The sequence below is a fragment of the Lutra lutra genome, chromosome 4 (genome assembly GCF_902655055.1).
Source record: "Lutra lutra chromosome 4, mLutLut1.2, whole genome shotgun sequence".
Classification (NCBI taxonomy): domain Eukaryota; kingdom Metazoa; phylum Chordata; class Mammalia; order Carnivora; family Mustelidae; genus Lutra; species Lutra lutra.
Window position 1 is genome coordinate 13,370,742 of NC_062281.1, and position 279,027 is coordinate 13,649,768.

Here is a 279,027-nt window from a genome sequence, read left to right on the forward strand (position 1 = left end):
TTAAAAGCATTGCTTTCAAAAAAGCATCCAGAGCTTCCCCAGTTTGTAAAAAGAGTCCAGAGCACAGACATGCACCAACATGCACACACACACATCTCAAAGCTCCTGGCATGCCAGGCCCTAGGAACCCACAAGTTCCTTGCCCTTCATGAAATTATTTCCTAAATAGGTTTACAGAAAGGACCATGTTGTCTCCATCTTTCACTTTCCCTGTGGAAATTCTCCTCTTTTATCTAGAAATCTGTGTCCCTGAGAAAGACAGAGGGAGAAGTTAAGCAAAAATGACTCTATTCTGATCTGTATGCACTTTACCAGCTATGACCCCTACTCTGTTTGGCAAAACTGCCTATTTCATGGGGTGCCTGGGTGGCTCAGTCTGTTAGGCGGCTGCCTTCAGCTCAGGTCATGATCCCTAGGTTCTGGGATCGAGCCCCACATCAGGCTACCTGCTTAGTGAGGAGTCTTCTCCCTCTCTCTCTGCCTCTCTCCCTCTCAAAAAATTAAATTAAATCTTAAGAAAAAAAAAAGAACAACGAAAAACAAACAAACAAACAAAAAAAAACAAACCTGCCTATTTCATTATCTGTACCCCTAGTGCCCTGCAAATTCTGGGAGGGCAGGGGCAATGTTGAATCTATTATTCCACAACCTAGAACAGCAACTACAAGGAACAAGTCTCAGATGGGTACATGGATGCTGAATCCATGAGGAGGAAAGGCAGGCATGTGGGAGAGAAAGTTCCAAGGCCCTATGGCTTCACTGTTCATTTCTGTGGGTAAACGTCCCTCCCTCGAGCAAATCTCTAGACATTTACTCCTGAACTCAGGGGTCCATTTAGAGTTCTCAGGTTTTTTCTTCTTATTGGGGCCACAAGGGAACAAGCTGGCACAGTGTCTGCCTCCTGGGGTTAGAGCCTGGCCATGCCTTCTCTGCCTGGTGGAGGTTTGCCCTTGCCCTTCCCCTGGGAACATGGCAGAGTGACTACCATCCATCCCCCATGGCAGAGTCCCGGGCTTTCACAAATGACATCTGTGAAGCAGTTCACCCAAACCAGTTCACATTCCTGGCAAGTACCTACGCAGCATTCCCTGCTATAGACCATATGCCGAGCCAGAAAATAAGTGTTATCCATTTCAAAGGATTGAAGGATCTTCCATTGTCCTCATCTTCTCTGAGGACAATGGAAATAAATTAGAAGTCAGCAAGCATGTAAAACCCCCAAATATTCGAAGAAACTCTCTTAGTGTCTGACATGGGGTTGGTACTCAATAATTTCTGCCCCAATATCTTTCTCCACCATAGTTATGATCCCTCTGGGGCAGAGCGGGGGAAGGGGTCAATGTCATGGCTGCGGTCTGGTATACAGCAGTTGCTGCCTGATCTACACAGCCAGCTGGGACCATGAGTCAACCTGGGAGCCCCTTCTGAGCCCCTTGACTTTCAGCAGATCACATTCACACAGGAAGGTCTCTGCTGTGCTGCCAATGGGGTCCCCCTCCCTCACCCCTGCTCTCTACTCTGAGGAGCCCAACCTTCTCAAGGGCCTGCCCAGTGTCAGGCCCCACCAGGTGATGGATCTTGCTCTGGTCGCTCAGAATATTCTCTGGCAAATAAAATGAAGTTCATTTCGTTTAGGGACTTTGATACTCCTTGAGGAAAAGATGAAGGTAGCACATAAGAAATGCCTGCTTTCTTTTGGTGCCATTTTAGGGGGTGTCCGTGAGACCAGCGGTATAGTCAACCAGAAAGAAACTCAATGGCCAAGGCATTTGAAGTAAACGGCGACTGAGGCCCTGACATTCTTGGATTGGGGAATGAGGTGGGATCTGAATTTTACTTAAGGGTTTGCTTGAGCTTTCGAAGGCTGTGACCTGATCTGTGTTTTCAGTTCATTATATAAACGGGCAATGATGGTGCTGATAATCCACCCCCCAACAAGAGCTGGAAGGTGGGGGAACACGTTATTGGCAGAAATGGGCAGCGCGTAAACAACGTTTCACCCAGACAAAGCTGGTCCGAGCATCCTTTTCCCACAGGTCAGAATAAAGATCTCCTACACTGGAATGAGTGGGAAATTAAGACCATAATTAAGGCACATCTGGAGGGGCTGGTGTGTGACAAAACTTCTTCAGAACTCTGTCTGTGGAAGATTTCCAATGGGATCCCATCAAGAAAGGAAGTTTTCGGAGGCAAGATTCTAGCCCAGTTTTGTCACTTTCTAGCTGTGGGGCTGAGGGGATAGGACTTCACCTCAGCTTCCTTCTCTGTACATTGGGGATAAAGGTAAAAGAACCTGCCTCAGAGGGTGGTTGCGATGACGCACAAAGACACTGAGCAAGTAGCTTACACAGAATAACAAACAGTCTAGAGCCCTTATCATGCGATCTAAGCAAACACACTTAATGCTCAGGACAATCCTGGGAAGGAAGCTGTTCCCATTTTGTAGGTATGAACATTAAAGCCCAGTAAAGCTAAGAAACTTATCCAAGGACACAAGCTGTAAGTCATAGAGGTGGGATTTCACCCTCAGGTCTAACTCTGGAGCCTCAGGAAACTTCCAGTCTAATAGGAATATCCCACAGAAACACCACCTCTGACATTAACCAGGAGGTCCAGCCACACTGCTCCAGGGACAATGCACTGGATTCATCCTATAGGAACAAGAGTTGTGGTGTCCCATTTCAGCTGGACCTAGATGGACATGTTGGTTGTCTTTTTTCTTTTTTTAAGATTTATTTATTTGAGAGAGAAAGGGAGAAAGAAAAAGTGAGCAGGGGGAGGGGCAGAGAATCCTCAAGCAGACTCCCCGCTGAGCACACAGCCCGCCATGGGGCTTGATCTCACAACTCTGAGATCATGACCTCAGCCGAAACCAAGAGTTGGACACCCGACTGAGCTGCCCAGGGGCCCTGACATTTTGTTTTCACTGAACAGAGGAGACGGTAAGAAGAATCTTATTAGTGGAAAACTCACATTGACAAAAGCAAGAAGGTGTGAAAAGGAATCCCCTGTTAAGTAGGACTGGAATGACCGCTGAGCTGAGCACTGGGCTGGTTGGAGTCTCATATGAACTCCTTCCCCTGTCTTTGCAAACACCCTCATCAGTAGGGGCGCCTGGGTGGCTCCGTCAGTTAAGCCTCAGTCTTTGGCTCAAGTCATGATCTCAGGGCCTGGGATCCACTCCCACATCAGGCTCCCTGGTCACCTGGGAGCTTGCTTCTCTCTCTCCCTCTGCTCTCACCCCACTCCCCGCATGCACACACTTGCTCTCTCCCTCAAATAGATAAAAATCTTAAAAAAACAAATACAAAAAGAACAACAACAAAAACACCCTGATCAGCAAAACACTGTGGGTAAGAGCACAAGCTCTGTGACTGATGGACTGTTGACCTAATAAAACTGTGTGTCTCTGAGCAAGAGACTTAACCTCTCTGGTCCTGAAAGGAGATCATCTTTCAAATGAAGGCCATCACCTTAACCCTCTCTGGGAGGCTGTACTGACTCAGTGGGGTGTTCTACATAAAAGCTGCTAACATCCCAATGCTTCTGCACTAGATGTGTCTCCCCTCTACCATCATTCTTCCCACTGCCCAGACCTCTCTTGCTCACTGGCAATGACATCTCACAGGAACTACTAGCTAATGTCCTTAAAAAAGAAAAAAAAAAAAGATACAAAAGCTGAAGAGCAGTAGGGTAACAGCGGTCTGTTACTACAGCTAGAGATGAGTTTCCATAGCAAACGACTAGTCCTCTTATAGCCAGAACTGGAGATCTGGCGTCATTCCTTTTGCAAAATACATTTTTGCTAAATAACTGTGGTGTGATACCATTTGAATTCTCACCATTCGACAGCACCCTGGAGAAGGTGCTTTCTGCCGGGACCACAGGGTCTTCTCCATGGGTGTTTGCACTATATCATGTAAAGTAAGATGACAGATCGGAGACTTTCAGAAAAAGGCACATTTGCTTCATGCTTTCCTCTCCTTCCACACAAATGTAAATCTGGGGGTCTTGTTCTGTGCCTGAGCTTAACTAGGTGTTTGTGATTCTTTAAATCAAAGGTCTCAAGATAATATAGCTTTTCAAATTACACCATCTCCACATACGCATGCATCTTACAACAAGTGGCGTTTGGTAGCTTAATTGAAGGCATTTGTTCCTTTCTTAATGGCACATCAATTAATAGTGAGTTGTATAACTGATAGCATTTCAGATTTGAGGAAATGCAGTATGTGCTGGGAACCGCTAGGCTTGAAACAAAACTTGATTTTGCTCTAAGCAATGACCATGTAACTATAGAATGTCACTCCTAGCTTACACATGAGAAATCTGATGCCCAGGGTGTGAAAGTAAAACTTGCCAAGAGCACTTTAGGATGCAGGAGGAAGAGTGAGGGCAGGGTTCTGGCTACTATTGCTGAGGATGAACTACCGCAAAACTCAGCATCATAAAACAACAATCCTTTTATGTTACTCATGAGTGTTTGGTCAGGAATTTGGGAAGGGCTGGGCTGGGCAGTTCTCACTTGGGGTTTCTCATGCCCTTGTAGTCAGATGTCAGCTGGGCTGTGGTCATTTCAAAAGGCAAATGGTCTGAACATCCAAAATGGCAGTTTGCAAGGTGGTCAACCAGCGTGGGGTGCTTGCTGTCTGGGACCTCAGCTGAGACCACAGACGAGGGCACCTACACGTGGCTTCTTCAGCAAGGCGGTCGCAGCGCTTCCCTCAGAAAGAGGACCCCAAGGCAATGTGGAGGGGGCTGCAGGATCTTTTGTGACTCTAGTGCTTGAAGCCATCACCACGACTCAAGGAAAGGACATCAATCCCATTTTTCAATGGGAAGAATGTCAAGGATCGGGGCCACTTTTTAAACCATCATGGATGAGAACCGTCATCTGCCTGGTAAAAAGACGCCATATGTGAGACTGCTTGTCTGGTATCCAGAAGCACAGGGAGGGAGAACAAGAACTCGATGTGATGAAGGGGATTTTTAGACAAAGGCAGGTGGAATCATCCTGTCACCTGCGCATTCACTTGCAAAGTCTTTCCTTTGGGACGTTAACCACGGACCAGGTGCTGCTCCCATTGTTTAGAACCTGTCCGCAGCTTTCTGAAATACAGATTTAGATTTGTAGGTTGTGAACCAACCTAGCAGGTTCACAAGAGACCTCAGGCTTAGGACTTGGCCAGACAAACCTTGTTTCTACCCCCCCCCCCCGCAAAAAGGCTTTATCCAATTTAATATTTACTGAACACCAGAGGCAGAAAATTCTGGGGTCTGTGGATATCTGAATGAACAGAACAATGCCACTTTCCTCACAAGGTTTATATTCTGGTAGGAGATGCATAAAGTCTTCAAATCTGTAATATCAGCAAGGCATAAAAACTATGGATAATGACAGAAGGTGAGGAGTAGGGAAGCTGTGTTGAGGGAGGGTGGCCAGAGGCAGTCTGTCTCATAGAGTTGACATCAGAACAGAGATCTCAATGCAATGAGGAAATGAGCTACACATGCAGGAGACAAATGTTCCAGAAAAGGGGAACATTCCGTGCTAAGGCCCTGAGGCCAGCCTGAGATCAGGTATGTTTAGTCTATAGCAAGAAGGTCAGTGTGGAAAGTGGGGTGAACAAGAGGAGAAAGAAGGAAGGGAGGACCTAGGGTCCTCTCAGGGAGGGACTTACAGGGCACGAGAAGAACTTTGGATTTTTATTCTAGGTGAGGTGGCACTCCCCTGAAGGGTTTTGAGCAGGTGAGTCGTAGGATTTGGTTTACATTTTGAAAAGATCTTCCTGGTTGCTGAGAGAGAAGGGAGGGCAGGGTGGAAGCCAGGCCCATCAGGAGGCACGCTCCCTCAGTGGCCCAGGCAGATGGTGGAAGTGGCTTGGTCTGGACTGTCACTGGCGGAGGGGGTGAGAAGGGGTGAAATGGGCATATATTTTGAAGGAAGATTTCACAAGGTGTGCTAATGGACACATCTTACCAGCTGATCTTGTAATCTCACAAACGTTATGTATCCAAAAAATGTTTAGCCCTTGCCCCAATTCAAATCTGATCTCTACAGAAGGTGGCAACATGGGTAGTGAGAAGCTAGAGAGACCCAGGTTAAGCTGGCTCCCTCACACACACTAGTCAGGGGTCTCGTCCTCATGGCAGAGAAGGGCCAGGAAAGCAGGGATTGCCCCTTCCTTCCTGCACGCCCCTGACCCATCCCCCACCCCCCCCAAAGAAAGATTTGAGATTCAAGAGAATAAGCCACTGTCTGGAAAGACCCTTTCAAAAAAGTTTGAGAAAGACTAGAGCCTTCTAAAAGGGCTGTCAGGGAGATGCACACCCATTTGCATGGGCAAGTTTGGGTATTTTGGTCACTCGCTCCATGACACGACTTGGTAGCCACAGCCCCACCTCCTGCACAGGTTGGTTCTCTACGGGGCCTTTTCTGTCAAACAGAAACCCCTGGTGTGGCTGCTTTGAGACAGACTTCAGGGGGAGTTTCATGCTCCAGGAGTCTCAGTGGTGAAAGGGTCAAGAAGCTCTTTAAATACCACAAGTGGCAAAATGATTAGATCAAGGTGCAAACCCGTGCCTAGAATAGTGGCTACTTTTCTTCCTTTCTTCTTCTTCTTCTTCTTTTTTTTCCCCCCTTTTTCTTTTTGACCAATAGGTATATAGCTACTTACTACATGCCAGGCAGTATTCTCATCACTTTATGAAACATTAGGTCATTTAATGCTCATTATAGTAATGATAATAAGAACTGCTAGTATCCTTCATTCGATACTCAGTACACATTTACGGAGTATTTTGCAGATGAGGACAGTGAGTCACAGAGGAGCTAAATGACTTGCCCAGATCACTGTAGCTAGTAAGGGCCAGAGCCAAGATTAGAACCTGAGACTTCTAGCTCTGGAATTTGGGCTCTTAAGCACCATACTAAGTGGCCTAAAACTGACTGCGCTTCAGTGGAAATCCATATATCTATTCAAAATGTTTTCAGCTGCAAATAAAAGACAGCTCAGAGTGGCATAAAGAAGTAGGCTTTGTTTCAGTTACAGAGAGTCTAGAGTTAGTCTTCTGTCCTGGGCTGGGGGGACAGCATAACTATCAAAGATGTAGGTTTTTCCTATCTTTTCTGCATCAGCATTTTGGTCTTTTGACTTGTCACCTCATGCCTGCAAGATGGCTGCTACACCTCCAGGTATCTTACCTTAGATCCCCGCAGGGGGTGGGGCAGGACATAGGAATGAGCTTCCCCTGTGGGGTATTTTGTCTTATTTGAAAAGAAGACTGCTCCTGAACAAAACTAGATAACATGCCTGCCATTTCCATACCTGGTTTAAATCAATCTGGACTCATCTCATTAGGCAGGATTGGAACCTATCTTCCCTGAGGCCCAAGGGATAGATACCACCTAAACTTATCATGGTTCAAAGCAGTGGAGAGACCACAGCCATTGAGGAGACAACAGATAGCATTTGTCGCAGTAGGTATTACTATCCCCATTTTACATGGTCACCTCACAGCCAGGAGTCACAAAGTTGAGATTGCTTGGCTGGTAAAATGGTAGCCCTAGAATATTAACCCGGGTCCACCGGACTCAAAATCACATGCTCTTAACTATGGCATAGTACAAACCGCTGAGTGAGTCAAGAATGGATGGACACACATTGTTGTTATTATTAATAGTTCTGGAGGCATGAGAAACTTACCAGCATCCTAAGCCTCAAACGTCTTAACCTCTAAATTGCAATGACACCTAACCAGAAGGTGGTTGCAAGAGTAAAATAGTATATTTAAAATATATTTGAAGAGACTGACAATACTAAGTAATCAATACTTCTTGACTTATTGTTATTTCACTTATTACTGCTCTTGCTTTTTTTAATGCCATTAGACTTTGTAGCCTCAATGCACTTGTACCTAAATGAAATAGTACTTTGGGCAACTCTGGGTGGCATGGTGGTCATACAGACTATTAGTGGGGCTTGAAAGTGAGGAGAGGGTGTTCATTGTAACACTAATATGGTTTCAGAGTCCAGAAGCTTGCCCTGCTTGAATTTAGTGATCCAGGGCCTGACCGCCCAAAATATGGGTGCACCATCTACAAGCACTATAGTTTAGCTTTTAGCCTTGTTCTGCTAATTAGTAAACTGCTGTTTGTTCAGAAGCAACTTGCTTTTCCTTTCTGCACCTCCATGTTCTTATCTGTACAGTGAAGTGGTTTTCCTTCGTCAGTAGTCAATGTGTGATGAGCCTAACTGAGCACCTACTGCATACACTTGTTCACAGAGATGCAGTGATGAGGAGGCAGACGTTGCTCTCCGGAGTTGTAGAGGTTCAGAGATCTTCAAATTTCCTTTCCGCAATAAAATTTGATGTTAACCAGAAGGTGAAGTTAATAACATCCAATGCAGGGGTTATTTTGAGGATTAATATGTTAGTGGTAATACAACTATAAGCACTGAATAAATGTAAAGAACATAAAACTTTGGCAGTTTCCCACAAGGCAAAAATAGTCTTACCATGTGATGTATCAATCAGGCTCCTGGTGTCTGCCCAAATGAGTTGAAATCTTATGTCCACTCAAAAACCTACACACACTTCACACCAGCTTTATTTGTAATTGCTAATACTTGGAAGCAACCAAGATGCTCATCAGTGGGTGAATGAATAAGCAAACTAGGGTACGCTCAGGTAATGGAAATTATTCAGCACTAAAAAGATATGAATTATCAGGCATACAAAGACATGGAGGGTGTCTTATATACATGATACTAAGTGAAAGAAACCAAACAAGAAAGATGACATACTATGTGATTCTAACCATAAGACATTCTGGAAAAAGGTCAAAACTATGGTGACAGTAAAAGAATCAGTGAGGTTCTAGGAGTTTGGGAGGAATTAGGGACAGATAAGTTGTTGGAACACAGGATTGTTAGGACGGTGCAGCTATGCTGTGTGATAATGTAATGGTGGGTAAAGGACATTTTGCAGGTGTCAAAATCCACAGAATGATACAACAGAAAGAGCGGACCCTGAATATAAAGTATGGACTTTAGTTAATCATATGTGTTTGTTTCAAATAATGTGTTGTAACAAATGTATCACACAAGTGTCAGATGTTAACAATATGGGAAATGCTGGTGAAGGGGTTTGGTATATCGGAGCTCTATACTTTCTTCTCATTTTTTTTTTTTAAGATTTTATTTATTTATTTGTCAGAGAGAGAGAGAGAAAGAGCACAGGCAGACAGAGTGGCAGCAGAGGCAGAGGGAGAAGCAGGCTCCCCACAGAACAAGGAGCCCGATGTGGGACTCGATCCCAGGACGCTGGGATCATGACCTGAGCCGAAGGCAGCTGCTTAACCAACTGAGCCACCCAGGCGTCCTTCTTCTCATTTTTTTTTTAAATACAACCTATTATTTCTCTAAAAATAAAGTCTTTTAATATCTCTATCTTGTTAGATAGATATAATTTTTCGAATAAATTTCATATATTTTGATCAGAGATTGTACTTCTGAGATTCTCCGGAGAAACAGGACATTTTAGAAGGACAAGTTCATTTATAGAAGGGGAAAAGAGTAAGCAACCTGGAATTGCTCGCTAGCAAGTCACGGATACAAGCAAACTAAACAATGGCGGTTGAAACCGCTCTGAACGTGGACAGTGCTTCCAGAAAAATGCCCATGGGGAAACAATGAACAGCTTCTTATGATAACTATATAAAACACACAATGGTTTCTAGCCCCTTGATAACGTAATTGCTCTGATGCCATGGGGGGGGGGTCATAAGATTATGGCATAGCTTTTTTTTATTCTTTTCCCATTTCCTATAATTTTAAATATATATTTATAATATGTATTTTTGAAGGTCTATGACCCTCTAGCTAGGGAAGAGAATGACAAGAATGGTAGCAAAGCCCGACAGCTAATCCTAAATGCACCAGCTCCAGTTCCACGAGAACTGCGTAGCGGCACAGTCAGGGAAGTTAGTGTTCTTGGTATTTGGATAAATTGTAAATCATTTGGGTAACTCCCTGCAAGTCACAAGGCTATACACAGCTCCTGTTGCATACATTCACCAAAGCGATTGGCATCTGGAGCTCTGGCTTAATCGAAAAGATACTGTTGAGAACATAGTACAGTCACCCTAGGGGTACGGAGCATACAAAGATGTATGGAAAAAAAGAAATACGGGGATCAAGAGAGAAGGTTAAAACTCTTTACTCACTCACTCACCTACCCAGAAAGGCTGTATTTACTGTTTACTAGAGGCCAGGCACTGGGGATACACATATGAATAAAGTAAAACCTCTGACCTTTATTTATGTTTCCACACTGTGATACTTTTAATGGTGGAAAAGCACACTAACTGCATAGACAGGCATAAACGGGAGCTCTGTGGTCACCCTAAGTCCTCCCAACACAGGGCGTCTCCCCAAAGGCAGGGACCATCCCTACAAACTATAAGATGATAACTACCCCCTTCCCCCACCCCACTGAACCCCATGCTTTTTAACTTATGCTGATTTTTAGAGTCAGGAAACTTATTTCTGATTCTACCTCCCACCCCACCCCTCAACATCAGCATTTCAGATCAAGTATCTGTGAATCATAGGTCAGGTTGACCTCATTCTTAAAGTTTCCAGGCTGTGAATTAAAACTATATTGATCACTTGGAGGGGGGTCAAGTGTAGGAAGAGACAGTGTGACTCGCTCTACATTTATCTGTAACAATGCAAAGCAGGTTTGTAAGTGTTTTATTGAAATGGGGGTGGGGGACAGGGAAGACACCTGCCGAAAAGTACTTCCGGATGAGTGAGGGTAGGTAAATGAATAGGACCCATCAGTCCCTTTTCCCACGAAGTGAAGATATGCATCATGCTGATGCTATTCTCTCCATTCACCCGGATGCCTTTTTGTTTCATTTTGGGTCACGTGAACAATATTTATGGTAGGCTTTTGGAAACTGTTACAGATTCAGAGCCTATAAAGTTGTTTTCCAGGGAAGGGGAGGGGAGGTAGCTTGGGCTGAACACCTGCTGCGATCCCATTCATCTCTTCGAGACGGAGCAGGATCCCGCAAGGTGACGCGCCTGGCCTTAGGAGCTCGCGGTGGGGAGCTGCCCAGACTGTCTTCAGCCTGTATAGACCTGCACAACCAGGAACACTGACTCCAAGGGATGTTCAGAACAGAAGCTCACAGGAGGGTGAAAAAGTGTGGGGAGCAGGGAAACTGAACCCTAGAAATTCTGTGGGGCTACAGCACCCACAGTTTTCACACCCACTGACCACGACCTTTCACCTGCACGATCGCACTATCTCCAGACCAATGTGTAATGCCAAGGCCAGGGGCAAGAATTCTCGCCCCACGTGGGAAAAACCTGACTGGGACCCCGAGTGAAACCCAGCCTGTGTGTGAATTCACCCTGTGACCCGTGTGGTCCTGGTCTCAAAGCAGGGGTTACACAACAACACAAGCTCCGGGGCTCGGGTCGGGGGGAGATGTCTACCTATGAATCATGGCTTTCGCAGAAACTTCTCTGGGCCTCCCTGGAAACCCACTGAAGGTCTTCACTGGGGACTAGAGCAGCTGCACACTTCTCATGGGAAAGAAGGTGAGTTCAGGGTTTTGGTGGCCTTTTAGGGTGTCCCATCAAGTCGCAAGATGAACTATTTACAGGTGACAAGGCTCAGAAATGCCAGATGAAACACACGTGGGTGTGATTTTTACTTTTTTTTTTTTTTTAAAGCAGATGTTTGGCTAATTTGAAATCGTAGTATGAGCAGTTGGACATCCAGAGGTTCGTGACTTGTCTAAGACCACACAGCTGGAACTACAGAAGCCTGTAAGGAGAACTGGAGGTCCATGACTTCTTTTCCCAACACCGCATGGCCTTGCTTAGAACAGAAAGTTCACACAGAGCAAAAGAAAAAGAAAATATATACATTTTAGTTGGATAATAAAGTAATAAGAGTAAGATCCAAAGGTGGTACATTCTGGACTTCGTGACTTCTACCCAGCTAAGAGCTCTGGGCTGCATCTCCAGTTAAAAATTTTAAAATATATTTGGGGTGCCTGGGTGGTTCAGTTGGGTTACGAGTTTGTCTGCCCTTCAGCTCATGATCCCAAGATCCTGGGATCGAGCCTGAGTCAGGATCCTCCTCAGCGGGGAGTCTGCTTCTCCCTCTGGGCCGCCACTCCTGTGGCTTTCACTCATTCTCTCTCTCTAATAAATAAATAAAAAATCTTAAAAATTAAAAAATATATGTATTTCAACTAAAATATAACAAAACATATTTAATTCATTAAAATTAAATTAAAATATATCCTAAAATTGCCCCTCTCCCATCTGGACACATAGTGAAGAGTGGGCTCATACATTCTGTGTAAGAAACCTGGGGCTTTGTATAAATCCCATTATCAGAGTCCAGTAATGGAAAAGGCTTACTGAGTCCATTGTGCAGATGAGAAAATAAGGGGTCTGTGGAGAGGAAATGACTTGCCCAAGGAAAGTCAGATGACTATGAGCAGAGCCAACACGATATCTAACATCACTCTCTCTGGAGACCTGTGGCGTTCCCCGGGCACAGCACACCCGCAGACAAGGCGATTCAGGTCCCTCTGGCACTCCTCAGCATTTCCAGGATTCTGTCGACCGGTTTTGGCATCATCTCCAAGGCAGCTGGCTGATTTTCATGAAATGTGTTATAGCTACCAAAGGTAACAGTGGACATGGTAAGTTTCTTACATGAATACAAGAAGAGATCCTGAACTACAATGAGTGTGAGAACAGATAAGAACTTACTATTTGATCGAATAAAAGGTATATCTACACAATGTGATAAACTCGGTGGCAGTAAAAAGAAAAGGCAGCTGACATGGACAGCACTCCTGGATCCATTGCTGAGGGCGAAAAGGCAAGTAATTAGTTTATCAAAGGTCTAAATAACAGCACCCTGTGCTTGGGCACGCGCACGCCCACTTGTGTGTGTGTGTGTGTGCATGCACCTGTGCATGAAAGTACATTAGAAAAGTCTACAAGGTTGCGTTCCAAATAACCCAAGCAGAGCTGATGAAACAAACCAGGATAGGGACCTAGTGACTAAAAAGAACTTTAGCTTTATTTGGAAAGCACCCCCCGGGTGAAAAACATTCATTTACTATTTGCGTAATAAGCTTTTTTTTTTTTTTAAAGACTTTATTTATTTATTTGACAGAGAGATCACAAGTAGGCAGAGCAGCAGGCAGAGAGAGAAGGGGAAGCAGGCTCCCTGCTGAGCAGAGAGCCTGATGCAGGGCTCGATCCCAGGACCCTGAGATCATGACCTGAGCTGAAGGCAGAGGCTCAACACACTGAGCCACCCAGGCACCCCAAGACTTTTTTTTTTTAAGAGAAAAATGGGATTTTATTCATTCATCTTTGTATCCATCCTACTATTGTCACACTTACTGGCTACTGGTGTGAGAGGAAGATTTGTCTGCTTGAGTCATGTAATGAGTAGGTTACATATGTTCGGGGGAAGGAAGGAAACAGTAGAGAGTGGGAAAATAAAGGGATTTCTGTGTTTCATGGGAGACCAGAGGCCAGAACTCCTCTCCAGTAAATTCTGCCAAGGCCTGCCATCTTGAACAAAAGGGCAATGACAATTGTTCGCAAATGGACAAAACTTTGATATATATATATATATATATATATATATATATATATATATATATTTTTTTTTTTTTAAATTTATTCTATTTGAGAGAGGAGCATGTGAGCAGGGGGAGGAGCAGCGGGAGGGAGAAGGAGAACCCCAAGCAGACTCAGCGCTGAGTATGGAGCCTCATGTGGGGCTCATTCCCACGACACTGAGATCATGACCTGAGCCGAAACCAAGAGTCAGATGCTCAACCGACTGAGCCACCCAGGGGTGCCAAATTTTAAAGGAATTTCAATTGTCTTTGACTTTAGTTAACTAGAGTTCACAAAGGAATACAGGATGGATACAAAGGACAGTCTGTGGTCCCAAGAATAACCCCACAAAGGGAGATGGTTTTGGTGTCTTTGAAAGACACGAGACTCTTGGCTGTGTTCATTGGTACATATGGCTTACTCTGCTAGGCTAGAAACGGCCTCCGCCAAAATGGCTGTTTTGCTTTGGATTTCCAAAAATAACTCATGAGAAGCCTATAATATGAGGAAAATGGTCACACACAGCTCTGGGAAGGAAAGAAATAACATTTGATTTGAATCACCTCAGAGTGGAAATTGAGGCAAATATCTCCTTATAGCAACTGCTGTATAATTATCCATCCTAATGGGATCCTTTCAAAACCAAAGCAGCTCAACAGGAAGTTTAATTGAAATACAATTTCCAGACCAACTCTTCTGCCAAAATCACATTAAATGAAGATAGCTCAGCAGTGACCAAATCACTGCTAAATGTGTCATGTGTTACGGGCGAGGGGCAGGAGGGGGTGGGTGTTCTCCTATGTGGGGGAAACACAGCAATCTCCCTGGGCTCCTTTTTCCAGGTTCGTGTGTCTTCTAGTCACTGGACACAAGGATTCACTTCTGTCTGGGTCAATGCTACCTGTGTCAAGTGTTTCTGGGCTCCTGAAAGTAAGAAACCAGAGTTAAAATCTCAGAGATAAGACAGGGAGAGAAGAGAAAATGATACTCACCATCCAACCCGTTCAATTAGTGCAAAGATGCCTCCCATTCCAGACGTAAGCTCGTGGAGGACAGCAGTGATGAAAAATGGCCTTCACTGCTTGGTACGGTTCCTCTGTGTCCCTTAGCTGTGTGACCTCTGCTGAGTTACTTAACATCTCTGAGGCAGTTTCTCCTCAACTAAAAAAAAAAAAATGTATCACACACACACACACACACACTTATACATACATACACACACACACACACTTATACATACATACACACACACTTATACATACATATATACACACACACACTTATACATACACACACAACACTTATACATACATACACACACACACTTATACATACACACACACACTTATACATACATACACACACACACTTATACATACACACACACACTTATACATACATATACACACACACACTTATACATACATATACACACACACTTATACATACATATATACACACACACACTTATACATACATATATACACACACACACACTTATACATATACACACACACACTTATACATACATACATACACACACACTTATACATACATATATATACACACACACACACTTATACATACACACACACTTATACATACATACACACACACACTTATACATACATATACACACACACTTATACATACATACACACACACTTATACATACATACACACACACTTATACATACATATACACACACACTTATACATACATATATACACACACACTTATACATACACACACACACTTATACATACATATACACACACACACTTATACATACATATATACACACACACACACTTATACATACATATACACACACACTTATACATACATATATACACACACACACACGTATACATACATATATATACACACACAACACTTATACATACATACATACATACATACACACACTTATACATACATACACACACACACTTATACATATACACACACACTTATACATACATATATACACACACACACTTATACATACATACACACACACTCATACATACATACACACACACACTTATACATACATATACACACACACACACTTATACATACATACACACACACTTATACATACATATATACACACACACACACTTATACATACATATACACACACACACTTATACATACATATATATACACACACACACTTATACATACATACACACACACACTTATACATACATATACACACACACTTATACATACATATATACACACACACTTATACATACATATACACACACACTTATACATACACACACACACTTATACATACATACACACACACACTTATACATACATATATACACACACACACACACACTTATACATACATATATACACACACACACATTTATACATACATACATATATACACACACACACATTTATACATACATACATATATACACACACACATTTATACATACATATATATACACACACACATAAATATATATTAAAATATATATTATATATAATATGTATATATGTATGTGTATATACACATATATAAGTGTATATATGTGTATATATACATTATATTATATATAATATGTACATATATATAATATGTACATATGTATGCGTGCATATATACACATGTATATGTATGTATATACACATACATATGTACATATGTGTGTGTGTGTATATATATATATTCCCACACCCTCTGGATAGTCAGGAAGATGAAAGGATAATGTCCATTAACTGCTAACCAGTGACAAAGCTGGAATCTATGCAGTGTAGTGCTCTAGACAGTATCTGGTACCACACGGGGTGGGACTCGGTGTTTCCTTGCTATTCCAAAACGGGTCAGTGTGTGGGCCAGCGGCATTAGCAGCACTTGGGAGCCCACCCCTAGTGCAGGATCTCAGCCCCACACGGAGTAACTGAACGAGACTCTGCATCTAGCAAGGGTTCCCTGGAGATGGGTGTGCAGCTCGAGTTTGAGGAACAAAGGCTTTGGCCATCTTTCAGGTGTGTGGTTCTGCAACCAGGTGAACGAGTCAATAGAACATGATCTAAAAGCTGCCCTTGGGGCAGAAGCAGGGTCCTCAGAGGGCCACCTGTGGCGGGCACGTTTCTGGAGACCATCCCAAATTGTCATCCAGTCTTCCTGCCGGCAGAGAGGGAAACTGAGGCACAGGACCTACCAGAAACTGAGGGATTCTCCACCAACAGGGCTGGACCACCCTGGAATCCAGAGTCACGTCATCACAAATGTCCCCATGTCATCACGTGCACCCAGGAATAGGCCCCAAGTGCAGAGTGGGCAACAGTAGCAGCTAGTAAGTGACAGGAGGGAATGGTGCCTGGAAACACAGGAGAAATGGGATGGACAACAGACTGTCTTCTTTCCCTGATGGTGGCCTAAATCACAGTGCTCGTGTGTCTCTAAGACACAGCAACCTCATACTGTAGAGAAAGAAATAGTACACACACAGGGAGTTTGCCATTTAGGCGCAGACCATCTAGAATCACAGACGAGACTCTTTTGAAGTTGACTGCCTCCCGGAAGGGAGACCTATAAGCTGGGGAACTGGAAACTGATGGATGAAGAGAAGGAAGAAGAAAAGGAAAGAAGGAAAGCAAGGGAGGGACACTGACATTTAAAAATAATAATAATAATAATAATAATAATAATAAAAATAAAATAAAAGATAGTTGAGTCTCCTGTTACATATACAGGGTTAGGTTTAAAAGTCCTCCCAGATATTCAGGCCACAAAGCCATCTTTTCTACTATGACCCTCTGTTCAGACCTAGTGCTTTGTCCCTCACACCCAGCACATCTATGGCTGAACATGCTTGTGTGAAGGAATCTGGCAAGGGTACATCCTGGGTGGCAGACAGCTTCCCTTGTTTATTTGCTCCCCCAAATCGAGAGACACTAGAGCTACCCCACCCTGCCCAAATCCCAAGGGCTCCTGACTCCAGTACACCTGGCTTCATTAGACAAGGACAAATCTCTTGTAGAAGATTCTAACTAAAGCTCTGGTCTCCAGAGACTTCCCATGACTAAAGGGGATTGGGGGACACAATGCTTACACTTTGTGTGAATGTGCGTATATGAGAATGGAGATAGGAGACAAACAGGAAATGACAGGTCAAATCCTAATTCTGGAATAAGAAGCATTGATTATGCTGAGTTTATAAAGCTTTTCTTAAATCCTTACTGGGAGAAAATAGAAGAGAAATCTGATTTAAAGGTGGGGAGACTGAGGCCCTGTAAGGTGTGTGGTAGAACCAGGAACTGAGTGTTGTACCTTGCTGTCCCAGGGCACAGGCTTCTTTTGGTGTCCCAACATCCTTGTCAGTGGCTGGCGTCCCAGCCACCTTCCCGTAATGACCTGCCCATCTACCTGCTGCTGGAAGCATTACACTCTATCTTTAAGGCTGGTGATTAGACACTGTTTTTTGGGTGGATTTTTGTTGTTGTTGTGTTGTTGTTGGTTGTGTAGTTTTTTCCTTTTTCTTTAGGACTTTCTTTACAAAAAGCTTCTCTGGGTCTTCAGATGAAAAAGTTTATTCTACTGATAAGGAAAGGGATGGCAATGTTTCCGTTGAGCCATGGAGCTCTACTGATGATGTATAGTTGGACCAAAAAAAAAAAAAAAAAAAAGGCCAGCTTTCAAGTCAAAATGTCCCCAATTGTGTCCGTTTAAAAAAAAAAAATGTCCTTGCTACTCAGCCCTGTCTGACATTTGGTAGTTGATCTCTCCGATGCTCTGGTTTCTTCAATTTTTAGAAATGGCAACAGCACCAGCTATTGTTTATCAATGTGAGCTCTACATGTCCACTGTGCCAGTGGTATGCTAAGTAAGCACTCTGTATTTCCCCAGTCATCCAGTACTTGTAACGCAACGCACGATCACTAATCTCCCCGTATAAAGGAGAAAGCCGAGGCCACAGAGAGGTGAAGTGACTTGCTCAAAGCCACGCAGCTAATAAATGTCAGAACTGACATTCTACAGGTGGTCTGGCTGGAGTCTGGGCTCTCACATTAACAGAGATGTTCTCACAGGCGGTCAGGAGGGCTATGTGAGATCATATGGCCCAGAACAAGTACTCAATAAATTGTAACTACTGGGTATCACTTAGAAATTAATTTCTTTGGTTAGGCCAGAGCAGGGCTCAGTATAGTATGCACGTGGCTAATGAGAAGCTGCCTACAGTGCTAGCATTCGGCCTCGAGAGCGTGCCACAGGCAGGAGCTCCAGGGCTCACCCCCAGGGTCTCCATACTGACCACTTTCACAGGGAGCCCACACAGAAATCTAATTTGGGGCGGCCAGGATGGGAATAGGTCTGACGTCCACCTGGCAAGAAGAACGGGAGGTTCCAAAATGGGCCGCCAGACGGATCAAATCCCCAAGGCAATGCCCATGGGCTCGGTGACTCATTGCTTTAGAAAGTCTCTGAAATTGGCTAATTGCACAGAGTTTCGAGAATGATTCCTTGTAAAGATGAGGCAGCATGACTCAAAAAATTGGTACAATTACAGATCTGGGGTGGAAGAAGAGTCCACTGGCAGCTGAACGACCAGCTTTCTTCCCCGATTCAACTTTCCCCAGTTCTGTGCAGGTATCTGGAAGAGGCACATGGCGGCTGTGGCGAATCCTGTTGTCTCCGTCACAGTCTAGCCTAGGGTGGACTCTTGGTCCCATCTGGCCAGTGAGACAGAAGGGGAGTCTACTGGGGATTTCTGGGGAAATTCTGTGCCTGAAGAGAAGAGAAGAGAAGAGAGTTGCAGTAGGAAGGAACCCCTTTTCCTTTTGGATGTTCTTCTGGCCTGAAACACTGCTGTGATAGGTTAGGTCTGCAGCACGAAAGAGCATCACAGAGATGCTAATTCGATGCCCTCGAGCCATCAGATGCATGCTTTCTGAGACATCTGGTAATAGCAGGTGCTGGGGAAGATACAGGAAACAGAAAGCCCTGCACACTTACCGGTATAAGTGTAACCTGGTGCAGTCATTCTGGAAGACAACCTGGCAGTACTCGTGAAATTAAACAAGAGCACAGCCAATGACTCATCCATCCATCCCCGCCCGGAGTCCGCACAGAGAAACTCTCCCACAGTCCCCGTGGGCACAGGTGCAAGGTGTCACCACAGAACTTGGCTGCGCTTCCCTAGTGTCCATCTCCAGGGGCAAGAGGAGTGAACAGGGCAGGACCAATGGCAAGGGAAGGCCAGATGCAGCCCTCAGATGAGCTATGTGTACGGAATGAAGAGAAGATCTCTAAGAGAACCCCATTTGTCTAAATTAAAAAGTACCCAATCATAGCCCTGCAGCAGTCCAGCTGTGCAGCACCCAGCAAAGGCACCTGAGTGGACGCCGGTGAGGAGCAAAGGGAGCAGAACGGGCAGAACACAAGAAGAATGACAGGGATCTTGCAGAGGCCAGAGAGAACGTGCCTTGAACAGAGGAGGCTTTCATAAAAATTCAAAAGATAAAATGCAACCGGATTGGGAGTCAGAAAACCCAGTTAGTCATGTTTCCAGGACTGATTCTTACTGGCTGTGGGCCCTCTGGCAGGTCACTTACAGCCTCAGTTTCCCCACTGCAAAAGCAGATACAAAGGGAAGCCCTGTAGAGGAGACGTGTGCGCAGCCCGAGTTTGGAATGCAGCAACTGAATGACAACTGAGGACTGCGTTTTCTCATCTGTAAAACGGGGACGACATTACCCAGCTGGTACCTTTAGGGTGAGGTTTCAGTGAGACACGACACAGGCAGGACAAAAAGCACAATGATGAACGACACTGTTTCGTACACTTGGGAGGAAGGGAGCATATCCCCCAGGGAGCTCAGGCTCATACCAGGCACTGTGCCAGGAGCACAGCAGCACATCGCACCCTCACTGGGTGCGGCACACGGGCCCTTCAGACCTGGAAGCATGGGCAGCCCCTCCCTGCAGGGCACCCGTGGCTCACTCCCCCCGACCCCCCGCAGGGCACCCATGCTGTTTTGGGCAAAAACCTGAGAGAGGGGACATCTCAGGCTATCTTTATGCTCCCACTCCTGGACACCTGGAGCCTTACAAATCCACATAGATATGTCTTTTTCTTTTCTTTTGTGGCAGTGAAACCATTTTTAACTAGATGAGCTAGGTTACCAAAAAGAGAAGAGACACGAGGAAGAAACAATCATCACTTGCCTGCTATGCTACCAAATAAGCCAATCTTCACTTTTCCAACAAAGAGCTATTCTCTTTCTGTAACTTCCTTATAAGGAAGGACACATTGTTTTATGTGACTGTCACATCAGGGATGGTGGCCACTCTCCTTAAAGTGAACACCTCTTCCCCATCCCTCAGATGTCTGGCAAAGATGCCTTGGCGCCCAAGTACCACGTATCCTTGGGTGTCTCCTGGTCTCCAACTTTGCTCCCAAATGTGCCCGGCTTCAAAAAACCTCCCACCTGCAAACGAGTGCCTTCTCTCCTGGAGCGTGTCTTTGAAATACGTTCCGTAAACAGGGGTACGAGGTCAACATGGTGTTTGATAACTCCTGACAAACAGTTTTTCCCAAAAGACCCATTTACGTGGCCACGTGTGGTGGAGGCACATGCCAGGCTGCCTACAGAAACCCGTCACTCTAACATCTGGAAATGTTCAGGGAGTGGGAGGCTATAGTCGTACCTGGAGCTTCAGGGAAGGTAGACTTTCCACGGGGTCACCGATGCTCTGCCGTCCTCCCATGAGATCTGCATGCTCACGAGTGCTCCCAGAGGGTCTCTGCATACATTATGGACCCCTTCACACAGCCAGCCCCTGCTAGCAGTGGACAGCAAGTCCAGCCTGGGAGGCGGGTGGTGTGTGGACTGGAGGGTGGAAGCGAGGGAGCGGTCCTCAGCCACGACTCTGCGCTGGTTTCCCCCTTCCACTACCAAGCCCCACACCAGGGAGCCAGCCAGTGCTTGGACCACGTATGTCTCAAATGCCTGTTATCGCCTAGACTCCGGGTGAGGGATTGCAACACCAAGGCCATTTCTCGACTACAGCGGCGAGTTAGGGAGTCAAGACACCAACACGAGGAATGCTAGATACCAGGGAGGAATGAAGGCAAAGATAACAAAGCCAGACAATCAAAGATTGATCGTGTGTGGGTACTGAGTGGTCTGGGGTCCGGTGGCAGGTCCCTGCAGGCTGCGAAGGAAGTGCTCAGGATGACCGCAGCATGGGGGGCTGGAGGGGTTGGGGAGGTGGAGGAGGAAGGGGAGGAGGCCTGTGATCCAGGCCAGGAGCAGGGGAGGTGGGCGGCACACTCACAGGCTAGGGAGGAGCTTCCTGGGCCTAGAACAGAAAGAAAACATCTGGAAATCCTGGTTGGGTGAGTCAAGGCCTGAATTTTGAGGACCCCGAGAGCCAGGTAGAGGAACACAGAGCTCATAAAGCAGTGCGGCTGATGGGAGCAGTCTATGAGATCCGTGTGGGGCAGCCCTCAGGAGGGCCTGCATGAAGAACCTGGTGAGTAGGGAGGCCTGTGGTACCAGGGTGTCCCCGTCCCACCTGCCAGCGTGGCAGGCCCTGGGTTGAGGGGCCTGTGGCCCATGTAGGCTTGTATGTGGATGGCCCTTGTACGTGGATGGCCATGTTAACTTACTGTCGTCCCTGGCATGTTGGCCCGGATGCTATGCTAGGAGCTCGGCAAGGGTTTTCCGTGCACTTTCTGCCTTACTTGTCACAGCAGTCTGATGAGGTTGGGGGTGCTGTTAGCATCCTGGCAGTGAATGGGAGAGGACCCTGAGGCATAGGAAGGTAAGTAACTTGCTCTGATCTCATGGCTCAGGAATATGGAGCCAGAATGCACCCCCAGGCAGTTCGCCTCTAGAACCCGCCTGCTTAACCGCTGTGCCTTCGGGCCTCCCTGCATGGCCACCTTCCTCTCCTATCATTGTGGCGTTCGCTGACAGGCTTGTGCTGTGGAGTCAGGCCCACCCCTCTCCGTCTGGGTGCCTCTGAGCCTTCTATTGCTGATGGGCAAATGGGTATAAGGACCTCTGCCACTTCAGGACTGATAAAAGGGCCAAAAGAAGTGGCAATATTTTGCGAAGTTGGCGCTCAGTAAACTCACTGTTAGTTCTTGCTGGTTGAAGGAGTGAGTGAGAAATTACACGTGCCCTGAAAAGGGACGTACCCACGCCACTCGCTTTTCCAGACTGTCTCCGGCAGGTCAGGGTTGCACTTCCTCACCTGCGGTGACTAGATCTGGCGCACGAGGAGTGAGCAGAGGTGACGTGCTGTTTCTGGCCTTTGTGGGGAAATGCTCGTGAGCGTCCCTCTCTCTTCCGCCCCAGTGCCTTGAAGTGCCCCGCACACGGTGTGGCTGGTGGCGGGGGGGTGCTGCCAGGACGGAGGGGTGCAGGGAGAGAGGCCACGTGGAGTCAGAGCCTCGCCGCGGGCCTGGCCTGCACGCAGCTGCTCGCCTTCCGCCGTCCTGTCTTGCTTCTTCCCCAGCGCGGGGAGCTCTCCCAAAGGCCCGGACTGCGTGTAGACCGGTCGTGCTGCCTGTTGCCCATCTCCCTGACTGGAGCCTCTGCTTCAGGTTTGCCTTGGTCAGAAGGTCAGGCTCTCCGGAGGGCGCTCGGCAGACAAGGAATGGGGGAGCAGAGACACCAAAGTTCCCCAAGTGCGGGGCCCCCTCCGTCAGCTTTTTTTCGCTGCTGCCTCCGCGGCACAGCACCCAGCACCTGGCAGGTTGTGTGCACCGAGAGGCCTTTGTAAACCTCAGGCTCCATCAGAGGACTCAGCCCTTCATTCTCTGCAGGGAATTAGGCTAAATCCTGGCCTTGTCAAGTGGGATGCCTATTGGTGAGTGGTTTCCACACAGAGTCCACCGCGGCCTGCCCCCGGCCCCCACTCAGGGCTCCAAGCTGGGCCTCAGGGTGGCCTGAGGACACAGGTACCCAAGGGGAGAAAAGCCAGAGTGAGAGAGACATGTGGGGAGAGACTGCAAGGGGGCAAAGTCACCTGCCCCTGAACCCTCGTGCACACGTTCAAAGCTATCCAGGCTGTGCTCTAAAGTGGCCTTTGCTGGAACTTGTTGCCTGGCCAAGGGTGAGTCCTTCTCCTCTAGGCCCCGGTTTCTCTGACAGTCAAACATGGGCACCAAAGAAGAACATTATTTTTTTTTAAGATTTTATTTATTTATTTCACAGAGACAGAGATCACAAGTAGGCAGAGAGACAGAGAGAGAGGAGGAAGCAGGCTCCCCACCGAGCAGAGAGCCCGATGCGGGGCTCGATCCCAGGACCCTGAGATCATGACCTGAGCCAAAGCAGAGGCTTTAACCCACTGAGCCACCCAGGCGCCCCAAGAAGAACATTTCTTCCTGATCGAAAATGCTGGGAACACAACATCCCCTAGGCTTCGCTCCTCAGAGCCTGGCTCATGGGGTTGAAACGCCTTCAAGGCTTCTGTAGGCCCTGAGAGAGCCATCAGGTATGTTAACCCTACCTGGCTCCTGTATACAACATAATTCCCATGGAACTGCTAAAGTGGAGTTGCATTTGACCAGGCAATAAAAAGTTATATAAATATCTAACACAATTTCCATTTTGCAGCTCTGTCTTCATATTTTGAAACTAACACATAGTGTCTTTCTGGTCAAATGGACCCATCTATGATGTCCGGTGAAAATGCCATTTCCCAAGCCCCACCCCAGAGCTACTGAATGAGAAAATCTGGTGGGGGAAGCCCAGGGATCTGCATTTCACCAAGTTTCCCAGGTGGTCATTTGCAAACTGAAGTTTGAAAACCACTGCCAGAAAAAGAAGCCGAGAAAAGGGGCTGGGGCAGGCATTCTGGAGCCGGGAGGAGGGCTGCAGAGGTGACCAAGGAAGGGGAGGCGAGGTGATGTGGAGGACAGCACGTGGCTCCTGCTTTGCATGAGTGCAAATCGCTGTTGCCCATGTGTGCCCTGTGTGTTCCACCAGCGTAAACATACATTTGCAAAACCCTGACTCACTCTCTGCCCAGCCCTTCCCCCAGCCCTAGGGAAATGATACTCACACTCTACCCCAGGACTGCGTTCTCTATCCCGAGCTGCGGGAAGAGAAGGTTTCCAACGTGTTGGGCACATTGTGGACAAGGCTGTTTGCGGACCGAGGCCACCACTGCCAGGAATCGTGCTGCAGGAAGGAACATAAATAGCATGGTCACCCAGAGCGTTGCTCCAGCTGGTTTGACCTTTGGTTTGGGACAGATCCTAGTCCCTGCAGCGAGTTGCCCCAATTCGTCCACAGGGACGGAGGTTCTGTTTATTGTCGCACTACACACAGAGAAGTGCTCCTGATGAGCCTGCCCACAAGCACACACATACGTAAACACACGTGTGCACACACACATGCGTATACATACACGCACACATACACACGCGCACACACATGTGCACACATGCGCGCACACACACATGATGGGCTGAAGGTGTATATAAGCTTCTGCAATGATTTGAGGGCTGGCGCTCGGCCGTCAGGAGTCACTTGGACCCCTCGAGGGCTAGTTTCCAAGGTACCAGGAAGGCGTCCTGCTAAAAGGAGGGAGGAAGAGTAGAAAGCTGCTGGGAAGGACCAAGTACTGTGTGTGTGTGTGTGTGTGTGTTGTGTAGGGGCACGGTTCCCATGGACGTTTCACACCACTTGATCCGGGAGACTACCATCAGTTCCATTCTTCTGAAGAGGAAACGAAGACACAGAAAGACCTGCCCAAGATCCTGCAAGATAGAACTCTGACCCCGCTAACCTTGAAGTCTGTGTTTGGTACTTACACAGTACTGCCTTAAAGCCGAGAACCAGGAAGCATGGTGGGGATGGAGGGGGGGAGTCTCTTCCAGGGAGGTGAGCCTATGCAAACTGACCTCTTTCACGAGTGAGAGAAGCAAAATCACTCAACAAACAACTGAATTCTCAAGCAATAAACGGTCATTGGAAAAAATAAATCACAGATACGCAATAGAAAAAAAAATCACATTATAATCACATTCTCCTAAAAATAACAGCATTTATACTTCCAGGCTTTTATTCTAGCCAAATATATATATGTGTGTGTGTGTGTATATACATATATATTTTTTTCTTAGCCTACAAATAAAATGATGCAATTTTTGCAATTTTATAAGAAATTTCATACTGCTGATTTTTAACATGGGTAATTAACAATGTTCGTCCAACCCTGATCTTCTGTGTGCTTATGTCCATCCATAAATTTCTCTGCAGAGCTTAAGGGAGAGATAAAACCTTTCACTTCTGTTCTGTTGCCTGTTATTGCCAGTTCATCAGCTACTAGTGCATTTAAGGAAGGGTTAGAGTATTCTAGCTAAACAGATCTGTGTTCTCGTGGAAGATGCCACTTTGAAAAACATACCCCGCTTCACCCCCCAAAAAAAATTCAGGTTGGTTTTCTCCTCCCCACAGATGAACATGGATAACAGGTTTTACAACAACCAAGAAAATGATGCCCTCGCCCACCCCAAAAAGTATCTCAAAGCCAAGGGAAATGCAGCTCTACTATTCAGAATTGCCCATCCCCCACTGCAGGGACCAGCCCTCCAAGGGCCCTCCAGGCCTCCCTTCCAGCCTGCCCCTAGTTAGGTAAGTGAAAAATAACCTCTTTTCCTCCCTTTTGGTGTTAACGAGGCTTCCTACTGCGACACAGTTAATCACATCAATTAAAAACCTCTCACACTTGGCCTTGCCTGCCAGGTACCAGCCCTCTGTCCAGGATAAGTCATGCCTGGAGATAGCTAATATTCTTTTCTTTATCCCCCTCTGCCTATGCTTTTTTCATTTGTATGCTCTTTTTCAATTTTTTAAAATTCAAGCTTAATTAACACAGTCAAATGTCCAGATCTTTAATGAACAGTTTGATGAGTTTTGACAAATGCAGATACCAAAAACTAAACCACAAAGACACAGAACATTTCCCTCACCCAGAAAGTTCCCTGTGCCTTTTCCAATCATTGCTGCCCACCTCCCAGAGGAAACCACTGTACTGATTTCTAGCACCATTCATTAATTTTGTGTGTTCCAAAAGTTCATATAAATGGAATCCTGTGATTTGTAAAGATGGGCATGAATGATGGCCAAGAACATGCAGTTCCTATGGGCATGAAAACCAGTGTAGGTGCTTTGGAAAACAGTCTAGCCATTCCTCAAAAAGGCTGCAGAGAGATTTGCCACGTGACCCAGCCTTTCCACTCCTAGGTATATATACTCAAGGAAATGCAAACACACATCCACTCAAAATCTTGCACGGGAATCTTCAAAGGAGCATTCATTATTCATAATAACCCCAAACTGGAAACAACCTGTCTATCCACCAAAGAAAGAGTAAATGAAACGCAGTCCCTCCACACAATGGAACATTACTAAGGCACAGAAAGGAATGAAGTACAGACACATCCTACAGCGGGGTGAACCTTGATAGCGTCATGCTAAGTGGAAGAAGCCAGCTGCAGAAGACCACCTATTGTATGACTGCATTTGTGTGAAATGTCAGGAAAGGCAAATCCCCTGTGACAGAAATTCTAGGTTGCTCAGGACCCAAGGGGCCAGGGGAAGGGGGAGAAGGAGGTGATAGTTGATGGGGACAGATTTTTTTTCTGAGGTAGTCAAAATGTTCTAAGACTGGTAACTTGTATGATACGTGAATTATATTTCGGCAAAGCTGTTTTAAGAAACCAAACATTCGGAATCAACCCAAATGGAGCCAGTTATGACACATGGGAAAGACACCAGCTTTCCTTCAGTGGGATTTTGACAGATGTGTTTGGCACTGTAGCCCAAGAACCCCATGCCACCTGGGGAGCATCACTGTGGTCCGTGAAGGACCACCTTCCCGTGGTCTCCTTCCCATGAGAACGTCCTCTTACCGCGTTCCCCAGGGGTCCCTGTCCTATCTCCAGAGTCTAAATTCTGAAGAGTCCAGGAGACATTCACCAAATTCATTCACTCATTCCACCAGCATGTACTAAGTTTATATTTAGTAGAAAGCACATAACCACATCTAGTCTTGTCGTATTACCTCCCTGCTCTCAAGGGACTACACTTTTAGGGACATCTTGAATGCTTCTGTACATTTGGCCATGTGTTTAGCAGGTGACACCAGGAGACGGTGGTGGGTGGGGAGGGTATAAACTCATTACGAGAGAAAGGTCAAGAACTGTGAGGCCCAGTGGGGTTGGCTCTCAGTACTGGCTCTACCACTCAGGAAGGCATACCTCTGCCTCTTCCTGCCTCATGTCTCTCCCCTCCAAAGACCAATAACCTGCCCTATGGTGGAGCCATCAGGAGCCCCAGCTCTGGGAACCAAACCCATGCTCTACCACCTACAAGCTGTGATGACCTCAGGCACTCTCTTAACCTCACTTCCCCGTACAGTGAGGATGGCGGCAGTAACAGCCTGCCCTGTGCAGGGTTAGATGGGTTCATACGCGGCTCAGCAAACTGAGGGGCCAAATAGGGAATATTCTGGGGCACTGCGGGCCATGCCATCTCTATACCAGCTCCCCATCTTTACAATCAGAGTGGCAAAGTCACCACAGACAATACCCAAAAGAAAGGGCATGCTGTGTTCCAATAAAACTTTATTTATGGACAATGAAATCCAATTTCATATGATTTTCATGTGTCAGAAAATACAATACTTTTGGATTGTATCTGTCAGCCATTTAGAAATGCGTAGCTCCTGGGCTGTACTAGAAAAGATGGTGGGTCAGATTTGGCCGGTGAGTGGCAGTTTGCCATCCCTCTCCTGACATAAAGCACCTAGAGCAGAGCCCGGCACACAGTGGGCACTCACCACCCCCGGACCATGGCCCCAGCAACGAGAGCCGAGCCCCTGCGTGTGCTAACCACGCGCTGCACACTCCACGCTCCAGGTCGCATTTAAACCTCACCTTGACTGTGTGAGGCAGGTAACGTGACCCCACAGAGGAGAAAGCAAAGCCCTAGGCCGGCAGAGGGACAGCGCTGTCAGAAATCCAGGTCCTTCTGTCGTGAGCTCTGGCTTCTGACCGTTACGAACTACTGTGCCGGCTACCAGGACACAACAGGGAACCAGACCCACTCAGGCTCCGCTCCAAACACCACAAATCATGATTTAATTAATTTGAGACATTTGTTACAGAAAGCAACGGCTGCAAGGAGGAACAAGGATATTACAGAGCCCACGGTGAGGGAGGTCCTCTGGTGAAGGGACACGTAGGTTGGGAACAGCAGCCATGTGTCTGGTGCTGGGCCAAGTGTCAAAGAGAAGAGGCTAGAAAAGGCACGTCCACCCTGGCTCCCTACTGCGGGGGGCTCAGAGGCGTGACGGTGTCAGATGCGGTGGTGGAGAGAGAAACCCATCCAGACTTCCCGAACGGCCTGCAGCAAGAGCAACAGCCTAGTCTATCTCAGGGGACACATCCTCGTGAAATAGGAAAACACAGTCGTGAAGATTTAACCATGTTAATATTCACGGAAGCCCTGTTTGTAATAGTACAAGTGTGGAATTCGTAAGTGCCCCCAGACCCTTAAGAAAAACTGGGAGGGCCTTTGCCCCTTCTGTGTGAACAATGGTGCAGCTGCGTGTCCCAGCAATCAGACGGTGAGGGGGCAGAAGGAGGCACGCCAATGTGGAAGGCCAGACGCCGCACATCGTAGCTCTGTGCACACTAACGGGTGCCCTACCCTGATCTGCCTCGGAGGCATACGCATCGACAGCGCTCCTTTCCGTCAGTCACCTCTGAAGGATAACAAGTCCTGTAGCTTCCTGCCCTTGTGTGTTTGGATTGGGTGATGCTTCTGGAATAGATACTCGGTGATTTATGAGAAGAAATGAAGGACAGCTGGTGGCCGGACAGGAGTTCAATTCTCCAAAGCCGCTTGGCTTTGGTAAAGCAGAAGGACTATGTGTTCATTCAACAGGCGCCTCCGTGGGGAGAGTCCGCCACACGCCAGGCTCTGGGGCGTGCGCTGCAGAGGGAGGTCCGTGAGGCTGACGGGGCCCCGATTTCGTTGGGGAGGGCTGGTCAGGTGAACACGTCAGTGCACGCAGGGGTGGATGTCCCACCGTATTTGCAGAGGGACCATCAGATCCTGGGGAAGGCAGAGATCCTGTCCCAGAACATGAAGCAGCCTCAGTGACTGCGCATACGCTCGGCTAACAGTCTACTGGACGGAGGACTCCTGGGAGCTGGGAGCAGCCTGGTGTTTGGGCTCAACTCGAGGCCCTTGGCCTTTGTCTTTCTTGTCCACAAGGCCAACGTCCTCTCTGGGCCACTGTGTGGAGCAGTTAAGTTTCGGGAAGCGTTCTTTAGTGGCAAAGCTCTGCACACACGACGGGAATAACTTAATGCCAAGATCTGAACCCCTTCCTACAAGGGTTGACAACCTGGAATTTCAATCTTGATGGATGCCAAAGGATGGGGAAGAAAACATGTTTACAACAGAAAGACTCCACAGAGAAAGACAGTGAGCAGTGTGACTCCCCGTCACCACACCCTGGCCAGCCTCCCCGCTTCTGTGCCTTCCAACTCGGCCAACACCAAGGCAGCTCCTGACTTTCTGGAACACAGTGTTTGTAACCCCGAGGGTAGTCTGTACATTTTACATTGGAGACACTTTCTCTGTGTAATTTTGTTGACATTTGTTAAAGGGAAGTATTTAGGACCTATGGCCTTGAATAAAAAACCTACATACATCTCACCTCTGCCATATGGAAGAGAAAAGGCTTTCCAGTGAGGTGGACAAAGGTTTAAATGCTGGCTCCTTCTGGAAATTGTTTATTATTTCCTACTTTCAGGATAATGGTATCTTTCCTGCAGGGTAATAATTACAGCAACATATGTATAAAGCATATATATTCAATAAATGACAGTTGTTTTTTTGTTTTTGTTTTTTTGGTTTTTTTTCTCCCTAGTGGGAAGACTCAGGGAACAACGAAACAGGGTCACATTGCCCAGAATTGTACCTTGGGGAGAATCAGCTCATTACGAAAGGCAGGGTTGGAGGCCCAGGGTGGTCTGGCCACCCAGAGCTAACCCTGACCTTGGCTCAGCCTGGAAAAGGTGAAGCAAGGAGACCACATCTTCCTTGGTGGTGTGGGAAAGTTTAATTGGACTGAAACTCCAAATATGAAACCAGCCCTGTGCTTTGCTTCACCCCCTCACCCTCCCAAGATCCCAACTGTGTGTAAGTAGAAAGTACTGGGTTTTTCTGAAAGAAAACAGGAAAGCGACTGAATCAGAGAATGAAGGTGGTAGCCGGGGGACAAGCCACCAGCAGAAGCGGCAGAGTGTGGGTCCCAGGCAGATCACCCCAGAGCAACTGGGCAAGCAGGACTGGGATGGGGCTGAGGAGGGTCCATATCTCACCAGGACCTGCTGACACTCTGCTTCTCAAGGACAGGCTAGGTCCTTGAGACACTCTAGCTGCTCCTAGAGTGAGGGTACCAGGCATGGGCCTGGAAAGGGCTCAGTCCAAATTCCAGCTGGGCACCAGCTCTCATGTCCAACTTTAAAATTTTCTCAGAAACATGACCCAGGCCCAGGGCAAGGCAGGCTGCAAAGATGTACGCACAAGGAAATAACCTTAGAATCGAGGCACTCTGGGCACTTAAGTGGAGCAGCTGGTTAAGTGTCTGACTGTTGATCTCGGCTCGGTCATGATCTCAGAGTCATGGGATGGAGCCCTGCATCAGGCTCCATGCTCACTGTGGAGTCTGCTTGCCCCTCTCCCTCTGCTCCTCCCCCTGCGCTCTCTTGCTCACGCTCTCTCTCAAATATATAAATAAATAAAATTCTTTAAAAAAAAGTGATGTACTAAATTTCATACACACACAGAGATTGTGCATTCATATGTACGTGTACACGTATACACACAAATACAGACAGGCACTCTTAGGTGTGTGTATGCATGTGCACAAATGCATGTGCACTCAACACACACGCATATGTGTACACGCACACCCACGTGCGTACACACAGGCATATCCTCACACAAGCTCTACTTTAGTACCAGTATCGTCCCCATCTTCCTGAAGAGGAGCCTGAGTCGTGGAAACAGGAAACTTGTCACCCAGTCAGTCTGCGGCAGAGGCAGGCTCTGGAACAAGATGGCCGTCCCCAAGCCCCTGCTGAGACTCACTAGATGATCACAGATAAGCCAGGACGGGAGCCATCGAAGTTGAGAGTCATCAACTCTGAAAGCAGCTTGCGCGCTGGGGTTGGGGTGTCCAGTGCGGGTGGCCGAGAACCCCTCCCACTTCTGTCCACGTGCGCTGTTTCCCCATCCCGTGCCGGCCTTGATTTCTCCTGCCCCGGACTCTGGGCTGACCTGGGACCCCCTGAGCAGGAGAACTGAAAGGGAGTGAGGTCCTGAGCATTCTGCGCCTTGCCCCAGGAGACCAGGCGGGGGGGTCCAGCTGCCGCGGTGTCAAGAACGTCGGGCTGGACGACGATGGCGAGATGGCAGAGAAAGGGCGAGCCCCCAGGTGCTGCCGTCATCCCAGCAGAGGCCCCAGCTGTGTGAGGGAAGCCTCACAGAGCTCCCCCGGGAACGCAGCCACACGGACTCCGAGTGTGGCCGAAGAAACTCCCGGCAGGGCTCAGCCACCCTACAAGACTGAGAAGGATAAACGGTCCTGGTTTTAAGCCACTAAGGTCAGGGGTGGTTTGCCGTACAGACAACTGGGTCATGTACCTATGGGGCTCTCAGACAAGTACAATTTTACAATGAGCAACGTTATTTGTTGAGCACAATGCCAGACAGCCTAGGAAGCTCTCTGTGTTTATTGTCCTGTTTGTCTGTATCTCTGCTCGCTCGCCTAGCATGTGCTCATACTTTTTCCAACTTACCCACAAAGAGACTAAAGCCCGGTGATGCGAGCAAATAAGCCTCCCCAGGCAGTGGTGGTTCTTGGACGTGGACCCACATCGGTCTCGTTCTCACTGCGGGTACTACTCAGGCTTCTCCAGGGAAGGGAAGTCATAGCATGCGCGTGCACACTCACTTGGAGGTGGACACCATGGCCCACTGAGCTGACAGACAAAAGAAACCCTGACACTGCATTCCCCCTACCCTGAACCTCTTTGCCTGGCAAAGCTGGACCCCACGTTCCTGGCCCACAGTGATGCTGTACCACCATGGAGTGCATAGATAGCGAAATAAAGGAGCCCTGCTGTCAGAGTCTGTCACATGGAACGGCAGGATGCCTCACAGATGTGGCAAAAGGCTGCTGGCCATGGAAGCCGCCATGGAACTAGCTTGGAGGAGAGGGCAACTGCAGGGCTGAGGCAGACTGGAGGTGCTTCCGTCAACAGGGGACGGGAACAAAGATGGCAGCATGGAAGGCCCCGTGGAAAAGGAGGGAAGGACCTGAGGTTGGTTCTAGGACCTGGCTTACTCCTAAACAGCCGTGTGACTGTGGACTGTATGTCACCTCTCTGGGCCTCGTGTCCCCAAAGCAAGCTTGGTGATGTCCAAAGAACCGTCCACTTCTGTCCATGACTCTCTGTGGCTTTGGATGCCGCACCAGTCGTTGCCTAGCATCTACTTTTGACGGAGGGACGCCCAGGGAACACCACTTTGCCACCATAAAGACTGTGGGGCTGAGCCCGTCCCTGCTTTCTGGTGGCCATACAGTAAGTTTCCAATGGAACCTCCAAAACCCAGGAACCCCCAAGCCTGGGCATCTCTCCTACTGGTTAGTCCCACCCTGTTCCCACTCTGTGCTGACATACTGAATTCAAACTCCCCTTTTGTAAGAACTCACACTCAACCAACACCTCTGAACGTGTCCTGCAGCCACCCAGCAGCTTCTCCGTTCACGCAGAAGACTGGCGAGAGGTTATCACTGTCATTGGGGTTTGTTTCCTTGTCCCACTGAAGCCAGTGACTTCCTCCGAGCTGGTATCAGGCAGGCCAGGAAGTTTCTTTTTCCCTGTAATCCATTGTATGTGGGAAGATCAGAAGGACCTGTCGAGCGCGAGGACGGAACCAGCTGGGCACGTGGAGATAGGGGCTGGCCCTCGCGACTTCCCCCAGCCCTTCTGGTCACTCAGCCAGTCCCGAGCAGGGGGCTATGCTGACGGACAGTGAGGACAACAGGAGACTTGCAACGATAATTAATCAGGAGCATTATCATCGCCCTGGAGAACCTCTGGGCTGCTCCAAAGCCAGTTAGGAAACTGACCTCACCCCCTTCCTGTCTCCTAAACCCACTGTCTCCACTCACCTAGGACCAAGGGATGGAATATTTCTCCATGCCCGGCCCAACAAAGCCTGCCTGAGGAGCCCGTGTGGGCGTCAGATGAGAGCGCCTCTCATCTCACGTCACGAATGGGAACGCTAAGGCCGACAATCATACCAGTGGATAGAAAGTCCTTGGAGCACGAAAAGCCCCATTGTAAGTGCCAGGCGTGCAGTGGTTTGCAGACTCGCCACCTCCCGAAGCAGCCCACACCCTAATCCCTGAAGCCTGTGACTATTTAAGTTGCCCGGCAAATGCAGATTCAAGTGGCAGAGGAAAAGAAAGTGAATGTGGCGACGTTAAAATAGAAAGATTATCGTGCATGATTTCTGTGGGCCCAATATAATCAGAAGAATCCAAAAATGGGAGAGGGAGGCAGAAGAGAGAAGCAGTCAGGGTTAGACGTGACTATGCAAGAAAGGCACAGACGGGGTTAGGTCACCGGCTCTGAGAAGCAAGAACACTTATCCCCCGGAGCCGCAGAAGGAGGCAGGCCTGTGTTCCTTGATTTTAACCCAGGGAGACCCGAGCTGGACTTCTCACCTGTGGAATTGTGAGATAATACACTGTGCTACTTGAAGACACTAAGTTGGTAGTAATTTGTTACGGCAGCAAAGGAAACCAAATACGTGAACCAACTCACTCAGTTAATTAACATTCTTACAATAACTCTATGAAGTGACCTAATGGTATCCACTGTAGCTGCAAGGATGCCGTGTGACAAAACAGCCCAACTCCCAGCAAACGACAAGGAGCACTGCTTTCTCACTCACATGTCTGCTGTCAGCTGGGGGCTGGCTGGTACCAGGCGGGCATGTCCGCACTCCACTCCATACGAGCTGTGAATTCAGAATCTGCTCCATGTCTCTTGTCCTTTGTGGACTGGAGGCTGTCAGAGGCACCTTGTCACCATGAAAGCCATGCAAGCAAAGAAGCCCAACCTCGTACAATTTGCGTCTTCCACTCCCATTATGCTGCTAACACCCCACAGACCAAAACAAGTCACATAGCCGAGATGGATGTCTCTGCGAGGAGGACTGCCCCTGCTCACCTGAAGGCCACGGCCACAGAGTCCACGTGTTAATTTGATGATGGGGGAGGAAAGCACTGGACCTGGTTGTTCCATCTACCACAGAAAGGCACTACTGTCAGCATTCCAGTTTACAAATGAGGAAACCAAGGCACAGAGTCTCATCCAGGATCCCACCGCTAGTCAATAACGCAACCAGGATCAAAATCCGATCTGGCTTCTGAAACTTCAGAAGAACCTATGGGTCAAGGACCTACTAAGTGAGGGAGCTAGGACACCATGGATCTAAATGTCACAGTCTCTGGGGCAGGAGGGGGTGCCCTCCAGGAGGGGGGTGGTTTGCAGTGATCTCCAGAAGTAAGAAGACAGTGTCAGAGGTTGCCCATCGAAAGTCCAGCCAGGCTGAATTGTTAGTCTCATCAGCAAGGCCCTGCTGTTAGGGCTAGGCCTGGGGCCAAACCACCTTCCAGGGACGAGGTGCACAGGGAACCAGCGTCCAGGATGAGCCAGCTGTCCATGGCCATCACAGGACCAAACGTCCTTCTCCTCCTGCCTTGGAGGGGCTGGACCAGCTGCTCGACAGGCCAGTCTGCAAGAAGCCGGCATGTGGGCTCCTTGGAAAGTTGTGTATCCGAAGGCCAGAATGAGGTAAAGGGGTGGTGAGGGATGCAGAGAGAAAGGATTAGCCACATAATGTGGAGGGGGGGATGATGGAGACAGGGAGCGAGGGAGGAGGAGTGAGCCGGAGAGAGGAAGCCGGAAGGAGGGCGATCAGGAGAGAGGAGGAGAGCAAAGCCATGTTTAGAATTCAACATTACAGAGAAATTTTATTTGAAGGCCACAGGCAGGGAATTCCTGGAAAGGGTCAGAAAGTCACACCAATGATTCTGGGCATCTGGGGTCACAGTGTGAAGGTGGCAGTTCCTTACCGTCCTGTCCAGAGACCCAGACACTCTTGGGGGCCTTCAGCCTTGTGGCATAGGCAGGGGGTGTGGTCCCCAGAAGCCCACCACACCTGGCCCTGCAACTGAAGTCAGTGAACACTCCAGTTATGGCGAGGGCATACTAAGGCTGAGAGGAGGCTTGGGGACCACCCTCTGTGTCCTCCGGGAACTACGTCCCTAATCCTTGTCATCCAGCCAGGCCATCCCCTGCTGGGGAGGGGGGTCTGCTCCCTCCTAGCTACTTCTACCTGAAAGGGGTGTGAAGCACTCTCCCCAGAGACAAGAAGCCCACTAGGAGGGCAAGGGCAGTGAAGACTTTGTGGGTCACCTATGAGCCCTTGCTCACCTCCCGATGCTCCTGTACCACTGTACAAGGGCGACAGCACTGCTCAAGTCCGAGCTAAGAACATCCTAGCTCAGGGAAGTGAGAGGTTTTCCATAGTCCCCAGTTAGTGACTATAGGGGGACCCTGACTGCAGTCCAGGTCTGCTGGGCTCATTCCAGGTCCCTCCGCCCCCGACCATGCCACCATCCCTGGGCCCAGCACAGAAACTACAGTGAGGACCTCCCTGAGAGATGGGACACTGGCCCTTTGATTCATGTGTCCATCGATTCACTGAGCATCCCCTCTGGGGAAGCGCCAGCAGGCTCTGCCAGAGGGGTTAAGAGCAAGGACCCTGGAGCCATGGTTTGGTTTTAAGATCTACCAGATGGGGCAGCTGGGCCGTGCTACTTAACCTTTCTGTGCCTCGGTTTGCTGATTTGTAAAATGAAGGCAGTGACAGCATCTATATGTCAATAGGGTCTCATGAGGATTAAGTGGCTGGGTAAACATCACACCTAGAACCATGGCTGGCCCATGGTCAGTATGATCAAAGTACTGGCTTTCATTGTTCTTACTGCGGTAGATGAAATTGACCCCATCTTTGCATTTTCAGGAGTACAGTCTCATGAAGGAGGACAGATGTTAAATAAGCACAAATAAATCTATCATGATAGATCACACTAGGAAGGAAAAGCAAGGAATAGTGGGAGGAAACAACGGGAGTGGTGAAGAGTGAGAAAGCATGCAAAAATAGAGGGAATGAGCATTCCAAGCAGAGACACAGCATGTACCAAGGCCCTGAGGTGGGCAGGAATAGGATGTATCACTCAGCAGATGTCAGTGTGGCTGAAGAACAGTGAGCAAGGAGAGAAATCCAGGCCAATTCATGTAAAGCCCCATGGGGGATTTGGGGTTTTATCCCAAGAACGGAAATGGGAAGTCCTCGGTATGTTCAGTGGGACAGACACAATTTGATTCACATTTCGTAAAGATCGTGCTGGTTGCCAAGTACAGATGGGATTGCAGTGGGACAAGGATGAATCCGGGAGTTGAATTTGGAAGCTCTAGCTATGACCTATGGGGAGATGAGGATGATTTGGGTAGGAAAGTAGGTAGTGGATGAAAAATAAACTCAACTAAAACCCCAGTTGCTTGAGGCTCACGAGGAGAGAAACCCCAAGTCAGTCAGCCAGGATGGTCAGCTTGCTGGCTCCCTCCCACTGCGCTGGCCAGGGAAAAGCTGTCATGAATACTCAAGGCAAGATCATGATCATTTGGGTTGGAACTTTCTACAACACCCCTCTTGGAGGACTTCATCTAACAAGGCCTGTGCCAGGTCCATGATGCAAAGTGCTGCTGACCTTGGAGCTCTCCCCCTCCATTGTAGGAAGGGAGGCCATGACAAGGAGAGTCTGCAGATTGGATAGTCTCAATCTTGACAAGGCCACTCATGGCATCTTGAGAGGGGACCCCATGCTCTGATCTGGGGGGTGGGGGCATTCACCTGAAGGGAGACATCATCTCCTTGGTCATGGAACTCTTCCCACACCCCCCAGCCCGCATCAGGTTCTGAGCTGCCCATGGGGAGGGACCACGTCCCTCCAGGTCTGTAGTCCATGACTGCCACAGACTCTTGGGTAAGGCAACCTTCTTACTAGAGGACGGGCTCCATAAGGACAGTCTCTGTTTTACGCCTCCTTCCAACTCCAGTGCCAAGAACAGACCTACTACAAGATGTGCGTTCAGTCAAATGTCGCTCAACCGAAGAACAAATGACTCTCCTCCATTCCCTTGGAGTCAACTGCTCAATCACTGAATTGATGGCCAAGCTGAGAATCAGGATGTACTGTAGCCAATGCCCTAGAGCAATCTACGTCATGCTGGGAAGTCAGACAAAGGCAGAAAGAGGCAAGGTCTATTCTGGCTGTCCAGACAGGAGGCACTAAGATGGAGTCCTTCCAACAGAGGAAGTTGACTTCAAGGCAGAAGAGCCCAGAGGGAAAGTGAATGATGGAATGGAATTTGAGCAGAGGCAAGGTTTGGGTAAGCTGAGGGGCAGCCAGTTAGAGAGAGGGGACCCCTCACTCACTGAACACCTGTCCCTGGGCAAGCCCCAGAGGGATTCTTCTCCAAAGAACCCTGGTGCTGGAGCTCACAGCCCATGTCACAGTTGAGGACACTAAAGTTCAGTCTGGTTTAGTGACTAGCCCACCGTCATAGAGCAAGGAGCTGGTAGAGCAGGGGAGGAGCCCAGCCCTGTCTGTGGTCCCCTCAGGAGAAGACATGACAGGATCAGGTACAAAAGTCAAAGGAAGATAGTGGTTGGTTCAAAAGACAGGGATGGGCCCTGCATGAGAGGCATCATCGCAGAGGTGACCAGCACAGCATCATAGGGTGGGGTGACACTGAGGGGAGCTTTAATGGGTGATAGGAGGAATGACTGTCTTTGATCGGAGAGGGACAAAGGCAGAACGGTGCTTTCAGAAAGAGGACCTGCTATCAGGAGGTGAGGAGAGAGACAGGGAGCCTAAGCACGCCCCACCAGAGGGTGGGACTGGAGAGGCGGGGGAGAGACGGAAGAAAGCAGGACTTGGGGCCAACAGGAAGGATGTGAAGCAGGGGCAGGACTGCTGGCTGGAACAGGTCCAGGGAGAGGGAGAAACCACTTCTCCTTCCCTTTCTGATGATGGCAAGATTATGACTGCAGAGCAGGGCTGCACAGGGCAGGACTTCCCAAAAATCAGGAGGGAAAGAGCTCTGCGCATGTGTCCAAAACGGAGCCTGCAGTCTCCAAATCATGTGGTCACCTCTGACCTCCTCTACCCACCCTGGAGCTTCATCTGCAGTGAGCTCTGGCTTTGGGCCCTCGGGGACCCCACAGTGCCCCTTCCACCAGATATCAGGGCAAAAGAGAGACACAGAAATCACGGAGATCCAAAGTGGCCAGAGACCGCAATGGAGGCGGTGTCACCTCATGTGATGGGTAGAAACCTAGGCGCAAGAGGTAAACGACTTGTCTAATGTCACACAGGGGGAGGGACAGAATCAGGACTCAGATGCAAGGCCTTTGGTATAGACCTTGCCCATATCCATCTGGGACTCAGCAGGAGCAGCCAATGAGTACCCTGACCTTCCTCCCTTCCCGCCCACCCACCCTACCTCACAAACAGAAGCCACCCACCCTACCTCCCAAATACCCATCCTACCTCCCAAACAGGGCCCAGGAGCCCCGTGTGGCATCCATCCTGTTGCACCCACATAGGACAGCCTCTCTGTGCCAGGACAAGGTGGAGGATGGGTGGGGGGCATCTGGAGGGGGACAAGGAGGTCATGCGGCACCTCGCCCCTCCCACAGCCAAGACTGTGGCAGGTACTTGGGCCTGAGCTGCCTCCCCTCTGTAGAACCGTGGGGCAGAGGCCCCAGGCCTGGGCTCTGCAGCAGGAGGCCACCTGGCTCTCTGTCAAGGGTAAGGCCCCACAGGTGCCAGTGCTCTGTCTCTACCCCCAGCTGCTCCAGCATCTTCACATCCCCTCCTTCCTTCCTCATTCACTTGGCCTGCCCTGCCTTGCTTCGATCATATGCAAAAATCTCCCAACGGTCTGCTTCCAGAGACAAGGCAGGCAGTTGGGAGTGGTTGGTTGTCATGCGGAAGAGACAGTGGCCAGCTGATGCCCGGTACACAGCAATGTGCCCACCCTGAGCCCCCGGCCACCCCCCTCCCGCCCTGCCTGCCAGCCCCACACACTGAGGCCCGGCTGCCGGTAAAAAGAAAGGGCTCCTATCTCTGATTCCTCAGGGCCTCTGATAAGAAATGTCATCCCTCGCTGGGTAATATTACCCACCCGATAAGAATCTCTATCAAGCTCAAACATATGGCTGGCTACAGAACACAGAGCCCAGCAGAGCAGGATAATTTTATTTGCTTAAGCTGAAAGCCCTAGGCGGCCAAGAGAAGTACACTGAATAAAAGAGGAAGGAGCCAAATTTTAACCTCTCTGACTTGCAGAGGGGATTTTCCCAGGGAAGGCTGGGGCACCTGAGGACAATAGGGAGCCCTCCTCACTTTCCTCCCTACAGGGAAACACTCTCCCCTGGTCTCCCCTCAAAGGGCACTTTCACTTATGCTAGTTATCAAAGCTACTCACTCCTCAAGACAACCTCAAGAGAAGCATTTTTTATTCTCCTCTTACAGACCAGGAAATTGAGATTCAGCAAGGTTAAGTAACCTGGCCAAGGTCACACAGGCAGCCAAGCAAGAGCTCAGACTTAGACCCCATTGGATCTGACTCACCAGCATGCAGCTGCTGGGTCACCTGGCTCCTGGGACTAAATTAATCAATTGGGTCAGATGTGCCCAACTTGTCCGTTTCAAAGGTCCACGGCAAGCCTCTCCCTATCCCTGGGTCTCTACAATCTGGAACGACAAGGAAGCCTGGCAGGGCACAGAAATTCAAGGGAGAGAGGAGGGGGAGGCCCAGATCAGTGGAGAGGTGGGAGCGACAGAACATGGTAAGTGGGGGTGCCGGAAGGACAGGAGGTTCCTTGCGGCGAGGTGGCTGTTAGCACACCCCACACTCTTCCAGGCCCTCCTTGCTTCATCAACATTGGTAAGGCTGAGAGTGCATTTTGAAACTGATTATCGTTTTAAGATGGTTCCATTTTCCTTCATCAAGCCACTCGTTCTTTTTAATAGCTGCACAGTGCTCCATTCCACGGACCCAATCCCGAACTGAGGGGCTTTAAGGATGATGTCTCACAAAGACGCATGGACAGGTGAAACCCAGAGGAATTTCTTCAGGGCCGTGAAGCCTGCATATGATACTACAATGCTAGATACCTGATGCACATTTGTTGGAAAAGGGGCAACACCAGGAGTGGATCCTAACATAAACTATGGACTCTGCGTGATGATGACGTATCAGCGTACATTTGTCGGCTGTAACAAGCATCCCAGTCTGGTGTGGGATGCTGATAGTGCACCCGTGGGGACAGGGTGGATATGAGAGCTCCCTGCGTTTTCTACCCAATTCTTCTCAGACCCTAAAACTGCTTTGAAAAATAAAGTCTGTTTAATGATAATAAAAACCAATCGATCACACAAGTGTGAATCACAATTGGCTCAGTTGTATTCTGTTAACTGCTGACTTTCTTTTCCCCCGAGTTTGGGTCAGACTCTCCTGCTTCTTTATGTATCCAGTAATCTGATTAAAAACGAGGCTTCGGGTGTCAATAAATAAATAAATCGTCTTATCACTTGCCACTTCAGCCGTATTGAGATGAAGATGCTATTCACACCATCTGCACCTGGGCAGGTGAATTCCTAGAATTCACCCAGTGCCTTAGAAACTCTGTTTTTTCTCTCCTTATGCAGCAAAGTCTCGACACTGAGCATCACCGAGCTGGTGGCTCCTGGCATGCCCACCCTTCTCAGACCTCAGTGGGACTCTGCTAACAGGGCCTTACTAATCCTCGGTGAGCAGCTCCTGCCATTTCCACAAAAGCATATGAGGAAACAAACATATTTCCACTTCTGGTTGCCAAAAACCCCCATTCTTCCTGCCCCTGGTGGGTTCGTTCTGAAATCAAGCTGAACACTAAGCAACACACCAACCTCTCCTCATTCAGGCCATCTCCAGAGCTGGTCAGCATTCTTCTTTTCCTTCTGGGCCCAGAGATGTTCAGGAATGCAGATAGCCCAAGGCTGGATAGAGGCAAATCTCCACAGGAGCTCAGGACTCCGCTGAAATCACAGCCTGACAACCTAGGAAAACACAGTAAATATCAATTATGCCATTTGGAGCCCGAGGCACCTTGAAGAAAATCATCCATTACAAACAGAAAATCCTCTGATAGTCAGAAGATAAAGAACACTTATCTCCCTGGCTGAAATGAAGAAGAACCTAGAGGTTGATATCCACTGAAGACAGCCGTGGATGCTGAGGGGCACACAGACATGAGTACAGCAGAGCCCCTCCCTGTTCTAAAGGAGTCAAGACCCACTGGAGGGTCCTGAGAGAAAGGCTGTGATCCACATGGTCATAGAGGGAGGGGCCAAGAGCTTTGGGAACAAAGAGAAAGGAGGCACAGACTCTCGCTGCACAAGATAAAGAAGAGGCTATTTGAGCTAGGTATTGAAGAGTAGGGGTCACCAGGCAGAGAAAGGGGAGGGGACTTTCAGATGTCTTAACATCAAGTGTGACATGGAGTGTGAAAGCTTGGCCAGGGGCTAGGCGGTAAAGGATACCCCTCATGCTATGTTAAGAAGTTTCACTTTCCTCTACAGATGTGATGGGAGTCACAGAGACTGCTGAGCAGCAGACTGACAGATCACCACCATGAAGGGACCCTCGGCCACAGGGGACTCAGTATACACGGCTCCCAAGTCATTCTGCAAAGCAGCAGACATAGTGGTTAAACCAGTAGCCTCCAGAGCCAGAAATCTGTCTTCAAATTCCAGCTCTGCCACCACCAGGTTGCGCAAGTTGCTTATCTAGTCCAGTGTTCTCATCTGTGAAATGGGAACAGCAGCAGAGGCCTGTTCTTTGTGTTAGCATGTGGACGGTGAATTGGATAAAGTTGGTATATGTAAGGTGCTCAGACCAGTGTCTGGCACATGACAGGGGCACAACACATGACAGTTTGGGGGGTTGCTCCCATCATCCTTGTTCCCCCTGTTTCCTCTTTCAGCATTGCCCTTTCTTTGGAGACATGAGCTGCCCTGAATCTGAGCGAAGGTGAGCAGGCTTAAGTCCTGGTTTTGCTCAAGGAGGGCTGGAACTCTTGTCTGAAATAGACTTTGAGGACTACTGGTTTCTCATCAGCTTCCCAGCATCCCTGTAGCAGGTGCTGTCAGACGGGCTCTCAGCATGGCTGCACCACAGAATCACCTGGCGAGATGTTGTAACCTCAGTGCCCAGGCCTCACTCCAATGTCAGAATCTTTGGGGGCTGGGGGAGGCGGGGGGGGGGCATTCCTGCCACAAGATTCTTAATTTCCTCAGGTGTGTCCGACGTTACACCCCATCTGAGAGCAACTGATCTAAGGGCCGGACTGAACAAGGAAGGGAAACATGGCAGCGTTTGGGAAAATGCCGCCACCCTCAGTTGGGTAATCTCCAAAAGGCACCTGGCTCCCTAGGTTTCTGCTTCTGAATGCTCAGAGTAATGCCTGGGCGCCTTACCTTTTCCGGGGATGCCACACTGAGCTAGCAAACTTGAAAGTGCCCTGGATCATGATGACCGTGACAGAGCCATCAAAATTCTTCTGGAAGTAGGCAGGCCATAGAACACCAACAAATACAACCACTTAGGGACATGCGGTGGAAAAAGCGTGGGTGAGGTGCACAGACCTGGTCACTGGGTAGGCTCTCATGCTAACCACCGATACTACTGGGGGCCCCATGCCTTTTGTCTTCAACTTTGTCCACGGCAGGCCAGGGATAAGCACTGATCTGCCCATCAGACAAGGTGTCTGTGAGGTGTAAGCAGGAAGACACAGGTCACACCATGAAGGGTCAAGCTCTGGTAAAGAACTTTATTTCACATTTTCCTAGGTCCTCCCTGCAATGTGGAAAGTTCCAGAGAGAGAAATGCCTCCTTTCACAACTGCTGTAATGGAGGGTGGGGAGGAGACAAGGAGTGGTGCTGACCCCATGAAAGCTTTGCTCCTGGCAGGCTGGAATGGAACCTGTCAGGGTCCAAGTGGGGATCAGTGATAGGCCAGGAGGGCGGGGTGGGGCCCAGGGCGGCTCCAGGGAGACGTTAAGATAGGAAATGTTATCTGGGAACAATGGAACCACCAGACCGTTGTCCTGGCCTGGATCTGACAAGCCGGGATAAGACTCCAGGAAACATGTCCCTCGACAACTGGCCAGAAATGGCCCCAACAGACCCCTGGCCCATGCCTGGTTTTGCATCCATTCTCACGTGTACCCTGAAGTGGGTATACAACCACCATGTACCAAGAACTGGGTTTGTTAGAGGTGGGGATGCGAGGCGCCTGGAAGGCTCAGACTGCTAAGCCTCTGCCTTTGGCTAAGGTCACAGTCCCAGGGTGCTGGGATCGAGCCCCCCATTGGATTCCATGGGATGCCAAGATGAATAAGGCCTGGTCTTCTCCCTCAGGAAGGACAAAGACAAGGCAAACAAAGAAGTAACATTTAGATACAACACTATGAACTAAAATGTGACAACACTATAGCCACCCTGCACTGCTGGCCAACTATACATCAGTCAGCATGCTTTGTGTTTTCTCTTTAAACTTCTCAAACCCTCAGTGTCCCCTCCAAGTAAGGGTACTAGCTCCATCCTACAAATACGGAACCTGTAGCTCTGAGAGGCTGGTTACTGAACGCAGATCCCACAGCAGTTAAGAGGCGGGGAGCACGTCCGGATCTAGGACAGTGTTACTCCTAACACTCGGGCCCCTTGCCCACAGCTCAGCACAACAACCCAGGGTATCTTCCCTCACGTACCTCTTCCCAGCACAGCGTCTGCATCTGGAGACAGTTTATGCACCGTAAGCAACAGACCAGAAACACAATTAGGCACAGCACCCGGCCTCGGCTTACGGCTCAATACGAATCGGAATCCAAATAAAACAGCATCGGAGGAGCAGAGGGTGAGGTGTTGGACATCGCAGACCCAGGCCTGAGGCTCGGCCTCAGGATTTACACCTCCCTGAACTTCAGGGCCCTCGTCTTAGAAATAGGAACATTATGGGGCATCTGGATGGCTCAGTGGGTTAAAGCCTCTGCCTTCGGCTCAGGTCATGATCCCAGGGTTCTGGGATCGAGCCCTGCTTCGGGCTTTCTGCTCAGCGGGGAGCCTGCTTTCTTCCTCTCTCTCTGCCTGCCTCTCTGCCTACTTGTAATCTCTGTCAAATAAATGAAATCTTAAAAAAAAAGGCAAAAACAAAAACAAAAAGTATTGAAGAACTTGCTTCTGGGGATTCACCGTGAAGTGTTTCTTCTCTGACTTCCCATTGGATTGGAGCTCCTGAAGGCCAGGCCTCAGGATTCTGTCCCTATACCTGGCACCTGTAGGCCCAGCAAGTTTGATGAATGGATCCACAGGTGGATAGAAGCAAGGAAAAGAGAAAAGGAAGAAGGGAGAGAGGGAAGGGAAAAGGAAGGTGTGAAGTGTAGGGTTAAAAAGAAAATGTCTATGAGATGAAATCATGGGAAATAGAGATAAAAGGGAGAAGAGGATAAAAGTAAAATGCCCACAGAACAGCTGGAAAAAAACTATGGAATACTATGCAGCAGTTAAAAAAGAACAAAGTGTGTGTGGTGTGTGCACGCACACACACACACACACACAGGTATACACCCACAAAAGACCTGTAAGAGATATTGTTCAGTGAGGAATGAGTATATTGAATTATTTGATTGTCTGCAGCTCAGAATGCCCTGCAGTCCATGAAACCAGCAGACCCAGGGCTGCTGGCTGGAGCTGGGTGGTGGGGGGGGTGGGGGGGAGTGGGGGCGTGGGGGAGGTGTGTGAATTCCCCGGAGATCAGCTGACCCAGCCCACTGCCTCAAGCCGACATTTCCGCCCACGATGAAAGGAAGGCCATGCCCTCTCTCCGGGGCTCTAGGCCACAGCAATCTTGTGATTCAGCTTCCAGTCTAGCTTTGCTCCCCCAGTTCCCTGAAAATACTTATACTGATTTCAAGACAAAATAACTGGAAGAAGCTTCTGTCACCTCCAGGGTCCCCACCTGTGGTAACTCATAAAGGACAATGCCCTCCCACTGAGCTGTAAATGAGGACCTATGGGCTCTGTCTGGCTACAGGTTTCACACAGGGGATGTTGTATTTCTGAATTTGTTGTCCCCATCTAAAATTCAGGAAATTTCATTACAGTACATAGTCCAAAAACTAACTCTGCAGCCATGATGCCACACAACACAGTAGCTAGCTGGGTGCTGGTGGGGGGGTGCTTATTCAGGCCTGCACCCTCCCTCTGGCCACCATTTCATCCCTCCGGGATCACCCAGCCCAAACTCATCACAGAGAGAGGTCAGGAGACTTACCCAAGGTTATACAGCAAGCCAGGGGCAGGAGGAGATCAGAACTCCATATTCCTTACACAGAGACCTATGTCTCTTCTGGCTGCCAGTTTGAACCAGTCGCAGCCTTAGAAGTTAGATGACCCATTGACATCTGGCTAGAACAAGGCTTCTGGGGTCAAAGTGCAGCTCAGGCAGCAGCAGGATACCTCCTACCACACGGTGACCCAAACACCACCATAATCATCCCAGGCCTGGTCATCAGGAGGACTCTTGCTCAATGTTATTCTTTGCTTCATGGGTTCACATCCAGAAGAACAATACTTGCCCAAAAAATCAATTGTCCCAGAAACCTACCTACAGAGTTCTTGGAAAATACGGGTTAAACATTTTGCCACACCTCCACCCCCCCCCCCCCCCCGCCCAAAAAAACATAAAACAAGGAACAAAGAAGGTGAGGGAAATTTATCAGCAGGGCCCTGCACTTTTCATTATTCACTACCAAACGTTTTTCAAGTCACCAAGTTCAAATGCCCTGTCCCTTGGGCTGCAGAACTATTTTTACCAACACTTGCCAGTAAGGAGGCTCCACATGTTTCAATAAATGGAATTACTCAGTATCAGGAGGCACAAAATGGCTTCGAGGGGCTGGGAGGTTAGGGGAACTGAAATGTCCGTGAAGGAAGATGCGGAATAATCAATTTCTGACACAGGAGAAGGAAGAGCCGGGTGCCATGCCGACGCCCAGAACGCTGGGGAGGCTGACACACTGCAACAGATCAGTCAATAATAAATAAAGGTCCCCTGGGGGTCATTTCCCAAACTTCCAGAACAATAAAGGAGATAGAGGGCAGCAACCAGTCCTGGGGGATGTCACACATAGTAAGTGGTCAGTATATATTACACACACACACACACACACACACACACACACACACACACGTGCTGGAGAGCCCAGTGGTCTGCTCCCGTCTGCTCACACTTGCCCTCTTGGGGATCGCACCAGTCTCTTGGTTTAAGTAATAGAACTCCAAAATACGTCATCCAACTACTATCCTTTTGCTCCATGCATCAGTCCGGGTTCTTCAGAGCAACAGAAACGTAAGTAAGGAACTGACTCACTGAGGTATAGAGGCTGGGAAGACCCCGGGATCATGACCTGAGCTGAAACCCAGAGCTGGACGTTTAACCAACTGAGCCTGTCAAGGAGCCAGCCCCCTGACACACAAAGTTAATCTTCACATTTCAGATGCATATATCCAGCTACTTCCTGAATATCTCCCTTTGGATGTCTGATGAACATCTCAAACATAATGAGTGGAATCCTACCTGCCAAACAAACAAAACACGCATTCCCAATCCCCTCACTGATCCCCTAAAAAGAATGAACGGAACTTCATTCTCTACTTGCTCAAGGTAAAACCCTACGATTATCCTTTATCTGATACTCTGTATCCAAGCCATCAGCAAATGCTACCTTCGTGATACATTCGTATCTGATCCCTTCCTGTGATTTCTTCTGCTACCATGTACACACTATTGTCACTACTCCTTCCCTGGATTTCTTCAAAAACCCTGGGTTCTGCCAGAGCCTCCTAACTGGTCTACCTATTTCCACCTTTGCCACCCTTAGTCAATTTTCAGCAGAGTGGCTGGAATGAGCCAGTTAAAACGCAAGTCAGATCTGTTCAGCAGCCTCCAATAGCCCCAACTCAATAGAGAAGAGCCAACATCCCTGCCCCACCCCCTCTGAACCATTTCATCCCTGACTCTCTTCTGCTTTTTGTGGCTAGCATGCCTTTTCCCTGGGGGAACGCCTGTCCATCTCGCATTGCCCACCTAGGGCATTTCCTGAAGCCTAGCCAGCACCACCCGGCCTTACACCAAGCGAGGACCCTGAAGGCATTAGTACGGAAACTGGAGGACAATGTGGGTTGCAGCCATGCACAGTGCTGACTAAAGGAGAGGAGGGTACAGGCGGGGATTCGTGTCTTTGAAAGACTTCCAAAGGCAGCTGGTGTGGCTTGTTCTCTGAAGTGCATTTTAAGAGAAGAATCAAGTGGATTCCAGGTAAGGAGAGGTGGGCGGAGGGAGGAAGGCGGGAAAGAGGAGAGGTGAGAACCTGTACAGGTGCATGGCAACCTCTGAACGCTCACTGCCATGAGATGGCCGGTTCACACATCCCCGGCTGGGGGGATCCAGGCAACAGACACAGAAAGAAAACACTGCATTTGGTCATGGCCAGGAGGAAGGGCAGACGCACGGTACCAGTGGGATGGCTTGGCAAGGAAGCTGACCACCCCCCTCCCATCCTCCTGTGCCCCTTCCCCCTCTGACAGGATCCGAGGACAAAGGTTCAAAGGCTGCATGGTCCCTTCCGTGTTCCGAGGCATTAGCTGAAGACTTAGGGACAGAGAGAGGAATCAACATCTTTCATCCTGCAGAGCGTGAGGCTGCCTTCAGAGGACCTGCCCAGCTACTCAGCAGGGTGCTCTGGCAAGGAGGTGAGATCCAAGGTCCCTCCGGGGCCTCCTCTCACGGGGCCCAGTGAGACTGGCCCTCACCCCTTCTCAGAAACGCCTCTCAGTTAGCAGGACACTGTCTGCTACAGAGCGTGTTCTAAGCCATGACGAGACTCTCCCTAGAGGGGCAACTGGTGGGAACAGGGCTCTGAAGGGGACGAAGCTAGGGCTGAACAGGAAGACCGGTGAGAGGGTGACCTGATTACTTACAGGGTCTTGCAATTCCAGAGAGCCCCTCCCTCGAGCCCAGCAAAGGGCTGCGCCTCTGTCTCAGCACTGGGCACTGCGGGGATTTCGACTGTTTCCACAGCCTCCTGATGGTCACCACGGGTCCTGTTCCTGCCGTGGCCACGAGCACTGCTCCCCATGGCACCTTTGCACCCTGAGAAGCACCAGTCCCGTGGCGAGCGCTGAGTAAATCTGCACTGAATAATAAGGCCCCTCAGGTGCATGAGAGGGGGACAGGATGGAGATTCCTGGAGAAATCTGGAGCTCTAAGGAACCGTCCACAGACACTGGATCCAAAACATGATTTCAGGCGGTGGAGGAAGTTCCTATCAGTGATTCGTCACTGCGGGTATTTGGGCTCTTTTTCAACTGGTCAGAAATTCTACCGGAAACTGCACCTTCTGTTTCATTTTCAATAAGGCCAGAGAGCTCCCCAAACGTCAAGCTTCTTTGCTTGATACTGGCCAGAATGTAGTACTAACTCAGTCCAGTTGCAAGGATCAGAAACACCAATGGGTGGATTATTTTTAGGTAAGAAAGTGAGTTTTAGGTAAGAAGGTGGGCAAAAGATTCCCGGACAAGTGAAGTCTGTTTATTTGAAACAATTGTCCAAGAAGGAGGGCAAATCAGTAAAAGGGATTTCTGGGGTTGCAAAGGTGGGGCCTCGCTGGGCTATACCAGTGGTTCCTAATGGAGGACGCTGTTGTCCCTCACCCCCCAGGGAACATCTGGCAGTGGCCAAAGGCATTTCTGATGGCCGTGACTAGGGACCACTGCTCAGCGTGTATAGGCTGGAAAGGCAGAAAGCTTCTGGCAGACTTTCTGACCAACTGAAAATCCCTGGCCTTTTATATCCTTCTATTCCAGAACCAGGTGTAGGTGGGGGCTCACAGTAGGTGGCCCAAAAGTATGTCTTGTGAGCCTGAACACATGCACGATAGAGTTATTATAGAATCAAAAAGGATGATGAGCAAGAAGGGACCCATCCAGGTCCCACGTGAAAAATTTGTCCATTTATACACACGCTAGGCAGAGCTCCTTCGGGGACTAGCGCTGGCAGTCAGGAGCTTAAGGTACTGCTTTTGCTTTGGGCTCTGTTACGGGTTGAACTGTATCCCCCCAAAAGATATTCTGAAATCCTAACCCCGAGTACCTATGAATGTGATCCTGTCTTGAAATGGGCTCTTTGCAGATGGTATCATGTTGAGATAAGGTCATAGCGGGATTTAGTGTGACCCTAAATCCAGGGACTGGTGCTCTTAGGAGGAGAGAGAGGTGCAGAGACTGATACACATACATACACACACACACACACACACACACACACACACACACACACACAGGAGAGAAGTCCAGGATGGAGTCCACAAGCCAAGGACCCGAACCTATAGGATTCCTGGCTACACCAGAATCCAGGAAGAGGCAAGGAAGGATCCTCCGCTAGAGCCTTCGGAGGGAGACTGGGGTCTTCCTAACTTGATTTGGGACTTGCCTTGGGACTTCTGGCCTCCAGAACTGTGAGGGAATGAAATTCTGTTGTGTAAGCCAAGTTTGTGGTGCTTTGTTATGGCCACTGTGGGAAACCTACATGGGCTCTAACATCCTGAGTAGATCCTTTGGAAGAAAGGAGAGGGGAGCGTCAGCCAGGATTCCTCTAATAAAAGTTCTCCTTGGAAGGTAATGATCCTGGCCCTCATCCCCTGGCTGAACCACCTTCATCCTCCCTTGTGACCCCAAGGACCAGATGTCCACAGACTCCAGTGCCACTTAAAAATCCAGAGTCTGGGCAGGGTGGACAGCTGCCAAGGGCTAATGAACACACCGGCCCAGTGCAGTAAATCCCACTGGATGACTGATGGACTCGTCAGTAAGTGAGATGGGTGAGCATGGAGGAAGCTCTCAGAGTTAATTAGCCGTCACCTTCCTGTCTACAATCAGCAGGGATTTCCAGATGGACACCTAAGACAACCCTCACTGCGCAGTACACTCAGTGAATCTGCTTTCGGGCTCTCTGTCAGGGGGGATCAGGGCAGCTGCAGGGCCAAGCACCGTGGTGGGGAAGGCTGGGAGGCGCAGGCTCAGGCAACATTTTGCAGTGTTTGCCCATATCTGTGCACCTTGCATGACAACACCCAATTACAGAAATGCAGAGGAGCGGGAACCACTCCCACACTTGCAAGCTGCAGGAACTCAGCTCTGGGGGAGGTTTGGTGCTTGCCCAGGGACCCACAGTGAGGTAGGGAAGTGGGAGCTTCGAAGCCGAGGCTTCCCATGGCAGGCCCCCGTTCCTTCTCTCCTGCACCGCACAGAGTAAGTGGAATGCAGGGTGGTGGCTGATGGACTCTGCATTCTTACAACCACATGACGGAAACCATAGCAGGAAAGCAAATCTCGCCAGTATCTCCCATCACGCTGGCATGAAAACTTGAAATTCCCAAAGTGGCCTTTCTGGAAGTCATCTACATGCCCACGCATTTGCACATTGTACTCATGTGAGATGATGTGCTCTGCCTGCATCACTCAGCATGTCATTTCAAGGATCTCAAAATGCTCGTTTGGCACTCATTCAACCAATTTCATTTTACACCTGCTATCTGCCAGGCACCTTCATGGGCAGTCAAGACAAAATGGTGAGCAAAAAGGACACTGTCACCACCAAAGAAGTAAGGGAAACAGACCTTAATTAAACAACCAAACAATGACCTTATTCGAAACTATGGTAAGTCCTATAAAAAGGCCAAGTGTCGAGCTCTAAGAAAGCTTGTAATAGGAACTTCAAAATGATAATTTTAAGGGTCTCAAAATATTGGACCAGGTGGGTAATCATATTTATCTCAACAGTCTCCATTCAATCAAGTTTGGTTTCAACTTTTCATTATCATAACTGAAGTTACTCTGAAATATCTGGAAATGAAATATCATGATGTCTTATCATTTACTTGAAAATATTTTAGAAATAAAAAAGATGAAGTAAATAAAGCAAAAGTTTGTAACTGTTAAAACGGGGAAGGGGTGTATATAGGTGTTCATTATAGCAGTCTCTCTACTTTCCTAGATGTTTGAAATTTTCCATCATCAAAAAAAAAAAAATCATGATTTAATAGACATTTGCACAAAATAGGCTTTTTTTCTTCCTTTGAATTATCCCCTTAGGATACAACTGGCAAATGAGGTAATGGCATGAAAAGATGCAGACACCATCAAGGTATTTCTGCATACTACACTAACAAAACCCATTCCAAACATCCTACCAACTGCCACAGGCACCCCATCCACACACCTGCTGTCCTCTGGCCTCATTACAGCAATGGATGGCAATGTTGAACTTGTTTCCTCATTTAATTAGTGTAAATAGGTAAGGTCCATTATATTTTACATTGCTCCCATTTTCCAGTGAAGCATCTCAACTGCCTTTTATAACATCAGCGAGCTGTTCAGAGAGCAAAAAGGAGGGTCTGAGGAGTCAGGAGGATCCCAGGTGAACCCTAGCTCCTCTGCCCCTTAGGTAAATGCTTTGGCAAATACTTAAGTTTCCGGGCTTCACCTGAGAAATAGGGGTGAAAAGTCTGCCTGAGAGGGGGAGGCAGGGCTTAATGGGACAGCCTATGGGGAAGGCCCTGAGACAGCCTGGGGGCACAGTGGGTATTCACCGAACCGCCTAGCACCTTCTCTGCCCTGGAGCAGACTGCACCCCTCTCTCACTGGCCAACAGAACCTCACTGCAAGACCTGATCTCATGCTCCGGTGTGAACACAGGGGCTGCGTGTCATCACCTCTCAGAAAGCGTCACGTAGGCACAAGATGAAGGGCCCGGGACCGAGAATCTGGGCTGGCTGGGGGTTCCCCGTCTTCGTGGGCTCCTTAGCCCAGCTGGTATGCATGCTAAAACTGCAATGAGCTCTACCCTCCAGATCTTACGACCCAGATGTCGCCAGGCTGCCTGCTCACTCTCCAACACCCCTGCTGACATGGCAGCAGGAATGCAAGCAGACTGTGATAACAACAGGGAGACAAAGACATTATTTCCAGTGGTGGGCAGTGGGGTACAGGGGCAGAGAACCACTACAGCAAAACAAATCAATGCAAACCCTTCCTCTCTCCCCTAAATCTATTACAGAACCAAAGAGTATAAACTCCAAAATCACATCTGGGCTCACCTCTTACTCTCTGTGTGACCAGAGGCAAGTCAGCCTCTCTGTTCCCGTCTTCCCTGGCGCAAGCAGTGAGAATGATCCCTCACCTCTGAACGGATGTGTGGGATTAGAGGAGAAACGGTGTTATCCAGTCACAGCGCTACAGAGCACAATCTGTAATATGGGCACAAGGGCTCCAACTTCTCAGGAGTGTGGCTGCCACAGAGTCCCCCTGGAATGCCTGGTTCTGAGCAGCCTGGGCTCCTCCTACTGCCTGGGGTTCCTCGATCCCTGCACCCCTGGAATGGTGCAGCGGACTCTGCCATGAGAAAAGGGGTCCAGGTGGCCTCTTGTCAAGTGAGAATCCCAACAGGGGTCTGCCACAGACAATCCCAAGCAGCATCAACACCGACTATGCCAAGGAAGGAGCCGGAACCCGGGATGCCTGGATGGCCTATGGCAGCTCCACACATTCCGCTCACCCCTGCGATGCCCAGCACATAGCAGGGGTGAGATACATATTCAAGAGTAGCTTAAAAGGAAAAACTGGGCATTTCTGTAAATTGCACTACCCTGGGAAGATCAGGGGACAAGAAAACCCATGACACCTGCTGGTCCCACCTTCCCCTATCAAAAGGGCCAGCCCAGGAGCCTCTCCAGCTGTATCCCTGCACTTGGGCAGCCCCGCTGGGTGCCTCTCCCACACCCAGCATCCTGCTAACGAAGGAGGACGCACATGGCAGGGATGAGAATCTTTGAAAAGTGATGTACCAAAAGGCTCCTCAACCTATGGAAGGTGGAAGCAGACCTAAGCCATTAAGCCAGGGCTTTGGGAATCCAAGGATCTTGCTCTGAACCACTGAGCCCCCATGGGTTCCTTCATCCTCATACAGTATGGCAATGATCTGTCCTATGAGTTTCCCTGTTGCTGCTGTAACAAATTACTACCAACCTCATGGCTAAAAAACAGCACAAATTCATTCTCTTATAGTTCTGAAGGTCGGGAGACCAAAACAAGTCTTAAGGCACTAAAATCAAGGGGTCAGCCAAGCTGGTGGTTCCTTCTGGAACCTCCAAGGGAAAATATGGTCCTCATGTCTCCCGCTTCTAGAAGCTGCGGGCACTCCTGGGCTCCTGGCTACATCACTTCATTCGGTTTCCACAGTCACAGGGTCGCATTTCCCTCTGCTTCCCTCTCCTAGGAACACTTACGATTACATTAGATCTGGGTGCCTGGGTGGCTCAGTTGGTTGGGCAACTGCCTTCAGCTCAGGTTGTGGTCCCGGAGTCCTGGGGTCAAGTCCCATGTCAGGCTCCTTGCTTAGCAGGGAGTTTGTTTCTCCCTCTGCCCCCTCCCATCTTATGCACTCTCTCGTTCTCTCTCAAATAAATAAATACATAATCTTAAAAAAAAAAAAAAGGATTACGTTCGCTCCTCCTAGATATGCCAGGATAATCTCAAGATCCTTAACTTAATCGTTTCTGCCAAAATCCCTTCTGCCCTACAACATGGCAGGCACAAGTTCTGGAGATTTGGATGGGAAGATCTTTGGGCGCCCATTATGGGGCGAACCATGGGTGTTGATCTGTATTTGTCCCACACCACTCGTCACCCTTCCTCCTAGAGCCAGCACATAGCATGATGCCCGCTAGACGGTAAGTGCCCAAGAGACGCGGAAGAAGGGAAAGCAGGGAAGAAGGGAGGGCCTGGCGTGGGCACACAATCCTAAAGTCTGCATCGTCCCTGAGCCCCCACAAGGGCGAGAGTGAGAGAGGTTTCACTAGCAGCTATGCTGCCACTGGGTGCACTTACAAACTGCCAGGTATCGGCTCCTTACCGGCCCAAGGGTGGAATCCCCGGTGCGCAGTGTGTTTGCTTTCCTGTCCCTGTGTGTTCCCACAGCTACTGCTGTCTACACAGCAGGCGGGGGGTGGGGAGAGAGAGGGGGCCAGCAGGCAGCTCCTTCCTGTGGACTTCCTGGGGATCCAGGCAGGGTTGGAGCGGCCAGCTGGCTCGCTGCTGAGTTCGATGCGGGCACTTTCACTGCAAGAGAAACGACACCTCCAGAAGCCTCCAGGTAACTGCCGCTTTGCCACAGAAAGCCTTGGGTGCCCACCCCACCCCCGCCCCGCCCTCCTCTCCCCTGCCAAGAAACCGTAGAAATGGTCCCTTCTCAGGACAAAGCCCGCTGCAACGAGAGCTGCAGCTCACGCCTGAGCTTTGCAAACAATGATCTCTATTCTTTTCATCCATATGGGGGAAGGAAACGTTTCTTTCCGTGTTCATTTCACAGGTGTGGAAATAGAGGCACAAGGCAAAAGTCACCGGCCGGAAAAAGGCAGAGAAAGGATTTCTGAATCTGTCGAATTCTCAGGCCTGGCTCTTTCCGCAAGGGTGCAAATCTGCCAAGCATGAGGGTTAAACTGTGTCCCTGGAGCCACAGGCTTTGTCTGTAGCTGGTGTGACAGGAGGGCTTTCCAGTTTCTAACTTGGAGCTAAGGATGTGGAGCCCAGGCCCTCTGCTGACCCGACAGTAACCCACTTGCCGTCACATTCATGGAGCCACTCTGCTCAGGGAAGTGACGTCTACATGTGATCAGCCCAGAGGCGGGCCCCAGGGACAGAGAGATGATGGAGCTACTGTCACTGTCCTCAGAGGGCTTGGTGGACACACACACACACACACACACACACACACACACAAAACTGACCAGTGCTGGCAGCGCTCTGTGGCCCGGGACGGTGTCCTGCTGAGGCCGTGCCCTGACCCGGAGGTCAGTGGCCCCAGCTGCGGGGGTGACGAGAGTCTCATGGAGAAGTGGGCTCTGCTAGGAGGTCCTGAAGGATGAAGAGTTTTCCAGAGATGAGAGAATACTAGAGTTCTTACAGGGATGAGAGAATACTAGAGTTCTTACAGGCAGAAGGGGATCTTCTTCATAAACCTTTAGCTCACTGGGAAAAATACACACCTGGGTTGATGTTTGGCACAGACTATGCACAGTGGAGTGAAGGAAGGGAAGGAAGAGGAGGAAGAGGAGGAGGGAGGGGGGTGGTCTCTTGTTTCTGTCTTCCCTGTTTGAGGCTCTGCACTGGGCTTTTTTCAGGCCAAAGTTCAAGGCAAAAAGAGGCACAGGTGGTAATGCCTCCTCCCGCTAGGGAGGTGAGGTCAAAGTAGGTGGCTGCTCAGCCTTCCAGTCTGGCCTCCCAGCAGTCCCCTCAGACATGCACCTTGGTCTGGGAAAGCAAGCAAAGCATGGCAAGGGGTCCAGGGCAGCGGGGTAGAGGACAGGGCTCCTCGGGGAAGGGCCTCTGAGACAGAGCTCAAAGACTGCACATGGCATTTTTATTCCTTGGGACTCAGCCATGGGTGAAGGGGACAGAGGAGGAGGAGCCACAGCTCCAACCATACAATGAGGAATCCTTCCTTTGAAGCCATTTTCAAAATCAGATCCCTGACTTGGTTTTGATCTCAAGGCTGGTTATTTAATAGGTGAGCCTCAGCCCTGAACTATGGCCATGATATGGCTGATGGGCCTCGCTGCTCCATGTCAGGGGTGTTTGGGAAGCCCCCTGTCCCAAGGGTCTCAAGAGAAAATCTGGGGTCTCAAAGGAACCATCTACTATGGTCTATGGGGTTGGCTACCCAGAGGGAAGACTGTGGGGAACCAGAGGCTCTCCTCACCCCTTGGAAGAAAAGGTCACTGTTTTTCTGTCCTACAGCATCTTTACTTCCCAGCATCCAGCTTCCAAGAAACACTGAGTCTGCGAACTAGCTGCGCATTCCTCCTGAGTTGGACCTGGGTACAGGTCTGGGCTCTTCCACACATGCACCCGAGAGACGGGCTTAGGACAGTCACTCGTGGCTGAGCCACTTCTTGGCTAGGTGACCTTGAGAAAGCGGCCCTGCTCATGAGGCCCCAGGAATCATAGTACTGACATCCGCCCTTACATGAAGTGCCAGTTTTTAGGACATTGGCAGGCTAGTCTGCTGGGCCCAGGAGATGAAAGGCACACAGAGTAGAGTTGAGACACTTCCAGTCACCCCACAGAGACTAGACGGACTGACCACAGCCAAGCCCAGACACGGGGGATGTCCAGCCAAGATCAGCGGAGCCACTCATCCAACCAGCCCAGATCTGTAAGCAATAAATCCTTATTATCAGAACAGTGAGATGCTGTTGCTTGATACGTGGCATTACTGGGGCAATAAGTCTTAAATTCAATCTGTAGGATGAGAGTAATAATAAGGACCTTTGAGGGCCACTGTGCAGATTAAATGAGACAAGTGAGTGTTTGCTCTTGGTGAATGGGAGCTGTGACCCCACCACGTTCACAAGAGGGTCTGCGATCACCATAGGATTGATGGCAGAGCCTCAGTCCACCATCCTGAGGGAGCCGGCCAAAGTCAACATCTCTGGGCTTCAGTTTTCTCATCTATAAAACGATGATCATAGTACTCCCTCCTCACAGTGTCATCATGAAGATCACATGAGTTAATACACACAAAGCAGTTAAAACAGTGTCTGACACGTAGGGGAGGCTCCGTATGGTTAGCTGCCCTCTTGGGGCTGCCGTCCATACGACGCTTAGACAACCACACAGCAGGCACGTTCAGCGTCTCACCTCCTTGAATCCTCATGAGGGCTCTGGGAAGCGTAAAGGGACTTGCCTCGATCTGAAGGCAATGCGGTGCCTGTTACCCCAGGGTCCCAGGCGATGGGCAGGCCACAGCAAGGCCCCAGAGCGTGTCCCCACGCCTTCCCACACCCAAGGCTGATAAGCTCTTTGCCGGTGTCCAGGCTGTTCTCATTTCACTTGAGCTGCTTCTGCAGCTTTCATCCTCCATGGTGCACTCGGCTGGGCAGGCACCCCATGGCATCAGAGGCTCTGCTGGCAGCAACTACAGGGAGAAGCCGTGCCAAGGTCCCTCCCCTCCAGCCCCCAACCCCTGACCAGGCGGCCCGGGAGATTTGCAAAGAGGAGGTGCCTGGCCTTACAACCATTGCAGATGTTACTGAACCCTCAGCTGCATGGTCTGCTCTAGAACAGCCCACATGAGCCAGGCAGGGGCCGATGGCCAGCTTGCTCCTGGACCCATGGTGACAGGTGGATCGCTGGCAACTGATGGGGGCATAGAACTTGACCTCTGCATGTGAGGAATGGGTTCAGAAAAGCTCTGTGGTGAGGACACTGCCTGGAATCCAGAGTGCAGATATCCCTGCATCTACTCTCCAATATTCAAGCACCGAGCACCTGCTCCAGGCCCTTTGGCTGAGGGATTCAGAGCTAATCTGACCTGGGGTGCCTGGGGGGCTCAGTTGGTTAAATGTCTGCCTTCTGCTCAGGTCATGATCTTAGGGTCCTCAGATCAAGCTCTGCATTGGATTTCCTGCTCAACAGGGAGTCTGCTTGTCCCTCTCGCTCTCCCTCTTTCCCTCTCAAATAAATAAAATCTTAAAAAAAAAAAAGCTACTCTGACCTGGTCCTGTCCTCAGGAGTACACAAACTAGTGCGGAGGCCACGTGTGGAGACACACTGAATGCCAGAATGAGGTGTGAGCAAGAAGACCAGGATCAAAGGGAAGCAGACAATGTAGTTCATTCACTCAATGACTGTTAACAGGGCGCTCAAATGACAGGTACTGGGGATACAAGAGTGAGGCAGGCAGACTAGGTCCCTGTTTTGATGGAACGGACCTTCTTGCTAAGTCTGCCTCAGGGAACCACAGACACCTCCATGGACAAGTGTCTGGGTGTCAGCCATCCCCCAAGCACCTGGGCAAACCTGGCAGGAGCCTGATGGGACAGGGAATCAGACCAGGCCCCCAGTGGGCAAGCTGGGCTCAGGTACTCACTCTGGCTCTGTCTAGTGCTCAAAGGCTCAGCAAACTCCGTGAATATCACCAATAACAATGACACATCCCAGCAACTGCTTATCAAATGCTTACAGTGTGCTGACCATCAGCACCTCATCCCTCCTCCCTGGACATCCATGCACTGGGCATTCTGTTCTCCCTGTGTACAGAAGAGAAACTGAGACACAAAGCTGGTAAACCCCACAGCTAGCCACAGTAGCTTGAGCATGGTGGTGCTCAAGCTATGTGTGTAGCCAAATCCTGTGTTTCTGCTCTCCACCCCACCTAGAGAGCTGAGAACCCAGCCAGCCTGTTCCCGCTGAATGCTTGCTCTCCTCTGTGGGGACCAGAGCTGGGCTTTACTACAGGAAAGGCCTGGGAAAGGACTCTGGGCTGTGGGAACAGTCCAGCCAGCAGCCCTGGATAAAGGTCCGTGCCAATCAAGATCAAGGCAAACATCCAGGTACTTCTATCCCTGCAGGACCGGGCGCCAGAACAGCCAGGCCCAGGGAGGTGGCAAGGTGGGCAGGAGCCTCCCGGGGCCCTGCCCTGGCCCCAGCCCCAGCCCCGGCCCCAGCCCTGGCTCCTGTGTACTCGGGCCAGCTCCACTGGTTGTCAAGGCTTCAAGGGCTGTGCCAAGCAACCTGGGGGACCGGGCTAGGCTGGCTCGCCTGAGATGGAGATGGGAGAACAAAAGGAGGCCATGTGGGCTGGTCTGGCAGGAGCCTGTGGCGGGACGGAGGGCGGGAAAGGGGAGGCAGCGGAGGGAGGGCTGCGGCGAGCAATGCGAGGTGAAGTTGGCACTGCGGAGCCAGCAGGAGGTCCCAGCAGGGCACCTGCACAATGAGGAACCTGAGGGTGGGGGAGGCTGGGCCGAGGCAGATGGCGGGTAGCTGGGAGCAGCCCCTTGTGCCTGTTAGGAACCCCCAGGACTCAAGTAGGCATCTATGCACTTCAGAGAACTCATTTGCTCATTTCTCCCCTCACCCGACGTGGACCAATACCCACTGTGAGCCAGACACCCAGGATCGCCGAGGACCAGCCATGAGCCGGAATGACAGGGGTCCTGTCTCAGTGACCCTGCTTGGTGGCAGCTCCTACAGGCCTGGGTCCCTTGGGGTGAGGGCAGGGGAGAGCCTTGTCTCATGGCACAGCAGTTAGGTGCCCATGTGGGACCCACAGACAGAAGGCCTGGGCTCCCTTCCTGACTCCATCCCCAACTGTGACCTCGGGCATGGGTTCACCCCCAAGCCTCTGTGCTTGGCACACAGAGTCTCTTTGGTCAAAGTCACTGGCAGCCAAGCACATCAGCATGTTGGCATGTGCGGGAAAGCCCATGATGCAGCACAGGACTCCTGTCCCCAGGAAAAGTCTCCTCCAGCTGTGTCTCACAGGCTCCCAGGGAATCACCACCACGTGGAGTGAGAGAGGCTGGCATCGTCTAAGCACCCAGACACCTGAGTCCATTGTAACTGTCACAAGAGAACATCAGGGGGAAGGAAGTAGTCGCTTAACTGGGGAGATAATGCACACCTTGCCCTCAGCCACACGGGCAGGGAACTGGGATCCCACCATCTCAGTGCCCCGACTTTCCAGCCCGTTCCAAAGACAAGGTCATGTCTGGTCCCTGCCGGAGGGGTCCTCACGTTCTCCCTGGAGATGACAGCCACACATAAATGGAACCGGGGGTACCATGCAGAGCAGCTGGTGATCAAGGGTCACAACAGGTCACACAGGAGAGCTCAGGGAATGAGGGAAACAGAGGGGGGAACCAGGAGAGGCCAGATAGGACCAGAGCCTTGGAGCACAGGCCGAGGAGGCAGGGGCCCATCACATCCCCCTTTACTAGGTGAGTGAGGGTCATGGAGCAGGGGGGATCACGGAGGTCTGTCCTTCCATACCACAGACCCCTGGCTCTGGACGGGGGGCAGCAAAGAGGCTGGAAGGACACGGTCCCTGCAGGGGAAAAGGGCCAGCAGAGTGTGCATGGCTTTGGGTGCCTCCCAGCCTTCCCACCTGGTGTGGGGTCATTCTCACCACGACCCCCTAACCCCTGCCGGCTCTGGCAAGCCTACACAGCACGCTGAGAGGAATAGCGAGCCTCTGGAGGCAGAGAAACCTGCATCAACCAGCTGCCTATACTTACTGTGGAACTTGGGGAAAGACCTTTCACCTCGGGATGCCCAAGCTGTCTTGGGTGCACGGTGGGGGGTGAATAAAACCTGCTCAGAAGAATAGATGAGACACCACACAGCAGAGCCTAGACAAGAAGAAGCTCAAGGAAATACTAGTTCCTTTCTTTCTACTCTGACCTTATTTCGAGAGCAAACTCCCTGGAGTGAAAACCCATGGCTTTTTTGATGTATGCAAATGCCAAAGAGGGAAATAGAAAGAAGCCTAGACATTTAGTGGGAAGACCTGGCTTCCAGTCTCGCTCTACCTGTAAGGACTGGGCAGCGTACAAAGTCTCCTGGCCTCAGACACCTGACCTGTAGGATGGGAGTGGCCATGCTTCATCCCCAGGGTGTGAGGGACTGGACATGCACTGATACCAGTGAGTCTTTGCAAGCCAGAAAGCTCTCCGCGTGCTGGTTATAGCAATGCTGCGTAAGAAGGGGCCTCGGAACCCATTTCTCTCACAGTTCTGACAGGAAGGGAGCTGCCCCGAAATTCTGGGTGAAGTTAAATCATTGCTAATGTCTAATCAAAGGCGGCCAGTGTGTCACCGGAGGCGTTCTCCTGGCCAGAACTGCAGCAAATACTTCTTGACGTGGCAAAAGGGCTGGGATGGTGGGAGGCCGGACATTTGAAGGGGCTGGGATGCTGCCAGCAGGGGCCTGGCTCCCTCCAGGGCCTGAAGGGACCCGATGCCGAGCTTCTGGGCCCCTTGCCAGTGTTTGTTCCGTGCACACCAGCGGCAAGGGGGGTTGGGGGGGTGGGGGAGGAGGGCTCCTGCCTTACTCCAGGGTCATGTTAGATGGTGGTGGGATTATCACCTGCCTGTCAGGTAGATGAGAGAGGGAGGTACAGAGAGGCCAAGAGACAGGTCCCCGGAGAAGCTGCCAGCCCGAGCAGCTGGCCCCCGAGGCCCGGAACGCCCAGGGCCCAACGGAAAGCATCCTGCTTCCTCTCCCAACTCGCTGAGCAAACATAGGAGGATAGCAGGTGCCCGGGGCAGCTAGCCAAGCAGGGTTTCTGCCCGCTGCTCCCGCCTCATCCGGCCCAGCCAGCACAAGCCCACGCCCTGGCCCTGGTCCCGCTCTCACTCCCTGATGCTCAGAGTGGGGGCTTCCCTCCGTAGCCTCTTGGTGGGGTGAAAACAGCAGGGGCCCAGAGGCTTTGGCAAGCTGGGCGTCTTAGTGCCTGTTTCCAGGAGCTGAGGTGCACACCTGGAAACTGCTAATGCCTTCGCTGGGAACCTATCAGGGCATTTCAGTGATGCCACTGACCCATGAGATCTCCTCCAGACACACCGCAGGGCCCAGAAGGGTGTCAGATAACCTGCTCATGGTACATGGCCAGGGCAAGCCAGGCCTCTGCTCTTGGGGACGGACTTCCTCATGGACACAATGACGGGATCAGGCCCGGAGCCTGCTAAGATCCCCGCAGGGCGTGATGGGGTGGAAAAGAGGCTGTCTTTGCTGTTAGGAGGCCCTGGACATCACATTTGTGCTGCTACCTTCTTTGCTGTGTGGCTGTGGGAATCCATTTGCTGTCTCTGAGTTGTTTCTTTGTCTTCAAGGTGGGGAGGGCAATTCCTCCCTGCAGTGTCTTGGTGAGAAACAAATGAGAATGGCCAAAGGGGCCAAGTGTGGAGCAAGTGCCCCAAATGGGGGGGCTGCTAGACCCCTGTAGGTTCTTAAATGATATTATTTGTGTCCAATCATGTTCCTTCTGAGGAAGAGAACAGGCTTGCTCTGGGGGTTGGGACCCAAAGTGCTCACTGGATCAAAAGAGCCTTAGTGATCTCTCACCTTCTTACATAAAACTAGGACCTGAGCTACTCCACTCCCAATACACACACATGCACACATTCATATTGTCTCTCCTGCTCTCTGATTCACTGCCTCACTCCCTCCACGCATGTCCAGCAATGGCACCGCTGCTCCTACAGGAAACCAAACGAAGGGGGAATGGTATGGATCCCAGCTGATCGGAGAGATTCTGGGTAGAGAGCAGCAAGCTGGAGGTGCACAGAGGGCTTTTCTAATGGTTTTCCCCTGTCAGATTGCTCAAATAGTCCACAAGGATGAGAAGGACCAGGGGAATGCAAGCAGTGCTATGGCGACCCTGCCCTCCGCAGAGTTCAAGTCATCTATTAGTTATTATTGATGTTCCCACCATATCTACCACCAAGGAAAAAAAATGCTGTGTAACAACGAAAGCTCCATGGCATAGACACTAAGTGTCTGTGTGTCTGGGTGGCCAGTCAGGTGGCTCTTGTGACCTCTGTGGGGCTCACTCAAGGGTCTGGGAGTTGGCTGGTCTCAATGAGAATTGAATAGAGCCTTGGCTATGTTCTGCATGTCTCTCCTCCTCAAGGCTCGCCCAGAAATGTTCTCTTGGTGAGGACGGAGGCCCCATGGTGTAAATGGAGACGCTTCTTCAGAGCTCTCTTTGCGGTGTATCTGAATCTGCTTGTGTTGGGCAAACATGAGTCAGAGAATCGAGCCCAGCATCCGAGACACAGAGCATGGGGAAAGATACGGACCATGGGTGCAATCCACTTACCACTGTGCTGGGGAGGAGACCTACAACTACGTCATGGATAGTCTGCAGCACGAGAGCCACCGGCCTGATGCTGCAGCTGGGTCCCGCCGGGGGGGACGTCAGTTGTGTCCCAGGTACCGACAGCCCTGCTGAGTGTGCAGAGCACCGACGACGCCCGGGAACAGAGGCTGAGGAGTAACCCAGGTTTGGTGACCAAACTCTTTTTTTTTTTTTTTTTTGAGAGAAAGAGGGAGGTAGAGAGAGCACAAGCTTGGGGCAGCAGGGAGAGGGAGAAGCAGGCTCCTTGCTAAGTAGGGAGCCCGACGTGGAGCTTGATCCCAGAACCCTGGGATCATGACCTGAGTGGAAGGCAGCTGCTTAACTGACTGATCCGCCCAGGTACCCCCTCCCCGAAACTCTCTTCTTTCCTCGATACAGAATGAGGGCAAATAGCAAGGAGTTAGTTAAAATAGCTGGAACAAACTGGCAGCCCTATTTGGGGGAAAGAGTGTGTGAGTTACGCAGTCCCACAGAAAGGAAGGCAATCTTCCAAGCTCCATAAACCCAGGATAAAGGTCAAGCAAAGTCTCCATGTTAATTGTCCTCCCCTGCTCCCCACCCCAAAATGTCCTTGTTTTACTGGGGATAAGGAGAACACACAGCAATAAACCACCTCTGTACAGGGTCCGCAGCTCTGCTGTCTCTGCTGGCTGGAGACTCGAGAGAAAAGGCCTACTAGGGATCGAAGCTCGTGTCCAACCCGAGAGTCAATGGTTCTGGGCTGGGGCTCAGGAGCTGGTGTTCTTCATGAACGCTCTAGGAACCTCTGCTGCAGCTTCTCCTCAGATCACACTCTGAACCCCTTCTTCACAAGATGGATAAAGGAACGTGCCTGTCAGATCAGCCCATGCCCTGCAGAGACCCCATGCGCCCAAGGCCACTGAGTACACACGTTCGATTGCGGAAACCTCAGTGCCTACAACACGCACGCACGTGCACACACACCGCACACACTCATCACAAGCACGTGATGTCGAACGAGGGGCGGGTCTGTAATCACAGCAGCTGGCGTGTTCACTCCTCACAGAGAGAGCACTGCTTCTGGGCTTTGAGTGCTCAGCGCGCATCTCCATCTCTCTCTAATCGGAGGCAGCGGGTATTTTTATCGCTTATCTTTTTCAGGTGAGAAAAATAAGGCACAGAGAACTTAGAGAAGTTGAAGTGTCCAAAGTCCCAGAACTAGGGAGCTGTGGCATCCAGATGTGTCAGCAGACATTTGGACCCCAGAGCCCATGTTCCCTACCCCCATGCCGCGGTCACAAAGGAGCATGAATCCCGCCTGGGGGTGCTGTCCACCACCAGACGCCCCAGCCTAGCAGATGGCACCCTTATAAAGACAGGAGTCAAGTTCCTGAGCTTGCCTGTGACCCCAGTACCTTAGAGCAAAACTGTTAAGATCATTAAGTCCTTTCTCTGATCCTTTGTGATGGGAAATGGCTTACTCACATTGCCTCTCATTTTTTTCTGACAACCTCTTCATGCCAGTCTCCACTACACTTCCTGTCAAGCCACCCACCTAAAAGGGGGTACCACGAGGAAGGCAGCTACCCCAGGACCTACTGTGTGCATGCATGCAGGCAAGGAACATGCCTTCTTTGGGTCTCCACAGCCTTGCTAGGACCATGCCTACTTGCCGTCCACTGCCCCACTTTTGCAGACAAGGAACTGAAGGAGCCTCAGAGAGGTTAAGCAACTTGCCTGTGGCTACTCAGCCTGTCCATGGGCCAGCCCTGTACTTGAACTTCTGTCTCATGTAATCTAGATAGAGCTTGATCTCTCACCTCCTCTAAAGTGTGATTCATGCGCCTGTTTCAAGGCCCTTGGGGACTGAACAGAACGTCAACATCCAGTCTGAAAAACGTGATGACCATCTTTACTGGAGGGAAAGGAACTTCCTGTGTAGTTATTATAAGTAATGGTGGGGGGTGGGGTTCGAACTGGGAATAGGAAATATGCTGCTTCCCAGCAAAAGGGTGTTCTGGAGCCAAGGAGATGCTGTTTTTGAAGGCACATTCCAAGGAGGGGTCGGCTGCCTGCAGTCAATGCCCGGGGCTGCTAGGGAGGCCCCCGGGCTGTGTGCTGGCTCTGGCTCTCCAGAACATTCTCTGCGGATGTGGCTTTTGAGGATGGGGACGGGCGTCCAGCCAGCAGCTGACAGGACGCACTCTTTGGCAAGCTTCCCTAGGATGGGATAAGGAAAAGTTTTTTTTGTTTTTGTTTTGTTTTGTTTTGTTTTTTAATTTCTTTCCCTTCCTACTTCATGTTTCCCCAGCTTGGGGAAAAAGAGAAGAGAGAAAGAAAGAAAGAGAGAGAGAGAGAGAGAGAAAGGAAGGAAGGAAGGAAGGAAAGAAAAAAAGGAGCCTCCCTATCCTGACAGAGGAGAAGAACTTACAAACGGAAAATCTAACAGAGCAAAATGAAATTCTAAAATATAACTTCCAATTCGGGCCTGTTCAAGGACCTGAAGGGGCCTAGGACGCCTGTCCGTCTGCTGTGGGGCCCTCTTTGTGCAGGAAGGGACACTGGACTGAGGGTGAGGAGTCCTGGGGAATCTGCACCCAGAGGATTCGGTGTGATCCCATGAGCTCACGGCTTCACACCTCATCATTTCACTTGGGACATCATTCTTGCCACGGCCACCAGGCTCACCTCCCTGTGATCACTCAGCGTGAGAATGGGGAGGAAAGCCTTTAAAATGGTAAAGGCCTGCTGTACACATGACTTGTTAAAATTGTAACAATCAGCGAACCCCAGCAATCATGTTCACGATGTCCACCCAGGAAAAAAGGGCTGTTCTCCTTCTGATGGGTGGAACAAAATGGTGGCTGCTCAGGGGTCGTGACACTATAGGCTTTAGAGTATCTGCCTGGCTGGGAAATAGGGCTCGACTCCTAACCAGCTGTGTGACCTTGGGTAAATCATCTGTGTGTGCCTGTTTCTTCATCCATAAAATGTGAACAACTCAGCATTGTTGTAACTATTAAGTCGCCTAATCTATGATGATGATCACGCATGGCCAACATGTCTTCACTATTATAAAATTAGTGACAGTGACACTGCGCTGTAAATTGTAAAATACTTCTCACCAATGTTTGGGCCATCTCCAGACGCACTGTAAGTGGCTCCTGCAAACATGGGTGCTGTTGCCGAAAGGATGTGGTAAAACACCTCGGAGATGGTTGATGACCTTGGAGACAACCCTTATAAAACAGTGCAAAACGAGTCCGCGGAATACTCCCAGAAGAGGCTTTGTAATGCTCGACTGCAGGCACTGTGCCCAGTATGGCGGGCAGGCCCTCGGTGTCCTACTGCCCTTCCCCTTCACCCTGGACATCCCACGACTGGGTGGTGAGCACGGGTGACGGATGGTGTGTCCATGGCACCACAGGAGGAGCAGGGAGAAAGGCCTGAAAACAGCATATACGGTCCGGTGGGGGCCCGGCCTTGTGCACCACACAGCTCTGGGGCAGGGCCTCTGGGGGTCCTGCTGAGACTGCAGGGGTGCTCTGGCCCATGAGCCGGACGCAGTATGGGACAGCTGGGGCATGCTGGGGGCGAGAGGAGGAGGCAGGCGCACAGAGGGAGTCCTGGGGGAGCGGGCTACAGAGGCCTGTGAATTCCCAGCCAAGGGGTCTGTGTTTGACTCAGGGGAAAGGGACCCCCAGGGAGGGCTGTCACTGGGGCAAAGCCATGCTCCAGAAGGCGGATCAGACAGCACTCTGGATATTGGGCAGGCAGAGGCAGCAGGTCTGGAGCTGGGGAGACCCCCTAGGAGGTTCAGAGAACAGCATCGGGGGTCTGACTTTGGGAGCTCAACTCCACATTGTGGTGGAAAAGCCACCACGTAGCGACTCTTGGTGGCGGAGAGGCGAAGGGTTTGTCAGATGGTGGAATCGCCTCCCTCGACGGAGCCCAGGGGAGCAGGGCTGGGCCTGGAGGAAGACACACACCAGGCACTTGAGGGTCTCCTGGGGAGGAGCTCACAGTCGGGAAGTCAGAACAGAAGGGCCTGGAACCTGCATGCGCTTTCTACAGCTACAGGGACAAACAGACACAGCGGCTTCAAACAACACGCATGCAGACTGTCTCAGTCTCAGGCGTGCGAGTTGGCTCAGCTAGGTTCTCGGTCCCAGCTTTTGTGGGCTAGATTCAAGGTGCTGGCTCTAACTGGGTGGGGGGAGGGGCAGCTATGGGGAGGACCCTCTTCCAAGCTCACTCATCCATGCCCTTGGGTGAATTTGGTTCCCTGCGGTTTAGGACTGAGGGCCCGTTTCCTTGCCGGCAGTCCTCGGGGGCCACCCTTCTGCCGCCCGACCTCGCACCTGGGCCCCCACATATGGGAATCAGCAATACGCCAAACCCTCCTCACACTGGAAGTCTCTCGGATCCCTCTTTAGGGGATCTCTTTGATCCCAAAGAAATTCTCTGCATCGTCTAGAATAATCTCCACAGAGGCCCACCGATGAGTCATCTTAATTCCATCCTCAAAGTCGCTCCTGCCAGGTAAACATCTCATAGGCCTTGCCTCAGAGATAAGTGAGGCTCTTCTGCCTGGGAGAGCATCTCTGCTCCTCTACAGGAAACCTGTACACATCACACAATAAATAATCAGTACCACCAGCACCGCAGATGAGAGCCCTGCGTTCTAAGGGACAGGGAAAAGGCACATTACCCAGCCTTGGAGAGCAGGCGTGGGGAAGAGAGGAACAGCAGGAAAGGCTCCCTAGAAGAAAAATGAGATTATCCAATGGACCCTGAAGATGAGGCAGAGTGAAGGGAAGTGTGACCACCAGAGGCGGTTAGCCTGCAGACTATTAGAATAATATGTTTAGGAGAGGCCAGAAGTCTCCAAGATGTGGCCAGTGGTGCAGGGGCCAGCCTCCCTGAACTAAGAACTGCCATCACGCTCCCCTCTTCTGGTGGAATGAATCTGCAAGAACCTTCCAGAAGCAGCACAGTGCACCTTCACGGAAACCCCACTATGCAAGGGAAATGAGCTAAGTGGATCTGCATGTGCAGGCTGGGGAAGAGGTATGCGGCACAGGAAATGAAAACGACATGCAGACCACTATGCGTAACGGGTTTCCAATTTCCTCCCCCGCCCTCCCTCCCAAATGAAAGTGATCACTTGCGACCAAGCACGGGTTTAGAGAAGCCGATGGTTAAAGATTCAAGAATCGTGCAAACTGAATTTTAAACCTTTTGTAACCTGGAATTGGCCATGGTGGGATTTCACCACCAAAGTCAGCAAACCTACAATTCAGGGCTCTTTTATTCCCTCCTGAGAGGCTGAACGGCGCACCACTGGGTTTTCGTAAATGACCAAACTGATACTAGGGATTATCTCAGGAAGAGGTGGGATGCGTTTCACAGTGGTGTTGCCCACTTTTCCTTCCTTGGATTCTTAATTTTTCAAATTGGTGCAATTACAATCTTTTTCACATCTTTTCATTACTTTCCAGATACAAATAATGAGCATAAAAATGCACCCCAGAGCTCGCTGTGATCCCCATTTTCGGGGCTCTCCAGCCACGGAGGCAGCTGCAGCAGGCTCTGACGTTCACAGGCAGACAGGAACCACTACCCCACGATAATGCGCGGCTCATCACTGACGGCACTGCTGGGAATGGAGCGGCCCAGGCCAGCGAGATGGCTGGGCCAGAGGCGGGGGGGGGGGGGGGGGGGGCGGCGCGGGGGCTGGGGATTGTCCTTTGGGATGCTGGGCACGCTTCCTTGGGAAAAGACCTCCATCAGCTGCAGTCTGAGCCATGGGCCTCATGCCTCATCTGCTACAATCATTATGAATCACACTCGGATCATCAGAGAGCTAGGACAGCTTCTCTGGGGCCCGCCAGCTCTGCTTCCCCTGGCCAGCCCTGCCCTCTGTGCGGTCACAGCCAGAGAATGTTCAGGGGACGGAGGAGTGGAGGCGGGAGGCTGAACAGCAGACAGCACCACCAACTACTCGCCCAGCTGATTTGTAACGTCCTGGGTAACTAACACACTCATAGTAACCCACAGGGTGCGGAGGTAGGAAGGGGGGCTTCTGCCCAGCAGGCTGGACAGAGGCCCGGTGGAAGACGAGCTCAGGTTCCCCGAAGCAGACACCCCTTGATTTAGCCTGACTGCACTGCTGTCACCACCTGCAGCAGACTTTTCCACCTGGAATCTTTTGGTCTCTTACCCCAGGCATTTCTCCAGGACTCCTTTCCCTCCGTGACCTCTCAGAACAGTGAACACGTGGACCATGCCTCCAGGGAGTGGGGAAGTCATCATCACACAGAGCAGTGAGCCCACTATCACCCATGGTGCCAACTGCGCCATTACAGAGCGGTGAACACGGCCTGCGGCGGTGTCCTGCAGAGGGTCCGCTTGGAGCCGGGCTGCTGGGCACTGCCGGGGGCTGCAGGGTGCCTAATGGTGCAGACAGAAGCACGGACGGATGGCTGCTCCTTGGAGCGGAGAGTAGAGAGCTCTCCCAACCCCAGCCAGGTGCCCGGCATACAGCACCTGATCGTGATGTGACCCATGGCTGATCCACGGGTCACCTGACCTAAATGCTTACGGCGCTTTCGTCTTTCCTTATCATATCATTGTGCCATGTAAACGATTTTCATCCTGCCCTTCCTTCCCAGAAGGTGGCCTTCCTAACCATCCCTGTGATGCTGAAGTGGTGGGATCACAAATTCTCTGCGGGTGTTACCATCCCTTCAGCCGCTCCCATATTATGCAACATTAAAGCCATTTCTGATTTTTCGCAGTTATAAATACTACTACAGCCAACATCTCTGTGCATAAGCACAATGGGATTCAGAAAATAACTGAAAAATAATCTATGTACTCATCTGTAATACCTGCACCTTGGTCAGGTGCAGCATCATCCCCGACAGAGAGAAATAAGAACACTCGTGACCCAGGTCCTGTCTGGTGGGTGACAGGAGGCGGAGGATGGCTGCCAACATAAATGAGGGAGCTGGTGTCTGGGTTTTATTCACTCGTGCTGACAGGGGAAGGAGGTGCAGCTAACACATTCTGTATCACGAACTAGACGGCTGGAGTTTTGGGGTCCCACCCACGACCTCTCCTTCCAACCACCATCACCACAACCCCAGACCACTGAGAGGTCTGGGGTCTCTCCCAGAGGTCTCTCTGGCCCAGGAAAGATCATCCACAATGTTTGGAAAAACAACACTCTGGAAGCTTGAAAAGGGGCCCAAGAGGCCTTAACTCAGGCCAGGGATACCCAGATCTGAGGTCTGCTAAGTTCGTTTCTGACTCCTTCCTTCCCCCTGTCTGAATCTGTTTTTCCACCTATAGGCAGTGGGGTGCTGACCAGAAGATCTGTGAGGCCTCTTTTCTGACATTCCCTGAGGCTCTCAAACCCAAGAAGAAGGGAGCTGCCACCCCAGGAGAGGCAGGAGCCTGGTGGCTTCACCTGGACCAAGAAGTCAGACCCTTTGTACTTCAAGACCCCAGAGCACTGGAGCTGTTTCTGGAAACCACTCCTGTCTGTGCCGGGATAGCTGCACCGTGTCACCTGCACGGCTTATTGAATTCAAGTGTCCTGAGGGCAGCGAACGGCAGGCCTCATCTCTGTCTCCCTTATGACACCAGCTGTGCGATGAGTATGTGGAATTCATTCTGTATCCTCTTTTTCAGCAAACAAGCAGATACAACTGAACGTGATCTGAAAGACGCCAGCAAAGGACAAGTTAACGTAAATCGTGATCCAGCTCTGGAAGACGACTGTGAGCCATTACACGAATGATGGAGAGCGGTCCTTACTAGCATAGAGAGATGTCCACCACACACTCTCCTGGGGTAAATTAATTACAGAACCACACAAATGGATGTGTGTGGCCAGGCGTGCCTGTGGGGGGCAATTATGTGCTGTGTGTGGAAATCCCTGGGTTTTGGGATTTTAGGTAAACTTTTAAACTTTATCCTTTGTCTTCCTCTGACTTATATCACGTTTTTCATAAATAATAAGCATTCCTACCTAGTAGCATCTAAGACAGCAAAGGGCAAACTATGGCATTCAGGCCAAATTTGACCATCACCTGTGTGTGTTTGGCCTATGAAATTAGAGTGGTTTGCAGATTTTTTTAGTGGGGGAAAAAATCAAAAGAAGAATAGCATTTGGTGACACATCATGATTATCTGAAGTTCGAATTTCAGAGTGCAAAAATAAAGCTTCCCGGGAGCTCAGCCATGAGCAGTTGCTCTGTACTGTGTATGGCTGTTTGCGCTACAATGGTCCAGGTAGCTGCCATGGAGACCGCATGGGCCGCACAGCCCTAAATATTTGCTCTCTGCGCACAGACTGTCTTCAGACACTGGTCTAAGGCTCCACCTGCTCTAGGAACCTCCGTGGATTGGCAGCTCCGCAGGGATGTATAGCTCACACTTGACTGCTACGCTCGGGATTCTGTGTTGTGCATTTGCCTCCTCGCTAAAATTTACCTGGAACCCCTCTTACGTGGCCCTTTCGCAGTGACTTCCAGATATTCCCAGAGCAGCAAAACAATGTGAGCTGTCCAGCTCGCATGTTCCCAGCTGAGGCCTGACAAGGCGATACCCGGCTCCTGCTCGGCTCTCGCACTGTAAAGGAGTATCCCTTCTGAGGTCTCAGCAGTGCCACATTCTTGTCCTTCTTTTTTGGTGTTTTCGCTCTTCAAAAAGCCCCTCCACCCAGTGCCTGAGTGCTGCATGGCGTTCCCGAGCACGAGGTTGTGAGGTGCCTTCTTATGTGAGATAAACTTCGTTCAGACCACGAGATACAGCGCTGTGGGCCAGTCGTCCAGTGCCAACGCACCAACAATACCCATTAAAAAAGGTGCCTTTGAACAGAAATGCACGGAAAACAGGGTCATGTATTGATTGGTCAATGAAAATGTTGTGGCTAGAGGCCCCGGGGCCCTGACCCTCTCTTTCCCCTGGGGCCATGATTCAGCATTCACTAACTCAGTGTGTGTCTCCCCTTCATACAACAGAACTAGGGCAGCTAATGAGATTCCAGTATCCTTGCTTTCATGATCCATCCCATCACCACCACCTCTGTTCCCACCAAACCACCAGTTCCTTGGGGCCAGGGACAGGGACTTGCTCCTATCTGTATCTGGGATACCACCACATTGTCTGCCATGCACCCTCTTCACCCACCCAGTGGTGAGGTCAGGAGCAGGGCCAAGTAGGAAGGGCCTATGCTCCCCTCTAAGCCCCCCTCATCTCCAGGCTCCCCGCCACCAGGTGACAGCACAGTGTGGCCACTGAACCTCACGATCCTCTTCTAGAAAGCGGGGATCATCCCGGTACCTGCCTTGGGTTATTGAGGGGACTCAGTGAGCCAGGACAGGTAAGCACTTGCCTCCTGGCACCCTGTGAGCACCTGGCGAGCTATTCTTATTTAGGAAACTTCCAAAGAAAATGTCCCTTTCCTTTCTCAGGAAACTGTCACCATGCTTGACCACACTCTTCAAAAAAATCCCTTTCCACATATTGAACACAAACCCTCTTGTACATGCTGCTGAGTTCTCAGTAGAAACAGCTAGAAAGGAAAAGCAAGTAGCCACAAAGCCCCATAAGGAGCCACCACAAACTTGTCGAACCATCGACAGTTTTTGGCAAAGTACTGTGACAGACACAGAAAGAGCCTGACCTCTCCCTCATCTCATCCCCCAAATGTCACACATGCTACCAACATAGGAGTTTACAAAGTAGCCTGTGAAGAAAAATATAAAGAAAAATCCATTAACCTGTAAGGTATTAGAAAAGAGTAGAGGGAAATATTACACATAATAAAAGGCAGAATTTGTAGTACACGTGAACCCAAACTTACCCTTCTACAACACTAAAGGAAGGTATTTAAGGCAGAATTGCTCACCAAGTGTGTGCTCCCCCTCCTAGAGCTCACTTGTGCCCAGGGAAGGGTCAGCCAGGAGGGATGACATTTCTCTCCTTCTAAGGAGGGATGATGTGCCCAGCTCTCACCAGAAGAATGCAAAGACAGGGACGGCATGCCACTTCCAGATGAGGTGCTTAGGAAGTGGGTGACCTTCTTGACCTTCCCTTCCTTCCTTCACCAGCTGGGTTAGATTTCAAGGTCACTGAAGGGATGGCAGACTAAGAATATGGAACACATTTGAGTCTTCCAATCACTGCAGAAGGTCTACCTGTGGACCAGGAACATCCCTCAGGGGCCAGTCCATGAGTAAAACATGGGCACTTTTGTGCTGAGCTACTAAAATAATGAGGTTTATTTGTTATATCATCTAGAGTTACTGGAATGAAACAGTCCCAACTTTCCTTTCTTCTCTCTTTCTCTCTCTCTCTCTTTTTTTTTTTTTTTTTTTACTTTGTTGGATGAGAAAACCAGGGCTCAAAGTGGTAGATTAAACCTGACAAGGTTAAACTTCTAGTAAGGTGTTGATTTCCACTAGTTGCTTAGAACATTTCTAAAGCCTGTGATCTCTCTCTGAGACCCAGCCGCTAACATGCTAAGAGCTCCCTAAGTGCTCTGAGAGTCCAGATGAAGAAGGGTTCAGGGAAAACACTCTGGAAAGCACAAAGCGCTCTAGAAATAACAAAGGTACGTGTATCATCAGCTTCCCTGTCCATGTTCCCTTTGCTTAGCCAGGTTCAGTCCATCCAGAATGTCACTTCCAATGCAAGCAGAGAAAGCAAATGTGGTGACAGACACACCTAACAAGGCTCAAAGGCTTCTGATAACTTTGAAACGGGCTAAAAGAGTCCATCCTTCCCACCCACCACATCCCCACCTCCCCAACCCGTCTGTGCTCTGGGTTCAGCTTATCATGAGCACGGCCTGTGGCCAGGCATGGCCAGGCTGCCTCTCAGAAGCCAAAGAAGTTATCAGAAATGAGTACGAGCTGTGACAGGGAAGCCAGATGTGCAGACGGGGGCATTTCGAGGCCCTCACTTCCCTGCTCACAATTAGTCAGCTTCTCGCAGTGCCGAGAAGCTGAGGGTGTCACAAAACAGTGCCCTTCGCCGGCAGCTCCTGTGAAGAAGGGCATCTTCAGCACCAGCACAGGACTCGACACGGCGCTCGGGGTTTCCCAATGTTAGCCAACCTTCTCCTCAGAGCTGAGGACAATCCCCAGGGAGGAGACAGTTCGTCGGTCCAGTTGCTGTGGATCAGGACCTACTGTGCATCAGGCTGACAGACACATGCATGCTTCCACCCCACGCACTGTCAGGGGCCCACTGTCCCGTGAGTGCCCCTTCTTCAGAGCGGCCGTGATGGTCCAGACCTACATGCACTTGTATATCCGTCTTTCCCACAAGAAGGTAAAGGTCTTTTCATCTGTGTGGCTCCAGATTTTGCACAGGTTCTCAGGGTGTGTTGCTTGAACTGAATTCAACCAAGGGAAGGAAGAATGGAAGGGAGGGATGGAGGGAGGACCCTGGGGATATAAAAATGAACAAAATGCTTTTCCTAAGCCCAAGGCAATGATTGTAGATGAATCGGGAGGGTGGACAGGTGAGCAATCACACCGAGTCCAAGGACATCGGATGTGCAGAATAAAGAAATAATGGAGAAGTCATTAGCTCCGGCAGGAGCAGCCTCCCCACGATGAGCAGACATGAATTAGGACCATTTGATTTGTTACATGCACTCCTCAGCATCCCGGCCTGCCTCACCACAGCATCCCCTGCACATTCTTATAACCTTTGTTCATCATCTGTCCCCTTCAAAGACAAAATTCCCCAAGGAGCAGAGACAGCTTCTCTCTTGTCTATTCCCCAACACCCAGAAGAGCTCAATAATCATTTGTGGAATGGATATATCCGATTAGAGACGAATACACCTTATAATCCCCTAATAGATACAGATAGAGCTATGGGGTGCGAGGCTTACGCACAGACAAAGTGGCTAGCTGTGCCCTGAAGCAAACAGCAACATTATATACCGACACAGACAACTTGCAGCTACCACAATGACAACAACTGATCTCATGGACCAGTTGTGGTCCCCCGGGTGAATGCTCACAGGCTCATGAGGAAGTCAGCATCATCATTTCACAGAGGAGGAGAGAGGTAGAGACACAGAGAGAAGGTGGCAGGCCCCAGGTCACAGAGCTAGTAAAGACAAGAGTTGAGTGACTTCACACGGTGTGCCACTAGAGCACGACCTCAAACCAGGAGAGTCAGAGGGAAGGAGAAACGAAGTCATGCCTGAAAAGCAGACAGCCACCAGCACCAGGCTAGGCAGACCCTGGGAAGAAGGCAGACACCAGCTTTCATGCCTTATCACAATCCCCAGGGGAAGTGCATGCCCAAGTGTGCCCCGCAGCAACACTAATTCAGTGATTCTCAACTACTGGAAGACACTTTTAAAAATACTGAAGCCAGATCCCTCCCCAGACCAATTAAAGCCTGGTTTAGAAGGCATGAGGCAGGGGGGTTTGCAGAAATTGGATACCAGCATTTCTTGCAAGCTCCTGGGTGACTATAGCATGCAGAAAGAGCTGAGGACCTCCAGGTGAGGTGTCTGCAAACCCGCTACCTTTCCAGAGCAGGGCTTTGGCAGGAGGAACTGCCAAGAGGTTGCTGGAAATCAGGTGTGAGTACAAGAAGGAATGACTTGCCTGTTGGCCTACTGTCTTCCCAGATGAGTTATTCATTTACCTGAGACTGTATCCTGAAAGGAGGACCCCTGTCCACTCTGTGTGTGGTCAGGAGTGGCAGGCTCTGCCCTGCCAAGGTGGGAGGCTCACAGGTGCTTGGGGAGGCTGCCCACCACATGCAAACCCAGTGCTCTACCACAGAGGAGCTGGACACCTTGCAAAAGTCACCCAACTCTTGGAGCATGTTTTCTCACCTGCAAAATGAGAATAAGCATGTTGCGAGGATGGAAGGGGCTATGGATGCTGAAGAGTTCACTAAAATGAAAAACAAACAAAACCAGAAAAATACTACCTAAAGAGAAAGTGTTACCACTGCCAACTTGGAGGAAGTCGTGTCGAGCGGTGGGTAGAGCAGAGATCTGGGTTCAAGCCTGGCTTGGCCTTTATTATGAAGTCAAGAAACCACTCTGTGCACAGTTTCCTCTTCTGTGGCCCACAGCACAGCAATGGCATATCTGTCTACTCATTCCCTCAGTCATCCAGCTTGTACTGGGCACCCACCACAAGGTTGTTGGATGAATCAAATGACGTAATACTTGTGAAGATGCTTTGGACATTGTAATCTGCTCTACAAAGGAGAGGCTCCTTGGGGGAGGGCTGTATAATGGTTAACCACGGGCTCATGGGCTTCCGGGTCTACAGGTACCTTACAGGGGAGCATTCAGTGCGATGCTCGATTCCTCCCATCCTATTCCCTCTCAGTGCAGTGTGACCTCTATGTGGATCTTGCCGGCAAAGAGACTGTGACTGCTGTCTGAGACCACTCAGTCAACCCAGGTCTCCATTTCCTTTTCCTCCATTTAGATGTCTGCCTGTTCTTTCCACTTCTCTATCTTGGTTCTGATCTTTGGGGCCACGTAAGACACATCGGAGCTATCGTCATCCTCCCTGCATTTCTCATTGGAGACGATCATCATGAGCATTCACCTCTACCCTCCCAACTCCCCTCCAGTTTTCTCTGTGGGAAGCTGGGGCAGTGCGAGTCCCCTGTCTCCGTTAGCTCAGGCTGCCACAACAAACAACTCGAGACTGGGTGGCTTAACCAACAGAAATTTGTTTTCTTGTAGTTCTGGAAACAGAAGTCTTAGATCAAGGTATTGACAGGCATAGGTTCTTCTAAGGGCTCTCTTTGGGTTGCACATGGCTACCTTCCTGCCCTGTCCTCCTATCAGCAGCAAGGAGAGAGAGCTCAAGCTCTCTGATATCTCTCCTTAGACAGGACACTAATCCCATCATGGGGCCCCATTCTCATGACTCTATCTAAACCCAATCACCTCCCCAAAAGCCCATCTCCATATACCATAACCTTGAGGGCTAGGGCTCCATCACATGAATTTGGGGGGACACAGTTCAGCCACAACACATCCCCCCAGAAGGTTCTCTTGCTCAGAAGAGGTTCCTGCTCAGTAGCACCCATAATGCCCATGAAGCATTAGTTATATACGTGGAGAAAACAAATAGGAATTACCTGCCCTCGGGACACTACTGGTCTAAAGGGGGTCTCTATCTATACACCAGCAGTCCTTGTGCCCTGAGAAAGAATGGGCCAGAAGCCGAGGATAGGAAGTTCACAAGAGAGAACAAGAGGTCTCAGCAATAAGAAAACATCGTCCTGCCCTTTGACTAGCTTCTACTGTAGAGGCGGTGAGCCCTGCGTTGCGATCAGGAGGCTCTCACTCATTCACTACTGACTGAGCACCTTCTTTAGCTTACCAGGATCCCTGCTACAGGCTGCAGACGTAGCCAGAAGCAGAGCAGACAAGCCAGCAGCCCCAAGAGAACAGAATTCTGTGTTCTGAGACAGGCGTGCGATCCTTCCAGGTGGGATGGGGTCATACCCCGAGGACATGCTTAACGACACAACTCATCAAATAATGAGTGAAAACTCAGACCTCTCCAAAGTCAGCCTTTATCATCAGGGGTAATTCATTGGCACTTACTCAAGGATGGCCATGTGCCTTCCTAAATGCCAGAGGATCACTCCCTGATTATTAAGGAGAGCCAAGGGTCCCAGGGGTCCCAGAGAGCTGAGCCCTCAAAGCCACTGTGACGCTGTTCTGGTGCAGACAGAGCACAACAGGACTGGACTGGCCTTCTGATGACCACTCACCACCAAATCCCAGGTTTGACGACAGGTTCACTCCTGGAAAACTGGAATTGGGTGAAGAAGCTGGCAGCTATGTCGCTGCCTGCTGTGCGGCAGGTCTTGGGGGAGGGCTGGTGACTCCCACCCTGGCCTTCACGCAAGTGTCATGGAGGAGGAAAACCCGCCCACAGCTGGCAAGACCAAGGCAACAAGGTCACCGAGACAACTGTTGCATTCAGTAAACCGGGGCAGCCTTAAGCTACTTGAAGTGGGAACTGAGAAAGGACACAGTTTGAGGGATCAGCAGTGTGGATCCCTGATGGGCTAGATGTCCAAAGAAGCTTCCACCAGAGTCCAAACAGCAGTTACAGGGCACCAGCTCGAACAAAGTGTAACTTCTCCTTCTGGGTTCCTGTCAATCTCCCCCAACGTTTAGGGAGAGATCCTTACTGTTCAGCCTTGGAAGCACATTTCCCTTTTCAGTTGACTTTCCTAAGTCACGCCTTACTGAGCGACAGTCCTTACTCAACTCTACTTCGATGCCAGAATCTTATTGACAAGAGATTTAGAAGGACTGGGTGCCAGAATACCCAAAATGACACTTGTTCTTAGGTCTAGCACAGTTTTATACTAAAACATTGTATACTGATATTTATCCTAACATTAGTTTAGAATATTAAAATATTTTTACTAAAATAGTGCGTATTTTTAGTTCACATAGAACTGGAATACTACAGTGTGGCTTCCCCTTGGTCATTTCAAACACTGAAGACATTTGCCTGGACGTCTATGTTTACACTGCTCACATCCACACACAATACATCAGGATGGGCACAACCATTGCTTTTGTCAGATCTGCCAAGTGTTCAATTTTTTAAAATGTACTGTTCAAAATACACGTACACGTATAAGCAGTGTCCAACTCAGGATGGTTTGACTTACGATTTCTTGACATTATGATGGTGTGAAAGCAATATGCACACAGGGTAGAAAGCATACTTGGAATTTTGCATTTGGAACTTTTCCCAGGCTGGGGACATCCGGTATGAGTCTCTCTTGTGGTGCTGGGCAGCAGCCCCAGCTCCAAGTCAGCTAGCGATCACAAGGGTCAACAGCTGATACAATGACAACAATTCTGCTTGTCACTTTCAGTAGAGTCGTCGACAGATTACATGAGATAGTCCACATTTTATCAAACAGGCTCTCCATTAGATGACTTTGCCCAATTAGGGGCTAATGTTAAGTGTTCTGAGCATGTTTAAGGTAGGCTAAACTAGACTATGATACTCAGTAGGGAGGTTAGGTGTAGTACGGGCATTTTTGACTTACGATATTTTAACTACGATATTTCAACTTAATGATAGTTTTGTGTGGATATAACCCCACTGTAAGTTGAGAAAGAACTGTATACGTACGTGTACACACACACACACACACACACACACACACACACACCTATTTTGAAAACATCACAGAGCTCTTCAGACAAAAATGTCTCAGAGTTCAATTAATGTTTGCTCTTTGGGTGCAATGTGACAGGAAAGATCTGAAAACAAAACAAAACAAAACAAAACAAAAAACAATCAGGGACACCAGGATGGCTCAGTCAGTTAAGCCACTGCCTTCGGCTCCGGTCATGATCTCAGAGTCCTGGGATCGAGTCCTGCATCTGGCTCCTTGTTCAGCAGGGAGCCTGCTTCTCTCTCTGCCTCTGCCAGCTGCTCTGTCTGCTTGTGCTCGCTCTCTCTCTGACAAATAAATAAATAAAATCTTAAGAAAAAAAAAGGGGGGGGACTATTCAGAATTTTTAATATAATGGTATCTGTGTCTTACCCAGGACTTATAGAATAGGCACTTCAATGTTGCAAATGTTTTAAAAGACAGATGCCTTGTTATGTGATGGTTTTATTATAGCTAAAACAACTTCTGATCATAGAATTTCTTAAAATTTTGTCATTTCTTTTACCATACTTACCAAAAGATGACGATTCTTTTTGTTGAAAGACTGAACTTTTCCCCTTCTTTTCCATAGCCTTTGGTTGAAAAACAAAACAAAACTGTTTCTACTAATGAAGTAAGCAGACGTCTAATATTTTATATGCTTTTCAGCTGTGTAATTTAATATTGGGATACTTCATTATTAGCTTATGTCATTGATAAAGCGGTGATGTGTATGAATATGAGTTGAACCATATACTTCTAATGTCTGGGAAGACGCAGCAATAATGCTGTGGGAGAAATACTTTGGCAGTGTTCCCTTGCTCGCAAAAACCTAGTGCAAGAGCTTAACTATCTAAGCGCATGCTGAATGAAAAGAACACACAGAGGGGACTTAGCTTCACTCCTAGACAAACCTGTGGATTTCAGGCCCCCATCCCACCAGGAGATCCTAAACCTCATTGGGTGGCTGCCAGCATAAAGCCTGGGAGTGCCTGGCATTTGGTCCAGCACAGTGAAGGCTGGATAAAGACACTTACAGGTTCTATTTCTACTATTTTCATCATCATCATAATAATTACCAAGAAAACCGTCCACGGAAACAACATGCCAGAACAAGGCAAAGAACCTAGAACACAAAAGTGGGGCCAGCATTTAGGAGCTATGGGAAGTCATGGGGCAGCTCAGTGAGCAGAAAGAAGCAAAGACAAACCATTCTGGACAATGACCCCGAAGGAGTAAGGGACAGGCAAGGGGCAAGGGACAGTTCCTGCAGGAGCTAATCCAGTGAACCCACCAGAGCCTGCAGGCACACCTTTTGCATCAGTTTCCTTATTGTTAAATTGGAACAATGTGACCTAGCAGTGGGGAGATTACATTAGTCAACTTGTAATAGCTCATAGCACAGGGTAGAGCTTCAAGAGATGTTACTTTTGTTCTTGCTTCTTCCTTCTTGAATCAAGAAGCGTTGGCTCTAAAATGGGAAAACTAACCTATACATAAACATAAATCCAAGTAAATGAAATTTTACATAAACCACAAAAGCCTAGTAGTGATTATTAAAAGTCCCTGGGAGGAACTGATCACAGTTCACCAATTAATTGGGTTTAAAGATACCAAGCATCACTTAACCAATCATTACTACGTCAAGGAGCAAATATGATGACTGTCACTTGGCAAATTTCTAATTTATACTCCTCTGGGAAGACCGGAAGAACATGCACTCGGGCATCAAGTTCTCCCCTCAAGTTTTCAAGGGTGAACAACTGCCAGCTTCCTTGGGTAGAGGTAAGATGAGTCAGCTGGTTTAATGATTAACCAGCATGGACTGCAGGCGCACCTACCCCAAAGCATCTCCAACCAACGGATATGTTAAGGATCAGATGGAGGAAGGCAGAGAGTGGACTGAAAAGTGGGTGAGTGTTCACTGGGTAGACCTTTTGCTCAGCACTGCTTGTGTGCAGGGACCTGCCACTGAGACTGAGCTGGATGGGGGTCATCAGAACTAAACACATGTGTGCAGAAGCACATCCACACACAACCCATGTGCTCACAACTTTTCCATTCTAGGAGTAAGACATGCTCTTTAAAAGAAAAAAAGAAAGAAAGAAAGAAAGAAAAAGTCAGACTCAAAGCTCCTGCTTTCTCACAACTTCCAATCACATTTCCCAGAAATGTCTGTTAACAAGAAGTACGGACCCTTCTCAGAACTTCTCCCATGTGCTGATAAAAATGTGTGTGTCCTCTATTGTTCTGTCTTGTTACAAAACATGCCTGTGTCCTCTCTTGTTCTGTCTTGTTCTGTCAGATATGTTACAGTCCTTACAAAAGCGGGCTAACTCTATGCAAAAAGTACAACGACTATTATTCAATTGATTCCGGACACCTATCCATATTAGTATATATAAATTTATCTTACTTGTACTTAAATGTCTTTTTGGCTTTTTAAAATATTTATTTATTTAGTTAGTTAAAGATTTTATTTATTTATTTACAGAGAGAGATCACAAGTAGGTAGAGAGTCAGGCGGGGGCGGGGGGAAGCAGGCTCCCTGCTGAGGAGAGAGGCGGATGCAGAGCTCAATCCCAAGACCCCGGGATCATGACCTAAGCTGAAGGCAGAGCTTTAACCCACTGAGCCACCCAGGCGCCTCTTTTTTTTAACTTTTCATTTCAAAATAGTTCCACACTTCCAAAGAGAGTTTAGAAATACAGTGAATTCCCACAGCCTTGAAACTTCTCAGTACAGATGCAGTACAATTACCAAGTTTTATCAAGAAATTAACATTAATTGCTTAATCCAGAGACTTTATTCCAATTTTACTAATAGTGGCTTTTCCAACCCAGAATCTAGTCCCAAGTCACATATGGCATTTATCTGACATGACCCTTAGTCTCCTTCAACCAGTAATCATTCCTTAGTCTTACTGTGTCTTTCATTTTTGAAGAGTACCGAGCCGCTATTCTGCAGAAATGTCCCTCAATTTGGTTCTGGCGGCGATTTCCTCATTACTAATTTCAGCATACGGGCTTCTGGCAAGAATTCCCACTGAGGCAGCGGCTGACTCCAGGGCTGGGGGAGGGACGGACAGGATGAGACCGGAACCTACTGCGGTGCCAAGAAGTAAGGCAATGCTCAAAAGACGATGTCCAAAGGACACAGAGCTCAACATGAAGGACACCCCAGTGGCCAGATCTAGAAAAAACTGAGCAAAACAGTAATTGTTGTTACCAATAGTAACCAATATAATAAAAATGCATGAGTTCCTACCAAAATGAAAAATTTTTTTGAGTAGAAAAGAAAGGAAAGCTCTTCTGTACATTAGAATCCCAAGTGATAAATACAGAAATAATGAGGCAGACGACTGTGAAGCAAGCACCAACAGTTGAACAGTTTCAGGCAAATAATCAATGATGGGTGCTAAAATTAGTCAGGTAAAAGTAAAATGAGAAACCCACTATTTACATAGTTTTAAAGTATCTCCCAATAAGATACTTCTTAATAATAAAGAGAAAAAATAGTGACTTTACAGTGGAGACACCGGCCAGACACCAGGTTGACCTTCATCAAGTGATCAAGGTCAATATTCTCAGGGATGGGACAAACCAGAACCATGTACCTCCTGATCGGATGCACTGAGGAGGACACAACAGCTCACTCTTCTTGGGGACCGCTGAGCAGGGCACCATCTAGCAGTGAGGCTATCTGCCACGTTCTGCCATTTTATCAGTGCTGTCACAGGAGAACCTTTTGCAACGTGTTCTGCTGCTCCTCCAGGACCGGCTCATCAGACGTGCACCCGCTCAGCACTTTAAGACGTGCTGCCGAAACTTCCTTCAACAGAGCTGGTCTGATTCATCACCACCCCGGCCCCCAGCACAGCTGGAGAGCACCCACTTTCTCTTGCCAACGTTCATCGCCACAACTTGCAGAACGCCTGATGAAGTAACTAAGGAAACCGGCTCTGGCACGCCAACGCCGGGGTAAGATGCCGGGAGCAGGAGCCAGGAGAACAGGGAGCATGGGTGCATCTGGCCACGGAGGGATTTCACAAGGGCCGGACTCCAGGCCACGCACATGCACAAAAAACACGAGGGAGAGGGGCTCTCCCATAGCTGCAGGATGCCCCACTCGTGGGCTACTTGGGAAGGACTCAAGAGCTTGAATCTGTACCAATCCCCACCGGGCCTCAGCTCCAGACTTTACAATAACAAGTCTCAAACAATACCGATGTAGTAACGAAGTTTCCCAATCAAACCTGCTCGTGGTAACTCCCAACATTTGTGTTGTGTTTTTTTTTTCTTTTAATAAAGATTTTATTTATTTATTTGACAGAGAGAGATCACAAGTAGGCAGAGAGGCAGGCAGAGAAAGAGGGAAGCAGGCTCCTCGCAGAGCAGAGAGCCCGATGCGGGGCTGGATCCCAGGACCCTGAGACCATGACCCGAGCCGAAGGCAGAGGCTTTAACCCACTGAGCCACCCAGGTGCCCCTGTGTTGCGTTTTATAACGCGCTTTATGTCACTCTGTGGACATTTCATAACAGTGAGAAGAGCAACACTCCCTGTACAGGTAACAGAGAACAGACACTCAGTGAGAGGAAGTAACCTGGCCAGAGTCAAACAGTGCGTGGAAGAGAGAAGTGGCTGGAATCTGGAAGCCTAGGTCAGAGGTCATCTGGAGAGCAGTGGTTCTCCTGGCCTGGACTACTATGGGGCTGAGGGCCCACAGACAGTCACTCATTCCCTCTCCACACCCACCTGACGAGGCCAGTGTCATGATTAGCTTCATTTTGCAAAAAGGAAAGACTGGGATTTTGCCAAAGTCCTTGCCAGCAGTAAGGGACAAGCTGAGGACTCCCACCAGTTTATGAGACCTGTGATGGTCCTGCAGGGCTCTTACCTATGACTAGGAAGACCTTGCTTCCTCCCGACTGTGCCCTGGGCAGTGAGCAAGGAGGGGAGAAGCAGAACTTGTTCATGCTGCCTCCTGCCTTCTCTGAGATGAAGAAAGGGTGAGAAAGGGGAAGCACTAGCCATGGGGGACAAAGCCCTCCTCTCTCCACCACATGACCAACCCAATAAATTCTCAGTCATGATTACCTGCTGTATACAAGCTGGCTGGACTCCACAGCCCTGCTTTACGAGCTAGTCTGGAGCAAGACAAATCCATGAATAAAAATCCAAATGATAGTCAATACCCAACAATGACATCAGTGATGGTGAGACAAGACACACAGCTGGATGATAAATCAAAGGGCTGAGAAAGACGGCCTGGGAGGCCTCAAGGACGGTGGCACCCACAATGAGCCCTCCACAGTCCCCCTGCCTCACTGGAGCAGGGGTGAAGGAGCCATCGCTGCAGGGCAGGGCAGGGACGGGGGCAGGTGGGCAGAAGGGAAGACGGCCTGCAGCTACTAAGCACCTACTTAGTGAAGGCACTTACCCTTTCCTAATAGCCCCCTAGGCAGGCATTATCCCCATGTGGACATGAAGAATGACAAAGGCATCTGTAATTTGGAAAGGGAGGCTCAGAGAGGGTGGTTAACTTGCCCAAGGCACCCAGGCACTGATGATAAAACAAAATAAAATACAAAGTGATAAAAATGCGGGATAAAAACCAGGTATAGCTAGAAATCAAGTCGGGGCCTAAGCAGGCTCCAGGTTTTTGGTGTAATTCACAAGACCCAAGGGCACTGGGCTGTATAATAAAATCCAGAAGATGTGACATGCTGTGGACTGTCTCCCCAGAAATGCATATGTTGAAGTCCTAATCCCCAATGTGACCGTATTTGGAGCCAGGGCCTTTATGGGGGTAACCAGGGATAAATGAGGTCATAAAGCTGGAGCCAGATCCAAAAGGACTAGTATACTTATATGAAGGGGCAGCATAGAGCCTGTGTACTCTCTCTCTCTCTCTCTCTCTCTCTCTCTCTGTAAGGAAGCAAGAAGGTGCCCATCTGTGTGCCAGGAACCGACTCTTCACCAGAAAATGAATCAGCTGCACCTTGATCTTGGACTCCTCCGTGTCAGAACCGCAGAAAATAAACGTCCTGTTGTTTAAGCTACCCACTCTATAGTATTTTGTTATGGCCATCCAAGAAGACTGTGACTTGGCCGGTCCATACATCAGACCGGTGGCCTGATTGCTGTGTTCTTGGAGTATGCCCTCATCACTAGTGTTTGAGCACAGCCCCCAAATTCTGCATAAGTATTTGTCATTTGTACACATAAATGCCTGTATTATGATAAAACATACACAAATGAAGCCATTTTCTAAGAAGGGAATAAAATAAAAACAGACGTAACCTTTTCTTCATAGGCCCTGTTTCAGGTTGAACTGTGTCTCTAGAAAGACATGTTACAGTCCTACCTCTCCAGTCCCTGTGAATGTGAGCTTATTTGATAATGGGTCTTTGTAGAAGTAGTCAAGTGAAATGAAGCCACCCTGGATTAGGGTGAACCTAATCCTTATAAGAAAAGGGAAATTTGAGTACAGCCATATCAGAGAGAAGCCCACGGGAGGCTAAGGCACAGGTAGGAGAGCTGCAGCCACAAGCCAGCAAAGGCCAAGGACCGCCAGATGCCACCAGGAGCTCAGAGAAGAGAAAGGACTTTTCCCTAGAATCTTCAGAGGGAACATGGTCCCGCCGACACCTGATTTCAGGCTTCTGACTCCAAGAACTGAGAGAGAATAAACTTCTGTTGTTTTCAACCACCTAGCTGGTAGTCATTTGTCACAGCAGTGCCGGCAGACTGACACCACTGCCAATAAATCCATGAGGACGGTGAATTCAGACCAAGTACCGAGACAAGGGGCAAATCACATGCGAGAGTCATTTCAGTGTCAAGGAGACACTCCTCGGTGAGTGGCCATGGGAAGTGTGAAGGGCCACAGTAAGCATACCAGAGGCGGCCCAGAGGAAACCCCCTGAGAAGCCCCGGCCCACATGTACTCCCCAGGCCAGCCTCACTTCCCCGTCAGCCCTGCCCTGGTCTATTTCCACGGGGCTGTTTACACCCCGCACAGGCACATGCCCCTGCAGACACAGAGAAGCCCAGCACACCCTGGGGACCGGTGCTTACAGCGGAAAACCCGAAGCATCACCCACCCCGCTCAGCAGGCTGTGGAGATAGGCTGCCGGCGAGCCCCCCGGGAGTGCCCCTGGTCGTGGGTGGCAGCAGGAGGAGGTGAAGACGGCCACCAGCGAGTGTCAGCGGCAGGCCTTCCGGGCACGGAGGACGCAGGTGGGCGGTGAGGCAGCCCACTCTGGGCCTCGAAGTCACAAGTTTGGAAATGTGCTCCGAGCTCAGTTGAGCAAAGGGGACAGGAGTGGGAAATACAAAAATATACCTTGTGTATTAATCAGGGTTCGACCTGGAGAGGAAGTCTATGTGTGTTTCAAGAGGCAGAATTTCAGATTAAGCAGCCATTTACCGAAAGGCCAAAGGGAGACCCTGAGGCATCGGGGAAGCAGTGGCTGCTTAGAGTAGTATGTCCCCTTAGGGAGGGCTGCAAGAGCGGGATGATGAGAAATCCCGCGGGCCCGGGCGGGGGTCGCGGCTGCGGGTGTCATCTCTGAGAACAGCCAGTGAAGCTGCTTTCCAAAGTGTGGAACCAAAAGGAACCCGCGCACACGGGACGCGACTGTTGCTCTCTGGACCAAGTGCTGCCGCCGTTACCACGTCAGGAACAGCGGCGAATGGCAAGGTGCAAGGCCTCTGCCCTCCCAGGCTTATGGTCCCCCTGGAGCCATCAGATCTGGCCATGATGGGTCATGGGCTGGCCACTGCTCCCTTGACAGTGGGCATGCACAGGGGCAAGAGTCAAAGTTTTACAAATAAGCAGTCAGGCACAGACCCCGGGCAACCCGGCAGGACACTGACCTGAGCTGGGCAGCTGGGCAGCCAGGCCCGGTGTGCTGTCCAGTTCCCCAGCAAGCCCTGATGCCTGCCCAGCAGGCCCACACCACTGATTCCCATCGCCTGCCTGGCCCTGGAGGCACATGAGTTTGAGACAGCTGGCAGGAAAGGGAAGCAGGGAGGGCAGCCCGCACTGTATGTGAATGCCCTCATTCCCCTTCAGTGTGTGGCAAATTCTAAGAAAGCGGGGCATGTGTCTTGTCCACTGCTTTATTTTCCCGACAACCTCAGGAACCAAATGGACGAATCCTCTCCTGGTTTTGGGGGGCTGTGTGAGTCCCTGCTGAGGTGACACAGCACTTCCCTCATGGGTTTGGTCTACTTAAGAGAAGCAGACAAATATTCTATTAAAAAGGGGGGGGGTGGGCACATTCTGATGTGGTAAGCCAATGGGCTTGGGAGTGTGGGCGGAGAGGGCATGAAGCAGGGCTGACATGGGGAAGGCTTCCTGCAGGAGGACAGGAAGGCCAAGGGGCCAAGAAGGGGACACAGGCCCAGGGAGAAATGAGAAAGGTCGATGTGCACATGATGGCATCCTGGTCTACATGTACTCTGGGCAGGACACGTCTCTGAGTCTCTGTCGCATGTGTCCAGATCATCGTCGCTTCTGCGCATGAGACCACACTGCCCACAGGGAAAAGTCCAGTGTTCTCAGCCCACGGCTCTCTGCCCATGTGGACTTTTGGACCTCACCATTCATCACCACCTCTTGCCAAACAAGGTGGCTGGAAAAACAAGTCTGTTCAATAGTATATGACTGCAGTAATGGACTACAAGCTGGGGCATCAGTGGAACTATGGTTAGCTTAATAGGTTTGGGCTGATAACTATGCAAATATTTATATGTGTGTGGTATACGCAGGTATCATACACGTGTGGGTATATGCGGGTTAGTATACATGTGCCGCTGGACGTGGGTTAGTATATGCATGTGGGTCGGTATACACGGGGTTAGTATATGCACGTGGCTGGTGTGGGTTAGTCTACATGTGTGGGTATACGCAGGTTAGTATACGTGCATGGCTGTATGTGGGTAGTATATGAGTGTGGTTGTATGTGGGTTAGTATATACATGTAGTTGGATATGGGTTAGTATACGCATGTGGTTGGATGTGGGTTAGTATATACACATGAAGTTCATCACTGTCTTTGGGAAGGCCTAGGAACAGTGACATCCCAGTAGCTGTGAGCACATCTCATACCCACATCTAGTTTCTAATACCATTTGCTGATACAACAAACTGGGCTCCTTGAGAAAATGGCTGATTCTAGGTCTGGGACAGGAAATAGATAAGTAGTGCCAGAAAGTAAGGAAACACTCAAAAACAAGCAAACAAGAAAGCAAGCAAACAAAAACTCCTATAATAATGGAAGGTATGTCGAATAATGGTATGTCAAAGGACAGAGGAGCCCACAGAAAGAGCTCCCAATGGCCAAAGCTAGAAAACATGTGCAATAAAGAAAGTCATACTGGATTTAATCCAAAGTATATAATCAATATCTTTGACTCCATATGAGATACAGATATAGAAACAGATACAGATATCTATACACATATATATGGATGGCGTGGAGGAAAAATCGCCCAATGGAGAATTCCACATAGTGCGTAACTGCTCCACCACCAAGGGGGCACAGTTTCCTGCTCCCTAAGTGTGGGCTGTACACAGTGACATCCGACTAAGCACAGAGGAGAAGGTAGGGCAGGGAGAATAGAATACAATGGAGAAATGTGATGAATGGCACCATAGCCAGGTGGTCAAGGTAACATTAACAGTGATTACTCAGGCGACAGTATATTGCTTGATATGGTGTGGTGAAATAGCCTTTGCCCCTGGGGTCTTCCTTCCCAAAGCCATCATCCCAGTCCACTGCTGGGTAAAACATCAGACAAATCCTAACTGAGGGACAATCTACAAGGCACCTGACCTACTGGCCATCAGCAACAAAGGAAGTCTGAGAAACTGTCACAGCAAGAAGAGCCTAAAGAAACATAGTGACTAGATGTAGTAGAGTAGATGGGATCCTTGGGCAGTAAAGAGAGTATCAGGGGAAAGCAGGGAAATCTAAAAAATCATAATAATAAGTATAAACTGCAGTTAATAATAGCAAATCAATATTGGTCATTCATTATAACGAATGTGCCACACTAACATAAGATGTTCATAGTAGGGAAAATGGTGTGGGATATGTGGGACCCTTCAGAAGGACTGTCACAATTCCTGGTAAAACAGAAATCTGTTCTAAAGTTAAAGTTTGTTTAAAAATATGTGTGTAGGATATGCACGGGAGAGTGGAAGCATAGGGGGTCCAGGTAAAAATCATGACTCCTGGAAAATTTGTTTCGATGTCTGCTCCTCTGACGACTGTCTGATGCTCCCTTCCATCATCACTGGGGACAGCCAGGTTTGAAAACCCAAGCAATGGCCAGTGAACGCATCATCTCAACCATGGTGGAACATCTCAGGCGTCTTAGAAGAGTCAGGCTACAATGTATTTGGTGCTCAGAGCAGCTCGCTGGGCAGCGAGGAAACTGAGGTTCAGAAGCACCAAGGCCCTTCCTCCTAGCACAGGGCTGGCGGGTGGCAAAGCAGAGACCAGGGTTCAGGTCTCCTTCCTGGGTCCCTTCTGCTCCACCTCTCCAGCTGAGGCCAGTCCCGGGCACAATTCCCTCCCATCCCAGCAAGGGCAGGGCTGACACTCAGGAAAGAAGCAAGCTCAGAGAGGATGTCATTTAAATTGGTTTTTCTTTTTTCTTTTTTTTTTTCCCTCTTACTTTTATTTTATGAAACTTTCCCTTAATCCAACCTCTTTAAAGCTCCCTCCCCCATCTGATTTCCCACAGGCACAAAGCCAGGGGGCCTCTGGTCTGCAGCAGCACAAAAATGGCACGAGTCTTTGAGGCCAAACACTGTACGATGCTGAAAGGGCCAGTTCCCTCATTTTAATAAAAGTTTTATTTTTGCAGGGAGATTAAAACAACAAGAACAACCACCACCACCTCACAGGCCAGCCTGCATCCATCCCACTGATGGGTGTTTTCTTCCCAGAGGCACCCACCATGACTCGTTCCGCCAGAGTGACGAAACGGGAGAGAAAATGGCTTGGAGCAGAAGAATGGGAATTCCAGCAAGCTGGTCATTCCTCAGAGTGACAATGGGGACCCAGAGGGCAGCAGTGCGGGGCTTCTGGAAGCAACCAGAGGAACCAGGCCACAAGACTGCTGTGTGCCATGTGGGGCTGTCACTTTGCTCATTACAAACCTAGAAGCCAGCCACCCAGACAAACCTGGATCCCAGAGGAGCAGGAAGGGAAGGGTTTCTTACCACAGAGAATGTGGTACCCAAGCTGGGAAGCGACCTGGAAGGAATCAGGGGCATCTGGGGTGAGAGGTACCAAGAGACATACTAGGATGGGCTGACCCAGTGCAGCTCCCTGTGACATGGGGAGCTCATCCCTTAATCTGATCAGGTCAGGATCCCGCCCTTCTGGCCTTATTTAAGCTTATTCCCTTCACTCAAATATAGCCAGACTGGGATAGACGGTTGTAGGCTGTGAATTTGGGTGAGGTGGGGGCATACGAACATTTAGTTCATTACCGGCACCATTTCTCTGAGTCTCCAGGTCATTCATCCCAGTTTGCTCAGCCTACCATCGCAAGATGCCACCCATGGGGTGACTTAAATGACAGACATTCATCTCTCACAGTCCTGGAGGATGGACGTCCACAACCTAGGGGCTGGTAGATTTCAGTCTTCTGGTTTCACCCTGTCACTGCAGAGACAGAGAGAAGTGACTCTCTCTGTCCCTTTTCTGAGAACATTAATCCCATGGCCGAGGGCTCCACCCTCACGACCTCATCACCTCCCAGAGGCCCCGCCTCCTAAGACCACGGTGCTCTGGGTAGGATTTCAACACATGAATTTTGGGAAGGCACGGACATGCTGTCCAAGACATCAGAGATCGACAAAGCCAGTCTCCATTCCCAGATGGCCTTCAGAGCAGGAATGGTGGCTCCTCCCTCCTTTACTGCGGATGCCCACCGAGTGGGATGCTGTAGGCTCTCGGTCCAGACTTGTGCCGGAAGAGGCAGGAGGAAGGATGAGGGAGGCCTTCATAAATGGGAAGCCCTAAAGCAGAGGACCATGCTTAGGTTGATTCCAAAGCATATTGGGGAGCCCTTGAAAGAGGAGGGCTTTTCTGCCTTGTTTCCAACTTTCTGGCCCAAACTCAGTCGGTCCAAGAAAAAAATCTCCCAAGCACGTCCTGTGTGCCTGTCATGATGCCAAAAGCCAGGACTAGAGAGAGCACAAGACACTCAAAATATTACAGTGCAGGGGGAAAGTCGGTATACAGAAAGTCGGAGGCTGCTTCGGAGACAACTAAGCCCACCGGAGATATAACGAGAGCCAAGGTGACAATGTCACTCGTAATAATGATCACTTGTAACGATAACCGCAGTGGTTGTCCGTCTGTGCGGCCAGCTGCTGGCCCAGTGCGCCCGAAAGAGTCCCAGAAACTCTTTTGTTTTCCGGGGATGGTGAGGACACCGTGCCTGCCTCTGCCTGAGCCCACGGGGGCACAGCTGAGGAGGCTCGGCGTCTGCTGGCATGGCAGGTAGGGTCAGAAACAACAAAATTAGGCACATTCTCCTTCAGACTTATGAATCCCTCTTCTGCATTTGCCCTCACACTCTGACATTAATCGAACTCTGTCTTCACTACTAAAAATAAACTCCAGGTCAAATGCAATGAGCCAAAAACCTCAGCATGAAACCACAAGAACTAGAGTAAATAGTCAAATGGGGTAATGGCAGAGGTGTTTGGGTGAAAATATGTTTTCTGTTTCAAGCCCAGAGTCCCGAGTGGGCCGGGAGCTCTTTCAGTGCTGCAGGCTGGGAAATACAGGAGGCGACCACACAGCGGTGGCCACGGACCAGGGCTGGCTCCTGTCCACAAACAGGCCGGCAAGCAGGAGCTCGCGGACACCCTCTCCCCCAAAGGTCAGGGCCGGCGGCAGCCTGAGAGGATCTCGTGGGAGCCGAGGGACACTCCCAGGGGAACAGTGGCAGGAGAAGAGTCCAAACAGCAAGGTGGGGGTCAAAGGGAAGAAGGCCAGCCCGTCCGTATGTCCAAGCAGGGGTGGGGATGGGGGAAACAACCATCAGAAGGTAGACAGGTGAGGAGGTAGAGAAGCCAGCAAGGGCTCCCTTTGGCTGGGCATTCTTTTCAGGCCAGCTTTGGGCTCCTCAAGACCAGCCTGAGGAGGGACGGGTCCATTTTGCAACTGAGAGACAAGAAGCCTGGAGAGTGTGAAGGACCTGCCCAGGGTCCCCGGGGCCCTAGGAGGGAGAGATGGGAGAGAATGCAGGCGTACTGGTACCTCTGTTCCAGGACGCAGGCTCACAGACGGCGGGGTGCGGGCAGACAGGCCCCGGTGGAACGACGGTGTCCTCCGGCGGCCAGAACCACACGCACCAGCACAGCGGGCACGCTTTTCTCGGAGGCCCCAGCACAGACCAGCCCTGCCCGGGTGTTCACCACGCTGCTCCTCGGAAGCTCAGCACCCAGCCCTGCGCCATCTGCCTACTCCCAGCAGCTGAATTCTGGGGACGCTCCTTTCTCGTCACCCCAAGACTGATGGGTCAGGCCGCTCTTCCATTCACAGAATGAAGGCAACACCGTTCATGTTCACGGCTGCGGCAGCAAGCGATGGTGCTCCCAGCTCGCAGCTCGTCCCGCCAATGACTAGAGTCCCCTCGGCCCTTGTCTGCACTCCCAGTGGGAGCAGCTTGTTCCAGCCCTAATGCCAGGTGCTCCGGGGAAAAGGGTAATCCCACAAGAGGCTGAGGCACTTTCACCGTACTCCCGCTTCTGAAGTCGGCTACCTGGATCCGGAGAGTGGGCTTCGGAAGCAAACGGCAAGGGACTGGCTGAGTGCTGGAGAGCAGACCAGGTGGTCTGGCAGCGACACTCAGTGTCGATGAGCTCTGACCCCAAAGTGGGCCATCAGCTCCTGACACGGCAGTGGGGACACAGGTGCACCAGGATGCTGGTGCACAGACACCCCAACTGCAAATCGGCTCAGCTCCTACTAGGTCTCACTCATGTGCCACCTCCCCCCTCCCCAGAAAGCCCCCCGTGACCCTGCCCTGCCCTGCCTGTGGAGAGTCTAGAGAACCCCAGGTGCGTGTCAATCTCCCCACCTTGAGTGGAGGGCGGGGCCTCACACTGGCACCATGTGGGTCACTGGACCACGGGGGGCACAGGAGAGGAGAGATACAAATGCACTCAGACACATTTAACACACAAGAGAAAAGACACAGGCGCATGAACACCGTCCTCTGCTGTCCTCTCCCTCTGACGGCCACACCTGTCTTCTCACGGGTCCCCACCTGAACCATGGTTCCATGTTCCGTTGTGATTCATTCTTTTCGGACACCTTGTTTTTTTAAAGAAAAAAAAATTGCAACTGACCTCATTCTTTGCTCTAAGTCTTTAAGAACTTTCTTCTTTGGTGTTCTCTTACTTTCTCCTTCCTCCTTTTTAGTTACTCATTCCTTTGTTCTTACAACATCCACAGTAGTATTAGGTGGGTGTCAGGAGGGCTGTGAGGATGTGGAAGACAGGCCTTTGCTCTAAACAAGGTCATGAGCAACTGGGGGCGCAGACGTGGGTGGGGGAGAGACACGACAGGGTTTGAGGGAGGCATGCCCTAGATCGCGGGAGGAAGTCAGGCACTCTGGTCAGGGAAGGGGGACCTGGTGGGAGCGGAAACACAGAGAGAAGAGCAGACCAAAGACTTGGAAAGAGCCTGGTGTGTGGAAGGAACTGTACATGGTGTAGTTAATGAGTTTAAACAACAACCACCACCCCAGGGTGCCTGGGTGGTGCAGTTGGTTAAGCGTTGGACTGTTGGTTTCACTTCAGGTCTTGGTCTCAGGGTCCTGAGATGGAGCTGCCCACTGGGATTTGCACTCGGCATGGAATCTGCTTGAGATTCTCTCTCTCCCTGTCCCTCCGCTCCTCCCGCTATTGCTCTCTCTCTCTATCTCAAATATATAAATAATTCTTTAAAAAAAAAAAGAAAAGAAAAAAACCCTCCTGTTTTGGAGCATTTCCTTCTCCATGTCAGGCAGCCTGATGAACTATCTCCACCATCTTATTCAATACCCGTGACATCCTCTTGAGGCCAGAGCTGACGCGATCCCTATCTTGTAGACGAGGGAACTGAGGCTGGGAGCAGCTGAGTGACCCGCCTACGGTGGCAAAGCCAGGAAAACCCAGGTCTGCCCGAAACCCCGGGTTTTCACCTCTTCCTTTACCCCAGACAGCCTCGGACTTGGAACGACTAAGCATGAAATGCAAGGGGGTAGGAGGGAGACAGGGATTCTGTCTCCCCCCAAACACCCAAAAGGTGTTTTGCCCACAATGTACCATCTCATCTCCCCAGTGATGCAGTCTCCATACGTCTCAGCAGGACAGGGGAGTATCCGCCCGCCTCGACCAGAAGGAAGGGTGCGGGGTATCCACCTAGGAGGGCGTGGGCTCCATCCCCGGCTAGACACAGAGGGAGAGCTCCCAAAGCATGACACTGAGGCCACCAAATGCCGAGAACCAGGTCCCAGATGTCAGGGTGATGGTTACGGGAAGCCGGCTTCTCAAATCAGCACAGGAAACCAGGCCAAGAAGTCAAGAACCACAACCCAACTTGTGCCGCAGGAGATCACAGATTCCAAAGGCTAGTTTTTGTTCAAAAGGAGAAATCTCTTACCTTTATTCTCCAAATCCCCAAATGGCCCAGCTTTTTTCATTCAGGGAAGGACATTCCCTCTAGAGTACCAAACAGGTACATCTGCTTTTCAGACTGACAGCGCCAAAATCCAAGGTATGATGGGATTCTGTAACCGGCAAGAAAAGGACAGAGAAGTATTAGAATCAAGGCTGACACAGAACAGATTTGATGAGAGGTTCCATTCATTTGAAAAATACAAATGCATACTGACTAGATGTTGAAGGACAAGCTTCAGAAGAGCAGACATTTACTGAGCAACTATTATGGGTCAAGCCCTGTGTTAAATCATTTAATCCTGGGAGACCAGTTTTGATGGCTCCATGTTTCCGAAGTCACGTATGAGGCCAGGCCAGAATGCAGGGCCACATCTTCCTGCCTCCCAAAACCCTGCCCATCGATCTCGTTTTCTGTCCCCACTAAAGCTATTCCAACGCACCTAAGTCCGGAAACCCCAGGTAGAGGGAACAGAAAAACACACCCAGTAACTTCCCTCTGAGAATGTCCTGTCCCTGGATGTCCAGCCCATTCCACAGATGGTGGGGACACTATGAGCCATGGAGGTGGTGTCACACTCACTAGGTTGTAAGCTTTATCTGAGCTGGACCCTGTCATATGGTAACCTGTGACCGGCAGACACCATGGATTACTCAGGGAACAAAAAGTGTCACTTCACCAGGGGTTCTTATTCTAACTGATCATCAAGATGGCTATATGAGGTGGCCAAATGGGGGGTGATGGAAAATAGGATAAGGGGGCCACTGCTGGTCTTACTAGCTCTGGAAGGACCTCTCAAGACACCTGGAGCAGAGCTGAACGCTCAGCCGGGTGGGTGCAGACACAGACTCTTCTCCTTTGAGGAGCAGTTGGCACAACCGAAAGCCACACTTCTGGGGCCCCAGGGGGTTCAGTTGATTAAGCCTCTGCCTTCAGCTCAGGTCATGATCCCAGGGTCCTGCGATCGAGCCCCGAAGGGGGTTCCCTGCTCAGTGGGGAGTCTGCTTCTCCCTCTCCCACTGTGCCCCTCCCAAATCTGCATGTGTGCATGTGTTCTCTCTCAAATAGATAAATATAATCTGAAAAAAAAAAAAAAGCCACAAGATTACGTTGACAGGGTGCCTGGGTGGCTCAGCGGGTTAGAGCCTCTGCCTTCGGCTCAGGTCATGATCTCAGGGTCCTTGGATCGAGTCCCGCATCGGGCTCTCTGCAAGGCAGGGAGCCTGCTTACTCCTCTCTCTCTCTCTATTTGTGATCTCTCTGTCAAATAAATAAATCTTAAAAAAAATAAATAAATCTTAAAAAAAAAAAAAAGATTACTTTGACAGTTGGTGATTCTACCCTGTTCCAGACCTTCCTCCTGAACCCCTCAATTTCCCCAGCATCTTAGCCATCAGATCATCAAGAAGATGGAGCTCGGTGAACACGAACTCAGCATCAGTAAGACTGACAGGTTCTGAAGAGGATTTGTCCCCAAATGTAGGAACAGCTGGAGGAAGACCGTCATCCCCAGCCGAGAGCAGATGTCAGGTGGCCTGTCTTCCCCCACCATTGATTCCTTCACCCACGTCCAGGGGAATGTGGTCACAATTAGCTTCTCTGAACCCCCACGTTGTCACACGCCTCCCTTGGACGTGTTGGCATCATGGACGGACCCACAGCAGCTCTACAGGCCAGGGAGTGCCTGTCTCCTCCCACCCCATGCCCTGCCCCGTTCTCAGCAGAAGACGCTCACTCAGGGAAGTCCCCTTGCCTGGCGATGCACTCAGAAGGCTGCGTCCTCGGCATATCCGCGCTCCAGCTATGGGCGGCCTCCCACACTTCTCAGGCACTTTCTTGTTTTGCCTTACTGTCAAACATGCACTTGCCTTATTGCCTGAAAGGGCAGCAGCCCGGCTCCTGGTTGCTAGACCGTCTGGAGAGGCATTCCAGGTCTGCAAGAGTCTTTTTATGGAGCCCGAGCAAGTTACCCTCCAAACCTCAGTTTCTCATCTTAAAGGTTTGTTCTTAGTCTTAAGTGAGAATCTTTGCAGAGCTCAGCACTGAGCTGCCACGTTGTGAAAACTCAGAATAATTAGCTATTAGAAACACCACTTAGCCAACACTCAGGCCTGAACTTCTTGGTCTCTTCCCAATGAGGGGGAAAAGGCCCCCCCTCCTCCTACCTCAGCACAATGACTTATCCAGCGCAGGGCTCAGCACTCGGGGTGGAGGGAACAAGCAAAGCCCATCAGAATCCATGCGGTGGACCACAACACTCACCCGTCTCCCAGCTGTGCCACCAGCGTTAGACAAGACAGAGCACGCAAGAGGGGCTCTACAACAGTCAGGTGCTAGAGCACCTTACTGAATCACATCAACACCACCACCAACAAGCGCCATCTTCACAGAACACTTTGCTAAGGAATGTCCTCACAGGACCACACTGAGCACCTGCAGTGACCCGAGGAGGCCAGGTCACCATGTAAACCTCATCCCCATTTTACAGATGTGGGAACGGAAGGTCAGCGGGGCTGAGGAGGAACTTGCAGCTGCACCTCTGGTCTGCAAGCTCACTCCCTCTTCCTTGAAAGGGGGGCAGCAATAACACACAACATCAGCTCTTGCAGAAAAGAACCTCTTTCCAAGGCAGCCAAATTGATTAATGTTTTTAATTAATGTTTTAAGCCACACACACACACACGGAGCAATGTTCCATGGAAAACGAAGAGCTAAAACTTCCAAGTTTCTCCTGGGAGCCAGTCCAGCCAGGTGCTCGCTGCCAGAGGGATGGGGGGAGGAGTCCTGAGCCAGCCAGGGAGGTCAGAGTGGGAAGGTCACAGCCCTGCCTCGATACACTGGGCCTGGCAGGCAGTCCAGTCACTTCCCATCCACAGAGATGAGCCAGGGATGAAGGAGACTGGTATAGTACAGGAATCCGTCAATCTCAGCAGAGGAGAGAGCTGGGGTGCAGAGGGAGGCCCAATGTGTAGCAGGTGCCTGGGTCCTGGGCCTAAACGGGGAGGTGGCTGCTCCTTCCAGAACCTCCCGCCTGACGCTCGGGTCCCAAGGACGGGACATCCACCTGCTCTGCAGTGCACGGAGATATGCCGCATGTGAACTGGGGGCTGCAGGCATTCTCCGGATGCTGACGAGAGTTCCCTGATGGGGCCTGGGATCACGGGTGTGGCCCAATGCTGTGTTCAGATGAATAAGGGATTGGAGTGCCTGTGACAGGCAGACCCAGGACCCCATGGTGCCCTGGAGGTGAAAAGCAGACTGGGGCCCAGAGAGGAGCCCTCTTCTGTTGTGCTTAGGGACCCCCTTGCTCTGCAGTGGTATTCCAAGTGAGTAAGTGAGTCCTGTACCCAAGTGTCCTCTACACAATCTGAAGGCGGGGCCGTATCAGCTTCCTATCTCCAACAGGAAGGTGAGGGGCATGGAGTGTGGCACACAACACTGAATAATTAATCAGCAGCTCCACTGGGGGCATGGCGGCCACACTGTCAGGGCAGCTGGCCTTGAATGCCACCTGGACGCTGCATGGGCAGTGGGGCCAAGTGGGCACGCTGACAGCAGCCAGGACCGCCACCTTCTTGGTGCAGGCCCTGAGCCGCTTAGCAAGAGAGAGATTCTGGCCGTGAGAAGAGTGACTGCATGGGAATTCCTGGCTTTAAAATCATCAAAATGCCATCTGTTCACTGCAAATAGACCACAGAGGTGGACTACGGCACCTGAGCAGCAGAGGACAGGATAGCTGTCCCCCAAGAAGCCTCTGAGAGCAGGACCCAGGCTTGGGATGTGTTTGCTCCCTCTGGAAAAGGCCTGGGGGAAAGACATTGACTCAGGTACCTCTGTGCCTCTCCTGTAAGGTCAGCAAAGCTGGTGGAAGCCTCCAGCCTGGCCAGCAGTGATCCCAAGTAACATCACGGAAGTATGGTCAGTAGTGCCCCCAACGCTATGAGATCCAGCAGGCTGAATGCAGAGGCAACGAGTGTGCTCAGGACACAGGTTGCTCAGGTCAGAGCTAGTCCTACCCGCTAACCGCTGTGCACCCTGGGCAGTCTACTCACCCTCTCTGATCATGTGTAAATCAGGGCTCCTAAGAGCAGTTACCTTTCTGGATGGGGCAAGGATGCATGCAGGGTGTGCAGAGCGCCAAGTACAATATCTGGTGCAGTAAAGGCTGGGTTATTCTCAGGGTCTATGTACTGTCTCACTTGTGTTGCTGAGCAGGCAGATCAGACAGCCTTAGATTCAAATCCAGCCCTGCCACTTCTTAGGAACATGGCCATAGACCATTCACTTGACCTCCCTATACCTTAGTTTGCTCATTACCAACAAGTCACAACCAAGGATTACAGGACACGAAGTAAAGCAAGCGGTATGGCGTGAACCTTCAGGAATGAGGGCCCCACCCCAAACTGAACAACACTCCGTGAAGCAAAACTGGCCCGGACTCTTCAAAACATCTAGGTTAAGAACAGCTAAGGAAATGTTCCAAGATAAAGGGAGGCTAAGGAGACATGGCCATTAAACCCAGCGGTGACCTGGAATCGGGGGAAGGGAGTCCCAAGGACATTACTGGGACTGCCGATGAAATTGTGTGTGGCCTGCGGAGGAGAAAAAACAATTGCAGCCATGCTGAATTTCCCGAGTTGATCGTTACAGGGGGTTTCTGTGAGAATGTTCTTGTTCTTAGGAAAGACACGCTGAATACTTGGGATAAAAGGGCATGTCTACAACTTACAGATGATTCCCCCAAAAAAGTGTGTGTATGTGTGTGTGTGTGTGTTTCAGTCGGGGTGAGATCGAACCAGCCACTAGTGATTCTGAGTGTATGTTGGTTCTCCGCATCGCCTCTGCAATGTTTTCTGCCAGTATGAAATCATGTCCAAATGAAAGATGGCCGAGGGCCCAGATGCGGGACAGGAGAAACAGACCTGAGGGCTGGCCTCAGCCATCCATGTGAGCCAAAGCACGGGCCTTTCCTACAAAAACCATGTCACCTGCCGTACAAATGTTGTGATGGATTGTGCAGAAAACTACAAAGGATAAAGCTGAAAAGCTGAAATTCAATTTGCACCACCACCCCTCCTGCCAAGAGAAAGAAAGACAAATGGATGCCTCCTCTATGACTAAGCCCCAGGGCCCCGCTTGGCCGGCGCATCGGAGCCATCAAACAGTGCGAGGGGGGTCGGGGGCCTACAAGTGCAGCAGTGCCCCCAGAGGGGGCAGGGCAGCTGGGGCTGGTGTTCACTAGAGGCCAGGTGGTCTGGTAAGAGCTTTCTGCACCCTGAGCTTCCCCAGACCCCTCGAGGCAAATGCAATCATTATTCCCATCGCGTGCAGCAGGAAAATAAGATTGGAAGGAGGCTCCCGTGGGTTTAATCTGGAGCGTTGGGTTCGCTGGGATTTAAGCCCAGCCTGCCTCCATAGGATTTCCATGGGCAGCAGGGAGACAGGCCCCACTGGCCAAAGCAGCAGCCAGCACCCAGACCGGCCCTTCCCCTGCAGCCGAGGCCTCCTGCCTGGCAACACAGGGTCTCGATACAGTGGGAAGCTGCAGGGGGCTGAGATCCTAGCCCCAGCTGGACACCGAGGTGCTCCGCACTGGCTTGCAGATACTCACGGGCATATATTTTTTATAAGGAGTCCAACCGTGCACCACATGATCTCTGGGAGAAACCTAGCAGGACTGGGCCCATTAGTGTCATCAGGGAGGAGACACAGGGGTCTGGGGACATGAATGGGGATGGGTCTTCATTGAAAACCTCTTTATTCCTTCTCGTTTTATCTTGTGAATGACTTACTATTCAAGAAGGTTTTGGTTTGGTTTGGTTTTATAATACAAAAGAGGAAAAGAAATGGACCCAGTTACTGTGTGAGCTTGCTCTGAGGATGAAGCAGGAGGCCATTCCTACTGCACACCAGAGGGTCCCGGGGGGACAGCTGTCACATACCCCACCACCTCCTGCTTTCAGAGGCCAGAGACAGTCATGCTTCAAGCCCCAGGAGAAGCAGCAGCATCATACTTGAGGAGAGTAGATCTGTGGGCCAAAGAGACCAGCCCGGAGGGCCTGGCACCCAGCGGTGCTGTTAAGGTGACATGGGAAAGCCACCTAACATAATGTGATCTCACTGGCAGCTTCCCCTGCACCATGGAAGGGTCCCACCTCAGACTCTCCTCTGTGGATGCACACTTACATTCAACTTTCCCTCACAGACACCCTCCCACCTTTCCTCCCACCCCAGAGGTGTTGACTTATTAAATCAACGCCAAAGGTAAACAGTTTTCTTTTCTCAACCCCAAAACCTCCTTTCCTGCCGGTGCGCTTGGGTCTTGTCTCCAGAACATCAAAGGCATTGCTTTCGGTAAAGCCTCTCGGATCATCAGGTGACTGCGGTGTGCAGATAAAAACAACCCACCACATGCCAGGCTGGGCCCCCTGTGGGGTGGCGAGTGGGCTAGGAGGAAACGGTGACCTGCATGGAGCCAAATACTGGCCTCTCTGCCAAGTCCACGTCTGCCTGGTGACCCTGCCAGTCCCTCCGCCTGTGACCTTGCCATGTCCCTTTCCCAGCTCTGGGCTTCTCACAGAGGAGGGGGGTTGAGCTGAGCAATCTTGAGATCTCTTTCAGATCTAAAATTCACTGATTCCATCTCGTCCTCCCTGCTCAGAGTCTGTACTTCTAAATGTAGTGGCAGTTCATTTACATACAGGAAAAAAAAAAAGAAAACAACAAGATACGTGGTTGCCTAATACCCTGAGCTGTAGTTTTTTGGTGACTCAGAGGAGAAAACACATTTTTCCACTCAACCCAAAAGAGTGGTCCCTCCATTCTCCAACTGCTCAAATGATGTAAGTCCTGGGCCAGTGGGACCCTTGGGGAAGTTCCATGCTGCTGGGAGCACAAACGTCAGTGAGCCGAGATGAAGCAGGGAATTTCCCTTGGCTGACAGGTGCACTGACAGATGGGTTTGGATGGAGAGTCCCCTCCCTGAATAAAACACCCCTTACCCATTCATTCTCTATCTTAGTAAGTCTATATTCCTTAGGGGCCAAGGAAACACGGGGCTTAACACTGGCCCAGGGACCACCACCCAGGAAGTCACACCCCCAGCATGAAGATTACCTCTTCCAGGAAACCAATGTTGAACCACCACCCACCTTGGCTTGGCTGAAGACAATGACCTTGCTCAAGGTTGCATATCCTTCCAACAGAGCCTACATACAATGACTGGTCAAACCCTTATCTCAATCTGGACCATTCCAAGGGCCATTCCAGCTCTAGGGCTCCCATGGGTTGGCTGAAGCGTTTGTTGGGACACTGGTAGAGCCTAACTTCTCCCTCTGCCCAACCCTAAATCCTCTCCCTCAGTTACATAGCTGTTGTTCCCAAAGTCATGCCATAATAAACAAGCGGCTTACTAATCTCCAGCTCAGCAACTGCTTTCCGGGAAACCCAACCTGCATCAAGAAGCTCCTTATGCTAGATGCTCAGGCCCTATGGCACCAGGACAAAGCCTCCAGGAGTAGGACAAGCAAACATCCCATTCAGCAGATGGGAGTTCCTTCCTTGGAGCACCCTACTGGTGGCAAGGATGCTGAAGTTTGGGCTCAGGGCTACAAGCAGTGAATGAGCTGTATGGGTGTGACCACCGTAGTGGTTGTAATGTGTGGCTGAGTCCCAGATCCTTCTAGAGACTCATTTTCCTGGTCTTTCTCCCACAGCACCCAGTGTAGGAAAGGAGCTTGGTAAATATCTATTGAATGGTAAGATGATGAATGGATGGATACATGGATGGATGGAAAGATGGAAAGACAGAGCTCACTGAACAAAGAAGTCACACCTAGAGAAGCTAGACAACAAATGGAAGATAACAATGACTCTGTCTAAGCTAAATCGTATAATTCCCGTAAAGCGTATCACAGTTCCCCAGAAGCATCGATGGTGAAGATGACAACTACGCCCCCCGTGGAGACCTCCTTGGAGGTGGTGACCTCGGATGAGCAGCCTGGAAGTGAGAGAAGAGTGGAGGGTACACGAAGTAAGAGAAATGAGACATTAGCCTTAGCAAACTGAGTCCCGACGCTGCTCATCAGATACTGAGTGAAAAAACAAGACCCTCTTCAGCAGGGTCGCCATGATTGCCCAGTGATGGAGAATGGGGAGAGCCGTCTACAACCATAACGTCACTATGAATGCAGGCTCTGACGCTCTCATCACTGGCAGAGGCGGTCGCCAATAGAGGGGCTTGTAAACGGTACTGTGGTCTGGGGACTTCATCCTACAGAGATAGGAAGCCACTGAGGTTGAGGAGAAGAGACACTAGGTGACAGAATCAACTCAAGAATTCTTTAATCACCCATCCCTCCAGTTGTTGGCAGTTGCTCTGAACCCTCAGTCTGCTGTGCTTCTGGGCCAGATGGGGACTCGGGGTGCCCAGAGCCTCCATGCTGAGAAGGTAGCCTTGGGGGAAGAATCAACACTGGAGGACCACGGACCCCAGGCTCAGTACCCCCTCAGAATGTACGGACCCTGGGACCATCCTCGTCAGGCACTCGTCTAGCCCACTGAAAGTCCTCGTTTCTGAGGGCAATGCCCGGGGAACACAGCAGTGCAGAGGGAAAGGGGAGTAACTAGGGAAGCTGGCGTCTGTGCAAGCAAGAATCAGGCAAGAGGACAACGGGAAGGGAGAAGGTTACTGGGAAAATCGTGAACATATTTCAAGGGACATAAACGGGGCAGTTTGCTAAGCAGCCCGGTGTATCCCAGAAACACGGATGCCTTGGGCCCATGACCACTCGTCCCTGAGCTGGGAGCATCTAAAAGGCTAAAAATGTTGAGACTATCAGAGGCAGCAGGCAGGGGTGACAACTCAGAGAACCGACGTCAGAGCCAGCCAGGTGTCAGATTGAAGGGGAAAGTCACAGAGAGGCAGTACGGCTCACAGCTGAAGCAGACGGGCTTTGCTGCTGAGCACCTGGGCTGGAGGTGAGGCTCCACCACTTCCTTCCTGAGCAACCTGGCCGAGGCAGAGGCCACCTCCCCGAGCCTCTCGGCCTGTCTGTGATACAAACCTAGCGGGGAGCCTGCAGAGGTGAACCGCACCTATGCCTGGCCCCGACAGACATGCAGGTGGTGCTTGAAAGTGGACGCTGGGTTAAGAGATCACACGTCACAGGCCTGTCTAGGAACCTTCCCAAGTAAGCCTTCCAACGGCACAAAACACATTCTGAGGGGTTCGAGTCCCCTGGGAGGCCCCTCCAGGGGCCTGATGTAGTTGGGGCGGGAATGGTGAGGGACCATAGCCCGATTTAACCCAAACATATAGATTTCAGTTGCAAAAGGGGTGTGAGGGCTTGAGAAAGCAGCCTCTTTGCCTTCCTGGAGAAGGAAATGAAGCTTCATGACGCAAGGGGCTCCTCTAAACTCACCCAGCAAGCCAGCGGCTGTTAAGAAACGACGCGGGGGGGGACCCTGACTCTCAGGCAGTCAGTTCAAAGGCGGGGGGTCACTGGATGCATACTCCAAGGTCAACTGCTCAAGAGGTCCCAGTGTCTTGGTATACCCCAAGACCAAGTTCACAGCTCTCACTCTCGGCCTGATGACACAGGCGAAAGGAGAAGCAAGTGGAGAATGAAAAGCTGGGCAGAGAGAGAGATCCCTCTCCACTTCTCAGAAGAGGGCGAGTCTATCCCAAATCACTCCCCAGAGCTAGGCCTGGGGCAGGATAAGGCACACCAGGCCCAGGTGCCTCAAGGCGACTCAGTCCATAAACGTCAGGAATGAGAGAAGTTAGGAACTGAGGAGAAAACCAGTTCCTTCCTTGTTAAGAAATCACCGCTCCCAGACACTCTTGCCATGTCTTGTCCAGAGTCCACCATGGTCTCCATCTGCCCACAACGCAGACCCATGCAAGTGGCTATGTGACTTCTCCCCGGCAGGGACGACAGAAGAACAAGACTTCTTACAAGTCTAAATGATTCCAACTGACCACAAGTCAACCATCAACCCAAGCATCAGCCCAGACAAAGGACAGGAAACCCTGGCATCGAAGGATCGACCAATCCCACAGAAATCACGTGTAATGGCCGCTCATCCCAGCCTCCTTGGTGCCAGGCCCCGGCAGGCTTTCCATGTGATCTCAAATTCTAAAAGCCAGTCATATTGTCCCCAAGTCACAGATGGGTAAAATGAGGCTCAGAGAGCTTCCCTAAGACACAGCCAGATCTGAACGCATACATTGTGAAGTATCCTAGGCTAATACCCCTTCCTCCAGTCCTGTTGCTTTTTCCCCACACCCTTCCCATTGGAAATCCCTGTTTTAAGGGCATTAAGTCAACACAAGGTTGATTTTCTGCGATCAACACGGAAGATGCTGACCACACAGCACAGGGGGTTGCCCGCAGCCATGAGGCCAACCTCACAAATGCATTAGAGGGGGGCCTGTTCCAGATTGGGATTGGGAGAGGGAACCTCTGCAGCTTCATTTAACCCTAATATTCTTTGAGTTCAAACTGAAATTTCCGTTCCCGTGCAACCATCCCCCCTCAGGCGAATGTAGGTGTTTCTACGGGTCCAAAGATGTAAGCTTCACTCTTCTCAGGGACAAGTCTCTTCGTACTCCATCCTGGCTTCTCCCGACTGGTTCCGGCCTTCCTGGGGAGCAAGGTTTCAGCTGGAGAGCTGGGTGGGCACGACAGCCCGGCAGAGAGAAACAGGAGCAGATGAGCCTCCTGACCCCACAGGATGTGGCGAGGTGAAGCAGCGAGACAAGAGAGAGAATCTGAGAAAGTCATCAAGCAACGCCAACAGCGGCATGAAGAGCTTTAACAGGAATGAACGTGCGGGGACTTTTCTTCTTCTTCTTCATTTTTTTTTTTTTTTTTTTTTTTTTAGCTAGGAAGCCTAAAATAGTTGAAAGAGTTGGGTCTCAAAGCTTTCTGAAGAAAAACCATGCCTTGTTCCTAAGACACATTAAGGGGCAAGTATGAGGTTTGGCGTCACAAAGCCTACAAGGAAGGGCCGGTTCAGTTGCACACGAGCTCAGCGGTGTGAGCTAGGACCGTTGTGCAGGCCCCAGACTTCACCCTCAGGAGCCAGCGTGCACAAAGCCTCGATTTTGAAGCTCACTCGTCTTAAGTAAAGCCTGCGTGGCAACTGGCTCCCCTTGAAGGTGTCCGCGTGGAAAATAATGAAGCCGGCGGGAGGAACAGCCGAGAGCAGCATTCCCAAAGACAGTTGATAAACAAGCAGATGAAAAAAATGTGGCCTCATGAAGGATAAAAAAACATAAATTTAACAAGAGACCGTTTCGCATCAATTGGATTATAAATATTTTAATATATTTTTAAAAGATTTTATTTATTTATTTGACAGAGATCACAAGTAGGCAGAAAGGCAGCAGAGAGAGGGGGGAAAGCAGGCTTCCTGCTGAGCAGAAAGCCCGATGCGGGGCTCGATCCCAGGACCCTGAGATCATGACCTGAGCCGAAGGCAGAGGCTTAACCCACTGAGCCACCCAGGCGCTCGGGATTATCATTTTTTTTAAGCTAATAATACGTGGTGTCGATGAGGCTGCGGCAGAGCTGGCAAACCCACATGTGGATGGCGGCTGCGCCAACAACCTTATTTGAAAGTAATTTGGCGATATAGGTCGAGAGCCATAAAACGGTGTCTTCGGACTCAATAAGCTTTCTGCTGAGGATGTGTCCAAAGGATTTTGCAAGAAGGGAAGAGTTCTGTGCACAGAGCTCTTCACTGCACCCTGAAGTGCTAGAGCAAACCGCTGGGAACCTTAATTTGCGACAAGAGAGAAGTGGTTTCGAATATAATTTACTGACTTGATGAGCCATTACACGCGCTTTGAAAATGGTCATTTGCAAGGTGCTTCAACAAAATGGAACAATACCTATGATCTGATGTCAGATAAAAAACATGACGAAATATTTTCTATACCTATGCCCTTATGAAATTGTAACTTAATAAATGGACACAACTGTCACACATCTGAAGACAATCTGATGGGGGGGACAGGGTGGAGGGCAGTGTTATTGATGTTGTTTTCCTCATCCATTTCCATTTTTTAAGGAAATTTTTATTAGAGAGAGAGAGAGCATGGGTGCATGTATGAGCAGGGGGAGGGGCAGAGGGAGAGGGAGATAAGCAGACTCCCCACTAAACAGGGAGTCGGATGTGGGGCTCAAACCCAGGAACCCCCAAGATCACAACCCGAGTCGAAATCACGAGACACTCAACCGAGTGAGCCCGCCCAGGTGATGATTATTTTCCATTGGCCAAACTTCAATATGTGTAGGAAAGAAAAGGGTGGAACTCTGGGGTACTAGGAATAGAATTCAGGAGATGAGAAACGAGCAAATCCCAGAGGCACCTGTGGATCAAGGCTACGACACGTGATCTCCAATCAGTGAATGGAACTGTCGGCACCCAAGGGGTCACACCGTCAGTGACAGGAGTGTCCCAGGCCTTGTGTTGCCTCCAGCAGTATCTGATCATGTCCAGTTCATAAGACCAGATCTCCTCCTCTCCGCCACGCCCATGGCACTCGAACAGGAATAGAAGAGCCCATCTCTGTACAGATTTAAATGCCCAAACCTCCTAAACCAAAACTCTGCCGAGAGGCCTAAAATTAATTAAATACCAAATTTCCCAAACCAAGTCTTTTCAAAAAAGCAACCTGAACGTGTTTCTACACGCGGAACTCGAGGTCATTTGGGACTTTCATTTTCTATAGCGGAGGACCCCCCCGGGATTTCTGGTGTGAACAGTAATCTCAACTGAGAGCTGTCCCCACTGGCAGCCCCAAGCAGGGACACTCAAGTCATCACTGGGGAGTCACAGGTGACCGTCCCAATGGTCAACCCTACCAGCCCCGCACCACCCCATCTCTTCTGTCACCCTGGGACCTCTGATCTGCCTCCAGCCAGTGGGGTCCTTTCAACACCTTCCTCACGGGGGTGGGGTGAGGGGTGAGAGAGCCATGTCCACTCTGCTGTCCACTCTGCACGGTGCCCTGCAGTGGGGGCTGCTCCCTAGCTGTTGGCTCGCTTCATCACGCTCATTTCCTTGTCTGGCCGACTGGTCTCCAAGTGCTCTGTGTGCCCTGTGTGGGGAAAGAGGGCACCCATGCAAATGAGAGAGGGCAGCTCCACCTTGCTTGCCAAGGAGGGTCACTTGGAGCTTTGGAAAGCACAGAGGCTCTGGTGCCTCCCCGAACGATGTCATCAGGTTCCCCGGAGGCGTGGCCCTGGCACAGTAGTTTCGTAAAGCTGATTCTGCGGTGCCACGGGGCGAGGGCACACGGGGTGAGGGACTAGCAGGGCCTGTGATTTCTCCTCCAAGCCCCAAGCCCACGACAGTGTAAGGCAGGAGTCTTTTTTTAATTTATTTAGGCCACGGTTCAACAGCTCCTTTTGGAACAAACACTCTCAGAGTGACTGGCAAATGGAGAGGGGTTCCCCCACTCCCTGCCTCCTGCTCAGCCCAGGGATTTCCTGCAAAGCACTAGAGTGGGCCAACTGGAGCGACCTGCCTCGTGAGGCCGCTGGGAAGCACCTGATCGACTTGGGCAGTGACGAGCCACAGAGGGACATGCATCCCTGGCCACCCCAGTCTTCTGCCCCTCTTGTACAGACTCCTGTGTGTCTCTGGCACAGTGGCAGCAGACGGGCCCTGTTTGCAGAGGGGGCCAGCCCAGCCCCTCTGGAGGGCCAGGTGGAAAGTGCAGGAGGACCCCTCTTCTGGGAAGCAGGCCTAACCTTCCCTGGGCACCGCTGAGGGAGAGGCCAGTGCTTCCATGCCAGGCCCAGAAGAAGGCTCTCAACCACAGTGGCAGGAGTTACCGTTGGTGGGAAGTGCCGCTGAAGGGGAGACACTCCTTCTGGGAGAAGGTTAACCCTCTGCCTGGGGTCGCGGACAGCAACAGCAGCTCCTGGGGTCGCGGACCAGCAACAGCAGCTGCTGGCTTCCCAGGGCGGGCTCTCCCAGTTCTGGAGGCTGGAAGTCCTGTGAACGTGTCACAGGCCCCGCTCCTCGCGTCACAGGGCCCCGCTCTCCGCAGAAGGCCCTAGAAAGAAATCTTGCTTGCCCCTCTCCTGGCTTCTGGCGGCCGGCAGTCCCTGACAACCCCTTGGCTTGCAGCAAGCAGGGTCTAATCTCTGCCCCATCTTCACATGGCCTTTGTCCCCCATGTACCTCTGTGCGTCCATCCTCTGATAAAAACACCAGCCATTGACTTTAGAGTCGGCCCTACTCCAACCCCACCTTAATTCAGTGACATCCACGCAGACCCTACTTCCAAATAAGGTCACATTCACAGGTACCAAGGATTAGGTCCTTAAACACACTTTTGGGGGTACACAAGTCCAACCTACTACACAGCCACCACCCCGCCTACCTCCTGCTCTTATCAGAACCTCTCCAATATGCTCCACTGGGCAGCTCTCATCTAAGCCAGTGTGCAGGTGGGCTGGGACCTCCCCACACCTTCAGTCAGCAGGGACGCACGGAGCCCCCTCCACAGATCCCGGGGGGAGCCTGGGCACAGCATGTCAGTGAGACGAGAGGAGCTGCACCTGCCACCCTGGCCCCCATCTCTGGGAACTCTGAGCGGCTGCATTCACATCAGCAATGATCCTGGCTTCTTCCGAACAGTAGTTCTGAAAGGGAGCCATCTCACACCATACCCCTACCGACCCAGAGCTCTGCACTCAAGAGGCACCCAGGTCCAGGGGCTCTGGACAGCAGAGGTTCTCAGACCCGTCCCCATCAGAAGGGAAGCTGAGCACAGATCTTGCTAAGAAGCCAGGCAGGTGGGTGTCACTGAAAAAGGGGCACACGCACCCCTGGGAGTGGCAGGTCACTCCATACGGTTCTGAGAGATCCAGAACTTCTCCCTCCCTGCCATTTGGAAAACCCTGAGCGCTGAATCTGTCCAATAAGCCAGGTGGTCCATCTACAAACATTTCTCAGGCTTCACTCTACTGTCCGTGGTTGTTAGCCGGGCACAAACACCAGCAAAACAGGACAGCAAAGAGTGAAACTGGCCCTCCAAGGTCATAGGATTCCAGGGCCTTCAAACCCCCAAAGAGCCCTCCGATGAAGCAGCTAGGAATACCTCAGGCATCAATAAATGTTAGTTGTGGTAACTGACCAGACAGACTTTTCCAGTCCACAAATGAGGCCTGTGTGTGCTCAAATAGTTTTCAGTGACCTGCTGTGTGACCTTGGGCTAGTTTACAGAGCCCCATGAGTGAGCTCATCTGCTTATCTAGATGTACGACCTGAGATTAAAAGGAGTCTTGAAGTACTTGGCATAACTTTCCCTTTCTGTCTTTATGGCAGAAGGACCGACCAGGTACACTGCTCCTTTGAGAGGTCTCAAAGCAGGCCGTGAAAAGACAAGTGAACCTTCCCTAAAGGGACCCCCGTTCTCCACGTGGCCACAAGGCATGTTCTGGAGCCAGCCACACTGAGCCTTGGGTTAGGGGGTGGGCTGGGGCAGCTACAGACCCCATGGTTCCATCCTGAACATGAAGAACATTCCTGCTTCGTGTGGTGACCCCAATGTTAGCATCTGCCATTTAGTCTTCCTTCCACCAAAGTTGTACTGCAGTCCTACTTTGTGCCACATACTGGGGTCTGGGAGATGGGGTGACAAACCAAGGGACAAAGACCCACCCAGTCTTCAGGGGACTAACCTAGGGTCCTCTCCTCCCTCTACCCCTTCTCCAAGCCCCCCAGGACTTGATCCCTTCTTCTGATTCAGTGCCCAGCTCACCCCTGATCTTCCTCAAGAGGTCCCCAGTCTAGTTTTCCATCCAAAGGCAGGCCCTGCCCTCCTCCTGACCTCTCCCCTTTGTCACAGTAGGTGGATGCTCGTTCCCGTACAAAGCACATAACCTACAGTCAGCCTGGAGTGACATCCCAGGAGCCTCCAGAAGCAAACACTCATTACTCGGGAGCTGCAGGGGACCCGCCCCAGTCAGTCTTCCTGAGCCGGGGCAGCAGCCCAGTGGGGGCCCACTGCTGGGGTGAAGGGGCTGGGAGAGAAAGGAAGGAGCCACTCTGATGTCCCCAGCAGCAGACGCGCCTGGCTACGAACCTGAAAGAGGCAAGGTCGGGCCCAGTAAACATGTGGCTCGCACAAAGTCGGTCCCACGCTCCTCTGTGGCCCAAACCTGATTCTCCCGTCTTAGCCACCAGAGTCCAGAGCCCTGGAAGGGAACACAAGCAGGGACGACCTTGAGCTCCACCTGGAAAGGCTCAGAATCAGCAGCTAGCCCTTCAGCAGGAGCAGAGCTGAGAACAAGGAAACCCTTCAGAGAGCCAAACAGTCAGGTGCCCCCACCTGCAGGGCCCTATGGGGTAGACAGGAACCATTAATTTAAATATAAATAAGTAGGGGCGCCTGGGTGGCTCAGTGGGTTAAGCCGCTGCCTTCGGCTCAGGTCATGATCTCAGGGTCCTGGGATCGAGCCCCGCGTCGGGCTCTCTGCTCAGCAGGGAGCCTGCTTCCTCCTCTCTCTCTGCCTGCCTCTCTGCCTGCTTGTGATCTCTCTCTATCAAATAATAAATAAAATCTAAATATATATATATAGATATATATGTATATATATAAATAAGTAAATTCACATGAAAATTGCTGTTTCTCGATGTCACAGCCCCATGTCAAGTGCTCTGTAGCCACATGTGGCCAGGGGCTCAGGTATCACCCCACACAGGGCTTCACGCTGCTCCAGAACTTTCCTCTGGCTATCTGCAAATGGAACAAGACCCAGCCCACCCTGTGGCCCCATCTACACCAGGCGTCCCCAAGGCGTAGTGTTAAATCTCTCCAAACGGAGAGAAGTGGGTCATGGCTCAGAAACGAAGGAAGAACAGCAGGTTAGAGTCCCCGAACTTGAGGCCTGCGTGCAGCTCTGCCACTGACTGGGCAGCAAACCCCAAGCAACCAGCGTCACCTGTGAGCACCTCAGTTGCCTGGTCCACATCCCAGGAAGGGAGATGCACTCCCTGCCCCTTCCCGCAGCCGCTCAGTCTTCGGGGACTCCCAGCGTGCCCGCGTCGCAAAGAGAACTCCTGCTCAAGCGGCATTCTGTGATGTGATTAGCAGCCTCCTCTTCTCATTAGGGAAACGCCAGCTCTACTGACCCCCAGGAGTTAACGGACTCTTAGTAATGAAATTGAACTTAACACAACAAGGAAGAGACCGTCTCCACATGCCCCCTGCAAAACTCCTAGAACCGGAATTGCCATTAGTCTTACTTGTTATGAATGCTCTTTGGCTGGTTTTCCAGCCCTAACTGTGCACTAAAGGAAGCGTGCCTCCCAAGACCTCTGCCATCGGGTACTGGTCCCATCGGTGCCCTGAGCTGTGGGCTGCTACATCCCGTGAGCTGAGAAGGCATGGCCAATACACATTTCTGAATGGATGGGCAAACGTCAGGCCTCCTGCTCTGACAGGAGGGGCAGGCGCACCACAGGGCAGGAGAACGGGGACTCCTCAAAGACGCCGCTCCTCTCGGACCCGTCCAAGGTGCGTCCTCCTCCGCATGGCCTTCTGTCACCCCAGCTGCCTGTTCCTGACCCCCACCTGCGGTTTGCCTGGTGTGGACTCTGGCTGGGTTTCCTCTTCCCCGCTCCGGCTGTGAGCCCTTGAGAGTGGGGACATGTCCATCCCCACTAGCCACCTGGCCCTTTGCAAGGGTCACAGCAAGAATACATAATCCCAGAACTGGAAAGCTAACCCAACTGCTTAGCCTACGTAATGTGCAAGGTAAGAATCACTGAGGTGGGGTGACCTGCTAGGACAGAGCCCCAGGGGCCCAGACCACAGACCCACTGGCCTTTACATCCAGCCCAACCCGGACTTCTGGCCTAATCAGCTTTCTCCCCGACACAGAGCAGTCCTTGTTGTCTCCCCAGGGCAGAAAACAGTGCCTGCTGCATCGCACATACATGGTATTATGTCTGTTGAATGACTATCTGTTCATTGAACCAGGAGCTCAAAGGAGGCATATATAAAGTTAGTCTTCGTTTTACATATGTTGCTCAAACACAGAGCTGCCCTCTGAATGGAAAAACAAAAACTATCTAAGGATATGAATTCCCTCTGGGCTCATACTTCTGGAAGTGCTCCGCCATGGTCTTCCTCAAAGAAGGCAGGAAAGTGTGAGTGAGAGGAGCAGGTCCTTGGAGGGCTTCCAGTAGCAACTGCAGCTCAAGCAATCCTTCATTCGCCAGACGGGCCACCAAGACTTACGGGGTTGGGATCTCGAGAGAGACAAGGCCAGTCACTGCTGCTGAGAACACATGGGGAAAGCAGACAGTGAGCAAAGCCTGGAGGGAAGTGATGGGAGACCGGGACCCAGAGAGCAGAGGCGAATGCTAGGAGCAGCCTGGGACCGGGGCAGGAAGGCTGCCTGGAGGCAGTGGCAGACCCGAAAACTTGGAACACACACTGTAGATACCTCTATGGAGGAAGAGACTGCTGGGCCAGAGGAGGGCCAGATGAGACCCCCGATTCTGTAGGGGAAAGAAAAGAGCCATGGGGCAGGTCAGACCTCACAGGTACAGTCCTTTCCCCAACCCTACCCCCGTTCCCTGACCACCTCACTGCGGATCTGACACCATTCACACAACTGTAGGTCTCAGTCTGCTCCTCTGTTAAAGAGGGACACTAAACTGGAGAAAAATCCCCATTAGACAGAAAAAAAGCCCAAGCCTGGAATTTAGGAGGCCCAGGTCCCAGCCAGCCCTTGAGGCCCCTCCATGCTCTTGCCTACAAAATAAGGTCACAGCAAAGCTAGATGATCTTTAATGTTGCAGCTGAGCTAAAACAAATTCAGGGAGTCAGTGACATCCATCTCAAGGCGCTGGTCTCCAGGTGAGGAAGGAACATATGTATCAAAAACCTATCCAGCTGTAAAGCAGTGTACGAGGATGGAGGATAACGTGTCAGACAGCAAGCTGCTACACTGACCAGACTCTCTGCTGTGCCCCGCACTCTGCTCCGAGGGCTATGCCCATTGTCTCCTGGTCACACAACAAACCTGTAACGTACAGATGTGCTTCGATTTCACAGACCAAAATAAGAGGTCACATACCATTAGCCACTGCTGGAGCCAGAAGTCAGATCTAGGTGGGGGTACCCCAGAGACACACAGATCACCACCACTTGTCCTACAAGGACTGGAAGGGGAATCCTAAGAACATGGAGGAAAGGGGAGCAAACATACTTTGCTTTTTTGCTTTACAAAAGAATCTATGCCCTTAATGGTTTTGAGGAGGGAAATGTGTCCAGGATGTCAGGGATACCTGACTCCCCCATGGTCCCAGAGACAGGGCTGTGGTCCTCAGTCTTGGGAGCCTTCAAGGCAGCTGCCCAGAAGGAGAACCTGGACTTGCCAGAGTTAGGGGACCCTGGGCGCAGGTCTCCTCCAGCCCTGCAGTGGGGCACAGACCCCTCCGTGGCTCCAGCCCAGACTTAACCTTGCCCCAGCTCCAGCACCACGAGATCAGTGCCCTGCCACCCACTTGCACAAGCGCACACACGCACCCCTGCACTTCCTAGCACAGTGCAAGACACGGAATCCATGCAGGAACCCATAGATGCCAGTGGCATATTGCGTTCTTTCCCTCCTATAAACCCCCAAGCTTATCACATACTTTGTTGGGGCTTTTCTCTCTGGGACCTCTCTCCCACTCTAGGCCCCAGTCACCACTGCCACGTTCTATATCTTGTGTCCATAAGGCAAGGGCGAGCTTTCTGAAATGCCAAACTTATGTTCTCACAGCCTTGCTTAAAAGTCCCACAACTCTACACTGTCCCCAGCCACATGGTCTTTCCAAGGATCTGGTCTCTTCTTCCCTCTCCCCTCCCACAGCACTCCTGCCTGCCTCTTCTCCAGGCTTACTTCTCCCTTCTTGTCCAAGTCCTCGCTGTGGGACACTATGGGCTTATGCAACCTGTGTCCCCAGCATGGTAAATCTCCCCTGCCTGGAGACCACCAACACTCCAAGGGAAGAGAGCATCCTGCCTCCTTCTGTGTTCCCAGGAGGCAGCACCACCCCCCGCCTGTAGTTATGCTCAGCTACACAGTTGCCTAGTGAGGCCTGTGCTGCATTTTGCTGCATCCCAGGAAGCTCAAAGAAGATACATGGACCAGGATTTTTTTTTTTTTTTTTTTTTTTTTAAGGGGAGGGCAGAGAAGGATTATCTTTGCCTCAGTTACTGTATCTGCAGAGTGGAGACAGACTCCAGAACAGGGTGGACAGGAAGGAAGTACTCCAAGCAAGCCCCACAGAGGCCTCCAGCGATAAGTGTTCTGGAGTCCTATCTTCAGCTTCTGGATTTCCCTATCAGGGTGCATCCATCCAGAAGGCTCAAGGGTGACAGGCTCTGCCACAGAGATCCTATCTCCCACCAACTGAACTTCAAAAGCATCTTTATCTGCAGAACCCACCTCAAGGAAGGTTGATTCCTAGCTCCTCTTGGTAATCCTTTTATTCTAGGCCCGCGAGGCACACCCAGGGAGCCTTATCAGCAACACCCCAAAGCTGTTGTCTTTCCAGGAAGGGTGTTTCCTATCTACAGACCTCCAGGAAGGGAATGGAAGTGAACACCACCAAGGAATGGAAGTGAGCACCACCTGGTTCCCTCTGCAAGCTTGCCACCTTCTAGCTGGGTGACCTGGCACCAATCAGCCCACCTCTGGGGGGCTCGATTTCCCCCATTTTCCCCTCTGTATCAGGAGGGGGTGAGTGGGCTCCAGGCTCCTCCATCAGGGGCCAGGCCAGATAAGCAGAATTGATACCCTGCCTGCCTTTGTTAATCCCTCCTGGCAAACAAGGGAACAGCAAGCAGAAAGAAATCGGGGATATTTCCGGTAACTCTGTTATCCGGTGTATGCTCTGAAGACAAAATTACCATATGCGGGAGAGCTCCTCCAAAAACAGCCTCTGCATCTGGGGAGGGCCAGAGTGGGTAGATACACACCCAAGCAAGTGAGCATTACAGACAGTTAAGTGAATGCCAGTCCCCTGCTCCCAGGAACTGAGTTTACACTAAGAAGAATTCTTTTGCAGCCTCTTCTGTATGTTGATTTCGGGGACCCACAGAGAAGCAGGAGCACGGACACCTGAGGGGCTGGCCAGCTCAGTCCTAATCCACTCCTGGCATTGTGCACCTGGCTTGCTCGCCTCCTCGAACCCCAGACACGGAGCAGCTCGACGGAGAACGTCTGCAGCCATCTAAAGCAGCTCCTGGCCCAGAACTGATGCCTACTTCCTGCCTCCTTCCCCTAAGGAGTTTGTGCTGAGCAGAGAGAGTAACTCTGAGGGCCAACACTGGAGCTTCCTGCTTCTGTATCTCCAGAAGACAGGCGTTGCTTAATAAATGCTCCGTAAACGCAGGGTGAGGATGAGAACGTAGACAGGAAGCCATCTGAGGACGAGTCGGAGCAAAACGCAGGGAAATGCCTAAGCACTCAGGAGATGTCACCCGGGGCCCCCAGCTCTTGCTCCCTTAGAACTGCGGAGGCGCCTACCCGCCCCATGCCACCGGATGCTTAGCTCTGAGAGGCAGGGCAGGGCAGTGGCGAAGCTGGAGGACGCAGGCCAGCTGATGGGGTCCAACCGTGCGACTTGTCACAAACTCCTTGAGCACCAACAACCTCAGGAGCCCTCAGTGCTCCTGTTCTGACAGCACCCACCTTGTAGGGAGTTATGAGGACGTGGTGAGCTGACACATCTAACATGCTCAGAAATGGGTCTGTTACCCTGGGACCCAAGCTCAGAGCTCTGAGATGACCCGCTCAGGGCGGCAGCACCCGGGCACGGCTCTGGTCACCACCAAGCAAGGTATACATCCCCGATTCCAGAACACAGAAGGTGATCTGCATTTGGACTTTGGACCTGGAAACCTAAATCCTTTGGTCCCACCCTGGCTGTGTCCGTGTCCGCCCCACCCCCACCCCCGCCGTGGCCTCTGGCACATTCCTCATCTGAAGAACAGATTGCTGTACCTGCTCACAGAAAGCAGAAAGCTGTCCTCCTTGGGTACCATAAATGCTACATAGCTATTTTTATTTAAATGAGTGAATTACAGTCTCTGCCACCCTTACATGCCCCTGCCAGACAAGCACTCTGCATGTTTCTGTTAGACTCCTCACCCAGGCCCTCCCCACATCTTTCCCATTTGTTCCCCTCCCCGCTTTGTGTTTGGTGCCCTCAGCTCTGCTCACCCAGCTGGGCTTCTGGTGCCGGGGGGAATTGGAAACTGCAGCCAAGCTTTGCAGAATGCAAGCTCCCACGGTAGACAGCAGCCCCCACCCTGGGGCTTTGCCTGGTGGGACAAGGGACAACACTGGGAACAACACCCCCTGCCTCTCATTTCCCTTCCTGCCCGCGATTCCGCCTGCCTGTGTTCGGTTCCGAGGATCACAGTGGCATGAGCTGTACCACATATGCTGCTACCCTTGAACAAGACAAGCACTGGCTGAACCACATACCAGCACACAGGCAAGGACACCAGGCAGCCTGGGTTTGAATCCTGCTGCTGCCATGGAAAAGCTGTGTGACTTTGGGCAAATGTGTCGACCTCTCTGTGCCTCCATTTCCTTAGAGCTATAAAATGGGGAAACTCAATGGCACTTGGCTCTGTCTGACCTTGGTTCTGGAAGTGAGTTCTTTTCTGAGCCCGGCCGGGCACCTGCAGGGCCAAGTAGGAGGCAGAGCAATACCCAGGCTCCGAGGAGAAGGAGCCTCTATGGCCAAGGTGCTGAATATGGAAGAAAAGGAGTGCTGTGGCTTCATGTTCCTAGGGCACTGTCATTCCCCAGGCCTTCAGCTCTGGAAAGGGAGCAGTCTCCCTGGGGAGAAGTAGCTGAGAGGGCAGGAGGGAGGGAGAGGCAGGGCCTCCCCACTGCAGAAGCAGGAGAGTGTAATTCGTCTCCCTGCTTTGTAGACAAGGTTCCCAGGGGCTGAACAACTTGCCCAAAGCACTCTCTCCTCCGACAGGGCAGGGGCCCTGGGAAGGAACAAGTCACTTCTCCTGAGTTTGGGTCCCTTCACCTATAAATGGAGACTGTCTCTCCTCCCCACATCCCCCACTCCCGCCTCTGCCCAGGGTCCCACAGAAGATACATTCAAAACCTGAGAGTGAGAAGGAGTTTGTGTGACAAACTGCCACTGTGTGCTACTCTCAGGCCTGGGAACTCAGGAGCAGAGAGTGGATCCTGCCACTCCACAAGCTAGCTGTGCAACCTTGGGCAATTGCTTGGTATCTCTGAACCTGAGCTTCCATCTGTGCAAAAGGAGGATAATAACAGCTAAGATCAAGGTGACAGTAGTTGAAAAAGCTCTTTGAAAAGCACTAAAACACCATGCAAGTAATACAAGTAAAACCACAAGGCCAGTAATACTAGTTAACTTCTATAGAGAAGAATAAAAATTCATAATGTTGGTGATTATGGTAATAACAGTTTCTATCACGAGAATGTGGCCGAGAAGATGACTTGTCTTTTAAAAAGCCAACAGAGTAAAAAGAAGGTGCTGCTCTCGAAAGGCAAGTTCTAGCTCAGGTTCAAAGCATACCCTGTGTTCCGCTTTAGCAGAAATGTGTCGGACTTCATGAAAAAATGAAACCGAGGGCTGTGTCTTCCCCTTGCCAGGCAAGATGGAAAAGAGGCACAGTTCTCCCCCTGCCGTAGCTCCCTGCCTGTCCCTGCACTGTCTGGAAAGACAGACCAGGCTCTGTTCAGAGCAAACACGGTGGCCGGCCACTCCCACCCCGCCAGCCAAGAGGCGGCTTTTGGTGGTGGCCCACATGAGACCTGCCCCAGGCCCTCCAGCCTGGCTCAGCCCCTTCCTTCCTTGGGGACAAGCACTCGGGCTCACCCCAGAGCAGCTAAGTGCTGGCGCCAAGGAAGGGGCTCTTCCCGGTTGTGTGGGTCCCAGACATTGGTCTCGAATCCTATTTTAATGTACTCTCATTGCTGACTGGGGTGTCTATAGCCCCAGAGGTTTTGGAGGACACAGTCCCAGGTAATGTCCCTGGAGACGGGGTGCAGTGCAGTGTGTAAATTCACCGTTCAGGAGCCCAGGTTCAAATCCTGAGTTCAAAAAAACGCAAACTAACTGCCCCTTGGCCAAGTGACTAAGTTGCTTTGCGTTGGGATTTGCATCTGTGAGACTGACTCTTGTGCATAATGCCAAAACCTCCAGACCTCTCGAGATGAACCATTGCTGGTAATTTTGAAGCTTGACTTGAATGAACGTAAGGCTATTTATCGAGTTCATTTGTCCCACTTGGTATGACAATTCCTATGGAGCTCTTAGTCGACGGCCCTGCCCCAGACACACAGTCTGTCCATCTGTCCCCCTGCTAGGACTCCTATAACAAAATGCCACAGACGGAGTGGCTTTAATAACAGAAATTTATTTTCTCATACTTCCGGGGGCTGGAAGTCCCAGATCAATGTGTTGGCAGGTTTGCTTCCTCCTAAGGTCTCTCTCCTTGCCTGAAGACCACCACCTCCTTGCCATGTCCTTACATGCTATTACATGTGCATCCCTGGTGTCTGTGTGTCCAGATTGCCCAGGTGGGTTGGATGAGGGCCTGCTCTAACAACCTTATTTAATTGAATTGCCTCTTTAAAGGCTGTACCTCCAAAGACAGTCCCATTCTGAGGTGCTGGGGAGCCATCTCCAAGGGTCACGCCCAGGAGCCAGTGCAGGCACACACACAAGCCAGCACACAAGCCTGCACGTGGTGGGAGGTGCTTCCCACGGGGAGGGACTCGCTGGGTCACAAGCAGCGCTTGCTGGGTCCAAGTCACTGAGGACACACAGCCCCACCCGACACCAGTTCATCGAGCAATGCCTCTCCTAGTCATGACACAGGGTTTGCAGGCCTCTCTCACCTCTGAGAATGATTCTCAAAAAATATTCTGGGGCCCTAAACTGGCAAAGCTGGCAGGGGTGGGGTGGGGGGCAACTTGACCTCCAAAGGCAAGTCAAGCCCTTGCCAAGGAATGACAAAAGCCTAGTTTTTTTTGTTTTTGTTTTTGCATATGTTTGTGCTATTTTCTAGTAACAAACTGAGACGTGTTCCAGATTATTCTGTTTGAACTTTGGTGGGGGTTTTCTCCAAAGTCCTGCAGCCACACCCCTTGGCCATGCTTGGCTTTTCTGTGTCTTCTGCAGCTGGAATTCCACTGGGAAGGGGGATGGGTGTGTCAGGCAGCTTCTGACCCATCTATCTGGGCTCTAGTCAAAAAAAGCCAGTCATCTAGGAAATCCACATGGAAATGGGCTCACAGATTTTTTTTTTTTAAGTATTGGAAGGGGAATGTTTCATCCTCTGAGTCAGGACATTTGGGTTTTAGCTTCAATTCTGTAACTTTGAGCTTCAGTCTCAACTTCCTGGTCTGTAAAATGGGAGCAAATGGCCTGCTCAACTGATTCCATGGTGAGCTTGGAAGGAGTGCGGGCAGTGCTGTTCCTGCCAGACCCAACATTAGATGCTTCCACAGAAGTGGTTAGCTCACAGTAAACACTCAAGAAATGTTAGCTATTACGAACGACTTTTCCATCTCTCTTGACAGTCCCCCTGATAAAGGCATTCCAAAGATGTAATGATTTAATGATTCCTGATTTTAATGATGGAGGTTGCAGAGCCAGCCTCGGGTCAGGTCCTCAGGGCAACCTCAAAGCCACCTGCCCATTCCCCACATGTGAAGAGCCAAGGAGAGGTGTTCTTGCACAGGGACACTGAGGTGGGGTGATCCCTGGCATATCGCAGCCAAGATTCTCCAGAACTACTCAAAAGGACAGAAATGACCCAGCCCTGGCATTGCTGCAAAAATGAGCAACATACCATCACCATCATCTCAGGGCCAACTTCCCCTCCTCCCGTTAAGGAAGAGCAGAGCAGCTTCTGCTTGCTGGAGAGAATGATCTGGAAAATGCAGACATGATTTGATCGGGGCAAGGCATGACCTGGTAAACATAGTCAGGGAGAGGATTCACTGCTCTAAGCCGTGACCTGGTCGACCTCTCCAGCCTGGGCCTCAGGTGCCTCACCTGCAAACGGGTGTACACGCATCTCACTTCCCAGGATGGCCGTGAGGTCTAAAGGAGTCAACGGATACATCAGGCTCACCTCAACAGAAGTGCCCAACACATGCCCGTGCCTTCGAGGAGAGCAGGTTAGTGAAAACCCAGCAGATATTCAAGAGGCAAAGGAAGCATCAAATAAAACACATAAGGAAACAAGGGGCTGGAAGGAGAAAATGGGCTTTGCGGCCCTGGGGACGTTTTTGCTGAGTAAGCCATAACGAGGGTGCGAGTTAATGCGGCCTCAGCGCTCAGGGAGCTCAAAGGGCTTGAACAGACATGATCTCACTGGGACTTTTTATTAGCTTCTAAGGCAGGTTAACAGGTTCCTCCATCTCTGCTGAGACAGTGAAACTGCTGCTCCCCCAGCCATCCCTGACAGGGGAGAGGCCTTTCTGAGCCGACCTGGGCAGCAAAGACCCAAGATCTGGCTCCTGATCTGCAATCTATCACAAACCAGGCATCGCAGAAGGAATTTTTTTTTTTTTTTTTAAATAACCTTTCCTAGAGCAATACTGAAGAAATTCTGTTTCTGTTTTTCTAAGGAGCAAAAGCAGGAAGGGAAGAAGGGAGGTTTGGGGTCGGCTCTGGGCTGAATCCTGGATGTGCTTCTCAGTCTGCAAAGATGGAGCAAGCAGCTTTCTCCCGCGAGGGCGACAGCAAAGATCGGCACCATGGGGACCATGAGGCTCTGACGAGGCACGCGACTGCCCGTGGATGGCCGCTGTTGCTGTCACTGCTCCCCCGTTACACGCCTTGTCACTTCTCCTTCCCGGAGCCTCATTCCGCTCTAATCTCGGGACCATTCTGCTATCTTCCGATGCAACTTAGATGTCTGCCCTACAGTGGGAGGCGATCGGCCTTTTGATGGTTCTAAGTCCTACATCAACTCCACCCACCAATCTACCGGAGCCTCCCACTCAGGGTCCTGCATCCAAGCCCACAGCAGGGCTCGAGTAGAAGGATGAACATGAGCCTGGACACTTCTGTGCAGGGAAGGGGGCCCTTTGCTGGAGGACTGTGGGGTTCCGGCCACACGGTGGGGCAGCAGGAACGGGGGCCGGCTCCCAGGCAGATACTTCCCCTCTGTGAAGGCCTCAGTTCCCCTTCACTGAAATGGGGGGCTTGGATTCCCACGTGATTGCTCAATGGAATGAGATCACGTCTGTGAAAGTGCTGAGCAGGCAGGTACTCCAGGCACTGGAGTCCACTGTCCCCCCACCTCTTCGAGGGGGGATGTTCCTCTTGGGGGCCGTGAAAGACAGGTGGGGGGTGGGTGGACTGTGGACCCAGGGAGCTCGCCGGGGGCCTGGTCTCGGGCATCAGCCTGGGCCGTGGGCGTGTGCCAAGGGGCCAGGAAGGAGGGGCCCAGGCCCTCGGGGTGAAGGTCGGTGCTGCCGGGCCTATCTCTGCCGTTTGTGACTCCCAGCGGTCTTCTCACCACTCAGCCACTTCTTCTCCCCAGTCTCTAAAGCAAATCTGCCACCTGTGCTTGGCGACCACACAGCTCTTTCCATGGTTTCCACTGGAGAAAGTGGGAAGCTCCGCCCATCCCTCCCACACAGGCCCGGGGACAGTGGGGAACGTTCAGGTTCTAGAGTCGGGGGCCGGCCAGGCCCACCTGGAAACCTCCGCTGACATTTCCTCACATTCCAGGACAGCTCTGTGGTGCACGCTGGACAGGCAGGCAGACCCCATGCCTGTGCGAGCCAGGGAGCCTGGAAACACCCGGGTCTGGTCTCCCACCATGAAGCAGGCATCACGGCAGCAGCACGGGCATGCAAGGGCTCAAGGGAGTCTAGCCAGCTGCCTGGCACCCAGCATCACCCAAGCCAGATGAGCTACTTTGTCTTGTTAGAGGGGAGGCTGAGCTGGCTTCCTCTTCCGTGGGAGGGAGATGGGAAGAGCCCCTACTATGGAGGTCTCCTGAGAGAAGCAAATGAGAAGACAAGACGTTTGTAAAGCGGCCGGAACAGCAGCTAACACTTGGGAAGTGCTCAAAAAATGAGCTCTGGCCTGGCTGGAAGTCAGAGGGAGAATCTACGCCCTCCAGCACGGAGCTGGGCCAGGAAGCAGGGCTGCCCAAGGAGGGGCCGGCCTCAGCCAGGAGGAGGAGAGTCGCTCTGGCCAGTGACTAAGGCCTGGCTGTGGGATCCGACGGCGTAGCGCAGCAGGGCGGGGGTGGGTCCTGGCCTCGGCTGGCCCATGTTCAGGGTGATGCGTTTTTACCGTAAGGCCTGAGTAACCCCGGAGCCAGCGCAGGCCTCCCGGTCCCCAGGGCCTGATGCTCCATGGCCAGCGATGAGAGGTGCTTTGTACAAGAGGCAGAGTCCAGAGCCCTAAAAACTACAAAGGGCGGCAAAGGCGGTCGGGGCTGGGGCCAGGGAGGAGAGGAGGGACTCACAGGCACGTGTCGTTTAATAAAAGCCACCCTCTGCTTACCATCTGAGGTGCGACCGGGGCTCCGCAGGTCCAGGCGCCAGGCTGTTCCGGGACAGAAGCCAAAGTCAATTAAGATCAGGGATGAGGAGGGAGGATAAACAGTGAGAGGAGGCTCATGGAGTAACAGAGAAGGAGGTGCTGGGACCCAAAACAGGGAGGGGAGAAGGCAGACAGCCACACACACACATGCGTGGTGCACACACAGCTCATGGTATCTACACACCATCAGCTCAGTGCAGACAAGAGAAGTTCCAGACCCAGGGCGTCTACCTTCCTTCCACACCGCCACTGGGCCAGGCCCTCCTGTTTAGGCTTCTTTCCGTACACGGTGTCTCCTTGTGGTAGGAGCCAGGACCACACAGTGGCCAGCTCGCTAGGCGGCCTCCGGAGACCGAATGCAACAGTCCATGTGCTGGCTGCCCACTGCTTTCTGAACAGCATCAGGGAAGTTAAGTAACAGCTCGGTGCCCCACTTCCTTCATCTGTGCAATGGGAACAATAATACCCACCCCTCCCTCTCCCCGAGAGGGTGCACATGAGCACTAAGGCTGTTCAGACACAGAAAGGGCAAAGAACAGGGCTAGACCAATAGTGAACCCCAGTGCCTGTAAGCCACTGTCTCACCCCGATCCAGCCTGTGAGGCAGAAATCCTAACGCCCCCCTCACAGCCGAGGCAAAGGGGCTCAGAGAAGATGAGCCGTGGTCACTTGTCGGTCAGCTCGGGCTGCCAGACGCATAATGCCGAATAGGCAGCTTATACAACAGAAATGTCCTTTCTCACAATTCTAGAGACTAGACAACCAAGGCACTGGAGCCTGGTTTCTTGTGAGACTGCTTTCCGTGGCTCGCAGATGGCCATCTCCCCCTGTGTCATCTTGTGGTCTTCGTGGCGTGCAGGTCTGTGTCCTACTCTCCTCTTCTTGTGAGGACACCGGTCACACTGGATTAGGATACACCCTAATGATCTCATTTAACTCAATCACATCTTTGAAGACCCTGGGTTAAAACCATTACATTCTGAGGTCCTGGGGGTCAGGAATTCAACATACGGATTTTAGAGGGGACACAATCAGCCCCCGCTGGCCATCAAGCTCCCCAGGTTGGTGATGAAGAAACCAGAGTGAACAAAGAACAAAATCTGAAGGAGACCCTAGCTTTGCCCTTCTACCAAGAATTAGCGTACAATGAGGAGCTCTGTCTGTGAGTTTTCTACCTTGGAAGTGCTTCATCACTCGAGAGCTGCCCAAGAGAATGAAAACACCAGCACGTGCCATGTCCTCCACCACTTAAAGCACAGGTTCTTGGAAATGTCACTGGACTGTGAGACTTTCTTTTTTCCTCTTTTGTCACCAGACTCAGCATGTGGTAGGTACTCAACACACACACAGGGTGAGTTCCAGACTTGTCCAGAAACCTGCCCCAGGTAACAAAGCTACTGAGAGGCAGGGCTGGCGAGACGCTACCGGACTTCCCCATTCTCCCAAATGTAAAAGAGGCCATCACAACCATACCCACTTCCGAGGCGAGCAAACTGAGACTCGCAGATCTGCAGGCTCTCTGAGCCTGCCTGGCCTTGGGCTGAGCAGCAGAAAGGTCAGAAAGCAGCACAGGGTTCCAGGATAAAAGAAGTTTCAAAGAGCTTGTTCACAGCTAGCTGTGTTTTACCCAGACTGTCGCCATCAGCTTTTGGGGAACAGTAACTATCTCTTCCCACTGACCAACTGCATCTGATCTCATTGACCTGATTATTTTCCCATAAGGGAATAAGGATGCAGACATCAAAAGCCAGACATCTGGGGTCTTGAATCCATTCAACCCAGCTGTGTGACTTCAGGTGATCTACCGAACCTCTCTGAGCCTCTATTTCCTCATGCAAATGAAGAAAATACCCATCTAGTTGTTATAAGATGAGAAAAAATTGCCATGTGACAGGCCTTCAACAACAGATCACTCCTTGTCATAAATAAGACACGCATCATGAGAAAGTGACCACGGGTTTAACTTCCCAAAGGCGTTATGAAAACAAAGTCTTCATTTTAATTAATACCTATTATATAAACGAACAGATTCATTCCTAGAGCTTGCTGCTTGAAGAAACCGGGGAAAGGGCACTCAAGAACAAGGCAACAGTGTCAGAAGGGGAGAGGCATGGCCGTGCATTGAATGCAGGCGGAAGACGGCCAGACTCGCTTTTCTGGAATTTGCAGGGATGCAAGCCACACGGGAGCAGCCACAGACACTGTCAGATAAAAGGAAGAAACCATTCCCAAATTTGGACCCCTTGGCATTGGCCCTGTGGACAGACTGTCCCTGTGCACTCAGCTTGCTTACCTGGAAAAGTGGGATAATAATATTCCCTGCCTTAGTCATGCCAAGCGCTTATAAGGTTTGACACCCAGTAAGTGCTCAGTAAATGTAAGCCATCCTTTTTATTCCCTATTAATATTACTGATTGCCATGGTCTCTTTTCTTTCCCTCCTTGGGGATCAGCACTCACTCAGAGACAAACCACAGTTACCAAAGCAATGAAGACTGCCACCGCTTCCTGTCTACTAAATGACAAGGTCACCTGGAAACATCTGGGAGACGCGAAGATGCTTTCTTAGCACTGAACAAATCCTTCATGCTTTGCTCTCTCCCCCACCAGACTACAGGCCACCCAAGGGCAGAGTGTGTCTCTGTGTTTGCTTATCCTTATATCCCTAGCAGTTAGAATAGTATCTAATATAAGGTCCCGTAGAATGGAAGGTGTAGCCGGTACATAACAATCACCTGGCATCTTGGGGTGAATGAGCAGGAGCAGGACGGCCAGCCACCATGAGCTCCGCCCACAGCCACGTGGCCTCCTAACCCAAGCCAGGGGAGGCTGGACCCAGAGACCAGTAGTCGTTTAGCCCACAGGGGTCTGCACAGGCATCTCATGCACCACCAACTTGTGAGGATGGCAGCTTCATCCTGCAGTATAGAGAAACAAACGGACACCTGGAAAGCTCGCGGGTCTCACTCTGGGCCATGGGGCTGGTAAAGGTGAGGCGGCAAGAATTCTAGCAGCCAGCCTAGGCCCCAGGACTTTCCTTCCACATCCTGCACTGAACAAAATGCTCAGTACGCATGGGTTAGATGAAGGGGGGGGGGGGATCGATGAATGGGATGAACAGTGGGATAATTTCCCAAAGAAAGCAGAACCCTGTGTCATTCAATGCTGGAGAAAACGGCTCAGTGGTGGGTCTGAAATGGACATCCCTTGCCAACAAACAAGAACTGGGCAGGGGACTCACTTCAGACAGAGATGACAAATCGATCAATCTTCCTGTGAGTCAGGGGAAGAACAGGGGGCTGTGATGATTCAGGCTGCTTTTGGGTCCTTCCTTCCAGGTGCGCACACGCGGACAGGGTAGAGGACCTTTTCCCCCTAGCCATCAGGGAAACTACCAGAAACTGCATCTCACTCGTCAGATTAGCAAAATGGTGAAAATCTGATCTGTGGAATGTGGGTAACCAGGTGGGGAAAACGGGGCTCCTGTGTACAGAGAGTGGGAGTACAATTCCGCTCTGTTGTTCTGGAAAGATTTGGCAGTACCTGTAAAATGGAGAGCGTTCATCGGGAGGCAGCAATGTCACCTTGGGGTGGGAACCCTAGAGGCGAGCTCACACATGTACCCAGGGGAACAGGAGAATGTTCCTCGAAGCACTGTTTGTGATGGGGGTGGGGGTTGGGGGACGGAAGGAAGAAAGGAAAGGCATCAAGCACAGTATCTCAAGAGGGGAAGGATAGCCAGCCCTTGAAAAACACTTCTGACTGTTCATTGTCCTGCTCTTCTGCCCCGACTTCCCCGGCTCTGCACTCGCTCACCCACCTCATTTTCATGTCTTATCAGCCTCCTGCCTTGCCCTCCAGGGAAAAGCAGAATTCACAGATGAAAACAGAGTGCCAGACTCCCCGGAAAGCTTTTCAATGTCCTTTGCCCAGGAGAGGTTCTCATTACAATGGGGCCTGGACCTCAGCCATGAGCCCAGGGAGGGGAGAAGCGATTTCATTCCACTTAACCCAATTTGCGGGGCCCAGAAGGCGGCTAATGAGCCGCCAGCACCCTCGGAGTCAGATACCACTTTCCAAATCAAGTTACCAAATTGGTCTTAAAACTGCTTCAAAGAGGCCAGGCGGACTGTTCCCAACGAGGCATCCTGCTGGCCATATGGCCATAGTTCCTGCCGCGGGCACCGTCCTCAGCACCGGTGACAGAGGGAACTAGCTGGCGCCCTGGTCTTTGTTCTGGGGGCCCCCATCTCCTCCAACACCTGATCCTCCGGAGTGGAACCCAGGACACCATAAAAATCATGAGTCAGTGATGGCAGAGAGGACCAAATCACGGAAGACCCGAAGTCAGAGGAGAAAGAAGAAATTCCCACACTTGGCTGCACCCAGTGCACTCCCCGGGAAGTCTCCCAGATAAGCCACCCCAGAGCTGGCGAAGGGCCCAGTCCAGCATCCAACAGAGTACCGGACAACAGAGCCTCAAAGGTCACCTCCGGACGAGAACAGCAGTGGGCAGATGCTCTCTGTGATCTTGCTGAAGCCTCACAGCGCCCTGTGAGGTCAGGAGTCTTATCGCCCCATTCACAGATGAAGAAACTGAGATGACAAAATGTGAGCATGGTCACGCGGCCAGCACGTGGCTCCCGCAGAAACCGAGCCCGCAGCGGCCTCTTCAAAGGCTGACTGTGTTCAGCCCCTCGGTCACACCGGCTTTAGAGCTGAGATCTTGATAACTTACATTCCATTCTCTATAATTAAACACAAAAACAGTGCAATGAATCTTGCACAAGAGCCAGATACGCTTTCCTTAAGATACCTTCCGTGAACAATCTTAAATAAGGCACCTACTTTTTCTTGAGCACCCATGGAATGTGAAGCCCTTGACCACCTTATCCTTCATCACCTAAAAGTCCTTAAGGGCACGGGATTATTTCTGTCTTTTACAGATGAGGAGCGAGCCGCTCCGAGATGTTGAGTAACAGATGCGATGTCACACCGCTATGAAGCTTCTGTCACACAGAAGGGATGAAATTCGCTTTAAACACTTAACTCAGGGTTCTCTTCCCTAGACCAAGCTACCTGTTAACCCTTCTGTCTCCAGGCTCTGTGGAAGAGTCTAGTCAACTCTACTAGCTGGGGAGAGAAAACACATCGAGACCTCTGGTTCTCAACAGTGTGATTTGGGCCCCACTCTCCAAGGGAATGTTGAACAATGTCTGCAAACACTTTGGATTGTCACAACTTGGGGGTCTGGGGTTAGGAGGGACGGTACTACTGGCATCTAGTGGGTAGAGGCCAGGGGTGTGGCTAAACACCCTATAATGAAGGAATGATGCCAGGACCTCCTGAGAAATCTGCTCTACCTGAACTCGGCTGAGAGCCTGCTGGGCGTCAGGATGGATCTAGGGATGGATCTGGGGGTGGGGCGAGTGCACAGAGGCACTCTGTGTCAGAGGACTTGAGTGCCTTCTCCCCAGGGAGAGCCACCAGATGGGCTGGGAAGACACTGCCTTTTATCTGGGCAACATTTCCAGACCCTCAGGCCCAAAGCCCCCACAATAGCACTTTCTCTTCTTTCAGGACCTGTGGAGAAAGGCTCCAGAGACAATAAAAGAGAGCAGGAAAGAGAGACCATTGAGTTTGCCCAGCAGGCCGGGCCCAGCTCCCTGCTTATTCCCCAAAGTCCCAAGAATAATAACCAGAGGTGAAAGGTCAGCTTGTAGAACCTCAGTGCCGGGCTCCCCAAGGGCTGCCCCAGACCAGCAGCCAGGCTGGGAGAACCGATGCCCAGCTTCAGAGCGGGATTTAATCCCAGTGGCCCTTCTCCATTGAAAGACAACAGAGCTGCACGTGATCTGTCACTCCACCTGCTAAGCACCCCTGGGAAGCCAAGTCAGCTCTTGAACCCAGCTCACTCCACTCCACCTCACCAGTTTCCCATCACTAATCCTCGTCACAAGTACCTGGTATGACCACAAGAAAGCCCGGTACCCTCCTGGGCCTCAGTTTACTACCTGTAGAATGGGTGATGGCTGCTCAGTCATTAAGCATCTGCCTTCGGCTCAGGTCATGATCCCAGGGTCCTAGGATAGAGCCCCACATCAGGCTCCCTGCTCGGCAGGAAGCCTGCTTCTCCTCCTCCCACTCTGTTCCTTCTCTCGTGTGTCTCTCTCCATCAAAAAAAGAAATTTAAAAAATAAAATAAAATAAAAAGTGATGCCTGGGTGACTCAGTCAGTTAAGCCACTACCTTTGGCTCAGGTCATGATCCCAGGGTCCTGGGATCGAGTCCCGCATCAGGCTCCTTGCTCTGCAGGGAGCCTGCTTCTCTCTCTGCCTCTGCCGGCCACTCTGCCTGCTTGCATGCTCATTCTCACTCTCTCTTCTCTCTGACAAATGAATAAATAAATAAAATATTTAAAAAATAAATAAAATAAAATATAATAATAATTAAAAAAAAAAAACAGTTATGGGGTAAGAAACAGAGAACTGGGTCTGAACCTCTCCTGGGGTCACGGGCAGACAAACCTGGGCTGAGAGGTCAGCTCACCATTTGAGGCAAGTCGATCCCACCCACTTCCATGACAGGGATTGGTAGGAGCTGCTCAGAGCGAGTATCCAGCCTTCCTGCAGCCATGTGAAGAAGAACCACACCCAGGGAGAGAAGGAGCTGGGGACACAGACCACACCCCAAGGGTAGCCACAAGTCTGTGGGTGTGGAGGCCTAGAGCCCAGGCCGCCCATGGGAAGGGAATCATGGTGGCACTGATCCCCGAACACAGGCCCCCAGGGACAGCAAATGCATGCTTCAAAGAACAAAAGGCCCAAGAAAATCCAGAGGGTCATCCCTGGAAGAGGGAGAGGGACCGCCACATCCCAAAGGGATGAAGTCCCACTACACATCTACATTCCAGAAGAGGGGCTGGCAATGGAAGGCGGGCACGTCCAGGCCTGCCAGAGGCTGGGGACAGGAGATATGCACCAAGCCAGGAGATAGGAGATACAGAGCAAAGAAGAAAAAAACCCAGGCCCCCAAATCAGGCATCTGTTTAAGACACGATGATCACGAAATGTATCAGGATGCTCACCATCAGCGTTAAAATACCAAAATAATACTAATAATAACTTAAAAAAAAAGGAATACCCAGTTAACAGGAGACTAGAGCAACAGCAAACCAGCTCAATAAAGCATGAAGTTTCCACCACTGGAACTAAAAAAGCGAAATTTCACAGAGGATTTACTAGAGACTAGATATAATAAGGTGGCCTTTTTTGTAGGTCCACGGTTGAATGCTGCCAATTCCAGAGGCTTCAAGCTACCATTTTTAAGCACTTCACATGTATCGATCAAGTTCCCTTAGGGCATGGTGGCCAGAATCATCCCCCACCTCCACAAAAAAGAGATGTCCGAGTCCTAATTCCCAGCGCCTGTGACTCTGTCCCCTCCCTGACAAAGGGAACTTAGCAGATATGATTCAGGCGAAGGGCCTTGAGCTGGGGATTGGTCTGGATTATCAGGGCATGCTGATCTAATCACGGGCATCCTTGAAATCGGAGAACATGAGCAGAGAGATGAGAAGGAAGAAGAAGGAACCCTGAGAAGCACTGCACCCACTGTTGCTGGACTTGACCATGGAGGGAGGAGACCACCAGCCGAGGGTATGGGCAGCCTCTGGGAGCCGGATACAGCACCCAGCTGACAGCCAGCAAGAAAACAGGGATCTCAGTCCTGCACGTGCCAGGACGTGACGTCTGCCAACCACTGGCAGGAGCAGGGAAACAGACCCTCTAGAATCTGCAAATGAGTGCAGATCACCCTGATCCCAGCCCAGAGAGAACCCTGCCAGATCACCCTGATCCCAGCCCAGAGAGAACCGTGCCAGACCTCCAACCCCACAGAACTTCATGATAATGGGGCTATGGGGTGCCAAGTCTGGGGTCATTTGTCGCAGTAGACATAGAAAACACACACACTAGGTAAAAAGCATTCACAGCCACTGTCAGGTACACAGGAGAGGCAAATCACGGTACCCCAGGCCACAGAACCAGCAAGGGGCCAGCCAGGTCCTGGCGGTGGCAGGAAAGCTCCAGGGACCCCTGGTCCTGCCACGTTGCTCTGTAGTCCATGGCAGAACGATTTCAAATCAAGTTCCTAGAGGACAGCAGAAGTCACTGCTGGAATTACTCTACCTGGAGTTTCTCTTGACATAGTTATTTTAAAGTGAAATGGGGGGGGGATTATATATATATATATATATATATATATATATATATATATATATATATATATATGTAAAAGAACACACAACCTGTCTCAGGAAAACTAAGGGGAAAGTTCTGTCCAGCCCAGGCCTAGATGGTGGTAATAATTACAAGCCTGGAGAGACCAGGCCCAGACCTCAGCAGGCACCCACCCATCTGCTATCATGTTAAAATACTGAAATGCTTCCAGAGCAGTTCAGAACTAGCTGCTTCCCCAAGACAACTCTTGTCCCACTATCTGGGTCTGCCCACGGCCCCCTGAGACCTCACAAAATGCAGGGTTCAGACCTGGCACAGCAGGAGGACCCCACATGTTGGCACCACACACTCTGATTGCTCGAGCGCTATCCCCCCGTGGGGAGACCCAGGGCAAGATGAAAACCAGGGATTCCAGCAGGCAGATGACCATGGACTCACCCAGAAGAAAGGAAAAACTGTCCCTCCCCCAGGCTCTGTGGCTCTGGGCATTACATGGAAAATCCAGAGGCCCTTTCTGGCGTTGAGCTTGCGTCTCTGTCATCTCTTACCAGCCCATGGCCTTCAGCAAGCCACTTCACCTCACCTCTTCGACTCTCAGTGTCCCTCGTGGCAAAATGCAAATGTCAAGACGGCTGTTCACTGGGTCCTCAAAGGAGAGAACCTGTGGGTTCAGCCCCAACTTACTGGCCTGCAGCGGGAACACCCAGATACCTCGGAACAAGGCGTGGTGGAGTGTGGTCAGCTAGGACTGTAAGTGCTCTGGGAACCAAAGGCGGACTTTGCAGAGCACAGCATGCCCAGGGACCTGGGGGCTTGGAGAAACCCCTACCTCGCTCAGCTCAGTGCTTCCCTATGTGATCAACTTTCCCTGACAGCCCACCCCACGCGTCCTCTGTCCATGATGGGCAGATGCTTTTTGCTGGTGCACGTTCCCAGCTCAGATCAGGGTGTGGGGCCATGGTGCAGCTGGGGAAGGACAGAAGCCCAAGCCATATAATGGGGAACTCTACAGAGTTTGGTTAAATGAGAAGAAAGGTAGGAGGGAAAATCACTGAGTAGCTGAAACAGACCCGGCCCTCTCCTCCTCGATAATCACAAAGCCACGGCAGAGACAAAGACAAAGCAAGAAGACCTTTTAGTCCAGGTCCCACAGCCAGTCCTCACAGACCGAGAAATTAAACACCAGAAAAAAGAAGGGGCTCCCACGCCATCTCACTGCCCAACATCGTTCTGTCCTACCTGGCCTCCATCTCTCCACCAGTCACATAGCCATGAGGCCTACTCTGTCCGCCTCACTGCAGGGAGGGACTGCTCAAGGGACACAGGCAACGGGAACTTCTCTGGGAGCGTAAGGAACATTCTGCCATGTGACGAGAGTGGCCGTCACAGAGCCCACACTGTGGCCACACACAGACTCTGAGATGAAATTACCACACGATAAGGGCACCTGGGGGCTCACTCTTCAGGCGTCTGCCTTTGTCTCAGGTCGTGATCTCAGGGTCCTGGGATGGAGCCCCACCCACATCAGGCTCCCTGCTCAGCAGAAAGCCTGCTTCTCCCTCTCCCTCTGCCACTCCCCCTGCTTGTCCGCTTGCTCTCTGTCTCTCTATCAAACAAATAAATAAAATATTTAAAAAAGAAAAAGAAATAACAAGGTGCAACCCAAGATACCACCCATTTGTAAGAACAGCCTGGGACTTTCATTCATTTCCAGGGACATTTACACCTTTTCCAGTTTTGTAGCTTTGAGAACAAACGGCCTTACTGTTTTTCTTTAAAAACTTTAACAGAGAAAAAGGAATCTTACAGGTAACCTATCTATGCAGTCTGTCTTGCTGGGATTTTTCAAATTTGGAGCCAAAGGATGTAAGCCCAGGAGAAGGCCCTGAGTTCCCATCGTGAGCCCTCATATTTTCTTGGGCTTCTGCTGTTCATCTTGAATGGGGTGCCATGCATACAGCGTTGACATGAGTTCAGTGTCATCTCTGGCCAAGAAGAAACCCGATAGGATCCAGGCTCTTCTGTCCCAGAATGGGACCCCCTCGGGCTGGAAGCCATGTGCAGTCACACACTTCTTCTCCTGGAAAGTGATGAGATTTTTAACTTCGCTCCCATGCAATCATGGTCGATTCCTCTTAGGCTCCACTAGGGGTGGCACCAAATCCAGAATGGGAGGGGCACGGGGGCAAGGAGAACCCTGGACCCCACACCAACCCCACCTCTGTGCAAAGACACATCACTGGCTGAATGGCTCCACTCCCAGGAAACACCCCGGGACGTGGCCTGAGGCGGCAGCAAAGCCAGGCACAGCCAGTGGCCTTGGCTTGGCGTGAAAGAGGTGAGTTTTAGAAGGCCCAGGACATGTGCCAGGAGGAAAGGAACAGAGAGAGGCTGCCATCACTCCATCCATCTCCAAACAGGCTTTGAAGAGGTCAGAGCACATGAAAGGTCATGACTGCGGACAACAGAAACACTGCGGGTCACATTCCAGCTCTGTCACTTTCTCAGTGAGCGACACTGCACAGCGTCTCAGCTTCAGTCTGAACGTAAGTAGCATGGCTGTGTGGTGCTCCGAAAGATGACAGCCGATAAGGCAGGTATAAGCATCTTCAGACAGGCACACGAGACCTTCCAGCTCCTTGTCCTTGCTCACAGTCTGCTTGCAGAGGCCCAGCGGGTGCCCCAGCAAAGTGCCTGAACCAGAGAAGATGACGACCCAGCGAACTGTGCAAATGGCAAGCCCACATGGGTGGGTGACTCAGTCTGGGCTGAAAACAGGGACAGGAAGTGGGACAACAGTGGTCATTTTCCCAATCTGCACATTCTTTCCTGTGCAAAGCTCTGCCAAAGCGTCTGTATGAACACAGACAGACTCCAAGCCAAGGCAAGCTGGGTGTCTAGGAGGAAGATGCTACTCTGGGTGGGGGGAGGGTAGGTGGTCTGCAGAGGGGGAGCTGTGCCAGGTCACAAAGAAGGGTATGTCCTCATGCCAGGCAGCAGGGCAGACACCTGCTCAGCCTCTACCATCAGGATGCCCACCACTCGAAGGTGCCCACAAGCCCCCCACTCACACAGAAGCAGGAGAGGGAACAGTCTGGCCCTGCACACGGCCAGCACTGGGCAGCACTGACAGGCCCCTGTGGCCTTCGAGGAGGAACCCTCAAGGGGGTAGGGATGCACGTCCCCAAAGCCAGAGCATGCAGGCCTGGCCTGGGCCAAAAGAGGGAAGGAGGTGCAGATCTGACAGTCCGCCAGACTCACAGCATAGCCAGAATCGGGGCAGCCATAGGAAGTCAGCAGCCACACCCCACACAGGCTTCCTCCTTTCTAAGAAAGACCATCAAAGCGCAGCAAAGGTGGCTGACAGGGTGGGGAGCTCCTAGCACAAACAGCCCCTTCTGGGCTCCAGTCACGCTCAGAGAAAAGCACTGCCTGCCCCACGCACATCCCAAGGACACCGCTCGCCTGGACCCCCTCCAGCATCGCCTCACCATCTGGCCACCCCTGCCAGGAGTCTCCCTCTGAGCCCCCAGCCCCCACCCACACTGTTCAGCATCTTCGGGTCACTCACAGCGAGTCGCCAGGTCTGGTCAAACCCACTTGACCCAGGATGGCCACAACAACCCCGGCCCATCGCAGCGCGTGCTGCATGCTGAACCCTGTTCTCCGTCCCCTAGGGAAGACCTGACTGCAGTAAACATTCACAATGACCCCAAGGGCTGAGTACTCTTACTACTTCATTTCACAGGTAAGATAACTGAGGTTCAGCAACGTTAAGTCACCTGCCCCTCCCTGTGTCTACAGGCCATGCACACCTCACCTTCCACTGCGCTCTGTGCACCCAGAACCCTGGGTTTAAATGTGACTCTGACTTGACCGACACTGACCTTGGGCAAGGCCCTCGCTCTCTGTCCTTGAAGCTTCACTTCCTCCTCTGCAACAGGGGATGTTGACACTGGTCCTTGCAGGGGCCGTCTCAGTGTCGGTGAATCCAAACCCCCACCCCAGGGCCCCACACACAGTAGGTACTAGAAATGGCAGCTGCTCCATCCAGGGGCACCTAGAGGAGACCTGCACACATGCACACAGACTGACCTAACTTCTCTTAAAAAAAAAAAAAAAAAAAGCAGCAAAGTAACCGTCAGAAACAAACAGCGATGGGGCAATAGCACAGGACAGCAGCGCGTGCACAGTAAACAGCACACTGATCACCTCCTTCCCGAGGGAAGGGGGGCTTAAGAAAGAAGAGGAAACCGAAGAGGGCCTGGGCAGACGCTGGAGCATCCGGAGGAGGCCATGATAACGAAACAGGACTGCCTGAGGTCACCCTTCACCCAAGCTCACCTGGCGCACAGTGACCAAAGTGGAGAATGGAGAAGCGATGACCAGAATGTCAACTCCGCCCCAGCTCTCAGTTCCCCGGTAAACTGCTGACAAGTGAACACCATGAATGTAGCTCCAATCACCTTCCCAGCACCTCCGTGTGGCCCTGCATCCCCAGAGTGAAGTCTTAGTGCTGAAAGCTGTTGAGGGAACCTGTAAACCACCCCTGCAGGCATAAGGGGAGCTGTGCTGGCTGAAGGAAATGGTCTGGAATCATCCAGAGCTCAGACCTTTCTGGGGAGGAGGCGGCATGGAGGGAAGGGTTCTGGGAGGCCAAACTCCCTGTGGGCACCACCTACCCCACCACCAGGCTGGTGGCTTGAGGGAGATGAAGATGGGGCCGTCTCATTGACCGCCCTTTGCCAAGACGGGTACCCAGAGGTGTCTGAGAAATTTAGTCAAATGACGGACTGAGCAGGATCGTGCCCCCCAGAGGAACTTCACGCGGTCACTGCCACTTGGTGAAATGCCTGAGAGACGGCGGCTCTTCTGCCCCTCTGCAAATGCGAAAGCCACCTGCTCAGTTACACTGGCAGACAGCCAATACCAGGGCAAAGGAGACCTGCCATGGTGCAGAGAAAGGGGCTGGCTGCGCACCCCGTGACCGAAGCCCGTCCCGCAACTCCTAGTGTCGGCTTATGGGCAGCATGCAGCTCTGTGAACACCCACAGCTAGGTGACAGCTTGCTCTGCCCATCTCACCTGGCCCTCTCGCCTTATGAGACACAGGTGACAACCCTCACATTTCATGGATGAAGAACACAGGACCCAAGAAGCTAAGCAGACGTGGCTAGGGCCACTCATCTAGAAAGCAGCGGTAGCAAGACCTGCTCCCAGCTCTGTTGACCTCCCGCGCCCAGGCTCTTCAGCATGCTCAGGCCCAGAAGACACAGGGAGCAGACCCAACAGAACCCCTCTGGTCTCTAGGGTCTGTCCCCCCAAAACCCAGGAAGACCTCTCTCTGCCCCACCAGTCCTCACTGCCTCCCTGTCTCCAGCCCACCCACAGGCATACAGGGTCTTCACTCCTCCAGAGCCCTCAGCCAAGGGACCCATGCTCACAGGGCCAGTGGCACTCTCCATGGGAAAGTGGGAAGCAGGGCCAAGTCTCTTCGCTAAAGCCAGCATACAAAGGCACTTTACGACATCAGGGACACTGAGCTGCACAAAGGATCCATTCCCATCTATAGAACAGGAATAAAACCATCAACCTCCGGGGTTGTTGGGAGAATACGATAACCCATGAAAAGAACTACTAACTAGGGTTTGTGTTCTTATAAATATATTCCTAATTCCTAAATTTTTACAGGTGGGAAACGGGAAAGTAAAAATTAAATAGGCCAGTCCCTTAGCACGCTGCACCTCACGCACTGGGGGCATATAGACGTGTGTGGACGAGCATGTGTTCGTGTGGGGTGTGCGTTTGTGTTCATGCACATATCAAGACAGAGGGGTGTGTGTGTGTGTGTGTGTGTGTGTGGTTGTTTTTCACTGACGATGGGGATGCGGCCTTGAGTGTGGTTAGCAGGGCTGTAGCTTGGACTCGTCAGGCAAACTGCCCCCAAAACAGCTGACCTGCATAGGGTTAACTGGAGTCCAGTGATGTGCCCATGGATGGCGAGGATGCGGCCATTTCTGAGGGGGGACTGTGATAAAGCTGGTGCTTGGAGGGGAGCATGCTGGGCTGGTCTCCAAGTGTTCATGTTCATCTTGCAGACAGGACAGAAAGAAGACTCATGCATTCTAAAATTCTGCATGCCATACACTGTCCATGCTCACTGTGGGAAATTCGTCTCAGCCTTCCTTTTATCGTCCCTTCATCCCTTCGTCCATCTCTCTGCCAGCAGAGGGGCAGAAAGGAAGGAGCTAAAACCTACAGAGGAGAGGCAAGTCAGTGCACACCTGCCAGGGCTGGGGGAGGAGCAGAAGCGTGGCCTGATGGTCTGAGCTGCCCACCTGCACCCCAGAGGCTCCCCACACCTGTGGCTGGGACCCCCTTTTGCTGCAGGCGCATGCCATTCCCAGCCGGAACGCAGGCCCTGCTCCAAACGTTCCTTCCCATCCACAGCCAAAGCCCTGGGGGGTGGTGTTCCTGGGAACCTGGAGAACGTTCAGGAGAGGAAGCCCAGGGATGTGGCAGGAGGAGGAAACGGGGCAGAGCGACCTGCCAAGTCTTCCAGAGGAAATGAGTAACCCGTTGTTAGGCAGTTACACAACGCCAAGCGAGGAAGTGGCATTGTCTGAGGACCGGCCACGGGCCTTACATAACAAGCACCCCCTCACACTCTGGCCATGGCCGTATTTGGGGATTGGCAAAAACATCTGATGAGCACCTCTACCCTGTGTAAACACTGGCTTTATTAGGGTGGTAGAGAGAGGTCTGGCTCACAGGCCTGCTTGGCTCAGGACTGGCAGTGAATCTGACTTCACGTCTCTGGGGCCCCCCTTTGGTGGCGTGCACCCACTGGGTGGCCGGGTGGCTCGGTGCTTAAGGTGGGCTCGGGGTGGGGGGCCAGGCTCCCGGCCTCCACCACCCCGCACACCCCGATCCCAACACCGTGATGTGAAATCGGACAAAGACCTCCCTGGGGGGCAGCCAGCAGAGGAGAGAGGCGTGGAAATGGGAAGCGCTAAGTTCTTGCTGCAGTCATAGGAAGCTGCTAGCACACTTGGACAGAATCTTCAAACTCAGGTGAATTCAAGTGACACAGTCATGGGTCTCGGTGCCAATGACAAGGCAGAGAGATAAGGATTCAGTTCCCGGCAGCCTGCAAGTCTGTCCGCTGCTCTGCACGTAGGTATGGAGCGCAGGTACGAGGGTAGGAAGAAACCCGCAGTGCCCCACACTGGGGCCTGCAGGTGGCATGCTCGAGCCCCTGCACTCATGGTGTCCCTTCCGACTGAGAACCTGCCAAGGTTCTCATACACACCATCATACACACGTACATGCAGACACTCACACGGGCACTTACGCATGCTCCAATACATGGCCTTTATTTTGAAAGCTGGGAAAACAGACACAGAGAGGTGAAGTTCTCTGGCTAATATGAATCCTTGGGTCAGAATTCAAACCCCAGATCTGTTTTACTCTCCACAAAAAGGATCTGTCCCCTTCCGTTGGTTAGTTGAATTTTTATTTATTTAAGTAGGCTCTTCACCCAGTGTAGGGCTCGAACTCACGACCCTGCAATCAAGAGCCACGTGCTCTACTGACTGAGCTGACCAGGCACCCTTATTATATTTCTTAAAATAATCACAAACTTAGACAAAAGTTGGGAGCACGGTGCAAATTATTTTTCCTTACACCACGTGGGACCGTGTGGCTGGCCAAGGCCCCAGTGCCCCAGAATACTCGGGTGGCTACTTTCCAAAGGAGGGTCTTTTCCTGAGAACCACAGCCCACCAGCATGACCAGGAAGGGGACGCAGACACACACAAACGTCACATCCTCCGTCCATGCGAATCAGTGGAGGGTCCACAAGTGAGCCCTGCAACAAACTGTCACATCTCATCCCTCTCCTCCAACCTGGAACCGGTTGTCTGTCTGTCCTTCACTCTCATGACCTTGATGCTTCTCAAGGTTATAGGACCATTAGGTCGAAGCATGTCCCGCAGTTTGGGTCTGTGTGATATTTTCTCATGATTGGATTCACAGTATGCATCTTCATTAACTTTTCCCTTTTTTTTTTTTTTTTTTTTTTGCATAATTGCAAAACCAGAGCTGGAGGAAAGACTTCCTGGACAAAGGTAAATCATCTCAGTCAGCTGTGATGACAGCCTTCACCCAGGCCTTTTTCACCAGGCGCAGGAAGGCAGCGGAGAGTAGTCTCTGACCCAGAGCAGTCAGCAGTCAACAGTCGGGGCGGGGGGTGGGGGCTGCGGCGCTCAGAGTCTACACAGCCAAGGAGATGCTAGCATCTTTCTCTCATGCCAGCTTTGCTTACAAATAAAAATAGAAAAGAAAGAAAAAGAAAAGAGGGAGAAAAAGATAAAACTCAGGGTTCAGTTTAAAAAGACCTTTCATGCGATGCCAGGCCTCTCCCTTTCCCACCCCCTGCCTCTGTTGCAAAGTACAATCCATATGTTTATCTTGCTCCTAAGAAGGGGTATATTAAAATACTTGAGGATTTTCCCCTCCTAACCCTGGCATGCTGGCTCCTACTGGCTGCAGAGCCACGTACAATGAAGTGAGAAGCGACAGTCAATTATGGCTTTCACAAACACAGGGATCTTTCCTGAGGTTGGAAGTCACATCACTTGAAAGGCCGACTTTCTTCAAACTTCCAGGAACTGAGTGGCCCAGAGCCCGTCTATTTAAAGGTCAACCCAGCCTGCTGTATTTGGAGGGCTGCCACGGGCACAAGCTTATTCTCAGCCCCTGTCCGCAGCCGCCGCAGCGGGCCAGGCTGTGAGTAGTGCTGTGTCCCTTCAGAGGGAAGGGACGGGGTGCCAGAGTCAGAGGCAGGGCCAGAGAGACAGGGAAGATGCCGCTATCAGTCACCTCCCCCCTGCTCACTGTGCCCTTCTGAGGGATGGCGGTGGGAGCTGGACTTCACAGAGTCAACGCCCTCAGGGCTGACCCTTGGAAGCAACAGCCACAACACCGAATTGAGCCTAGTCCCAATTTCCTGGGATGTGATGGTTCTTAGGTTCCCCCTTTTAACTCAGCTCTGTGGGCCCGAGCTCTGGCAGGGACGGATGGCCCCTGGGACCCCATGAGACCAGAGGGGCGACAGCCTAGTTCACCCACCGATGTTCACGCACACAGCTCTGCGTTTACGAATCCCCTGTGCTTGCCTGGGAGTTCCTTACTCTTCCAGCTGCTGGCCAATACAGAGCTGCCAGGTTATTGGGACACCATCGCTGAGAGCGTCCCTAAAACGTGCCCCACATTCTATGGGGGAGCGGCTGGCTCAGCTTCCCAGCCCAAGCTGTCCTTCTGGGGAAGGGACGGGGCTAGAAGCCAAGTCTGACACCGGAACACAAACCCCTCCTCACACCCACCACGTTCGCGAAAGGCAGTGATATCCTGAAGAAAAGAAGCCCTGCAGGTCCCACACTCTCTGGCAAGGAGTGTCACACTAGGAAGTCCCAACCCTACCTGCCAGGTCCCCAAGCATGCTTCAGAGCAGGTGGCATCCGTGGGGTTCCTTCTGCAGGCTCAGAGAGACAAGGAAGAGCAACCCAGGAAGAAGACACAATGTGAGCAAAAGCAATGCAACGTGAAAAGGACCTGGGTGGGTGACAGCTGGCTGACAACGCTGAAGACCCAAGGGGGTGTGGGAGCCCAGGAGTCCTTGGGGACATTTCTGCAGCCTCTGTGAACCATGTACCGACTCAATACCCATCACTGTCCCGGGTCACCCACCCATGCGATCTGAATCCTCCCCACAGGGGCGGGGAAGAGAGATTACCGGTCCAGTTTGCGGATGAGAAAGTGTAAGGCCTGGAGAAGGAACACTACTGATCACCTGGTTGCTGGGTGGCCGGGCTTGCCCTTGACCCAGGACTGTCTAGAACCAAGGCTAGAGTGCCTCCCAAGTGCCTTCCCAAGGCCTTTTTCTGCTGAAGTCACTGCTAACACAGGAAAGGATGCTGAAAGGGAATGGGATGGGGGCAGGGGGTGGAGAGGAAGTAGGGAGGGAGGGAGGGAGGGGAGGCAGGAGGGACAGTGCCAGGACTGTGATTCAGTGCAGACCTTTCCTAATGTCTGATTAGCTTGAAAAGACTTTGAAACCAAATCCAACAAAACAAAACACTCAGTGGGCCAAGCCAGGAAGGAAGCTCAGGCAGAGAAACTCCAAGACTCAACGGCATCAGAGGGGTCCCAGGAAGGGACATTACCAGATAGGGTCTTAGTATGCACTCCCTGGAAACAGGTCCTGAGATGGGGATTCCCTTTTTTTTTTTCTTTTTTAAGATTTTATTTATTTATTTATTTGACCGAGAAAAAGAGAGAGGGTGCGTACATGCAGGGGGAGCGGCAGGCATAGGGAGAGGGAGAAGCAGGCTCCCCACTGAGCAGAGAGCCAGATGCGGGGCTTGATGCCAGTATCCTAGGATCATGACCTGAGCAGAAGGCAGATGCTTCACTGACTGAGCCACCCAGGCGCCCCCGGAGATGGGAATTATTTTTTGCCTATTTATTAGAGAGTATGCACAGGAGAAAGGGAGTGGGGGGCGCAGGCTGGCCTGAGGAAGGGGTGTTCAGCACGGGCCTGGTCTCAGCTCGATGCCAGCCTCGGCCTGAGCCCACAGGAGTTCGGGCACATGAATGGCACCACAAAGTTCGCCCCACTTGGAAGCACAGGGGGTTTGCCTGTTGTACCTCTGAGTCAGCAGGGGCTGGGGAGGGGGGTTGGGGGGTGAGCAATGTCTTAGATGAGGAAACAAATCTCTGGAGCATGAAGCACTGCGAACTTCAGCAATTGGGAGGTAACTGTGCCGTCGTCCCATGAAGGGGACCTGGGTCAGAACACCAATAGCATCCACCAAATTAGTCATCACTGGATGACCAGGAGATGACCGGCAACGATAAGAGCGCCCATTTTTGAACGTTTCCTGCCTAAGACAGACACTGGGCCTGCACTGAGTCAGCCACTCAGATGAATACTAAAGCAGCTGGGACGAGGGACACCACGAAGCCTGGCACAGGTGTCCGAAGGGGGGTGGGAGAGCAGGAAGGGCATATCATCCGAAAGTGGGTCTCTTCCCTGCTTCTCTGTCCTAAAGACAGACATTGTGTGATGTCACATGAAATGGGCCAAAGACACAAACTAAGTGTGCCATCCCCCTATTCAGAGAAACCCCAGCAGGATGGCCCAGGAGACGCACAGATCTTTTCAAGGGATTTTACCAACAGGCACAGTTGGTCAGAATTACCAGTTAAGCCTCCTCCTACAGTGTCTGCATACACGGAGTGTGAAATAAAAGCTAACGGCTTACCAGCTGAGCACACCTCGACCTCCACCACACGCTTAATGCCAACTTCTAGGCCTTTCCCAGAAGTGTGGAGACTCATTTCTGAATGAGGTGCCACCTCCACATGTCCATCAACACATAGATACATAAAATGTGGTGTGGTCACACAGTGACATACTACTCAGCCATAAAAAAGAACTGAGCACTGACACACGTAAGCAGCTTCATGAACGAAACTGGGAAATACTACGCCAAGTGAAATAACCTCAGAGGAAAGACCACGTGTACAAAATGAGGGCACATACGTGACACAGACAAACGGGCAAATCCGCAGAGACAGATGGTAGACTGGTGGTTGCCTCGGGAGTGGGGAGAAATGGGGTCACGGATACAGGTCACCGAATATAAAAATGCTTCAAAATAGATGGCAAGACGTTCGTACAACTCCACCAATGTACTAAAACCACTGAACTGTGCGCTTGGAGTGGGTGACTTGTGGGGTATGTGAATTCGGGAGCCATGCCAATAACAGTACCCGTGCTGATCCCGGCCACTGTGCGGACATGTGAGCTGTGGCTTCCAAAACAGGCTGGGCCAGATCTGAACAGCTCCATGAACAGAGATGGGTGTCCCCGGACACAGTCCCCCACAGATGGAAGACCCTACTGGCTGAGAGCCAAAAGGCTTCGGAACAGCTGCTGCCCCTCCCTCCGCCCCCCAAAACTCTGACCCTCGCGACGCAGCGCCATGACAGAGGGGCCGTGCGGCGGACAGCCTGGAGCTCTTATTTTGTCTCCCGCCCCGAGCAGTTCCTAAACAGTGGGAGTTAAATATTTATAAAGAAGTCACTGTTTAATGTTCGGTCTGTACTCGCGAAGCCGACGCAGGGAAACGTTGCCGTGACAGCTGATGATACAACCCAGGGAAGCCCGCGCGCCGGGGCGCCTGACAGTCCACAGGACCCCGGCCTCACCTTCCCTGCCTGCTGTTTCCCACAGAGCCGCCTTCCTCCTTCTCGGGGAGCCCTCCACACACACCCTCCATGTCCTCCCTCCCGCCCACCCAACCAGAGGAAAGAGCCCTTTGGGCCAAAAGCTGCAGGTCTCATGGTTCCCGATGAGCGCTCTGAGCCGTTCCTGGGTGAGCAGGGTGCTGCCGGGGAGCCGTCTTCCTGCAGAGAAGCAGTGAATACGATGGGGGCCTCCAAAACAGGCAGCAGGAGTGCACACATGGACCAGGATCACCTTCAGAGGACCCCCCCCCCCCAACTGTCCTCCCAGGTCAGTGCCAGGCACCAGTCTGAACATGGCATTGAGGGGAGACGCCAGGACCCAACTCCCAGACCTCACAGCCCAGCTTCAACCTTCTCTGCCTCAGTTTCCCCAGCTGTAAAAGCCACCTGGAAGGCCTGGCTGATGGATAGAGTCGCTTCTGAGCATGAAATAAGATGGGACTTAAAGGCATCAAGCACATGTAGCCATTCTCATTGTGATGGAAGGTGACCGCCGCCACCTGCTTCCCCTTCCTGGCTCCAGCCTCACTCGGCTGGGACCTTGGGCTACTCTGGTCATGTGTCCCTGCCCTCCACAGTGGCCTAATCAGCAACTGGAATGAAGGAGACAGGGTGGGGAAATGGTCTTTGTAAACCAGAAAATGCTGCTTCGGGCACACGTTAGGACCTGTCAGTGTTGCTGGTAAACTGTAGGGAGGGGAGGGGAGCGCTAGTGCTTCCTCTGTCCCTCCCAGGACTCCTTTTTGGGGCCTGCACACATCTGAGAGTGGCTCATGCGCGGAGGCTGGATTGCTGGCTGCACTGGAGAACGGTTCCACCAGAATCCGCCTTCCCTGTTTGCCCTCTGAATTCAGACCCACCCTATGTCCCTAGGGCCCAAGGTGAGGGCAGAGGGGAGGCCTTGCCCTAGTCTGCTGCCCCTTCCCTGTGCCTTCTGAGCCAGGCAGACCCAGACCAAGAGGCAAGGTCCCTTTCTGCAGGAACTCTCTTCCTTGCTCCGGAAGCCAGACACCGAAGGGACTCGGATGAGCACAGGCACAGAGGGAAATCAGGGGGCACGGGGACGTGCAGGCCAGGTGGGGAAGAGGGAAGAATGGGGGCAAGACCTGAGCACAAGGAACCACATGGAGAACAGGACCCAGAGAAGAGCTGCTTGACGCAAAGCCGCTTAAAGTCAGGTCCCGGTATTCACAGTCAGGGGGCAGGTGTGTGTTGGGGGGGAAGGAGGTACTTTCTCTTGAAAAGACACACAGCCAGCACCTGCTCTGGACCCTCAGTTCCACTCATTTGGCTGTGACCTTGAGCCACTCAGGTCACTTGGGCTTTACAAGAAACAGAGAACTATTAATATCAAATATTTTACTTTCAGAACTTAATGATTTAGCATTTATAAATTACAAATGTATAAGGCATTAATTACAAATAATTATAAATGCAAATGAGGTCCGCCTTATACTTCAATTCAAAGTTATCATTTTAAACTCCCCTCTAAGTGTTGGTCATGTAAAGAATGAATCCAATGCCAAGGCCTTTCTTACCACTCGCTCTTGGCACAAAACGGAAACTCCCTTCACTCCTCATCATTAAAAGATCATTTTACAAAAGACCTTCCTGGACTTCCTCAATCTTCCCAAGTCCTCTTCACTTTTTTAAATTCTTTAATTTCTAAATCGTTTTCTTTTGGTTGCATGGAATCATCTTTTCTTTCTCCCCTCCACGTTAACTGGGCTGATTCCACCAGAGCCCCCAGGTCTCCCCGACAGCAGTCGTCAGGACCCCTGCCTGCTACTCTCTCCCTAGGCCATAGTAAGCACCCTCTCTTTAGCCTCTAGTTCCCTTTGCAGTTGCTTCCCCTAGAATGTCAGGCCCTGCCCAGTGCCTGGCACACACAAGGTGTTAGAACTAGTGTGTGTGATTCAAGGAGCCTGCTCACGGTACCTGTGCCTGCATCAGGGGACCCTGAGGTCTGGACAAAATGTGCAATGCCTGGGCACTGATCTGCCTTAGAGAGCAGAAGCCCCAGGACCCAGCTCCCCCATGGTCAGGGCCCTGAGGAAGGGGGCAGCCATGAACAGGACAGATACTTACATACTTACCATAGCTGCACGTGTGTTCACCAGTCAAAGGCAGGGTCTTTCTTGGGGCCACTGACTGGAGATGCCAACTGTCTTTCTTGCCAAATACACCCTCACCATGCAAAATCTATGATTTCTGATTTCCATTGCTCTAAAGCGGTGCAAAAGTGTAAGTCACCTGCAAAGCACATGGAATACAGACTCCTTATAATTTTACTGTGTCTTTTCCCCTCTTTTTACAGTTATTTCGTCCCTAAGGGATTCAGTGACAACTTCTTAGCAAATCGATGTTATCTGTTCTTTCCAAAGTACTAAACTTAGTTTTCATGCAACAACTCGCTTTATACCCAATTTTCATCAGGTTATGTGATATTTAATTACCAGCACAACTAACTTTTGGCCAGTGCAGGAATCAAAGAGTGGGATAAGGCTTCTGACACACCAACAGCGAACATTTAACAGGTGTTTGCTACATGCCAGAAAACACTGTTCTAAGCATTCACATGTATTAACTCATTTAATGCTCATAAACACCCTAGAAGATAAGTACTCCTCTTCGTGCAGTTTTACAGATGAAGCCTACAGACACAGAGAGGTGACTTAACCTGCCTAAGGTCACACAGCAAGTCAGGAGCAGAACAAATGTCTTAATCTAGAAAACTGGACTTGCGGGTAGCCCAGCAGCCCCGGGGCCTTCAGGAAACTTGGGCCTTCATGCAGTTTGCTGCCCAAAAAATGGGCAGCGTCCCCCCCCGGTAAGAGAGCCAAACAGAGGTCAGTGAAGAGTTTCTGTTATTCTTGCCCTGGACTGACAGATGTTTACAACATCTGGCCATCAGCAAATGACGGATCATCGTCAGATGTGGGTGGGCTGGACACTAGCAATGAGTTTATTAGGGTGTATTTTTGTGTTATGATGACTTCTGCCTCCCTGGGCAATCTGTCTGTAGGAACACAGATACGGGGGGCCCCTCGACTTCTGTGTGGCTGAGGCATGAACCCTGAGTCAGTGGAGGGCAAGAAATGAGGTGGGTTCTGAGCGAAGCAGAGTTCGGGTCAGATGAACGGGGCGGAGGGGGGCGGTGTTGGACGGAGCATTCTCTATGCATTCTGCTTCATGTCGAGCAACTGGCCTGCTACCTCTCCCAGCAACAACAGGGGATGAAGAATCCCTCACCCACCAGTGTGCCTGGCAGTGCAGGCACAGGGAAGGCCTGCAAAGGGGGTGGGAAGCATTTCCTTCTGCTTTCTGACCTGCCTAGAGATGCCCACCAGGCCCACACTGCTGGACCTGGATGGATGCACCCACACCTTAAACGGGTAAGGCCCTGAACAGAGGCCAGACAGGTCTGCCAGGTCGACAGGGAAGGTAGGTGCCTGACCTGGTCTCTCGTTCTCACATCACTTTCCCTGCCCTAGGCCACAGTCCCCCTGACAGCGACTGCTGGGGGTAGGGGGCCACACCCCCCCTCCCAGTTTCACAGAAGGAGGGAGAAGTACTCAGTCTCCAAAGGCCCAGACACACTGACACAGTGTCACTAATTCAATAACTCCGCAGACTAGAGGATCAAGAAAGGGAAATGGCTTAGCTACCTGAATCTCTTCCATGGGGTAGAAGAGGTCACCTCACTATTTCTTTTTTTTTTAAAGATTTTTATTTATTTATTTGACAGAGAGAGAACACAAGTAGGCAGAGAGGCAGGCAGAGAGAGGGGAAGGGAAGCAGGCTCCCTGCTGAGCAGAGAGCCCGACGTGGGGCTCGATCCCAGGACCCTGAGATCATGACCTGAGCCGAAGGCAGAGGCTTAACCCACTGAGCCACCCAGGCGCCCCCACCTCGCTATTTCTTAAGCTAAAAAGCATCAAAGAGGAGCTCAAGGAACATTCAGCTTCTCAGTGCTGAAAAGGTGCCACACTGGAAAGTCAAGATCTACAGCGGCCCAGGTGTCTCCCGAGGTGTGGTGTCAAATAAGAACAGTTAGGCGTCTGACTCTTGGTTTCAGCTCAGGTCGTGATCTCAGGGTGGTGAGATTGAGCCCTGTGTCAGGCTCCATGCTGAGCATGGAGTCTGCTTGGGACTCTCTCTCCCTCTCCCTCTGTTCTGCCACACACTCTCTCTCAAATAAATAAATAAATAGATCTTTAAAAAATAAATAAATATGCATCAAAAAAAATGCCACCTTAGACTTGACTGCTCCCTTGTTTATATGGGGGCTGGTCACATCCCTGTTCACGTGCAGTCACACCACGAGGCTAGGGACGTTTACATGCCCTCAGCATGTGCTGTACGTTCTTCCTTTAGCTTCATCCACAAACAGTGCTCAGGAGCTGGGGAAACGGGCTTGGGGAGAGGAAGTGTCATAACAAGTGCCATCCTGCTGGGTAAGCAGGCAACTTAGAAGGGACGCAGCATCTGCCTTCAGGAACTTGGAAGCTGTCGTCTATAAGGAGGCTGTTTAATTGGGAAGGTCCCAGGAATCAGAACCCAGAGAGCTTCAAGAAAGAGCTCACACCCCAGCAGAAGGAAGTGCATTAGAACGGTCAATGCCACCTTTCAGTGGTAGGAAGTGCCCCGTCGGTGGAGGTATTGAAGGGCACACTGGACAGACATGTGGCTGGGTTGCTACAACTGGAGAATCAAGTTATCTCATGGGCGGTTGTCCTGGACTGTGGCAGGGAGTCCATGAGCGGACCAGGTCTTAAGGATGTGCTTGCTGTGTCCTGTGTGCACTCCTCGAAGTCTCTACAACTAGCATGCTTCAAGTTCAAGTTATCTAACCTCTGTTCATCCCCTCCCACCCGCCGAAAAGCTAGATGACACATATGGCTGGCATACACAAAGTCTCCTTTCTCCATCGAGCCATCACCCAACCATTTACAGAGAACCCACTATGTGCCAGGCGCTGTGTGGGGAATGTGGATGAATAACGCAAGTCTCTAGATCCTTCTACCACCTACAGCACAATGGGGCAAGTTCATCAATGACAGGGGACACCGATGCACATTCCTGACTCCAGGCGGTGCACCAGAGCAGCTGTGGAGGCCACGAGAGCTGGTGGCACGAGCATGCCCACTGGCAAAAGAGGCCAGAGGCCACAGAGCACAAATGACTCCCTAGGTCCACCCAGTGAGTAGAGAGCCAGCCTTCAAATCCAGCCAGCTCTGTCCAGCTGCGAAGGGCACCCTCTTTCCATGACGCTGCCAGGTGCCAGGAGACACGTTCTGGTACGAATAGGAGCCCCCTCGGTCGGGACAGTCAGAACTTGCCTCTGCCGTCTCCACTCCTCCACCCATAGCATAGCTTAGAAGGTCATTCCACCCATTTCTTTATATTTTACCACTGGCCCGATCCAATTCCGGCGGCACTGGCCACCCCGGATGCAGGCCAGAGCCGGGCCACGCTCTGATAACAGAGATGAAAGGCCACTCTGCAGTGTGCTTGACGTCCCAACAAATGTCAACTGCTTTCATCAGGAAAACCCCAAATTACCCGCTCTTACGCACAGTCTTTCATCTCCCACAGGGCAAGCAGAGGCTGCTTATTAGAAAAGCTGCCTTGTCCACAATCTCGCTGGTGGGGCTGTGGGTGGGGGACATGGGCCCTGTCCCCTCTCGGAATCCCGGCACTGGCTCTCGGAGGAGCCCTACTCTGGCCCTGGCCGCAGGCCACCAACTAACTGGACAGAGAGGAGCTCTGCCCTGGGCCAGCCACTGCCGCTGCAGGGGGACGGCGGTGCCAACGGACAGCCGTCCCCAGAGCTGGCCGCAGGAGCGCCATGCCCCCGCTGAGCCGCGGCTCTGCGCCTCCCACACACACAGCCTGCGGCCCCAGGAAACGGAGGTTTGGGACCGCAAACATAAATGTACAGCAGGACTGACCAGCCCCTCTGTTTCTTCCTTCTTTCTTTTTCTCTCTCTCCTCCAGCAAAGCTGAGAGTTGAGAACTCCACATCACAGATTCCTGTGGCTACAAGGGGCCTCTTGAGGTCATCAACACGGTTCTCCCACATCAAGACAAGCCCGTCCTAAAGCTATCACAGGAGCCAGGCCGTAGTCCTCCATGAAGGGATCTCAGGGGAGGCTGCTGGCCTGCCTTGCTGCTATGAGAGCAGTCTGCGCCTTTCTGAATCATAGCACCCGAGACATTTGATTTTCCTATTTTCTGCCAATACCTATGTCCCACTCATGACTGTGAACTCTTACAACCTCCCGGTGTCCTCAGGACCTAGCATATTGCCTGGTTCAGAGGGGTTATCTAGTACACGTGAGTTACGTGTGGGTGGCTGGGTGAGTGAATGGGGGGGGTGGGTAGTTGTGTCAACAAGTGGGTGGGTCGACAGGTGGGTAGGTCAGTGGGTAGATGGATTAAAGTTCAGGCAGAAAAGATAAAGACAAAAGATGGTTGCAATAAGGGGCTTGTACCAAGCACACCCACCATCAACTGTCAGAATCTTCAGATTTGGGGGCCAAAAGGAACTTGAGGGATCCTCCAAGTGTCATTCCCCCCCCTTGTATTGCATGAAAACAGAGACCCCGGATACAGGCTGCCGTGTCCAGGGTCACATGGAGTAAGCAAATCCACAGTAACACCTACTGCCTTGGCCACCTCGATCAGAAAGAAGAAATGGCTCTCCCACCAGCTGTCAGAACCGAAACGATGCTCACATCCCTGACTTGTACCCAGAGAGGCACCGCCACTTACCTCCAACCCCGATAGCTTCAGCTGCGTGCTCCTGAAAAAGTGATGGGATCCAGCAGAAGAGGGCCCGGGCGGAAGTGATGCAGCTCTTCCACCCGAATACGGCCAGATTCAGGCGACAGCCCAACAACTTCCCGTCAGGAGCGTCAGCCCTCCCGCCTCTGCGCTGGATCACACACCGCTGCAGGGGTAGGCGGGATCAAGTGGAGCACCTATGGCTTCCTCCATGACGTCGTCCTGCAATAATTCCCACCACGCAAGAAAAAAGCAGCCAAAATCCAGAAACCAGAATGAAGCTGTCCATCTCCAGCTTGGGTATGGAGAAGAGAGACAAATCAATCCCCAGTTGTTTCCTGACCGCCTCCTACATGCTCGGTCCCGGGGCTGAGCACACACAAAAGACACGTACAAGCCTAAATCCTGGACCAAGCCCACAATTCAGGTCAAGGACTGCCTCCTGCCCCTTCATGCTCTCGTTCGGGCAGCAAATCAATACTGAGCACCAGTCATCATGCCCTTCAGCTAGATTTTGGGGTTTGGGTCTGTTCTCTGCTGCGTATGCCAGAATGTTGACCTTGATTCAAGGAGTGACCCTGCCACCCCTCATGTCCATATGGTGCTTTTCCATCCTTCAAGTCCAGACACAGATACGGTCAGTCAGTCCTCACAACCAGTCCAGGGAAGATGCCTGAGTGTTGTCCCGCTCTCCCACAACACATTTAGGGAAACAGAGGTGCTGCAGGTTTAAGAGACTCATCCATGATCACACAGTAGGACTGTGCTCAAACCTTCACCTTTCGTTTTCTCTCGGCTACAGATCTTTACCTCCTTGGGAGGGAAGTGGGCAGTGTGTGTTGGAAAAAGATCTCTGTAGGCAGGTGGCCAGAGTGGACCGGGATTCAGAGGACGTGGGCATGAGGAAGGTAAGGGGCAGGCATCTCCCAAAAGGATATGAAGCTGAGGGAGGCTGAGCATAGTTCCCGAAATGAGCTCATTCTGAAGCAAGGCTAAGCCAAACAAAAGCCTTTTGTGCTGGCCAGGAGGAAGAGTATGGAGAAGTGATCGGGTCTGACCCAGATAAGCCCATATTCATGTCTGTCGGTGCCTCCCTGAGTGCCCTAACTGAGCCTCAACTTTCTCACCTGTATAATGGAAGTAACAGGACCCATCCTATCTTTATCAAATTCACTGGGGTCAAGAGTCAGACATAAAGCACATAAAGCATGTGTCCCATGTTTCCTCTTTTTACCCCTTGGAGACCTGCAGTGACGCCGGGTGTATTTGCTGTAGTTGAGGTGAAATTCACACAAAATAAAAGTAACCATTTTAATACACACAATTTAGCGGCATGTAGTACACCCGTGATGCCGGGTGACCACCTCTTGTCCTTCTAGAACATTTCCATCACCCCAAGGTAACACCTCATCCCCATGAAGCAGGGACACCCCATTGCCCCCCACCCCGAGCAACCACCAATCTGCATTCTGTCTCTATTCTGAATGTTTCCTAAAAATGGAATTGTGCAATATGTGATCTGTCATGCCTGGCTTTTTTCAATTTTCTGAGGTTCATCCATGTTGTAACATGTATCAATACCTCCTTTACATACGAGTGTGGTCGCTTGGTCCCAGGGTAATTCTATAGCTAACTTTGTGAGGAGCTGCCAAGCTGTTTTCCACTGCGGCCGTCACCCTGTTACACCCTCACCAGCAATGCACAGGGCTCCAACGTCTCCACAGCCTGGCCAGCACCTGTTATTTTCTGCTCTTTTGAAAGTATGATTACAGCCATCCTAGCAGGTAAGAAAGAGAGATCTCATGGTTTTCATTTATACCTTTCCTTGATGACTAATGAAGTTAGGCATCTTTTCATTCATCAGCCATTTGCACATTTCCTCTGGAGAAAGGTATACTGAAGTCTTTTGCTCATTTCTAAATTCATTATCTGTCTTTCTGTCGCCAAGTGCTCGGCTGGGTGGGGGCAAGGTGGTAGCAAACACTTCTGCTGCCTCCAGATGAACGATCTGGTGGTGATGGGCACCTCATACACAGGGGCCTGGGGCAGGGCAGCCCCGGGGGCAAGGCCCAGCCCCTCACTCGGAGAGGCTGCAGGCTTAGAGAACACCCGGTCCCGGGATAAGCAACCCAGCAGAGCAAAGACACAGCTAACCTGGGTTGGGAAGTGGGACCTGTGAGGAAGTCGGAGGGGGTCCGAGAGAGGGCAACACTCCAGATGACTTAACACCTTCCACTGGCCTGAAGCGGCTGAGCAGGTGATTTGGAGAACCAGTGACCAGCTGGCTTCCGTCTCCACAGCACAGAAAGGGGAGGAAGGGTGCACCGCAGGTGAGCTGAAGGAAAGGCTCCCAGCCCGGAGAGCACTATGGGGCCCCTGAACCTGACCGAATCTGTCAAGGCCTGGCACAGATCACACACCAGCCAGGGGGCCAGTCCACCCCCACCCACGCGGCAAGCAGTGCCCCAGTGGGGCCTCCCGCTTCTCTGCTGCCATCCCCCACTAAAACATCATCTGCACCAAAGAAGTGGGACCGACCGCAGTCACACTTGGCCCAGTATGAACCTGGATGCCCCATGGCTTCCCGGCGCCAAAGGGCACACACCAGGTCAAGCTTGGTGGATGAATTTTCTGATCACCAAGCTTCAGAGGGAATCCTGGTTTGAACGCTGGGTCCTGGGAGCAGATGTGAAGAGGAAGCCATGCCTGAGTCTGAGGGGTAAAGCTCGCTCTCCAAGTCGGAGGAAAGCAGAGGCACTGTGGGGACACCTGCACGGAAAGACCAGCTGGACAGGGTGATACGAACTGAGCCCAGAGGTCGGCAAGAAAGGGAGGAGATCTAAGAGTGACCCCGTATTTGGAGTCAGTGGACCTGAATTCAAGCCTAAAGCCACCACTTAGAACTTGCAGAATTCTGGAATTCCTTAAGCACTCACAAGCCTTTCTTTCCTCATCCATCACAAGGGGAATTATTCAATCTTCCCAGTAGGACAGTGGTGGGATAACATGGGGGAAGGGTCAACTCCAGCTTCATGGAGCCCTCCGCCGGCAGAGGGCCCACCTGTGTGAGCCTGGCAGCTAGCTGCTCCCTGTTCAAATCCCCGCTCAGCCACCTACTCCCTGAGGGATCTTGGGCACGTGACTTAACTGCGTCAAGTCTTTGTTCATCTTTAAAATCGGAGTGGTGGTAACAGTAGCTATCACGTCAGGCAACTGTAGGGTTACGTGAGTTAGCACACGTGAACCACTCAAGAGGCCCAGGAGGCACCCCCATACTGAGCTAACTCTTACGGTTAGACAGCCTTTGGGAAAGCAAACTGTCCGCGTGGCTAGTACAGATATCTGCAGTGAGCTGAATGCCGGCTCCAAAGCCTCACCCTGCAGGGTCACAGAATTTTTAAACAGGGGGATCTGTTGGCTCCTCTTGATGAAGTGAAGAGACAGCCCAGAGGCCCACCTCCCTAGGGGCAGTCAGCCAGGTCTCCTCCAAAAACCAGTCCTGTCCCTGCCCCCAGCCCCATTCACCAACTGCCCACACAGCCGCGCCCATTCTTTATCCCTCACGAGACAAGCACCACCCAGAAACCTGTGGTGAGCTTCAGTTAAAACGGTTTATGGCCAGGAAAGCTGCTCCTTCTGTCTTCGCCTAAGATAAGCGTAATCACAGACCGGAAAGGAGCCAGGACATCACCTGCAACACTGACTCCTGGTCACAACAGAGACGTTCTTGCTGTCCGTGCGCACGGCAGAGCGGGACCAGCATGCTCTCAGACACAGCCGGTGTTCAGCTCTAGTTCAGTGGCTACGTCTTCGGGCAAGTTCCTCAACCCCCCTGGACCTCAGTCTCCTCACCTCAGGGAATCCATGGGTGTTGTAGTGATGATAAGGCTTAAGGCACCCCAGATAGTGTCTGGTGCACAGTTTCTTCCCAGATTCCAGCCCCGCACTGCAGAGCCGCTGGAGTGACGGCTCGCTAGAACTCCAGCCCCTGTAGAGTCTCTGCGAGGCCAGCAAGTTAAGTGCTGAGAGGCAGGACCAGCAGCCACAGGGCTCCGTTACATGGGTCAGAGAAGCCACGCTCAGGGGCACTCCTGGCTGCAGCTTTCCTGGTGAGAGCTCCCAGCACAGATGTGCCTGGATCTACTCAAATGACCCCAGCCAGGAAAGCAATGTCCAGAACAAGGACCATATCCGTTAGCAAAAGGGAAAAGCTTCCAAGAGGAGCTGGGCAGATGCTGGAAACAAAAGGAGAGGTCACCTACTTCTGGGGTTCCTGCCTGTTCAGCCTCCCTGTGCCACCGATGGTTCAGATCAGGTGGAAGAGAGATGGGTGTCCAGGGTTCAGCCTACCCCAGACTCTGAGCATAATCCCCTGGCAGTGGTAACCTGTGGGACGCTGAAGAAAAGTCTGTACCCCTATCTCTTCCCAGAACCCTTGGTGGTTAACAGCACAGGCTCTGGAGCTAGGGATACTGAGACTGCTGGGGCTGGAATACCAGAGCAGCCACTTTTAGCTGTGTGACCTCAGATATTACACTCAACCTCTCTGATCCTGTTTTCCTTGCTTGTAAAATAGGGCTAATAACAGCACTGCATCTCCTAGTATGACTTCAGGAATTAAGTTCTAGAACAGATGGCCAGGACTTAACCACTAGATGAATGTCGGCTATGACTATTAGCTACTAATCTAATTATTACATCAGCCAGTCATTTGACTTCACTGATCCAACTAGTGCGGGCTTTGCAGATGTCCGTCTGATGGCGATTTCCCAGCGAACGAAGACAGTTCAGAAAGAGGGAGGCTTTAGCATTCTCTGCCACATTCCTAAAGCTCAACCATTTCTGCTCAGGATTTCACGCCTGCCCCAGAGTTTCTTATCCCTAGTTTGCAGATGCAGACACCAAGATTCAGTGGCCCAGGAAACAGAAAGTAAGTCAATTCTTTCAGAACAAAAACAAGCTTCAAAAGCACCCCCTGGTGCACACTGTCACCACCACCACCCCCATTTCACGCACATCTACTCCCAACCCCCGGCACCCCAATCCTCCTCTCCTGAGTCGAGGGTGGAGCCTGCCTAACTAAGCACCCTGCCAACTGTTCTTCCTGTCCTAACTGTGGCAGGGTTGACCTAGGGCAAGTGTAAGCCTGAGCACAGTGTGCCTGGGCCCGCCCCTGCACCCCACCCCCAGCACCTGGCGGCTTACCCCCGCATGCACAGCCTCTCCCCAGGCCTCATCAGAAAAACTGGCACCCACTCTGGCACCGCAGGCACACACCGAATCTCGGCCACGGTGTCCACTGCAGCACCTGCAGGGCTGATGTACAAACAATCCTTGAAGAACACGAGCACGAGTGCCCTGCTTCTGTCTGGTTCCAGAAGCCTGAGGCCCAACATTTTCCTCACCACCCTCCGCTCCTAGAGGCTGGTTACTGCCTCCCAGAGGGGAGTCCTGGTTCCCTCTCTCATCCCAGCGTCTCTGCAGGGGCTGCCCACGGTCCAGTTTTCCAGCACGCAAGCCTCTGCATCCCAGGACCCCACGTCCTGCGCTGCACCGCCATGCCCACTAAGGACCACACTGAGCTCCCCACCCCCACAAGCAGAGCTGCAGTTCGTAGAGGTGCATCGCGTCCACCTAGCTTTTAAAGGAAAAACAGTGGCCCATGGGTCTCCCTCCAGAGAGCTTCCCACACATGCTCAACATTATGCATGTACTAGCTCATTAAAATCTTCTCCAGATGTGAACGCTAGCTTTATTTACTCCCATTCTGCAGCTAGGGACACTGAGGCTCAGAGAAGTATCTGGTCTCGGGTTACATGCTTGGCAACAAAGCCATGATGCAAACTCAGGCCTCCTCACGCTGAGACACATCATCTGAAACACTGTATTAGACTGTTTTCCTGCTGTTTTGCCCAATTTAGGGAGGGACAGGTATGCCATTCAAGTAGCTTCCTTGAGAACACAGCAGACATCCATATATACCCATTGATTATCAGAACGATAAACAGCAGCCAATCTATTAAGGGGGAAAGTGGCCTGTGTGACCCCATTCCCTTTAATTCGGAAAAGTCTCAACCAGTCTCTTGAGAGTCCCTCCAGCACCACACATGGGCTGGCCCCACACTAAGGGCTTTGAAATACAAGGTGAGCCCAAACCTGGTCCTCGCACCAGAGAAGCTTCTAGGCCCACGGGAAAGACCCATGCGGCAGGAGCACGCTGGAGCAGAGAGCAGGTAAATGCCTGTGAGCGAGGGGGAAGGGGCAACCAGCCCTGCGGGGGAGCCAGAGGAGGCTGGGTCTAAAGTCAAGGTCGGTGGGGACTGGGAACGGCAGAAAGCACCCTATCAGGATGTCCATCCCCTCTCCCCACTTGATGGTGCCGTGCTTCACCTCCAGTGACAGCGGCCCCACTGCCACACCCCCAGGTCCAGAGACCTCGGGGGACTCTTCCATCCAGGGAAGCAGGCCAGGAAGCCGGCCGTCCAGAGAGTTCCAATCCGAAGGTCCTGGAGTGTTGAACCAGAGGTCCCCCCAGGCGTGCGGGTGGATGGAGAAGCAGACGCGGAGCCCCGGAGACGACAGGAACGCTGGCACGTGCACAAGTCACCCGGCCAACACGGCGAAGGCCGGCCAACAGAACACGAGGCCTGGGACGCCTGAGATGACCGCACATGAAGACCGAGGCTGGACTCTGCTTCCTGGAGTCCTACCATATGATGCCTCCACACGTGACCCAGAAAAAGAAAAAAGGCAAATTCCAGAAAGATGAGGCAGCCACAAAATGAAGATTGAGAACGGCATGAATGATGCGTGATGGAATTCCCTCCCGAGTCACTAGAAGGCACAGGAACCCAACTCCAGGCTGAGGGAGGCCTCTCTTGCCACGTGAATCAGCCCCTTGTTCTCTGCCGGGGAGAAAGTTAAACCAGGAAGAAACTGGGTATGGAATGTGCACCCTCCTCTCCTGTTCCTCCCTTCCCTCAGCCACTGCCCCTTCCCCATCCCAGCCCCACCACTGCTTCCCTCCTTGCCGCCGCCACAGATCTCTGGCTGGGACCCCACATCCACCAACCCTAGAAGGGTAACCAAGAAAACAGGGTCCTTTAAAATGCCGAGGACTTTGTGGGAAAATATAAAGATTCCCCATTTCTCTTTCTGCAGCCCAGTCTTACTGACCCAGATCTGGTCATCTGAGCCTCCGTGTAATAACCCGACTCCATCCACAATGCGGTCAGCATTGTCTGTAGGTTTTTTTCTGCTCACCAGCCCTGCCTGCCTCCCTGATGGCCACCAGGCCCCTGTCCACCAGCAAACCAATGCAGCGGGGTGTAGCTTCCTATCTCCATCACACCCACCCCGACAGAGCAGTTGACCTCTGGGGTCCCTTCAGGACAACAGGACTGTCAGTGTAGCAGGCTAGTGTCAATTCCATCAGGTGGGAAGATCCAGCCTCCCATAGGGCCCCTGTGTCCATTTGGGACCAGAGGCCTGGCATCTCACGTGATAGGTCGTGATGTTTCTGGGGTAGGGAGCAGGCAGCCTGGGGAACGAGGTCAGGAGTCGCAGGGAAACTCAGAATCCCAGGTTAGGCCTTAAGAGCCCGGAACCTAAAACAGTTCTGAGGCTCTGTTTTCACACCAGTGAGGTGAGAGTCACACAGCATTTACCTCTTGGGGTTGCTGGAAGCTTTATTTAAGTCTTGGAGCATAAAAGCATTTAATAAAGGGTAATTAATATACAAGCACCATGCCACCAACGTCCATATATCCACACCCTCTTCGATCCTGCACCCAAGCCCTTGCCATTGCACAGAATGGACAGAAATAAGACTCAAACATTAGGCCATGGACGCATCATGAGAACACAGGCTTCTCCAGGCAGCCAAAGCTTCCCCTTACCTGCTGACGCCCCTCTCACCCCAACATCTGAGAACACAGGACATCAGGAGCGTCCCTAAGCCATGTCTTACCCATTCATCATACCAAAGGGGGACAGCCTGCCCTGCCCAAGCCTAAATGTCCCCTTTACCTTTTCTGCTATCGAAACATTATCTGTCCTCAGGAAAATGCAAGAAGCCAGTGCTCTCTGAATGCAAAATGCAGTGTCAGCTGAGAACCTCAAAGCCAGTGGGAGGTGTTTCTTTCAGTGCTACCTGGAGAGCTAGTGCAACCCCAGGAAGGGCTTCATTCAGCCTGCAGACAGCAGCCGGCCAGTTTCTTCCTATCTCACTCTGGCTCTCAAGACTTTGTACAAGAATGCCCATAACACATGGCCCGTCCACAAAGGCATCGCGGGAAGGAGCTTGCTGGGCAGGGAAGAAGGACCAGGCTTATCCCAAGACCTGCCGTAAACTGACTGAGTGACAGTCAGCTAGTTCCTGACTGGCTCTGAACCCCCGTGGGGTCACCTGGAAACACCAGGGTGCCCAATGCCGCCCAGGCTTCATTCAACACTTGGTAGGTGTTGGTGCCATGCTGAAGGCTTCATGTAGCATCTCATTTAAACCAGAAGGCTAATTTAAGGCAGCTGAGATTACTATAACAAAATGCTGCAGTCAGGGGCTTCAACCACCGACCATTACTTCTCAGGGTTCTGGAGGCTAGAGTGCCAGCAGATTCTGTCCTTGATGACGGCTGGCTTCTTGGCTGGAGGGTAGCCACCTTCTCGCTGCTCATGGGTCTCCCCTTGGTGTGAAAGCATACAAAGAAACAGACATCTGTCTTCCTGTTTTCAAAGACACTGGTCCCATCGCAGGTGGGGAGGTGGGGGGCACCCTCATGACCTCCTGTGAGCTGGATCACCTCCCAAAGGCCCCACTCTGAATGCCATCCTTGAGGCTTAGGGCTTCAACATAAACGTGTGGGGAAGACACAAACATCACCTCAACAGAAGAGCTATGGTGACCCCATTTTACAGATTTGAAAACAGAGGTCAAGGGAAGTTAAGTAACTTGCCCAAGGTCATCCATCCAACAAACAAAAGGGCCAAGACTAGCACCAGACCCCCTGAAGCTACTGCACTCTGTGACCCAGGAGACTTAGACCACAGTGTCAGGTAACCCGGCACTTCCACTCCTCACCTGCAGAACAGGGGTGACAGCAACAGCCTCCCGGTGCTGCTAGAGTGACTAAATAATGTGAAGCCATGAAAGCCACCCAACGGAAGCAAACACGTACTCAATGAACCCACAGGGCCTGGACTTCTCAGCACAGGGCCCTGCATGTACTAGGTGTGTGATAAAGACGAATCAAATGGGAAGACCTTACAGGGATGTTAGGAAGGGCTACCCCTCCAGGCACTTAAAAATAAGCACCCTGGACGTGTTCTCTTCTCCGGATGTGGCTCCCCCTGGCCCTCACCCCTGGGCACCGCGTGGTGGCCTTCACCCCATCCCCAGCAGAGACAGTGATACCTGCAGGCGGGAGTCGTGGGCAGCCAACCACAAAGCAGGAGAGGGAGGGCATGGTAACCCCTCAGGTCAGGGATAGCAGGGTGCCATCAAGTGCTGGGAGGTGGGGCTCCCAGTGCTGACTGCAGGAACACCCCGGAACAGCCATGGTGTGGGGTCACCCGAGTCCTAGCAGGGGGTGCTCCCAGTGGAGCCTGGTGAGCACTGCCCTTCTCTATATTCTATATTTTCCCCAAAGACCTTTATTAGTTTTACCATCAGAGAAAATGTTTAAGAAGAAAACAGGCTATCTCGCAGTATACACATTATTTTCCCCGTACTAAATCCTAATTTTCCATTCCTAATCATTCAAAAAAGGGGAGGGAAAAAAGCCTCAAACCTTGTGTCTGATCCTCCCTCACACTTTTGTTTCTCTCAGCTTTTCCACGGCACGGATCTTCCTCCCGACACTCTCTTCCCCACACGGTCCACAAATGCCCCTGCCGCAGCCTGGCCTCCTGCTCTCCTTTACTGCTTCTGAGACACAGGCTTTGCTGGAAGCCCCATTCCTGGCTGAGACTGGCTCCTACGACGGTCACGGGGATACCCGTGTCCCCCATGGTGGGGACCCGCCTGCAGGGACATGGCCTCAGCCAGCCCCCCAGGAGCCAGCCTCGTGATACCCAGCCTGGCCCTGCCACCCCTGGCTTTCAGCGCACACTCAGTGCCTTTTTCTCCACATCCCCATCTCTGTTTTTCTCTCCACTGACCTCGCTTTGGCAGAGGGCAGCCGTGGCAGGGCCTCCTCTACGCCCTAACCCTGGTCCTGCCCTCCATGCCAATCTCATCTCCTTCCAGAACTCACCCCGTTCAACAAGTAATGAGCGGACGCTGGTACCATGCACTGTCGATCGGACACAGACGCGGAGCAGGGGCGAGCATCACTCGAAGAGCTCTCCAGCTCACAGAGAGACACCTCCCAGCCCCCAGCAAGTGGAGGATCCCAGCTGGACAGCAGCAGGGCTTCCCCTGATGAGGCAGAAAGCATGCATTCCTGTGCATCAAGCCCTGGGGACACCCGCAAGTGCACTGGGAGGTTTGTGCATAGAAGTGTCCCCCAGCACTGTTTACAGTAGCAAAAATCTGTTAACGACCCAAACCCACCAGGCGGAGCAAACAGCAGCAGCAGCAGCAGCAGCAGCAGCAGCAGCAGCGGCGGCGGCATCCAAACAGAACAGACTGAACAGAGCAGAGTGCCATGACCACGTGCCTACACAAGGCCACCACCACAGGAGTCTGCAAACAAGAGAACGGGTGCCAGAAAAGGTCTCCAGATGGATCTGTAAGAAAAGGGTGAGCCACGACGGACCACAGCCCGCCTTCAGAAGAGTGGTACTTCTGGGAAGGGAAGGGAAGGAGCTGCAAGGAGAGAAGAGAGCCCACAGGCTTCCACTGTATCTCTAAATTGTTCTTATTTCTTCAGAAGCAATGATCTGAATCACACAGGCCCCCTCATTTAGCCCCAGTTCGTCCTGGGGTAGGAATGGGGGAGTCTGTTAAATGACCCTCTGCAGCTTTTCGCTTTGTGTCTCAGATCTGGACGGCATGCAAAGGACAACACCCTACACCGAGCAGATTCTAGAGCCTGGCAAGTCAGTCTGAATGATGAGGGAAGCAGAGGACAGCAGAGCCGGCAGCACTCACAGTGCGTCCAGCCTCCTGGCACGGCTTCTGAGGGATGCAGGGCCACCACGTCCCAGACACACTTCTTGGGCTGCCTGGTCTTAACCTTGAGGAATGTGCTTGAACCCGCCACCTATGCCGCCTCTAGACTCCACTGTCAAGAGATCAGGCTCAGCCATCACACAGTCCAACAACAGCCACATGGGCCGGCTCTTGGGCACTTTAGGGAACTCATTTGGTCCTTTCAACAAGCAGATGAGGGACAAGAGCCACAGACCACCACCACATTGAAGGACTAGGAGTTAGAGCCTCCGAAAAGTCCCAGGAACCACCTGAGATGACTCAACAAGTGGAAACAGGACAGTCACAAAAGGGACCCACCGGGCAAATCTGACTCAAGTTCAGGTTCAGAGTCTGGGAGTCATAACCGGCCAGGCTTTACATCTCAGGTCTTGTAATTTTCACAAGAACCAGCTACAGGAGGAGGAAACTAAGGTCCACAAAGACCAAGTGTCCCACCCAAGGTCACACAGCCAGGAAGCCCCAAGACACACATGGTCCTTGACTTTCTAGCGTTTCCTGGGCAACCTCTTTAGAGCAGTTCTCCATCGGGAAAATTCTTTTATGATGAGCATCATCACGTTCTCTGAAAATGCAGCACAGTTTCCAGGGCTCCTGGGTGAGTGGAAAGCTGGGAGTTTGTTCTGGTTGATGTTTATTTGTTTACGTAGCCTGCTAAACCCTGTCCCTACTTCTGAGGGACTCAGAAAGCTCACCAGAGCAGCTGCTCTGGTTGGAGCCAGATAAGCCTCCATGGGGGAGGGAAGGGTCAGGGCAGTTCCTAGTAATCAGGTAGAGCTGACCCCCTCTCCCCAGAAGCCCCACCCTGTGGGGAGTCATAGATGGCGGCAGATAGGGCAGACACATAGCTGATAGGAAAGACCCCCACCCCCAGCCGCTGTCCTGCAAAACCAGGCAATTTGAGCAGACAAAGGAAGGGGACAAAGCCTCCCCAGCGCCCACCCACCAGAGAGCAGCCAGGGCAGACTGGAGCAGATGCCACGCAGCTCCTGGCAGGTCCGCACCCGCCACCCTGAGTCCCGGGGGCCGCAGACACAGATGGAGCTGGGCACAGACCAGCCCCAGCCACTGTGGCCCTTCAATGACAGCAATTTCCCCGCCCCATTCTGAGTTCCAAAGCCTTTCCCCTGAAGTTTCCATTAGCCGGAAAGGGAGAATGCCTCTGCAAACTGTATCAGGCAACAAGGACCCACCCCCTTCATCCGGTTAGTCCTGAAGTCAGAATCATGACAAGAGCTTTCTTTCTTTCTTTCTTTCTTTTTTTTTTTTAAAGGCACCTGAGTCGGGGCGCCTGGGCAGCTCAGGCAGTTAAGCATCTGCCTTTGGCTCAGGTCATGATCTTGGGGTCCTGGGATCGAGTCCACATCGGGCTCCTTCCTCGGCGGGGAGCCTGCTTCCCTCTCTGCCTCTGCCTGCCTCTCCCTCTGCTTGTGTTCTCTCCCTCTGTCAAATACATAAATAAAATCCTTAAAAAATAAATAAATAAAGGCATCTGGGTCTTTCAAATTTCTCACACAGGCCCTTAGTCCCTCTCCCCACCTTTATAGCTGAGAATTATCCCCTCAACTTTTTCAAATATGCTCTCCTTCTCCCATGATGGCCTGCCTTGCCCACCCTGGTGGCTCCAATGCCCTTCTCAGGTTAACCAGGCCCCACAGGGAAGAGACTCAAAGTCAACCACCCTGGCCCAGACCCCCGTGGCCAAGGCCACAGTCGTGCCCCAGCACGTGAGAGCTGCTTTATGGAGCTGCTACAATCCTTTGTTTGCCTCCAAACTTGCTCAGGGATGACAGGGGGTTGGGGAAAGTGTGGGAGGTCAAGCAGAGACCCTTCTGGAATCCGCTCCCTTCATTAACTTCGGAATTCCTCAGGCCAGTGTTTTCTCAAGCCTTCTTACCCCGAACACTCACCAGGGAGACGGAGCTGAAATCCTCACATCCACAGGCTCCAGCTTAAAAAGCCAGGACCCAGTTTCCTGGGATAAGGGACAGGTGAGGCCAGCAGCCACCAGGCCCCCACAGGGAGGAACTAACATTTAGAGAGGAATCACTAGCTGACCACGCTGAGTTAAGAACTAGAGACTCAGCAGTGCCATGGTTCCCACTTTGCAGATAAAGAAAGTGAGGTTCAGAGAGGTTTAGGAACCAGAACTAGGTCACACAGCTATGGAACGGCAAAGCTTCAAAACCTGGTTGTGTTTTGCTCTAAAGACCACATTCTTCCAGTAATTGCAGGTATCACTCTAAGAGCGCAAGGATCTCATCTGACCCTCCCTCCTCATCCTGGAGCCCTCACTGCGAGGTAGGCTGCTCCATAGCTAGCGCCTGGAGCTCAGGCAGGCCACTTAAATTAGCATTAAGGCTTGTGTGTAATTCAGGAACTGGAGATTGCAAAGGACACCAAAAAAAGATCTAAGCTGACCTCCCTGCAGCACTGCCTTGCTAAGGCAGTCCCACAGCCAAAACGCATGCACCTTTAGGATGCATTAGGGATCCACATCAAAGGTGGAGACAATAAATGTTTGCCAAATCCTTGGTAAAAGAACTAGCAATGTCAAGGTCTCCTGCATTTTCCATACAACCCCAACAAAATCACCATCCCTACACTGTCTAACAAGCTTCCTATAAAGACCACCTCTGGGGCTCAGCTGGTAGAGTGTGCAGATCTCGATCTCGACTCGACGTTGTAAGCCCAACACGTTGGGTGTAGAGATTACTTAAAAATAAAATCTAAAAAAAAAAAAAAAAAAAAAAAAACAAAAAACAAAAAACAAAAAACTACATCTTGTAACAAATTTTTCTCAATGTTTATAATCCAGAAGTTGTTCTTTTTCAACAGCAGACAGGTTTCCCTCATTTAGACAGAAGTGCAAACTACAGCCTATGGGCCTTTGGTCGGTTCTTATAAATAAAGTTTTATTGGAACACAGCCATGCCCGTTTATTTACCTACTGGCTATGCCTGCTTTCCAGACGCAGAGGCAGAACTGACTAATGGTGACAGAACTCTGTGTCCTGAAAAGCCAAAAACATTTACTACCCAGCCCTTCACAGAAAAGTCTGCCAACCCTTGACATACGCAGACAAATATAACCTACCCAGTGTGTTGGGCTAACTAGAAAGAGCAGAATTTCATACTAAATTTTAGTAACTCGCTCATCCTCAATGCTCTTTATTTCTGTATGCCTACAAGTTCTGATCTTCTAATTCCATTTCAACACTTTATTTAAACATAGCTGGTATTCCCTGCGCGCTTATTACATGTCAGGCCCCGAATTAAGCCCTTCAATATGTTCTCTTATGTAATTCTCACAAGGAACCCACGGGCTAGGTAACATTATCCCCTATTTACCAAGGAGAAATGAGTGAAAAAGAATGAGTGAATGAGTCACCACTTGACTTCATAGGCGGAATATTTACTCTTTTATAATTCAACCTCAGACAGTGATCGAGGAGGTGACTGGAAAACTCTGGGTGCTCAATAAATACAATACGTTGCCCGTGCCATGATCAGGGGCTGCCGTCAATTCAAGCAGAATTACAGGATCATAAAGTGTCATCGTTCTACGATTCTGTTTTCCCACCTAGCTTCGGAGTGAGCCGTGTAGTCCCTTCGCCGTGCATCATCTGTATTTCAGGAGGATCGCGGTGAACGAGGGCGCAGACGTGTTCCGACACGAAGCAGGGTACAGACCCATTGCGTCCGGGGCAGAGAGACACATTCTCTGGGAACATGGCCAGAGCCGTGCAGCCAAAGGAGCACAAACAGCAGAGGGGACTGCCCTCCAATTTGGCCCTCTTCAGGAGGGCTGTGTTTACTTGCTGTGGTCACCTCAATATCTTTGCAAAATTGGCTTTTTTTCTTTTTTTATCTCAAATATCTAAGTCCTAAGCTGTGACAGCCGCACAAACAACCGGTCTCCTGTGTTGTGACCTTTTCCTAATTCAAGAGAAGGTAAATATAAAACAATTTTTTTTTTAAACTCAGCCTGTCCCTCAATAACCTACGGGCATTTTGCACACCTCCCCGCACACTGAGAACCAATGTTCCAGCAGGCGAAGGGAGGCTGAAGGCTAACAGACTGGAGAGCAGGTACCAGCTTCTCCGCTCTCTCCAGAGATAAGTGATAAGTTGGGAAGCTCTCTGGATCTCTCTGAGCCTCAGTTTCTTCATATAGAAAAGGGGCACCACACCCATCTCGCTGGATTGGAAGGTTAAGCAGGCACATTTCCAGACATTAATAAGCACCAGCCACGATGCGGTCCCATGGCTGTTCATTGAGAAGCCTGGGCTCCAGACCCAGTCTGGAGAATGAGTCGCAGCCCTTCCCTCAGCCTAGCCTGTGTAGACTTCAGGGGACCCAGGCTCCCCTGTTGGTAGGTCTAGGGCAATAAGCCATCTCTAGAAACGCTGGCTTAGGGTGTCTGTGTCGGTGGGACAGTGGCACTGCACCCCGAGCCCCAGGATGACTGTATGTACTGTCCACCACCACGGGTTCCTGTGAAAATAAACAAACAGAGGGTCAGGCCTGCGCTAGCAGAGTCTGGGGTAACAGAGCTCGACGAGACACAGGCTCCTCCAAGCAGATAAAGATGGACTTGTGAGATAAGGAGATGAGGCCAAGCTCATGTGCCCCATGCGGAAATGCAAGCTGTCCATGTGGCTGCAAAGGGGGATGTGGAGGGGCTGCTGCAGATGCAGGAAATAGCACCAATTCACCAGCAGTGTACCAGCACCAGGACCAGGACCAGCAGCACTGTCCATCATCTAACTGATAAGACCAAGGAACACTGGGTCTAGTCTGCCCAGCAACCGCAGTTTGCACCTGCTGTCCCAGACCAAGTGTTAGCACGCAGCTTTCACTCGCAAGTGTCCAGACTTAGAAAGCAGGTGGCTTCCCTACCAGTCAGGGATATGAAGTCCCAGATTAGAGAGGTAACCTGCCCGAGATCACACCGTCCTCACCAGGGACCAAGAAGGAAGCAGAAATGGGTCCCTCAGCTACAGGCAGGGAGGCCTCGTGGCTTTGGCTTCCAAGAGAACTGTTCAAATCCTGCCTTGTGCTCAGGGGGACCTGCTCTGCCTTTCTGCGCTCCAGCTACATCAAGAGGAAAACATCAGACTAACCGTGCTTACCCCACAGGTGTGTTCTGGCCTTAGAATGGAATAGTGTCAGCCACATGTGTGGCTTAAGAAATGGGGGTCATTTCTCTGTCACTGTCCATAGGGTACAAGCCTGCAGGTGTGGGGCAGGGACTCAGCGGCCAGAAAGGAGGGACCCAGCAGAGTCTTATTCCTGACCAGGACCATTCTGTGTCTTCTGATGCAGAGCCCACCCTTGTCTTCCCGGGAGGAGCAGGAGATAACCCAGACCACCACAATGGGTTTGTTCTGGGGAGCAACCGATAAAAAGAGAAGCGGGGTTCTGGGTCATGTGATAAGTGGGGGCACAGCTGCCACAGCGGGAGGGACAGGGAAAAGAGCAAGGGGGACAAGAGGCCTGGGGCAGTGCTGTGCCTTGGTGTTCCCAACTCACTTCCAGCGGAGCCCTTCGGGTCCCCAGGACTGGCCTGATCCCCCCTGCAAGCCCAGCCAAGCCTCCCCGTCCTCAGAGTGCTCCCAGACCTTCACCAGCCCCCTCAGAGGAGTCCCCTCACCATCGTGTTTGGCCATGGTATGGTGGGCAGCACACCCATCATAGGGGGCTGCAAATCCCCACCTACCCAGGGGCACAGGCTCCTCACAGGCCATAGGCTTCCAGGGGCTGGACCGCAATCCCAGCCCCCCTTCATCCTGCCTCCTCACACAGAATTGAGTTCTTCCTGAAAGTCTGTCTCTCCCAGAGGACAGAGGGTACCCAGTGCTGAGGAGCCCAGGAGCATTCCTCAGCAGGCAGTGCTATACACACACACACACACACACACACATGCACACACACACATGTCCTTCTAAAGACCTCAAAGGAATAGCCTTTACTCTTCTGCTGAACTGGCGTGATTCAGCATAAAGCTCCTGGCTTCCTGCTCAGTGAACGTCGGGTGAGTTACGCAGCCCCACCAAACCTCCCAGCTCTCAGCTGTGCAGTGTGCACACCACTGCCCCTCAGCAGGACCATTGGCTGATGAAGTTATACAGATGCTCAAAAAGAGAGTGCTTCCCTCTGTCTGACCTCTTCAGGAACACGGAAATAAAACCACTGAGAGTCACCCTGTGATCTGATCAAGCGAGATACAATAAATAACATGCCTCCAGGGCAAGACAAACCCATTTCCTGACCTCAGAGAGGCAGCTTTCCAGGGTGGGGGAGAAAGACACGCAATCAGACAACCTGTGTAAGTGAACACCACATCACATCTAGGCGCTCTGATTTAAACCTGTGGGGAGAGACCAGAGGGACAGTATTTCCACCAGGAGATTGGGGAAAGCCTCGCTGAAAAGTGCCACTGGGCAAGAGTGGAACTGCGAACTCAGGCAGAATCGAACCCCAGGCCCCACTTCACTGTGGTCTTGGCAGCCACCCCAGGTGGTCCCAGGTGACCTGTACCGGGACATGGGTAGTTTGAGCTGCCATTGTCCTATAGGGAGCCCAGTGCTAAGGCAACATCTCTCTGTCACCAATGTCATAGCTGCCAAGTTGGGACAGGGGTGGTGGGGGTGGGGAGCCAGTCCTTCTGCTTGCCAACTGCAGAACTGCCACGGGCCCTTGTGGCCAAGTTCAAGTCTGGCTGCTCCTTCCCTCACGCGGACACAAGGCTCCTTTCCCTTATCTGCTATTGCCTTGCCACTCGGCCCTCCCAAGGGCTCTAGGGCCTGTGATCTGTGATCAACCATCCATGCCAACCAGCCATACCCAGTGTGAAGGCCAGCACATCCCACCTGACTCTCGTTCATGGCCCACACAATACCCACCCACTCCAGAAGCCTCTCCCCGGGCCACAGTGACACTGCAAGGTGTCTGCTGTGTGCCAAACACAAGCATCTATTCTGTGATCCTTGATACCAGCCCTGCAAAGAATGATGACACATCACCTCTACTGAAGAGAGAAAGGGAGAGGCATGCAGCAGTCACCTGGCCTGAGTCACACAGCAGGTTCAGGGCAGAGCAGCCAACCCAGGCCTTCTGGCTCCACCAGCCGCCTGACAACTCTCAACAGTATGTTTCTCGCTCTAAGCACAGAGCCACGCACACTTTCCCTATTTATTCTCAATGTCTTCATTCACTCTCCATCATGCCTTCATGCCCTTTCTGCAGCAGGAGACACTATACTCTGTCTTCCAGACCCCCGCCTTCAAGGCACTTGTGGTCTGGTGCCCGGAGACTGGCCCATGAGCCCGGTCATCAGGGAAGGCTGACAGGCATGACAACGCACATTAGCATGGGGAACCGGGGTGGCTGCTGGAAAGCTCCTTTCAGTTTCCTGCTGTCTCCCCACGTACCCAGCATCCAGCAGACACCCGGAGGGAGGTCAGTAACTGCCATGTCCCCCTGAGAACCGGCTCCGTCACTGTGACTTCTCTCGCCCCAGCCCGGCCAGTGTCCCTGAAAGTCCAGGTGGGCAACTGACAGAACGCGCAGGAGCACGAGGAGGAGATGGGCCTTACCTTTCACAGGCACCCTCAGTGAGGCTGGTAGTGACCCAAGCCATGCTCGTGCAGACACAGGGCAGAGATCCCAGGCATCACAGGAAGCCACGGTCCTCTGTCCCCCACAGGTGTCCAGGTGCAGGGATCTGCCAGGCAATCAGCCATGGTCTTCCTGAAAACTGCCATTAACATCCAAACATGTGCCAGGTGCGTGTGATTCCAGACCATGCTTCCTCCGCCGTCATTCTTGGGCAGCTGAATGTCACTGTAAATCCATAAGGCTCAGGAAATCCCTGAACGCAGCTTCAAGCAACTGACAAGGCACAGCCATCGTAAGGGGCAACTTTTTCATTCCTTTCTGGTCCAAAGATCAGGCCTGGGGATGGAAGAAGAAAATCATTTGTCTGTTACAATCACGGACCCAGAGCAGCAGTCATGTTATTCTTCCTTCCTTCCTTCTGTTTGACCCTAACCTACTTAGAAGGGAACTCACTAAAAATAATGTCCTGCAGCTCTGATACCCAAACAGAGGTGTGGCAGGAAATCGGAGAGCCTTCAGGGGAGAGTCACTTTGCACAAGCACCGAAGACCTCTCAGATCCGGAACTTTCTATAGCTTGGAGCTCCCCAGAACTACCCTGAGAGGTCTGTCTGTTATAAAGATGAGGAGAAAAGGTTCAAGAAGGGGTAAGTGGCTGGCTTAGGGAGTCGGCCTGACATGCAGCCCTGAGCTCCTCCGCAGGGCTGAGAGGTCCTGGCAGTGAGCTGAGGGGGCTTGGGGTCAGCTGGTAGGAAGTAGTTCTTCGTTTTGTTTCTTTTTAAAGACAACCACAAAGCTCTGGCATCTCTCCAGGCCTCATCCTGCACAGCGAGGGCAGGGCAGACACCCGGAGGGTGTTCCCCAGGGCAGGGCTAGGGGCTTCTTTCTATATTCATGTCTGCAGCCATCACGGAGCACCTGCTAGGTACCCGGGACTGTTCGAGGCATGCAGGGACCCTTCTGCCTCCCCAGCATGACGCCCTTCAATTATTCTCCAGATTAACCGAGGAAACACATAGGTGCACGATGCAGAGGGCCTGAGGCTCAACAGTCACCAGCCACCCAAAGATAATAACAGCTGCCCCCTGTGGACAGCCTGTCGCTCACCCTGCTGAAAGCTCCGGCCCACCACCTGATACAATCCCCCAACCACCCTGGGACTCCTGCCTCTATTTACCAGATAAGGAAGCAGAGGCACAGACAGCTACCTTGCTGCTAAGAGTGGAGCCGGTGTGCCCCCCAGTCCTGTGGGACCAGTGAGGATACCTCCCTCAAGCAACTGTAGCTAAAACTACCACCAGGCATTTCAGGAGCATAACAATCCTCATCTAATCCTCCAGCAACCTCGCAGGTTACAGACCATCCCTACCCAGTTTGAGAGATGAGAAACTGGAGGCCCACAGGGTTAAGCAAATTGCCCGTCACACAACTGGAAAAATCATATGTCAGGGATTGGGAGTCAGGCAGCCTGGCTCCAAAGCCCATGAGCTTGGCCATGACACCAATGGTCATCACAAGCACCTGGCTTATTCCTGCGGTAACTTCAAACACTCAGTGGCACAGCACAACACGAATTCATCATCTTACACTTTAGGAGGTCAGAAGCCTAACATAGGTCTCATCAAGGCAAAAGCAATGGGGTGGGCAGAGCTGTTTCTTCTGGAGGCTCTGTTTCCTTGCCTTTTCCACCTTCCAGAGGTGGCTCTTGGGTGCCTCCGCATACGGCTCCCTTCCTCCCTCTTCAAACACGGCAACATGGCATCTCTCTGACCCTGCTTCCCCCAGTGAACCTCCTTCTCTGACTCTTCAGCTTCCCTCCTCCACTTTCAAGGACCCCTAGGATTACACCAGGCCCACACAGATGACCCAAGATAACATAGTCCCTCCTGACAGGTAAGGAACATATTCACAGGGTCCCGGGGACCAGGGTGTGGACATTTCTAGGAGGACCATTATCCATAAGTGTTCTTCAGTGGCCAGGGTGGGTCACAGGGTGAGCTCCTTTGGTCCCACTGAAACCCCCCTGACATAGCTTTTAGACCCAAGAGAAAGGAAGTTTAAGTTCAAAAGGAAGTTTAAGTTCAAAAGGAAGTTTAAGTATCCAAACGTCAGCCTCCATGAGAGAAATACAGGGTAGTGGTTAAAACATCAACGTTTGTCGTCAAACTAAGACATCCAGTAGCTATGTTACTCAGAGAAAATGGCTGTAGCCCTTAGTTTTCTTATCTGTAAGGTGGGGAGAAATCACACCTACCTACTTCTCAGAACTAGGTGGATGGCGGGAAGTCATCATCATCAAGCCCTTAGCGTGTGGCTGGGCACATATTAGGAGCACAGTTAGCCATTGTTTCACGCTGTAAATGGATGAGGCCTCCTGCAAGTCAAGCATGGCCTGTCCAGGGACACTTCACGCTCCTCAGCTCTGACAGCAATCAGCACCGAGAGCTGGAGGCCCACGCAGCAGCCAGGAGTGGCACCGGCATGTTGGGCCCAGACTCCTGTGGGCCGAGAGGGGCTGCTTCCAGCAGGAGTGGGCAGTGACTTGCAGTATCAGCCCCAGTCAATGGCTAGGGGAAAGGAGGAGGGACACGGTCTGTTAAATATCGACAGAGGTCCACTGGACCCACGTCTGTTTTGTTGGATCATGTACCTTAAAGCTCTGCCACGTTGGGAAGAATTATTACACGGTCTGCTGGGTATCCCTGCAGCCAAGCAGCAGACCACCCCGCCCCCGCAGGAGGCTCCCTGATCTTAGGGAGCATTTTCACGTCCTCTGCTATGTTGATTCCTTTCTAGGCATTTGCTTTCCCTAACAGATTGACCAAAATAAAAAAGATGGTCAGTACCCAGGACCAGCTTCTTAGTTGGCACTGGAATTCTCACACAAGCTGTCGGACAGACGATGGGAAGAAACACCTGTGACCACGCTGGGAAACTGTTGGGCATCATCCTCTAGAACTGAACGGACATGCGCCCAGTTCCATGCCTACATTTAAGTTCACAGAAATGTGTACCCGTTCACCGAAAGGTATGTCTTGGGATGTTCACGGCAGCATCACTCATAACAACCCAACATGGCAAACTACTCAAAAGCCCATCAACAGAAGGGACTTCAGAAACACACACGTGGGGGCGTGTGGGTGCCTTAGTCAGCTGAGCACCCAGCCCCAGGTTTTAGCTCAAGTCATGATCTCAGGGTCCTGGGACTGAGCCTCACATCAGGCTCCCCGCTCAGCAGGGATTCTGCTTGTCTCCCTCTCCTCTCTGCTCGCTCTGTCATTCTCTCTCAAATAAATAATTCGTTTTTTAAGACTTAATTTGAGAGAGAGAACGAGAGAGACAGAGAAAGAGGGAGTGCACAAACAGGTGGAGGGTCCGAGGGAGAAGCAGGCTCCCCACTGAGCAGGAAGCCCGATGTGGGGCTTGATCCCAGGACCCCGGCATCATGACCTGAGCTGAAGGCAGACACCTAACAGACTGAGCCACCTAAACGCCTGAAATAAATAATCTTCAATAAATAAATAAATTAATTAATTAAGATAAAAGTAAACACATAAGCAGGTTAAACGACCCTGTGCTCTGAGAAGTCAGGACAAGGTGATCCTGAGAGAGGTATAAGGGACAGTTAGTGACCGGAAGGTGTCAGGTGTGGCTCCTGATACACTCGTGACCTTCCATTCACACAGGTGCTGGCTACACACCCACCCACGGTTTGTGAACACTTATCAAGCCGTCCATATACTTAGGATATATGGGCTTTCTAGTGCACGTCACACCTCAATGAAAAGTTGGTTAACGTTTTTTTAATCTGTCCTGTGAAAGTACGCTTCTGGCATGCCGCAGACTCAGGAACAATCCTCAAGGCCTGGGAATCGGCACCTGCCAGCTTTCCCTGCCCCTCCATAGGTTCACGGCCCGCTGCCTTCCAGCTGACCCTGCCCCCAGAGGGCAGGGAGGGGAACACTCTGCAAATAAACGTGTTCTGGGCTGGTGGTGCGGAATCTGGCTTGGAACTGCCACACAAGAAAACACAGCCCCCAGCCCCATTCTCTCGGCTGAGTCTCTCTCTCCTCTGCCTCCTGGGCTGTCTGGCTCAAATAGATCATTTCATTTTTGACCCTCTCTAGTTCCACCAGCAGTGGGCATTTGGAAGAAAAACAGAGACAGGCCACCTCTATTTCCTGCCCTACACTTGAGATAGCACATTTGTACGACAGCAACCCTTAAATACAGGATACACGCAGGGACACTCTGGGAACTAGAAGATTCCTGGAGTCCCGGGTTGGTCTAGAGCAATGAACAGGGGTTCAGGACATAGGCTGCGCAAAGCCAGGTCAGCAAGCTCCTGGCACCCACATGTGAAAGCAGCACGGTCTGCAGCGGGAGCCAGAGGGAGCATCTCCCAGGTGTGCCTGGCAGCGTGCTGTCCCTCTCTGCTGCTCCGTGGGTGTGTGCGCACATGCACACACTCTCCCTCTCACTTCTCACTCCTCCCTCTCTGCTCTTGCAACTGCGATCAGTCCCGTTGTTCATTTCAGTGCGAGCGAGCGTCAACAGATGGTGACTGCAGCAGCTGTGACGCTGGCAGCGGGGCACGGCACCAGCCATCAGGGAGGACAGAGCAGCTCCCGGGTGCGAGGGTCCGGCGGGCAAGCTCTCCCACTCTGAGTGCCCCCCACTTGCTCTCTCAGGTTCGGGAGGCAAGATTTCTTTGACACTTGTGCCACACAAGAGGGTCTACTCCATCTTTTCCTAGTGAAGGGAGAGAACGCGATTTCCCTGGCCATATTCACATTCTTTCTCTGTGCTGCCCCGAGAGCTGGAGCCTGCTCACCTGGGCAGATAAATCAAGGAGATTGGTTCCCAGAGAAAGTGGCAGCTGTCCTCCTGCTGACAGACTCTATTTTTGCTTCATTTTAGTTTCCCCACCATGTGTGCTGGGAAGACACGGATCAGCTGCTTTGGAATTCCCAAGCCTTCCAGCACATGCTCCCCATGGCACTCACCCGATTCATCAATCAGGGGATGGGGGCTGTGGGGGGATGAGGTGGGGCTTGTGGGCAAAATAAACCGGGTGTGAATCGTGATGCTGTGGTCTGTCACTGGCCGTGGGCACACCCCTTAACCTCTTTGAACGTGTTTCCTTGTCTGTTTAATAAAGATAAGGAACCGCAATGCGTGTCCTGTGGGGTCCGTATGTGGATGAGAGACGATGCAGTACTCAGCACACGCACCTGCCCGCAGTGGGCTCACGGCTCACACAGAGCAGCAGCTTCACCCCTGACAGCCCGACCCACCCGGATTGCTGCTATTCCCACCAGCCAGGCATGACAGAGGCCAAGTGAGCCCAGTCCTGTTCACTGTTGCCAGCAAGACTCTGCTGATCCTCTGCTCCATGCAGACGCCGTGGGCTCACACAGGAGAGGCGAGGGAGCCCACACAGCACGAGCCCGTCCAGGAGCAGGTACTGTACTACCTACGGGAGCTCTGCTCACACACGGACCCTGCTTAGAGCCAGTCTTCAGAAACACTGGCATTCGGGTTCAGCCAGGCTCCAGAAGTCGCACGCAGCACTCAGGTCCTTAACACGTGCTCCGTAAGTGCTGGCTGGAATAATCCTAGGGGCTGGAAATCATGTCACTCAAGAAAGACAGGATCCCTGCCTTCAGGGACCTTCCAGACTACACCAAGAGACCCAGAGAAGTGACCATGCAGACAATGTCTGCCCACCATTGAGCACACTAGGTGGTGTCCAGGCTGTGATGGTGGCGTGGCAGGAGCCAGGGCAGAGAAGGAGAGGCTGGAACATACATGAGCTATCCCTGCACATCAGAGCATGAGAAATCTTCAATTCCCTCACTGAGCGGCTGAGAAATGAGGCTCCGAGAAGTAAAGTGACTTTCTCAGGGTCCCCCAGCTAGGACATGTGCAATGTAGAATGAGAAGCCAATGTCAAGTGAGAGGTGAGCTGGACACACAGTGCCTGGGAGAGGAGTGGATCCTTAACCGGGAGGTGCAGGGTGCTGTCAGCAGAAGGCAGTGTGACCAGAGGTTTGCCAGGGCAGGTGAGAACCATATCTCCCGAGGGCTTGTTCAAGAGCACTGGCCACAGTAAGTTATGTCACTTCGACAACCTGTAAGGTATGAACCCATTTTCTTTCTTTCTTTCTTTCTTTTTTTTTAAGATTTTATTTATTTATTTGACAGAGATCACAAGTAGTCAGAGAGGCAGGCGGGGGTGTGGGGGGAGCAGGATCCCCGCTGAGCAGAGAGACCAATGCAGGGCTCAATCCCAGAACCCTGGGATCATGACCTGAGCCGAAGGCAGAGGCTTGAACCCACTGAGCCACCCAGGCACCCCAGGTATGAACCCATTTTCAAATGAGGACAGGTGTCAGAGATGAGGCTGAGATATGACCCCATGCCCTCTGCCTCCATTGCTTTTCTGTTTAACCACTAGGCTGTCCTGCCAAAGAAGGGTTATGTGGTGGGAAAGACAGGGGCAGGGTGACAGGATAAGAAGGTTCCAGAAGACAGAGACAGGGAAGCAGGAGCTTGATGCTGGAAAGGTCAACGAACAGTGACTCCTCAGCCATCAACAATACCCATGCCAGCATCTGATCAGAAAGACCTCCAACCGAGCGCCCTATCAGTAGATTCCAGGTCTTGCTTTTCCTCTGGTAAGAAGGGCCTCACATCGCCCCTGACACACACCTCTCCGGGTGGCTCCTCATCAGAGTGGGCAAGTGTCCAGCTGTGGCCCAGAGTCACAACATCACCCCCACCAGCCTCAGGGCTGCCATGACAGGATTGAGGAGGCAGTCTCCCCAAAAGTCAACTGACCGCTGAGTACATCTCCCCACCTGCAGGCGAGAGGACAAACACTCTGGAAAAAACCCGTGAGCAGTGCCCGGGTGGATATGGCACTTCTCACAAACTGTCCTACAAACCTGCGAGGACAGAGGCCCCGAAAAGGTTCAGGGATCCCTGTCCTAATAACAGTTTCCTGGGTTCCCTCACAATGACCTTCTGTGTCATTAGCTAGAACACACCAGAAAGGAATAACAACAGCAATTTTAAGAGAGAGAAAGAGAGGCAGATAGAGAGCAGGGAAGGGGAGGCTATACCAAGTGACAAACAGACCCAAAGCTTACTATGCAGCTGTGACACTTGGAGCTTCCTGAACCCCCATCCATATCTGCCAAACGGGTCCTGCCTCACAAAGCAGGTGAGGGAATCAGAGATGGCCTGTGTAAAGCCCTTTGACGCAGTAGGTGCTCAATGAAAGAAAGCTTCCGCCTACTCAGCTCCCTTCCACCTCCCACTACAGCTTAAAGGTGATTCAGATACTGAAATGGGCTGAGAAAAGTCACGAACACTTTCCTTACACAAATGAGAGACCTTTAAGGTTTGGGAGTATTTTTTTCCCTACTTCCTTTTGTTTGCCTTCGCTCACAAAATCCCTCTGGGAAAGGTCAGCAAAGACTCAAACATCCATCAGATCCCTGTGAACAAAGGGGGCAAAGTCCCCTGGAGCAGAGCCACCAAACAATGACTAAAGGAGGCAGCAGGACCCGCCCTTGAAGACTCAGGGTACAGATGTTCTAAGGCGTGCATGTTCTCCAAGAAAGGAACTTTGTAGGAGACTCAAGATCTCACCTTTGCCCCTGCCTGCAAAGAGTTTCCCATCTCATTAAAGAAAAGGGTCATTGAAAAACCATCCACTTAAGGACTACACCAACAAATTGTAGTCCAAACCCTGGGACCTCAGGGAGCTCCACACGGGACTGCCGCCGTTTCCATGACGATCACATGGGCCCTGAGAGGTATGTCAGTTGGGAAGAGGGAAAAAAATGCTCAGGGTAGGAGCAAGGGCTAATGCTTGAATTAAGGAGGAAATGAGAAACAGCGTTTACCAACAGCCAATCACAGAACAGATCCCTTGTAATTTCTCCATTTAAAACCCATTAATGATCACAACCTGAGGGACAGGACTCACATCCCAAAATGACAGAAACAGCAGCATGGGGAGAGCAAGCCCCTTGCTCAATGTCACACAGCTAGCAAGGGAGGGAACAGAGCCCAGAGCCATGGGCTGCATGCATCCCTCGGGTCCACCCCTGCCCCAAGCCCCTACCTCTCCTTATCATCTGGATCCCATTCTGGGGCCATAAGCTCAATTCCTCAACACAGAGCTTCCCACCAGGCGCCCCTGCTGCCCCTGCTGCCCCTGCCCTTTCCCACACCCCACAGCTCACACATCCCTTAATCACCACCTTTGTTCCAACTCCTCTTTAAAACCTGGATTAGCTGGGCTTCCGTGGAGGTCACGCTGTGACTCTGGAATGCACTTCTGACTTTCACAGAAACTGGTCTTACTTCAAGCCACACAGGCACAGGTCCTTAAGTAAACCAGGGCCATCTACCTTGCCCCCAGGATGCGGATGAAACCCAAAGTGGACGGTATGGGGCAGGAGGAAGAGACCACAGAACAGAGACCCAACAGGCTGGGCGCGAGGCACAGGGAGCCCACGCTGCGGTGCAGTACCCCAGGCACGTCAGGCGGGAAAGACCTGTATCCATCTGCCCATCTGCCAGCAAGCCCCATGGGGAAGTTCAGTGGCTCCCACTCTCCCGTCCTCCGTCCCCCCACTCAGACGGTGCACCCTGCCATGTCCCATCTCACCAGCATTAGGGGGTCAGGAGCCACAGAGCCTCTGGGCCACAAAAACACTGTCTAGAGAAAGACAGCAGAAGAAGGAAGGGAGGAGAGAAAAGGGAACAAAGGCAATCAGTAAGCAGCAGAACCATGTCAGAATAGCAGTCCAGAAAAGAAGCCTAACAGGGAACTCAAGAGTCCAGAGCTCTGTGGGACCTGGGCGATGTTCCAGCACTCATGATGATGGTGGTGGTGGTGGTGGTGGCGGTGGTGGGGTGTGTGTGTGTGTGTGTGTGTGTGTGTGTGTGTCAGAGAGAGAGAGAAAGAGGGAGAGAGTGCATCACTCAGACCTACTGAGTGCCTGCAGGGCAGGAGGCGGGCAGAAGGTTTCTCTGGGCTGGGGGTTCACACCTGAGTGGCCCTCACAATCACCTAGGGGCTTGTTCCAGTACCCCTGAGGTCCATGCACAGCAAGGCTGGTCAGTAGGCCTAGGCTGGGGTTGACTCCACAGGCCCCCACAAGTGGTAGGGACACAAGGGTGCGGAAGAACTCACTGGAGAAAGCCGGATCCAGGAGTGAGCCTGCGGCCTGAGATGAGTGTGGGCAACTGCTGCTAGGTAGGAGGAGGGGCTGAGGCCTGCCCTCACTGGCACCTTCTGTGCAGGGCTCCTGACACCCAGGGTCTCATGCTGTCCCCACCCACCCTTGGAAGTTGTCCTCGGCTGCAAGCTTGGCAGACAAGCAGCTAGTGCCCACCAGGGTGGCTTGTCAGAGGTCACCGAACCAGGACCAGCAGAATCTGGAACTTCCTTTTGTTGCAGAGAAGAAGAAAACAGAAAAGGAATACATACACGCTAAATTCTGAGACTATAGGCAGGTTTAGAGGAGACGAGGAAAGGAACAGAGTCCCGAGTGCTCACTACTTGCCATATGCGCCACACCTCTTGCCATCCTGCAGTTGGGCTCCAGAGAGCCCGTGGCCTCTGTGGCCTGCCTGACTGCCACCACCGTCACACAGGGGGAGAAACAGATTCGGAGAAACAGTTTCAGAGAAGCAGGGACCACAAGTGACTTTCCACGGTCATGTGGCCGACTGACCAAAGACTCAACCAGAACCCGGTCCCCTGACTTCACGCTTACCACAGAGCACTCGGCAGGCTCAGCACAGCTCAGTGCCCCTGCTGCCCCACCTGCAAGTGCACAGGCACCCGGAGGGTCACGGCCAAAGACACGGTGCAGGGGAAAGCGCCGCTGCGCCTGGACGCACACCGGAAGCAGAGGACCTTCCTTTCAGGAAGATCGGGGCCGCCAGACACGTCTAATCATGTCATTCCCCTGTCTCAGACCTGCAGGATTAGCCAACAGCTTCTCAGTCAGGGCCAAGGTGATGCCCACAGCTACCAATATGGAGCGCCTTGTAGGTCAGAGACAGCATGCGTCTTGAACGCTCAGTGCCCCAACAGGTAGACATCAGTCCCTTCCCGGCATATAGGTGACAAAAACCACAATACCAGTAACACAGGGGTAACAACACCAACTGGGACTAAGACCCCACAGTCCGAGCTCTGAAGCTTTCAGCCTCAGCTTCAGTCCCCTCTGCACTCTGGCCACAATGGACATGCCACTGGCTGACCACCCTTTGGGTCTCTGCTCCTGCTGTCCCTCCAACTGTTCAACTTCTACTCATCCTGCAAAGCCCTTTCCCCACCTCCGTGCAGCCTTACCAATTTTCTCATCGTCCTTCTGTGGCTCACAGTTGAACCCACTGCTGCCCCTCCTGCAGGGCTCCCAGAGCACAGTCACAGACACCATATGAATTTTAAGTTCCAAGCCTGTCCTCTCCTCTGGCCAATGGCTCTGCCTGGAAACCCAACAACAGGCCCTGGGATGTTCTGAAAGCATGCAGGCCTTACTCTCTCCATAACCCCAGCCCCACACTGAACTGCCAACATTGGTATGTAGCCTTGACCTTCCTCCATTACAATCTGTGAGGGAGCAGCCCAAGGACAGCAACTCTATCATCCTTAAATTCTCTACCTCCCAGGATCTAACACTGTAGCAAGCAGATGCCCAACGAGGGTTCACCCTGGATATTCATTTACTGTGTTAGTTACAGGGTTTGGCCAGAATGATGGAGACTGTTTCTAATGGAGAGATGGCAAAAAGATTCCAAAAGAAAAGTGGACGATCCCGAACCACCAATTCCGAGACGGAGTGGAGCAGAGAGATGCACAGAAGATTCTGGAAGGGAAATATCCTCTTTGGAAACCCAGGCTCTGTTTGCATTCTGCCTCCATTATTCACTGTGTACCCCAGGAGGCTTACTTGGCATTTTGATGGTCTGCCTTCCCCCTCAGAAATTAAAAACTGTCCTTACTTAACAGGACAGCTGGGGGAATAAAATGAGACAATCCATGCAAAGTGCACAGCGATCCCTCACACACAGAAAACACTCAATAAATATTAGCTAATATTACTACCCATCCCCACCCACCCCTGACAGCTCAATACGTGAACATTAACCACCATCATTTCTTAGCAGCCCAGAATGCAACAGAATGATAAACATATTCCCTATGTTTCCAGAAATTAAAAGGGGTCTCCTTTCTATTCATTTTCCAAATTAGTTAAAGATGAGAAAGTGTCATCCTTCAGCTAATTCAGTGTGCCAGGCACACTCAGGTCCTGCAAGTAAGTGAATGGAATGGAAACACGGTATGTGTCATGGGCATTTCAAGAGTCTGCAAGGGGGAACATGTATTCCATCTGAACTTGCCTGACTTTCTCTAGAACCCATGGGAGGACACACCCAAGGCCAGAGGCAGGCCCAGGTCTTGGGACACCGCAGATACTCCTGGCTGGATGCCTGCAGCTCCATGTCATTGCCTAGCCTGGGCGGGAGAGCTGGGGCTGGCCAACACCAGCAAGCGGAGAGAGCAAGAGCTGGGGCTACATAGCAAGCAGCTAGCTCACTCTCATGCAGCCGGCAACAGAGCAGAGAACGCATCGGGCTTTTCTAGACACTCTGCTCTCCAGAATCTGGATTCCTAGAAGACCAGAAGCAAAGGGGTGGGAATGGGGACAAAGAATATCACTGAACCCACCTCAGACCAATGATAGCCCTGGACGTAATTTTCACCAAACATCTCGGCAAACTCTGCTGATGGCACTCGTGGCGGGGGGCGGGGGCTGTGGAGGAGGACTTCTCCCTCATGTGAGACCTTTAGAAACTGAAGAGTCAAGAAGAGGCTTCCAAGCCAGGGTTTTCTGACTCCTTGCGTTAACACTCACTGCCAAAGGATAGTGATGACAAAGGTCACTTCCTACTTTTAAATTTCTGTAGTGGTTAAGGTTATTTTTCAATAAGCATATATTTTTAATATGATCAGGAAAAAATATGGATGTTTTGCTTGGTTTTGCTCTTGATCACCATCTGGCACTAGAATTTGTGGCTATCCTACTCGGGTGCCAGACCAGTTCCTGGCTGTAGGTATAAATGTACCAAAAAAGCCATATCCTAATCTTTTCTTTGCATGAAAGAGACCCTGCCCACACTGAGGGGCAGTCCCACACCACACCTGATTCTAACAGACTTCTGCCTAGGGACAGATAAGTGTCAGGGACCCTGGGCACCAGGAGTCCTGCACAGCTGGTTGCAAACCCCAAGCTACAGTGTGAAGCAGCAGGCAGCCTGGGCACCGCTTACATGAATCTACCTGCTCCCACCCCCCATGAACTCGAGCCAGGGCGGAGAAAGGACAAGTGCACAGGGACAAGGGAGAATGCACATTCTTCCCCAGCTCTGGGAAAGGGTCATGGAACCAAAATAACCTCTCTGACACCCAATTTCCTAAGCTGTGAAACAGGGTTATTGTGCAGATGGCAAAGGCTAAAATTCAACGTTTCCTCAAAACTCTTCCACCCCCATGATTTGCATGACCAAACACAAAGGTGGTGTGACGCTGGGAGGTAGGGTGGGGGAGGGGTTCCCGTTCCTCCTGAAAGTATTTCATCATACCAGTTTTCATATCGCTGCTCCCAACCCCCTTAGGTCTGCCATTCCTGGGAACATTCCTGGGCATCCAATCCACAGAAGTTTGTCTAGCACTCACACTACGCTACAAGGTCGATGCGTGTCAATTTCCAACACACACCTCCTGGGGTGCCCTGGCCCAGCCCCCTTCCAGCAATAACCATTCCTCTGCGTGCCATATTCCTGCTTTCTCTCCTGCCTTTCTTCCTTGTGGGAGGGTAGACAGAGCAGGGTTACTCAACCCGCCTACGTGGGGATGTGAAATGAATCTAAGAGAACAGGAAAGATTTCAGCTTCACCCTGTGGGCTTCCCGCCCTTCCGGGCTACTGGATGGAGGAAGAGGTCTGGGGGAGATATGACATGGACATTACAGGGTTAACAGGAAATGGGGGCACAGGCAGCAACACAATAAGCTGCTAACATTCTGGGGCAGCAACCATGCACAGGGGCTCTGCACGCATCATCATGTTTAATCCTCACCATCACCCAAAACAGGTTCACCTATTACAAGTCAGGACACCACCAAGGTCCAGGGACTTTCAGCTGCCTTCTCAAGGTCGCACAGCAGGCAAGGCGGAGAGGGGTTTCCTCTGGCTTGAAGAGGATGTTTGCTTGGGCCAAGGCATGCAGACTGGGAGTCCCGGTCTCACAGCACAGGTCATTTTCCTGCACTCCGCACTGTTGACAAAGCGCCTACACTTACAGAGAGGAGTGGGCTCTTCTCCCTCCCGCCTTCTCCCTCCAAGGGAGGCTGGCTCTGTGAGGGCAACTCTCTTAGGAAGACTACTTGCCCTTCCTTGGCTCGCAGCTGCACCAGTAGAGTCTCTGCCCTACAGCCCATGGCCTCTTCCCTGTGTCTCTCCAGAGCATTTCCCTCTATGCTCTTGTCTCTCCTCTCCTAAGCACACACTCATCGGACTGAGGGTGCACCCTAATCCACGATGACCTCATCGGAACTAACTTCATCTGCAAAGACCCCATGTCCCCACAAAGCCACATTCTGAGGTCCCAGGAGACACAGACTTGGGGGAGGAGGGTATGTCAGTCAACCCAGTATGGCTGTCCACTGTGGCTTTCTATTACCAGATAAAATTTGACACACATCCTCAAAGTTCAAGTTATGGAGCTGCAGGGAACGGTACATGCAAACAGATCCTCAGGCTCTCAGGAAAACAGGAAGAAAACACTGATGGAAGATGGTTGGCACAGTCTGGCATCTCTGTCCCTCCAACTTTTGGTGTTAGCCAAACACTACAAAGCTAAATACTAAGTAATGAAACTTAAATGGTTAATACATGATAGCATTAGCACCATTCTGTTGTTTAATAAAAAGAAGAATGTCAGCTTCATGGTTTACTAATGACAGCTTAAATAATTGATAATTAATATGTAATATGCAAACTGTTGGCTCCTTCACGGGACCCCATCCTGAACCCAGCCCCCAGACCTCTGGTCACGGGCATCCCTGCCACCAACACTGCCCTAAGCTGCTGTTTACCAACCTCAGTCCATCAGAAGCAACTCCCTCTGCACGGAGGACACAGCGGTGCCTGGGCGGGGAGGGTGTCTAGGGGAGTTTTAAGTCATTCTCAAAACTTAGTAAACTTCTCAAAAGTAAAGAGTCGGCACTAAAAATGAGAACTATGTGTAGAGAAAAGAGGACCAGGGTGCAGAAGTACACAGGCAGAGCCATTAAAAAGTATGTTATAAAGGGAAATCGTTAAACAAACTTTGATGCTGCTGTACAATGAAACTATGTAACTATATCCCACGATCTAAAACCTCAGTGCTTCTTCCCAGGCAGTGCAACTAACATTTTCCACTTTCCCCTTTCCAGAGCAGAGAAGGCCCCAGACCCTCGGTCCATGCCCTGGGCCGGTCCTCACCCCGCAAATTGCATCCTGCATCCTGGACACCTAACCTCTGCCTTTGCACCCCCTCAGGGACCATGATGGGATTAAATTACATGTGGAACTATCTGCAAAGGACTCGGGACAGTTGCCTTGTTCATAATAAGGGCAAAATACAATTTTTTGTTAAACAAATATTATTTTATAATAAGAAAAAAGTGAGTTATTGAGGAATCAAGGAAAAGTGACTAGTGAATGAGGACAGAAGGGATCACAGCAGTGCAGTATAATTTCCCTATGGCTAAGTGCTTTCCTTTTCTTATATGCTCCCTTCATAATGGTTTTGGGGTGGGGGGCTTCCCACCCTCCAGGAAGGTGCAATTTAGATTCACCAGGGACAGCAGACGGGAATTTTATTAGAGGGTGGGTGACCCAGGGTCCCTGGCACATTTACACTAAGAGAGATGCCCCAGAAGGGGGGACTTCTACGGAGTCCCATCTCATCACTCCACCCCACCAGGCCCCAGGCCCCCAGCACATCTCCATAAAAAATGAGACTGCACAGCCTCCTGGGCAGGCGTCCAGATTAATTTTTCACCTGGAGCCAAGGCCAGCCGGAAGGGCATTACCATCCCAATGGCTCGCCATTGTCAGCCAAGGAAGGAGAGCCACACGCCCGGAAATGCAGGAAAAACAGGGCTGGTTCCAAGAGCCCTTCCAGGACGCAGCATCCTCCAGGAGCACTAGGAGGCAGGCATTTGCAACATCCGTCATTGTTATTCCAGCCTGAACCCCAGATTAGCGCAAAGGAATGTGCACCTCAAGATCAGAGCTCACGCTCCCCACGAAATTCCTCACCTCTCACCCCTCTCACTGGAGGAGGGGGTTCCTGGGGGTGTTCCTGGGAGAGGAGCAGGTGGTTTGCACATAAAAAGGTTGGCAAGCTGAAGAGTCTTGGTCCCCCCCCACACCTCCACCTTCTCCTACAAGTGAGGCCCTCCCCCTGCATCCTCCCTGACAACTTGACCCTGGCTGAGGCCAAATGCAATTCCCAGCCATTCCTCACAGTCCCGGTGATGGAGCCCGAGGAGGCCCCAAACCCCCAAAACGGGACAGAGCAGGACATCTGCAGCCAGCAGAGCCAGGCCCTGCGCAGAAGTCACTCGGGAGCATCCTGTCATTCAGCTGAGCAGCCCAGGGACTTGGCAGGTCCGGCTAACAAAGACGGGGGCTGTCCCAGCTTGGGTTGTATGAGGCATGTCACACAACACAGTGAGCCCAAACCCCCCCCCCCACCACACACACACACCCTTACACACACAGTGCGCCTTCTGCTAAAATGGCCCAGACTTCTAAAAGCTAAACCTCAAGGCTCCACCATGCACCTCGAACAGTGTACATTGAACACCTGTATAGGTCCCCACACAGGAGACAAGGTGTCTAACTCCTCGGGCCTGGGACTCTACACCGGTGACAATAGAGGGGACTGTCTATATAGGATGTAACAATGCCGGTGCCCTCCCTAAATGCCTGTATTCACTACCAGATAAGCGAGCCTCCCACACAAGCTGAGATCTCTGAGAAGGCTTCTGACATAGCTCCCCTACCCTCTCAGCAACATCAGCTCCTGGCTCCATGACCTCATCATCAGCCCAAGTTTGCCCAGTCCATGCAGCCTTCTTCTAGCCCAACCTCTCTCTTAGATCACCCTCCTCCTCCAGGCAAGTGCCTACTTTATGTCCCTGTTCATCTCCAGGCTCCTAGTAAGCTCCCACCAGGTAGGTGTCGGCAGTGCCTACTTTCCAAGAGTAGACCAGCCAGCCAGGTCCCAAGCAGGTAAGTAGTTGGCCCCAGGTTGGGGCTGGGGTCACCTCTCTCCAGTCCCCTGGCTGATATCTTATACCTGGGGCAGGAGTACAAAAGAGGATGGGGGACAGGAGTGCACGTGACCTGCACAGGCAGCTTCAGAGGGCCTTATCAGCAGACTTTGGACATGTGTCAAAGGAAGACTGAGAAGGCGCTGGATCCTGAGATGAAACACAGCCATGGCTTCCAAGCAGCTTACAGAAACACCAAACTCACTTCTCAAACTCAACATCCAAAAAAACAGATAATCAAGTCAAAAAATGGGCAGAAGACATGAACAGACACTTCTCCAATGAAAACATACAAATGGCTATCAGATACATGAAAAAATGTTCATCATCACTAGCCATCAGGGAAATTCAAATCAAGACCACATTGAGATACCACCTTACACAAGTAAGAATGGCGAAAATCAACAGGACAGTAAACAACAAGTGTTGGATGGGATGTGGAGAAAGGGGAACCCTCTTATACTGATGGTGGGAATGCAAGTTGGTGCAGCCAGTGGAAAACAGTGTGGATTCCTCAAAAGGTCAAAAATACACCCACCCTATGACCCAGCAATTGCACTACTGGGTATTTACCCCAAAGATACAGATGTAGGGAAAAGAAAGAGCACATGAACCCCAACGTTCATAGCAGCAATACCCACAAAAGCCAAACTGTGGAAAGAGCTGAGATGCCCTTCAAAAGATGAATGGATAAAGATGTGGTCAATATATACAATGGAATATTACTCAGCCATCAGAAAGAATGAATACCCAACTTTTGCATCAACATGGATGAGACTGGAGGAGATTATGCTGAGTGATATAAGTCAAGCAGGGAAAGTCAATTACCATTATGGTTTCACTTGCTAGTGGAATATAAGGAATAACATGGAGGACATTAGGAGAAGGAAAGGAAAAGTGAAGGGGGGAACTGAAGAGGGAGACGAAACATAAGAGACTGTGGACCCCGAGAAATGAGAGTTTTAGAGAGGACAGGGTGGGGGGATGGGTAAGTCTGGTGATGGGTATTAAGGAGGGCACATATTGCATGGAGCACTGGGTGTTGTATGCAAATAAGGAATCATGGAACACTACATCAAAAACTAAGGATGTATTGTATGGTAACTAACATAACACAACAACAAGCAAAAAAAAAAAAAAAAAAAAGAAGAAGAAGAAGAAGAAGAAGAAAAAGAAAAACCAAAAGAAGAAGAAGTAGTAGTAGTAGTAGTAAAAGAAAAAGAAAAGAAATACCAAAGTCCAAAGACCAGCAATTAAAACTTAAAACAGCAGGATAGGAGGGGTAGGGATCCCCAAACACCTAACACACCTTTAGGCCACCCTTCCCAGAGGGAGGGATAATGGGCCCTGGGCATTTGTACAGGATCTTTTCTCATATGGATCTCAGACAACCTGGTTACCCAAGCCATCCCTGCCAGGCCACCAGGGAGGCCTCGGTCTCCGTCAACGATGATCACCTCCCAGTCAAGGGTTGCCTGCCAGGGCCACAGCCACTTGCTCTGACGGTCTCCAGCGGCCACTCCACATGGTACAAGTGCAGCCATCAGATGCTTCACCCACTGCATGAGCTTCCTAGTGTTGGCAGAACAAAATCACCACAAGCTCACACCTTCAAGGCACACAGATTGACTCTCTTATAGTTCTGGAGGGGAAATGTCCAAAAGGGGTCTCACTGAGGGTCAGCAGAGCTTCATTCCTTTCTAGAGGCTTGGCGTGGGGGTGCGGAGGGGGGGGAGGACTGATTCCTGAATTCCTGCCTTCCCATCTTCTAGTCTTCTAGAGTCAGTTAAGACTAATCTCTGGCTCAGGGACCCTTCCTCCACCTTGAGAGTCAACAGCATTACTTCTTACATCTCTCTGATTTCTTCTGCCTTCCTCTTCCACTCTTAAGGACCCTTGAGATGACATCAGAGCCATCAGAAAATCTGGGATAATCTCCCTAATTCAGAATGAGCCTTCATTCCATCTACAACCTGAATACCCCTTGACCACATAATATGCAACATTCACAGGTCCAGGGATTAGGGTGCAAACTTGGGGGGCACATTATCCCACCGGCCACACCCATGACTGTGCCAGGCCCCAGGCTGCTGCTCAGCACTCACAAAGCCCCCAGATAAGTAGCTACCACTCCACTTCATGAAAAAGCCTATCTGGACCTGATCCCAGAGGCTCCTGGATGCTCCCAACCATGCACCCATCCCAGGGATCCTCTCTCATCCTGGGGAACAGTGACCCTCCCTCCGCCCCCCTGACAGGTTTGGAAGCAGTGACGAGAGAACTATCAGGGGGCCCCTCGGCTCTAAGCAGTGCACGTGGGATGGGACCATGGGTCTTGCAGTGGGCTTGCTGTCCACCCACACACACGGACCCCAAGATCTCAGAATGATTCCAGGCTTGTGCGTTTAGCTCCCTAGCAGATTCCTTCCCACACCAGGCCAGCTGTGCCACCCTCCTGTGGCGCTCCACTGGGAGGAGGACCTCCAACTTGACTTCTCACTGAATTCACACAGCATTTCACAGTATTAGAAATGTTCTGCCAAATTCAGTGTCAATTAAGAAAAATGGAGGGAGGGAGATTGAAAGGAAACCAACCACCCTTGGGCACTTGTTAAGTACTAGGAACAGGTGTCCAGTCACTGGATTGCCCATGAACCCTGAGAGTAGCAAGTGTAATCATTTCCACTTTTCCCACAGGAGGCTGGGTCCCCAGAGAAGGCTGGCGTGCCCAAAGTTACACAAGAGGGAGTGGGTGGCACCTGCTTCCAGCAAGCGGGCTCTCTCCCCGTCCCGCCAAGGCCTCCCCTATCCCTGCCCACCCAGGAACCAAGCATTCCAACCTGCATGGAAGTTACCCGACCACACCACGGAGACAGTCCCTCTCTCCTAACCTTTGGTACAAACCCACACCCCACCTGTGGCTTCTGCTGCCTTGTTGTGATGCAACAAGAGTTCCCTGATGGTTTCATGCCCCAGCTTGTGACCAAGAAAGCTTCTTTCTCTTTCTACAGCAGGCCTGGGGGACATCACGCCGAGTGCAGGGCATGGGTGCCGCCAAGTGGAGGGTGCAGCTGGCTGTCATTTGTCACTCACCTGGAAACCAGTCCCAACCTTTCCCCTAGATCTCACTCTGTTCTCACTGAGCCAGAATAACCTGGAATGACCGATGCCAGTGAGGCATGGGGACAAGGCCTGTCATGCCAGCCAACCTTTGCTCTGCTCACCCAGACACCAAAGCAAAGCCCCAACTATAGGTGCAAAGCCTCCTGGAGAATCCAGCTCAAATCAGCCGCACAGAAGCCACATGTAAGCTGGGTGGCCTCAGGCAAGTCACTTTACAGCTCTGGGCTTTCATTTTCAAGCACTGCATTAGGGACTAAAGTCACAACTGTGGTGCATGGTCCCTGCCCTCAAGAGGATTCCCACCCACGTAGAAGCATGGAGAAGCAGACATTAAACAAATGTTGACAGAGACAGCCAGGAAGCTAAAAACTGCTGAGAACACTGCAACGGAGAGACCCACCCAACCCCCATTGGCCGCTAATCTGGGGGTTCCAGGTGGAGGTCCTGAAGGGCTGACATGTACACTGATCCCTGGAAGTTGGCAGGATTTATCATTTGCTTATGAAGAAAGAAAGGAAGAGAGAAGAGAGAAGCTCCTTTGGCAAATACCACTCTTAAGTTGGAACTTTTAAAATCGGCAACTGCCCAGATTAATGAGATGGTCCTGCATTCACATGCAAAACATGATTTTGCTACCACAATCAGATGCCGATTTGTAAAAGAAATGCACCCCGCGGAAATGGAGGCGCCCCTTCCTGGACCAGCATGCCTAACAAAAAGTCTAGAGGGGCTCCCCATTCCCCCATCTGCAAAATTCACAAATTACTCAAAACAGATCTTACAAATCAATGAGAAAAAATTGCTAACATCCCCCAAAGGAAATGACCAATTGACAAAACACACACACAGGGAATACACGGGAAAAACTGGTCAATCACACCAGAGGTCAAAGAAAAGCAACAGAGAACATCATTTTGTTTGGGGGCATCTGCCGATCAGAGGCCCTCATGGTGCTTCACTCCCGCTGAAGGGTTTGTCACAGTCATCACAATGTTCAAGTCTTAGGACACAGCCTCCGTAGCCCTTCCGAGTGGTGACCAGTGAAGTATCCCTCAAAAGACATCTTACAGAATACATCAAGACTCCATAAAACACCTTATACCTTGTGGGGGGCGGGGAGCTCTGTGAGGGAAACAGCCAGAGATGCATGAAAAGGTGTGTGTGTTGTAACAGGCAGAAGCAGAGGGAAACGCGGGTGCCCAGCAGTGCTGACCTGGCTAAGGATCTGACGTCAGTAATGTCCCCACAGCCCACTCACACGTGCTCTGCACTGTCATCTGGGGGGAGGCACCTTGACAGACGGTCCTCACCTCTCCCTCCCAGAGAAAGGCCAACCCCAGTAAAACGGAGCCCGACTTACAGGGTCTCTCTTGGGCAGGTGTGCGATCACATACAGGAAAGCAGCTCGGAACAAGTTGTTGCAACCCTGAATGGCATGGGGACATGGTCATGATAGAACGTTAAGTGACCCAAGTCAAGACATAAAATCATATGGAAGCAGGAAGAAAGATTCTAGGAGTAGAGGCGATCTGCCTTTTCCGCTTAATTTTATGTTCTGCCTGCATTTACCACATAAGCATGAGAGGGTGGGGGGCAGGGGGTGTGAAGTCTGTCTGCCTGTTAAGTTCCCCTCTGTTCTATGGCAGGGGCCTGAGGGGATGGTGCATCTGAAGGCTGCCCTTGGCCTCCAAGTGTCACCTGAAACAGTTCTCCAATGAAAGCGGCCCAAGGCCACCCAAGCTAAACCCTCTCTCCCCTCCACCGTCCAGGGTTCTCCCGCTAGGACTTCCATTAGGGCTTCCTATATGATGTGTCCTGAAAGGACTTCATTATGTGCTGAGCTTCCCCCCAGAATATGAACTGCTTCAGAGTAGGGACCTTGTGGGTTCTTCATGAGGGCATCTGCAGAGCCAGGTGCAGCGCCAGTGCACAGGAGGTCGTCAAGGCTACCACGGGGGTGGCAGAGTGGCTGGGTAGAGGGAAATATAGAAGGATGATTGGAAGAAAAGAAGCATGGAAGGGTGGACGGAAACACAGAAGTCAGGAGGGGAGCACAGACACAGGAGGAGGAATCACTAAGGGAAATCACCGGGAAGAGGTGAAGAGGTGCCCCACCAGCAAGGCAGCGGCAGACCAACGAGAAAAAAGGCTGCTGCGTCCACAGTGACAATCCAGAGTTCACATCTTGACGTTGCTACACTAAGTCCACTCTGCGAGGAGCTCCCCTGTCGTTCGTAAGGTCACGCGACAGGAGGGAGAGAAACAGCCATACAGCAGAGCTACACGCCACAGGAGAGCGAGAGCTCTTGAGCTGGCATCTTGCTCTCCACTACTCTCCTCTGCAAGACCCCCTGTCAGCAGGCAAGCTCCTCAGTGAGTCTCCCCACGGTGCTCGCGCCCAGGAATCCTTTCCCTCCATGTTCCAACCAAGGATTCCCAATCCTCTCTCTGCCTGGGGAAGGTCCCCCTGGGGAACAGCCAGTTCCCGGAGCCATACCGCACCCCAGCGCCCACACCTGGGAACCCAAGCTGCTGGGAGGAACCCTACTTCCTGCAGCACTACCTCCACCATCAAAACCTGCTCCCCTGCTCGGTGCCCAGCAACTGGTTCCCTCCAAAGAGCCACCCGGTGGTTCCAGCAATAAGTCACCTGCCCAGATCCGCACACACCGTGCCCCACGGTCCCTGGGGCGCTGCAGTTCTCGGCACTGCTGGCAGCCCTGAGCCAGTCATAGGGCACGGCGGGAGAGGAGGCGTTGCAGGGGCTGTCTGTCACCAGCCAGTTGTACAGAGGCATTATTCCCGGGGCTCGCCACACCCAGCTAACGCAGGCTGAAGGAGAGGCAGGATGACACATTTAAGGAGAGAAGAGAACAGGATCTCCCCTCAGGACTTGTGACTCAGCATCTCTACTTGCAGGGACAAAGAAACAGATCATTGCTGAGGGGCTCCCATGTACCAGGTCCTTCATAGATGAAGAGTCTCTCATGGAACAACCTTTGGCCTAGTTGGTATCACACCCATTTGACAGATAAGGAAACTGAGCTGAGGGCAGGTTAGAGAGATACCCTGCCCAGGATTAACCCCAGATGACTCTATGGTCCAGACCTGACTTTGCACTGATTGCTGGATCCAAGTTCAGCACCACCTCTTGTCTACACTGCCTTGTCTACTGAACGGGAAAACACAGGGGTGGGAGGGTTGTGTGAAGTTAAGTATGGGGCAGGATGCATAACCACTTCTTATCGAGAGCTAGGTGGATTATTTGACGCCTATGAAATTCTGTCCCTGGCGCAGTTAGGAGCACAAGGCCTAAGGCTCCACACGCCAGGCCTAACTGCTGGCTGGCCTTGCCCCTTACTAGCTGCATGGCCTTGGATAGAAACTGTGTATCTCAACCCTTAATTTCTTCATCTAGCTGATGGGAATAATGACAGTTCACCTCCCCGTTAGGTTTTTGCTTAAGAATTAAATAGGTTAAGGGGTGCCTGGGTGGCTCAGATGGTTGGGCGTCTGCCTGGGGCTCAGGTCATGATCTCTGGGTCCAGAGATCCAGCCCCACATTGGGTTCCCAGCTCAGTGGGAAGTCTGCTTCTCCCTCTCCTGCTGCCTCTCTTCCCCATTCATGCTTTTCTTTTCTCTCTCTCAAATGAATAAATTTAAAAAAATCTTAAAAAAAAAAGGATTGAATAGGTTAATATAAAAAGGCACTTTAGCGGGGCGCCTGGGTGGCTCAGTGGGTTAAGCCGCTGCCTCAGGCTCAGGTCATGATCTCGGAGTCCTGGGATCGAGCCCCGCGTCGGGCTCTCTGCTCAGCAGGTAGCCTGCTTCCTCCTCTCTCTCTGCCTGCCTCTCTGCCTGCTTGTGATCTCTCTGTCAAATAAATAAATAAAATTAAAAAAAAAAAAAGGCACTTTAGCTTAGGTCTGGAAAGTAGAAAACCCCAATGGATGGCTTCTGTAGTTCACTTGCTGTGTTTCCAAGTCAGTCTGACATACCAGCCAGAATCTGCATACTCCCACCCTCCATGAAAGCTCTCCCCATCCTTGTCCTCAACCTCGATCTCTGGTCTGTGTCTGGAGTGGAGACCAAATACAAGAAATTCCTCCATGAAGAGGGGTGTACACTCCTGTTTTTCCAGAAACACACAGTATGTTTTCATCTACCACTTTTGATAGAGAGGTGGGCATAAGAGATATTCACACCTCTTTGCTAAAGGAAGTATAATAAGATGAGTAAGATTACAAATGCAAACTGCCCTGTGGCTCCCATGGGGTCCTGGGGAAGGGCAGGACATTGGGAACTGCTCATCAGGAGGCGGTCACAAGAGGCAGCTAGTTCTGCTCCAGCCAGGGTGGCTGTGTGACAGTGAGACCACCACACCCAACCCAAGTTAGGCCAGAAATCCCACACTCTACGTGAAGTGGATGGAGTGTATCCTTTGGGATTTCAAACCCAGGCACACCCAAACCCTATCTGTATAGCCCATTTGGCCCTAAGCCACATTTAGGGCTAAGGCCCTGCAATTCCAAGGCTCCCAGCTCAGCACATGGAGGGCAGGAAGACCCTGAGGCCTTACTGCAGAGTCAGGCAGGGGCTGGAGAAAGGAATTCTCCACCTTTACCTGAGAAGCTCACTACAAATGCAGATTCCAATTCCCTGAGCACCAGGCAGATGTCTGGGCCCCAGGAGGGGTAGAGGTTTTGCTTTAGAAACACTTGTGTGGGGCAACTACCTCCCCTCTCTGTAGGAGACGCCTGAGACCAGCAGAAATGAAGTGACCCCACCACACACCAAAGTCACCCACTAAAGGAAGGTGCAGCTAGAGCCTGAATCTTCCAGAAGCTTCTCTTAGGCCCAAGATACTTCCCCAGCACCTAGTGCCTCAACACAGATTTCTCCTCTGGGTCATAAGAGTTACCCAATTTCTTCACACCATGCCCCATCCCCACCCCAGCTCCCAGAAGGAACCCTCAGGGGCCCTCAAGGTCTCCAGCTGCTTTCTCAGTCCTGTGAAGGAGGTCTCCCTCCCAGTCCCTCCCTCAGGGCTCAGCAGGCTGATTCAATCCACAGTGACAGCAGGACTCCTAATGACACTTTTGTTTCCTTTTAATAGTGGGCTTCCTGCGAGGTTGACAGCTGCCTTCCTTAGGAAAGACCCCAGCAGCCAAGAGGCAAAGAAGCAAAGAAAAAAAGCAGAGAGAGAAAGACAGAAGGAAAGGAACAAGGTCAATCAGGGAGTCTGGAAGTGAACTGAGGTCTGGGCTCAAATCCCCATACGCCTCTTTGTACATCTGTGACTCTGAGCCAGTGGCTAAGCACTGCCTCAGTCTCTTCAGCTGTGAAACGGGTCTACAGACGGTGTCTGATGTCTCTGGGTCAGAACTAACAGTAGGCAGCACAGTGTTAACAGAGAGATGTTATTATTGTAGCTGCTCCAGAGTAATGGGGTGGGTTTTCAAGGTCCTTGCACAATGCCCACAATCTACACAAGACACAGGACACTTGTGTGCGCCTCCCATGGCCTGTCAGGGCATGAGACCCGCCCCCCCCACCCATCTTGCCGCTCGCTCCCGCCCTAGCTTGCTTCATCTGCCCACGCTGCTGCTTCCCTTTCCCGTAACTCAGCCGCTGACTTGAGTCAAGCTCTTGGATTCTGGATCTCAAAGGGGCACAGCTGATGTGGGCAGGGCCTATAAAGGGATCCGGAGGCAAGAGACCTTGACGGTGGCCAAAGCAGAGAGGGTCAAACACCAATTCAGCCCAGGAGGGTCCCACAAAGGACCTGCTTGTTGAGGACAGGGCTGCCCCTGTGACTCAGAGGCCACACTGTGGGGCAATGACTCAGCAGCCCAGTGCAAAGCTGGGCTGGCCCAGCGCCCTGGAGCAGCCTCCAAAGCAGGGGTCCCATGCCAGCCCCGCGGGATGGGAGTCAGCCTGGAGGAATGCCCCCTCCCACCCGCCTGTGCCCGCTGTTGCCGACTCACGAGGCTGGCATCCCGGGGCAGCCCGTGATCGACCTGTCCAAATGCCAGAGGAAACAGGCGGGAACAGGAGCCCAGCTTCCCGGCTGTGCGGTGAGGTCATGCCTGCACAGGGTGAGCAGGACGGAGGAGGGTGGGCAGCCTCGGGGCAGGAAATGGCCAGGATGCCAGGAGGCCAGCACACTGGCTTCTGGGGCTGGAGAGAGAAGAGCCAGGAAGAGAAGTGACAGGCGAGCAGGACAATGGACGGTAGAGCCAGAGCACAGCCCTGAGAGACAGGGACATCAGTGCTGTAGCTCATTACCTATAGCATTCAGAGGCTTCACTGGCACAGGGCCCCCTCCCTCCCTGGCTTCTTCTTCCCCCTCCTCCCCTGCAACCTCTCCCTCCTTTCTTCCCTCCCCACCCCATGCACTTTAAGACAGTTCAGTCCCAACCGTGTCCCCAGCATCTGAGGTCACATAGAGCACCTCCAGAAAGCCTCTGCCTCTGCCAGCAGCCAGCGCCCTCAGATAAACCTGAGCCTCTACCAGCAAAACTCTACCTCCACCACCCCTACCACTCCACCCCATTTCCTCTCAAAAATCCTGTCACTCGGGCACCTGGGTAGCTCAGTGGGTTAAGCCTCTGCCTTCGGTTCATGTCATGATCTCAGGGTCTTGGGACTGAGCCCCACATCAGGCTCTCTACTCAGCAGGGAGCTTGCTTCCCCCTCTCTCTCTACCTGTCTTTCTGCCTACTTGTGATCTCTCTCTGTGTCAAATAAATAAATAAAATCTTTTTTAAAATCTTAAAAAAAAAAAATCCTGTCACTCACCAGCCACCTCTTCCAGGAAGCCCTCCAGAATCCTCAAGGGCAATGTGTCACTTTCCCTGCTTGGTGTCCTTCTGGGCACTGACTCACCTACTCACACTTTCACTACTGCTCTAGGTTCCTACTCCTATTGGTCCTGCAGGAGTTCTGTCCTGCCTCTTCACCTGCAGCCCAGGTTCTGGAGGAGCTGCGGTCCACCCTCCACATCCACTTCGAGGCTCTGGCCGACAGAAGATCTAGCACACCGGAGATGCTCAATAACCTTATGCTATGACTTCTTCCTATTCTGAAGTCTGGACAGCATGAGAGAAAATCCCAGCTGCCCTAACAAGCCAGTCACACCCAGTCACTGTCTACTAAGCTCCTCTCCACACAAGACACCACACTAGACACAATGGAAGCAGAAAGGACCCAGACCCGGGGGCCCTACCACAGGCAAGCAAGCAGCCAGGTTCCATGTGGCAATAACTGTGACAGGGCTGGCAGCAGGCACTCTGCAGATGGGGAAGGGAGAAGGGTGTAGGACAGGCTTTATTAACAGGAGTAAGGGTCCGACAACATCAGCTCACATATACAGAGCCCTTCATTTGTGCCAAGCGCTTTACCTCCTTTAATCCTCAGACACTATACCGTCTACTTTACATATGTTCATTTGTTTAAAACCCCAACCATTTTGGGGAGAAACTGTTACATCACATCTGGCTGGGGCCAGAGAGGTTGATATCATATTGAAGATCACACAGCCAGATTCACACCAAGGCAGGCGAGCACTGGGGTCCACGCACTAACCACTCTGCCTCACTGCCTCCTGCTCCAAAGCTTCCAAGCAGGGCATAACGTGCTGAGCAGAATTTTGATGACCCGTGCAAGTGTGCAAGTATCACTCCAGTGTCCTGCTGGGCTCACACCCCCCTTGCAACAGACCACAGAGCCTCGTTACGGGGGACCTGCCCCTTCCAGCTGCAGCCATCGCCGCTTCACTGGGGACTCTACACAAAGTCCACACGACTCATCACAGCAATCCCTGCCACTGCGACTCAGCCCTAAGAAGTCTAAAGCCAGAAACCGAGGCAGCATCCCCCGTGCCTCTGAGCCTGGGGATGGTTACCCAAAATCACAGTCAGCCAACAGGCAGCCTGGCTCCTGGTCATCCTTGTGAAGGGCCAGCTGAGCTCTAAGCACCAGGAAATCTGGATGAGCCTTCACCAGGTGACTTCACCAACCTCCATGTAGGAGTGGGGACTGTGGTCACGGCCAGAGAGACTGGGGCCAGAAAGATGAGAGGTTCCTCCCATGAAGCCAGTCCACTAAAGACCAGGGGGCAGAGCACGAAGGGCTCACGGGATCCCTCATCGCAATCTCACCTCTGCATAGAGAACCAGGGTCTACCTATCAAATCAAGTCTCACCTAAGACTCTTGACCCCTGGTCCAAATTCAGCCTCCCAAAAGACTATGACTAAGTGACTCCTGCCACTTGGCACTGAGACCCTCACCCCACTCCCTGGTCTCTGTCCTTTCACTGGAGGTGAAAATCCCACATCCAGGGAATCCCACTGCTCCCGAGTAGAGCCCTATAGACCGAAGACCAATCACGTGCCTGGGCCAGCCATCTTCATTCTGGCCAGAAACCCACAAGGTGTACACTGTCACCTCCAGTGGGCAGATGAGGACTACGAGGGCATCCTTGGAAGTCAGGTAGCTAGGTCACATAGCTTAGGATGGAGTTTGGATTAAGAACTCTGGATTATCTAGAAACATGGCCCTCTCTCTACCCATAAAACCACAATGAGTCCCAAAAAAGAGAAAAACCACCAGGAAAGGGTGCTCACCCTCAAATGTACCTACTAGACCAATATTTAACAGAAGAGGCTACTATAAAAATAAGTCAGGGGCCCCTGGGTGGCTCAGTCAGTTGGGCATCCAAGTCTTAGTTTTGGCTTAGGTTATGATCTTGGGGCCCTGAGATCGAGCCCCACATCGGGGTCTGTACTCAGGCAGGAATTTCTCCCTCTGCCCCCATTCCCCCCATGCTCGCTCTCTCTCTCTCTCTATAAATAAATAAAATCTTTAAAAAAATAAGTCAGTAAGTTATTCACAATACCCTACTCCCCCCCCCCCCCCAAAAAAAAAGGTTTCTATTTAAAATTTAGAAGATATTCCCCAGCTACCTACATCAGTTTTGGGGTTTGTGTTTGTTCCTTCTGCAGTCCTGTTTCAAAATAAAATGTTTAGAAAATTCTCTGTAACAGCATTTTCCTACTTTACAACAAAGAGACTGACCCACCACTGAATCTAAACAAGAGTCTAAAGGACAACATTCATGTATCAGACTTACACCACTCAATTCCACGTGCAGACACTCCTCATATGCTCTGACAACTGCCATGTGCTCCACAAGGACCAGGCAAAGGGACCATTCTTAACATCTGCAAAGGCAGGGCTGGGCTGGTCCACATGACTGCTGCTGTGTGAATGAGCCGAGTCCCAGCGCTTGGTGATCCGTACACCTTGAAGTCATCTCTACCCGCAATGTGGGGCACAAATGTCTAACCCTGAGATCAAGAGTCACTTGCTCTACTGACCAAGCCAGCCCAGTCCCCTCAGATATCTTTTTAGGGTCCCTGAACTGGGAATAAAACATCGTTAACAGAAGCACAAACGTGTGCCCAACAGGGACACACGGCCTGGGTTCCAAGTCAAGCCTCAAGCACTGTATCAGGGAAACAAGAGATTAAAAATCTTCTACAACGTAAAGGTTCCTTTTCAAAGCCAAAGAGCTACTCCCCAGTTACCTATTTTGTAAACCAGATATCTGCCCCTCAGTTTGCCTACAAAGGAGGCTCACCTTTGCCTAACTGTCCTTTAAAAAAGTTTCTGATCCCCAACAGCCTACACACAGCCCCAAGCCTGTAGTTCCACATGCACACGCACATAGTCCTACTCCTTTCTTATTTTCCAGTGTCCCTGTTTCTTCTACCCCCTTTACCTTGCCAGCCAGCCAAGAATGTGACAACAGAAACCTCTTGGGGACAATGACCACTGTGCCCTGGGACAGGGCCCTGGAAGTTTCCTCGGGATCCTACCTTTATCTGATTGAGAACCAGTCTTTCCACCTCCCTGGAACACCTTGTTCTGAAAGGTGGCTAGGCTTCAGGTTCTGCCTTAGCCTAAGAGACTCCAAAGATTAGAACCTAGAGGGAGCCCACAAGCTTTTCTACCCCTGGCTTCTCCGGGCTCCATCCCAGACCACCCTGAGCCCACCACAGAGGCCCTGAGAAGGTCTATGGAAAGAGACAGAAAACAGCCTGGTGCAGCACAGGTCCACCTCGGTCAGGCTAAACCCACCCAGGGTCCCCCCATCTCAGTGGTCATCTGCGGCCTGTTCTCCAACCGCCCCCCTTGCCTCATCCTTGACAACCTCATAAATGATCACACATGCTTCCTGCTGAGCCAGGGCAGCTCTCAGCAGTCACCAGCCAATCGGGACTGGCCCAGGGAATGAGACCATTTGCCATCCGTTACTTACCCAGCAACTCAGAATCTGCTGGGGGCAGGGAAGGGAGGCGAGCCTGGCATGTGACCTCCAGCTGTGTCTCCAACCCCACATCCACACACTGAGTGAGGACTTCACTCCACCTGTGGTCTCCAGCAACACCCCAGAGGTCCTCTCCACGCTGGTGTGGCACCCTCCTGCCTACAGGCTATGCCATTGCAGGTTCCCACCATGAACCAGCTGTGGGCACCTGGGCACATCTGCAACCTCTCTAACCCTCAGGCCTCTCATCTGTAAGACAGAAATAACTCATGAGTTATTGAGAGAATCAAATGAGGCCATGAATTTTTTTCCACTTCCTTTATTTATTTATTTTTTTTAAATGAAGTAATCTCTATGCCCAATGACAGGCTTGAACTCATGACCCTGAGATCACTAGTCACATGCTCTACCAACTGAGCCAGCCAGTTACTTACTGTTTTGTTTGTTTCTTTGTTTGTTTTTAAAGATTTTAGGGGTGCCTGGGTGTTTCAGTCCATTAAATGTCTGCCCTTGGCTCAGGTCATGATCCCAGGGTCCTGGGATGGAAGCCCACCTCAGGCTCCCTGCTTAGTGGGGAGTCTGCTTCTCCCTCTCCCTCTGCCCCTCCTTCCTGCTTGTGTTCACTACCTCTCTCTCTCTCTTTCTCTGTCAAATACATAAATAAAATCTTCTAAAAAATTGTATTTATTCATTTGAGAGAGAGAGCATGAGTGGGCGGGGGTTGCACAGTGGGAGAAGCAGGATTCTGGCTGAGCAGGAAGCCCGACACGCATGGGGCTTGATCTCAGGACCCTGAGAACATGACCTGAGCTGAAGGAAGCCACTTAACCGACTGAACCACCAGGTGTTCCCCCACCACTTACTTTTAAACAAACAAATTTTTAGAATAGTTTACAATTTTACAAGAAAATTGTGAGTATAGTACACAGTTCCCATATACTCCATCCCCCCTTTTCCCCTACTATTATCATTTTATATGAGGATTCTTATCAAATAATGAACTAATACTGACACATACTATGAACTGAAGTCTATACATGATTCAGATTTTCTTAGACTTCTAATGTCCTCCTATTCCAGGAGACCACCCAGTCTCATGTTACATTAGGTCCTCATGTGTCCTTAGGCTCTTCTTGGCTGCCTAAGATTTTCCTTGTTTTTTTGGTGACCTTCCCAGTTTTGAGGCATACTGATCAAAGTATTTTGTAAGGCCCCTATTGGGATTTGTAGAAGCCATGTTGATGCTAATGATGGAATAAGAAATGGCACTCTGCCACTGTGGTTGTCCTCCCCAAAACTGATAATCCCAGCCAAGAAGGTCATGGATATTTTAAATTAAATGTATGATAGATTAATACATTCAACACAGTTCAAAATTCAAATAGCACACAGAGAGACACAGTCAGAAGTCCCCCTCATGTCCCTTTCCACTTCTGGCTGGCTGGGCTCTCCCCCACACACCCAGGCTGCCAGCCACCTAGGTTGGTTTCTAGATCCTTACAGCATTTGGGCACATATAAACCCTTACATCCCTCCCACACAGGTACGCCTCTTCCACAAAAGGTGGCAAGCTGTATTTGCTATTCTGCATTTGGCTTTTTTGCAAGAACGTACCCCAAGATCTGTCCATGTCGTGCACAAAGCCATTGTTTCCCCTATCCCACATCCAGTCCGCTGGACAACTGGCCATCATTTACTGCGACAGCCTTTGGCTCACGGACATCTGAGTCACTAGACCTTTTGCTACCGTAAAACTGTTACAGAAGGAAAATGAAGACTACTGAGCATGGTTCATTTCACATCATCTGCAGGTGTATCTCTAGGGGAAACACAGGACCCCTCCTGACCCACTGCTTTGTCTTCCAGGGTTTTATTACCTTCGGCCAACCGCAGTCTAACCGCAGATGATCCTCCTTTGGACTGACCATCACAAGGTCAACAGTAGCCTAACACAATGTTAGAATGCCTGCCTTCTTCCCCTCCCTTCATCTTAACACATAGACATCTTATCATTCACATGGTCACAAGAAGAAGGATGAATACCAAGCAAGGAGATGTTCTGAGAGAGAGCCCACGTTCACTTAGCCCTTATTACAGTATATCACTGGAACTGCTGCATCTCACTACTAGCCACTGTTGTTACTCTCGCACTATGCCTAGTTTATAAATTAAACTTGATCCTGGGGTGAGTGTGCATAGGAAAAACCCAGTCTACATAGGTTTGGCACTAGGGTTTTAGGCATCTGCTGGGGGTCTTCGAACGTGTCTCGAGCAGATAAGGGGGTAACTGCTATATGTCAATGCCAGGTCACTGGGTCAAAGGGCTTACCTGGATGGAGAAGGCCAGCAAACCCTCCCAAAGGGCTGTAAACACTTGCATTCTCTCAGTGGTGTGTGTTTCTTCATGGCTCTAGCTACCACAAAGTACATCATCATCTTGCAAGTTAGACAATTTTAAGAGGGGCAAGTGTCATCTTTGCCTTTTTATGACTGAGTAGATCATCTGTTTAAGTACCATTTGAGATTCCTTTTTCCAGAACTATCTTCCTCTTGAAGAGCTGTGCGCCATACACCTATCAGCTGTCCCCTTAGCCATGGGCCAGCACCTGTGGGTGCTACCCAGACACACACTGCCAGGGCTCCAGCCACAACAAGGAAGCCAGCAGCCTGAAGAGGCAAGCAGGACGCATGTCAGGGTAAGAACGACGACTCGGCTGTGGCTCGGGCCTGGAGGGAAGGTGAGACTCAGCCGAGACCTCCAAGTACTATGTGTCACTTGCAGGGGCATGCAGGAAGGAAAGGTTCTCAGCAGGAAGAAGCCTCCCATGGGGGAGACTGCAGGAGACCTGAAGAACCTGTGAGGTCTGTTTAGAGGACAAGTGGGACCAAAGGCAGCATGGATGCCCACCCAGCCATACAACTAGCTCTTACAGTGTAAAGTGGAGGGGAACGTCCTAACCTCGTTTTCTTTCTTTACATTCTGCAGGCCTCTCAATGGGACTCCTGTTTTTAGACCACTGAGCTCAGCAGCTTAAAGCCTTGATCAGCTGAAGAACCCTAAGAAAATGTACTTCCCAGTCCTGAGTGGAGTCTGGGATGTACACTTGGAAAGGGGTCCCCGCTGGGTGATTCTCAGGGCATCTCTGATAAAGGACCACCCCCGGGCTCCAAGGTGGTCAACAAAGCCAAGGCACCCCTGAAAAGCAGGGTTTCAGAAACTCAAGTTGGGCAGGAAGGTGAAGTTTCAATAAACAGGAGTGACCTTTCCTCAAGTTTCGTTCAAGAGAGAAAACCACAGATACCAGAGAAACACCCACTTTGGAAATCTCTCTCATATGCATAAATCTGCTCCAGGCGTTAAGACTGTGGATGGGGAAACGAACATTCTGTTCTGTAAATATCTCAGGTCGACTAAGAATTCTCCCCAAGACCAGAGATACCCTGGGCAGCTCATCTGCATATCTGATGAATTATTCATGTTCCTGCCAGCTTCTGGAGTGCACTGGGTCATATCACTTGCATAACCTCATCTGGTGGGTAGAAATGGCAGTGTTGAGTCAGCTATATGTATATAGGCTTAGGGTCAAGGGCTGGTGCTCTTAAATTTCTAGACTTCAGGGAGATATTTGTCCATCCATTCCTCTCCCCCTCAGCACACACCTGGCTCAAGGTTCTCAAGTGCTTTGAAACCTCCTCCTCCCTTTCCTCATCTTCACCATCTCCCCTCCAATCCAGCCAGTGCAACAAAGACACAATCTTAGTATTCTGGAGGACTACCAGCCCAAAAGCCCTGTGGGGGGGGGTTCTTCTTCTCCTTGGGGACCCCAAACCGCTCCTCGCTCAGGCTATGAGCACATCAGCAAGCCAGCCTAGCCCGCCGTCTCCACGCTTAGAGTCCACCAGCCCTCTCCCTCCGACCGTCAGCTCTTCAGAAAGGAACCATATCAGGATCCACAATGAAGTGCCTTTGCTTCAGCCTCCAGTGCCCCCTCCCTCACAACACACACTGTGTGCCCTGCTCTCATTATCCCTAAAAAGGGCTCAATTCCAATTCTATCTCCTTTAAGAAAGCTTTTCCTATGCAAAGAGTTCCTAATAGGTTGCAGGCACCATCGAAGACCTGGAGGTTCATCCCTACGAAGTTCAGTCTAGCGGGTGAGACAGACGTGCTGATGCTAGTGGATGAGACAGGCTCTGTTCATGGTCAACACAGGCAGCTGTGGCAGCCTGTCCTAAATCTGGAAGTCAGGGAGGACTTCCTGGGGGAAGTGGCACCTGAGCTGCATCTTTAAGAACTGAAGAGGACTACAGGTTGCAGGAGGGCTGCGTGGCTTGTAAAACATGGGTGGGGCTGTGTTCAGAAGGCCTCATGGGCAAGAGAAAAGGGAGAAACGGGCCATGCTCACAGCACAAGCACCCAAAAGTACACTCGAGGAACGGCAGCCTCAGCTCTCCTGAGGGCTTCACACTTACTGTTTCAGATGCTTCATGAGGCTGCAGCAGGACCGCCCTCCCCAGCAGCTTTCTCACGCACAAGGGCACCCACTTCAGCGAACCGATGCAAATAGAGCCTTTAATAGTGCAGAAACACTGAATAATTCAGCAGCCAGGAGGCTCCCAAAGGAACTGTGAGGCATATCAAGAATCCTCTGCCCAGGTTTTAGCAGCTTCAGAAGGCAGAGGAGCCCTTTGAGGCCATACTTTGGAAAGGAAGGACCTTTTCTTAAGGCATCTGCACCAAGTACCACGTGAGCACATCTAGACAGCCCAAGACAACGAGGGATTCCGACTGCTTATAAAAAAGCAAGTGCCACTCACAAAGGGTTTGATTTATAAACACCTGGCCCATAACAAACCCCTTCCAATTTGACCACCTGTTCTGTCCTCACAGCCAGAGTGGTGGGCGAGGTCCCTCCTGATGCTTCTGCAGGACAAGAAGCTGGGGCTCTCACCTTTAGGGGAGAGGGCACTTCCAGGCCCAGCACAGAAGGTTTCAGAGAGAGGATTCTGGTCTGGTACTCTGGGCTGGGACACATGCTCTCTGCCATGTGAATTCTAGGAAGTCTGGAACTGGGCAGACCACCGGAGGCCACCTAGTGCAATTTCTCCTGGTACCCAGGGAAAGACCGCGGGGTTCCGTGACTCTCTAGTGACCAAGCTGGATCAAGATGTCAGTGTTCTAAGACTGATTAATTAGCTTGGGGACAAACCAGGTCTTTTCTGAGGCAAAGATATGGCTAATGCACACTAGTGCCTACGAGGCCAGCCTGGTCCTCTCTGGAAAGAGGAACAGATGACCTCCGTGGGGGCTGAGGATGGGCCTGGGAGCAGCCCTCTGTGCTCCAGAGACACAGACAGAGCGGGGCAATAACAAATGCAGTGCAGAGTCCCATCAAAGGGCAAAACAGTGTTTTAGTCTTTGTCTTAAACACCGAAAATGGATAGGGGCGTCTGGGTGGCTCAGTCGGTTGAGCATCCAACTCTTGATCTCAGCTCAGGTCTTGATCTCAGGGTCATAAGTCTGAGCCCTGCGTGGAGCCTACCTAAAAAAATAAATAAATGAATGAACCAAAATGGATAAAAGGTAATAAGAAAGACACAAAATTCCAAGAATCTAAACATAAACCACTCCACAGAAGTTTAAAGGGCATACAACTTAAAAAATAAATAATAATAAGACAAATAATGAAAAAAATGTAATAATAATAAGCCATTTAAACATAATGTAAAAATCCATTTACATGCCTTCACAAATAAACACACAGTTGTACATCTTTGGTCAGACAATAGGGTATGAAATCGTTGCATAGTGACATATGGTGTGGTGCCAAAACCTGGAATCGACATAGATTCCCACATCAGACATCTGAACTTCTATCAAATGGAGCTAGTGGTATCTGTCTCCCTTTCCAGCTGGTCAATGAGAGACAGAGAAAGCTCTAATTCTGAGTTGGAAGGGAATTTACGGAGCATGTACTATGTGCCAGGAACCCTGCCTCATTCCCAATAGTCCTTTGAGATGTATTGTCCCCATTTTACAGGATGGAGACTAAGGCCCAACCACCATTTCCAGAGCAAGCTTGGGGGAAGGAGTCCAAGCCACCAAGGGTTTCTGGTCTACTTGGTCACAGGGGAATGGGACAGAACTGGAAGCTGTTGGAGCCCTGGGCCTCTCTCTCCACTCACAATCCCACTAGACACGGGCCCTGGCCTACAGGGGTGCCCTCCCACTCCTGGGCATCCTGTGAGAACCAGCTCAGCACGGGGGACTCAGCATAGTGTGGCCTGAGATACCAGGTGAGGCCTTATGCCTGGCTGGGCTATCCCAGCCTCCTGCTACAGCAGCCTCTTCGACCACACCAGAAACCCTCTGTGTCCCTTGCTCTGCAAAGCCCAGCCATGAGAAAGTCCCCACGGCCAGGGCTGTCCCACCAAGGTGTGGCCCATGCAGTGAGCACGACCTCTGACCCTCCAGAGCCTGTCTCCCTGCATTCCACCCTATTTTAAGGCCTTCTTGAGAGCCAAACAGGATTCAGGGCTCGCCGGGGACAGTCTGTAAAAGTTTTCCACTGAAACAAAGATTACAATGCTGTAACTCAAAGCGTGACTTTACAATGGGATCTGATTATCAAGAGTTCCAGAATATCCTCTTTTGAGACTCACTGCTCCTTTCTCTTTCCTGTCGTTTATGGGCTGGCAGGGCCACAGCACGTAGACCAGGCAAATGCCTCATTTGGGGGGGTGGGGTTCCTCCCAGGGGGTGGTTCTGGGGTCCCAGCACTCATCCTAAGGGACCCCTGTCAACACCCACTGTCCTGATGACAGTAACCATGATACTAAATATATCTGATCCAACCCTCCAGGGTCTTCCCACTTCCCTCCAAATACCACCCAAAGGCCCCATGCAATGTGGACTCCTTGCCTCTCTGGCCTCATTTCCTACCCTTCCTTCATCTGCTCACTCCTCTCCAGCCACAGGACCCCCTCACTCCCTGGGTACCCTCCTTTTGTCCTTTCCCCCAACTCTAATCCAGTGTCTGCCCTTCTCCATCCAACTCTGCACCCAACAAGCATACACCTAGGGGCTCTATCAACTCCCAGATGCCCTTGGCCATCCGTTGAGTTCAGGCAAATGGGAGGCACCAGCAGGAGGTCAAAGGGTGGGCTAAGGAAAAGTTCTAGGTAGGAATTATGGGACTCCTTCGACACAGCAGGTGGTCTGCCAAGCGCGCCCCCCCCCCCCGCCTCCCTGGCTTTGGCAATACTATCCTCTCCCTGCCTTCCCAGGTTTGTGCCTCTGTCTACAGCCCTTCATTAAACCCTCCTCGGCTGAGCCATCAGGACTGTGACCTGCCCAACCACCTCATGACCAACCTGGGTGTTTCCAGGGCTCTCTGCCTGCCCTCTCTCCCCAGCTGCTCCCCTGGTTCATCTGCATTCATGTCTCTGCAAGCCTGCCCCCATAAGTCCTCTCTCTTGGCAGTATCTTTCTCTGAGCACGAATTACTTTCTAACATACCCTAACTCCTTCCCCCTCTAGATTTAAGCTCCATTCAGAGCAAGAACTTCGTCTTACTCTTACATTCCCAGTTCCTAGAGCAAGGTCACATGAATGTTTAATACTTGCCAAATGAATTTGTTAACAGACATTTATAAGGCAACACTAACTAGCTATGACCATCAGAAATCGACCAGTATTTACAGAGGGCCGACCGCACGCCAGTTTCTGCCCTAGGTGCTGGGGATCGAGATGCTGGCCAACACAATGACAGACCAGTCCCCACTCAGGAGCATCCTCCAGTTCCAGCCTACTCAGGCAGACCCTGCACTTGGAGCACGCGGGAGCCTGCATGACTTGCACAGTAGCTAGTTGTCCTGCCTGACTGCGAAGTCCCTCCTGGGGTCTGAATGCACAAAAGGGCTCCCCTAGACCTTCGGCACCAGCCAGCAGAATCCAGATATCTGCTGACCTCAGCAGGATGTGCAGGGAGCCTGGGTAGCCGTCGGATTTGAAGTGGGCGCTTGGATTCCTCTGTGTCCTGTGCTGTCTTCAAAGGATGACAAGAGCCAACAGCAAGGCTGGAGTCAGGCATGACGGCTTCACATCCCTGCTGAGCCCCTCCCCGGGTGCATGGCCTTTGGGCCAGGAACCTGCCATCTCTGAGGACCCAGTTTCCTCACCCATAAAACGGGGAGATCTGTCTTTAATTTTCCCAGGACTACCATGAAAATCCGATACCCTGCCTGTGGAAGGCCTGGCACAAAGGAAAAAGAAACAGAGCAAAAAAATGGAAGCTGTCATTACGTTTCTGAAGGGTAAATGCTGGGGTGAGTTTCCAATGCATTATTTTCAATGGCACGCATATGTGGGGTGGAGTGGGGGATCAAGTTCCAAGCTAGAAAAACATCAAATATATTTAGTCACTCCCAAGGACCTATTTCTGTAAACTTTTGGGCAGAGAGTTCACGAGTTTGAGAAACCGGCCTTTTAAGGGAAAGAGGACTTGTCCCCACTGAGAAGGACACCAACTCTGTCCAGAGGGGGCATGACAACAGATGGAAGCTGGGTAGGCATGAAGGTGATGGAATGGTGTGTGCACGTGCCTGTGGTTTTCAATAAACGCCATCACTTCGGGAAGTTAAACATTTGTCCCCATAGTGGTCCCACTATAAAAACACACAGGGAGCGCCTCACTTGACTGTGATTTCTGAGAGCGGACCAGGCTACGTCAAGCCAATGTCACAGTTGACCTCAAGGCTCCAGAGTAAGTTCAGGCTCATGCTACAGGCCCATCCATCATGGGGCCGCTGGGGGTTCTAGTCAGGAGGGTCCTCCTCGTCCTGTGGCCAGGAGGCCAGAGCAGCCACCATCCACAACCCTCTGCCTGCCCAACACACAGCTCTCAGAGCTGCCACTGAAAGCCACACACTTCTCACATTCCATCTGGGGCCATGGTCTGGCCCCATCTCAAGGAGGAGGAAAGCATCCTCGTGCATAGGAGGAGAGCAGATATTGAACAGAGATGCTGCTTATGATCGCTTTTTATTTTCTTTCTAACCCCCTCACCCAACACAGTGTCTAACAAACCATAAAAACACTCAGGAACATTCCTTAAATAAATGAACAAACCCTTCTCTGTGCTTGACTTTCAGAGCCTATTTATAACACCTGCAAGAGAAGCAGGCCCATCCCTGGTCTATGAACCAAGCAGTCCTGCTGGTCCTGGAGTCTCACTGCCTGGGTTCAAATCTCAGCTCTGCCTTTTATTACTTGGGTGACCTTGGGCCAAGTTGGTCAACCTCTCTGTGCCTCAACTTCTTCGTCTGTAAAATGGGAATAGTGCTAACAGCATTTGAAATACTGAACTGTTACGAAGATGAAATCAGTTAGTTGGCAGAAAGTACCCAGAATAGTGCCTGGTAGGTAATAAGGGCTTATTAACAGAAGCTGTTATTATTACTAGGCTCAGAGTCAGACCTTGTTTTTGCCTCCCTATCGTGTGACCTATGTGACTTTAATTCCTCAACACTCTTCCAAATGACACATCTTCAAGCTACATGTGCCCAACACTTGCTGAGCACAGACCACAGAGCTGGCATCTGTCCACCGCTCCCCAAGACAACTGCTTCACAGAGGACCACCATTACTCTACATGCAAACTGTGACAATATATATAATTATATATGTGCCGGATGCACACAAACAGCCACACCCCTTTCGAATTACATCTGATATCCACAACTCCAGCCAAAATAGCAGATTAAGTCAAGGAAGCAGTACGTGGACTGGTCACATGTGGCACCCCTGAGGTTATGAATGTGGGGACAGTTTGAATTCCGACTCTGGGCAAGCAGCACCCCCCAAAAGGCATCCCTCATGTGTAAAGGAGGGGTACCCGCCCTCCGCCCCAGCCTCTGCAGGATCACTCAGTAACAGCCTGAGGAAAGTTAAAGGAATGATTCAGCCCACACGTGGGAGGGGCTCAATCAATATGAACTCTCTATTCCTCTTTAATAAAACACAACAATTAACATAGAAAACCCAAGGAAACGATACAGAAATAACGTGCATTAAAGTTAACCATAGCCTCCTAAAAACAATACATCAGAGGAACTTTCCAAAAGTCTGTTTTCCAACAATGGTTCATGAAGCCATCTGGAAGTTTTGAAGCGTCCCCTTAACTTCCGGTATTCAAACTAACACAGGCTTCATGGACTGAGTGTCAGTGGCAGCAGCGGAGGTCCGCCCGAACCTTTTCCTATTCTCTCAAGCTGGAGGTGTTGCTGGAAGCCCCACAGTCCTTCACCAGCAAGGGTTGGGCCCCCAGCCTCGGCTCTCCCACCTGCTGGTCCCAACCAGAGCCCAGTGCCCGTCTTCAGCGTCTGTTCATCCATGGCCCTCCTGCGGGCACCAGAGGGCCACCCCGGAGAGGGAAGCGTTTGTCAGCTGTGAAACAGAACAAGACCCCAAAGAGCTCTAGCCAAAAACTCACCTCAGGAGGCCTGGCTTCTGGCCCACGCACTACAGTCCACACTCTTCGGTGCGAAACAGGCTGGGGAAGACCCCCTAACTGGAACCCCCCATGACCCCGGGCCATCCAGCTGGAGGTTTGTGAAAGGAAGCGAGTGAGGGGATGTGCCCAGCACAGCCTCCCTCAGTGTTGTATAGGAGTTCAGCACACAGACGTGGGTCCCGGGTTCGAATGCAAACTCCCCGCTTATCCCGTGTGGTCTCCCAGCCTCTCTGGGTTAAGAAGAGGACACTCCTCCATAAGACGGAGACAGTGCACATAGAGCAAGAGCTGCAGAAGCTATTATTTCATTATCAGCACGTAGCATTGTGACCGTCATGGCCAGCCTCTGGGACTCGGGAGCTCTGCTTTCTTCCACAGTGAAGTCACTGCCAACTCCGGCTGCGGGGCTCAGCCTTGCTCCGGCCCTCGGCAGGCTGCCCTCATTCACTTTTTATTCATTCAAGAATATTAGTCACCCACAACGCATCAGACAACACAGAGAACAAGGAGGACAAAGTCGCAGACAAAGTCCCATTTTTTAGTACAGCCATACCAAAACCAGAGTGAGGCAGGGGTTGGGGGACAGGGCAGCTGGGTGGGTGATGGACATGGGGAGGGTGTGTGTTGTGGTGAGCACTGGGTGTTGTGTGAGACTGATGAATCACAGACCTGCACCAAATAATACATTATATATTAATTTAAAATAATTATGATATAAATAAAAACAACAAATGTATTTATTTCTATTTTTAAAAGGTGAAATACATCAAATAATACATTATATGTTAACTTAAAATAATTATGATATAAACAAAAAGAATCAATGTATTTATTTCTATTTTAAAAGAAAAGAAGTGAAATACATCAAAAAAAATTTTTTTCCAGGCTGTGATTGATGCCACAGCAGAAGTCAGCAGCACTCAGTGACTGAGAATGACGAAGGTTGGGGAACAGGCCTATTAGAAGGGATGGTCTGAGGAGGTGGCCAAGATCGGGATGAACAGAAGCCAGCCTTTCAAAGAGCTGGGGGAGGAATGTTCCAGAACAAGTGACCAGCAAGCACACAAAGGTCCTGTGGCAGAGTAGGGTGAACGGGAACTAACAAATGCCAGGGTACTGGGTGGGAGAGCACCCAGAAGAGGTTAGACGGGGGTGCCTGGGTGGCTCAATGGATTAGACCTCTGCTTTTCGCTCAGGTCATGATCTCAGGGTTCTGGGATCGAGTCCCACATCGGGCTCTCTGCTCAGTGGAGAGCCTGCTCCCCTTCTCTCTGCCTGCTTCTCTGCCTACTTGTGATCTCTGTCAAACAAATAAAGTATTTAAAAAAAAAAAAGAGGCTAGAAGACAGGCAGGGTCCCATAAGAACAGGGATTGGACTGGGGAGCCTGGGAAGGGCTTCCATTGGCCACATGGCCAGGCTCTGCTGGCTCCCAGGGAAGGGACCATGGTAGAAGCAGGGGCCCAGGCAGGCAGCTACTGCATATGGGCCGTGAAAGGTAAGGGAGGCATGGATGGGGACAGTGGCATCAGAAGCAGAGAGGACAGGACTTTGAAGGTACTGGACTAAATTGTGGTCCTCCGAATGAGATAGACTTCCTTCAACCTTGGTACCACCATGAGCTTGTTAGAGACTCAATTCTAGACCCCCGGTTGTGGGGCTCAGCTGTCTGGAGTTCAACAAGCCTGCCATGCGGTTCTGAAGGCCACCGCCATCAGAGAAGCAGTGGGCGAGATGACTGATAGTATCAGTGGACACACCGATGTGTCCCCCAGGGACTGTCTTCATATCCATCCAGGGCCCGGTGGACTCTAACCCTTCCTGCCGTGTGTGATCCTAGACCCATAGGTGGTTTCTAGAAAATACCCTGTCTGTGGCATTGCTGTCCAGTTGCCCCAGCTGGGGCAGCCCAGGCCAAGCTAGAGACGGTAAGAGGGGCCTAGGTCCAGCTGGCACTATTGGGTCAGTGGGGCTGGGAGCAGGAAGCAGGATGGGGAGAGGTTCACACTCCCCTGGGGCCACTGTCATTGCACAGCATTCCAGTCTCAGGACAAGAATGCAGGCAATCCCTCTGCGTCCTGGGGCAGGATTGTCCTAAAGCAGAGAGGATTATGGAATGCCTGCTAATTGACCAAAACTGTGGAATCTGACCCAAATCCCTCAACCACCCCTGCAGTCCTGGCCAGCAGTATTCCCCTAGGCGCAGTAGGGCCCAGGGGATTAGGTGCGACTATGAGGCCGCAGAGCCAGGACTCACACACAGAGGTCATAGAAACAATTCATTTCACAGGCCTTGGGGTCAGGCTTGCTCTCACAGACTCTAAAGCATTCTCCCTTCTCCTCATCCCTCTCAACCCAAGTGACACTCATCAACCAAGGTGACACAGCAAGGCAGAGACCAAAGCCCAAAGAGGCAAGAGAACAAACATGGGGTCAGAATCCAGAATGCACCCCCTTCTGTCCGCGTACTGGGGCCACCACCTGCCCAGGAGACCAGTGCTCTCAGTGGAATGAAGCAAGTGGCCTCTCCAGCTCCTCAGCCACCCCCCAGCTAGCCAGCTGCTTGACCCCGTCCTGCGTCCTCTCCACCCTCCAGTCCAGCCACCCCCCTCACTCGCGTCTGCCATCTGGCCTTCCTTCTGTTCCTCAAGTAACCAGGCTTGCTCCCATCTTGAGAAGTATCTATCCATACCTCCGTTAGGTGACAGTCATAAAAATAGCAGGTGCTGTCATCCATCTGGGATGTTATCTTCAATAGCATGCTAGGCATGTCTACTGGGTTCAATAATGTGTCCCAGAGATTCATGTGTCCCCAGAACCTGAGAACATGATCTTATTATTTGGAAATTGGGGGTCTTCTGCAGAGTGATTTGTTAAGATGAGGTCACCCTGGGTTGGGGTGGGCCCCAGCTCTAGTGACTGGTGTCCTTATAGAAGGAGGCATGCACACAGAGACACACTCAAGGAGCAGACCATGGGACGATGAAAGCAGGAGCTGGAATCTTGGTACAGAAAGGCAAGGAATGCCGAGCATTTCCAGCACCCACCGGACGAGACGCTAGAGAGGGGTGAGGAAAGGTTCTTCCACAGAGCCTTTCGAGAGAGCATGGCCCTAATGGCACCTTGATTTTGGACTTCTAGCCTCCAAAACCTTGAGAGAATAAATATCTGCTGTTGCAAACGACCTCGTTTGTGGTCACCAGTCACAGCAGCCCTAGCAGACCAAGGCAACACTGCACAAGTACTCTCTACAGCCTGTGCCCCGACCCTGCCAAGATGGAATTCCGGTTCTCGCTCTACAGGTGGGATCAGAGATGACCCATGCTGGAGTTCACATGCTGATGAGTGGCAGAGCTGAGATCCAAACTTAGACTCTAGAAATAGGTTCTTCACACCAAGCTGGGCAGCCACTCTCTTCTGGCAACACAGGTTCCCCCCACCCAATAAAGGAGCCTTGGAAGCAACACCTCGAGGCCTGCTCCTTTAAAGCCCTTCACAGCTGTTCTATCCGCGAGGGTTTCTGGGAAGCTCTGCTTAGCATCGAGAGAGGAACTGCCTCTGAAATTCTTCTAAGAGCAAGCTCGAAGGCGGATGGAGTCTTATTACCTCCACAGCTACAACATAAATTTTTCTTGCGGGGACCACCCCATCTCTCTATATATTTAAAAGGTTTTCATTATATGCAATAATTATTTTTTTTGCTCATCACAGAGTCCTTTGTAGTCCCTGACCTGAATCATTATTATTATACTTGGCTCTGATGCTAACAAGCTTACCTTCTGAACAGGCATTCTGGGCAAAAGATCCAAAAATCTTTAACTGGTTGAGGCTTGGAACGGCATCTGGCATGTAATTATTTTTAACAGGAAAAAATAGCCCATCTTGTCAGCTTTCCATTTCCAGCAAAGACAAATTGGCCACAAGCACATACATAAAAGGGTGAGTTTGGTAGAACATACATCATCCGTTCGTTAATTCACTGAGCTTAATCAAGATGAATGCAGTCATTCACTCTCTACGGATGGACTGTCCTTCATGTCCCTCTCTGCCCACGTTGAAAGGGAAACTTGGCCTATCTTGGCTCCCAAAGCCAACGAGCAGAGATTTCCCGCAAGTTTTCTAAAGCTTCAATGAAAACAGGGCTTGTTTGCTTTATCATTTAAATTTCAAAATACATCACTGGCCAAGGAAAAATACAAACACCGGAGGGCTGGCGCTGCCAGTGCTGAAGAGAGGAGAAGCCACCAGAGGAGAATCAAAGCCCCACACTGTGGGGCCGCTGACGCCACTTACTATTATCGTTACGGTTGTTATTGTTGCTGTTACCGGGGATAAGGACTCACCTCCCCAGAACCTCACAGTCTCTCCCTCAGGAACGGCACAGCTGCCCTGTGCCTCAGTTTCCTTCATCTGTACAAGAAACTCGACACAGGAAAATGCCTTGGGCCTGAGTTCTACTTTGCGAATAAAGAGGGGAGGAAGTTGGCGCAGCTCTGCTGAAATGCGCCTGGGCGTTAATGGCCAGAAAGCACTGGCCCTTCTTACCAGCCGTCAGGCTAATGCAGGGCCCCGTCCAAGCAGCGACAAGGTTCGCCACCCCCTGCCCACCCCCTGCCCAGCCCCTGACCGTGGGATCAATATGGCTATTTTCGTGTTGAATGGGTAAACAAAAATGGGCCTATAAACACTTCTAGATGTCCTAAATTGGTCACTGCGTGGGGGGGGGGAACCGCTCACCAATGAACGGAGACCTCCAGAGGGCGGGGGGGGCTAACTCAAGGCTAATAATCTGGCTCCCCAGCCCTGGCAGTGGCCCTGGGAGAAACCGGGGTGGGGGGGTGCTTCAGGCCAGCATGAAGATCAAAAGTGTTTGAGATGGAGAAAGATAGGGGTTTCAGGCCTTCTGCTCCTGCTCCCCACCCCCTCCTCCCCCCATCCCCCACCATCCAAGGCTGCAGAGCAAGACGCTCATTCAGGACTCAACTCAAATGACCCCTGAGATGCGGGGTCTGGGGCAGGGCAGGAAATCCAGACTTCATGCCAGAAAAAAAGGGGGAAAGACATTTTTCCAGGGAGCTGCCAACTCCGTGCATGGGGCCTGGGGGAGCAGCTCAAGCCTGCCCTACAAGCAAGGCAGCCCTGAAATTCTTGGAACAAGGCTTGGTTCAAAGGAGGGTAGGGAACAGGCTGCACAGACTTCCTTCTGCACTGGGAGGTACCTGTGCCGGGAGGAGGTTGGGTGGGAGGAGGCCAAGGCCTCCAGCATCAGGCCTGCTCAGTCTGGCCCAGGGCTCCCCCACACAGTGCATCCCAGAGGGTGGCACACAGGGACACAGGAGTGGTCAGCTGTCTGGGGACCAGGGGTGTTTAAGACTCCAGACTCGGCTTGGCAGACTCTGGAAGGCAGGGAAGAAGGCCAGCAAGGGGAAAGCAGACAGTTGGTGGGACTAGAAGAAAGCTTTCCAGTCTGGGATTTGGGTACATGGGTTCAGATGGACAGCTACGAAACTAACAGATTTCTGAATCCTCCTAAGAGCTTGTTATGATTGCATCAGGAAGCAAGCGGGATAGCATTCAAAGATTTTTTACCACCTGGCAGACTTTTTTTTTTTTAAGATTTTATTTATTTGACACAGAGAGAGAGAGAGGGAGCACAAGCAGGGGGAGTGGGAGAGGGAGAAGCAGGATCCCCACTGAGCAGGGAACCCAACATGGGGCTCGATTCCAGGACCCCGGGATCGTGACCTGAGCCAAAGGTAGACACTTAATAACTGAGCCACCCGGGTGCCCCTACCTGGTGGATTTTTAAGAACTTGATTTTTATTGATTGAAGAATGAATACGTGCACTTGGTAAATCTTTTCCACAGAATGGAAAGAGTCTTAGAATCAATGCTAAGCTTCCCTGAGACCTCAGAAGGCCCATTGGCCTCCTCTGCCACAGCCGCTAGTCTCAACTTCTTTGCTCGTCCTTCCAGATCTAGTCTGTGCACACATGCTTTTGTGTGTGTTCTTCCTTTTCCAAGCAAATGGAAACAGCGAGAAAATTCCAAAAGAGCGACTCACCATCTGGAGCCTGATTTTGTCATCTGTCAAATGACAAGCTTGGATGGGTCCCTTCTGACTCCGAAGAGTCCGAAGTATGTACCTACCTGCCAAAAGCCAGAGGCAACCAGCTTGAGAAGCTATCCTGCACGTTGGGTTGACTTAACTCTAGGGACCTGTTGGGGCTGCCAGAGCATTCCAGAACTAACAGCTGACCTTTCCTGAGCAGTCCCCGGGACCAGGTTCCGGGCCAAGCAAGTCACAGGCACATACTCATCCAACCTTCCCAAACACCTTAGGAGGAGAGGACTGGTATTATTATTCCCATTTTGTAGGAAAGGAAATCAAGGTCCAAGAAGCAAAACAAGTTGACCAAGGTCACGTAGCTGGTAAGTGGGAGGTAACTAAGACCTAAACGCATTTCTCTCGTGTTCATCATTTTGGATGACACAACATAACAGGGAAGAGCTGCACATCCTGTGACACAGACATTTATCCCCAGTGTGCTATTTAAGTGAAACCCCAAATCATCTTAAGAAACAGTGACAAGGGCGCCTGGGTGGCTCAGTTGGTTAAGCGACTGCCTTCAGCCCAGGTCATGATCCTGGAGTCCCGGGATCGAGTCCCGCATCAGGCTCCCAGCTCCACGGGGAGTCTGCTTCTCCCTCTGACCTTCTTCTCGCTCATGCTCTCTCTCACTGTCTCTCTCTTCTCTCAAATAAATAAATAAAATGTTTCTTAAAAAAAAAAAAAAGAAAGAAAAAAAGAAACAGTGACAAACACCAAAGAACTATCCCTTCACCTCAACGAGACCCATGTCAACCTGGCCTCAGAAACCCAACTTCACACGAAAGCAACTCCATGCAGGGCAAACGTGTAACATCAGCTTGCGGCTGCAATCCAGCCAAACCAAATGGGAAAGACACTTAACTATCAAGAGCCTTAAAACATCTAGAACCTCTGACTTGGTCATTCTAGACCCAGAAATCAACCTTAAGGAAATCTGAAAGATGGAAATAGGTTTATCTGCACACATGCACGTGCATACAGACTCATCTCAGCATGAATTACGAGAGATGAACACAAAAAATATTCTTTTATTTTTTTTAATTTTTTTAAAGATTTTATTTATTTGACAGAGATCACAAGTAGGCAGAGAAACAGGGAGAGAGAGAGAAAGGAGGAAGCAGGCTCCCTGCTGAGCAGAGAGCCTGATGTGGGGCTCGATCCCAGGACCCTAGGATCATGTCCTGAGCCGAAGACAGAGGCTTTAACCCACTGAGCCACCCAGGTGCCCCCCAAAAATATTCTTAATACTCAAAAATACAGATAAAATTTGGAAAATGACAAACTATCATTACGATGGGATAGGACAACATTATGTTGCATTAAAAGTCATGCTTAAAAGCCCGCTTTTAACTCCACTTAGAAATACTTCTATTACAGTAAGAGAAAAATCCAATAAGATTGTTGACATTAGATGATCTCAAATTTAAAGGAAATAAGCAAAGAAAAGAGAAAGGAAATCCAGAGAAATACATTAATGCTATTTTCTTCTTTACGCTCTTAACATTTCCCAAGTTGTCCATGGAGTTAATAACAATAAGCATTGACAGAAATGATAACCCAGGTTCCTGGATCAATGAGCAACAGGTATATGAGATCAAGAAGAATTTAGTTTGTTTTCAGATTATGCTTCCAACAAGCTAGGATTTAGAAAGCGATTGATGGAGTGATCCATTAAAAAGTGGTTCAGTCCCAGAAGAAGCATGGAAAGCAGACGTGGGAAGCCCCAGGAACAGTCTACACCACAGCAGGTCCACTGGGGAGCAGGGGCGAGGAGGGGGGCAGGTGAGTAACCTGAGAAATAGGGTGGGAAGGCCTTGATGGAGCTGAGAGTTCAAAAAGCAGCTCCTCTCAGGATAAAAGTCAGATAGTTCAAGGAGGGAAGAGGCGACCAGAAATCCCAGAACAGAGAACCATCCAGAAAGGACACATGATCAACACCCGTAGCTCCAGTGTGTAGGGAAGACCATTTAGAGGCATAATCTTATAAACACTGTTTACCAATGTTTCAACTTCTAGAATTAATCCTGCCAATAAAGCACAGAAGTCTTAATTATGGATGTGGGAGAGAATATGAACGTTACCAGCCTTGCCAACATGAAAATATAGATGCCAGAAAGAGGGAGGTGGAAGAGGAAGGGTAGGCATGCGGATATCTCAGGCTCAGCAAATGTGAGTCACAGGATACCAGGGAGACCTTCGAAGGGGGTGGGGAAGGGGGGGTGGAGAGGGGCACCTAAGCCTATTATTTAGAGATAAATTCACTTAGGAACAGGACTGAGGGCAGGCAAGAAGAGGACAGGGAGACGGAGGATTTCCGCCCCTTTCCACACCAGCCTTTCCCACTTGATTTTAAATATTTGCATGTATTATTCGATTGAAAACCCAATTCTTTGGGTGCCTGGGTGGCTCAGTTGGTGAAGCCTCTGCCTTCTGCTCAAGTCATGATCTCAGGGTCCTGGAATCCAGCCCTGCATCTGCGCTCCCTGCTCACCGGGGAGTCTGCTTCTCCCTCGCCCTCTGCCCCTCCCCCCCACTCATGGGCACGTGCTCTCTCAAATAAATATAATCTAAAAAAAAAATAGCACAGATTCTTTTAAAAAGGTGTATGACTCTGAATTCAAACACACTAGGGCTCTCATCCCTCTTTCTTATTTGCATATGTTCAAGAGCTCTGCATCTGTAGGAAGTAGGAAGCAGCCATCTGTGGGACAGGCCAGTAGCCTGGGATCAAGCTTCCCCCAACAACACAGCACAATAATGCAAATCGCCAGCAAGCTGAAGCCACTTTTCAGTGCACACCATACCAAACATCTTGCACTTGCAGATACTCTGGGAAGGGGTGACATAAGTGGGATCATAGCACACATGCCACTTGGACCATAAAGACTTTTAACTTTAACAAAAAGGTACACCACATGGACTTTTGAAATGGTGTGCTTCCTTCTCTTGATCTCCCTGTGCAGGCTCCATGCCCTCTGTTCAACACTACCTCCTCTGAGCACCTGGAGTGATCTGATGCCCAAGTCCAATCATATCGCCCTCCGGCCCCAGATTCTTCCTTGACTTTCCCTGGAGAATCTCTGGGAGCTGGCCTCTTTTCTACTGGGTTCCGTTCCACAATGGCCTGCTGAGGTCTGCCCCTGCAAACAGCTCATGTGGCCCCCGTACAGAGCCAGCTCCCACCCATCTGAGCCCAGCAGGTGCTGCTCCAACTGCCTGCAATGCCCTCCATCCCTTCTGCCCAGGAAGCCTGGAATCTCTGCTTCAAAGATTCAGCCCAGCTAAGTCCTGTCTCCATGGGCATGTCAAGCCCGGATGGACTTATGCCCTCTACTCATCACTACATTTATATGCATTCTGCTCTTTTCCCTTTCTGGTTTCCCAGTGACTGGCTGTTCCATCTCTGTGTCTCCAGGTCCTAAACCACAGCAGCCACTACAATAATAATTACAACAACCAAGACACACTGAGATCCTAGAACAGGTTGGGTTCTAAGCACTTTGTAGGCATTATTTCCTTTAATCCTTCCAACAACCCTATGAATGTAGGCACTGTTACAATTTTCATTTTCCAGACAGAACAACTGTAGTTCAGAGAGTCCAACAACCTTGGGTCCGAAGAGCTAACATCTGCACAGACTCTGGCTTCTACCCGACAGTGCTTCCTATAGTTCTTATGGTGAGTACTATGAAAGGTGTAAGCCTGATGATTCACAGACCTGTACCCCTGGGACAAATAATATATTATACATAAATAAATAAATAAAAGTGCCCCCAGCTGAAAGCTTCAGAAACTGAGGGTCAGAGAGGTCACCTGCTCAGCCTGGAGTCACACAGCCAGTGTGAACCAGAACTCAGGCCTCCTGGTTGCAAATCCAGGTCACTTGTCTTCACTTACAACTTGCTAAATGCTTCACCCAGGCCACGCTAGCAAATGGGTGCCTCTGTCCCTAGAGGGAAATACGACACCTCCCCTGGGGTTGGAAGCAAGTTACTGAAATGTTTGCATCAATCTTTAAAGAGATCGATCGGATCATGCACCCACTCTGCTTCCTGGGCAAAGAACATCTGGAAGCTTAAAACACTCAACAGCTGGGAGATATCCTTAAAAAGCACCATTTATTACTCCCACATTGAAAGCCACACTGTCAGTTTGGGGGGAAGGGGAGCAACTTGGCAGCTATCAGTTTCTTGCCTGTGCGCCCTGAGCCCCATGAGCTACTGGAACAAACGGAAGGAGCCTGCCACCAATCCACCCTTACTGATTAAGTCCCAGCATGAGTCAGGTCCACAGGACCTGTGGGTGATGGGATGCGAACTTGCATTTATTGTTTACATTCATTCATTCCCCAAGCAGGCTGAACTGCGGGCATAGGGCAAATTCCGAGGGAGCAACCACACCACAAACATCTCTTCAAAAGGCAAAAAGTTCTAAGCCTCAAATGTTCAGCCCTACCCCTCGGTCCATACTCCATCTACTGACATTCCAGAAGGACGAAAGAATGTGGATGAGCCTTGGAGCTGCCAGATGGGAGAGATGATCTGTGGTACAAGGGACAAAGGGACATTTGTGTTCAGATCCTACCCCCCCACACCCCGCCACTTCAGCAAAGCGGGGGCCTCCCCTGGACTGCCCTGTGCTCCTGAGGGCTGGGCAGAGAGTGCCATTAATAAACTTCTCCCAAACACCCCTAAATTCTTCCACGTTGCACATATCAACCATCAGCCTGGAACCCTTGAGGCAGATATAACCTCAAGGCAGGAAAGCATACCAGTGAAGACACAAAGATCCTAAAATTAGGCTGCCTGGTTTCAAATCTTAGCTCTGTCCCTACTACTTATTCACAGTTACTTGAAAAGTTACTTACCCCTCTGCCTCGGTTTTCCTATCGGTAAAACGGGGAAATTAAGACCAACCACACAAACTACACATACAAAGGCAGAGCGCTCAGGTCGGAAGCTGGTATACAGTCAGAGCTGTTTATATGCACGCTAACATGAGTCCACAGTGGAAGAAATCAAGGCCCAAAGGAGGGTAGCAATTCATGTCATTTTTCAGAGACAGGGGCTTAGGCATGGATCCCAAGTCTCCAAAACTAGGAATTTAAAAAAATGAAACAACACTTATAAATGTTTTTCAAAACAGGAAGCACTCAACACCCTCACTCATTCATCACGTGTTTACTGACCACCTGTTGTTCCAGCAGATTTGGGGCTCATAGGCTGGCTGGATAATAATCACCAGCACTTACTGAGCACCAACTACATGCTGGCTCTGGGGGAAGCTCCCAGTGCACAGAATCGCCTTCAATCTTCGCAACAAAGTACCTGGTAGATACTATTGACTTTCCACTTTTACAGAAGAGGAAGCACACTCAAAAGGGTGACTTCTCCCAGGAGATTTGAGACTTCCCAAGGCAGAGGCAGGACCCAAACCTACACTGTGTGAACAAGAAGTCCTCCCTCTTACCCATTACGCTTCAGACGCTTTTCCATGCTCCTAATGCGTGGGAATGACTTTCTGACGGCTTTTGGTGGTCTCTGCCAACGAAGAACAGAACAATGCAAAATGCTAGACAGAGCCCCAGGTCATTAAACACCCAGGCTCTGGGCTCTCAGACCCTAAATGAATGAATAAATCTTGCTGATGAACCAGGTCCTTCTGCCAGAAGAGAGATCTGCGTACCCTCCTCCCCCAGTTTGGGTCTGAAGGCTGGAACATGAGGCAGGGAGGAACACAGAAATTACAGGGCTATTTATTTGTGGGGCAGGCATCCAGGGTGGGGTGGGGCCTCTTGGGAGCCCTTTCTATTAGACCACAACCAGTGTATCTGTTTCTGGAGGGCTTACCCTGGCTGGGGGTATGTAAGTCCCGGGCAATCAGAAACACAGTTTCACCAGAGCAGGCGCCCTGCCTTCCTACATTCCAAGCAGAAAAGCACTAGGAAGTCTGGACAGGAAGAGGGGAAACCTACCTGGGCAGGTCAAGATCATCAGGCAGAGCACAATGGTCCAGCAGGACTGTGGACCTGCCTGGAATCCTGGGCCCACAATGAAAGAAAATACACTGAACAAGGGCTGTTTCCAGAATGCCAATCCCACTGCTCCCACCTTGTCTGAGCTACGGCCCATCTCCTGGGCTTCAGTTTCGATCTCAGCATCAGCCTGGGGCAGGTATAAGTGATCTTTAGACACCAACCAGGATGAACACCAGCAGGACGGAGCCCTTGCTCAGCATTTATTATCACTCTGGTCCAGAGTTAATCCTGCACGATCTGATCCAGACTTTTACCCTTGGTTCACAGTGGAGGAAACTGAGGTAGGGAAAAGTTAAGGTCACTGCACAATGAACTAAGTCACAGAAGGAGGCAAAGGCAGGAGGGAAGCAGTGGCCATCCAATGTCACGGACTAAGCTCTTCACCACCACGTCAAAAATATTTTCTTTTAGATGATCAGTGAAGGTGAAATACTTGGCCAAAGAAGCTCCTTCCAATTTTGAGAGTGTAGGATCCCGGGGCAGTCCCAAAGCAACATGGGGTGCCAGCACTCCAGACATAAACCCTGCCCCATGGGACCTGTGTGAACAGGCAAACAAGACGCGCCCAGGCACCTTGGTGGCTCAGTCAGTGAAGCATCTGCCTTTGGCTCAGGTCATGATCCCAGGGTCCTCAAATCAAGCCCCAAGTAGGGCTCCCTCCTCAACAGGGAGCCTGCTTCTCCTTCTCCCTCTGCCTGCCACTTCCCCTGCTTGTGCTCTCTCTCTCTCTCTCTCACTAGCTCTTTCCCTGTGTCACAAAAATAAATAAAACCTATAAAAATATTTTTTTAAAAAGACCATTTACTTAAAAACAAAAACAAAAACAAAACCCACACACTGCACCCAGCAGTGCTGTTTGTGTGGGGAAGGAAAGCAACAAAACAAAACAAAGGAAAACAACTGCCAACAATTTGCATGCCCTTGGAGAAGGGATAAATAAACCATGGTGTGTTCACACAGTGGAAGAGATGACCACAGAGAGAAACAGACTGCTGTGAACCAACAGGGACTTATCACGAGGTGCTGAGGCCCAAAGGAAGCTGCAGAGAGCACGGAATTTCTGTAAAGCTCAAGAGGAAGGAAAGAAAATAGTGTAGTATTTAGGCTGACTCATGTATACAGTGAAAACAATTTTTAAGCAAAGAAACAGTAAACTCCAAAACTCAGAATCACAGTTCTCCCTGGAGGAGAGCGCTGAGGCATAGGGCTGGGAGAGACCGGAAAGAAGACGCAGGTGGAGTCAGTGCTTAAGGGTCAGACCCTGGCTCCTGAGCAAGGTGCAGGGTTTACAGGTGTCCACCGGCTACCATGCCTCACAACTAGCCAATACATGACAGCTGTTTCCGTTTCTTCTGGAGGGATCAATAGAGGATGATGGGCTAACCACCAAAACTACATGAAATCTGCTCACCAACTGTCACTACAAATGTTTGTCACCAAAAGCATTTGCTGGTCAATTCTTCTGCAAGAAAAACAACTCTTGGACAGGTCTTCGATATGCTGGAGTGTCCAAGGCGGGCACACTGTGACCCCTGCTAGGCTGTTGACTGCACGTTAGTGAGTACCTGCCCTCACCCAATCTTCGCCAGGTACCAGGAAGCTGGGAGCCCCCTTGTACTCTGGGAAGTGCGGTAAGAAAGGCCACCTGCTAGAACTCTGAGGGCATGACCAAGAACGCGCACGGGAGAGCTAAACAGAGACACCTGACGGGGTAAACACTGGCCACTAGAATCCAAAGGATGAAGACTGAGGGCAGTGCTGAAGAGCACAAGACTGGTGCTCTGATACTCTGACTGGATGACCATGGCTGGAGTTTCATACAATTTCTATGCCTTGTGCCAAAACCAAAGACAATGAAAGAAAAAAGCAGCTAAGTTGGACATCATCAAAATTAAAACCACTTGTACATTCAAGGAGTGAAGAGACAACACACAGAATGGGAGAAAATGTTTGCAAATTATATACCTAAAAACAGATTAATACCCAGAATATATAAAGAACCCCTACAACTCAGCAGCAGCAACAAACATTTCTGTTAAGATCTAGAAATGGTCAATAAGCACAGGAGAAAACGCTCAACACTTAGTCGTTTAGTGCGATGCAAATCAAACCCACTGTGAGACATCACTTCACAATTACCAGGGTGGCTACCACTTACCATATACATGTATGTATAGTTAAGTATGTATGTAAAATAAGTGTTGGTGAGGGTATGAAGCAACTATGGAAAACAGTATGGCAGTCTCCCAAAAAACTGAACACAGAATCACCACATGACCCAGCAATACCTACATCCATAATTCCAGGGGCATAATTCACGGTAGCCACATGGTGGAGGCAACCTAGATGTCCATCAACCAGTGAACAGATGAACAAACCCGTGGTACGTGCGTCCAGCAGAAGAGCATCCAGCCTTAAAGCACTGACTCGTGCTCCAACAGGACATTATGTTAAGTGAGCTAAGCCAGCCCCTGAAGGACAAATGCTGTCTAACCCCACTAATAGCAAGTATCTGGACTAGTCACAGTAGCAGAGACGGAGAGTAGAACAGTGGTTGCTGAGGCTGGAGGGAGGAGGAATCGGGACTCAGCGCTTAATGGGGACAAAGTTTCAGTTTGGGAAGACGAAGATGCTCTGGAGATTCATGGCTACACAACAATGTCAATGTGCTTAATGCCCCTGAACTGGACACTTAAAAATGGTGAAAATGGTCAATTTCATCATGTGTATTTTACCTCCATAAAAAAATTTAAATATGAAAACTAAAAAACTAAAAACAAGATATGCCTCAACCCCCCCCCCCCATTTGTCAATGAAGATGGTGATCAGCTCCATCACCTCAAAGGGTTTGGCTACTCAAAGTGTTTGAGTGAGCCCAAGCCTGCAGGTAGAGCAAAGCACTTCACAAGCAGGTGCTCAATAAATGAGAGTAAGCGCCCAGCATACAGCAAGAGCCGTTCTCCAAGACTCAACCCAGCCCCTCACAAAATGGGGAAGAAACAGATGGGAGACATGAAAGACTCACTCACTGTGACCCCCGCCCAGAAACACCTCTCCCTGACCTTGCTGACACCATCGGCCAGACTGCAGGATTCCAGGCAGGTGCAGAGGTGGCCGAGATGGCCTCACCTGGTCAGCCTCCCTCCCCCTCAATCAGACACCAGAAACTCTGTTCTTGGAAATCATGGGGCAGGGGGTAGGGAGCAGGTACAGAGGTCTTATCAGTAAGAGAGCCTCCTCTCAACTCCCAGGTCCACTTTCCACCAGGAATACCAGCAATCCAGGTCAACAGACAGTGCAGAAATCATTTCCTATCTGCAGGGCTCACAGTTCTGCAGTCCGATCCCCCTCCCATTCATGTTGAGTTCAAAGAGCCAGAGGTGAGATACACAGCAGGCCTGGATCCATTTCCTCTCTGCCACCCCCTCTCCACCCCCTAGATGTGCCAGCTGGAGGGCGGATCCCCAACCACCTCTGGGAGAGCCTGTGAGCTCCCGGGGCCTCAGATGTGGTGCCTGGGAGGCTAGAGGCACACCCTAAATCTGTTCATTTGAACTCAGTTTCCTCCTGTGTCACCTTTTACAGAGGAAGAAACTCAGCCCAGAGTCGTGAAAGTCATGCATCTACCCTGCAGCAGTGCTGAGGTTCAAGCCAGAGAGTCTGGCGTTAGAGTCTGGGGAGACGGAGGCAGACGTAGGCCAGGGACATATAGGAAGATCCGATGGACGTTGTCCTTTCTACCCACGCTGCCAGAAGCAAAGCTGGGTACAGGGAGGCACTTACAAGGGTCACCAGGAAAGCAAATGGAGGTGGCACCCTTGTTTCCTTGTTCAAAAATCCGAGGGAGACGATCAGGGAGGAGGGAGGAGGAGAGGGCTGAGCCAGACACCTGAGCGATTCCACTCCCCTGGCACTTCATCAATGTGCTCGTCACGCCTCCCCCTCACTGCCACCAAGTCCCACTTATAATTAAAACAGGTTTAGGACACAGAAAAAGCAGTAACGGGAAGCCCTTTGCCCTCCATCCCCATCACCCGGGAGAGCTACAACCTCAATTCTTCCCTTTGCTCTCTCAGTCTCTATCCAGAGATTGTCTCATTCAGAACAGACACCTGGGGTCTTGATATCTAAAATTTACAGCTGAAGTCAAAACTGCCCTGCCCTTTCAGAATACTGCGGAAGAGGGGAGATTGGAAAAAGGGAGGGGAATAAAGAGAAACTTCATCTAGGGAAGAGGATTCGTTTTTATATTTCCTGAGGATCTGGAGTTCGTGGGTTGGTTCCAAACCCAGTCTTCACACTCTGACCTGGGTTCCCATCTACTTTGTTTTGTTTTTTTTTTTTAATATTTATTTATTTGACAGAGAGACACAGCGAGAGAGGGAACACAAGCAGGGGGAGTGAGAGAGGGAGAAGCAGGCTTCCCACAAAGCCGGGAGCCCGATGCGGGGCTCGATCCCAGAACCCCGGGATCATGACCAGAGCGAAGGCAGACGCTTAACAACTGAGCCACCCAGGTGCCCCTCCCATCTACTTTGTAAGAGTTGTGTGAACTTGGGCCGGTCAGGGAACACCTCTGAGCCTCCATTTGTCCCATCTGGAAAATGGGGTTGATAATGGTTGCTGTCACATAAGGCAGTGCTGAGCAATGCATGGGCTGATGCCCATGACATACCTGGCACTGTGCCCTTCACGCAGCGGGCTCAGCTACTGTCTGTAGCACACCACTCTGATTACTACAGATGCTCACCATCAGCCTAAGGAAGGAATTTGTGTTCCCACTCAGAGATAAGAAACAGACTCCTAGCCCCTCCATCACAGGCAAACCCATCTCCACCTACTCCACTCCAACCCGGTCCATGACCCCCATCCCCTGACCACGAGGCCTTCCCAACCAACCAGACCTCCACCCACCCAAGTCAGCGGCTCTTGTAGCCTTCCCTTGTGTTCAGTTGCCGGGCTTCCGGGCTCCAGCACCATCCCGTTCATCTCTGAGAACCACTCTCCCAGCATGGTGTTGTCCACATGTGCAAAATCCCATGTGTGTATCCCCGCACTAGACTCACTCAGTGGGGAGGGTCTCCGAGGGACCCCAGAGCTCTTCTCAACTGCAGAGCAGCAAGCCTAGCAGAGTGCCTGTACATGAGACAGGCAGTAAATGCTGGTGACTGAACACAGCTGTTCAAGTGCAATTTATACACGGAATTCGTTCACACTTACTAACTGCACGAATTAATGTGGGGACGGTTCTGCACGCTGGTGCAGTCAGGGCTTAGCCCGGTAGGGTGGGGATTTCCTACAGTAATGGGTAATACTGAACACCATGAGGCTGCTGAGGGTTGCTGCACAGACCGAACTTTTGCTCTCACTCTGCCGAGATCTCTCAAAGGCAAGGACTAGATCTTCTGTGAAGTAAACTCTGTAGTCCTGCTCTGCCACGGCCCTGGAGCCCTGCGTAGTTCCAGGCACAGAAACCTCCTATGGTCCCCAACTATGTCCTTAATGAATTTTTCCTGCGAGACGCTCCCGCAGATAACACAGGAAAAGCTGTACAAAGTGGGGTGGGGCTTCTCTCCCCATGAGAGCTGCTTGTTTGTTTCCTTCAGCAACTTTGCTGCAATCACGCACAGAAAATCATGCATGTTCCCCTGCCAGAAACTGGCGATGACGAACCTGTCAGGAGGGCAAAAGCCCAGGAGCTGCCGGGAAACCATCATCATCATCATCATCACGGACCGGAAACGGCCCACCAACACCACGGCTTCCCATCCAGTGGGATACAAAAGGATTGGCTTCCAAAAAAAAAAAAAAAAAAAAAAAAAAAGCCAACCTGTGTCAGGGCAGAGAGGGAACAGGAAAAGGAATGGAGCAGTCTAGAATCTCAGAAACAGCTACTTTTCCAGGCACGCGCAGCCCATCACAAAAGCATGTAAGGGTCTGAAGAAGCAATTCGGAACACCACTGTTCAATGGAAGAAACTGTTCTATGCAAGCTGTTCTATGGAAGAAACATTTCTTCTCTTCGGAGAGGGGCTGGCCCAGTTGCAGCTTTCAGTCAACAAGGACTGAGGCAGGGAGCACCCACCAGGGTACCAGCACCTCACCCCTGCTGGGGTGGGGGGTGGGGGAGGAGGGGCACAGCAAAGCCTGGCACGTCTGCTCACGCAATGGGAGAGCCATGGCTGTGGGGGCAAGCTCTTGCACACATCTGCCCCACATGTGTGTTTTCTTTGGAGACAGAACGGACTTCTGCCTGGAGAGCAGAGCTGGAAGGGTGCCATGTGGGACTGAAGAGGTCATCAGCCACCTTCCAAACAAGGGAGGTACTTGGACTTTATTCCACAGAGATAAGGAGCTACAGAAGGTTTTGAACAGGGGCAGGGATGAGATCAGAGTGCATTTCAGAGAGATCAGTGTGCTCGTGGTGTCCTGGGCGTGGAGTCTGGGAAGAACATTCTAGCTAATGCAGCCAAGAGTGCCCTCTTATTGGAGGATTGGCTTTTCCCATTTTTCAAAAGGTAATAGGAAAAACAAAAGGTCCTCTGTGTGGAACGGCCCTTGTAATTTATGGGAGAGCAGCTGGAGCAGACAGAGGCCCCTTCCGGCCTTCACTCCACCGGGTTTATTCCACAGTCCCACTTAAGTAATGATTCATCCAACCAGGGCGGGAGGCAGCCTTGGGATCACTTCAGCCTATCTTCCCACTTAGAGACAAAGACATCTCCTATCCTTGGGGAGCCTCCCTTCTTATAAAACAGATGAGTGCATCTGGTCCATTAAAAACCCATGAGGCAAAGGCCAGAGTGTCCCGGCGAGGTCTGTACTCAGAGGACACTGCCACTGGGGACCTGGGGGGCCTCACACACAGGCCGTGCTTCCTGTTGCCATAGCCTCCACTGCCCCTCTACAGGCCCACCTTCCCCCCAGAGCACCTGGGAAGAGGAGCTTGGAGGCTGCCTGCCGGCCATAGCCTCCTCTGTCCTCCCAGAGCCAAAGGCGCTATCCCTTCCCTATCATCTCGCTGGACATTCCACACATGTTTTCTCAATCAGTAAGGCATTCCCTGCATAGTTACTTGTTTAAAAGGAAAAGCAAAGGGGTTTTTCAACAAGCAAGGGGTGACGAAGGAAAGGGGAAATCACTGTCTTCTGTCACCACGGCAGGACATGGGAAGTGTCCTTGCAGACACAACTCCCAGACGGTGCAGTAAGGTTTCCACATTTTATACCTAAAGGATTCCTGAGACCCTCGACCCTGGTTATGCAACCATCCCTCCTCTGGTCCAGCACTGAGACCTGACATCCCGTCCTGGAACTGCTTCCCGGGAGCTCCCGCCTCCTGCAGCCTGCCCTCCTGTCGGCGGGGGGTGGGGGGGCGCCCTCCCATCCCACTTCTGCCCGGAGTGTGCTATTCGGAGGGTAGCTGAGATCTGGAAACTCCAAGGCTGAAAGCTTGTCATGCCTTCCCATTTTAGTCGGAGTTCCTGCTGCGTGATAAGCAGGCAGTGAGCAGCCACCAAACAGCCCACAGGACCCAGCCCTCACCCACTCCAAACTACAGGCTGAGCCTGGGCCGTGGGTCAGAAGCCCGGCTTGTCCGGCCAGAGGCAGACAATGATACTGAAGGTTAGGAATGACAAGGTTCTTCCCGAGGACTGGTGTCTGAAGACAGATCACTGACAGTCCTGTCTCCCACAGACAGAAGCAGCCCCCAGCAGGACACCTGGGGGGGGGGGGGGTACCAGTCCCCCTCCCGCACTTCCTCTCTTAACTCACTCCTGCTTATGCTTCCTGTCTTAGCCTAGGGGTCACCTCCTCGAGGAAGCATTTTGTATGTCTGTATTATTCTTTCTAGTTTTCTATGCCTTAAAAGTAAAGTCAAAGCAGCCTTTTGGCCCTCACCACCACCACCATCCCTGCTTTCCTCCTCAGATGACGACAGTGACTTTGATCTAAGTCCTTCTGGCCCATTCTCTAGACACTCACATCCATCCCCAATTATCCTTAAGGAACATGGAGCAGGAGCTGTGAGTTCTCAAACTGACCAAGGGGTGTGGGCCTCAGACATGCTTTCGATTTTACCACATGCTGCCCGCCGGTCCCTCAGGAGACCTCATGCTCGCAGCTGAGTCAGGGGACCCTGAGACACACAACCTCGCCAAGACTTGAGTCAGACTTGCTATTTTGGGCACATTTTAAAATAGGAAAGATGTACCCCCTGGACACCACTCAAATGCCTGTCAGCTGAAAGATGTGTTCCAAACCGGGGGCGTATCCATGGAACAGAATGGCCGTCTGAACACCAAACTGCAGATACCTATGGCAGCATCCCCCATGCATCAGGCTATGCGAGAAAACCAGACTTGGGGGGCTACACACCATCCCAGTCCGTTTATGTGAGAAAGACAAAACTGTAAGATCAGAGAACAAATTACTGGTTGTCAGCGGCTGGGCACAGGGTAGCAGACTGACTGCAAAGGGACAGGAGGGACGTCTGGGGGTGATGGAAGTCGTCTGGACCTCAATAGTGATGACGACACAACAGTATTACACAGTACTGTGTGTTTATGACAATGCCCCTTTCAGTTTGCCAAAACAGAGGGAATCCGCTAGACTGACGTCAGACCTCCACCGCGCCTCGCACCTGACCGCGTCAGTGAGACTCAGAACCTCTCCACGTGCACTCGTGCCTCTGCCTCCTTCCTTGAGAGCTGCTTATTGATCTCTTTTACCTGCTTTGTGATGAGGTTGTTTAGCTCTTTGTTATTGACTTTGGGGAACTCTCCACCCTCTTTATTACAGCTTTTCTGTGCTTAGGCACGCTTTCTTCTTGAATAGCTGGTCACATCTGTCGATGTTTCCCTTCTCATGTGTGCTCCGCTCCTTCTCTGGTGAACCTCTCCTGGGCCTCCCTGTCTCACTGGGAAGCAGGATTTCAGTACTGACCCTTTCACCCCACAGAAACTACCCTCCCATATTATTCTATCCATATTTTTTCACACTCCTTACAATAATGGGGCTCATTTGTAGACTTGCTTTCTGTGTCTCCCCCATACATAATAAACTCCCTGAGAACTGGTACCAAATCTGTTGATTACTACTGAACATCCAAGGCCTAGAACAATGCCCAGCACACAACCGGCATTCCACAAACATCTGCTGAATAAGAAAGTCAAGAACAGTGTAACGCAAGTGCCTATGATGCATGGAAACATGCGTCTAGCATGTAATACACACTATACGTAACTGTTAATGACATGTCAGTGTATCACTGTACCACTGACAGCAGTAAACATCACACCTCTCACCAGAAAACAGCAAATGTCCTTCAGGGCCAATTTCATGAGCTCCAATAGCTACCTAAAACTTTTAAAATATTGAGACACTCTGATGTAATAATTCTGAGACTGGGGATTTACCAAAAACAACATCATCAACAATAAATATAACACAAAACAAAACAAAAACAAAAAATCCTAAACAGCTTTAACTGAAATATTGAAAACTTTATTTATATATATATATATATAAACAGTCTATTATGGAGCCGAGCATCAAAATGAGAAGAATGATTACGTGAGCAATGAAGTTGTCACTGAATGGAAATGTTATCAACCAACAAGAATGGACAGAGACTGCAAGAGTATTCAGGGATGCCTACTACCTGACGGTGACTAGGACAAGTCAGGATGTGACCATATACACCAGAAGGACAACCACAGCAATAAAGACAAAACAGTAACTGTATTTAACTCAAGAAATTATATTTAACTTTTATAGGCTTTTCCGCAGATTTTCAAAGATAAGCTCCCCTTCCTTTCACGCACGGAAAGCCAAATTTCCCATCACAGAGTCTGGAATCTCCAACTCAGTTACCTGCTTCCTGAAATACCCTCCATGTGCATTTGTCATCTCTCTAAATATAAAATCTGGAAAACCACTCCTTGGTTGCAATCCTTGGAAAGCGCCCCCAGAGTTGGCAGGACCCACTTAAGTCCATTTCTGCCTGGTCTTTAAGGCTCTTGAGAGTGCCCCAGCCTCCTGCCATCTCCCCGTGACACACAGGAGCCTCCTCTCCCGATTCCCCATCTTCTGGGCCCTTGCTGAGACCAAAGACCCCTCACCCCTCTTCCCTACGGGGTGGGGACTGGAGGACTCAGCTGCCACATACTTGGCTGCCTCTTTTTCATGTTTCTCCTCCCTACCCCAGCAGATATCACCAGCGATCTGCCTCTCTCCTCTACTGGGAGGTTCCTCACTGCAGAATCAATCTCCTGTACTTGTACTCCCTTGCCCACGCACTCGCTCCTTCCATCCCCTGAATTCCTACCATGTCCCAGGCACCCTTCTAGAGCCGCCCTGTTGGACAGAAACAGAACGCCAGACACATGTACTTAGATTTTCTAGTAGCCATGTTTTAAAAAGGTTAAAAGAAACAGGTGAAATTAATTTTAATAATGTACATAAGCCCATATATCCAAAATCTCATTTCAATATACAATCAACATTAAAGAATTCATTAATGAGGTATTTCACATTCTTTTTGTACTAAGTCTTTGGGAGTGATGTGTATTTTACACACGCATTACATCTCCATTAAGACAAACCTCTTCCAAGAGCTCAGGGGCCATCTCAGGCTGGTGGCTACCACACGGGACAGCAGTTTTAGATGCTTGGGATACAGTACTGAACAGTCCAGAAGCCTATTACTGGCAGCCACGCCCAGCGCCACAGCCTGGGCCAAGAGCCCGGGAGGTTTGCTTGTTTGCCCACAGGCCCTGGCTTCTGCCCCTGTTTCAGGCCCTTCTCAGCACAGTGGGCGGACGGATCGTTTCAAAAGCGCAATCATATCCCATCAGTTTTCTATCTGAAACCCTTCAATAGCTCCCGCTTTTACAGAGTAAACAATGAATTGCTGTGTAAGGTGACAGATATTAGCTAGATTTGTTGTGATGCTCATTTCACCAAGGTCAGGTACACCTGAAACTAACAGAACGCTTTATGTCAATTACACCTCAGTCAACGAAAGAAAAAAGAAAACAACGTCTCCGCAAAGACCTGAAGACCATGTAAAGGACCTACTGCGTGCTGCTCTGCCGTCCCGTTCCGCCTTTGTCCTATCCGCCTGGCTCACGCCACCACTCCAGTTCATTCTCGGTGTTGCTCCTCCGTCTCACAGGCTCACCCCTGCTCTCAGCCTCTATCTTGGCTCTCCCCAGGGCCTGGAACAGCCTCCTCTGGATCAACCTCCTCCACCTCCTTCAAGGCTGCTCCAATGTCAGCTTCTGGACGGAGCGTGCCCCATCAGCCAACTTAACACTGCAGCCCACCCAAGGCCTCCAGACCCTCACCTGCTCTACCTGCTGCCTTAGAATGCATTATCCTCTAAAGCACTATTAACAGGACACCTGGGTGGCTCAGTTGTTAAGTGTCTGCCTTCCTTCAGGTCATGATCTCGGGGTCCTGGGATGGAGTCCTGCATCCGGCTCCCTGCTCAGTGGGGAGTCTGCTTTATTTATTTGAGACAGAGAGAAAGCGAAAGAGAGAGAGAGAGAGCGTGAACAAGCAGAGGGAGCAGCAGAGGGAGAGGGACAGGCAGGCTTTCCACTGAGCAGGGAAACCCACATGGGGCTCGATCCCAGGATCCGGGGAACATGACCTAAGCCACCAAAGGCAGACGTTTCACTGACTGAGCCACCCAGGTGCCCTCAACATACGAATTTTGGAAGGACATAAACATTCAGTCAATAACAAATACCATGGAGAAAAATAAATCTCAGGAGGGAAATGAAAGAATATAAATATAGCAACTACCACTTATATAATAACTACCACACGCCAGGCCTGGTGCTAGGCACTTCACGCCCAGCGGCACAGCGGGGCCAGAGTCACTCTGCACAGAGTGGGTGCAGTTTCTGCCTCCACCAGTTCCACATCTCCCTCTGAGGACCACCCTGCCCCACCGTGCGGCTTGGACTGATAAGGATGCTAGAGGAGGGCAGGGATTTTTATCTCTTTCCTTCCCTGCTGGATCTCCAGCAGCTAGAACAGTGCCTGGCACACGGCAACTGCTCAGCAAATGAACGAACGGATCCATCAGTCTTGAGCTGAGTAGCAGTGACCAGGCAAAGGGAATCCTGAAGAAAAATCAGTAACAACCGCTCTTCTGTCTCTGTCAAGAACTTACTTCCTCTGTGCTAAGTGCTCTGCACCATCCCAGAGAGGGAAAAACCATTCTCCCTGCATCGAGCTGAGAGGTTAAGTCACCTGCAAAGACAGACTGAGGCCTGAGAGGTACCCACCCCCACTTCCCTGTCTTTTTTTCGGAAACCTGCTTCTGCAGCTTCCCTGATCGCTTATCTCTTTCCTACTTACAACAACCAGCCTTTCTCTCAGATGCTTGCAAAGACCTCTAGTGAAGTCACTGCCATCTTGTCATCTGTGTCCCCAGAATGTCACCTTTACATTAAAATGTATTCAGAAACCACTACTCCAAGCAGCCACAGGAAGTAATAAAAACCCAGTAATTGTAGCGGTAATATTAGCTAACTTCTACAGAAGGTTTACTATGAGCCCAGGCCCTCTGCAGAATGCCTGCTGTTCATCCCCGATTTCCTCCTCACGCCAACTTGTGAAGCAGGTGCTTTACTGTCGCCATTTTATAGATGACAAAACTGAGGCTTACAGAGGTGAAGTAACTTGCCCCCAAAATAACCCTGATCTGCACTACCCCTTATAGGCATTACCCAGATGCCTCCAGCAGCTACCTGGTTTCCTTCTCTTTCTTCAGGGTTCATTCCCACGGGGCAAACCCTCCACTTCCCAACACTTTGGGCTGTTTCATCTCTAAGACAATGAGAATAGACTAAGGGCTGCTTGATTCCTTAAAAACAAAGCAGTCCTTGACAGTCACCTGATTCAGATGAGAACCAGGGCTGTGTTAGCCACCAGACCAGTGAAGACCACCGGCCCCTCCTCACCCGGCCCCTCCTCACGCCACCCTCCCCTGCTCTCAAGCAGCTCATGGCTAAGAAGGGAAAAAGAGGCAGGTAAAGAAGTAATCCTGGGGCTCAGATTACCCACCAGACACCAGCAAAACAACATCCTCTACCTTCACCCCCCCACACAAAAAGAGGAAGAGAAAATAAAGGAAAAACAAGTCAGAATTCTACCACCAAAAATGACTGAGACCATTTTGGCCTCGTGAATGTAAGTCTTGTGTTTTATGACCCACGGTGTCATTGTTTTTACCGACAGGGCTACGACAGTCTTTAGATGGGAGGTTTGGAAGCTACTGGAGCTGCACACATGTAGGATAAAGGCAAGGACTCAGAGCAGTTGCGGGGAATGTGCAGGAAGGGGAAGATTTGCTCAAAGAGCCCTATCTCCCATCTGCTGTGATGTTGATGGTCATTAAATGCCGGTTACGAAGTCAGGCAGGGTGCCTGGTTGTGGCACTTTACAAATACTCACAGATTCTGCACCATGTCTGAGCTTCCTGTCCGGGCTCCGGGGGGCCTTTGCTCCCCAGGCTCTGGGGTCAGAGCTCTGCAGACACTAAAGGCCTGTCTGAGGCTCCGTGGCCCCACAAGGCGCGGCCCGATCCAAGGGGCGGAAGAGGTAGGCAGCCAGAGCCAGAGGTGTCTTTGTACAAGATGTCAGGATTGGGGCACCTGGGTGGCTCAGTCATTAAGCATCTGTCTTTGACTCAGGTCATGATCCCAGGGTCCTGGGATCCAGCCTTGTAATCAGGTTCCCTGCTCAGTAGGAAGCCTGCTTCTCTCCCCCACCCCCACTCCCTCTGCTTGTGCTCCCTCTCTCGCTGTCTCTCTGTCAAATAAATAAATAAAATCTTAAAAAAAAAAGATGTCAAGATTTCTGTCCTGCCTGAGTCCTGCTGCTCTTGGTCAAAAAGCATCCTTTGCATATTCTTTTTTTTTTTTAAGATTTTATTTATTTATTTACAGACAGAGCTCACAAGTAGGCAGAGAGAGAGAGGAGGAGGAAGCATGCTCCCCGTGGAGCAGAGAGCCTGAAGTGGGGCTCCATCCCAGGACCCTGAGATCATGACCTGAGCCGAAGGCAGAGGCTTAACCCATTGAGCCACCCAGGCACCCCATCCTTTGCATATTCTTAATTTCACTGCCCTCTTACTTTTGGGAGCAGGCCCTGGGCCAAATCCTGACGGCTGTGTTAGTTCCCACCTGTGTGACTTCAGGGGCTACTTTCAACCACTCTGAGCTGTGGGTTCCTCATCTACAAAATTCTGGTAATAATAATAATTTTATATGATCACTGGGAGATTAAGTGAGATAATATATTTAAAGCCTTTAAAACCGATGCTGGCCCATGATAAGAACCTCATCATCGCTAGATACTTTATTATAATTGCCTGGTGAGGTTGTAAGGAGCATACAATCCAAAGAACATGCTTGGCATAATATTATAGGAACTACTATCATCATTATTATTTATTATTATTACTATTGTTATTAGTTCCTTATATTACTTGGAGAAACAGAAGAGACAGAGGAGGCACCTATGAGAGAACCATCTGAGCAGCGTTCTCCAGTAGGCCGAGAATTTCTGAGGCTTACTAGGTAGACTATAGAAGTGGCCATCAATGGGGCTTATCGATGTTGCTCTGTTGCCACCTTGGATCCGGGGCTCCCTACAGACCCAGGATACAGAACAAGGGAGTCCTGGTCTCTTAAAGAGATCACAAACCAGCACCAGGAGAGAAGGAAAAAAACAAATGCAAGGAGAGTGATGTGTCTACAGCCAGCTGTGAAAGGGAATGCAAAATAAAAGGCCCAAGCATCCAGGAGGGCATCTGACATAAAAGAGCCACAGTCGGGGCGCCTGGGTGGCTCAGTGGGTTAAAGCCTCTGCCTTAGGCTCAGGTCATGATCCCAGGGTCCTGGGATGGAGCCCCGCATCGGGCTCTCTGCTCAGCGGGGAGCCTGCTTCCTCCTCTCTCTCTCTGCCTGCCTCTCTGCCTACTTGTGATCTCTGTCTGTCAAATAAATAAATAAATAAAATCTTTAAAAAAAAAAGAGCCACAGTCAAGTACAGCCTTTAATAGGCCCATGGCCACATCGCCAGACAATTCATTCCGGCAACTATCCAAGGTCCTCGGCTTCCTCAGAAAAAGGCTGATCTGCCATTGGTCTGGCCAAATTCAGGGATATGAACACAAAGAAGAAGAAAGCAGGGGTGTCTTATCGTCCAGGAGACTCTTGAGCTTAGCTGTTGGAGAAAAGTGTCCATCCCAGGCAGGCAGAAGGTTCCAACCCCAGCAAGCCTGCCTGCCAGCCATTCAAGAAGAAAAAAAAAAAAAAAAAAGCTAAAGCCCATGGGATTGACTGGATGTGGACAGGGAGAATTCCTCCGGTGTTTAGACCAGCAATCACAGAGACCAGTGGGGGTCGGAGATCTCAGAACTGAGAAAAAGAACTCCCTCCTTCTAAGCCAAAAAAGCTCCAGCCACGGACAGAAAGAGCACACCAGACAGCATGGGGGAGGGAAAGAGGGGAGAGGGAGGAAGAGAGAGGAAAATCCGAAAAAGCAGCTGATTTGTCTACTCTTCCAGAGAAGCCTACCTTATGCAGAATTCTGCACTCAGAGTAAGTAAAGCCACAATAATAAACAGGACCCTTCACCAGACCAAACTACAATGTGACCACATAATAAATCCCCTCCGGGAATTCAATGGGTACAGCATTATGGTCGCCCCTGGACCCAGCCAGCCTTTCCATCACCAGACCCACAAGAGGGATTCCAGTTGGGCCCTCTGCCAACGGCTCAGACCACGAGGCCGGCTCACCTCTAAGATGTAACTCCCCTCAAGTCGTGGAGACCGGGCCACGAGTCTTTGCCCAGCCAGCGAGTCTGTTTGTCCTTCTGCTGCTTCCAAGGTTTTTCTCCAAATAAATCTTTCAGGAAGTTCCACTCAGGGTTCCGAGGATCCATACAAGTACCTTTTCCACTGGTTAGAGTTTTAGAAAGATTTGCTGTGACCACAGGACTGTGTCAAATGAACAAGCCTCAACTTGTCAAGGCCAGTATGCAAAATAGGTCTGCAACATCCTATGACTAACAGCAGAGCAGATACAGTCCCTGTCCTCCAGGCCCCCGCCCACCCACCACACACAAACACACGTTTTTCTCCAGGCTTTGCTTCCTCCAGCAGCAAAACAGCTCCAGGAGGCAGGACTCACAGTGGTGGAGTGGGCCAGCGGGGGTTGCCAGCCTCCCTTGGAAAACATAAGACCAGAAAGGAAAACCAAAACTTCACCCTCTACTCCCTAAAAACCCTCGCAAGTGATTTCCCCTCTTCTCTCATCTTCTGGAAGGGCCTGAAGCCAGGCCATGAACAGAAGAATATTCCATGCTTACAGAGTATCAGGAAAATTCATAGTGTATCCGGGCACCGGACACATGCAGCCTCATGGCTGCCTTCCTGAAAGTCAATACCCACCCCCAACACTGGCAAAAATAAGAGCATGTTAGTCTAAGGAGAGTAAACACAATTACACCAACAAGCCATCCAAAAAGAAGGACCATGAGAAGGGTGTGGGGGGCACCCAGCAAATCTGTAAAGGCAATGCAAAAGCAGAGAAAGTTTCCAAAAACAGTTTCTGGGTTTTTGAAAATCATCTGGTGGGGGAAGATAATGGTCAAAGGATGGAGGCCGCATCACAGACCTCCAGCTTCTCAAAAGGGTCCTCCAAACCCTATCTGCGACCCCAAATCGGTACTGATTGGAGGAGCTCTATTTTTAGGTGTTCGGTAACAATATACCTTCCATCAAGTGCACAAACCCAGAATTATCTCACGCATGCATTGTCCATTTGATGTCTCCCCCCCCCACCCCGCCCCCCACCAACGCCCAAACTCACGGCCACTCTCCAGTCTGGTGATGAGGAAAGTGCGCGGTTAACAAGCACACATCGGAATCCCAAAGCCCCTCTCCTCCGTCCAACTACTCTCTGCGCATCCCAACTCGCCAGGCCTAGGCTTGCGAGTTCCCAGAAACGCAGAGGGCAAAATTCTAACTTACTGGAAGGTGGATCCCGCTGTGTCTCGGCAGGTCGCCGGGACTGCCAACACCCTCTCCGCGTGGAAATCCGCTCGGGGCCCCGGGGGGTGTCGGGGTCCGTCCCTGCGCGCTGCCCCTCGCTGCCAGTCCGGGTCCAGGCCGCCCCGAGCCTGCCCAGCCCGCGGGCCCATGTGCTCGGCGGCCGCACGCGCTCTGCCCGCTGGAGCGCGGGGCTGGCGGGCCGCCCGTGACGTCACGGCGGCTCGCGCTCGGGCCGCGGGGGAGGGGGAAGTGCGCGCCGCCCGGCCGGCCGCGTGCGTCCCCGGTCCCCGCGCGCCCGGTGCTCGCTGGCCCCGGCTTCTAACCGCCCCGCGCGCCCCTCCGCCCGCCGCCGGGGCAGCGCGGGTCGCCCAGCGGCCGAGGGTTGCGCGAGGAGGCGGGGCGGGCCTCGGGCGCCTTGGCCGCGGAGGACCCAGAAGACGCTGGGCTGGGGGAGGGGAGCGGAACGCTGGGTACCGGGAGAGAGGGTGGGGGGAGCGCTGGGCACCGGCGGGGGTCCCGGCTGCACTGGCGCCCAGGCCAGAGCGAACCCGCGCGAACCCTGCGGGGATGCCCGCACGCTGGAGCGCCGCGATTTCCGCACTCCCGCTCCCAGCCTTCCTCCCCATCCTGGCGCTCTGGAAGCAGGGAGTCTTCCCACTTGCCAGATGGGGAAGGTGAGGTCTGTGAAACAGAAGAACCAAGATGCCCTGAAATGGGAGGGGACACCCCTGTCTCAGCTCCATCCCTAGCGATCCGAGCACCTCCGTGGGTACCACCCAGCATCCGCGGGCCTGGCGAGGGGGGCACACGCACCTTCCCACCTTCTTGGATCTCCCTCTCCTTCTCCAAAGGCTGAGGTTGGCAACCCCCCCCCCCCCCGCCCCGTAGAGAGCCGCTGTCTGCACCGTTCCCTCCACCATAAAGTATGACAGTCCCCCACCCCCACCCCCCAGTGCCCAACAGTCCCTCCGAAGGAACTCCGGAGCGCACGCCTTTTTGCCTTTTTGTTTTCTCCTCGTTATCCCCGGACTGGACCTATGCAAGGAGCTGTCTCTTTTCAGTTGAGCATTTATTGAACACCTACCGGGAGCCGAAACTCTGCGAGGTGATGGAGTTGGGCACAGACCATGGAAGGTCACAGTCCGGTGAAAAGACGGACGCAAGTGGGTGATTTCGGTATTATGGAAGCTAAGGCTTCCCCCATCTCCCCACCCAATGCCTATCCTGTATCATTTCTACCCACCCACTCCTCCCTCCCTCTCGTGTCATATTGTTCTATTTCCACAGCTTCTTCCCGACGTGAAGCGTTCTCCTCTCTTGGAAAAGGAAAAAAAAAAAAATGTTCCGTTGATGCTTGCAGACTGCCCGCTACACAGACCTGTTTATAATCACGAAACAGTGATTTGGGCCTGGCGCCTTTGGGAGCTGGATGCGTGTCCAGGCTATGGTGGTCAAACCTCAGCACCAATCCAACAGGCTGTAGGAGCTGTGCGAACTTAGTCCTCTGATTGCTTAAATGTTCTCCCAGGAACCAAGGTCATCACCAGGGAGGGGACGGGGGGGGGGGGGGGGGGCGTGGGGTGGGGGAACATAGTTGCTGCTGGATGCTCCCAGGCCACCGGAGGCCCAGCTTCTAAAGGCAACCTCAATTCCCTTCCCGGGTCGGACTGCGGCTACAGATCCTTCCTTTAGCTGCCTACCCTGGGGCTTCTCTGGGCTGAAAAGACACCTTGCCCTAGGACTCCTTCAGCCTTGACCTTGACTCTGTGTGCCCTCCCTAAATACCTAATACACTAATCCTGGGCTCACAATTTTCCTTTTTGAAAATTCTTCTTTAAAATTAAAAAAAATTTTTTTTCGGGAAAATACAAAATTATTTCAATATCCCTACCTTGAAAAATTAACTTTTTATTTTTTTATTTAAATTGAATTTAATTTACATATCCTGTATTATTAGTTGCAGAGGTATAATTTAGTGATTCAGCAATTGCATATGACACCCACAAAATTAACCATCGTTTACATTTTGGTATATTTGCCCCCAATTGTTTTGGTTTTTTTTTTAAATCATTTGTTTTTGCAAAAGTGGTACAGAATATGTGTACTGTAAAAAATTGAAACTAATGCAAGAAAATACAGAAAATAAAAGGAAAACAAAACTTTATCAGCTAGAAATAATTTTCATGAATAGTAGATAAATTCCAGACATTTATCTTTTATGATATATATATGTACATATACATATATATAATAAAAAAGCAGGGTTGACCGAAGAATAGATAGATTAAAAAAATAAATCTATTGTGGGGCGCCTGGGTGGCTCAGTGGGTTAAGCCGCTGCCTTCGGCTCAGGTCATGATCTCGGGGTCCTGGGATCGAGCCCCGCATCGGGCTCTCTGCTCAGCAGGGAGCCTGCTTCCTCCTCTCTCTCTGCCTGCCTCTCTGCCTGCTTATGATCTCTGTCTGTCAAATAAATAAATAAATAAAATCTTTAAAAAAAAAAATAAATAAATCTATTGTAAAATAGTAACACCTTAAAGTTGCTGTTTTCAAATTTAAGGTATTATACTTCCTCTTAATAGAAGAAAGGGAAGCTGATAGGAAGCTGAAAGAATTACTGGAACATTGTCAATGTTTCTTTACCCCATGAGAGATGTTTTTTCCTAAATAATTCTACAAAGGTTCAGAAAAGCAATGGTGAAAAACGAGAAGAGAGTGAACCCGGGTCTCTCCATTTTACAGAGCAGGCAAATCCTTCCAGGACGTCAGCACATTTCCTCTCACCTTCCCTGACTTCACCTCCTTTATCTGTGCTGCTGATACTCCATGGCCTCCCTCTACTTTATAACCGTGATGCTCATGATCGGTTAGTCTTGGGTCTATAATGAAATAATCTCATGCTCACGTCCAGTCCTTTGCTTTTCCACATCCGCTTCCTCATCTACAAAATCATCCACTTGTTTATCACACACTATGGAGCCCCTAGTGTGTGCCTGGCACGCCCTAGTGCCCGGGACACTAAAGCAAGGTCCTTGCTCTCCAAGGGCTTAGGTTCCAGTAAGAAGAGGTGGACAAAGAAGCCAGTAACCAAGACAGTTTCAGCAATGATAAATGCTACTGAGACAGAACAGCTAGGTGAAGGGCAGAGAGGGAAGAGGAGGAGGGGAACTGACTCTAGATAGGAATCTGACCAAGAGGCCAGATGTGCAGACTGGAGAGAGTGCCCCTGGCCTGGGGAATAGTTAAGAGCAAAGGCCTGAAGCCACAGGAAAACAAGATCATCAATCATTCCACAAAGGCTGTCGAGTCAGACAGGGAAACAGTGGCCGGCGGTCATCCTTTTCTATCAGGTCAGGAATCACGTGTCTTCAGCTCTCCCTTCTCTCCCCAGCACACACTCTGTAAATAAACAGAGACCCCATGAGTGAATGAATGCACGGCCATCCTGGGTCTTGAGATAGGACGAGAGGGGAAAGTGCCAGGTGTAGCAGAAGCGCAGAGGGGAGCATCTATTTGGCACAGGCTGAGAAGACTCCCCAGGGAAAGTGGTTACTGAGGCAAAATTTGAAAAACAGATTAGAGTTGCCAATCCAGATGAGGAGGAGAATGGGGGTATTTGAGCAAAGGGAAAGACAAGTACACTCATGGGTTGGACAAACTATAAGCGATTGGCTACGGCCAGAGGATAAAATCACTGTTGGAGTGGGGGACTGGGTAGCTCAATCAGTTGAGTGTCCAACTCTTTTTTTTTTTTCTTTTAAGATTTATTTGTTTATTTATTTATTTGTCAGAGAGAGGAAACGCACAAAGAGGGAGAGCAGCAGGCAGAGGGAGAAGCAGACTTGCTCTGAGCAAGGAGCCTGTGGTGGGACTTGATCCCAAAACCCTGGGATCATGACCTGAGCTGAAGGCAGACACTTTACCAGCTGAGCCACCCAGGCATCCCTGAGTGCCCACCTCTTGATTTCAGCTCAGGTCATAATCTCAAAGACCGCACTCGCTATCTTTCAGAGAACAGATTTCAGGGGGCACCTGACCAGAAACAAAGACAGAGATTAGGAGGTAGCAGCAAAAATCCCAATGAGGGAAAGATAAAATCCTGGATCAGAGCAATTGCCTTAGGAATGGAGAGGAAGGGATAAATGCAGAAGAACATTTAGGAAGATAAACCCATTAGATGAAGCAGTCAGGGGGAAGGGGGAGGAAAGGAGGAATCACGGGGGAGGGCAAGGTTTCTGGGTTTAGCAGGAGGGGTTGATGGTGGATTAATTCAGATGGGTCATACACGGAACGGATGCAGATTTGAGTGGGGAATTGGGATGCCCTCGGTTGGGGACTGGTTGACTTAAACGAAACTTTGGGTCTTCCAAGTGAATGTCTTCCACATTCATGGAAGGAGTCTTGGCAGGAGGTAGACATTGAGCAGTCACCAACATATAGAACAATGGCTGATGCATTGGACAGGAATGAGCTCACCCAGGCAGGAAGTGTGTTTTTAGTGGGAGAACCAGGGATAAAACACTGAGGAATGAGCACTTATGGGGCAGAAAAAGACAGAGGCTGCTTCTGTTCAGAAGGCTCTCTATAAATCTGTGATTTGAGGTTTGGTCCTCTGCCTTCTGCCCAACTCCACAGCCCCAAATGGTCCTTAAGACAGAACCATCCCTTTGCTGAGGCACCAGACCCCTGAGTTCTCTTCTCGACGTCTGTCCAGTGATTAGGGTCGTTAGGCTCACCCATCTATTCTTCATGCTCACAGCCTTTGCTCTGGAATAGGCTTTTCTCCCTCCCTTCTAGATTCTGCAACAATCCATCTGGTCCCTCTGACTTCACATCTCTGTGCGTTGATAGGCTCCAAGTAGTGTCTGCGGATTTGCTTTATGAAGACCAGGTTTCTCTATCCTTGCCTCAGCTTCTTACTATCTAATTTTCCCATCTCCTTAGCTTTTCCTCTTTCCTAGAATATTCATCTTTAGAGCTCAGCTGGTGCTCTGTTTTTTAGCCCCTGTGTCTCCTCTTCTCTGAGGCAGTTCACAGAAATCTGCCAGCCTGTGTCTCCTGCTTGTAGGACTCATGCTTATGCTGGCCCCAGCCCTGACTGGCAACCTCCAGTAGCTGGTGAAGAGGTCTCACCTCCCTCCTCAGCTTTTGAACAGCTCTCAGGTAGAAACTCTGCTATAACGCTATTCACCAAGTCAGACCAGCAAGCTGACCCAGAAAGCTCATCGTCTTGCCAAAGCTCAGACAATCGGCAAGTGGCAGAGCCAGGATTTGACACTGAGCAGATTTACCTGGGTCTCCTACAGCTCAGCTGGCCCCAGATGAAACGAAGCCAGGACTGGCTGTATTTTAGGCAACAAAAACAAAGTAAGTAGACTCTCAATTCACCAACACTTCTAGAACCGCACTGATCCTCCCCCTACATGGAGCACTAGAAAGAATGTGTGATTTGAGGTCAGACAGACCTTGGTTGGAATCCAGTAGCTTCTGTGATACTCTAGATGACTGACTTAATCGAAGTCTCAGATTTTTAAAAAATTATTATTTTTTAATATTATTTTATTATTTTTAATTTATTTTTATTTTATTCATTTTTGAATTTATTTTTTAAGGTTTTATTTATTTCTTTGAGAGAAAGAGCACATGCCAGAGCCAGGAAAGGAGCAAAGGAAGAGGGAGAGGGACAAGCAGACACTTGGATGAGCAAGGAGCCCAACATGGGGCTTGATCCCAGGACCTAGACCCAAAAACCAAGAGTCAGATGTTTAACCTACTGAGCCGACCAGGCACCCCTAAGCTTATTTTTTAAATTGTGGTACAATTGACTTAACATACAATTTATCCTTTTAACCATTTTTTAAGTGTCCCATTCAGTGGCATTAAGCACATTCACATTGTAGTGAAACCATCATCATCTCCCAAGCCCTTTTGCTCTTAAAAACCTGGAATTCTATAGTCATCAAGTGCTAACTCCCCATTCCCCGCTCCCTCTGACCCTGGGAACCGCCAAACTACCTTCTGTCTCTGTGAATTTGATGACCCTGAGTATCTCATGTGAAATCATACAATGCTGCTATGTACATGGTGTGTAAATATCTCTTTAAGACCCTGCTTTCAACTCTTTAGATATCTATCCAAAATTTCTGGATCATATGGCAGTTCTGGTTTTAATTTTTTTTTTTTTTTTTAGGAACCACCATACTGTTCAGATGTCTTAAATGAACTTTTATTTTTTAATAATACTAGATTTTGAGAAAACTTTTGAAATAGTACAGAGATTTCTTGTATATCCCTCACCCACGCCCGATTATTATTAACATTATACATTATCGTGGTACCTTTGTAAAAACTAAGAAAACAACATTTGTACCTTCCTATTAACCAAACTCCAGATTTTATATGAATTTCAACAGTTTTTCCTTTAATATGCTTTCCTGACTCAAGGATCCCATATCCAATACCACATTCCATTTCTCCTTAGTCTCTTGTCATCTATGACAGTTTCTTAGCCGTTTCTTGTTATTCGTGACATTGCCAGTGTTGACAATCATTGGTCCAGAATTTCATTTTGGTTTATCTGACGTTTTCCTGATGGTTAACAAAGTCTCAGTTTTTCATCAGTAAAATGGGGACTAAGATGCTATTCTACAGTTATCTGTAATGAAAAGATCTATCCCAGCTGTAGACTTTGCTGTACCATTAAGCTCTGGATCTCTTGCTACACTAAATCCAACCACTTTTTTAGAATCTTATGAACTTTGATCAAAACAGACCACTTAACTGCATTTGAATTCAGTAGTTTGAAACCCTTCTTATCAGAGAAATGTAAATCGATCCTACAATGGTATATCACCTCACACCTACTAGGATGGCTATCATCAAAAAGACAAGAGATGCTGGTGAAGATGTGGAGAAAAGGAAACATTTGTGCATTATTTTTTTTTAAGATTTTATTTATTGAATTGACAGAGTTCACAAGTTGGAAGAGGGGCAGGCAGACACAGAGTGTGGGGGAGCAGGTTCCCTGCTGAGCAGAGAGCCCGATGTGGACCCTGAGATCATGACCTGAGCCAAAGGCAGAGACTTAACTCACTGAGCCACCCAAGTGCCCCAATCTTTGTGCATTATTGACAGGAATGTAAATTGGTTGTATGGGAAAGAGTATGAGGTTTCTCAAAAAAGTAAAAATAAAACCACTATATAATTCAGTAATTCCACTTTTGGCTGTCTATCCATAGGAAATGAAAACGGAATATTGAAAGAGATCTCTGCACCCTCATGTTCATTGCACTATTATTCACAACGGCCAAGGTGTGGAGAGAGCTTAAGGGTCTATCAATGGATGAGTGGATAAAGAAGATGTCTCACACACACACACACACACACACACACACACACAAACACACTCACACACACACACACACACACACACACGAATGTTATTCAAACATGAGAAATAAGAAATCCTGCCATTTGCAACAATAATGGATAAACCATGAGGACAATTACTCTAAGTGAGATAAGTCAGATAGAGAAAGAGAAATATTGTATAATATCACTTACAAGAAGCATCTGAAAAGGCTGAACTCATAGAAACTAAGAGTAGAGTGGGGGTTACCAGGAGCTGGGGGTGGGAGAATTGGGGAGATACTGGTCAAAGGGTACAAACTACAATTAGAAGATGAGTAAGTTCTGAGCATCTGAAGCACAACATTGTGATTATAATTAACAATACAGTATTATATGCTTGAAAGTTGCTAAGAGACTATATCTTAAGCTTTCTTTTTTTTTCTAATTTTATTTTTTATAAACATATATTTTTATCCCCAGGGGTACAGGTCTGCGAATCGCCAAGTTTACACACTTCACAGCACTCACCATAGCACATACCCTCCCCAATATCCATAACCCCACCCCCCTCTCCCAACCCCCCTCCCCCCATCAACCCTCAGTTTGTTTTGTGAGATTAAGAGTCACTTATGGTTTGTCTCCCTCCCAATCCCATCTTGTTACATTTATTCTTCTCCTACCCCCTTAACCCCCCATATTGCATCTCCTCTCCCTCATATCAGGGAGATCATATGATAGTTGTCTTTCTCCAATTGACTTATTTCGCTAAGCATGATACCCTCTAGTTCCATCCATGTCGTCGCAAATGGCAAGATTTCATTTCTTTTGATGGCTGCATAGTATTCCATTGTGTATATATACCACATCTTCTTTATCCATTCGTCTGTTGATGGACATCTAGGTTCTTTCCATAGTTTGGCTATTGTAGACATTGCTGCTATAAACATTCGGGTGCACGTGCCCCTTCGGATCACTACGTTTGTATCTTTAGGGTAAATACCCAGCAGTGCAATTGCTGGGTCATAGGGTAGTTCTATTTTCAACATTTTGAGGAACCTCCATGCTGTTTTCCAGAGTGGTTGCATATCTTAAGCTTTCTTACCACAAAAAAGAAATGATACTTATTGGAACTGATGGAGATATTAGCCAACACCAGGGTGGTGACTGCATTGCAATATACAAGTTATCAAGTCAACACATTATACACTTTACACTTACACAGTGTTTTATGTAAATTATTTCTCAATTTAAAATAGACAGTGGGAGGGGCACCTGGGTGACTTAGTCAGTGAAGCATCTGCCTTCAGCTCAGGTCATGATCGCAGTGTCCTGGGATCGAGACCCCCTTGGGCTTCCTGCTCTATGGGACGTATACTTCTCCCTCTCCCTCTGCCTCTGCCCCTTGCTTGTGTGCTCTCTCCCAAGTAAATAAATAAAATCTTTAAAAAAAAACAAAAAACAAACATACAATGGGAAGAATTTCCTCTTTCCTAAATTTCACCAAAGGATTTGTTTATTTAGGTATTGTTTATGTAGGTATTGAATCCCTCAGAAGACTCTTTGTCTGTATTTTGAGATAATAGCTAATCAATGGAAGTGAGGAGAAAATGTGTGCGTTTATTTTCCTTCTGGAGAAGTAGTTGACTTAGGAGTTGGCTGAGAATAGGAGCTCTGGAGTCAGATGAACCTGAGTTTAAATCTTTCAGCTGCGTGACATTGGGCAGATCCCTTCAGGTCTCAGTGCTTCTATTTCCTCATCTGTAAAATGGGTCTGGTAAGGGTACCTACATCACAGGATGGTTGAAAATGGAATGAAGCAATTCACAGGTAGCACCGGGCCTGGCCTTTTGTAGGTCCCTAAAACATATTAGGGCTTGTTATCCTAATACAAGTCATCACACAGGGCTCACTGAGTATCTTTATAGTGTTCGGGGTTTTTTCTGGTTAGTAATGCACAAATGAATATGTATTATAAAGAATTGAAAACATGGAAAAGTGTGAAGAACATAAAAATTATCCATAATCTCACTACCTGAAATACCTGTTAACATTTTGACTCATATTATCTCAATCTTTCTTAAATACGTGCTAAATTTGAGCATATAAATGCACATTTATTTCATTTCTTCAAAGTTTAATATATCATTTATGCTTCTTTGTGACCTGCTTAAACTCATCTTCATATCCTGATCATCGCCTTAGTCAATATTCATCTCTGGATTAAACATTTTTATTAAATATGTTTTTAAATCCTTGCTTCATCATGGACTAGGTATCTATACCAGCATAACAGGTGTAGCCACTTCTCTCTCCCTGACTGGAGAGACTGCCAGCCAATCGTTCTTCATTATGTAGAGAACGCACGTTGAAACCCTGAAACATGAGTCCTGACGGGACCCTCCAGTCCCTTCCACCTGTTCCACGTACTGGGGTAGACATGTGATGTCATCAAGATGGAGGGTTTTGGAAACTCCACCCACTGGGAAATTGTTCTTCAGAAAGCTTTTACCTCTGAGCTGACACGCCTCCTTCCTTGCACTCCCAACCAAAGCATCCTCTTTTCTTGGGGGAGAAACATTCCAGTTTAATGAAAAATAAACAAATGCACAGAAAGGAAGAAACTGCAAAAAAGAAGGAAAGAAAGAGTTGTGTCCCATTCTTGTTCTTACTGCATGTTGGATCACTACCAAGAATGAATACTCACATATGTTTACCAGCTCATTGCGTGGTTTCGTGAGCATAGTTTTCTCAGACCCACTGCCTGTATTTTTCTTGAGGTGTTCTTCTACTTTGTGGGATTTGTTTTCAAAATTACCTTTCTTTTGTCCCTCATCCTTTCTTTCCTTCCTTCTTCCTTCTCCTTTTTTTCTTCCTTCCTCCCTTCCTTCTTTTCTTCTAAAAGCAGCTCACTATAAAAAAAAAAATCAACAAATATATCACCCAAGAGAAATACCATTGTTTAACTGTGTTATAGATATCCTTCTTACGCGTGCACACACACACACACACACACTCACACAACTGCATTTTCCTTCAGGAAAATAGAATCAAAGGATACCTTATTTACATTCTACTTTCGCCAGTTAATAACATAATATAATTGGCTTTCCACAACAGCACAAACATTTCAGCAACATTATTTTTTAATAATCCTGTAGCATTCCATTTTAAGTTTGTATCATATTTTACTTAACTGGTACCTTATTGCTGGAAATTCATCTCACTTGCAAATTTTCATTATTAAACACAGCAATGCTACAAACATCCTTGTGACTAAATCTTTGCATGTGTCCTTAATGATTTCCTTAGGGTAAACTCTTAGAAGTGATTTGTGGCATATTAACACTTCATTTTCTGCAAGGAGTTCTCCATGATCTCTTACTTGCCTTTTCTTTTGGTTAGTAATAGGTTGTTTTATAGTCTTAATTTCAGGAAGCCCATATCTACCAGTTCTTGAATTTGGGGTGTGTTCCTCTTGGTTTTTGTTGAGAAAGTCATTATTTATCTTGTGCTCATGCCCCAAGGGGTGTGTTTTAGTTGTCGTCTCAGTATGTGTTGCACGAATCATGGCTCTGAGCTTGTCATTCTGTTTCCCTTCCTGGTGATCAATTCAGGAGTGGATCGGCTGATTCATTCCAGACAACAGAATGCGAAAGGCGAGCACTGAGTAACCGAAGGGAACAGGGAACCTGAAGCAAGATATCATTTCTCTTCTTAACTTAAAAAAAAGAAAAAAAAAGAAGAATGTGTTTCTTTGTTGTTGGAGACAGTGGTTACCCACCGAAGTGTTTTCAGCTGCAGATAACAGAAAATGCACTAAAAGTAGTTGAAACAAATAAGGATTTATATTTCCTACTAATCCGTAGTCGGGAGGCTATTCAATATTGGTTCAGAGGCTCACTGGGGGCTCTCAGGTGGCTCTTGCCACCATGGGCATCACATGTGTGGCTCAAGCAGAGCAACGTGAAATGAGCAGCGTCAGCCAGGCCTGTCCCTTTTACCAGAAAACACAAATGTCTTCCCAGCTGCTGTTGTTGGACCTGTAGTCTCATGGGCTGGAACTGTCACGTGGCTTCTGCTGACGGAGAGTGAAGCTGTGAAGGCAAACATTGGGTTTCTCCAACCTCGGTAGTAAAGACAGCCAAGTAGGAAGGGATTAGGAACTGGGTTGCATTAACCAACTAGCAGAGTTTGCTTCAGCCAGTCTGAGTTGAGGAACCTGTTGTTTGGAAAACATCTTCCATAGAAGACCTGATTTTTTTTTTCCTCTTTCCAGTTGTTTTAACAAGTTTCCCCTTTTTCTCCTAAACTCCTTAATCCATCTGAAATTTCACTTCATTAGATTCTAGAATTCTGAATCTCTCCTTGCAGGAGGGAATAGGAAACACACTAGTACCTTGGAATATGAAAACATACATAGACACAGCAAAACCTGCAAGGTAGTCTGGATGCCGATGTCCAGAAGTCTGTGCTGATAAAATGGTCCCTGGTCTCACCCACCAGGTCGGAAGAACTCAAGGAGATCTGTTGCCGAATTTTGTCCTGGACGGGGTGATTTAGCATCCTAGGTCAGAGTGCGATGCTCCTGAGTCTTAAATTATAAGGTCTAATCCCTCACACTCAAGTTAGCAAGTTCCAAGCATAGGGAAATTTCTGTTTTAAAGCTCAGCCCTCTACCCATGCACCAAGTCAGATACCTCTCTCCTGTGAGAGGGTTTTCCAAGAAGACACCAGGTCTGAGACTCTGAAAATGACTAGAAGAAAAAAATCAGCTACTATTTATCAAGCACCTAATTGCAATCAGCTACAGTATATATGTATATATGTCATGTGTGTATTTTCACAAAAAAAAACCCAAAAAACAAACAAACAAAAAACCCACCTCAATGCAGGATCCAGTGAAGCAGACATGGGCTTTGTGCCAGAGAGAGCAGTTGGAATCTGCAATGAACCTTCACCAGTTATGCAAGTTGGGATAGGTCTGAGGCTGTTTCCTCATCTGAAAAGTGAAATGAGTAAATTCACAGCATGTTTGTGGGAATATGATATATGATGAGATAAATTCTGGAAAGCAGGCTCTGTCCACCTCACATAATGTAACTGCCCAGCCTCTATGTAACAATTCAGATTTTTTCTAAAGATTTTATTTATTTATTTGAGAGAGAGTGTGAGAAAGCACAAGTTGGGGAGAGGGAGATGTGGGGCCTGATGTGGGGCTCAATCCCAGGATCTGGGATCATGAACCAAGGTAAAGAAAGGCAGCCGCTTAACTGACAGCCACCCAGGCACCCAAGCAATTTAATTTTCTTAATAACACTCAATATTCTTAATCAGAATATTTTCTTGATAGTACTACTTGAAATTTTCTTGTTTGTTTATTTGTGTCTATTGGCTATCCCCATTCCCCCTCACTGGAATGCGAACTCTGAGGGGAAACCCTGTCTGTCTTGTCCATCTCTGTATTCCCAGAATGTAGCACACAGCAGGTACTCAGTAAAACTTGCAGTATATTTGTAGAACAAAGACAGAACCTAAGGTAGTTTCTCACACATAGTAAATGCTTAATAATGCTCATTCCCTTTTATTCTTTCTCCAACACCCTAGGCAGTGGCACTGTTTTTAGAATAAACCCCATGCTCAGCATCCAAGGCAGGGATCCAGTTCCAGCTTTGATGGCATATAACTGTGTGACTTTAGTAAAATGACTTCCCCTCTCTGTTCTGTTTCCTCATCTCTATAATGGAAGGGTCCAAGGAGATGGTCACTTTAGCTGTCTCAGTTGGCAGTGTTGTGTTTCTGAATGAGTTGCAGCCTCTCTACATAAGGAAGGCCACACAGTCTATCTTTCTTTTCCTGACAAAGGAATGAGGACGCCTAATAGAAAGATCTGCCTCCATGGAACGTGGCCTCTATGAACAATGGCCAATGATCTGACTGCCATGGCTGAAGGAGAACTCAGAAACTGTCCAAAGCAACCCCCTGTTTGTGCGGGGGATCTGAGAGGTGAAACTGACCTGCCCAAGGTCATGTCACTAATTGTAGGAGGAGCCAGGAATAGAACCAGATTTCTTAACTCCCAAGGTCTCTTCTGTCTGCAGAATACTTCCTTTTTCTGGCTATGCCCCTGCCTTCCAACTGTCCACTGACCCTCAACCCATTTAAATGCAGAGATATCACTTCTCTGCGGAGAAATTTGCAGTTCTCCAATGTGTGCAGTTAACGGCAGTTAGAAGAATGGTCTCATGTGAACTCTTACTGCTTGATTCATGACTAAATTTTAACAAATCCCTTCTTGATACATGTTGTCACTTTCCACCAAGCTTTCTTGGCTCTCTGTCCAGCCCTGATTCATAGGGTCACTGTCTTCCTGCCTTTCTTGGCTCTTCCACACTTTATCCACCCTTAAGTTTAGACATGTGGTCTCTCAGGCCCAAAGAGTCCTACAGAAATGGAGTCTTTTCTTTATAGTGGCCTAGGTCTTTTGACTTGGGTCTCAGGTCAGAGAGGGTTATCTGGCACCCATGTCTTCCCAAACTTGCTGAGCATAAGAGATCAGTGCTGTGTGGCACATGATCACAAAAAAATTATCGACCACACAGCTCTTCAGCTTGCTGTATTTATTTCTTTATTTTCGAGGAAAGAGAATAATAACATCTATTACACAGAGTTATATGGTGGGCTGAATGAGGCTTCATGGGTATAGGTTGTGGTACAGTGACTGGCACATCATAAGCTCTTAATAAACATTTGTTGAGACTTATCCGTACTTGAACCCTTCACCTGTACATAGCTATATTAGTATTTCTTGGGTTTCATGTGCAAATTAATGGAATGGACCCAAGTGAGGGAAAAAACAGGATTCACTCCTTGACCAGACTCTAGCCAGGTTGCTGGGTGTCCCCTCCTCCACTTGCCCATAACCTTGGTTTATGAGGGCTTGAGCAAACACTAACAGGGTTTCTCACAGCCCAAGGATGCATCCTTAGGATGACCCTAGCTCTGCTTAAGGAGCCTGCCTGAGAAAAAATTCAAGGCTGCCCAGAGAAAGAACAGTTTCAGCCTGAAGATAGGGCCCCTGTCTCCCAAGCTCTGTGGGAGGGAGAAGCCTAATTTCAGTAAGTAACCGCTAGCAAACCCAGAGGGGTGTCACATCACCAGTGCCTTCCTGCTTTTTGTCATTTTTCCTTTCCCTGCCTGTGCTTGAGCCCTGCCCCCCTCCTTACTACTCCCTCATTCTCTTTTTAAAATGCCTGTTCGCCTGTGCACAAATCTGAAGGAAGTTTGGCTCTTCCCCTACTGTCAGCAGCTACTGAATAAAATCTATGTCACTGTGGTAACTAAAGCCTGGCTGGGGCTCATCTTTGGCACTAACAGTCCAAGGTGGCCACTCACACAGTCATTCAGAACTCTATGCTGACAGCAGCTCTGCCTCTTTAATATTAGCTTCTATGAGATCCTGGAGGTCACCATTCCAGTCAGCCTAAATGGGAAAGGAAAATGGGGAAGTGATCTTCAGCTGGACCTGGAGTGGCTTGCTTCACTTCCATCCACGTTCCTTCTGCCAGAGCTCAGTGACACACCATGGGCCAGAGAAAGAGCAAACAGGCTTGGTATACAGCTGGTGGTCTCTGGCCCACATTCCAGTCAACTCTATCCTACCCCTACCTGACTCCTCTTCAGTCTTTGTAAAGTATTTTCCAACACTTCAATATTGGAGCTTCAAGATCTTCATGGAGTTCACCGCAAATTCACCATTTTCAGTAAGTGTGAAGGAGAGAAGCAGTTATTGAGCGTGAAACCCATGTCAGTGTATTAGTCAGTTTTTGCTGCAGCAACAAATGACCCCAGATATCATGGCTGACAATTTCTTTTCTTGCTGCTGTGCACTTTACCTGTGGCTATGTCCACCTCGGTTCAGGGTGTCTGCTTGTTCCTGGATCTGAGCTCATAGACAAGCCCAAACAAAGGATACATTGTTCTCCCTGCAAAGTATGAGAGGAGGGAAGACATTTCCACCTTCATTCATGTGTTTAAGATTCTGCTGGATTTGACATACATCACACTCCCTTCACAGTCTGTCAAATTAACACGGCTAAGCCCAAAGTCAGTGGTCACAAAAGTATATTCTGCCTATAGAGAAGGAAGCAGGGCAAGAATGAGGAGAAAGTGACTAATGGTGAGCAAACAGTACAATCTATTAATCTCTCATAGTCAGATGCTCTGCACCCAAGATCTAATAAATATTATTTCACAATCCCAATTTTGCATTTGAGAAAATAGACCTCAGTGACGTTCCTATTTGTCCAAGTTCTCAATAGATGATAAATAACAGTAAAAATTCAACTTGAAGTCTCTTTCACTCCAAGACACATGTTCTTTTCCTGGTCCTCTCTTATTAGAGTCAGATCACAAGACGACTTGCTCAGTTTCTTGGCAAGACTGTTTCTCTTCTCAGGAACCAGAGCAAAAATATGTCTGAGCGTCATTATATTCTTGTTCCTATTTCTCCTACCTTCCCCGTGTGTGTCTACAGTTCTCTGGTCCTTAATGAATGTGCCAAGATACCACCCTGTGTTTAAGAGAAACACCTCCTCTGTGAAGCTGGGCGAGACACTCAAAGCCAGGCTTTGGTCCTCTGGGTTGTCCTGTGCCTCATACAGATCTCCAGCCTGGCAATTTTCACATTACATTAGGGGAATGTTCTGTTTGTTCCCATTTTTTTTTTAAAGATTATTTATTTATTTACTTGACACAGAGAGAAATCGCAAGCAAGCAGAGAGGCAGGCAGAGAGAGAGGGGAGGAAGCAGGCTCCCTGCGGAGCAGAGAGCCGGATGTGGGGCTAGATCCCAGGACCCTGGGACCATGACCTGAGCCGAAGGCAGAGGCTTTAACCCACTGAGCCACCCAGGTGCCCCTGTTTGTTCCCATTTTTAACAACAATAGTTCTTAACTATTTTTTTTTTAAATCTGTTTGAGGTTGGTAGTCATACACCTCTCTGAGCAAATAATGAAGACCTACATGTCCTCCACTTTGGAAAAATGCACCTGTGCACATATGCAGGGACAGGTGCTTACAATCTCATGGGTGTGTGGATTCTCAGTGAACCATATCCACCATGGGCTGTGGGCTGCACTCTTGTATCCCTGACACCTAGCACAGAGCTTAGAACCCTAAATAGGTCCTCAGTACATGTGAATATGTGGTTGAATAAATGGACAGGCACAGTAAGGGAGAAAGGATAGCAAAACTTACGCAGAGCTTATTATGTGCCACACACTGTTCTAAGGGATTTTTGTGGGTTACCACAATGAAGTCTAACAACTTCTAAGGTAAACACTGTTATTATTCTCATTCTATGGAAGAGGAAATTCAGGCACCAAAAACTTCAGTGGTTTGTACAGGATCACTCAGCTAGGTCTAGACTCCATAAATATAACCATCAGATTATAAGAAAAATGCAACAAAATATTTTAGAACGTTTTAGTTGTTTTTCTTTTTAAACTTGAATTCAGCTGATATCTTCTACGTGCCAAGCCTTATGCCAGGTGTCTCTAGCTCCAACTAGAGACTGATGTCCCCTTTCGTTTGGGGTCCCAGGTAATCCAAACTGGGTGGAATATCTTGTGAGCTTCTGTCCCATTGTAAGGTCCAGATTGAGCAATTCTTGGTCTAGAACCAGAAGCACGGGTTCTCTTAAACAGAAGCATTTCCTTATAAATGGCCAAGATTAATGGGGTTGGTTTATCATCCTTTTTAATAAATTGACATTAATCTTAAATATCATAGGCTGGTTGGACTGGCCCATCAAGGTATGGCACCTTTGATGTCTTGATCAGCTTGGTTTATCTAGAACAAACATAACCATGTGCCCATCTGTCATTAATCAAACACAAAGAAGCAATTGCTTTCAAATTATCATCATAGAATTTCCTGGCTACTGGGAAAATTGATATGATAAAGACAGCAGTTGTAGTTAGAAAGTGCCAGGAAAGGAGCCACCTGAATCTTGCTCCGATCGTGTTATTGGCATAGATGCTTGCTGCCTCTAGGCCTCAGTTTCTTTTTCTTTATTATTATTAAGTTTTTAATTTTAATTTCAAAATATTTACTATACAGAGTTATATTGGTTTTAGGCATACGATATAGTGATTCAACAATTTCATACATTACTCAGTGCTCATCATGGTAAGTGTTCTCTTAATCCCCCATCACCCATTTCACCCATCCTCCCACCCACCTGCCCTCTGGTAACCATCCATTTGTTCTCTATAGTTAAGAGTCTGTTTCTTGGTTTGTCTCTCTTTTTTTTCCTTTGCTTATTTCTAGGTTCACATTCTTTAAGTTGGTCATTTTTTTGTTCCTTTTCCAACATTCTTTTCATCAGAGGATCATTTGCTTTGTGAGAGATGACTGTGAACATGCATTTTGAGAGAATTCAGTGCACCAAGAAGGCTGTTATAATTATTATAAGCAGGAAAACTTCCAATGTTTGGAGGGTCCTTTGAAGCCTTGGTCTCCAACACCCAAACTAATGAGAATCAAATAAGCCAAAGAAAGGTCCCACTTGAAGGACCAACTGGCTTGTTCAGTGATATCATGTTGCTGGGTCTCAACTTCCCCAGAAATGTTAATCCAAGTGCAGCTGTTGGTGTTGGCCACAGCACAAATACCTCCTTGCTTAGCTGGTAAGGCTGCTGGGAACCCTTATAGGCCTCAGTTTCTTATCAGTGAAATGGGAGAGCCACACAAGGTGATCACCAGACATTATAAAAGATTTAATAGTCTGTGAGTCTGTGGATTTATTTAGTGCCAAGCTTCAGCAGTGTGTCAAAAGCTGCAATGAAAGAGTTGAGAGGGGCGCCTGTGTGGCTCAGTGGGTTAAGCCTCTGCCTTTGGCTTAGGTCATGATCTCAGGGTCCTGGGATCAAACCCCGCATCGAGCTTTCTGCTCAGCGGTTTCCCTGCTTCCCCCTTTCTCTCTGCCTGCCTCTCTGCCTACTCGTGATCTCTGTCAAATAAATAAATAATCTTAAAAAAAAAGAAGAAGAAGAAAGAAAGAAAGAGCTGAGAAACTGATCTTTCTTTCTTTCTTTTTTTAAATTCATTCAGCAAATCTGTATCGAGCATGGCTTTCAGTTCTCTGGATATAGCAGTGAAGAAAACAGATAAACATGCATGCCTTCATGGTGATTACATTCTATACAGGGAGGCAGACACTAAAGAAGGTGAATGAGTGTATCAGAAAGGGATGAATACCAGAGAGAAAAATAAAGCAGGGTAGAGGATACAGGTTGAATTATGCCCCCCCTCACATGTTGAATTCCTGATCTCTGGCACCTTAAAATGTGACCTTGTTTAGAAATAGAGCAATTGCAGGGGTCCCTAAGTGACTCAGCCAGTTAAGCGTCTACCTTCAGCTCAGGTCATGATTCCAGGCTCCTGGGACCGAGTCCTGCATCAGGCTCCCTACTCAGAGGGTGCAGGGACTCAGACTTCTCTGCTTCTCTCTCTCCCTGCGTCTCCCCTCTGCTTGCTCTCTCTCTCTCTCTCTCTCTCTCTCTCTGTCAAATAAGCAAATAAAATATTTTTTAAAAAGCAATAGAGTAATTGCAGATGTAATTATTAAGATGAATTCATGATGGAGTGGGATAGGCCCTAATCCAACATGACTGCCATTCTTATAAAAAGGGGAGGTTTGGCCACAGACACATACTGGCAGAGAAGGCCATGCAGACACAAAGACAGAGATCAGGGTGATGTATCTATAAGCCAAGGAACAAAAGGATTACCAGTTATACCAGAAGCCGAGATGCATTATCTTTCAGAGCCTTCCAAAGAATATGGCCCCACCAATACTTCAGATTCTAGCCTCAGACTTCTAGCCTCCAGAACTGTGAGACAATAAATTTCTGCCCCTTGGTTTATGTTACAGCAGCCCTAACAAGCTAATACAGAGGGCTGGCAAATTTAAATAGGATGCTAGAAGAAGACCTCACAGAGGAAGCAACATTACTGAAAGTCTTAAGGGTGGTGAGGGAGGGAGTCATGGGAATATCTGGGGTAAGAGTGTTTCAGGCAGAAGGAGGAGCAAGTGCAAAGGCCCTGAGATAAGAGCTTGTCCAGCATGTTTGCAGAACAGCAAAGGTGCTGGTGTGAGTAGTAGAGATAACCAAAAGAGAGAAGAGCCAGGTGCTGAAATCAGGGAAGTAAAGGAGCACCACATTGTACAGGGCCCAGCTAATGGTAAAGAAGATGCAAGACAATATTCTACAAAATGCAAGCCAGGACATGGTTGTGAGTGAGGAGTAATATGCTATGACTTAGCTTTAAAAAGGGTGCCTCTGGTTGCTGTACGGATGGGGGTCATAGGCCAAAGACCAATCGTGTGGGCATCTTAGCTTGGACCAGGAAGGTTGCAGATGGAAGTGGTAAGAAGTACCCAGATTATGGATAGAAAACAGAGATGCACAGACATGCACGCATGCACACACACACTAAAAGTGTCTTAGAAAGACATCCATATATGGACCTCTAGCCCTCTTCCTGGTCCCTTTCCTAATTCCATTTGAATAAAGACAGTCTTTTTTTTTTTTTTTAAGATTTTATTTATTTATTTGACAGAGAGAAATCACAAGTAAGCAGAGAGGCAGGCAGAGAGAGAGGAGGAAGCAGGCTCCCTGCTGAGCAGTAAGCCCGATGTGGGGCTCGAACCCAGGACCTGGGATCATGACCTGAGCCGAAGGCAGCGGCTTAACCCACTGAGCCACCCAGGCGCCCCAGTGAATAAAGACAGTCTTGTACTTTAGATAGAACTACACAAAACTGATAAAAGTTAAAAATATTAGCCATTTCAGATGGTTCAAACCCAAACCTTCTTCAAGAGTTAGCCACAGTTCCAGAGAAAAAGAAAATGCTCCAATGTCGCAGGTGGAATTCTGAACATCCCAGTGGAATGTGAGCCTAAAATGCAAGGTAAGTTTGAGAAAAAGTAGAGACAGTTTTATTTCTGCACAGTGGGTAGTTATTGGGCTGACACACCACCATCATGTAGGGTCTTATCTTGCATTTCTCAGCCTCTGCACAGCTGCTGCACCTCAACTTCTGATTACCAGTCCAAGAGTTAGACCCAATGAATCATGGCCGCCACCGTGAGAACTGATGCCCCAGGATACAGGACTCCTGGCCATCATTACTCACTCAGAGTATTTTCACTTTTGTGGGCAGATCTGGAGTCCTACCTTGCTCTTTGTAGCTGGTGTATGGTGTTCTACATTATCTAGAATGTCATAACTTGTTTGACTACTGTTTAGGGATGAACAGGAAGGTTGCTTCTTTTTTTCCCACAATTATACACAACATGGCAATGAACATCTTTGTGCACTTGGGTGAGTGTTTCTTTAGGAAACTTTTCAATCACTTTCCTTCCTTTTCACCTTTATACTCATTTATTTTCCCCATCATTTTAATTGAGAAAATTTTCTAATATACAGAAAAACAAAAAGGATTAATATAGATCATTTAAAGTCATCAATTATTAACATTTGACGTATTTATCTATTTTGATAGCTGACCCATGTCCCTTCCCCTAAACGTTTCAGCATGCATCCCCAAACAGGACATTTTCTTACTCACAATACTGTATCCACACAACTAAACAATAATTGCATATTCAGATTTTCCCAGTTGTCCCTAAAATGTATTTTTCAACTCTGCCTGTGTGTGTGTTTAACAGATCTAACGAAGGACAGAGTCATGAGTCTCTTCACCTGTAACAATCATCCTCACCTCTTTTCTTTCATGAACTTCATTTTTGAAGAGATCAGGCCACAGAGAATCCTATATCCTAGATTTGCCTTTGTTTGTGGGGAGGGAGGGATGTTCTTTCTATAGCAAAGCCCTTGTTAATCTACAAAGACTAATTCAAATGTCCTGAATTTAGTCTTTGTAAATCAAGTCAGCACCTGTCAAAATGATAATTTAGCTGGGCAGATTCACAGGGAACTGGAAGACCTGAATTCTAGGCCAGTGGTTCTCTACTGGGAGCACTTTTGCCCCCTAGGAGACATTTGGCAATGTCTAGAGAAAGAGTATCTTACTGGCATTTGGTGACTGGAGGTCAAGGATGCTTCTAAATTTACCACATTGAACAAGACAGCTTCCCACAACAAAGAATTGCTTGGCTCAAAATGTTAAATAGTGCTGAGGTTAAGAAACCCTGCCCTAATCTATCTATGACTCTGACATCAACTTGCTCTATGACCTTGGGCAAGCACCATCCTGTCTCTGGGCCCCTTTTGAGGGTTTTTTCTAGCCCCACCCAACCTGCTTAGAGAGAGGCAAGTTCTACTCTACTACGGGCATCGCCGCAACTGAGGCAGAATAGCTCAGGAATATTCCATGCCAAAGCCTCCTGTTTGACTGACAGTAGGTCAGGTTCACATCCTCTCTTATCTCTAACATCCTCTTTCACACATTGCAGACAAACTATTTTGGGGCCAAGCCATACAGGACAGTTTGGAAAAACCCAACCACAAGACAAATGGGCTGTGGCTAAACAATGCCACACAGTGTTGCTTGTTTCTATTGAGTCTTATGATTGACCAAATAAGTGGATTATGAACTTATAAAAGAGAAGAACAATGGGAAAGCAACATATCAAGACATACACACACTTCATTTATTCTTGCGAAAGGAGAAAAGGTGAGCCAGACAATCCGAAAATCACTCAACCCTGAATATCTGTTGAAGGTCTACCTGGAGATCACAACTGCCCTTGGTTTCATGTCAGCTAGCCACTATGAAGTGAAAACCTACTATGAGCATGTAGTCTACTGAGCATTTAAACATATAGTATTCATTTAATTTTTAAATATTACAACTCTATGGCAACATTTTCTTTCCAAAAAATGGCTTCAGCAAGATCTCCCATCTCATCAGCTTTTCTTACAGTACAACATGGCATTCCTTGTACCAGGAGGTTCCTTCTGCTTGAACCTAGGTGGGCTTGTCACTACAGTGGACATGACACTATATGACTCTGTGGCCAGGTCATAAAAGTCAGTACAGCTTTCACCTGGAGCTCCTGGGACACTCACTCTTAGAATCGAGCCACCATATTTTGGAGAAACCCAAGAAACCTATGACAAAATCCATGTGAAGGAGAGCCAAGAGTCTCAGACCACAGCCCCAGGTGAGTTCCCAGCTGGCACCAACCCACATACCAGCCCTGTGAGCGTGCCATCTTGAAATGGACGGATCCCCCATCCATCCAGATGGACGGATCTAAACTTTGGATCCCCTAAACTACTTCAATTCACATTGCCTAGAGGAAAAATGAACTGTCCCTGCTGAATGCTGATCAATTATAGATACATCAACCAAATAAATGATTGTTGCTATTTTAAGGTATTTTGCTTTAGGATGGTTTGTAATGCAGCAATGCATAACTGATACTAATGCCAAAGTGTAAGTTTCGATATCTTTATTTCACAGTTGAGAATGCTGAATTTCAGAGTGGCAAAACCAGAATTCAGACTCAGGGCAGTCTAGTTCCAAAACTTGTGCCTTTACCTACCACACCCTACTGTCCATTAAGAATGAGATATAGGGGCGCCTGGGTGGCTCAGTGGGTTAAAGCCTCTGCCTTCGGTTCGGGTCATGGTCCTAGGGTCCTGGGATCGAACCCCACATCCGGGTCTCTGCTCGGCGGGGAGCCTGCTTCCTCCTCTCTCTCTGCCTGTCTCTCTGCCTACTTGTGATCTCTCTCTGTCAAATAACTAAATAAAATATTAAAAAAAAAAAAGAATGAGATATAATCCCTGCTCCCAAGGAGTATAAACTCCAATTGGGGAAATGGGACCTAAATTGTATGCATTAATAAAAAATTCAAACTTACATTGCTTGTGGACAGATAATATCAATCTTGGTATGTTATCTTGTGGGAAAAAAAAATCCAAGAGGACATGTCGTGTGTAACCACAAAATTTTTGCAAGACCTTGAATGTCTCACAGTCAGAAATGATTGATAAAATATTATGCCAATAAAATCTGTCACTATGAACATGAGGTGACAACTTATAAAGACGATCACAAAATCATATTAAACAACAAAAGCAAAACACAAAGTGAGGTGTGCACCCCATGCTCATGTCAACATAAAGAGCAGAAAAGAAAATCAGATGCGTTTAACTTCTCCTAAGTTCCTGGCACTGTATCTATTGTTCTTTAACTTCAGCTTTCTAAGAACTCTGTGAGGAAGTATTATCCTTGTCTCACAGATCTGGGAACTGAGGTTCAGGAGAGATTAACTAACTTGCACAAAATCAAATAGCTACTACCTGACCGAGCCTGCAATTGGACAAAAGTGGAGGATGGGCAATTAAGCAAAGGTAGGGCAGAGAAGATGAGAGTAGATAGAGCGTTGGGAATGAGATTTGATGAGGTCAAATGATTATTTTTGCCATCGGTTGCATTCACTCTTTCAGTGGAAGCAGACTTACCTTTCAGATCCTAGTGTTAAGTCCATTAAAATCAGCAAGTAATTGGGGAGCCTACACGGCTCAGTTGATTAGGCGTCTGCCTTGGGCTCAGTTCATGATCTCTGGTCCTGGGATCGAGCCCCACGTCAGGCTCCCTGCTCAGCGGGGAGCCTGCTTCTCTCTCTGCCTCTGCTGCTCCCCCTGCTTGTGGTCTCTCTCTCTGATAAATAAATAAAATCTTTAAAAAATAAAATAAATTAAAATCAGCAAGTTAACTACTTAGCAGCTGCTGATCCAACACTGGACCAAGCCTTGGGGTACAGAGATGAATATAACAACAGTACTAACCTAAAGGAATTCCTGGCTAACTGAACCTGTTACAGGCTCCATTTGTTATTTCTGGGGACACTCTAGGACATCTATGAGCAGGTGGACAGGTTGGGAGAAGAGATCAGTGATTGTAAAAAATATTCTGACACCATTTGCAAAATGGGTGGTTCACGGGCAAAGAAATGGACAGTAAGTTCTTCAGACCCTTCTTCCTGTTTTGCCCTACAGGTGACTTAGACTTCCTCAGAGAAAGGGCTCTTCAAAGATCCAGGGCTGAAACAATGAGCAATCAAGTAAGTAAAAACATAAAAATTGTCAGGATGTTCCCTGGGGAGGAGAAAAGGCAAAATATAAGACTCGCTCTCATTTGGATAGCACTCTACAGTTTTTGGAACTCTTTATGTGTATAGTTAGGATAGCCAGGCTTCAGAATATGCCCCCACCCCGACCACTGTAGTGATCTTCCCCTTCTTGTAGTCATACCCTTATGTGGTCCCCTCCATGGTGAATAGAGTTGGCCTCTGTAACTCCTAGGATATTCAGAAAGGATGCGTGTGATTTCTGAGGCTAGGTTGGAAAAGACCTTGAGGCTTCTGCCTTGCCCCCTCTTGGAAAACTCGTTCTGGGGGACATTAGATGTCACATCATGGGGACACTCAAGCAGCCCTGTGGAGAAGTCTATGTGACCAGGAACTGAGACCATTGTCAATAGCCAGCAGTAGTTAAGCCTTCAGATGATTACAGCTGGGGCACAAAATGGTGACTTCTTGAAAAATCCTGAGCCCAAACTATTCAGCTAAGTTGTCCCTGAAATCTTGACTCATGGGCACTTTTTGAGGTAATAGGTATTTATTATTGTTTAAGCCACTAAGTTTGTGGGTAATTTGTTATACAGCAATAGCTAACTAATACAGGGCATGATCTCAGGGTCGTGGCATCCCGGCAGTGGGTTCAATACTCAGCGTGAGATTCTCTCTCCCCAGTCCCCCTGCCCCTCCATTTGATCCTGCAATCTCTAGCTCTCTAAAATAAATTAATAAATCTTTAAAAGAAGAAGGAGAAGATACTCAAAGAAGGGTAAATGACTCTCCCATTCTCTCAAGTTGGACCGCTTGTGTCCTTGCTCTCTGATCTGAGCTTGGGACTGGGAGGGACCTGGCATTTCTTCTCATCCCTTGAAAATCAAAGAGCAGGGGCGCCTGGGTGGCTCAGTGGGTTAAGCCGCTGCCTTCGGCTCAGGTCATGATCTCAGGGTCCTGGGATCGAGTCCCACATCGGGCTCTCTGCTCAGCGGGGAGCCTGCTTTCCTCTCTCTCTCTCTCTGCCTGCCTCTCTACCTACTTGTGATCTCTGTCTGTCAAATAAATAAATAAAATCTTAAAAAAAAAAGAAATTTAAAAAAAATAAAAATAAAAATAAAAAAAGAAAATCAAAGAGCAGAAGGGTGAAGAGCTATTACAGTTTCAAGAATTGGAGGATAGAGTGGAATCAATAGTCTCCTTGAAATAGTGGAAATGACTAGAATTCTAATATCAGGGAGTGGTGAAAGATGTCTTCTGAAATCATATACAGTCCAAATTATTAGTCTTTTGGATTTCTTATAACTCTGGATTACATCAGTCATGATGCTTACCAATTCTCTGGGGTTGAACAGGTAGAAAAAGATGGGATGTTTAGTACCAGCAAGATAGGAAGTTGAGTCTAGACTAAGACCTCGGTCATGACACAATCTTAAAATGTGCTTTTTTTTAATCGTCAAGGAAAAGAAATTAACTCTCTACTTCTCTTCCATCCCTTTTCACCCCCTATGAGTGTGGTTTCACAGAAAGAACACAGAGTTTAGAGTCCTAGGTTATAATCCTGATGTGGTGTCATAACTGAAGATGTCACTGAAACCCTGAGTTTAGTTTGCTCATCTGTAAAATAAGTATATTAGTTTCCATTTCTCAGATTCTTGTGAAGAATTCATGACTTCATGTTCAGGGAAGAGGCTGACATGTGGTGGATAGGTGCCTAGTAAAACAGATTTTCATTCCCTCTTTCTTCCACTACTGAAGGAGATCTTTATGACTAGGTTATATTCTATATTCCCTGAGAAAAAGGTAATTTCCAAGGGTTCTTGGATTACCAGCTTTCCCCAGGCTTAAAAGAGACAAAATAAATAATGATCCCTTTCATATTTGTATATGTGGACATCTTGTGAGAGGGTGTGTATGTGCATGAACACATACACGCGCGCACACACACACACTCACATGCACTCACACCCACTCATACCAAACACACAGTAGTCACCAGCCAGAATATCCCTCAATAACCTGTCCCAGGACCAATGCCCTTTAGATGGATCCTAGCAAACAACTTAGGTAATCACAACCGGAAGTAAACATCACATGGAAGTCTTAATTAAAGTTATCCCTGAAGAGAACCCATAAATGACCAATTTTAATAAAAACAGGATCCAAGAGCATTTATCCACATCTCGCACTGTGGGCCGATGACAAATTGCCCTGTTGGCCAGGCCCAGCATCGAGGAGGACTAGACTCAACTCAGAATGAACCTTGTTAAGGAGAAACAGTCCATCTTCCACACTCAGCCAGCAGGCCTCGGTCCAAACCTCCACACACTGCCGCTTTGTTTGGGGCTTGCTGAGGGTTTTCCGGAACCTTCTGCCAAGCTAGGCTGTGGGGAACCTGTGCTGAGCCACCTCGTCCTACAATAGTTCACCTCAACACCAGGTTTGGGAGAACACACTTGGACAGGCTCTGTCCTGCTCTTCTGGGAAAGCAGCTTTAGCTGTTAGAAAACCCGGTGTGACAACTGGACACAAATGGACAAATTTACCAGAACAACGTGGGGCCAGAGAGAGACGAGCTCTGCCTCTCATGCCCGGAGGGCTCAGGTTTGTTTCCCAGCATGTGATTCTTGGGCAAAGTGACGAGTGCATCCACACAGCGCCCAGCACACAGAGGAGCCCACATTTGGTTTAGTGCTCTACTAGCACTGTCCTGAAATGTGTAAGAACGTTTGAATGAGGGGCCCTGCATTTTCATTTTGTACTGGGCCTCCAAATTACATAGCCGGTTCTGTGGTCCCTTGGGCCTTTGCACATACTATTCCTTGCTTGGAATGCTTCCCCTCTACCCAACCACCACCTGCCTGGGGAATCCCTAGTGTTTCTCTCCTACTTTCTTTCCTTCTTCCTTTCCTTCCTTCCTAGTTTCCATCCTTCTGTGAATAGCCGTGAAGTCCCTTCAGGGCCCTCCATCTGGTGCCAGGGACTAGCAGTTTCAGCATAGACAAGATAGAAACATTCCTTGTGTTCATGGTGTTTACAGTCTGACGAAAGAGGTGGACAAACAAAATCACAAGGAAACAAAAAAAATGCAAATTATAGTCATTGCTTTGAAGGAAATATGCTGATGAAAAATCACAGTGGCAGAGGTGGGGGGCAGGAGGCCTCCTGGGGAGGTGATCCCTGGTTTCAGGTCAAGGTTCCACCCAAACATCCCCTTACACTCTACTCTCACAAGAACTGGTCATGCCCCCGCTTTGAGCCTAGTCCTTGTCCCTCATTAATTTCTTTCTTTTTGTGCTAGCCACACTTGATGGCAATGCTATGCGGACATGTCCATCGTTCCTCCTGGGACACAAGTTACAAGGTGCGTGGAGAATGACACCATGACATGAATATTTTTGTCTTTCTACACTCTTTGTGGGTACTTTACAGACACTGAACAATGTCAGATGTTTTGTTCCTCTACCAGCAGGCTGAGGGGGTAATTTTGCCCCTCAAGGGACATTTGGCATGTCTGGAGGCATTTTTGGATAGTGATAACATGTGCCATCTAATGGGTAGAACTCAGAGGCGCTGCATGACATCCTATAATACACAGGACAGAGATTATCTGGCCTAAAATGGGGCTCTACATTCTACAGACCATACAAAATTATGTACATAAGTGATATTTTTAAAGTATTTTCTGGCTTTTGGGACACCTGGATAGCTCTGTTGATTAAGTGACTGCCTTTGGTTCAGGTCATGATCCTGGGGTCCTGGGAATGAGCCCTACATTGGGCTCCCTGCTCAGTGGGGAACCTGCTTCTCCTTCTCCCTCTGCCTGCTGTTTCCCCTCCTTGTACTCTCTCTTTCTGTCAAAAAAATAAATAAAATCTTTTTTAAAAAATTCAGTGGTTTAACTCATTCTTGGCTTTCCAGACAAGCCAGACTAAAAAGGTTCTTCTTCCTTTGGGCGCCTGGGTGGCTCAGTGGGTTAAGCCGCTGCCTTCAACTCAGGTCGTGATCTCAGAGTCCTGGGATCGAGTCCCGCATCGGGCTCTCTGCTCAGCGGGGAGCCTGCTTCCCTCTCTCTCTCTCTCCTGCCTCTCTGTCTACTTGTGATCTCTCTCTGTTAAATAAACAAATAAAATCTTTAAAAAAAAAATAAAAAAAAATAAAAAGGTTCTTCTTCCAGAAACTTATCAGAGGGAACCCCACTGTTGTTCTCAGGACACACTGCAATGCCTCCCAGCCCTGAATGTCCACTCTCTCTTTCCCACTGTGATTCCGTGAGCTCACAAGCTAAGTTCCTTAGCAAGCACTGGACAGCCATGATTTCCTCTTGTCCAGCACTTTCTACCCAGCTTCCTGTGACCTAACATTCTCCTGATGCAGCTAAAATGCATTTCCTCAGCAGAAGATATTTCTGAGCGTACCAGGTCACCCAGGAACATGGTTGAGCAAGTCCAAGAGCACATAGCTGCTGAAGGAGTTTGGAATCGAGGAAGGAAGGAAGGAACTAAAATTTGGTAAGAGCACTTACTAGGGGTCAAGTACTTTTCTCAATATGATCCTCAACACAGAGTTTCAATGGAGATATAATTAGGCCTACCCCCACTCCCAACCTTCTAAAAAAAAAAAGAATAAACTGAGGCACAGTAAGTCTTGCAAGGTCACGTAGTTACCAAGTGGTCCAACTGGGCTGGCAACCCAGAGTCTTTGTTCTGATGCCAGGGCGTAAGCCTGTTCTGTCACTGACGTTCACAAATTACACTGTGTGTATTTTCGTTATTTTCCTCCTTCATTTCAAAGTGGGTGTGAAGTAGCTTCTGGATCTATATCACACCAAGGGAAAGAATAAGTAAAGAAATCAGGGTAAGAGAAAGAAGAAAGGAAGAAAAAAAATGGTGGTAAGACACATAAAATGAAGCCAAGGACGGGGTTAATACTGAAAATAAGTGCTTTAAATATTAGAGACTTGCTGTAGATGGACATTAATTTGGTTCTGTGCTTTAGCGGCCAAGGCAAGGCTAAAAATAGCACCAGTTAGTTTTTCCTAATGCTCCCAGAGCTGAACAGAAAATAAATATATTAAAATTAAGGTTATAATCTCTGTCTCCAAAAAGAAGAGCTCTCTTGGTACCGAGATAGAAGAGAAGCTTCTGTGGATTCCTACAAAGGCAACTATGGTAAATCCGTGATCTTACTGACATCCCTGCTTTGTGACATACCCTGGCCAAGGGCAGATTTTGGTTTAGATGAAAACACTGTCAAGAAGTCAAGTGGGCAAAATGGTAATGTGGTCTATTAATGAACAGAAGGTTAAGTTATAATTGGAGTTAAATTACATTTGTCAAAGACATAATGTGGGTTTTATCAGTCTAAGCAGAGTAGGTAACAAACAACTCCAAAATCTTAAGTTTACTGTGCACTTATTTGGTGTCTTTGGACATGCAATTCAACCTGCCCAAAGTTCCTCATGTATAAGAGGCCAATTGCAAGAGAATGTACTCCAATAGGTGGTTATAGTCTAATATTCCATCTTAGATGTGAACATATTTGGCTGGGCCTGTAGTATACACTCTCCAGGCTTCCATTTCTTTTTCTTTTTCTTTTTTTTTTATGATTTTATTTATTTTTTTGAGACAGGGAGAAAGAGAGAAAGTGTGTGTGGACAAGGAGAGGAGAGGCAAAGGGAGAGGAAGACCCAGATGCCCTGCTGAGTGGGGAGCCCAACCGCTTTGGGCTCCATCCCAAGACCCTGAGATCATGACCTGACTGAGCCACCCAGGTGACCCTAAGCTTCCAATTCTTGTTTGCTCTTCTCCTTCCCCTTCCTTTGACCTGTGAAGGTCCTATCATTCATCAGGAGGGGATGACTCTTTTTTCATGCCAAGATGTTGGCAAGCTATTAGATAAAGCTGTTAGGGGCACTCACCACTCTATAGAGAATCTCTGGGCTGGGGAGGACTTCACATATCATCACATCATCTGTATCAAATCTGATATCCAATCCCATATCATCAAACCCATCTGCTGATCTGATGTGTGACCATCAGCTCCTTTTCATTGTCCCACTGGTCTAGTTCTTTCACCGACCAACCTGGGTAGTCTCTGAAACCCTGCACTCCAAGCAAAAACAGGACCCTTGGTGCTTTCTTGAGTTTGTTTCTTCACGCTTTGCTCCCTACTCAGTAGGCAGCTTCTGCCTCTATCTTCGCTGTGTGCTTTGGGCTTGGCTGCTGCGTACCAAGGAAGGTTTAATTACCATTGACTTCCCGCCTGCCTGCCTGCCTGCCTCCCTGCCATTAGCTTGTGATACTCTTGTTGGCATCTCACCCTAAGCAGAACCGATATCCTGAATAATGAGATGGAGCTCCTGCCAACTGGTGAGGTCATTGCTCCAAGCCCAGAACTTGACAGCCAAGAGACTGTAGTTCAGGTACCTACTTGGGTTTCGTCTAGGGCTCGATACAGAATCTACTCCTTGGATCCTCATCGTCCCTTTCCTTTTACGTGACTAATTAATATTTTTTCAGCTTACCTAAAATGCTCTTCTCAGACAGCTTAAAGTCAGCCTTTCCAACCAAATTATCTCCCACGAACACATTTTATTTGAAACTATGAGAGCCACAGGGGGACTGCGGAAACAGGAAAATGTGTGGGTAAACCTGTTACATTTTTCTTATTAGATCATGTTCAAAAATTTCTCATTCATTCATTCATCCCATGCCTTTTATCGAGCATCTTCTATATGCCCGGCATTAAGCAGGGTCTGAAGGTATAGTGAGGAAAAACAAGGAGAAGGACATGATCTTTGGGGCACCTGGGTGGCTCAGTTGGTTGAGCATCTGACTCTTGGTTTTGGCTCAGGTTGTGATCTTGGAGTCATAAGATGGAACCCAACAGAGTCTGCTTGTCCCTCTCCCTCTGCTCTTCTCCCCCACTCTCTCAATAAAACAAAGAAATATAAAAAAAAAAAAAAAAAAAAGAAGGACATAATCTTTATTTGCAAGGAATTTACAACCTGAGAAAGACCACTGTCTCAGAGAAGCAGATTGTCTCTGGGGTATGAAGAATCAACCAGAAGTAGAGTTCAGGCCTCCTGACGCCCAGCAGCTCTGATACGCCGTTAGCGGTCAATACTCTGGGTGTCCCCAGCTTCTTTATTCATTGCCATGCATTTAATCTTATTGCTTCCTTCCAGATCTCCAAGCATTTTGCAAGGGTTTAGATTTCAACAGCTCTAAAATCAGTTCTCTGGCAAGAATGAGGAATGCAGTAGTTGACTCTTACCCCAGGCACAAAGATGCAAAGATGAATAAATCCAGTCCCTGTTTGCAGGAGTTCAAAATCTGGAAGTGAAAACTACAATTGACTGTGGTCAGTGCAAAGAGGAAGGTCTGCTCAGCCCAGGGCTTCCCTACCTGGGGGAGAGATACCAGCACCAAAATACGGTATGATTTCAGGCAGTGCACACTTTTAACAGGGATAATATGTTTATGGAGAAAGAAGGAGAAATAGAAACAACACCTCAACCCCTGTTTTCATTCATTCATTCAACAAACATGTGGTGACAGTGACTGTGCCCAGCACTCTAGCCTCGGAGCATCCAGAAATGAATAAATAGCAAAAAATCCCTGCTCTCCTCGATTGTACCTTAAATCCAAATAAAATATTTGAATCTAACAAGTGAGAAGATTTAAAGAAATCCACAGAGAATCCAGCTTGGCCAGTTCCTGGATGAGTAGCCCCACACCCGTTCCTTACCTTTCCTGTGCCTTAGTTTCCTTATCTGAAAAATAGGGATAATAATTATATCCTCCTCACTAACATTGTTCTGGCCCTGGTGTGGGCTGGCAGAATGAGAGGCACACAGTGCCTGGAACATGATAAGTAAGCCACGTGTATCCGTGTATCCATTTGTTTGTTTGAAGGACAGGGTAAAAATTTTGAAGATGAAGTAATGACTCAGTTCTGGAAAGCTCGGCCTAGGGCATCTTCCTAAGTGCCTGGAGAGATTGCTAAGAGGCATACATCCCAGTCTCCACTTTAGAGACCCAGCTTAGTAGATCTGAGGCAAAGCCCTGGTGTAAAGCCCCTCCCCCAGTGCCATGAGAGCGAACCATCCATGGGGACTGGTTGAGGGTTCAGGTAAGGATTCCTCCTTCTAGGGTGGGTGGGGCAGAGGGATGCCTTCCTGGGTGCTCCGGCGCCTCGAAGGACATATTCATTGGCAACCAGTTGTATTCAGGGGGACGTGTTCGGCAGGGCGAGCAGGCACAGAGGGGCAGGAGGAAGCAGGTTCAACTCATAAGGCTGCCAGAACTTGAGTGAGATGCGAGTGTCCAGGATGTGAGGCTGTTGGCTGACTCTGATTCGAAGATACACTGTGGCTTCTTGTCCCCAGCCCGGGGAGCATGCTGAATCAAGTTCAGTGGAATTCTGCCAACAAGGACCTTTTTGAAACTGAGAAGTTTGCATTTTAGGCCTTGTGATATGGCACTCAGAAGAAGCCCAAAGCAGCTGCTGTGAGAAAAACTGATTCCAAGAGAATCTTCGGTAATGATTTGCAGTCTGTCACTTTGTCTGCAGTGTTCCCTTTTCACAGCAACCCCACCTCCCTGGTGATTTCAGAGGAGCCAGAAACTGTGAAGAATCTGCTTAACTCCTTCAGGAAACAACAGATCATACTCAGCGGTCTCATACCTTTTCGGGAAGCTTGGCTGAGAGGCTCTGTGAAAGCATAAAATACGGAAAGATCAGTTTCATACCCTAGTGTGTGGAAGAGAAAGTGCTGTGGAACCAGACGAACATAGGTTCAAATTTGGACTCCCCTTGGAACTGGCTGTGGGACTCGGGGGAAACTACGTAGTTGCTCAAGACCTCAGTGTTCTCCTCTGTCCAATGGGTATCATGCCAAGAACGAGTGGCTTCATGAGTGTGCTGTGTGTGGCAGGCATACTCGTCTGGAGCCTAGTAACATCTCAGTAAGTGACAAGATGCTGTTAATTGTTAATAAGAAAAAGTGAACTAGCGTCCAGAAACTAAAGAAAGAGGAAGACACCAGCTGCGATTGCAACGGGGAAACTTTTCACTTGGGACTTCTGGAGAAAAAAAATCGGAAGGGTGTGTAGCCAAGACAGGCTATTTGACTAAGGGCTGAAAATGTAGTTTGGCTTTCAGGGGACTGCTGAAGGCGTTATATCCTAAACGCCAGGGTGAAGAAATGCCTGGGTGGGGTGAGGAAGCTTGAAGATCCTCACCTCTGGAAAAGGTGTGTGCACACACAAACATAAACACACACATCTCCCCCACAACCCCCACCAGCCCTTTGTGGCTGGCAGGAGGAAGGAAAGAGAAAGGAGAAAAGGAGGCTTGGGTGGGTGGAGAGCCAGAAAAGACAGCCACGAAAAAGGGAAGGAAGGCGGCTAGGGAGTGGTTTGCTGTTTAGATGGCTGGAGTAAAGAGAAAACCACCTCTCTTGGGCTGAGTTCATGGCTGCCCTGTGTCCAGCTGGGATTATGAGGGTCTACTGTGTGCATTCCCCAGTTTAGGCACTGAGAGGGATGTGGATCTATGCCCCAAACCCAGTTCTGGAGGAGCCTACTCATTTGCACTGGGCTCACGAGTGTCCCCCTGGAATTCAAGTCCTCTGGAAACCTCAGATGTGACCTTGGTTGGAAATAATGTCTTTGCAGATGTACCTACTTAGGATGAGGTCATACTGGTTTAGGGTGGACCCTAAATCTAATGACCGGTGTCTTTATAATAAGAGGAGAGGAGATGCAGAAACATCTACAAATACAGGGAAGAAGGCTGTGGGAAGACAGAGACAGAGACCAGAATGATGAACCTACCAGCCAAAGGATGCCAAGGATTGGCAGTGTGAACCGAGCTAGGGATAGGTGAAGAAGCATCCTCCACGGAGACTTTAGAGGGCGCATGGCCCTGTGGACATCTGCGAGAAAAAGTTCCTATTGTTGTAAGCCACCCTTTTGGGGCCATGGCAGCCCGAGGAAACTAGATACTGTGGACGAAAACATCAGAATGCAGGTACTCCCTGTTTTGCAAAGCACCGTATTGATAGAAAGTTGTGCACATCAGGGTTGCGTCCTCACATCGCATGTTCAGTGTTAACCGATGTCTAGTTTCAGTTCAGTGGTAACTGACCTCTAGTTACAGTTGACACGGAACCATGCAAAGCCTGTGCAGACCCCCTCCCGCTCCCCACACACACCCCTGAAAAAGCCCAAGCAGTTCACAATCAAGAGAAAATTAATAAAGCACAGCACCCCATGTATAACAAAACCTCGAGTTTGAAGAACCAACTTTGGTTAATCAGGAAGGGCTTCGGGGCGCCTGGGTGTCCCAGTCGGTTAAGTCCCTGTCTCTGGCTCAGGTCATGATTCTGGGGTCCTGGGATAAAGTCTCACATTGGAAGGAGCCTGCAGGCTCTCTCTCTGTGTCAAATAAATAAATAAAATCTTTTAAAAAAAAGTCATGAAAGGCTTCCCGGTATGAGCAAGTGTTGGCTGCAGTTTTGAATGATTGGAGGAACAAGGGCCCTCAGAAATGACATGGGGGGGGGGACGATGGGTGCCTCCAGTCTTTCTTCCAGGGTTCCAATGCCTACTGGACCACAGATTTGCTCTGGGGTCTGAGTCTACCTGGGCCTATGTTTTCTCATCTGTGATCCTACACTCCAGTGTGACTGCAAACTAGACTGGGTCACTCACAGCAGCAGCACCCCCCCCATCCCAAAGGTGTCCTGGTTTGTATTAAAAAAAAAGAAGAAGAGCATTGGAATAAGTTTTATTTTCTATTTTTCAAATATGAAATTGTATCATTACATATGCTTTTCAAGCAACAATTTCCCTGGAGATTCTGATAACTTTGCTACCTTGGGGGCGGGTTCCCTTGTTGAGAACCACTAGAGTGGAATGTCTCTGAGTTTTTTTCAGACAATTCAGCCTAGAGTTTTAGAGAAAGACCTCTGAAGCTGGGCTGACATGGGTTTATATCTAAGGCCTATGACCTGCCAGCTGTGTGACCTTGGCAATGCATTTACCACACCCCCATACCCCCATCTCTGAGGGCCAGTTTTTCCCTTAATGCAATGGAGCTAATTGTAGTATAATATTAAAAATATTAATAATATTTGGTTCTAATTAATGATTACACATTTTAATATAATGTGCACTAATAATAGTGCAATAAATCTCAATTCTCCATAGAATTGCTGGTTTGATTAAACAGTACATATAAAACCTTTAGCACAATACCTGTCACAAAAGGACGATTTCTTAAATGGGAAGATTTTTTTTTTCTTTTTCAGTGAGAGTTCAAAAAAAAAAAATCTAAGAATTGTGCTTAAATTGTGCAGGGTTTATTTGGGTTTGATAGGAGGAAGTCCTTCTAGACAGAGTGGAGACGCCACGATACCCAGACAGCCTGCTATCAGCTCTGTCAGTAGACCTGAAGCCCTGTACAAATTATCCCTAATTGCAGATAATCGAAGAACAAAATATGCAGCTGATGAGACAATGAGACACGACACAGAAGATGTTACTGCCCAGGATTTGATTGTATTTCTACCTTTTTATGGCTTTCAGCTTGCTGCCTCTTTGCCATTTTCTTTTTATCTTTTTTCTTTCCCGCTTTCTTTCTTTCCCTCTTTCTTTTCTTTGCTTGCTTTCTTTTCTTTCTTTCTTTCTTTCTTTCTTTCTTTCTTTCTTTCATTCTTTCTTTAGGGTCATTGTTGTCTTGCCCCAGATCAAAGCAGCATGATATTGTGGGGAAAATTTGAGGAATGCTCCATCACTCAGACCTTTTTAGTTACAAGAAACAAAAAAATTCTAATGACTAACTGAATTCTAAACAGAATTTTGCAGAAGGACATTGGAGAGTTCCCAGGACTGATGGGGACATGGAACAACAGGGTTGACCAAGTCTTGGCTGGGGGAATGCCAAGTGTCTAGAGAGCCAGACAATTTGTTCTCTCCAGGAACAGCAACCACAAAGAACGGGCTCCCACCTCTACGTTCTTTTTTTGGGTTCCTCCAGTCAAGACTCAAAGTCCTGCAGGGCCCAGAGAGAAAAATTCTTGCTGGTCTTCCCTGGGCACCTTCGTGGCTAGAAGAAGCCTGTCTGTCCCCTAGGACTCCCAAGACCACCCACACTGGGTAAAAGGAGATTCCCAAAGGAGATGGGGTGCATTACTCAAAGAAGAAGGAAAGATGCCTGGAGCCCCAATGCCACAGGGGATTTTTAAAAGCCGGCCTAAGAAACTCAGGCTACTACCGCAACCTGCTCCTGAATGACTGTGTGCTCTGTCCACAGCCCTTCTCCTGGCTAGACCTCAACTTTCTCATCTGCAAAATGAGATGGTCAGCTCATGCGATAGTTGGGGGCTTATCCTTCCAAAATGTTCTCTGACCCCCAGAAGCTCCCCCTGCTCTGATCACCCCTCTCCTCGTGTTTAAACGTCCCGCCCTGAGGGTCATGAGTGACTGACGCATCGGAAGAGTTGACTGCAGGTAGGAGGACTGTGGGCCAAATCCTAAAATGAGCACAGCGATTTTTCAAATTTATTTCAGAAGAGGGAGTAGTCTTGGTGCTTAGGAGGAAGATTGAGAAGTGGGTGGAGGGGGGTGTGCCAGGCTCCTGAACAGACAACCTCAGGATGCCTGTCTGGCTGTGTAAATCTGGTGATGGTCCGGGGCTGAGGCACAAAGATGTGGTTCATGTCCAACTGTGGTGCCATAGACTTTGGGGTTGCTCCCATATCTCATGGAAACCTCTAACAGTGCTCATCTGGGAGCCTTCCGGTGTCACATGGGGTCCTTTGTTAAAACTTCAAAGCACCTGGAACAGCCTTAAAAATAGACTGGCCCAGGACATTGTGGTTTCTGGGGCTTCAGGACTTTGTGAGGGATTGTGGCCCTGTGATACGGTGGATGAGGACCTGGGCTGGGGAGTGGAGCAGACTCCCACTGTAGGGTCTCAGAAAATTTGGCCTGACTAACCCATACCCATTCTCCATGTCTTGGCTGAACATGTTCCTTGAACCCCTAGGCTGTTAGACAGTCCCCTAAAAACTGTTCTCACTGCTTTGGGTGATTGAATTTATTTCTTTAATTATTTGCGTAAATATTCGCTCAACATCATGCTTCTTTACTACATTGTTCAGTTGATTTCTTCCACACTGGTGCCTACTCTGTATGTAGGAGATACCCAACAAGTATTTGTAGACTGGGGAAGTCTGCAGGTGGGATTACTGAGAACTGGGCTGGATGTAATTTGCCCCTACCTTAGGAAGTTATCCTGGATTCAGGTAACACAAGGAAACAAATCTTTTAGCTCAAAAGACCTGAAGACTTGAACCAAATCCTCCAGAAACTAGCTGAAGGAAGGCCCTTGGGAAGACTGTATCTTCTTTGGAGGCTTCATCCAGAAAGCAAAGCCCAAGATTGCCTCCAGCTCTTGACCTCATCCTGTCCCATATCCCAATCCTCAAACAGCATGGCAGGGACACATTCCTTTGGACGTAAACTTGTCAGCAGTCTCTGTCTGGCCACAGGTCTTGGCACATGAGTGCATTGGCTGCATTTATTTAGCAACATTAATTGAGTCTCTTTGATGTGCCTAGTCAGCACTAAGCACTGGTAATAGCAAGACACATAAGTAAGCAGGTCCAATTCCAATGCGCAAGCAAGAGGAGGACATAGGCGATTTCAGTGTAGTGTGGTAGACTTGAAGCAGTGGGAAGTGGAGGAACGTGGTGACACAGAATCAAATGACCTAGGGTTGACTTGTTGCACTGACACTGCTTTGCTATATGACCTTGAGAAAGTTACCTGATGATCCCGAATCTCAGTATGCTGATGAGGAAGTGAGTGCTTTCATCTCCTGAGGATGCTGTGAGATAACACAGAACCCAGAACGGGCCACGAAAGAGTCACAGTGCTTCACTGCTATTAGCTACTGGGAACAAGATACGCATGGAAAAGGGAACAAAGGGAGCAGAGATCACGGAGGGCTTCTCTGAAGAGGTGACGTTCAGAACAAGGCCCGGTGGAGATGAGTCTCATTCAGACCGAGGGCAGAACGAGAGCAGAGGTCCTGAGGAGAGCATGTGCTTGGCAGTTCAGAAGAAAGGCAATTGTCTCAGTGTAGCTGGAGCTTATACCTGAGGGAGTGATGTGGCTTGAGGCCAGACGGGTAAGCTGGGGGCAGGTCAGGAACAGATATGAAGGTACATGTACTTTACAGTCGGAGTAAGAAGAGCTGCTAAATCCTTGCAGGTCAGACAACGAATCCAGTCAGCCATCTTTTGAAGACCACTCCTGGGCCTTTGTGGAGACCAGACTAGAGGCGGTGAGAAGCTACTAGAGACCCAGACAAAAGATAACGGTGGGTGAAAAGAAGGTGGTAGCAGCGGCCAGGAGCCGAGAGGTATTTCGGAGGTAGAATCTAAAGGAGTTGGTGACACATTGAAATGGAGGGGTGGGAAGGGGCGAGAAGGAGAGGAAATTCTCTTTTACTGCATCTGAGCCACACCGTTTCTCATATGATACCTCATTTAATT

General features: G+C 50.1%; 1 long non-coding RNA gene across 1 annotated transcript; it reads right to left on the minus strand.

Moving 5' to 3' along the window:
- Nucleotides 1–14,328: 14,328 nt before the first annotated feature.
- LOC125098913 (uncharacterized) lies at nt 14,329–240,055 on the minus strand. The gene is made up of 12 exons (XR_007126973.1): nt 239,976–240,055; nt 200,245–200,502; nt 170,355–170,712; nt 95,637–95,763; nt 41,863–42,012; nt 39,457–39,559; nt 35,003–35,077; nt 34,725–34,840; nt 29,518–34,494; nt 24,729–24,851; nt 14,669–14,832; nt 14,329–14,600 (listed from the first exon to the last, which is right to left on the minus strand). It is a non-coding gene; the product is annotated as an uncharacterized LOC125098913 (long non-coding RNA).
- Nucleotides 240,056–279,027: the final 38,972 nt, after the last annotated feature.